Source organism: Homo sapiens, chromosome 15, assembly GCF_000001405.40.
Source record: "Homo sapiens chromosome 15, GRCh38.p14 Primary Assembly".
Taxonomy (NCBI): Eukaryota; Metazoa; Chordata; class Mammalia; order Primates; family Hominidae; genus Homo; species Homo sapiens.
Window position 1 is genome coordinate 91087105 of NC_000015.10, and position 288358 is coordinate 91375462.

General features: G+C 41.8%; 1 protein-coding gene and 1 long non-coding RNA gene across 18 annotated transcripts, besides 10 other annotated features; one reads left to right on the forward strand and one right to left on the reverse strand.

Annotated features, from left to right (window-relative positions):
* Positions 12389–12930: an enhancer, noted in NCBI's record as "OCT4-NANOG hESC enhancer chr15:91642723-91643264 (GRCh37/hg19 assembly coordinates)". NCBI's record gives its function as "activates a minimal SCP1, AML or CMV promoter by ChIP-STARR-seq in naive H9 embryonic stem cells {active_cell/tissue: H9 hESC(naive)}" and the evidence as "EXISTENCE:reporter gene assay evidence [ECO:0000049][PMID:30033119]".
* On the forward strand, positions 12484–215461 carry SV2B (synaptic vesicle glycoprotein 2B). 15 transcript variants are annotated; one of them, NM_014848.7, is made up of 14 exons: positions 13153–13259; positions 41619–41706; positions 138769–139610; positions 164715–164895; positions 165265–165416; positions 171317–171450; positions 173216–173305; positions 179478–179588; positions 180451–180539; positions 181337–181501; positions 194624–194757; positions 196917–197117; positions 202417–202576; positions 205265–215461. In NM_014848.7, the coding sequence occupies exons 3-14, from the start codon at positions 139160–139162 to the stop codon at positions 205446–205448; spliced, it is 2052 nt and encodes a 683-aa protein (NP_055663.1). In that variant the 5' UTR covers positions 13153–13259; positions 41619–41706; positions 138769–139159; the 3' UTR covers positions 205449–215461. The 15 variants fall into 15 exon arrangements, with proteins under 15 accessions (NP_001309960.1, NP_055663.1, NP_001309961.1 ...); NM_001323037.3 differs by lacking the exon at positions 13153–13259 and adding an exon at positions 13847–13994; XM_047433392.1 differs by lacking the exon at positions 13153–13259 and adding an exon at positions 14692–15216.
* Positions 12980–13379: a silencer, noted in NCBI's record as "silent region_6838". NCBI's record gives its function as "represses an Ori minimal core promoter by ATAC-STARR-seq in GM12878 lymphoblastoid cells {active_cell/tissue: GM12878}" and the evidence as "EXISTENCE:reporter gene assay evidence [ECO:0000049][PMID:35858748]".
* Positions 22983–23509: an enhancer, noted in NCBI's record as "H3K4me1 hESC enhancer chr15:91653317-91653843 (GRCh37/hg19 assembly coordinates)". NCBI's record gives its function as "activates a minimal SCP1, AML or CMV promoter by ChIP-STARR-seq in naive H9 embryonic stem cells {active_cell/tissue: H9 hESC(naive)}" and the evidence as "EXISTENCE:reporter gene assay evidence [ECO:0000049][PMID:30033119]".
* Positions 23510–24035: an enhancer, noted in NCBI's record as "H3K4me1 hESC enhancer chr15:91653844-91654369 (GRCh37/hg19 assembly coordinates)". NCBI's record gives its function as "activates a minimal SCP1, AML or CMV promoter by ChIP-STARR-seq in naive H9 embryonic stem cells {active_cell/tissue: H9 hESC(naive)}" and the evidence as "EXISTENCE:reporter gene assay evidence [ECO:0000049][PMID:30033119]".
* Positions 25934–26094: a silencer, noted in NCBI's record as "fragment chr15:91656268-91656428 (GRCh37/hg19 assembly coordinates)". NCBI's record gives its function as "represses an EF-1alpha promoter that drives an FKBP-Casp9 reporter gene in an ReSE screen in phorbol 12-myristate 13-acetate-treated (for megakaryocytic differentiation) K562 erythroleukemia cells {active_cell/tissue: K562(+PMA)}" and the evidence as "EXISTENCE:reporter gene assay evidence [ECO:0000049][PMID:32094911]".
* Positions 29268–29577: an enhancer, noted in NCBI's record as "active region_10108". NCBI's record gives its function as "activates an Ori minimal core promoter by ATAC-STARR-seq in GM12878 lymphoblastoid cells {active_cell/tissue: GM12878}" and the evidence as "EXISTENCE:reporter gene assay evidence [ECO:0000049][PMID:35858748]".
* Positions 48238–48487: an enhancer, noted in NCBI's record as "active region_10109". NCBI's record gives its function as "activates an Ori minimal core promoter by ATAC-STARR-seq in GM12878 lymphoblastoid cells {active_cell/tissue: GM12878}" and the evidence as "EXISTENCE:reporter gene assay evidence [ECO:0000049][PMID:35858748]".
* Positions 68226–69425: an enhancer, noted in NCBI's record as "MED14-independent group 3 enhancer chr15:91698560-91699759 (GRCh37/hg19 assembly coordinates)". NCBI's record gives its function as "activates an origin of replication core promoter dependent on BRD2, BRD4, P300/CBP and CDK7 cofactors, and independent of MED14, by STARR-seq in HCT116 cells {active_cell/tissue: HCT116}" and the evidence as "EXISTENCE:reporter gene assay evidence [ECO:0000049][PMID:35650434]".
* LOC105370972 (uncharacterized) lies at positions 151848–158973 on the reverse strand. 3 transcript variants are annotated; one of them, XR_007064761.1, is made up of 4 exons: positions 157938–158070; positions 156477–156572; positions 156197–156337; positions 151848–152248 (listed from the first exon to the last, which is right to left on the reverse strand). It is a non-coding gene; the product is annotated as an uncharacterized LOC105370972 (long non-coding RNA). The 3 variants fall into 3 exon arrangements; XR_001751656.3 differs by having other exon boundaries at positions 156477–158973; XR_007064760.1 differs by having other exon boundaries at positions 151848–152268; positions 156477–158973.
* Positions 204615–204909: an enhancer, noted in NCBI's record as "tiled region #12031; HepG2 Activating non-DNase unmatched - State 22:ReprW, and K562 Activating DNase matched - State 4:PromP". NCBI's record gives its function as "activates a minimal TATA promoter and a strong SV40 promoter by Sharpr-MPRA in HepG2 and K562 cells {active_cell/tissue: HepG2 | K562}" and the evidence as "EXISTENCE:reporter gene assay evidence [ECO:0000049][PMID:27701403]".
* Positions 255409–256608: an enhancer, noted in NCBI's record as "BRD4-independent group 4 enhancer chr15:91885743-91886942 (GRCh37/hg19 assembly coordinates)". NCBI's record gives its function as "activates an origin of replication core promoter dependent on BRD2, P300/CBP, MED14 and CDK7 cofactors, and independent of BRD4, by STARR-seq in HCT116 cells {active_cell/tissue: HCT116}" and the evidence as "EXISTENCE:reporter gene assay evidence [ECO:0000049][PMID:35650434]".

A 288358-nucleotide genomic window follows, 5' to 3' on the forward strand; every position in this document is an offset into this window, starting at 1 on the left:
CACCATGTTGGCCAGGCTAGTCTTGAACTCCTGACCTCAAGTAATCCACCTGCCTTGGCCTCCCAAAGTGTTGGGATTACAGGCATGAGCCACCATGCCTGGCCCACCTTCACTCTTTCCACCTGGTCCAGGCCACCATCATTTCTAGCCTGAATCGCTATGTGAGTCTCTCAGTTGGTTTCCTTGCTTCCACCCCTGCCCCTTAGAGTCTATTCCTGATACAGAAGCCAAAACGATCCATTAAAATACAAAGTCAGCATTAGCTTTCTCCCTCCCCTGGATATTTACTTGCTTACTGTCTGTTTCTCCCCACTAGACTGTAAGCTCCTTGATGGTGGGCAGTTTTATCTGGTTCCCTGCTGTATCTCCGGTGAAAACAACATTGACTGGTACATGAGAGGTACCTCAAATTTGTTGAATGGAAGGCTGAGTTGATTAATGAATTTCTTACTTGATTTTGCAGGTTATTTCTTCTGTATGAAATAACTACTATAAGAATTGACATGATTTTGGCTTCAGGTTACAAAAAAGGCAGCATGCTTTATTTTACATAAATAAAAAGCCATTTCTGAATATGAATGATGTGTTACCATTAAGGCTTCAAAACGAATGAGGACAACAAACTCTATATCTCTGACTGCCTTTCTGCTGTTACTTGCCATGCTACAATTCATACTTTTTTTCGGTCTTGCAGTCTCCTTTTATTAAAGGGGGAATTAAAAAGAAAGAGGTTGCTTCAACAATGAGGAATTGCTGCTTACATTACTGGAAGTACAGAGGTAGCCTGATTCTAGCAACTGAATGATGGCCTTGAGCTTGCAGGTGATTTTTCTTTCTTTGACATCCAGTACTACAGGGCACCTTCTGTGCCCTGCCTCATAGCCCCTCAGTCTACCTTTAATCTAGCAATTGGTGCAGGAATCAGCTCTGCCCAGGTGCATCAGCACCTTGCCTCAGCTGCACAGCGTAGTTTTCACTTTCTGCTCCAGGGCTCTTCTGCTAGCAGATGTGTCTTCTAGGAAACAAGTGGGGGACCAGCTGGACCCTTGTGCACAAGCAAACCTACAAAAATTGGTCCCAAAAAGTCCATGAGATCATGCTGAAGGAAGAACTACTCTTGGAGGCACTCTTCCTCTTCTCCTGGATGTGAAAGAGGAAGCAAATAGCCCCATAATATGGTTTGCCTGTGTCTCCACCCAAATCTCATCTTGAATTTTAGCCAAGGGGCACTGAAATTACTTACTGGAATTACTGCAATTACTGAGATGGTTAATTTTAGGTCAGTCACGAACCATTCATGAGGTTCATATCTTTTCTAAACTTTTTTAAAGTTCACAGTTGCTGAGAGAGACTGGATTGCATGCTGGGGAATCAACCACAATGTCCATTGCACTCTTCTATTCCTGATTTCTTCTTTCATCTTTCTTCAAGACACCCTTAAAACATCACCTGTTCTGTGAAGACTTCTGTGAGGCAGGCTTATCTTCTCTGTGCTTCATCTGAACTTATGTGAGGTAGTGGTTTTGAAAGTATGGGCACTGGAGCCCATTTGCCCAACTTCCTAGCTGTGTGACATTGGGAAGCTTGTTTAACCTCATTGTACATCAGTAGTTTCATAAGTAAAAAAGGTATTGACTTTATTTTCTTTATTTTTTTTTCTTTGTTTTTAGATTGGGAAAAAGGTACTTACTTTAGAGTGTTGCTGTGGAGATTAAACACGTAGAATGTATAAGTGGTTCAGAACAGTGCCTGGTGCATAGCAAGTGCTCAATGTGTCTGTTACAGGATTTCACTTCTAGTCATTTTTGTGTTTCCAGTGCCTGAAGTGAATAAAGGTCTGTTAAATGAATGAACAAGTAGTACAGAGAATACATAAATATCTGGAAGGGAGAGATTGCTATGAGGAACTGGGGGACAGAAGAGGGTGGTCTGAGCATGTTTATTGGAGGATATGGAATCTGAGTAGAAATTTGAAGGATAAATTGGCCTTTTCCAGGGTTGAGGATCAAAAACAGTACTAGAATGAGGAAGTGTGTGTAAAGACACAGAACAGAAAATAAGCGCAGAGCATTTGAGAGAATAGAGCAATGTGGCTAGAATGGAAGGAGTGGGAATGGAAATGAGGAGGGATAAGACAGGACAGTTAAGTTGGAACCAAACTGAGGAGGAACCAAGCCTATGTGAATAGGAGAAGGATAATTTTGTGGAAAGAGGTCAGGCTTCAGAACTATACCATGATTTGGACTCTCGTCCCCATCACTTACTGGTTGTCTGGCCTTAAAATCACTTGACCACTCTAAGCTTATGTATTTTTATTTCTTTTTTTTTTTTTGAGACAGAGTCTTGCTCTGTCGCCCAGGCTGGAGTGCAGTGGCGCGATCTCGGCTCACTGCAAGCTACACCTCCTGGGTTCATGCCATTCTCCTGCCTCAGCCTCCCAAGTAGCTAGGACTACAGGCACCTGGCTAATTTTTTCTATTTTTTAGTAGAGATGGGGTTTCACCGTGTTAGCCAGGATGGCCTCGATCTCCTGGCCTTGTGATCCACCCGCCTCAGCCTCCCGAAGTGCTGGGATTACAGGCGTGAGCCACCGTGCCCGGCTGAGACTTCTATCTATGAATTCATACACAGTGAAAAATATCCTTCAAAAATAATGGTAAAATAGAGACATCTGAAGTCAAACAAAAGCTGAGAATATTAGTCCCTAGTGGACCTGCACTACAAGAAATACTAAAAGGAGCTGTGTACTAGCTGAAATAAAAGGATCTCAGAAGCACAGAACTTCAGGAAAGAATGAAGACCACCATAAATGGGACATATGCAATTCAATATAGAAGGATATTGACTTTTAACGGGTTTATAGTGTTATAAACTAAGTAAAATATATGAAAATAGTAGCACAGAAGTCAGGAAGAGACAAATGTAGTTTAATTTTTGCAAGGTTTTTGCATTGTTTGGGAAGTAATAAGAGTAATAAGGTTAACTTAAAGTTGTTAGAGTTGCACTGTAAAATCTCTAGAGTATCCAAATATTATTAAAATAGAAAAAGGGAAAGGTAAAAAGCAAATAGAGGAGATATACTGATTTAAGTTTTAAATCTTTAAATAAGAAAGAAAGGATACTAATCTACCAAAAAAAGATAAGTGAGAGAATACTTCTTGGCCCATTTTATGAGGCCAGTAAACTCTGATACAAAAATGTGATAGAGAAAGGTCGGGTTACCCACAAAGGGAAGCCCATCAGACTAACAGCTGATCTCTCGGCAGAAACTCTACAAGCCAGAAGAGAGTGGGGACCAATATTCAACATTCTTAAAGAAAAGAATTTTCAACCCAGAATTTCATATCCAGCCAAACTAAGCTTCATAAGTGAAGGAGAAATAAAATACTTTACAGACAAGCAAATGCTGAGAGATTTTGTCACCACCAGGCCTGCCCTGAAAGAGCTCCTGAAGGAAGCACTAAACATGGAAAGGAACAACCAGTACCAGCCACTGCAAAAACATGCCAAATTGTAAAGACCATCGAGGCTAGGAAGAAACTGCATCAACTAATGAGCAAAATAACCAGCTAACGTCATAATGACAGGATCAAATTCACACATAACAATATTAACTTTAAATGTAAATGGGCTAAATGCTCCAATTAAAAGACACAGACTGGCAAATTGGGTAAAGAGTCAAGACCCATCAGTGTGCTGTATTCAGGAAACCCAGCTCACGTGCAGAGACACACATAGGCTCAAAATAAAGGGATGGAGGAAGATCTACCAAGCAAATGGAAAACAAAAAAAGGCAGGGGTTGCAATCCTAGTCTCTGATAAAACAGACTTTAAACCAACAAAGATCAAAAGAGACAAAGAAGGCCATTACATAATGGTAAAGGGATCAATTCAACAAGAAGAGATAACTGTCCTAAATATATATGCACCCAATACAGGAGCACCCAGATTCATAAAGCAAGTCCTTAGTGACCTACAAAGAGACTTAGACTCCCACACAATAGTAATGGGAGACTTTAACACCCCACTGTCAACATTAGACAGATCAACGAGACAGAAAGTCAACAAGGATACCCAGGAATTGAATTCAGCTCTGCACCAAGCAGACCTAATAGACATCTACAGAACTCTCCACCCTAAATCAACAGAATATACATTCTTTTCAGCACCACACCACACCTACTCCAAAATTGACCACATAGTTGGAAGTAAAGCACTCCTCAGCAAATGTAAAAGAACAGAAAATGTAAGAAACTGTCTCTCAGACCACAGTGCAATCAAACTGGAACTCAGGATTAAGACACTCACTCAAAATTGCTCAGCTACATGGAAACTGAACAACCTGCTCCTGAATGACTACTGGGTAAATAATGAAATGAAGGCAGAAATAAAGATGTTCTTTGAAACCAACGAGAACAAATACACAACATACCAGAATCTCTGGGACACATTCAAAGCAGTGTGTAGAGGGAAATTTATAGCACTAAATGCCCACAAGAGAAAGCAGGAAAGATCTAAAATTGACACCCTAACATCACAATTAAAAGAACTAGAAAAGCAAGAGCAAACACATTCAAAAGCTAGCAGAAGGCAAGAAATAACTAAGATCAGAGCAGAACTGAAGGAAATAGAGATACAAAAAACCCTTCAAAAAATTAATGAATCCAGGAGCTGGTTTTTTGAAAAGATCAACGAAATTGATAGACCGCTAGCAAGACTAATAAAGAAGAAAAGAGAGAAGAATCAAATAGACACAATAAAAAATGATAAAGGGGATATCACCACCAATCCCACAGAAATACAAACTACCATCAGAGAATACTACAAACACCTCTACGCAAATAAACTAGAAAATCTAGAAGAAATGGATAAATTCCTCGACACATACATCCTCCCAAGGCTAAACCAGGAAGAAGTTGAATCTCGGAATAGACCAATAACAGGAGCTGAAATTGAGGCAATAATCAATAGCTTACCAACCAAAAAAAGTCCAGGACCAGATGGATTCACAGCCGAATTCTACCAGAGGTACAAAGAGGAGCTGGTACCAATCCTTCTGAAACGATTCCAATCAATAGAAAAAGTCGGAATCCTCCCTAACTCATTTTATGAGGCCAGCATCATCCTGATACCAAAGGCTGGCAGAGACACAACCAAAAAAGAGAATTTTAGACCAATATCCTTGATGAACATTGATGCAAAAATCCTCAATAAAATATTGGCAAACCGAATCCAGCAGCACATCAAAAAGCTTATCCACCATGATCGAGTGGGCTTCATCCCTGGGATGCAAGGCTGGTTCAACATACACAAATCAATAAATGTAATCCAGCATATAAACAGAACCAAAGACAAAAACCACATGATTATCTCAATAGATGCAGAAAAGGCCTTTGACAAAATTCAACAACCCTTCATGCTAAAAACTCTCAATAAATTAGGTATTGATGGGATGTATCTCAAAATAATAAGAGCTATCTATGACAAACCCACAGCCAATATCATACTGAATGGGCAAAAACTGGAAGCATTCCCTCTGAAAACCGGCACAGGGATGCCCTCTCTCACCACTCCTATTCAACATAGTGTTGGAAGTTCTGGCCAGGGCAATCAGGCATGATAAATAAATAAAGGGTATTCAATTAGGAAAAGAGAAAGTCAAATTGTCCCTGTTTGCAGATGACATGATTGTATATCTAGAAAACCCCATCGACTCAGCCCAAAATCTCCTCAAGCTGAAAAGCAACTTCAGAAAAGTCTCAGGACAGAAAATCAATGTACAAAAATCACAAGCATTCTTATACACCAACAACAGACAAACAGAGAGCCAAATCATGAGTGAACTCCCATTCACAATTGCTTCAAAGAGAATAAAATACCTAGGAATCCAACTTACAAGGGATGTGAAGGACCTCTTCAAGGAGAACTACAAACCACTGCTCAATGAAATAAAAGAGGATACAAACAAATGGAAGAACATTCCATGCTCATGGGTAGGAAGAATCAATATCGTGAAAATGGCCATACTGCCAAAGGTAATTTATAGATTCAATGCCATCCCCATCAAGCTACCAATGACTTTCTTCACAGAATTGGAAAAAACTACTTTAAAGTTCATACGGAACCAAAAAAGAGCCTGCATCACCAAGTCAATCCTAAGCCAAAAGAACAAAGCTGGAGGCATCACGCTACCTGACTTCACACTATACTACAAGGCTACAGTAACCAAAACAGCATGGTACTTGTACCAAAACAGAGATATAGACTAATGGAACATAACATAGCTCTCAGAAATAATGCCGCATATCTACAACTATCTGATCTTTGACAAACCTGACAAAAACAAGCAATGGGGAAAGGATTCCCTATTTAATAAATGGTGCTGGGAAAACTGGCTAGCCATATGTAGAAAGCTGAAATTGGATCCCTTCCTTACACCTCATACAAAAATCAATTCAAGATGGATTAAAGACTTAAATGTTAGACCTAAAACCATAAAAACCCTAGAAGAATACCTAGGCAATACCATTCAGGACACAGGCATGGGTGAGGACTTCATGTCTAAAACACCAAAAGCAATGGCAACAAAAGCCAAAATTGACAAATGGGATCTAATTAAACTAAAGAGCTTCTGCACAGCAAAAGAAACTACCATCAGAGTGAACAGGCAACCTTCAGAATGGGAGAAAATTTTTGCAATCTACTCATCTGACAAAGGGCTAATATCCAGAATCTACAGTCAACTCAAACAAATTTACATGAAAAAAACAATCCCATCAAAAATGGGCGAAGGACATGAACAGACACTTCTCAAAAGAAGACATTTATGCAGCCAAAAAACACATGAAAAAATGCTCATCATCACTGGCCATCAGAGAAATGCAAATCAAAACCACAATGAGATACCATCTCACACAAGTTAGAATGGCAATCACTAAAAAGTCAGGAAGCAACAGGTACTGGAGAGGATGTGGAGAAATAGGAACAGTTTTACACTGTTGGTGGGACTGTAAACTAGTTCAACCATTGTGGAAGTCAGTGTGGCGATTCCTCAAGGATCTAGAACTAGAAATACCATTTGACCCAGCCATCCCATTACTGGGTATATACCCAAAGGATTATAAATCATGCTGCTATAAAGACACATGTACACGTACGTTTATTGCGGCACTATTCACAATAACAAAGACTTGGAACCAACCTAAATGTCCAACAACGATAGACTGGATTAAGAAAATGTGGCACATATACACCATGGAATACTATGCAGCCATAAAAAATGATGAGTTCATGTCCTTTGTAGGGACATGGATGAAACTGGAAACCATCATTCTCAGCAAACTATCGCAAGGACAAAAAACCAAACACCGCATGTTCTCACTCATAGGTGGGAGTTGAACAATGAAAAGACATGGACACAGGAAGGGGAACATCACACACTGGGGACTGTTGTGGGGTGGGGGGAGGGGGGAGGGATAGCAGTAGGAGACATACCTAATGTTAAATGACGAGTTAATGGGTGCAGCACACCAACATGGCACAGGTATACATATGTAACAAACCTGCACATTGTGCACATGTACCCTAAAACTTGAAGTATAATAAAAAAATGTGATAGGGACACTAGAAGAAATATTACATGCTAATCTCTAATATTAAACAAAATATTATCAAATCAAATGCAATGATAATAAAAATATTACACCATGACAAAATGGGGTTTATTTGAGAAATGTAAGGTTGGTTTAACATTCAAAAGTCATTCAAGGTAATTTTCTATATTAATCAAATGAAAGAAAAAAATACATATGGTCATCTCAGTAGATGCAAAAAAATGACAAAATTTAACACCCATTTATTATATATTTCATAGCAATCTAACAGAAGAGGGAAGCTTTTAAATATAAAGATTAGAAATATCTCCCCAAAATATGCCACTTTGGCATAAGGCTTATCTTGAGCTAAAGACAATTGGGGAAAAGCAGATACAAGAAAAACTCTCTGTCCTTTCCCTATTTTCCTAAAACCAGGGCATACATATACATGAAAGTCTCCCCTCCACTCTCAACCAAGAACGCTAAAAGTAAATCACCAGATAGAAATGACTTTAGACCCTTATCAGCCTGGAGACAGCAGCAGAACATCTACATAACATGCTTAACTAGCATTTATCTACCATTAGTTTCCTGTATATTTGGCTTCCTACAATTTCCTAAATTGTAGGAGACTCAAAGTCCTTTTCTTTTGTCTTGTCACTTCTCTAAAAATTTATTATTCTTTGTTGAAGATGTTGTATAAGATGGAGTTTGAAGCTATCTCTGTGAGAATTACTTATTTTCTGGGTATCCTCCAGGCATATGTAAGATATACATGTTAATAAACTTGTTTGGTTTTCTCTTGTTAATCTGTATTTTGTTTCAGAAGCCCCAGCCAAACATTTTAGAAGGGTAGAAGGGAACTTATTTTTCCTCCCCTATACACCTATGGTTAGCATCATACTTATTAGTAAGAGTGCTTTCCCTCTGAAGTTATGACTAAGACATGCTGTTCATTATTACCACGTTTACAGTTAACATCATACATAACAGTATGAAGATGCCCCATTCCCCAAATTTGAGAGTTAGACAATGATGCCCGGTGTCATCACTTTTATGAAAGGGCCTAGCTAGAGCAATAAGGCATGAAAAAGTTTATGTAGAAGATGTAACCATTGGAAAAGAAAAAGTGAAATTGTCTTTAATCACATATATTCTGTACCTTAAAAATATCAAAGAATATATAAGCTTTTTTGTTTTGTTCTGTTTTTGTTTTTTGAGATGGAGTCTTCCTCTGTTGCCAGGCTGGAGTGTCATGGTGCGATCTCAGCTCACTGCAACCTCCACCTCCCGGGTTCAAGTGATTCTCCTGCCTCAGCCTCCTGAGTAGCTGGGACTACAGGCATGTGCTGCCACACTCAGCTAATTTTTGTATTTTTAGTAGAGACGGGGTTTCACCATGTTGGCCAGGATGGTCTCAATCTCTTGACCTTGTGATCTGCCCACCTCGGCCTCCCCAAAGTGCTGGGATTACAGGTATGAGCCACCGCGCCTGGCCTATACAAGCTGTAAAAATTAATAAGTGAATTTAGCAATTAAAAGGATATAAAATATAAGAACAATATATCGAAATAAGTTTTATTTTGATACTGATATAAGGTCAATCTAAAATTAATTGTATTTTTGTATACTAGCAATAAGATTAAAAATGAAGTTATAGTACTATTTACAATAGAATGAAAACATCAAAGATTTAAGCATGATACAACAAAACATAGGCAAGATCTATTCATTGAAATCTAGAAAGTATTTCTGAGTGACATTAAAGAAGACAAAATAAGTAGAGAGATATAAAATGTAAAATTATTGGGGGACAGTATTGCTAAGGTGTTCATTCTCACCAAATTGATCTATAGATATAAGGCAATGCCAATCAAAATCCCACCAGGGATTGTGTGCATAATTTGACAAGTTGATTCTAAAATTCTTGTGGAAAAGTTAAGGACCCGAAAGAACCAAGACAACTTGGAAGAAGAAAAAAGGTGGGCAAACATGATCAGATTTCTAGACTTATAATAAAGGTAACTAAGACAGTGTAGTGTTGGTGTAAGTATAGGTACACAGACCAGTGAAACAGAATGAAGAGTCTAGAAATAGATGCACATATAGATGGTCACTTGACTTATAACAAAGATGCTATTGCAAGCTAATTCATAAAGAATGATCTTTTCCACAGTGGTTTTGGAGCAACTGCTATCTTGAAATAAAAGTAAAATTTCAGCCTACCTTATCCCATGCACAAATAGAAAATAAACTAAAATGTAAAGGGTAAAACAAAGGCTTGTAGAAGGAAAGAAACACCAGACAATAGATGCCCAACCCTGAGACAAAGAAAGATTTGTTAAACAAAACACACAAAAGCATTTGTCTTTTAATCACAAAAGAAAAAATTAATGTTGTGTGTCATTAAAATTAAGACAATAAAAATATAAGCCCCAAACACGGAGAAGATATTAAAATTACTATATCCAACCAAGGATTTATACCTAAAACAGAGAGAGTGCCTACAGATCAATAAGAAAAAGACAGAAAACCCAATAAATTGGTCAAAAGACTTGAAACTTTACAAAAGAATATCCAAATGGCCAATAAGCATAAGAAATTGCTCAACATTAGTAATAATCAAGAAACACACATTAAAACTATATCAAAGTTTTAACTTCAATGTAATTTACACTACACACAAGAATGGCTAAAATTAAAAGCACTGATAATGCCAAGTTATGGCAAAGAAATAGAACATCTGGAATTCTCAAATATTGCAGATGGGACTAGGACTGTAAATTGGCACAACCACTTTGGAAAACTGTTTGGTAGTACTGTATCTACTAAGGCAAAGTACTGTATCTATTTACTAAGGCAAAAACAGGCATTTACCTTGTGACCCAGCAACTCTATTCCTAGTTTCATATTCAAAAGAAAAGAGCACATATGTCTATCAAATGTTCATAACAGGCTGTGTGCCATGGCTCACACCTGTAATCCTAGCACTTTGGAAGGCTGATGTGGGTGGATATCTGAGGTCAGGAGTTTGACACCAGCCTGGCCAACATTTCAAAACCCCGTCTCTACTAAAAATACAAAAATTTTCCGGACTTGGTGGCATGTGCCTGTAATCCCAGCTACTTGGGAGGCTGAGGCAGGAGAATTGTTTGAATCTGGGAGGTGGAGGTTGCAGTGAGCTGAGATCATGCCACTGCACTCCAGCCTGGGCGACAGAGCGAGACTTCTTCTCAAAACAAAACAAAACAAAAAACCAAAAAAGAACAAAAAACAAGTTCATAGCAGCTTTATTCATCACAGCTAAAATCTGGAAGCAACTCAAATGTACACTCATAGAAGAAGGGATAAATTGTGTTATATTCAGGCAATAGAATACCATACAGCAATAAGAAAAAAATGACCTACTGATATATGTAATGATATGGAAGAATCTCACAGACATTATTTTGAGTAAAAGAAGCCACACCCAAAAGAGTACATACTATATATATACTGTATGACTCCATTCATGAGTAGTTCAAGAGCAGGTGATACTAATTGCTGCTGAAAAGGGTCAGAGTGGTGGTTACACCTAGGTGGAGGGTGACTGGTATTGCCTGGGAAAGAGCATAAAGAGACCCCTTGATGCCAGGACTGTTTGCCACCTTAATCTGGATGGTGGCTGTAGCAATAGATATTAAGCAGATACGATATTCTGGGTCCCTGTCCATATGAGGCAGACAACAGAGGCGTGCGTTCCTACAGCTTACATTCTCTTATGGAAGCCGGACAACAACTTTAGTAAGGCGTTGGGTGCTGTAGTAGAGGAACTAATGGTAGCTCTGGGCACATGGAGCAGGGAGAATTCAGGTATTTCAGGAATGAGGGAAGACTTCTTTGAGGAAGAGATGGCTCAGCTGAGAATAAGGCTTTAGGCAGAGGTAAGAGGAATGGGAGGAGGAGAACATTCCAAGCAGAGGGAACAGTATGTGCAAAGACCTAGAGGTGAAAGAGTGAGGCACGTCCAAGGAATTAGAAGTTCCATATGGCCAGAGTACAGGGGAAAAGATGAGGGTGGAGGGGTGAGGCTGTGGGGGGTTAGCAAGGGTTTGCTTTCCAGCACTAAATGTGATGTGTTAGGCTGGCGCTGTAGCGCGAGCCTGCATCCCAGCTTGGGAGGCTGAGGCAGGCGGATCACTTGAGCTCAGGAGTTCCAGACCAGCCTGGAGAACAGAGTGAGACTTCTACTCTACAAAACGTTTAACAATTGGCCAGGAGTGGTGGCGCATGCCTGTAGTCCCAGCTACTTGAGAGGCTGAGGCAGGAGGATTGCTTGAGCTGCGGAGGTTGAGGCTGTGATCCAGCCACTGCACCACAGCTTGGGCAACAGAGCCAGACCCTGTCTCAAAAAAAAAAAAAAAAAAATGTTTCGGATTTTTCAAGGACACTGGGAAGCCATCACATGGTTTTAGGTAGGAAAGAGTCAAGATCAGATTTACATGTTGAGAAATGACTCCAGGAGCCTGAGAAGTTGAAGTCCTTGCGGGTGGTCCAGGTGCGAGTCGGCGGAGGCCCCAGCCAGGGAAGAGGCAGGGAGCTGGAGCGCAGGTCATTGACGGCAGCGAGAGTGGGGAGTCCAGCTGAAGACCTCATGATGGAGGATGTGCTCCATGGAGAAGAGGGGGAAGGCTCTTCCAGAACTGGCCTTCATTTTAGCCCTGTTAGGAAAGGAACGTAGCTTCGGATCCTAGAGGGGCCAGGCACCTGCAGTGTTGTGCTGTTTGAGTCCGCATCCGAATTTCCAGTGTCCTTTCCTTGCTCCTTACTTGCTCCTAGAAGGAGCCCTATGCTCCTAAAGAGTCTTTCGGTGCTGAGCCTTGGCAGTTTAGTTTGCTGAACTCTCGTCAGTGGAGTTAGTGGGTGGTGGTTTGGAAGGAGGGAGACAGAGGTGGAGGGCTTGTTTGAATGCACCAAGCCTTGCAGGCTTTCCTCCTCCCCGCGCTGGCCGGGTAGGTTCTCTTCAGTTCCTGATGAGGCAAACGAGAACAAAGCAGTCGAACAGCACCATGATCGACGATACTTTGGGGGCGGCGTGATCAGAGGATTCCCCTTCCCGGGAACTTGCGTCTAGTCCTCTGACGCATCCTAGTTCGGAGTGGGTGGAAGGGCATGTGGAGTCCACAGCGCCCCCTCGCCCTAGGCGGGGTGGAGACAGCGAGACGACGCCCATGATCAGCTGGTTACAAAACTCGAGGAATAAGAAGTTTAATATTTATTGGTCTGCAAATCCGGAGACCTTGCGGCCTCACTGGTCCTCCTTCCCTCTGAGCTATCTCCACACCCAGCCTTCGATCAGAAGGAGATTTAGAAGCAGAGCTGCCCGCAGCGAATACTTTTAATGCCCGGGCCGGGAAGAAAGCGGGTTAGGATCTGATCCCGCTGAGTAGAGGACCCAGGAGCCTCCCGCCCCGCGTGCTCTGTAGCGCGGGGGCGCGCTGCGCGCTGCGCCTGGGCGGCTGGCGGGGGCGGCGTGGGCGCGGTGATGCAGGTGTGACACCCGCCGGCGCCTGCCTCCGCCCGGATCGCCCAGCTCCGCGTTAGCCGGAGCTGCACGCGGGGCTGCCGGGGCGGACGCTGCTCTGCCTGCATCCGGAGGCGGCCGCCAGCGGATTTGCCACCCAGGTAGGGGACTGCGTTGCTCGCTGCGGTGCAACCGACCCAGCCGGGGCGCGGACCCCGCGTGCGCCAGGGCTCCCAGACTCGCCTGCCTGGGCTGAAATATACACGCTCGCACAGCTGAGTGCTGTTCATAGTAAATGGCACAAAAGATCGGAGAGTCTTGAAAAACCGGCGCAGAAAAGCAAGGACTTGCCCGCTGCCTGGAGCTGTGCGCTTCTTTGAAAGCGGCCTCCCCAAGGGCTGTTTTAAAACCCTGTTTGAACTATTAGCGCCATAAGTAGTTTTGCAACTTATAAATGTCAGGCTGCTGGCATTTATAGCTCCGTTTCCATAAGCTTCCTAGCCGCTGCTTTTAGTTTCAGTTACATTCTAGTAGATAGATTTTGTTATTGTTGTTGGCTTGTTCTTAAAGAACAGAATTCAAACGTGCTTACACCTGGTGGCTCTTGGGGTTTGTGAGTGTGTATTTCTGTATGTGCAGGGCGCCCTCCGTGGGCGTGGGAGCCGTTTCTTAGGGACACAGAAGGATTTGTTTATGGACGGGTTTTAGCGCAAGGGAAAGAAAATGACTTGTTTTGCAGGGATGGGCTAGCAAATGCGTTTAGCCAGGGAGGAGCAAGGCACCGCTGTGTCTTCGGCAGACGGGTGGTAGAAATCTCTGCTGTCCAGGGTTCAGCAGGGCTGATGAAATACACTCCTTTATCCGGAAATTACAGATGCAAATTACTCCGTTTAAGGGTAACTTAACGTTGGTGTCTTGGGCTCTGATAAGAGCAGCCCCAGTGGGGTGGGGTGGGACGCTGGGGGAATGCTTGCTGGCTTTCTAGCCCTTGGGGAGGTGAATGTGGGTGGCTTTGGGGCTCAGAGAGTGGCAGGTGAGGGGTAAGGAGGGTGCATGAGGGAGGACTGGGCACTGTAGTCGGCTCAGCGGTGGTTCTGGTCTATGCTGGTCTCCTCTGTGTTTCTGCTTCCTGCCCTTTCCAGAAGAGGTGACTTGTTCTGCTTGTTCCAGTTGGTGCAGTAGGTACAGGCTCGTTCTGCATCTTTCTTGAGTCAGCAAATACTTACTGAGCACTTAGTATTTGTCAGAGATGGGATTAGTCCTTGGGGATGCAGAGATGATGATAACAATGTCCTGGCTCCCTGAGGTTCACACCTGGTAGGGGGAGAAGCACTCGTAATCAGGAGGTGGATAAGTTCATGATGGTGTTGGAAAAGAGCAGTGAGAGCAGAGAGGAGGAGGAAATTGATAGTGGCAGTGATTAGTATAAAAATGAAGCCCTCATGGATTAGGCATGGCGTGGATTTCAGCAGGGACTGGGTCGCTCTCTTGGTTCTTCGGTCCGGGAGTGACCCACATGACTCTCCCACACCATTGCCATCACTGCCACTGGGTGGGCAGAGCTTTACAAGTCTCGGCTGGGCTGGTATTTGCAGTATGTGACTAGACCCCAGTAGACACAGGCTGACACCCAGAGAGGAGCACACACAATACAAGTCAGACTTTAATTTTTTCCTTTTTTAATGAATGCTTTTCCTGAATTCCAGGACTATGAAGGTTTTGAAGCAACACTTCACAAAGGCAGGGACTCTGGAAAATTCTGAGGGAGTTTCAGAGCAGATGAACTTCTGTCTGCTTCTCCCTGGGTCCCCGACCTATCTGTTCTTGTCCCAGCCCAGTTCAAAAGGAAAACTCTCCCTTGATTTTCCCTAAATGGGTGGAATAAGGGAAAACTAAAGCTGTTACTACCAGTCTTTTCTGGGAGATGAAAATCCAATCTCAAGGATGTTTCTTCCTGGACCAAAGCTGTGATGGGTGACGAAAAATGATAGAATGAAAAGCTCTTGTGTTATGTATTTGCCAGAGATGTGTGTTACATGCGCCTACATCATCATTAAGGTATTTGAAAAGCAGCGTGCACTACAAGAAGCATGAGCGTGGATGCTCAAACAGACCTAGGTGAGTGTCTTGGGCAAGTTACTCAGCCCCTCTTTGAGCATTAGTTTCCTGATCTGTAAAATGGAGACAGTAATAGGATTCTTATAATAATTAAAGAAAAGATACTTTAAAATATTTACTCATTGTTACCCGATCATCATATATAACTTGCCTGGCACAAAGTAGGTGCTCAAGAAATGGCAGTTCATTCATTAAGTTCCTACTATGTGTCAGCCATTGCTCTATGTGTGGAGAATACAGACAAAAACAACCAAAAAAGCCCTCTCTCAAGGAGCTTAAATTAATGAGAGAGTGTGTGTATGTGTGTGTGTGTAAGATGATGGACAAATAAATAAGTATAGAGTGTATCAGCTAATGAGACACTGTAATGGAGAAAAATAAAGCTGGCTGAGAGGACTGGGGAGTGCTGCCAGAGGGCAGGGTGGGGCTTGTTATTTATTTTTATACAGCTTGGCCAGGGAAGGCTTTTTGGTAAATGACATTTGACCAGACATCTGGGGAAGTGAGGGAGGAAGCCAGGGATTCTGGTAAATGACATTTTACCAGACATCTGGGGAAGTGAGGGAGGAAGCCAGAGGTTGCAGGCAGCACCTGCAAAACCCTGAGATAGGAGAGAGGTGTGTTCCCAAGAGACCCAGAAAGGAGGCCACGGAAGCTGCTGTTGAGTCAGACACCCGGGACAGCAGTAGGACCTGAGGTCATAGGGGCAACACGGCAGGTATTTGAGATATTGCCTCTTAGGATTCCTATTTGTCACTATGATGTATGTGCTGAGTTATTGTTTAAGGAACTGGATGAAATCCTAAACTCTGTGTTTAGAAGAAGGTTGGTTGGTAGATATAAGTACTTGTGGTCATTCAGAGCATAAACGAATGCAGGAAGCAGAAAGCATAGGTCTTTGCAAGGCAACAGGAAGCACAGGAATTAAGGACACTGTGGAACGCAACATTCAGATTTCTCCCATCCGGATGGAGGACTGTGTTTGTGCTTCTTTTGAATCTTAGTATTATGATTTTTTGTTTCCTTTCCCCCACACTAAAAGAAAAGGTCATCTTTAGCAAACAGGCCAGCAGTCCTTGCTAGATATTCTTTTTTCTTTGAGAATGAGAAGAGTTTCTATGATCATGGAAAAGTGTTGGGATCATCTGGAAATATGCTGACCTTCAGTGTACCATGAAATGCATTTACATAATATCATATGGCAAATTTATTTAAAGCCTCTATCTTATAGGCTTAACATAAAGATCAGTTTGCTGCTCTGCCCTTTGGAAACTTTATTCCTCTAGAGAAAACATGGTTTGGGCATTTGAGAGCCTCATCACTCAGCTGTCCTTGGTGCAGAAGGGCTACTGCAGTGTGTTCCATGGCCAGAAATGGGGCTGGATGCCTGAGAACCTAGTCAAAGTTTCTGTGAAATAGAATGAGGTGAGGCTGGGTCAAGGTCAGAGAGTCTGGCTGGGTGTCCCCGAGTCCACCTCAGAAGGCAACATTTACTTCTGTGAATTTCCCCCATCCAATATCTGGCTTTTAGTATTGCTGCCTCAGAAACCTGATCTGTCTTTCCGGGCCACGTCACAGTGACCTTGTTCACCTGCATGCCAGCTTATTGATTTGCAGTGGTTGAGACACTGTGTGGCTTGGCTGGTGGGTCTTCTTCCTGCAGACCCCTGTCATAACAGCCAAATCACAAGGAGAAGATCTCCTGAAGCACATTATTCAGAGCAAAGCAGCTTAGATGCGTACCCTAGGGACTGATTACATGCTTTAGGGCCAACCTTGCCAACGGGACTACAGACCAAACCACCCCTAAACTTAATGGCTTAAAACAACAGCCATTTCTTATTTTCTCACATGTCTCTTGGTTGGCTGGGTAGTTCTGCAGTTCTGAGTTGTGCTTGCTTGATTTCAGCTGTGCTTGCTCATGTGATTTTGGTCTGCTGATGGAGTGTCTGAGGGCTGGCTGCTTTAGGATGGCCTCAGCTGGATGACTTGGCTCTGCTCCATGTGGTCACTCATCCTCTGGCAGGCTAGCCTGGCATGTTCACATGGTAGTGGCAGGAGGCTAAGAGAAAGTAAAAGCTTGTATGGCCTCTTGAGGCCTAAGCTGATAACTGGCACTCCGTCACTTTATCTTTGTCTAATGACAAAATTAAGGCACAAGATAGCCCAGAGTGGAAAGTTAGGAAAACAGACTCCACTTCTTGATAGGAGGAGCTACATAGTCACATTGCAAAATGTACAGATACAGGGAGGGGAAGAATTGAGACATTTTGCAATCAATCAATCAATCAATCTACCATAGGGACCTGAATATTTATTTATTTATTTTTGAGATGGAGTTTCACTCTTGTTGCCCAGGCTGAGTGCAGTGGTGCGATCTCAGCTCACTGCAACCTCAGCCTCCCAGGTTCAAGCGATTCTTCTGCCTCAGCCTCCTGAGTAGCTGGGACTACAGGCGTGCACCACCATGCCCGGCTAATTTTGTATTTTTAGTAGAGATGGGGTTTCTCCATGTTGGTCAGGCTGGTCTCAAACTCCTGACCTCAGATGATCTGCCCGCCTCGGCCTCCCAAAGTGCTGGGATTACAGGCGTGAGCCACCGCGCCTGACTGGGACCTGAACATTTAAAGTGCTGTTGGCTAGGTTTCCTTTTCTTCCGGACTCTGCTCGAATGGGCAGAGCCTGTACTTGCTCTTGTGACTGTCTCTTTCTGTGTTTCTGTGGTTGACCATCTAGAGATGTATGTATCTTTAGATAATCATTCATTCACTAAATAAATATTTATTGAGTGGTCTCTATGTGCCAGGCATGTTATAGGAAGTAGACCCATCTCATGAAGCATTCATTCTAGTTGAGGGAGACAAATAATATGTAAGTAAATAATGTATGTTTTATATCAGGTGATTAAGGAATGTTGAGCAGGGAAAGGAAGATGGGGGGTGCCTTGTTGTGTTGGAGTGGGAGGGTAGGGTAAAACGAAGTGTGGGTATTTTATGCAAGGTGGTCAGGGTGACATGAAGGAAGTGAAGGAGTGAGCCAGACAGTTATCTGGGGAAAGACATTTCCAGGTAGGGAGAACAGGTGCAAAGGCCCCGAGGCAACAGATAACTGGCATGTTCCAGGAACAGCAAGGTGGCTTATGTAGAAGGAACTGAACGAGACAGGGTGAGCGTGGGAGAAGAGATCAGAGAAGTAGCAGGGAGCCAGCTAATAGAAGGTCCTGTAGGGCCTTGTGTAGACTTTAGCCTTTATTTTGAGGAAAATGGGACACCACTGGAGAATTCTGAGCACAGGGTGCTATTAGCTGATTTATGTTTTCCAAGGATCCCTTGAGCTTTAGAGCTTAGTGTAGACTCTTGGAGGATAAGGGTGGAAACAGGGAGATTAGTCAGGATGGTACTGCAGTGACCCAGGTGAGAGAGGGTGGTGGTTTGGACCAGGCTGGATAGTACTTAAAATGGTGAGAAGTTGTAATCCCAGCATTTTGGGAGGCCAAGGTGGGTGGATCACTTGAGCTCAGGAGTTTGAGACCAGCCTGGACAACGTGGCAAAATCCCAACTCTACAACAAATAAAAAAATTAGCCAGGTGTGGTGGCACATGCCTGTAGCCCTAGCTACTCGGGAGTCTGAGGTGGGAGGATCACCTGAGCCTGGGGAGGTCGAGGCTGCAGTGAGTCACGATAATGCCATTGTACTCCAGCCTGGACAATGGATTGAGATCATGTCAAAAATAAATAAAAATAAAAAAAGATGGTGAGAAGTGGCTAAATTCATAAAGCAGGCAGGATGTGTGGATGAGTTAGATACTTAGAGTATGAGAAAAAGATGACATAATGAATTTTGACCTAAGCAGCTGGATGGAGTAGCACTTTAGTGAGGTGGAGAGGAAACAGTGATGGGGTTTAATTGGATATCCAATGGGAGATGTTAAGTAGTTCATTGCATATGAGAGTCTAGAGTTCAGGGAAGAGTTTCAGGAAGGAGACATAGGTTTGAGTATCATTAGCATGTTATTTATTTTTCCGTGAGCCAAGTCACTGCTGTATCACTAGTGCCCAGAATATTGTCTGGCACATTGTATATCCTCAATGGATATGTACTGAATGAGTGAATGGAACCACTTACTTACTAGAGTTGACTGCAAATCTTTGCTTTGGTGGATTTTGAAGTGTAACTCCTTGAAGTTATTTCCTTTCTTTACAAGGTCTCATGGGAGCCTTATTGTGGATCTTATGCACTAAAAAGAGGCTTTAAATGTGAAGGCTCCAATCGCTTATATCATACGGAAAGCAACGTGTGGTGACAAGAAAGAAAGAGGAACAAGTGGAAACCAAAAAATAGCTCATATTTTCAAAAAATGAGAAAAGATCCTTTAGAGGGAGGTGGCTGAAATTCAGGGGTGTGATGTTCTTGGGTTATTATTGTACTGCTCTTAATTTAAGATGAGGCAGAAGCAAGGAAGAATCTTGAAAGGGGAGAATTTTATTTAAATCAATTTATGCCGAGTGTCACCAGCTTGCTTGAGAAACCCCACATCTACAGTAGCTTGCATAATGTGTTCCTGTTTATAAAAGGAAGAAATAGGGAATAGCCTTCATAGGAAAAGGGGAGGGCTGGAATGACTTCAGCCTCAGGCTGTGGGTGCTGTCCATTTTCTTCTCGTGGTGTGTCTGATTCTATATAAGTTTTGTTTGCAATGATGTTGGTGAAGGGAGTGAAACAAGAAAAAGCAGGTACTGCTGTTGAAAGTGGTTGTGTGTGTGTGTGTGTGAGGGAGAGAGAGAGAGATGGAGAATGTGCCAGTGGCGGAGAAAAAGAACCAAATCCCAGAAGGAAGTGTGAGAAAGAGATGCAAGCTGCCCTTCATTTTTACGTGTGGTTACTAGGCCTGACCACATGGGGCTAGGATGGAGCAGTGGGCTTTAGCATCAGACAGAACTGGGTTTGCACTCAGACTTCATTACTTTATTTGTTTGTTTATTTATTTATTTATTTATTTATTTATTTTTTGAGATGGAGTATCCTTCTATCACCAGGCTGGAGTGTAGTGGCACAATCTTAGCTCACTGCAACCTCTGCCTCCCGGGTTCAAGCGATTCTCCTGCCTCAGCCTCCTGAGTAGCTGGGACTACAGGCACGTGCCACCACGCCCAGCTAATTTTTGTATTTTTAGTAGAGACGGGGTTTTACCATGTTGGCCAGGATGGTCTTGATCTCTTTACCTTGTTATCTGCCCGCCTTGGCCTCCCAAAGTGCTGGGATTACAGGCGTGAGCCACCGTGCCCGCTAACTTTCTATTTTTTTTTGAGACAGGGTCTCACTCTGTCAACCAGGCTGGAGTGCAGTGGCGTGAACTCAGCTCACTGCAGCCTTGACCTCCCGGGCTCAAGTGATCTTCCCATCTCAGCCTCCAAAGTAGCTGGGAATACAGGCATGCACCACCATGCCCGGCTAATTTTTAAATTTTTTTGTAGAGGTGGGATCTTGCTATGCTGCCCAGGCTGGTCTTGAACTCATGGGCTCAAGTGATTCTTCCACCTTAGTCCCCAAAGTGGTGGGATTATAGGTGTGAGTCACCATGCCCAGCCCAAGCTTCCTTACTTTCTAGCTGTGTAAACTTGAGCACATTATTTAATTTCCCTGAGCCTGGGTTTCCTCAGTTGTAAGGTGATGATGGTGGTGTGGTGTGGTGGTGGTGATGATGATGATGATAGTAATCATACCCCAGTGTTCTGCAGTCTCCTTCATGCTCCTGGACTTGGAACTATGTTGGTGTAAATATTGATTAAAGGATTACCATACCAGCTGAAGGACTTAAAGATTTTATGTGAAGGGAGAAATGAGAATTTGATGTTCACAGTGCCATTTAGAAGATTATTTCCATGGGGCCCATAATGTTCAAAATTAGACAAAGGGACAATAATAAAATGTCTAGCCTTATGGGCTAGACATTTCAAGGTGCCTCAGAGGAAAACTAACCTCCCTTCTCTGCAATAAGCCAATCTCCTTAGTTCAGTTCTGCAGTGTCGCATAGTTTGTTGGAATTCCATAATGAAAATTTTGGAGTCATGTGTAGTATATAGATGCAGAAGCTTTCCTGTCTGATGCCTTTGTGGCTCCCACAGAATCCACTGCATGGTGTTCTTCTGGAAAGGTCTGTGGTTCTTCCTGTTCCAGGCACATAGTAGGCACACTATACGTATTTATTAGATACATGGTGAATAAATGCTGCTGTGTTTTCTCTGTTGGCTGTGGCTCTCTTGGTTGCTCCTCCCGGCCTGGGCAAGAGATCAGCAGGTAAGTGACAGTGATGAGCTAAGTCTCTGGCAGGTACTCAGCAGCTAATGTTACCCTCTCTCCACCACCCTCATGCCTTGGCTACCATTCTGACATCCCCTAGATCAAGAATCATATACTCAGCTTTCCCTTTAAGCCCCCAGTTACATCGTCAGCAAAGCCAAAGCTCCCTTGCTGTCCTGACCTTTGATTACAGGTAACGCAACAGTGTCTCCTGACTTAGCAACAAAGACCCACACCTGGGTTCCCTGCTTCAGCTCCCACACAGAAGCCTGTGGTCCCGTTAAGTCTTCCTGTTTTCTATACACACTTCTGCTCCACCCACCTCCTGTTCCCTTCAGTTGTTAGAGCTTGATTCTGTATGGGTTGGCAGGGGAGAGAGTAGCATTAATTTTCTTTTCACAAAAGGCAATTGAAAATTCTCTCCTAACGGATGACTGTCTAGCCCCTCAGAACTGAACTTCTTCAGGAGGCAGATAGGCTACATCCTTCCTCCTGTGCCCATTTTACAGATGAGATATCTGAGGCGCAGAGAAAAGAAATGACAGACAAAAGTACCCTTGGAAAAGTGGATGCACAATCTCATTTGTTTCCTGCCAGCTCTGCATAGATGCAAGAGAAGGTAATTCTTCCAGACCGCTGGGGCCTTCTTGAATCACGGATGTCTGCATCCAGAAGCTGATTGTTGAATCACAGGTGTCTGGATTTGGAAGTTGACTGTTCAAACTGGGAGCTTGGTGCTGTTAAGTACTTCTTATGTCAACCCCAGGTGATATGTGTGTGGGCAGGAGCTCTAGGCTCCCAAAACTCACCTAGGTGTGATAGGTGTGATTTACAATTCTGTTTTCATGATCATTTCATGAGAGAAACCTGCAAATGAACACTGCTAAGGAGATGGAACAGAACACGTTAATGGATAAATGAGCTGTCTATCATTACCCCTGAGTGAGCGTGATTTGTTTTAATGAATATTTCATGGGCAGGTTCCTTTTCAGGTCCAGAATATGCTCAAGTCAATGAAGACCTTAATTGAACTGTAGGATCTTACAGTTTCAGAGCTCGAAGGGACCCTAGAAAGCGGGGAATCCAAACTTCTTATTATTCAAGGAAGGAAATAATTAAAAAAATTTTTTTGGTACATGTTCTTGCCCTGTTGCCCAGGCTGGAGTGTAGTGGCACAATCTTGGTCTCACTGCAACCTCTGCCTCTTGGGCCCAAGCAATCCTCTCACCTCAGCCTCCCAAGTAGCTGGAATTATAGGCGTGTCCCACCATACCTGGCTAATTTTTTAATTTTTTGTAGAGACGAGGTCTCATTATATTGCCCAGGCTGGATTTCCCAAGCAATCCTCCAGGCTTGGCCTCCCAAAGTGCTGGGATTACAGGCATGAACCACTGCATCCACCTCGGAAATAGCTTATTTGGGTGGATAAAAGAGCTGTCCGTCATTACTCACATTACAAATCACGCTCACTCAGGAGTAATGATGGACAGCTCATTTATCCATTAACGTGTTCTGTTCCTTCTTCTTAGCAGTGTTCATTTGCATGTTTCTCTCATGAAATGACCATGAAAACAGAATTGTAATTTATAAGAAAAGAGGTTTAATTGGCTCCTGGATTCATACAGTAAGTTAATGATGGAGAGAGGGTCAAAGCTCAGGTCGGGGCTGTAGCAATGTTAAGTTTGTATGAGAGGCCAAGAGAGAACAGGAAAACGGGGTGTGGGTCCCCTACACTGTCATGCTTAGAAACCCTCTGAAATGGCACAACTAGTTCTCCCAAGCAGGTGAGAGCCTGGTTAGGCCCCTCAACAGCCTCCTCTGATTGCTCAATCCTCTGGGATTTTCCCTGCCTGGCTCCCAGAGCCCAGGCCCAGTGAGGGTGGCTCCTGTGTTGCCTGCCATCCCTGCTCTATCGCACGCAGAATCTGACCGTGGCCTCTCGCCTGATCTGGGGTGCAGCAGATGGCGCCGAGGAATGGAGCCCAGCTGGCACGTGGGAGGCTCTGCGGGAGAGGAAGAGGCACCGTGGGGTGGCCTGCCCTAGGCAAAGTGCTGGGCCTGGGAGATGGGGCTGGAAAGGTCATGGGAATGTCGGGAGCCTCTGCCCTTGACCCTGGAGGGCTCAAGGAATTTAGTTCCACCCCTAGCACTATGACAAGTGACGAACACATCCCACACATGCCAGTGTAAGGGTCTGTGAATTAAATGCAGCCACTTTAATTTTTGTTTTTTAAAGCAAAGCATAAACATGAAGCTTTAAGGAAAGGAAAGCTATAGGGTAGCAATGTAAAGGCAGTAGCTTGAAACTTAAGGCAAAGAAGAGAAACTCAAATGGGACAATGGAGAAGTAGATGAGAAAGGGTATATGAAAACACGGTGGGGTGCTGAGCCAGCTTCTCCTATTTCCCATGATGGATAAGGTCTTTTTTTTGGTGGCGCCGCCCACGTCTGTGGCAGAAAAGCTGTGCTGGGCTCCCACCCTCATATCACAGGACTGGTGGCCGCCTGCTTCTTCGGTGGCTCAGCATGCAGCATCTCGGGGCACTACAGAGGGCTGTCAGAGGCCGGGCTAGTCCTATCAGGTTTCTCAGTTTTACCTGTGTCACTCCCAGGTTTATGTCTTGTTACTTTCAGCCCATTTCTTTAGACAAGCAAGGCCCCTGCTGGCTGGCTTGGCCTTCCAGTCAGTTCCTGGATTCTTGAGCAAACTCTTACTTTCTTGTGGTTCTTTGAGATGGTGCAGGGCAAAGAGCCCCAGAGCCTGTCAGCTCAGAGCTCTGCAGTAGGGGAGCTCATTAATTAATACTTAGAGTACAAGGTGGGGAGGTACATGCTGAGAGAATTGGGGAGAGTGAGGCTGGAAGCCGTTGCTATTGCTGCATGAGGAAAGAAGACGGGGGGCCAGGCAAAGCTATTGGACAGGAGAGGGGATATTGTCTGATGAGCCTTGAAGGTTGGGCTGTTGTGGGGAGGATAGGGAATGGTTTCAGGAGAAGCATGTAGACCTGAAAATGCATGGTTGATTTTGGAACAATAGGGGGTTTGGTGTATTAGTCTGTTCTTTCATTGCTATAAAGAAATACCTGAGATTGGGTAATTTATAAGAAAAGAGTTTTAATTGGCTCATGGTTCTGCAGGCTACACAGGAAGCATGGTGGCATCTGGAGAGGCCTCAGGAAGCTTCCAATTATGGAAGAAGGCAAAGAGACAGCAGGCATGTCACATGGCAGAAGCAGGAGCAAGAGAGAGAGAGGGGAGTTGCCACATATTTTTAAGTGATTAGATCTCATGAGAACTCACTCACTATTGCCAGGACAGCACCAAGGGAATGGTGCCAAACCATTCATGAGAAATGTACCCCCATGATCCTATTACCTTCCACCAGGCCCCACCTCCAACACTGAGGATTACATTTCAACATGAGATTTGGGCAGGGACACACATCCAAACTATGTCATCTGCTGTGGCCAAAACATGGGGTCTGAGGTGGTATTGGCTGGGGGTGGGGTGAGGGTTGGGTCGGGTGGGGATAGGGAGAAGGGGGATGGGGAGAAGTTTGGTGAGAAGTAGCAGGACGCCCACTAGAATCTCTTGTGGGTTTAAATGTTGTCACCAGATGTGCCAAGGAGGAAGAAGCTCGAGAACCATGGTGATACAGAGGAGCTGGTTGTCTTGGCTCCTGAAATGCTCCTGCAAGTGGTGAGATCGCCGCTGTCCTGTGCTTCAGCCACGATGTGTGGCCGGGTGTGAATTAAGCAGACCACAAGTTTGGTTTGGTCTTGGTCACAGATCTCCATCCAAATAGAGAAGCAGCCTTGGAAACTGTGATTGAAGTCTTGGAAATGCTCTGAGGCACAGAAAGATCCCAGAGAGCATGGAAAGCATTTAAGAAAGAAAAAGCTTTTAGGTTGTTGTTACCCAAAACAAATGGAGTGGAAAGTTCTGTTTGAAAAAGATGAGAGAGAAGCAAGGGAATCAGGGAAGCAGGATTTGCCTGTATTTCTTGGGTAGTTACCTGGATTATATAGTTCTACCCATAACTCCTCAAAGACTCACTGATTAGGGGATTTTCCCGCTTTCTCTTTTTCCTCATCATTTTGGATACATTAAAGACATATTACAGACCATCTAGAAAATAGGGCAAAGAAAAGGAAAACTTACTTATAATCCCCACCATTTATGTAGCATTTTGAATTCTATTCTTTCTCTTTTAGAGACAGGGTCTTGCTCTGCCACCCAGGCTGGATTACAGTGGTGCCGTCATGGCTCACTGCAGCCTCAAACTCCTGGGCTCAAGAGACCCTCCCACCCCAGCCTCCTGAGTAGCTGGGATGAAAAGGCAAACACCATCATTCCTGGCTAATTTTTATTAAATTAATTTTTTTCTTTTTTGAGAGATGGGGTCTCCCTATTTTGCCCAGACTAGTCCTGAATTCCTGGCCTGAAGCGGTGCTCTCACCTTGGCCTCTCCTAAAGCAGTGGGATTACAGCATGAGCCACTATGCCTGACCCAGATGTAATCATGTTAAGTATGCAGTTTAGAAGCCTTTGGCAAAGACCAGCTGGCTTCATTTCCTCGTCCTCCTGGGCACATAGACTACATCTCCAGGCTTCCTTTGCAAGTGGGCGTGGCCACGTAACAGTTTTGTTGATGCGGTGAGAAAGGTGTGCTCTTCCAGGCTCCTTTTCATCTATTGGCTGCCCCTGCATGAGGCTATCTCAAGTGCGAGAAATAAACTCTGCCTATGCTCAACTACACACATCTTAGAGTTTGTTTGTTGCAGTAGTTTAGCTGACTTTCACCCACACAGAAGCTGAAATTTCAATGAGCTATTTCTCATAAGCTTATGGGAACAAGTTGAGGAGGATCCAGAGGCATGTTTCTTGATAACATAAAGATTAAAAGGTTATAGCTGGGCTGTTGGGTTGCCTGTAGCCTGGGTGCTCTTTAATAGAGAAAACGACTGGGGTAAACATCCAACTTTTTTCCCGCGATGAATATACCAGGAGCATATACATCTGAAAAGGCTGAAGTTCAATATTTTCCCTTTTCTTCTCTCATTGTTTCTGACTTCTACAAAATAATAGGAATATATTATAGAATCCCATATCATTTTTAAACCCAGAGGTTCTTTCTGATACAGGTTGCATAGCCTCAGACAAGTTTAACTTCACAGAGCCTCAATTTCCTGATCTTTAAAATAGTCGCAGTAAGGTCTATTTTCTGGGATTGTTGAGTCATTGAAGGAGATCATGTTTGTCAGTGCGTAGTAGGGTACATTGTGCACAATAATAGGTGCCTTCCCACTGGACTATAGATTCCCTGAGAGAAAGACTGTGCCACCTTGTCTACTACTGTAGCTCCGGTGTCTAACACAGTCCCTGGCACATAGTAGGTGCTCAATGGTTAGTTATTTTCCAAACTTAAAGTGCCTTAAAGAGACCCCAGCTACTCGGGAGGCTGAGGCAGGAGAATGGTGCGAACCCAGGAGGCGGAGCTTGCAGTGAGCCGAGATCGCGCCACTGCACTCCAGCCTGGGCGACAGAGCAAGACTCCATCTCAAAAAAAAAAAAAAAAAAAAAAAAAAGGGACAAACAATGTACCCTGGATTGGAGAACTGAGAAAGGTGTTAGAGGAACATGGAGAGGGTCTGGACAGTCTAACACCTTAACCTTGAGGTGCTGGGAGGGTTAATCTATGAGTTCACCACAAGGGTGAGAGAACAAGAGTTTACACAAGAAGATGGGGAAACGTCCTATCTCTAATGTGTGTGCTTGGGATTGCTCTATATTTGGATGATAACTCTCTCATCTGAGGTTAATCCTCTTTGTCGGAGTCATCCAGCCAAGGGATTAACTGCTTTAAACTCCAGGCCTCGCTGGCCCTGACAATGTGAGCTTGGTGTTGCTGGCGCCCAGGGACCCAAGGGGTCCGTTTTTATTGACTCAACACACAAGGTTCCTCTGTGGCTATTTAATCCCAGTCTCTTAATCCTATGGAGGAAGAGACTGAGGCCTAAGAGGGGAGGTAACTGTTTTCTTGCAGCAGCTTTATGATGAGAATCACTGTTTCCAGCCTAGAGTTCTCCTCTGTGCTCTGTGCTAGGCTCCAGGGAAAGCTTCAGGAAAAGGGCCCTAGCTGAAAGAGCAGAAGAACGGGTCTCTGGGAGTGCTCGTGTATTGACAGAAATTCCATGCTGTGTTCTCGGGAAGTTCCCACTCTGTCTGTCAAAAGCCCAGCCTGCTCCCTTGCTAATCAATGGGCTATTTGGAAACACGTCCCAGGGTCTGAGTCCTCCAGCCATTTTCTAGCTTTGTGTGCTCAGTTCGTGATGCACAATCTAGGATGAGAGAGCCTAGCCCAACTGGGGTCACATGCCCATTCCTGAGGGCACCATCACTATGACTCCCAAGATGGCAGGTAGTGAGGAAAGGGGAGTTTCTTAAAGGAACACTGGAGAGTTGTTACTGAAAGAAGGGGACATAGGTCCTGAGCAGGCAAAGCCAACAGGTGTCCACTACACACGCTGAGCTGGCTTCTCTTGCTGAAATAAAGATTACAAAGTGCTACCTTTAAAGGAAAATTGGAGAGTTGTTGCTGAAAGAAGAGGACATGGGTCCTGAGCAGGCGAAACCCACAGACGTCCACCACACACACTGAGCTGGCTTCTGTTGCTGAAATAAAGATAACACAGTGCTACCTTTGTTGGTGAGTGTTGACGACTTTGAAAGTGGGCTATTTCTCCATCTCCCCTTCCTTTTTTTTTTGAAACAGAGTCTTGCTCTGTTACTCAGGTTGGAGTACAGTAGTGTGATCTTGGCTCACTGCAACCTCTGCCTCTCAGGCTCAAGTAATCCTCCCACCTCAGTCTCCTGAGTAGCTGGGACCACAGGCACCCACCATCATGCCTGGCTATTTTTTTTTTTGTATTTTTAGTAGAGACAGGGTCTCGCCATGTTGCCCAGGCTGGTCTTGAACTCCTGAACTCAAGCGATCCACCCGCCTCGACCTCTCAAAGTGCTGGGATTACAGGTGTGAGCCACTGCGCCTGGCCTTCCTTATTTTTTTCTAAGGGGTTTCTAAGGGGTTCACATTTTTATAACCATCTCCTTGCTTGCCCTAGTCTTGCATTTTAAGAATTAAACTATGCAAAATTCAAAGATATAATTCTCCCTAAAATGCCTTTTACATTTATTTATTTATTCAGCAAATGTTTATTGACTTCTCATTGTGTTAGGCATCAGAGTTAATGATAGGTAAGGAAAACGTGATCTCTGCCCTCAGGGTGTATAGTGTAGAAGTTTGTAAAGAAGCTTTGTTTCACATACACCTTAACAGAGTACATGCACACACATACACACACACATAAATATACATATATAATACATTATTATATGCTTCAGAATTTCTAGCTTGCTTATAATTTGAAGACCTTTAAGCCCAACTGCTGCTCATCAGAAGTCCTAACTTGGTTAAAGAAAGGGGTACATTGTTGAATCACAATTATGAAGAACATTTTGCTAAAGAACATGACCTTGCATTCTCCCTGTGCATAGGACATCTTGGAAGTTGAAGAGTAAAAAATCCATCTCGGTGTCAAACTGCCTGCTACTCTGTTTTCCTAAAACCAGGAGGGAGTGGGTGGCCTTCATTTGTGCTGCTTCTGTTTGCAGGCTGTGAATGAGGACTGGCACCCCTGGCTGCTTTGCTGTTGTGTGTTGGTGTTTGAACACCGGTCAGCATATTGCTTTGCTATTGTCACGTTATTTGTATAATCCCAGCAGCTGGCAATTGTGTAATAATTTTTGAGAGCCCCAGATATTTGCTTAGAGAGAATAAAAATAGGCAGAGAATGAGGTGTGCTCTGCATCCCGTGCAGAACGTTGTATGACTGCACTTCACAATGACAGGATTGTTTCTTGGTTAGAATTTCCCGTGGGACTTTCCCTACTCAAAGTTCAGAGAAGGGTCATGCATTCTGGAAGGGAAGCCTGTCTTATCCTCTTTGCATGCACTGACAGAGCTAGAAAAATTGCCTCAGCCCTTGCAGTCTGGTCAGGCTTGTACTGATAGGGAACTCATAAACGGCTGTATTAGTCTGTTCTCATACTGCTATGAAGAAATACCCAAGACTGGGTAACTTATAAAGAAAAAGAGGTTTAATGGATTCACAGTTCCATGTGGCTGGGGGAGCCTCACAATCATGGAGGAAGGCAAAGGAAGGGCAAAGGCATGTCTTACATGGCGGCAGGCAAGAGACCATGTGCAGGGGAACTGCTCTTTATAAAACCATCATCTTGTGAGACTTATTCACTATGATGAGAAGAGCATGGGAAAAACCTGCCCCCATGATTCAGTTACCTCCCAACAAGTCCTTCCCATGACATGTGGGGATTATGAAAGCTACAATTCAAGATGAGATTTGGGTGGGGACACAGGCAAACGATATCAATAGTCACAATGGTTTTGAGCCTGAGGTCTGTACCAGTATGCAGACTTAGAAGAGCACAGAGCCACATCTTTGTCTCCTGCTTTTTGTTCCATGGTGGCAAGAGTATCGGTCTGGAGCTAGATTGCTGGGATTGAAGCTTGTCTCTTTCACTTACTAATTGTGCTAAAATTCTCTGCACCTCAGTTTCCTAACCTGTAAAACAAGGATAATATTAACGAGAATTCTATCTTACACACTTGTTAAAAGGAATGAATTAAAGGAGACAATACAGTGCTCAGCACAATGTTGGACATATAGCGAGGGTATTAATTAGCTGCTACTGTATAGCAATAATGCTGCCTAACAAATAGCCCTAATTATTGCAGTGGCTCATACAACAAACTATATTTATCTTACTTATGAGGTGGCCAGTCAACTGGGATTGGCTCTCCTTCATGCTGTAAGTCAAGTTCAGGTCTGCTCCAGGCATCTCTCATCTCTCCACCAGATGCTACCAGCAGCTACCAGGGACATATTCTTCTCCTTCTTCTCATGCCAAATGGCAGGAGGACATGAGGAATGTTAAACTGTCCTAGTATATTTAAAGCCTCTGCACTCATCATGTTTGCTAGCATTTCATTGGCCAAGGCAAATGACATGGCCAAACCCAAACCCATGTCAGTAAAGTGCGAAAGTATACTCTTCTCACAGTAGAAGACATGGCAAAGTGACATGGCAAGAATGTGGATTATAATCATATTACATGGGGGAAAAGAATTGGGAGTAAAAATTTGATCTACCAAAGCAAGTTCCCTATGTAACAAGATGTTGAGTGGGACTTTTTTATTGCCCCGAATGGGCATTCAGATTGCAAAGCTAAAAATAAAGTCTTAGACACTCTATTTGTTAAATAACTGGAATTCCTCATGACTTTCAAGAGGTATCAAAACTGGCTTTGGGACCCACAACTCTAAGCCCCTGGGTCTATGTAAGTAGAGGGATTAAAAAAAGTGGGTAGAATTTTTGAAATCTTGGCCTGTAACAAATACTAGCTTGAGGTGAAACACTTTTTGTTCCCCATAAAACCAAGAAAAGGGCCTCCAAGAGACTCCCTTATGGGGAGTGGAGATGCTTGCAAAAAGGGAGACAGGGTACCTTGCACCCTAGCTGGGTGTTTGCTGATCCATGGTTCTGGTGGAATGGAGTCTACTATTCAGGAGAGTGCTTTAGAGGGTTTGATGTGTGCCCTGGAGTTTGGGGCATAGAAGACATAGAGCCTGGTGCCTCTTCTAGTCTGGAAATTTTGGCAGGCAGCTGATTTAATGGAGTAGCCCATGCCAGCAAGAAAGATGGGTGGTAGTACAGTGCTAAGGGAAGAAAAGAACATTTTTTCCTTTGCATTCATTGAGGGCTTGGGAAGGTACAGAAAGCTCCACAGGAAGAAGCCTGATGTGTAGGGGAGGAGCAGGAGCCCCAGGGCTGTCCAGGCTCAATCACAAAAGGAGGAAATCTGCCTGGAGAAGAGGCTGGGTGTGTGGACAGCTGGAGGGTCTGAAGCGGGACCCAGCTGCCCCTTTCTGAGAGGCTCCCTACTGCCCAAGAGGGCCGAGGTGAGGCTGAACACTGTCTCAAGAAAACTTTATACACAGAAGCCACCACATCAGACAGCCCAGTCCAAACCAGAGCCATGCCAGGGAGGGACATCTCTCTGTCATCATCATCATAATAGCTCTTGCTGTGATTACGCTTCACTCATTCTTGTTTGAATGAACAAAATTAATCTGCCTCCTTCCTCCATTTCTGGTTCCTCTTCATAGCTTCTTGCCTCCTCTCATCGGCTCTGTGTGGAGACTTGCAATACTTTATATACTGGTGAATGAGCTGTCTCGGCTTGGAGGCAGGGCCTGTGGGGGTGGGCGTGCTGGCTGATCCGCTTGGGGCTCCCGGCTTTTACTCCTAATCCTCAGCTTCTGTCTGGCCTGTAGCAGATGGAATCCTCTGCAGGATGCTTGGCCAGTTGCTTCACTTTTTAAAACAAGGCAGGGTCCAAAATACATAAATAAAATGCTGGCAGGGAGCATATCTTTGCAAGGAGCAAAGGGTTGGCATTTCTAAGGGAATAAGCTTTCCCCAACGGTAGGAGCTATCTTTTTAAGGATAAATCCTTTTCTAATTTGACAATCTTTTAGCTCTCAGGGAGATATTAAATAGCTCCAATGGATGAAGAAAGAAGTTAAGATTTCCTAAGGTACTTTGTCATTTGAGACGCGAGTACAGAGCTACGGCCAGCAATTCATTTGTTCTCATGCTTAGATCTGGGCCATTTGGTGACCTGCCTGAATTTAGCAAGTGACAAACCCCACTCCTGGCTCTGATTGTGTAAACTGATACAATACCCAGAGTGCGACTCGTTTCAAGCTTTGCGTTTGCCATGGATTTGGAAATTACCCAAATCTATTGCTGAAATTAGTGAATATTCAAGTTTCCAGCCAGGTGGCTGGTTTCCTTATGCCTATTAACTTTTTCTTTCTGATTAGAAAGGTGGTATTTGCCATTGAATACAATTTGGAAAATAGGAAAACTTATAAATGATAAAGCTCTTCATTCATGCTGCCAAGTTGCATTGTAGAAAGCTTGTTCTAGTTAACCTGACAGCTAGCACTATGCATGTGCCCCTCAATGCATCTTTGTTTGCAATGAGTATTATCCTTAGAAGGAAAATAAAACATTGTCAATTTGTTAGGTGAGAAAATATTTTATTTTTCATTTATTTGATTGCTTATGAGATTGAGCACTTTTATTTATTGACTGATTGTATGTCCCCTTCTAAACATTGTTTTTCCATGCTGTATGTCCATTTTAAATTAAGCATTAGTGTTTTCCATATTTGTAAAAGCTCCGCATATATTGAAGATATTATTCTCCTTGTTACTCTCATAAGAAATACTTATAAGAAATATTCTCATAAGTGTTGCAAATATTTTCCAAATCGATTTGCCTTTGATTTTGTATTTGTATGGTTTCCAGCCTGGGCGCCAGAGCAAGGCTTTTTGTATTAGTCTGTTTTCACACTGCTGTAAAAGACTACCTGAGACTGGGAAATTTATGAAGAAAAGAGGTTTAATTGACTCACAGTTCCACAAGCTTAACAGGAAGCATGACTGGGAGGCCTCAGGAAACTTAAAATCATGGCGGAAGGTGAAGGGGAAGCAAGCACCTTCTTCCCATGGTGGCAGGAGAGAGAGAGTGAGGGAGGAAGTGCCACACACTTTTAAACCATCAGATCTTGTGAGAACACACTCACTATCGTGAAAACAGCATGGGGAAATCTGCCTCCGTAATCTCATCACCTCCCACCAGGTCTCTCCCCCAATATTTGGGAATTATAATTCAACATGAGATTTGGGTGGGGACATGGAGCCAAACCATATTACTTTGTCTCTTAAAAATGCTTTGTATTTTAAAATAAGAATAGAGGGCAGGCACGGTGGCTCACATGCCTGTAATCTCAGCAGTTTGGGAGGCTGAGGCAGGCAGATCCCTTGAGCCCGAAAGTTGGAAACCAGCCTGGGCAACAGGGTGAAACCCCATCTCTACAAAAAATACAAAAATTAGCCAGGTGTGGTGGCATGCGCCTGTAGTCATAGCTACTTGGGAGGCTGAGGTGGGAGGATCACTTGAGGCTGGGAGACTGAGGTTGCAGTGAGCTGTGATCGTGCCACTGCTCCAGCCTGTGTGACAGAGTGAGAACCTGTCTCAAAAAAAAAAAAAAAGAAAGAAAAAGTAAAAGAAACATTTCACTTATAGAGAACTTAATACAATCTAGGCTTTGAGTTCTTTAAATTCAATATCTCATTTAATCCTTCCAGTTTTCTCAACATGATTCAGGTAGTAGATGGCAGAGCTGCAGCACCCACTCAAGACTTTCTGATTCTGAAGCCTGAACTGTTAACCTCTGCAGTCTATACAGTCATCCCCTCGCTTAAGATTTTTGCAAATTGTTTCCCATGGTTTAAGGTGGCAGAGAACTAGTCTTTTAACACGCTAATTTTTGGTCTTATGTTAGTAACTCGTTTCATTTTTTTTTCTCTTTGAAATAAAAAAGTGTTAAGGTAAGGCTAACTTTGCTTGAAGTTTAGTGAGCACCGCTGATTTCGAGTCAAAGTTTTCTTCACCTCAGGCGAGTTTTTATCTAGTGCTGTGGTTCTCAATCCTGGCTGTACTTTAGAATCAAGTGAGAAATTTATTAATTTTCCCCCCTAACCCTCCTGAGAATACTTAAGCCAGAATCTCTAGGGATGGGAGTATAAATTGAATTTTTTAAAAATAAGCTGCCCAATGATCCTAATGTGCAGCCAAGACCCAGTGACAGAGCAAACCTTCAATTATTATTACTGTTTCTATTGCTTTATTTTCCCATAATTCTTGGGTAGAATCTTGCTTCTTTTTCTTTCATGTCTATTATGTCATTATTTTTTACCTTTTTATATTTTTTTCTTTTCTGTCTGAAGGTAGACTTGACATGTGGGCAAACCGAGCAGGGCACCCATTAGCTGGAAGGGAAGAAAGCAGAGTTGGCTTAGAGATGAATGCAAATAAGATCTGAACACCAGCTCTCTTGAACCACATGGGTGCTTATCTTGCCCAGGGAATTAATTCCTTTACACCACTCCTTTCCCCTTCGCGCTCACCTCAAGAAACCATCTATTTATATATTAATAGTGTTTTTTTTTTTTTTTGAGATGGAGTCTCGCTCTGTCACCCAGGCTGGAGTGCAGTGGCGCGATCTCGGCTCACTGCAAGCTCTGCCTTCTGGGTTCACGCCATTCTCCTGCCTCAGCCTCCCGAGTAGCTGGGACTACAGGTGCCTGCCACCACCCCCAGCTAATTTTTTGTATTTTTAGTAGAGACGGGGTTTCACCATGTTAGCCAGGATGGTCTCGATCTCCTGACTTCATGATTCGCCTGCCTTGGCCTCCCAAAGTGCTGGGATTACAGGCGTGAGCCACTGCGCCCGGCCCAATGGTGTTTTAAAAGTAATGCTTGCCTGTTGACTCCAGGAGTCTGACGCCAAAGACTGAACTCCCAATATGTGCTAAACCATCTCCTCTTTGGACTCCCACTATCTCAGCTACTAGAAATGTATTATCTCATCGATATATGTTCCATTAAAGCCAGGGGTGTCGTAGATGCAGGTACAATGAGTACAGAGTCAGATTCAGAGAAGGAGTTGATCAACGATATCCTCTCCCTCCTCCATCAAGAATTAAGTCATGCTGTACACAAATGGAGTCTCCAGACATCCTCCCTGGGGAAACAGTCTAGAAAGCAGGAATGGCTGGGGTTGATTTCCCTGTCTGAATAATTTTTAATGGCTCAGCTTTCTCCTGCTGGGTTGACTCTCTGATCCCTATGCCTTGTAAGCCATTTGGACACCTCACCCTGCTTCTCCTTCTCTGCCAACATGCATGCTGCAGAGCAGACTCCCCCATCCTGGTTTCCTCTCCATCCTTTTTGCTGCTTCTAGTGACTGCTTTGTCTGAGTGATTTAACAAAACTGGACGTTCCATTAAGATACTTTGCACCTGGGGCTCATCTTCCCCAATCATTTGTCTGTTCTTAGTCCTGTACTTTCCAAGACATCTATTGAAATAAGAGCTTCATCCTGGAGGATATTACATTAAATGAAATACGCCGGGCACAGAGAGACAAACACTGCCTGATCTCACTGATAAACGGAATCTAAAAAAGTTGAGCTCATCGAAGTAGAGAGTGGAATGGTAGTTACCAGGGGCTGGAGTGAGTGTGTTGGGGAGATCCTTGTTGGTCAAAGGATACTAAATTTCAGTTTGACAGGATTAATAAATTCAAGAGGTCTATTCTACAACCTGGTAGCTATAGTTAATAACAATGTATTGTATTCTTGAAAATTGCTGGTCAGGTGTGCTGACTCACTCCTGTAATCCCAACACTTTGGGAGGCTGAGGTGGGAGGATCACTTGAGCTCAGGAGTTTGAGACCAGCCTGGCCAACATGGCAAAACCCTGTTTCTACAAAACAAAGTACAAAAATTAGCTAAGCATGGTGGTGTGCGCTTGTAGTCTCAGCTACCTGGGAGGCTGAGGTGGGAGGACCACTTGAGCCTGGGAGTTCATTAAAGCTGCAGTGAGCCATGTTCATACCACTGCATTGCAGCCTGGTAACAGAGCAAGACCTTGTCTCAAAAACAAAAAATTGCAAAGGGAGTAGATTTTGTGTTCTTATCATACACACATACACACACAAAAAGATAAGTCTGTGAGGTTTAGCTTGGTTTAGCCATTCCACGATGTATTCATATTTGAAAACAACATTTTATATATAACAAATATACATAATTTTTATTTGTCAATTAAAAGAAAGAAATAAGAGCTTGAGGAAGATACAGTGTAGGTAGGCCATAAAACCACAGAGCCTGCACTTGGGTACCCCGGGAGAACTTAGGGAGACGGGATCTGGTTCCATTCATGCAGTAAAAACTCCAAAAGTGGTCCCTGTGCATACTGTGTGACTTATGGCACACAAATGGGGAGGTGTGCCTGAGGATTTGCATTTGCTGAAGGCCAGTTATTTGTCTAGCACTTTCTGAAGAGTAGACGTGAGGAGCGGTAGAGTTGTGATGCAGGTCTTCGGACTCCTCATGCACTACTCCTTTCTCTATTCTGGGCGTGTCTTCACTGAAGGTCTCCAGAGAGGAGCAAGGAGAGACTAATTGGGAACAGGCAGGATTTGACAGTTTGGAAAAATCAGACAAGTGATCTCCAGGGGAGATGACCCTGGGCTCTAAGCACACTTGGTCTGTGTCCCAGGCATATCTATAAATTACTCCCTTACCTAGAAATCACCTGGCACTGTTGCCCAGAGAGGTGCCTTGAAGAGGTACCTAGAGAAAATATTCAGCTTGCAAGCTGCTAGTTCACAGACAGGCTTGAAATCCCTCAGAAAATACTTTGTCCATGTCACCTTGTTGCACTCCTCATTATGGGAAAATCATCCTGGGTAAACACCAAGGTGGGCAAACTGTGTTTTGGCTTGCTGGTACTGGTTTGCCATTCTTTTCTCACCACATTCATTAAATTATCAAAATTCTATAAGGATTTAAATGAATGTTCCAGCCTCAGGGCCCATCTGTTCATGCTATTTATTCCCTCGGGGAAGTCACGAATCTGTCATTTGCGATTTTAGTTTTTGTGTCTGTGGTGCCAGTGGTGTTTCCTTCTGTGAGGCACGACTTCCCAGGCAGGACTCTTGGGAGGATTGTGAAGCTAATGGCACCTCCTTCCTCAGGAAGTGAGACACCTGCAACCGAGTGTGAGGTGCAGCAGCCAAGAGCCAGTGAGGAAGAGAGCCTGGAGGGGGAAATGTGCATTCCTTACTTCACAAGACAGAATTTCAGGCCTGCAGAGGGATGGGGGACTTCCTTTAAGTCATCCTAAAACTTTCCACCATCCCCAAATGCCAAAAATACTTCTTCTCAAAAGAAGACTATTCATTTGCTGGGGCTGCTATAACAAAACACCATGGAACGGGTGATCTAAACAACAGAAATTTCTTTCTTTCAACAAAAATTTTTTTTTTTTTGAGACAGTCTCACTCTGTCACCCAGGCTGGAGTGCAGTGGCACTATCTTGGCTCACTGCAACCTCCACCTCCTGGGTTCAAGCGATTCTTGAGCCTCAGCATCCCAAGTAACTGGGACTACAGGCATGAGCCACCACACCTGGCTAATGTTTGTATTTTTAGGAGAGACGGAATTTCACCATGTTGGCCAGGCTGGTCTCGAACTCCTGACTTCAAGTGATCCACCCGCCTCGGCCTCCCAAAGTGCTGATATTACAGGTGTGAGCCACTGCGCCCAGCCCAGAAATTTATTTCTGGTGGTTTTGAAGGCTGGAAGTCCAAGGTCAGGGTGTGGTCAGTGTTGGTTTCTACTCAGGTCCCTTTCCTTGGCTTGCAGATGGCTGCCTTCTTGCTACCTGTTCACATAGCCTTCCCTTGGTGCAAGCACCCTGGGGTCTCTGTGTATGTTCAGATTTTCTCTTCTTGTAGGGACACTAGTCAGATTGGATTAGGATCTACCCTAAAGGTCTCATTGTAACATAATTAACTCTTTTGAAAGGCTTTATCCAAATACGGTCACATTCTGAAGTTCTGGGGGTTAGGACTTCAGCACATGAATTTTGAGGGGACAGAATTCAGTGCCTAGCAGTGCATGAGGGTATAAACACTTGTTGAGTTTCTGTTCTGTGCCGGGTACTGCACTCATGACGTCACATGTTTTCTCATTTACTGAAAAGACTTTATAAATCATCCAACGGTGATCCCAGCGGCCTTTGTATGATCATCATTCTGCAGTCAGTGCAAGGAGTGAGGCTTCCCTTAAGAACTTAGACATTTGGCCAGGCGCAGTGGCTCACGCCTGTAATCCAAGCACTTTGGGAGGCTGAGGCAGGAGGATCACTTGAGCCCAGGAGTTCAAGACCAGCTTTGGCAACATGGCAAAACCCTGTCACTACCCAAAATACCAAAAAAATTAGCCAGTCATGGTGGTGCACGCCTGTAGTCCCAGCTACTTGGGAGGCTGAGGTGGGAGGAATGCTTGAGCCTGGAAGTTTGAGGCTGCAGTGAGCTGTGTTCTTGCCACTGCCCTCTGGCCTGGGTGACAAAGTGAGACCCTGTCTCAAGGGGCAAAAAAAAAAAAAAAAAAATTCAGTCATTTAAAATTAGGGCATAAAGAGCAGAGTGAGAAAATAAAGTCACCTTAAAGAGAGAAAAGGGTCCCCAACCCTACTGTACTTGAACCTAACTGAACTGAATATATTGGTAACAATAATGGTGGTGGTGATGATGATGATGATGATAGTTGATGTTTGTTGAGTGCTACTTTTGGCTGGGTGTGTGTTCTAAGTGCTTTAAATGGATTACTTAATAGTCACAAATCTAAAGAAAGAACACATCTAGCACTCTTAAGAGGGATTGGTCAGCTAAGTATGCAAAGAAAAAGGAGCCTCTCAGAAGGTGATGTTGGCACTGAGTTCCAAATACCACCTAAGAAAGACAGCATCTAGCTAACAAATTCAGGTATGAGGGTTCCTTTGGCAAGGCTGTGCCTACTGTGCACCTGAGGGCAGCAGGCTCCAAGATGGAGACCCAGAGCAGTGACTCATCTGCTTCTGCCTGTTCCAACTCTGTGTTCCTGAGCCTCCATCCAAATATGGGTTGACTTCCTGTGTTGGTCTGATAGGAGGTGCTGATCATGCCAAGATGAGGATTCTGTCTTACAGGTAGAGCTCTCCTTGCAGATAAGTAAAGTGACATTCTGGTTGATATATCCATCTGGAGATAATAGTGGGAGAGAGACCTGTGGCTGCAGGGTTGATGAGCCAGGTCTTTGGCTTGATTTAGGGTAAGAGTCAGACCCTGGACTGGGATATTATATTTGTTTCCTATTGCTGCTGTACAGAAAAGAAAACTATAGACAAATACCTCGGATATATAGACATAAAAATCCTCAAGAAAAATACTAGCAAACAAAATCTAGCAACATAAGAAAATGATTATACACCATGACCAAATGGCATTTATCCCAAGAATGCAAGTCTGGTTTAATGTTTAAAAGTCAATCAATGTAATATACCACATTAATGGAATAAAAGAAAAAACTTACACAGTCATTTTAATAGACAGAAAAACATTTGACAAAACCCAACACCTTTTCATAATAAAAATACTTAAACTAGAAATAGAAGGGAACTTCCTTAACCTGATAAAGGACACTTCTAAAAACCCCACAGTGAACAACGTCATAGTTAATGGTGAAAGACTGAATGCTTTCCCTTCAAGTTTAGGAAAAAGACAAGGGTGTTCACTCTCACCACTTCAACATTATAGGACACATAGCATGGGCTTTGGAATGAAAGAACTTGGACTCAAATGATAGCTCCATCAATCACTAGCTGTGTAATTTTGGGCAAATTGCTTAACCTCTCTAAGCTTGCCTTAGTTTCTCCCTGTATACAATGGGATGATAATTATACCTACATTGCAGGTCTTTTTTTGAGGACTGAATGAATGTCAAGCTTCCAGCTCTGAGCTGGGCACGAGGTGGATATTCACAAAATGTTCTTTTTGCTTTCTTCCCTCTGGGATGCTTAGCTTCATCTCAGAGAAAAGAGAAGGGTGTGGACAAGACAAGGTGGGGAGAGTGGGAGGCACATTTAAGCATTTTTGAGATACTCTAATTAACGGGCAGAGGCCAGGCTGGAAACAGATCAACTGTGCCCTTTGTGTGGCTGTTCCAGAACAAGCTCATTTTTGCCATGCCTTCTGCTTGGGACTGCCGGGAAGGCATCCTGTTCTCCAAGCCCCCGCACTGACGGCACTGTCCGGCCGCTCTTCTATCCCTCAGCAGGAAGGCTCAGTAGGGGTTTAGAAAGCAGATTGTCCACACTGTCCTGATTTCGGGAAAGAAAAGCTCTTTCTATTGAACAAATAACCTTTTGGATGAGAAAGAAAAGAAATACTCCAGAGGCATGACAGTCACAGAAGGGGCCCAGGGACAGCCCAGAAGGTGTTTGTGTGTGCAGGGAGCTGAGTTGCAGGGGGAAGTGTGGTGGGTGGAGGGCAGGAGGAGTGAGACATGTGGTCTCAGTGTTCTGCTGAGCTTCAGCATGCTGCCTCCATAGTGGAGTTAAGGTTTTAACTTGTGCATATTGGGGCATAGTAATAGTCCCAGGGGTTTGCCAGAATTTCTGTGCTAATTTTGCAAAGCTATGCAGATTCAGGAGTAGTTCTTTGAGCTTTTCTTTTCTTTTTCTCATTATAAGCATTAAAGTGACATGCATTTTATGAACTGTGAGGAAACTTGGGATAAGGTCATGAAGAATGGCATTTGGTGCTCTGCAGAGAAAAACATCCCTCAGGTATTTGAACCTATTGCACTGGAGAAAAAGAGAAAAATATACCTGTGAAAGCTCTTATTATCATTGTCACGTTCATCCCAGGGACTCAAATTAAATCTGGGATTGTGCAGAAACTGTGTTTCCACCCTCTGGGGACAAATCCCATCACCAACTCAGCTCTTTGTGTAGCGGAGATTTTCAGTCCCTCCTGGGAGCTGTTTTCACCCTCTTCCACCAGTGAGTCATCCGCAGAGGCTGTTCTCCAAGAAGGTGGGATGGGAGAGCAGGAGGAGGTGTCAGAATGTAAAAGCTGTTCTGTTCTTTCCTTGACAATTATCTTTGCAGCTTGTTAGTAAGATTTTTCTGCAGAGTCAGAAAAAGTGAATGGACCAGGTACTTACCCAGGGTCTGATTCCACCCCGCAAACCCTCACCTGGCTGAATATGAGATCCCTACATTGCTATTGGCGCTCAGAAAACAATATCCAAAAATGAAGGCCTCAGAAGCGAAAGTGTTTTTCTCCTCCCCGTCTGTCTCTCAGTCCCAGTCTCTCTCAAGGCTAGCCATAGAAACTAGAATCCTTCTTTCCCAGGGCAGATCATAGAAACCAGAATACTTTTTCCCCAAAGCCAGCCATAAAACCTAAAAATACTACTCCCACTTCCCTCTGCCTTTCTGTGTAAAACCTGGCCATAAAGAAATTATCTGACCAACCTTCTTTGACTATAGGTCCTAAGACTCTCAGTCCAGAGAGGGCCCTGCCCCACACCCAGAAGGAAGGAATGCTGCCCAGAGATGACCAGAGGAATCTAGACAGGTAGGTCTTCTGGGTTTCCTCACTTAGTCATGAGCACTAGATCCTATCCTTTTTGTCCAATCATATTTCTCCATGGCTGTCTATACTTTGTTGAACCCATGCATAACAATGGCCAATTTCCCTTGTGTCTTTGGGTCTTCATTCTGAAGGCTCCCGTGGATACACGTCAAATAAAGTTGTATGCCTGCCTTCCAATTAATCTGCTTTTGTGAGTTGATTTTTTGGTGAAACTTCAGAGGGCCAGGGAGCCCTTGGCCCCTACATGGCCACATGTAAGTCTTATGTCCTGCTGCCTTTCAAACAGGAGTGAAATAATCCCAGCGACAGCGTATGTGTGAGATCCTTGGGATCAAGTCACTTCAACAAATATTTAACATGCCCTGGGGTAGGTACATGACACATTACAGAAATGAGTAGGTCAAAGATATCCAACCTTAAGAAAGTTAGAGTCAAGTGGGTTGAATACATGTGCATTTGCATGTATTTGCATTTCATAAATGAAATTTACCATTTCATAAGGTAAAGTGAAAGGAAGGCTGTGGCAAAGGTATACGTAAAATGCAGGGTTGTGATGAAGGGGGAGAAATCAATTGTCCGGAGATGGAACTGGGGGAGGAAGGAGCATTGAGGCTGAGTCAAGTGCAATGGTGGGGATCAGCAAAGATGTATGTCTTGGAAAAGCCCAGAACCGGAGTATGGCCCTAGTGCATGGATGAAGCTGCAAGGGTGGACAGAACCAAAACAGAAGGTCACATGTGCCCAGCACAGCACACTGGGCACAGACTAGGACTGCATCTGGTTGCCTCCAGATGGCTTTAGGGGCCATGCAGAGGGCAGTGGTAGGTATGAGGGAGCCAGCGGAGGCTTCTTTGGAGGCGATCTGTTTGATGTGATACGGTCTGTGGATGGAGGCAGTATAACTTCGTGGCTTCTGGCCTGTGCCCTGGAGTTGGAGAGCCTGGATTAGAATCCCAGCCCTGCCACTTACTAACTGTGTGACCGTAAGTATGGTTTTCCTCAGCCTGTGTTTCCTCATCTGTAAAAGAGAGACAAGAAGAGTACTCATGCGGGGATCTCGGGAGGGTTAAGTGAGATAATGCATGTAACACGCTTAGCTCAGTGCCTGGTCCTTGGCAAAGGCTCAGCAAAGGGAGGTGATATTAACAACCATTCCAAGGAGATGGCCGTCAACGCTAGGGGTGGATAAATTGGGAAGAGAGGGACGACAGGCCTGGGGCCACGTGGGCAGCTGTGGCCAGCATGCAGGTCAGGCGTGCCAAGGCCTGAACCTGAACAGTGGTAGGAGAAAGGAAAGGAGAGATGGATGAGATGATTCTTAATGCTGAGATGAAACGGCTAGGACTTGGCAAGTCTAGGAAGTGGGGCTGAGGAGAGTGAGAGGAGTGACACAGCTGAGGTTCTTAGGTTAGGGCAACTGGGAGAGAGGATGGGAGGAGTGTTGGAGGAATACTGAATTCCATATTGGGCTCTCTTGAGTGAACAGGCTCAGGAACCAATTGCAACTCAGGGACAAGGTCAGGGTTGGAGTTACGTGCTTGGCTAGGGCTGAAGCATCATGTGGCAGAAGTGGCTGAAATCATCCAGGGAGACAGAATAGAAGCAGAAAATCTCATGCTAGAACCATAGAGAAGATTTGCATTGAAAATGGAAGTGGAGGGTAAGGAACAGGGAATGAGAGAGAGAGAGAGAAGCAGCTGCATTTGGGGAGGAAGGAGAAGAGTCAGGAGAAAGCTGGTGTCAGAGATTCCAAAGCAGGAGGGGTCTGACCAAGTAGGTGTTCACGGAGGACAGGGACCAAGAGGAAGCTCCTGCGTGTCAGTCAGGATGTGGCTTGTGAGTCTTGCAGACATACTGCCTGCATGGAGGTGAGAAGAAGAGCTGCAGTCCTGGGGGCAAAGAGGGGAGTGTGTGGCGGTGCACGGTTCAGTGAGTCCTTCAAGACGTTCGGAGGTGAAAGCAAGGGGAGAATGTTGGCCAAGCTTGTAGGAAAGAGGATTGAAGGAAATGTCTTTAGGATGTGTGATATTTTAGTATTTTTACAGGGTAAAAAATGAGAGTGTGAGGAGAAGGAACTTGAAGATGCAAAAGGAGGAGATGGTTGATGGATCCAAGTTCAGGAACACATGGGAGGGTGTGGGGCTGAGAGCAGTCGGGGGTTAGCCTTAGAAAAGGGTAGCTACGCTGTGGAGGGAGAGGAGGAGAAGGGAGTGGGTGAAGTTGGGAGACTTTCTGAGAGAAGGCTTTCAATGAACTAGCGAGTGAGGTCAGGAAGGGTTTTGGAGATGGGGGGAGATTCAGGGAAAAGATGTTTTCTTGTTTTTTTTTTTTTTTTTTTTTAAATAGAGACAAGGTCTCACTTTGTTGCCCAGGCTAGTCTTGAACTCCTGGGCTCATGCAATTCTCCTGCCCTGGCCTCCCAAAGTGTTGGGAGGTGTGAGCCACTGCACCCAGTCCAGGGAAAAGGTTTGGAACAGCCCTCACGGGGAATAAAACTAAGCACAACTAGGGGCATTGACAAGCAGGACTGGGGGTCAGTCGATTTGAACATCTGTATTGGGGGGGGTTGGGCAGATAAGCACACATATATGTATACATATACACATATATGTTTGTGTGTGTATGTGTATATGTATATATTTTACTGTGAGTGTTTGGCAGCCTAAGTAATGGGCAAAAGAAAGTGGGTTTGCACATTGGGTGCAGTGGCTCATGCCTGTAATCTCAGCACTTTGGGAGGTAAAGGCAGAAGGATTGCTTGAGGCCAGGAATTTGGCGTCAGCCTGGGCAACATAGTGAGACTCTATTGCTACAAAAAATTTGAAAAAAAAAAACAAAAAAAACAAAAAAGTGGCTGAGTGTGGTGGCTCATGCCTGTAATGCCAGCACTTTGGGAGGCCGAGGCAGGCGGATCACTTGAGGTCAGGAGTTTGAGACCAGCCTGGGCAGTACGGTGAAACCCCGTCTCTACTAAAAATACAAAAATTAGCTGGGTGCGGTGGCAGGTGCCTGTAATCCCAGCTACTCAGGAGGCTGAGACACAAGAATTGCTTGAACGTGGGAGGCAGAGGTTGCAGTGAGCCAAGATTGTGCCACTGCACTCCAGCCTGGGCCATAGAGTGAGACTCTGTCTCAAAAAACAAACAAATAAACAAACAAAACTTAGCCAAGTGTGGTGATGTCACTGGTAGAGGGTCGTGACTGCAAGTTATTGAGGTTCTTGGTGTTTTGAACAAAGAATGGGACAAAAACGCCCAGCAAAGCAAAGAAAGAATGAAGCATCAAAAGAACGAAAGCAGGTATTTATCGAAAATGAAAGTACACTCCAGTGTGGCCGCAGACCCCAGCAGCGGCTCAAGAGCCCAGCTACAGAATCGTCTCGGGTCCAAATACCCTCTAGAAGTTTCCCATTGGCTGCTTCATGCTCACCTCATGTAAATGAAGTAGTAGCCCACAATCAGTCTGATTGGTTGCAGAAAGCAGCCAACCAGAGGCTGAAGTGAAGTTACAAAGGTCACACACCTGTGCAAACATTGGTTGCAAAAACAATCAGGGGTTAGGGTGAAGTAAAGTTATACTTCTATGCAAATGAAGACTTGGCCTGCAATCAGTCTGATTGGTTGTGGACAGCAACCATTCAGAGGCTGGAGTGAAGTTACAAAGTTGCAAACGAAGACGGGACCCTCATTCAGTCTGATTTATTGCAGACAGCCAATTTTCCATCTGCTCTGCAGAAAAGGTCAAAGGGACCAGTAGCCTCTGGTCCTTTTGTTACTTAGGAGTGGAAAGTTAGGGTTTTCCTTTTGATTTAGTTCTAGGAAGTCGGTATGAAACATTTAGGTTTTTTGCCTCCAGACCCTATTTCTCCTGCCTCAGTGGCACATGCCTGTAGTCCCAGCTACTGGAGAGGCTGAGGTGGGAGGATCCGTTGAGCCCAGGAGTTTGAGGCTGCAGTGAGCTATAGTCGCACCACTGCACTCCAGCCTGGGCAACAGAGTGAGATCCTGTCTCTCAAAAAGAAAAAAAAAAGTGAGTTAATGTAGGGCTGAAAATTGTGCATGTCTCTGGTTCCTCATGGGAATTGGCGCCATTTCACTTAAGGCCAGTGCATAATAAGGGCTAAAAGACTAAAGACTATTGGGCATCTGTTGCGTGCCAGGCCTTGAGAGAAGTATGTTACCTCTGTTAGTTTATTTAATTCTGTAACACCCCCATGAGGGAGGCCACATCATTATTCACATTTTGCAGGCGGAGAAACTGAGGATCATAGAGATTAAGAGACTTCAATATGATCACAGCAAAGAATAAGCAGTGCAGGTGGAAACTGACACCGGTGCATTTGTAGGAATTAAGCATTTTCTCCTGCATCTCCTGCCCACAGCACAGACTGGGTCTCGGGGCTAATTAGACATGAAAAAACAGCATTTCCTGTTGGGGCTGATGCACTAGGAAGCAAAGGGTTTTGATGAAACAAACAAACAAACAAAGAACAAAATTGAACCGCCATCCTCCTGTTTCACTACTCTGAGGCAATATGTGTGGGAACTTTTTCTTCCTTTTCCTTTTTTTTTTGTTTTTGTTTTTTGGTTGAGGTTCTCTGCTCAAATGCACTGGAATTGACAAATTCTAATGATAGTCTATTTTGGAGGGAGTGTTAAATTATTCAGAGGTAGGCACAAATAGCACATCTCTAGCTTCGACTTCGGCTTGAACCTGCAGATGTCAATTTATTGAGCCCTGTGAGGGTCTGCAGAAAATGCCCAGGCCAGAGTGGGGACAGGCGGCAGGGCTTCCATCCACTGCCCAGGAGGCAGGTGCTCGCTGGCTGCTGTCTGGAGTCTGCAACTCCAAACTCTCCACACTTCCTGTCCCCAGGCAGCAGGGTCACTGGACACAGCTTGGCGCCATGGCAACAAAGTCTTTGACTGGGGCTTCTTCTGATTTCTCTTGTTCTCCCTTGCCTGGGTGTCAGTGAGCCTTCCAGGTATGCGATCCATGAGAAGCTGGAACTTCTGCAGTGCACTTATGGTGATCACATTTGGGGTTTTGCATACTTGGAGCTCGGAAACGTCCACATGCACATGAGGGCTTTTTGCAGGATGCTTAAAAAGTGAGGCATGTTGAGATACCTTAAAAATAAGGTCCTCCCATGCCTCTTCACCACTTTCTTTCTTCCTTTTTTTTTTTTGAGATGGAGTCTTGCTCTGTCTCCTAGGCTGGAGTGCAGTGGCGTGATCTCGGCTCACTGCAACCTCTGCCTCCTGGGTTCAAGCAATTCTCCTGCCTCAGCCTCCCAAGTAGCTGGGATTACAGGTGTGCACCACCACGCCTGGCTAATTTTTGTATTTTTAGTAGAGATGGGTTTCACCATGTTGGCCAGGCTAGTCTCGAACTCCTGACCTCAGGTGATTCACCCACCTCCGCCTCCCAAAGTGCTGGGATTACAGGCGTGAGCCACAGGCCCGGCCTTCTCCACCACTTCCTTGTCATCACTCAACTTCTTCTTTCCCAGGGACCTCTTTGCATTTTCTGATAAGGATGTTGCTACAATTCAGAATCCATTCAAGACCGCTGGGATTCTAGGCCTTCCCTGTGGAAATACCTTGAGGGATGGACAGAGCCACAAAGTAGCTGCAACTAGGATGATTATTTAATTTAGGATCCAAACCTGCAAGAGAGCGAAAAGGGGGTGCTTTTTACAAATGACTCCAGGACACCCGGCGTGATCAGGCACTGTCTGGAGCAACTTGGGAAGGTGGCCACTCTGGAAAGAACACAGGCTCTGGAATGAAATGTTTTGCTTAACATTTAAGAACCTCAGCTTTTTCATCAGTTAAACTGACATCTACTTTTCATGGTCCTGTTGGAGTAACATATATGAAGTGCCAGGCACAATTCCTAACACATAAGTGTTCAATATTTATTAGCTCCTTTTCTTTAAAAAGCAAACAACCCCAATAAAAACAACAGCGACAACAAAAACTGCCCTGTACCAAAAAATCATTTCTAGGCTTCCAGCAGGTGGGATTGAGTCCCACCTATTTTCTCAGCCTACCTCTTTACCCAACCATTCGTTCTAATGCAGAGGTGGAATATTGCTTTCCCAGTCAACCATTTCCTTTTCTGCTCAGATGTTTCTGGTCTCTGTATAACAGTATTTCTCAACCTTTTTTTTTTTTTTTTTATTTTGAGACAGGGTCTTGCTCTGTTACCCGGGCTGGAGCACAGTACTGTGATCATTGCTCACTGCAGCCTAGACCTCCCCAGCTCACGTGATCCTCCCACCTCAGCCTCCCAAGTAGCTGGGACCCCTCTCCGCCATCATGAAATTCTAATACTACAGATATACCGTGTATCTTTTTATGTACTGTGGCCCTTGAGAGGCCACAAACCATTGTGATATCTAAGATTGTTTTTCCTTCCCCTCAAAGAGCAGATTATCACCCTTTTCAAAAACCAATTTTCATCCCGTTGGAGGCAATATCCACCCCTTTGAGAACACTTGGCATTCAGCATGAATCTTTCACTCTTCCCGCTTCACCTCAGATTCTCCCGTGTCGGGGGTGTCATACTTCTCAGTTGACAGCTACCTACATGGTGGTGAGGGGAACAACCATGAAAAACAGAGGTACTTTTTGTTGAGCAAGTGCTTCATGGTACATTATCTCTGATCATCACAGCAATGTTGCAAGAAAATTTTCTTTCATGGATGAGAAAACTCAGGCTTGGAGGGATAAGTCACCCATAACTGTGGGGCTGAATGTAAAACAGCGTCTGTCTGATATGAAAATCGAAACCATGACGCCATCCTGCCTGCTCATTCATAAAGGCCAGGGAAAGGTAATAGTAGAAGGAACCAGCGTTTACTGAGCCGTTACTGTGTTTCTGAAACTCTGGTGCTTTGCCTACTTACTTATTTCACATCTCTGCTTTGTGAAGTTTGGGGTATGTGCCTAGTGTTAGAGACAAAAGATGGGTTTGCAGTGATTATTTTTTCAAATTTCACATGGCTAGCAGTTCATGAAGCCTGAATTGTAACCCAGGTCTGCCTCTCCTAAAACTCCTCTCTGTTCATTACAAAACACAGCTCCTAGGAGGAAGTGCTGTTAGCCTTCACCTTGCAGGAGGGCAAGAGAACCACACGATTGCAGCTTTCTCCCACTGCCTCTTCCCCAACACACACACTTGATTTTTTTTTTGGCATGTGTAGATATGAAAATAATATAAAGTTAGATATGAAGATAATATAAACCATAACATTCTGAAAACTTTGTGTACTTTACCACCTTCACAAAGTACTGCCTTCACAGACTCCTAGGGATCTGGGAATCCCAGATTAAATGCCACTGGTCTCTGATATGCCAAAGAGGGGCCTGCTGGAGAGAACTTAGCAGGATGCCATTCAGGTGGGCATACTCAGATGCAGTGTAGCATAGGTATAAACCTCAGATTAGTCGGGAGAGAGCGGCCGACCTCAGCAGGTTGCTGGAAGGTTTGATGTAGGGTTGATGCATCTGACAGCCAGAATGTAAGGGGTCAGTTTGTGGGTGACTTACTCTCTAGGGGCCTTAGGTATATTCTCGGAGAGAGAACCTTTATTTACCCGTGCCCATCCAGCTAGTGGAGAACCAGTGGGAAGGCCCATGCGTCTCGGGTGCTTTGTCCCAGGGAGAGAACTGTGCGGCGGAGTAAGGCTCTTGACTCAGCTGTCTGCAAGCCCTTTACATCTTCATTTCATTACTGGCCTAATTTGCTGAGCCCTGACCTGACAGCCAGGTGGGGCCAACCATTCCATTCACACCCTGGAGCAAGGAAGCTCTAGGTTCCCGTAAGGCAGACTGCCTTTTTAGTTGTCAGCAGATCTGTCTCTTGGGAGCGGGAATGGGGTGGCTTCCTTCCCTCAGGGAGGAGGGGGTGGTGACAGCCGGGTTGACCAGCTCTCCTGCTGTGCCAAGAGGCATCTGAAGGCTGGCACATGGGATCCAGAGGTGGGTGGCAGTGATGAAACAAGAGGGCAAGCAGCTTTGGCAGGAGAAGCAAGAGGGCTCTGGGTAGCCAGCTTATTCCTGCTCTCCTGGTCAATGGCAACTTACCTTGACCGGGATTTTGGCAGATGAAGGAAAAACTATCTGCTCCTGAATGAAAATTTGATCCACGCAGAAGACAACCTGCAGGCAAAGCAAAAGCACTGGTATGTGATTTTTAGGGAAGAGTATGAATGATGCAACTTGTAAACCAGTTATTGGGGTGACTCGTAAGAAGCAGGCAGTCACTGAGCCTCAGTTTCCTCAGCTGGGAGGTGAGAGGGCCAGGTCACATAACCTCCAAATCCCATGTATTTTTTCATGGTTGTATAAATTCTTTAAATGGTTTTATTAAAAACTTAAATACGTCAGTGGAACACTTCTCCAGTCTCCAACTACTAATCACCCCAGTTAATGAGTTGTTTAAGCCACCCTCATATTAGAGTCTACCCACCTCCATTGTTTTAAAAATTGTGTGATTCTAAATGTGAGATGGAAGATGAGGGTGGCTTCAAAGCGTTTACCACAAAGCTATTATTTATTTTTAACTTATAATTATATTTACAATGGATGAAGCAGTTAACAAATCACTAGTGAGTAACTGTGTGTCAGGCATGAGGTGGAAGACAAATTACATGTATATTTACTTTGAGACTCAGAAATCTCACTTATTAGATTTTATTCCAAAACTACAGGACAAAACTAGGAAAATGTGAAATATATATATATATATTTCTCATATATATATATATTTCATATATATATTTCATATATACATATATTTCATATATACATATATATTTCATATATACATATATTTCATATATATATACACACACACACACATTTGCACAGGTTATTAATTGTAGCCAACAGCATTAATTCATCGGAACACATCAAATATGTTTAACCTGTAGGTTTATAATGGTGCTCAGAATAGAACACCTCACTGGTCACTTTTGGAAGATACTAGGAAACCAACTTATTATTTTGAAAACTGGTAAATAAGAAGAGAGAATCAGGTGTTTACTTTGCCTTTCCAATACAAACTATATCTCAGGACAACCAAATGATAGATGAGGGGAATTTGCTCTTTATAGAAGTATTCCAGCTGACAAATGAAAAAACAGTGACAGAATTGGAATTCTGTAATCTGAATTACAGGGTCTAGGCAATAATTGCCAATGAGTGTTAACATCACATGAAGAAAGACAAGATTTTATATGTATCTTGATAGAAGTATCACAACACTACCTATGAAGTAGCCTTGACCCCCAAAACAAGACAAAAACAAAACCCAACAATAACAAAAACCAACCAAAAAAACCCTAACCTGAATCTGAGGCGGAGCATGTCCAATGGAGCTTTCTGCAATGATAGGAATGTTCTGTATCTGCACAGTCTAACGTAGTAGCCAGTAGTCACATGCATGTGTTGAGCACTTGAAATAAGACTAGTGTGACCGAGGAACTAAGTTTTAAATTTTGTTGAATTATAACTAATTTAAATTTAAATAGCCACATGTGGCTCTTGGTTACTGTATTGGACAGCACAGTTCTAGACTGACCTATCAATTTATGGGAGACACAGGGGACAGAATAACATGTTGAATGACACCATAGGAATGCAAACAGCAAAACACATTCTATGAGAACTATAGTTGGCACTCTGAGTTCATGGATTCAACCAATAACAGATTGAAGATTTTTTTAAAAAAATGGATGGTTGCATCTGTACTAAATGGGTACAGACTTTTTTTTCTTGTAATTATTCCCAAAACAATATAGTATAGCAAATATTTATATAGCATTTACATTGTATTGGGTATTGTAAGTAATCTAAAGATGATTTAAAGTATACAGGAAGACCTGCATACATGATATGTAAATACTATGTCTTTTATATAAGGGTCTTAAGCATCCATGGGTTTTGTTACCTGCAGGGAGTCCTAGAACCAATCCCTCACGGTTACTGAGAGATGACTGTATAGGACAAACTATCTGGTTTCATCCACAAATAAGGCACAATGAATAAAAAAGAGATAGCTTGGGAAACATAAATTATTAAAGAAAGTGATATCAACCAATTATTAATACAAGGTATAGAACGTCTATGGATTCTGTTTCAACAATTAAACCAGTGAAATTACGAGACGATTAGGGAAATGTGAACACTGATTGTATATTTAATGATGTTACAAAATTATCACTTTTTAGGTGTGATAATGGCATACTGATTATTTCAAAATAGAGTCCTATTCTTTAAAAATTGTTACTGATGTGCGTATGGCTAAAATCATATGATGTTGGGCTGTGCTTCACAATCATCCAATGGTGGTGTGAAGGGAAGGAGGTTGGAGAACTGGGTAGGGGTATAGATGATATGAGATTGGAATGAGTTGATAATTGTTCGAGTTAGCTGGTGGGTACATGGTAGTTCATTAAATTATTCTCTCTACTTTTGAATGTGCTTGCAAATTTCCACAATAAAATGTTAAAAAAAAAGAAGTAAGGGAAACTTCCAAGGAACCTCTCTCTAACCCTAAATAACAACAGCCATAATATCAACAGCAGCAAAAATACCACCCTTGAGCTAAAACCAGAGCTGGGAAATGGAGGCAGGGAGAGGTGTACAAGTAGCACCCAGAACAGAAAAGCAGGGTGAGGGCAAACACCGCTATCAATGCTGTAGTAAGGAGAGTAAGCCTTGGGCTAAGGGCACTAAGTTAAGCTGCAACCCCAGCTAAGGTGATCCCAGGTCTACAGTGTCCCTGGCTGTCAGAGAAGGCAAAAGCAAATTCTGTCTGAAAGAGAGCACCCTCCATTTAGGTATGTGGGATTCCTACGGATTAGGGTTAAGCAAATAGGAGCAAACATTAGGGTGACTGTAACAATTATCATCTAAACTGAGACACTTTTGAGGATGCAAGGAGGTACTCAGATAATTAACAGGCGTCAGTTGGTTGTAAAAGACGTAAACTAAGATTGTCCTGGAGAAACCAAGCTATATGGTCCCTCTGGTAGCCAAGGAAGGGAGGAAGATCCGGCCACTTTGTTCCTAGAGTTTGGTGAGAGTGACAGCCTGCGTCTCAGCCCAGATCATTTGGAAATTGGGCTCATGCTCTGGGTCAATGATTCTCAAAGTGTGGTCCTTGGACCAGTAGCATCCGCATCACCTGGGAGCTTGCTAGAAATGCAGGCTCTTGGGTCCTGACCCAGACATAATAAATCAGAAACTCAGAGGATGGGCCCAGTAGGTGATTCTGATGTACCGAGTTTGAGAACCACTGGTGTAGGCAAACATTTCTGAGCTGTTGTCCATCCAGCTATTAACAAACATTCCGTGAGTATCACAATGCTCATTATTTTTCTTCAAAGTAATAGCAGCTAGGAACAAAGTTACATTTTCTCAAGCCTTGACATTTTAACAGTACCAGGTAATTCTATAAATAAAGTCTAATAAAAGTCATTCATCAATTATCCATTAAGAAGGATTTTAAAATAATAAAAATGCCTTTCAGCATTTTCTGTCTCAAAAGTCTAGTGCTTCTCCCAGAGGAGGAGAACAAAAATATCACCTTCTCAAAGGAAGCTTTAATTAGGTGTATATCTCTCCTGTGTGCCAATTCGTGGAGTTCCTCCAAATGAACTTCCCACACACTTCTGGCTGAAACTGGCCCCTAGTTAGCACTAGCTCATTCATTAGGTCTGCTTCCATTTAACCCGAGGCCTGAGGAGTAGCCCATTGCTCTCCTCTTTGATCTCCTCCAACAGAGTGGAGAACATGTCTGACAGTCAGTTTTTCTTTCCACACTAGGCTTCCTGGACTAACCAGGACTGGGTGTGAGACATGTACTAGATACTTCTGTGGCTTAAAACACCACCTTCTACCAAAGGCATGCTTCTGTTTGTCTTGAAGAAGTTTCTGGCATGGCTCAGTGGCTGTTTATCACCTCTGTATTAAGGACAATAGGATGAGCCCCTGGTTGATTAGAGCCTTGCTGGGGGTTGATAAACACACACCGAGATAGAAGACTCTCTGTTTTCTTATGGCCACAGGCAGCAAAGAGAAACCACACAGCCTCAGATGAACATATGTTAACACTAAGATTCTCCACACTTCCTCCAACTTCTTTTAAAATAGAACTATTTTCATGATGGAAGCCAGAAGTGCTACAAGCACTCAGGTGGCAGGACTTATAGCTAAGAGTGGCATAGGATCACACTGTTTCTTAAACCCCACTTCTGGAACTGGCTACATTCTTTGGAGACCATTTTTTAAAAAGTAGCCCTTTCTTCCACCCCATTCCCACAGGATTTTCTTCGGTAGGTCTGCATTGAGGCCTGAGAAACTCCAATTTTGGCAGGGTTCTTAGGGGATTTCTGATGTACAGCTTGAGTTGGGAACTGCCGATGCTGAGTTAGAGCTATTCTAGCAAGGGCGTGGAGTGTTTCCAGATTTTTGCTGGCATCATCTAGGGTGTCTTGCAGAACAGGGCCTTGCTCTTCTTCAGGAAGACTTGGAGTTTTCAGGAGCATCTTAGTAGTTTAGCTTTCTAACCTGCTCCTAATCCAGGTGATAAGTGAGTTCATTGAGGTATCCTGGTCAAGGGTGGAGAGAGGTTCCGCTTTGAGGGCCAGCTCTGCCACTTACCATCTGTGAGACTTTCAGCGAGTTACCAAATTCCAGCGAGCTTTGCTTTGAATGTCTAAAGAGTGGTAAGGGTAATATCTACTTGAGAGGGCTCTTGTGAAGATTAAATGACAGAATATAAGTAAAATGCTTAGCCTATTGCCTGGCACACAGTGAATGCTTAATAAATCATTCATATTATTATTTTTTTCCTAAGGGTTCAAGCCAATAGAGTTGCCAAATAGTTTGGGTTTTGTTTTGTTTTTTTTTTTGGACAGAGGTCACATTTTGGCAACATCTTTTTCTGCTAATGGATATTACAGAAAGTTACATTCAGAGAGTTAGATGCTGTACCTGAAAGGGTGTATGTTTAAAAGACTGACACTGTCGGACGGGAATTGGCAGTAGAGAACACAGGGTCCCACAGTGGATCCTCAGAGCAAGGATCCTCAGAGCTCCTGAGCAGAGGAATGGCACAAAGAGAGCAGGGAGGCAGAGAGGTAAGATACACGGCTTTGCAGGAACTCATTTCAGCCTAGATGTTAGCTGGAGGCCCTGAACCCTAAGAGCTGGATATGATGGGATCACACTCCACTCTACACTCTGGAAAGGTCCAAGATTTCTTGCATTTCACAGGCATCTTCAAAAGTCCCCCTTGACTCTGACTTCTGCTGATTCTCAACCCCTGTTCCTGTTGCGTGCCCACAGCCTTGCTGTTCTCTCATCCCTCCCCTGTCTCCTCTCTTCTGTGCTTACTCTGTCCAGTTCACTTCAAATGAGGAACAATTTAATTACCTCTTTTGCTACCTTTTCACTTGCTAACTCATGCTGTCTGGGTGTCTGCTGCCCCAAGTGGCATTTCAAGATATTTTCCTGAACAAAGAGAACAACTTCCTGAAAAAAGTTGCAATGCTTGCTCTTAAGTAATCATTTATTTCCTATCTCCCTCCAAGCCTAAATATTTAAGTAATGAGATGCTGAGGAAATACAGGAATGCTCATGTAGGTGGTGTGTTAGCAATGGAGAGAAAGACTAGATCAGGAGATATTTAAGAAATGATAAGATCCTATGACAAATTGATCATAGAAGAAAAACAAACAGAAGGGGAAGGAAGGGAACTAACATTTATTGAATGCCTGTATCATAACAACAGCCCTATTCTATTAGTTTTATCCCAGCTTTCCAAGAAATGGAAATCAGAGGGGTCAAATAATATGCCCAAGGCCACTCAGACAGTAAATAGAAGGTCCAGGATCCAACCAAGGTGTGGTTTAAAAACCTATATTCTTTGCATTGTATTCTTAATCACTTATACTTCTACCATAGAGGACAGTAGGGTCCATTCTAAACTGTGTTTAGTTCAACACTTATTTGAATTTAATTCAACAAGAAAATCATTTTTTATAAAAATAAAGTTTAGCATATACTCTTACATTTTTACAGCTTGCAATTTGCATCTTTGCATGCATCTTTCTTTCAACGGTTTTTTAGGTGCAGGTAGCAGAATCTGCTGCTGCTTCAGTGTAAATGAGGCTCCTCTTACTCACCTGTGACAGCACAGCCAGTGGCTGGGAGTTCCAGGGAGGCTGTTTCCCAAGTGTTGGTGCTGTCCAGGGACAGACCGGGTGGGTCCACTCTCATGGGAGGTATTAATTAAGCAAAGACTGGAGGACGGCTTGGTTGGGGTGTCGCTGTGGGAATTTGGATTTGGATGGGAGGTACCCACATAGGGCTGTCCATAAGAACCGCTTGGGGGAAGGCATTTTCAAAATACAGATGCCTGGGTCCTATTAGAGACGATTCAGTATGTCTAGAACGGCTCAGAAGCCTTTCAAATATGTTCCCCAGTTGATTGTCATGCACACCCAGGTCTGGGGACCATTGAAACAGGTTGCCATTAACCCTTTTCCCATTTGCCCCGAGAATACCTGCTGGTGGCGCTTGCGGCGGCAGCATTTACCCTGAGATAAGTTTGTCACGAAATATCTCACTTTTATTGTTATTTTCACATTGCTCCAGTGTATTGACTTTGCAAACAAAAGACATCATTCTATCGATAGCATTCTGTTTTTAGTAGTGCTATTTCCATTTACAAAATATAGTAATTCTCGATCGCCGAAAGTGTCAAATCCCAGAAAACGCAGCATTCTTACGTGTGATGTTAACATCATTCTCGAACTGTTGTTGGGTGCAGACCCATTTGATGAGTCCGATTTTTCTGGAATAGATGATTCTGATGATTCAGACGATTCTGATGTTTGTTCTGTTTAGAAATAACTCCAAGAACAGTTTTTATATTTTATTTTCACATTGAAAATTGGTCAGATTTGCTTCAGCCTCGAAGAGCATGTTAATGCAAAATTAAATGAGCACTGGCAGTGAGCTGCACTGTTTTTTTCTAAATGGGTAAAGTGCCCTTCATCACTGGATTCTTTAGAGTCTGTCTTCTATTATGGGAGGGAGAGTCTTATAGCCTTTAAGACACAATACTCTATTCATGTAGGCGGTGATAACTGGTCAAACATGATTCTGTTTCATTCTTGGAGAAGGTAGAATACTGAGCTCCTTTAAAATCTTTGGGTTATACACTCTCTTTGTAATGGAAAATGTTATTTACTCTAGTAGTACTTGTTGGTGATGCCACACATATTTTACTTTGAAGAAGCCAGATAATGTTTATACACCTGCAGGAACTAGCTAGAGGAATCAAGATGAGACTCCTGGCTGATATATGTACTTACAAAAAACCAGAAGGTTAAACACAGGACTGGAGTGGTTTGAGGAATGTAGCATTCTCAAATATACTTCTCCTTGGTGTGCTTGAAGCAGAAAAAGAAAACTCAAGGGATTTAGTAACAAATGTATGTTTTCTGGACCTTGGGTAACATGCTGCCCAATATCTCTCCAGCTCTTGGGTTGAAACATTCATGATTTTTTTTTAAAAAAGCATTTGCTTATTCTTCCCCAAATAGATGGATACTAGTAATAAATAATGAAAAAATATTGAATGCCAGGAAAATGACATGCAATTTTTCCTTCCTCCTGCTATAATACTTTCTTAATAATTGATGTGTGCATCTTTTCTAGTGGTGAAAGACCTTTACTTAAAGAGAGCACATGTTCAAAGCTGAGAGACTTGCTGAGTTTGTGGCCAGCTCAGAGGCATTGACCACCAAACCATTTGCATTTCAACAGCGGGACAGCTCTCAGAAGAGGACACGGGATAGAGACGCCATGCTTTCTCCACTTCTCTTACCTTATTCCATGGCACTCAGCCTTCCTTGGCAGCCAGCCTATTCCTCATTTTTAAGTAGGAGGGCTCTATAATTAACTCCAATCTATTTCTGCCGTGTTAATTAATGTGTGCATACAGAAGGTTGCTGTTTTCCTTAAGGTGTGATGAAGAGAACTGTTTTTTTTTTTTTTTATGGAAGTCACTTAGAGCTTTAGCAGATGTAGCAATTCACTTTGAATAGCAAGACATGACAAATTCTTTTTTTAAATTTAATTTTTATTTTAAGTTCAGGGGTACATGCGCAGGTCTGTTATACAGGTAAACTTGTATCATGGGGGTTGTTGTACAGATTATTTCATCACCCAGGTTATTGAGCCTAGTACCCATTAGTTATTGTTCCTGATCCTCTGCCTCCTCCCACCCTCCATCCTCCAATAGACTCCAGTGTGTGCTTTCCCCCTCACCCATGTGTCCATGTGTTCTCATCAATTAGCTCTCACTTATAAGTGAGAATATGCAATATTTGGTTTTCTATTCCTGCATTAGTTTGCTAAGGATAAGGTTTCCAGCTCTATCCATGTTCCTGAAAAGGATATGACCCCATTCTTTTTATGGCTGCATAGTATTCCATGGTGTACATGTACCACATTTTCTTTATTCAGTGTACCATTGATAGACATTTAGGTTGATTCCATGTCTTTGCTATTGTGAATAATGCTGCAATGAACATACATGTGCATATGTTTTTATAATAGAATGCTTTATATTCCTTTGGGTATATACCCAGTAATGAGATTGCTGGGTTGAATGGTATTCTTGTTTTTAGGTCTTTGAGGAATTGTCATACTGTCTTTCACAATGGTTTAAATAATTTACATTCCCATCAACAGTGTATAAGCATTCCTTTTTCTCTACAACCTCAGCAGTATCTGTTATTTTTTGACTTTTTAGTAATAGCCATTCTGACTGGTATGAGATGATATCTCATTGTGGTTTTGATTTGTATTTCTCTAATGATCAATGATGCTGAGCTTTTTTACACATGATTTTTGGCTGCATTTATGTCTTCTTTCGAAAAGTCTCTGTTGATGTCCTTTGCCCACTTTTTAATGACGTTGTTTTTTTCTTATAAATTTAAGTTCCTTATAGATGCTGGATATTAGACCTTAGTCAGATGGATAGTTTGCAAACATTTTCTCCCATTCTGTAGGTTGTCTGTTCATTCTGTTGATAGTTTCCTTTGCTGTGCAGAAGCTCTTTAGTTTAATAGGTGCCATTTGTCACCTTTTGCTTTTGTTGCCATTGCTTTTGGTGTCTTCATCATAGAATCTTTGCCCATTCCTTTGTCCAGACTGGTATTGCCTAGGTTGTCTTCCAGAGTTTTCTATAATTTTGAGGTTTACATTTACATCTTTAATACACCTTGAGTTAATTTTTGTATATGGTGTAAGGAAGGGATCCAGTTTCAATCTTCTGCATATGGCTAGCCAGTTATCCCAGCACCATTTATTGAATCCATTCCGCATTGCTTGTTTTTATCACGTTTGTTGAAGATCAGATAGTTATAGGTGTGCGGTCTTATTTCTGGCTCTCTTTATGAACCAGTACCATGCTGTTTTGGTTACTGTAGCCTTGTAGTATGGTTTGAAGTTAGGTAGCATGATGCCTGTGGCTTTGTTCTTTTTGCTTAGGATTGACTTGGCTATTTGGGCTCTTTTTAAATTCTATATAAATTTAAAAAATTTTTCGAGTTTTGTGAAGAATGTCAACGGTAGTTTAATAGGAATAGCATTGAATCTATAAATTGCTTTGGGCAGTGTGGCCATTTTAATGATATTGATTTTTCCTATCCATGAGGATAAAATGTTTTTTCATTTAGGTTTGTGTCATCTCTGATTTCTCTGAGTAGTATTTGTAGTTTTCCTTGTAGAGATCTTTCACCTCTCTAGTTAGGTATATTTTATTTTTTTGACACCACTAATTCTACTGGGTAAACTCTACCAGGGACTACAGTATAAAAAGTCATCCACAGACTCCCTCTGGGCTCTCTATGGGCATTGGAAAACAGTGAACAAAGTGGAAGGAACCTGTCCAATGACATTAGTCAGACCACAGTCTGAATCTGAACACCACACTATAGTGACTGTGTGATTTTTGGTAAGTCACTTAACCTCTCTGTGTCTTGTTTGCTCATTCATAAATGGTGCACAGAATGCCTCCTTTGATCAAGAGTGACTCATGCAATGTTTGCAAAGCTTCTGAGCCATATAACTCAATTCATGAGCCTACACGTTGGCTGTAAGCATTTATCCCATTAGACTAAGATCCTTGAGAGCAGAGATGATGTCTTATTTATGTCTCCAGTGCCTAGTAACAATAGGAACTCATATTTATTGAAAGACCAAAAAAATGAATTTGTCTTATTTGATTTTTAGCCTTAAACTCTTCACATGTCTGTGTCCCTAAAGGAATGTGAACGTATCAGCCAGAATTTCTCAACCATGTTGGCAGAGTGTTGGCTTGCCAGTCCTCAAAGCCTACCACCTAGAATTACACTATCCCTTCCTGCAGGTCCTTCTGACCTGGGAGTCCTCTGGAGCTCCCTGAGATGTGGGGTGGATGCAAATCTCTGCAGAGATGCTGGTGTTCCAGCTTGCCCAGATGTGCCATGCAGCCACTCCCCTCTTGGGTCGTGTCATTTCAGTGCCAGTGCCACAGACAAGCAGGCCATGAGGGACAGCAGGATTTTTTCCTGCTTTCAGAGACCTCTATCCATTCTTTGCTTCTGTGCTCCTTCCCCAGCCCAGGGGAATCTCTTTTTAGTCTGAGTGAGATCAACTTCCCTTTTCTGCTCTTTAAGGCACTCAGTCCATCCCTAGAATCTCTCATTCCCGAAGGCCATAGGCTTTTGGAACACACAAGTCAGAGACAGTTTCAGGTAATTTATTTTCTGCTCTGCCTAAACGTCTGCTGGATATCAAACATGCAAGACTCATTACTTGCCTGAATCCGGGAAGGGAGAGTTAATATCTTAAAATATTATAGGTCTAGTGCCTAGGAGGAAACAATTAGATATTGGGGCTGGTCTTATCAGGGATGGCAGATGTTACAGGACTTTAGGGGATATTAATTCCTTATGATTGTAAGATGGTGAAACTCCAGGTATCATTGCAGCATTTAAGACAGGAAAAAGGATGGAAGAAACAACAGTTTTCTGTTTGTTCCCCACCCCGCACCCCCCCCAACTTTTTTTTTTTTTTTTTTTTTTTTTTTTTTTTTGAGATGGAGTCTTGCTCTGTCGCCCAGGCTGGAGTGCAGTGGTGCAATCTCGGCTCACTGCAACTTCCGCCTCCCGGGTTCAAGCAATTCTTCTGTCTCAGCCTTCCAAGTAGCTGGGATGACAGGTGTGTGCCACCACGCCTGGCTAATTTTTGTATTTTTAGTAGAGACGGGGTTTCACCATGTTGGTCAGGCTGGTCTCAAACTCCTGACCTCATGATCTGCCTGCCTTGGCCTCCCAAAGTGCTGGGATTACAGACATAAGCCACTGTGCCTGGCCTGTTCCCTTTTAACAAGAAATGAAGTAGCATTTTAGAGCCCCTCTGCCTCTCTGAGACTTTTAAAAATGTATCTTTGACCAAGATTGGGTCATATAGCACAGGAAGCAGGAAAAGCCAACATTGGGTTTCCAGCCTCAATGTGGGGAGACAGCAAGTGAGAAGCGATGAGGCGTGCTGTTGGGTTAGCCCATCTTAGTCTGGGTTCCCCCAGAAGCAGATCCTGAAACAGGGCTTCAAAAGCAAGTGGTTTGTCTGAGTGTGAAGTAAAGCCTGGTAAAGTCATGGGAAAGTGAGATGAAAAGGAGAAGCCACGTATATAGCCCGGGTTCCCTGAAGAAACACAGTCAATAGGGAATATTTATATAAAATATACACATATATTATATATATGAAGAATTGATTCACATGATTTTGCAGGCTGAGAAATCCAAGATCTGCAGTTGGCAAGCTGGAGACCCAGGAGAGCTGATGGTGTAAGGTCCAGTCTGAGTCCACATCTGAAGGCAGAAGACTGATGTCCCAGCTCAAAGACAGTCAGGCAGAGAGAATTCTTTCTTACCTAGCCTTTGTTGTATTCAGGCCTTCAATGAACTGGATAAATCCTACCCACATTGGGAGGGAGCCTTCTGCTTTACTCAGTCCACTAATTCAAATGTTAATCTCATCCAGAAACACCATCACAGACACATCCAGAATAATATTTAACCAAATATCTGGGCACCCCATGGACTAATCGCATTGACCAGGACAGAGGGCATTTGTCAATTTGGCTACCACCATGGGCAGCCAGCTCTTAATCCTGGTGGATTGACTTCAAGATCTATTGAAAAATATAGACTGGTCCTATCTCACTTTTACCAATCATTGGTTGAGGGCTGCTGGGGATTGAAATCCCTGTTACTCTGTCCTGCTCACGACCTGGCAGATGGGCTTTGGCCTGAGGATGCCTGCAGGCAAAGCAATGCAGGTGCTGGCCATCGGAAGTCTGAAGGTTGCTCTTTAGTAGTAAGATGAGGGGATAGGAGTGGGCACTGATGGTATCGGTGGCCCCAGCTGACAGGATCCACCCCACAGGGTATAGTAAAACAGTTGGGTGATCCGTAAATGCTTCTTGATCTTTTAAAAAATTAAGAGCTGGTGATTGATTCTAAGTCTCAGATGTTTTGACCTGTAGGACTTTATCTCAGAAGAGAAACTTGAGTTCTTAGGACATTTTCTGTGGGCACAACCTACCAAAGAAAGAATGAGGATCTTGTGAGGAGAATCTGAAGTAATTGAACTGTAGACTTTACAACCTGAATCACTGGGAGCCACGCTCTTAGTCTCTCCATCTTGGACATGGTTTGGCACTTAAAGGGAGGGCAGATCCCATTGTCTTATGTAGCTTTCAAATTCAACCTTGGCCAAGGTGGTGCTATCTGTTGTCCTCATGTGAGAAAGCTGAGGCTCAGGGAAGGATTTGCCCAAGTCATCCAGCTTCAAACATCAGCATAGAACCCAGGGAAGCCTGACAATAAAACTGGTACCTGTTCCATGATACTTGCTGGTTCCCTCCCAAGAAGATGACCTTTCAAATGTGTCATAGAAATTAATAATGGTATAATTATATGCCACTTCTTGTGCTGACTCACGTCCAGGCCAGTGGCAGAAAGTTCTTCTGATGGGAGTATGTAGCGCTGACCCTCTGATATCCTCTCTTTCTGTCTCTGTCTTTCTGTCTGTCTCTCTTTATTTGTTTATTTTTTGACAGAGTCTCACTCTGTCACCCAGGCTGGAGTGCAATGGTGCGATCTTGGCTACTGCAACCTCCACCTTCCAGGTTCAAGTGATTCTCCTGCCTCAGCCTCCCAAGCAGCTGGGATCCAGGTGCCCACCACCACGCCCAGCCAATTTTTTGTATTTTTTTTAGAAGAGATGGTGTTTTGCCATGTTGGCCAGGCTGGTCTCGAACTCCTGACCTCAGGTGATCCACCTGCCTCGGCCTCCCAAAGTGCTGGGATTACAGACGTGAGCCACCACGCCCGGCTTCTGTCTGTCTCTCTATCACTCTTTGGTCAGGTGTATACAGCTGTTGGTAGGGTTTGGTGTCATATTCCTGAGTCAATCAAGTCAGCTCATGCTGGGCTGAACCATATTCTTGAGGTATTGATATTTCCTCCTGAATTATTAACTTTCAGGTAGCTGCTAATATCTGTGTTGGAAAAACATAAGTTGCAAATAAAACTTGGCTCTCTTTTGTCCTTCTGTTATTAAAATTAATACACACTTGGATTTGTTTGTGAATGCCCCTCTTCTTCTTTGGACTTGCTCCTGATCCCTAGCTCCTGCTGGGAGGAGGACCAGCTGTCCATATTTCTGCCCCAGTGTCTGCTTCCATAAGCAGATGGGTGGGCACAAATTGTAAGGAAACGAATTCCATCATATTTTCTGTCCTGGGAATTTAGTTCTGAGGCTCTGAGAGACTGAAATAGTCATACTGTGGCAAATCATGCCACAAAATCATGTCTGAGCCTTAGATATGGGTGCAGAGGAGCTTGTAGTGAGCAGAGAGCAGGCAGATGCTTGTGAGGAAGCAGAGACAAGAGAACAGATGGCTCCATGGGGAAGGAGTTTTGAATTCTGCACCCCCACCCCTCTGCTCCTGGGCTAGACTTTCCTCCCCTTGCCTAGGAGACTCATATGATTATGATGAAAGAAACCCCCTTACGCGTGTAGCCTGGGAGGGGGCATGGGTTCCTTTTCATCCAGATGATCCTCAGTCAAGATGATTTAGGTGAGAGCCTGTGGGCTTTGACCATGGAGCTGCCTCACCATGAGCGTGGAGCTCTGCCCTGTGCTGAGATGGAAGACTAACAGTTAAGCACATGTGTGCACATTCAAGCCTGTGTGTCTATTCACAAAACTGATCAGGGCCAAAACTCCCCATTGAAACAAAACAAAAGCACAACCATCTGAAGAGAAAAACCATGTCATTAATGGTTACACAGAAAAATTGAGTCAAATTACCAGGTGGCTTCCATAGAAAAGTTAAACTGCAGCTTTATAATTTGGTCATAATATCCCCAGGGAGCCTGTTGTGATTTATTTGCTTGTTTATTTTGAAAGATAAAGAGTACCTCCAAAAGCCTGAATAACAAAAGTTAAATATAAACCACTTTAGCCTAATCAGCCTGAGACCACTAAGGACCAATCTACAGCCCAAGAAAGTCAGATTTATTGATCCATTTTCATGATGGAGGCTGCATGCCTGAAGGGCCATTGGACATCTCACCAAACACAGGGAAAGATAGAATTATTCTACAGTTTTCAAGAAGGCTAAAATTTAGGTAAAATGAAAATAAAGCTTAAAAGCAAAGCAGTGCTGGGTATAGAGGGGTCTGGACTGTAAATTGAACCCAGGCTCCCATTTCCTTGGAAATGACAAGGTTAAGGTAAATGTGAGTGTTTTCGTCAGAAACCCCTTATATGAAGCTTTGTATCTGGGCTGGAAATCAAAGCTGCTTCTCTGTGTCAAAGTGACTTAGGTCTTCCAGGCAAGAGTGAGATGGTTCATTCCTACTCATACAATTTCCAACAGTGAAGTTTCTGATAGTCACTGATTTTAGATATCAAGGCTTTTCAGGATGCAAGAAAACAGTAGTTACTCAAAGAAGGTTATTATGTGTGGTGTGTCCTTGGTAGAAATATCATTTCCTGGTATACTTTGCAAGTAGCTTTATCTATGTCTGTTATCCCAGCCTGATGAATGTCAGGACAAATGTTTATTTTGTCAATCTGAGTTAATTTTTACTCTTTTTTTTTTTTTTTGCCAAAGAGTGAGCAGCAGCAAGATTTATTGCAAAGAGCAAAAGAGCAAAGCTTCCACAGTGTGGAAGGGGACCCAAGCGGGTTGCCCAGTTTTTACTCTTTAAAAAAATCGTTGAGGCTCTTTGCGAGAGAATGAGTCAATGTTCTTTGTTTTTTCCAGAACTTGTGAATAGATTTTTGTAAAACTTGTGAGAACTCACAGCTATTCTCTATGAACACACATGGTTAATGGTGTTTGGAGGAGCTGGGTGGGAGCTGCCAGCTTTGCTGATATCGCAGCTGGGATTTCCCAGCCTTGAGAGGTGGCATAACACAGGGCACTGTTCCCACCTTTGAGTCTCTTGGGCTTCACTTTCCTGATCTTTTTCCATATGAGGGAACATGTATTATTATTTACTTAATTTTTAAGAAGTGAATTTACATCTTGTCCTTAAATAGATGCATTACAAAGTAAAGCTTTTAATCACTGCCATAACAGGAAAAACAGTATTGCTTTCATATATTCAAAGTAACCATAGGAAAGAAATTAAATGATACCTGGTATCACTTCTTTTTATCATCTATTGCTTGTCAAATTGTGTAAGTTTGGCTTGTGTTACCTTTAAAAAAGGGAATGTGGGGTGAGGAAGATATTAGCAAAGGTCAGAAAGGAAACAGAAAGGAAAGAGGTTTTCTTTCTGAGCTTCCTTTCATCCCACAGCACCAACTAAGACTTTCTCCATGATTAGATAGATAAAAGAGTTAAAAGAGGAGACTCATACCATGTATCTTAGTCCATTTTGTACTGCCATAACAAAATACCTGAGACCGGGCAATTTACAAACAATAGAAATCTATTTCTCACAGTTCTGGAGGCTGAGGAGTCCATGATCATGGTGTCAGCAGATTCGTGTCTGGAGGGGGAATCTCTGCCTCCTAGTTGGTGCCTTCCAAGATGGTGCTGGGTTCTCATGTGATGGAAATGGTGAACTCTGCCCTGACATGCAGAAGGGCTAAAGGGATGAATGCTCTGTCCTTATATGGCAGGGGAGATGGAGGGATCAGGCAGCTCTCTGAAGCCTCTTTTAGAAGAGCATTAATCCCATTCACAAGGTGGAGCCCTCGTGACTTACTTACTTCACCTCCACCTCTTAATACTATCATCTTAGGGGTTAAGTTCCAACGTATGACTTTTGGGGGGACAAATACATTCGAACCATAGCAGCAGGATTCACTATTGGACCACGTCACATCATCTCTGGTGCCAGCGTCACTGTGTGTCCCACCCTTGGGAAACTAGCATTGCATCTCGGGAGCTCTGGCTGCTCGGCCACAGGCTCAGGATGGAATCAGGTGCCACCACGTTTTAGGTCTGTGACCTTGGGGCAGGCATTTAGCTTCCCCAAGGCTCAATTTCCCCATCCCTCATGGGGATAGTAGTTGTTATTACCTCGTATGATTGCTTTGAGGATTTAATAAGCTGATTCATGGAAAACTGTTAGCTCCATGTCTGTCATAGACAGTTTTCCACAGCTCTGAGCTCTGATGCTGAGATAAGCTTGTGTCATGCACCTGCCAAGGGCCGGTGCCTGGGTGGATTTTAGAGGTCACATCTGGGTCACAAAGGATGTCCATCCAAATGGACCAGGAGGGGGAAGTCAAGCTGACTGCTGAGGGTCAGTTCCTATTGTGTCAAGTGGTAAAGTCAGGCTGGAGACAAGGGTCAAAGAATTATGTGAGGGCAGGGGCAGGGGCAGGGGCAGGGGACAGTAACACAACATCTGCCAAGAGTCAAGACACAGCCTCTCTGCAAATGTAGGCAGGCCATGCTGAGGTGTGTCTGAGGTTTCTCTAGTCTCCTGTGGTCTGAGGGGGGACATCCCAACTAAGGGAGACACAGCTTCTCTAATCCTAGCTCCCAAGAGACAGTTATAGGGCCACTGTTCTCATCTCTGGAAAAAGACTATAGAATAATGTAAAGAGACTCTTTTGTAAGGGTCTCTTTATATTATTTTATAGTATAAATGTTAATTTATAATATAAATTATTTTATATCAATATATTAATATTTGATATTAATTTATATTATAAAATTATATTATAGATTATAAATATAAATTATATTATAAAATTATATTATAAAGTAATATAAAGATACTTTTTTATAGACCAGTTTAGGGCCACTGGTCTCATCTCTGGAAAGAGACTATTTGGATGTCATGCATTCATCTTTTTGTAGGCCTACTATGTGCCGGATGCAGTGCCAGGCACTAGACATGGTAGCACAAAAACATGGTTGGCCAGGAAGGCTTAGGGTCAGGGGTCCAGGAGATACTAAGATTAAGTGACAGAAATGGAATATTAGACAGGCAGATTGTGGAAGGAGCAGGGAGGGACACAGGATGGGCAGAAGCCTGGACCCCACTTGGCTGTGTAGCGTCAGGTATTGATCTCAGCGTCTGTCCATGTCCTCCTGCTGTGGGATGAATATGACCTTATTTAGATACGGGGTTTTTGCAGACGTAACCAAGTTAATTTGAGGTCATAGTGGATTAGAGTGGGCCCTATTCCAATGACTGGTGTCCTTATAAGAAAAGGAAAATTTGAATACAGAGACACACACAGAGGGAAGATGGCCACGTGATGACAGAAGTAGAGATTGGAGCAATGAAGCTGCAAGGTATGGGCTGTCCACAGGAAGAGGCAAGGCAAGATTGTTCCTTTGGAGGGAGATGGCCCTGCTGACATCTTGATTTTGACTTCTAGGGTCCAGAAATGTGAGAGAGGAAATTTCTGTTGTTTTAAGCCACCCAGGTTTGCAGTACCCAAGAGCATGGTTCCTTGGGGAGGTGCCTGTGAGCAGGATGACTGAGTAAACAAGTAAACTTGTTTACTGATGACTCAGTAAACGAGTGGACTGAGGTCTCTGCCTTTCTGTGCCTATTACTGATTTTTTGTTATTGATGAGTCCCTTTCCTCAAACTCCTGAATATCCCAAAGTACCGCTTCTGGCCCCATCCCTGGGACTCTGATTCTTCCCACTCATGGACAACTCTCCTTCCAGCTCCACCTTTCACTATCCAAGAGAAGCCATAGAAAATAGAAGGCAGGAGCCCTGGAGCAAAATGGGGAAAGGGAAGGGCGTGGTTAAGGTAGGAGGAGTAACCTGCAGGGGAGGAAGAAGGTGTAAGGAATGGAATCCTTTTCTGCAGAGTCAAGAGCAGACCACTTGTGTTTCAGGATCCTATGCCAGTGAGTATTAACTGTAGATGGACGTGGTACTGACACACCAGTTCTTTCCCAGCTTAGCCATCTTCTCTGCCTGGTCACCAGCATGTGGCTTTAGAAATACTTCTTGCTTAAATGGCAGATTAAATAATTTTATTCAATGTTTACCTAGATCCTGGGGCAAGAAACCAGCATTCCTTGTATAGATTTTGCTTCCTGGCCTCTTCTGGACCCCAAGATGCAGGAGAGGACTTTCTGTCTGAGTCCATGGATCAGGGCATGTGGCCAGAGGTCTCGTGTCTCATGACTGAGTGTTTTACCAGAGATCCGAGGGTCAGGGCTGGGGACTGATTTCTCTCTCCGCTGCTTGTTGCAGGAGGATGCCCTACTCCCTCACAGTAGCCTTTATGAAAAGAAAAAAAACTGGTGAGTCAAACTGCATTTTATCTAAAGAGGAAGCTTAAAATAATCTGAGCCATTTGACAAAACTAGAAGGATCAGATCTCAGGTTTTTGATCTTATGTGGGTGGTCATTGTTCCAGACCGTTAAGGTAGATAGTTGTCTGGACTCAGTGGAACCTCATGCATTTTAAGAGTCCCTGAAACCCACGTGGCCACTCTGTAGACTTACATTTACCGTGACTCTCAACACCATATTCTCTCTTTCCAAGAAATCATGGGCCCAGACATTGATATTCTGATGAGCTGATATAGAAATAAATTTCAGGCAGAGGGGTTTGGTTGGAGAGAAGCAAGAAGGTCAAGCAGAAACAAGGAATGGAAAAGTGTTTTATGTTCGTGTCAGAGGAGCTTCCAGATCACTCCAGGCTGGGGCTTGGGGATGAATGTCTCATAGGGACTTGACTTCAAGACCCAGGGACTTAAAAGTAGACATTTAGGAAAAGAAATGCCTCAGTAAGCTTGCATTCTCTGTGCCAAATTGTAAGGAAAGGGTATAGATAGGCTTCTTTCCTTCCTTCCCTAGAGTGGGACAAGAGGCCCAGTGTGACTCCACGGACTTCTGAGAGATGGGTTCTCTTGTGCAGGGCCACTTGATGAACACGTGCACCTCAAAAAGGCTAATAAGAGATTTGGGGAATTCCAGTGTCGGAGAGGTGTGACTCAGCCAACCGAAAACATTTTAAGCACCAGATTCGTGAAAGCTCAGAAAAATCAAGCTCTAGCCTTAAACAAAATGGCAGGTAGGAATCAGGAGCTGAAGCCAAGGGTATGGTAATGGGAGAAAGTCCAGCAGCCTGGGAGCAGGTTAGTGATGGGAAGCTGCGCAGGAGAGACCCATGCTAATAGCTCTAGGCTGCCAGCCTTCATGGCCATTGGCCTGGCTTAAACATACATACAGGGTCAAGCATTCATCCCTTTCTGGAAATCTCTAGTTGAAAACAAACTCAGACAAATCATTTTCTATCAATTTAGAGTGAAAACCAAAATCCCCAGAGTAACTCAATATCACCTGCCTTGATCACTTCCTGGAAAACCTCCAGGGTGCAGTATCTTTGCAACCCATTGTTCTCAGGCATAAACTTCTCTGGCTTATAAACCACATGGAGAACAATCTACCTCCTTTTTGTGGGCTGCTAATTGCAATTTTTGTTTTTACGTAAAGTGTCGGGACAGATGCTTTATTCAGAAAGTAAAGCCTCAGATAAACAGATGTGTAGGCGCAAGCTCATTGCTTGCTGCCCAGGGCTCTCTATAGCTGCATTTGACTCCCAGCTGTAGACTAAGTCAGTCAGGGAATGGTTAAGGCCCTGTGCGTATCAAACACTGAAATCATGGGAGCAGGTTAAAGAGGGGGAAGCTGAGCTTGGAAATGCAAAGTAGGATTTGGGAAGGATTTTTACCTTTTTCCCATTTCTACTCGTCAAAGTCTGCAGAACCTTCCGGGAAGCATGTCCTGGAGTGATTGGGAGTCAAATCACTTGGGATGCACAGGGAAGGAATGGTTTCTGTCTTAGATAATCTCTGTGAGGCTCCAAGAAAAAGGTGTGAAATCAAGGGAGGTGTCCTAGATCAACAGAAGGATGGGTTCAAAGCCCCATGGGAGACCCAGCTGCTTTGTTCCTCTTTTTCCTTCTCTTCTCTACCTGCCCATCCCCCACAAGAGGAAATGTTAACATTTCCCTCATTTCTTCCTGGCTGTAGGATAATTTTGGCCAGAGTAACAATCTTAAAACATAGCCTTCTTTGTGATGCTCTCTCGATAAAAAATAATGAAACAAATGCTTTTGCTGCTTACAATATGTTAGGCACTGTTTTAAGCTCTTTGCACATTCTAAGTCATTTATTTCTCACAACAACACTGTGATGCAGATGCCATTATCATCCCTGTTTTAGAGAGGGAGGGGAGAACTGAGGCATAGGGAGGTTAATTAACTTGTACCAGGTCATAGTGCTAAGTGGCAGAGCCAGGATTTGAACCTAGAATCTAGATCAAGATCCGTGCTTTTTTCTCCACTCTGCCTATAGGACAAAGAACAAGTGTATTAGTCTGGCATTCAGTGTCTTCCACCACCTGAGCCCTGTCTACTTTGTCCTTTGTGTATACTTCAAAATACTCTGTGTGCCTCCCACAGACCAGGAGATTTCTTAGCTCCACCTAGAGAGTTCCCTCTGACCTTCTAGGTCTGTCTGGTTCCAGGAATGCAGGTGGGGAGCACTGGTTTTGGATTCAGGGGATTTGGTTGAGTCCCCATTTTGTTCTGACCTCTGTATGTCCATGGGCCTATGGGCTTCCCTCTCTTGTCCTCAGTTTGTTTACCTGTTGCTGTGGTTTGGATATGGTTCGTTGGTCCTCACCAAAGCTCATGTTGAAATTTGACTCCCAATGTGATGGTGTTGGGAGATGGGGCCTAATGAGAGGTGTTTGGGTCAAGAGGGCTCTGCCCTTGTTGGGTGTCTTGGTGCTGTTGTCTCAATAATAAGTTCTCTCTCTGGCAAGACATGGGTTTCAGCACTTGTTCTTCCCCTTCCTAGATGTGTGACTTTGGGCAAGTTACTTAACTCTTGTCATCCAAATTTTATTCTCTAATCTGGGCTAGGGGGATTACAAGGTGATGGGGGACCCTTGAATGAATGAATGAGGCAATATGTGGTTTTATTTATTTGTTTTGCAGAGAGCTCACTTTGGAGTAGCACAAACGAAGGATTAGAGGGGAACAATCCAGGAAGCGGAGTGACCAGTTAGGATGCTGTTGTAGTCAGTGTACATGATGTGGCTTTGTAGTTAGTGACAAGAGTGCCTGTCTTGTTGGGCTAGTGGGGTAGGGGAGGGGGTGCTGATTAAGGCCTAGAGAAAGGGTGGCCTTTTCTTTTATTTTCCCTCTTCTCTTCTCTTCTCTTCTCTTCTCTTCTCTTCTCTTCTCTTCTCTTCTCTTCTCTTCTCTTCTCTCCTCTCCTCTCCTCTCCTCTCCTCTCTTCTCCTCTTTTTTCTCTCTCTGCCTCACTGTCTCTCTCTCTTGCTCCCTGTCTCCTCCCTCCCTTTGTTCTTTCCTCTCTTCCTTCTTTCTAAAAAATTTTGCACAATGTTACCCCCAATCTCTAGGCTGTGTATCGTTGGAGCTGAGTCTCCTTAGAGGGGTAACTTTTCTAACCAGTTTGCCCTTTTGCAAATTTAGTTCAAGGTACTCTAATAAGGTTGTAGGCAGTCCTGGTTGTGCTAATGTAGGAAAGAATGAAATGAGGCTGCTTAAAGGCAGTTTGGGCTTGGGAGACAGGGTGGCCGGGCGTGATGAGGCTGAGTAGATGAAAAGTAGCCCTTTTCATCAAGAGCACTAGAAATCAGTCTCCAAGAGCATGTTGAGGAGCTGCTGCCTTACTTTGCTTTAGAGAGCTCAGCTACTTTAGCATTTTGACTTGATGCTGATTTGCCAAGCTCCCCACCACCTCAGCTTCTCTGTCCTGCAGCTTGGCTTCCTTTCTGGGCTTAGCGGAAGAGCCATGCTTAGCTCTTGGATATAATGTTCGGTCTTTTACAAATGATTTACTAGGTATTTGGAGATAGGGTTGGAAGTGAATCTCTGGATAGTCAGATTACCTACACAGTGAAGCTCTGCTCTACCCAAAAGGGGTTATTTTAAGCTTCACACAGTAGCTTAGCATTGGGAAATCTGTCTAGCCAAATAATTGCATTAACAATTTAGAGAAAAAATTATATAGCTAAGCCACTAGATAACAGAAGAGAATTTGCTAATATTCAGCAATGATTTTTGATAAAAACATGAAGTGAAATAAGAATAGAAGAATACTTCATAGAGAGGATTAAGAAACATTGGAAATCAATAGCAAGCATTACATTGAAAGATAGAAGACATTCCCATTCAAGTTCTGAATAAGGTATGAATACTTGTTATCATGGCATCATTTGACAAAATTTTGAAGTTTCCAACTAAATACGACCATGAAAATAAATGATTTGACTATAAATATATCCACTTATTATTTGTCAAATAAATAATTTAAAGCTGATTTAAATATGAAAAGAGAATAAAATTATCACTGTATGCTTCTTACATCATCTTATATCTGGATAATCTAAGTGTCTAAGTGAAAAATTATTATAACTAATTAGAAAATTTGTCTGGAAAAAAGATGAATACACAAAAATAATTTTCCCTTTTCCATTCTCAAAAATGATTTAGGAAATAAAATGAAATAAAAATTGACAAAACTACAAATTACCAAGGGATAAATTATAAGAAATGTAATATCTACATGAAGGAAACTTTAAACTTTTACAGAAGGATTAAATGTTCCCAAAGTAATATATGAAAGGACGTGCCATGTTCCTGGATGGAAGATTAACATCATAAATATAAAAATCCCTCCAAAACCAACCAAAATATTTAATATAATTCTGATAAGAATCATAATGTTATCTTTTTGGAAAGGTGGGGAGCTGACAATTTTATTTTAAATTTCATATCAGATAATAAATGTGTGGAAATGGCTGAGAAAATTTTGATAAAGAAGAATAACGAAATGATAATTACTGTACCAGATATTAAAATATAGCATAGGTTGGGCAGTGGCTCATGCCTGTAATCTCAGCACTTGGGAGACCAAGGCAGGCAGATCACTTGAGGCCAGGAGTTTGAGACCAGCCTAGCCAACATAGTGAAACCCCATCTCTACTAAAAATGCAAAAATTAGCTGAGCGTGGTGGTGCATGCCTATAGTCCCAGCTACTGGGGAGGCTGAGGCATGAGAATCACTTGAACTCAGGAGACAGAGGTTACAGTGAGCTGAGATCATGCCACTGCACTCCAGCCTGGGTGACAGAATGAGACTCTGTCTCATAAGTAAACAAATAAATAAAATAAAAATAAAACGTAGCATAAAACCACTATGATGAAAACAGACAAATAATCGGTGGACTTCAAGAGGGAGTCCCAAAATAGATCCAAGGATAAATAGAAAGTTAATGTGTGATAAAAGTACTAATTAAAATCAGTGGAGTTACTGTTATTCATTAAATAGTGATGAAAGGATTGATACACATTTAGAAAAAAAAATAGATCCCTACCTCAAACCTCATAAATAAAATAAATTTCAGATGCATTAATCATCAAAGAGTAGCCAAAGCTGGAAATAATCTAAATGACTGTCAGCTGGTGAGTGAATAGACAAAATGTGGCTTATCCATACAGTGAAACACTGCTCAGCAACAAAAAGAACAGAACCACGGATGCGTGCAGCCCCACGGATTAACCTCAAAACATACGCTAAATGAAAGAAGCTAAACACAAAAAATGACATATTGTATGATTCCATTTATACAAAGTTTCTAGAAAACACCAAACATATGGAGATGGGTGGTTTCTTGGGGGCTGGAAAGACAGCAGAAAGTGACTGCAAACAGGCATGATGGAAATTTTGGGGGTGATGCAAGTGTTCTAAAACTGGTTTATAGTGATGATTGTATAACTGTATAAATTTACTGAAATGTATCAAACCATAAAACTGAAATGGGTGAATTTTTTTTGTATGTAAATTGTACCTTAATCAACTATTAAAAATGTTGAATAAAAAGGAAAAGTATACAATAAAATATTAGGGTGGCATATTGAAACATTTTCTTAAGCAAGTTGTGAAAAACAGGTCGTTAAGAAAAATATATATTTGACAACATAAGAATTTTAAAAATTGATGGTAAAAGATTTTAAAATGTAACAATGCAAGTGATAGTAATGCAAGTAAATAAAATGAATGCTTTTTGCTGCTTACAATGTATTAGGCACTGTTCTAAGCTCTTTGCACATTCTAAGTCATTTATTTCTCACAACAACACTGGGATGCAGATGCCATTATCATCCCCGTTTTAGGGAGGGAGGGGAGAACTGAGGCATAGGAAGGTTAATTAACTTGTACCAGGTCATAGCGCTAAGTGGCAGAGCCAGGATTTGAACCTAGAATCTAGATCAAGATCCATGCTTTTTTCTCCACTCTGCCTATAGGACAAACAACAAGTGTGTTAATCTGGTATTCAGTGTCTTCCACCACCTGAGCCCTGTCTACTTTGTCCCCTGTGTATACTTCAAAGTACTCTGTGTGTCTCTCACAAAAGTATTTGCATCATTTATAAAAGACAAAGAGTGAATCTTTTCATTATGCAGAACCTCATAAAAATGACAGGAGGCAAAGAATCTAATCTCAAATTAGTCAGGGTATCCACAGATGACAATACAAGTGAACAGTAAAATGCAAACATTTTCTTAGATAGCTGCAGAAATGAAGATTTAAACAATGAATTACCTTTTTTTTGGGCACAGTTTCTAACATCTGATAATACATGCTATGAAGGTGTGAGGAAATGAGCAGTCTGTTTAGAGGAGTATAAATCAATTCAGTTTTTTTTGGAGATTGACTGGATAATAATAGCTATTAAAAAGAAAAATGTGTATGTCTTTAGTAAAATAATCCCTCTTCTAGTAATCTTTCTTCCAGAAAATACCACAGATACAGTAAGGCAATTGCATAAAGATGTTTGTTGATGGGTTGTTTGACAATAACAAGAAGTAGGAGCCAGATGAATTTCTATAAAGAGGAATATGTTTGAATATATTTTGCTACATCAAAATAATAGCAAAAAATGTAATATTATGCAAAAGAAGTAGGAACACTTATTTTCATTGGCTTGGAAAGCTGTATATTATTGTATTAGCTTTTTATTCTTGTGTAACAAATTACCACAAGTTTAGAAACATAAGATAACACCTAATCATTAGCCTATGTCTCTGTAGCTCAGACATCTGGCATGGAAGTGGACTGGATTCTCTGCTCAGGGCATCACCAAGCTAAAGTCAAAGCATCAGTTGGACTGAGTTCTTATCTGGAAGCTCTGAGGGAAAAATCAGGTTCCAATCTCATTCTTCTTGTTGGCAGAATTCAGCTCCTTGTGGTTGGAGGCCGAAGTTCCTGTTTCATTGCTGGTTGTCAACTAGGGACTGCTTTTTTTGTTTTGTTTTGTTTTTATTATACTTTAAGTTCTACGGTATATATGCACAATGTGCAGGTTTGTTACATATGTATACATGTGCCATGTTTGTGTGCTGCACCCATTAACTCGTCATTTACATTAGGTATATCTCCTAATGCTATCCCTCCCCCAACCCCACGACAGGCTCCTGTGTGTGATGTTCCCCACCCTGTGTCCAAGTGTTCTCATTGTTCAATTCCCACCTATGAGTGAGAACATGCGGTGTTTGGTTTTCTGTCCTTGCAATAATTTGCTCAGAATGATGGTTTCCAGCTTCATCCGTGTCCCTACAAAGTACATGAACTCATCCTTTTTTATGGCTGCATAGTATTCCATGGTGTATATGTGCCACATTTTCTTAATCCATTCTATCATTGATGGACATTTTGGGTTGTTTCCAAGTCTTTGCTATTGTGAATAGTGCTCAATAAACATACGTGTGCATGTGTCTTTATAGCAGCATGATTTTTAACCCTTTGGGTGTGTACCCAGTAGTGGGATGGCTGGGTCAAATGGTATTTCTAGTTCTAGATCCCTGAGGAATCGCCACACTGATTTCCACAATGGTTGAACTAGTTTACAGTCCCACCAACAGTGTAAAAGTGTTCCTATTTCTCCACATCCTCTCCAGTACCTGTTGTTTCTTGACTTTTTAATGATCGCCATTCTAACTGGTGTGAGATGGTATCTCATTGTGGTTTTGATTTGCATTTCTCTGATGGCCAGTGATGATGAGCATTTTTTCATGTGTCTGTTGGCTGTGTAAATGTCTTCTTTTGAGAAGTGTCTGTTCATATCCTTCGCCCACTTTTTGATGGGGTTGTTTGATTTATTCTTGTAAATTTGTTTAAGTTCTTTGTAGATTCTGGACATTAGCCCTTGTCGGATGGGTAGATTGTGAAAATTTTCTCCCATTCTGAAGGTTGCCTGTTCACTCTGATGGTAGTTTCTTTTGCTGTGCAGAAGCTCTTTAGTTTAATTAGATCCCATTAGTCAATTTTGGCTTTTGTTGCCATTGCTTTTGGTGTTTTAGTCATGAAGTCCTTGCCCATACCTATGTCCTGAATGGTATTGCCTAGGTTTTCTTCTAGGGTTTTTATGGTTTTAGGTCTAACATTTAAGTCTTTAATCCATCTTGAATTAATTTTTGTATGAGGTGTAAGGAAGGGATCCAGTTTCAGCTTTCTACACATGGCTAGCCAGTTTTCCCAGCACCATTTATTAAATAGGGAATCCTTACCCCATTTCTTGTTTTTATCAGGTTTGTCAAAGATCAGATGGTTGTAGATGTGTGGTATTATTTCTGAGGGCTCTGTTCTGTTTCATTGGTCTATATCTCTGTTTTGGTACTAGTAGAATCAATATCGTGAAAATGGCCATACTGCCCAAGGTAATTTATAGATTCAATGCCATCCCCATCAAGCTACCAATGACTTTCTTTGCAGAACTGGAAAAAACTACTTTAAAGTTTATGTGGAACCAAAAAAGAGCCCGCATTGCCAAGACAACGCTAAGCAAAAAGAACAAAGCAGGAGGCATCATGCTACCTGACTTCAAACTATACTACAAGGCTACGGGACTGCTTTCAGCTCCTTGAGGCCAGTGGTATTCCTTGTCACATGTCTACCTCTACCTTTAAGCCAGAATACTGTGTCAAATCCTTCTTATGCTTTGAATCTGTGAATTCCTCTGTCTCTGACCTCTACACCCAAATTTAAAGAGTTTATGTAATTGTCTCCCTATTTTTAGTGGAACTTATTTGGGACCTTAACTATATCTGCAGAATTTCTTTACATTAACATCTGGATTCATGTTTGATTGAATAAGTGGGAGAAAGTATAGGTACACTAGGGTCTAGGGATATTGAAGACTATATAAGAATTCTGCCTACCATAATGATATACCACAAATGAAAAAGCTATTCATAGATCAAAAGATTGAGCATTAATCCATTAAAACATTTTATATTTCTATATAGATGAGTATGTTTACACACATATAGATATGCTGACATTAATATGTATGGGGCTGGACAGTGGAGAGCCATGCAAGACCATTCAGGGGCACGCTGTTAAAAGTGGTTATTTCCGTGATTGGGATTGGATAGGACAGAGGGGACTTGTACTTTTCCTTATGTTTTCACTTTTCTAAACATTACAAAATTATGGGTGTTTATCTGTTTGTGTTTTTTAGTACAGCAGCCCTTCATATCTTTGGCGTCTGCATCTGTGGATTCAAGCAACTGTGGATCAAAAAATTTTTTTTAGGCTGGACATGGTGGCTCTTGCCTGTAATCCCAACACTTTGGGAGAGAGAGGTGGGTGGATCACCTGAGGTCAGGAGTTTGAGACCAGCCTGGCCAATATGTTGAAACCCCATCTCTACTAAAAATACAAAAATTAGCCAGGTGTGGTGGCGAGCCCCTGTAATCCCAGCTACCTGGAAGGCTAGAGAATCACTTGAACCCAGGTGGTAGAGGTTGCAGTGAGCCGAGATCGCATCATTGCACTCTAGCCTGGGCGACAAGAGCGAGACTCTGTCTCAAAAAAAAATTATTTTTTTAAAGGATGGTTGTATCAGTATTGAACGTGTACAGGCTTTTTTCTTGTCATTACTCCCTAAACAATACAGTATAACAACAATTTACATAGCACTTATATTGTATTAGTTATTATAAGTAATGCAGATGATTTAAAGTATATGGCAGGCTGTGCATAGGTTATATACAAATATCACACCATTTAATATAAAGAACTTGAGCATCTGTGGATTTTGGTATCCACGGAGGGTGTCCTAGAACTAATCCTCTATGAATTCTGAGGAATGACTATATTTGAGCCCTTAAGGTCTCTGACATCACTGTAGGAGACAGACCTGAGGGAGGAAGGTGATCTATCTTCATAGACTTACATTGTCTTCCATTTTCTTCTGCTTATAGCCCAAGTCACAGCACTACTTCTTCCAAATTTCAACAGTCATACATATTTTAAAGAATTCGAGGAGAAAAATAGTCAATTATGTTTATCCAGATATTACCATTTCCAAGTTTTTTCTAGTGTTATTTCCTTTCTACTTGAATAACTTCATTTGTTGTCTCTTTTAGATCAGAACTGCTGAAAACAAATTCTCTTTGTTTTTCTTTATCTGTAAATATCTTTATTTTGCCTTCAGTCTTGAAGGATGTTTTCACTGAATATAGAATTCTGGGTAGACAATCCTTTTCTTTCAGCACTTAAAAAGGTTCCATTGTTTTCTGGCTTCCATGATTTCTTGTGAGAAATCTGCAGTCATTTGAATTGTTGTTCCCTTAATATCAGCAGTTTTTAACTTCAGCATTATTGACATTTTGGGTTAGATATTCTTTGTTGTGAGGCTCGTGTCCTGTAGGATGTATAGTAGTATCCTTAGCATATTAGGTACCAATAGCAGTCCACTCCCAATGTGAGAAAAATTAAAAAGTTGGAAGCATCTGATCTTGTCAGATGTCTCTGGGGAGGCAAAACCAACCTGGTTGAGAAACACTGCCATGCAATATGTAATTACACTGCATATAATGGTTAATTTAAAAATATTTTAAATATAATTATATATATCTTAGTTTTTCCACAGTTTGATTATAATGTGTCTGGTCATAGTTTTCTTTGAGTTTATCCTATTTGAGTTTCACTAAACTTCTTGAATATGTAAATTTATGTCCTATAATAAATTTGAAGAGTATTTACTCATTTGTTAAAATTGTTAAAAAATTTTTTCAGCACCTATCTTTTTCTCCTCCTCTTTAGAGACCCTGATAGCATGAATTTTAGAACTTTTGATATAGTTCCATAGGTCCCGAATCTGTATGACTTTTTTTCTCAATTTTTATATCCTCTATTATTCAGATTAGATACTTTTAATTGACCTATTTTCAAGTTCATCAGCTCTTTCCTGAGTCATGTTTATTCCTCTGTTGAATCCATACAGGGAGTTTATAATTTCAGTTATTGTAATTTTTAGTTTTTTTGTATAGTTTTTCTTTTGTTTTCTTTTCTTTTTTTTTTTTTGAGATGGAGTCTTGCTCTGTTGCCCAGGCTGGAGTGCAGTGGTGCGATCTCAGCTCACTGCAAGCTCCGCCTTCTGGGTTCACGCCATTCTCCTGCCTCAGCCTCCCAAGTAGCTGGGACTACAGGTGCCTGCCACCATGCCCGGCTATTTTTTTGTATTTTTAGTAGAGACGGGGTTTCACCGTGTTATCCAGGATGGTCTTGATCTCCTGACCTCGTGATCCGCCTGCCTTGGCCTCCCAAAGTGCTGGGATTACAGGCGTGAGCCACCGCGCCCGGCCGTATAGTTTTTATTTCTGTGCTGAGAATTTCTTTCAATTAATTTAAGGAGTGTTTACCATTATTTTATGGAATATGGTTACAGTAGTTTTTTTAAGGTCTTTGTCTGATAATCTCAACATCTGGTCATTTTGGCATTGGTATCTGCTGTCTTTTCCCTTGAGAGCTAATTATATTTTCCCAGTTTTTTGGTTTGGGTAATTTTAAATTGTGTATTAGTTTCTCATTACTGATGTAACAAATTACCACAAACTCTTGGTTTAAGGCAAATTTATTCTTATAATTTTGATCAGAATTATAAAATTAAGATGTTGGCAGGCCTGCATGTCTTCTGGAGACTTTAAGAGAGAATACATTTCTTGTCTTTTCCATATTTAGAGGTGCCTGCATTCCTTTTGTGTGGCCCCTTTCTCCATCTGCAAAACACATCACTTCAACCTTTGGTTTTGTCTTCACACCTCTTTTTTGTCTGATTCTGATCCTCCTGCTGCTCTTATAGAAGGGCCCTGTGATTACACTTGGCTCACTTATACAATCCAGGAAATCTGCCCATCTCAACACTCTTAACTTCATTACATTTGCAAAATCCCTTTTACCATGCAAGGTAACATATTCATGGGTTCTGGGGATTAAGAATTAGATATCTTTGCAGGGGTTATTCTTTATCCTACCACAAATTACATTCTATAGATTTTGATTATTATGTTACAAGAATCTAAGTTCTGTTAAAATCCTATGAAGAATGTTCATTTCTTTTTTGAAAGTGGGTAATCAACTCAGTAAGTAAGGTTCAGATGACAAGGGCTGACCTACCTCCTGTAGGCTCTGGATCCAATGTAAATTTAATTTTCACGGCCTTTGTGGTGCTGTTTGGTTTCATCCCCAGATGTGCCACTCGGGGTCAGTCTATAATCTGGGGGATGGTGTCTAGTATAGTTCAGTTCCCAGAGGTTTTGCTATACTGCTTTGAGTTGATTCTGTGTATACACAGCTTGGGCATGAACTAGGATTTCATACCTAGATTTAGAAGGTAGTTTTTGCCACGCCTTTCAATTTGTGATTGCCCTCACAGTCTCTGGCTCCCAGAGTCCCTTTATCTTGGTTTTCTGGTAGAAATCTGAAGTTTAGCCTCCCTGCACAGTTCCACACTTTTTGTGAATGGGTCTACCTTTGGGCAAAATGGTGAGATACGAGAGAGAGAGAGAGAGAGAGAGAGAGAGAAAAGAAATTTCTCACACACTCTTCAGACCAAAGAGGCCAATTTCTCTGGCCAATGAGTAGGATTTTCTCTGAGTTGTGGGTGCCCTTGTGGCTGGTATTCCTGCAGCTGCTGGGGGAGTGCTGGTTCATGCCTGGGACTTGCCTTGAGACAAGGCCAGCAGAGGAAAAAGGGAGAAAAAGGGGATACCTCCCACATCCTATGTTCCACAGAGGTCCCCCTTTCCAGTCTTCTGGCTAGAAAAAGAAAGTTTCTCTTGGAGATTTTTCCATCTGTGCCTGCTGTGTAGTTCTGGGATGTGAGCCACCCTAGAGTCTAAGCTGGGAGAATTGAAAAAAAAATTAAACCAGGAAACTCACTGCTGTATTGGTTGTTCTTTGAGTTGTAATTTTCCACCCCAGCATGCCTGCTATTACTTATTTTTTAGAATCCTCTCATACAGTTGCTTTATCTAAATTGTCCAGAGATTTTAGTTCTAATCAGTGGGAGAGAAAGAATAGAGTGTACTCATTCTATCTTTTCCAGAACCAGAAGTCCCAGGTACATTATTGATAATATAAATGATGGCAAGGATGCAGCTTTTGATATTACAGTGAAACACATCATCAGACTTGTCCATGGTGATTCTTCTTATCTGCAGAGAGAACCTATAGTGAATTCCCCTAGTTAGTCCAGGGGCAGATGATTTAAATTTTTTTAATGACCCCTGTAGATATTTATTACTCATTTGATGTCTGAGGTTACATTTGATGATGAGGAGGTTACTTTGTTTTTCTGCATATGAAGTAGTAATAATCACTGTCATCTCATTCTGTTTCTCCTCCTCCTCCTCCTCATGATCGGTTACTGCGTGGTTACTACGCTCCAGGGACCATGCCGAGGGTTTTAGATACATTATATCTCTGAAGTAGCCTCATCAGTGTATACTTTGCAAAAGTTCCAGGCTTAGGCTTGTGCAATAATGTCTTCTTTAAGAACCTGGGCTAGGTCTATTTCACTCTCCTGCATGTGGCCAGCATGTTTCAGTACTTGGTCTGCAGTAGATGCTCAGTAAACATCTGTCCAGTGAACGAATGAATGAAAGACAGCCCCCCCATCCCCCACCCCCACCCTGTTTTGTAGGCTATTTAAGGAGAACTTAGTAATATGTACCTGCTTCTCCTTCCTAACTGCAGCTGAGCTAGGAGACCCTTTCACAGGAAAACACCAGTTTTGCTATTCATCTACTCGCTCGACAAGTATGTGCACCAGGCAGCATTCTGGCTGCTAGGGATGCTGTGGGGAAAAGCAGGCGAGACCCTAGCCCATGGAGCTTACATTCTAATGTGTGAGTCAGACAAGAAACAAGTAACTGATCAATGAACGAAATAATTTCAGGTGGTGATAAGTGACACGGAGAAATGAAATAGGGTAATGGGTAGCGGCGGAAGGGTGTGGGGCTACTTTAGCTAGGAAGGTTATGGTTATGGGGGATTCTTGAAAGAGGCCCCAGTTGAGCTGAGATATGAGAAAGAACCAGTCAGACATTCATTTAGCAGCCTGGAAATTTTTTCTTGTTTAACATCCCTGTTGTTTTCACTGGGAAAATCAGCGGCGCAAATAAGACTGCAAAAGCAATGTTTAAAATTGACTGAAGAGAATCAATTACTTTCCGATGGTTGAAGGGGCCTTAGACACCATCCAGTGATTTATTTTAGCCCAGGGATTTTATTTTTTTACTCGTTTTAAATCATCAAAGGTTTAAAACAATTTTTAAAAATTTCTGTTATTTAATTTGTCTTTGTAGGTCCGTATTTTTTTAAAGACCTTGACCACCAAAACTTTTTAATTAAGTAGATTTCTTAGGAGACTGCAGTGTCAGTGCATGGGTTGGTATAATTCCAGTCAAAAGACAGACACCCGAATTTTTTTAGATTACCTCCGCAGTCTTATTAGAGAGATATATGCGGATTTGTTGGATTTTTTTTGTTTTTTTTGAGATGGAGTCTCACTCTGTCACCCAGGCTGGAGTGCAGTGGCACAATCTCAGCTCACTGCAACCTCCACCTCCCGGGTTCAAGTGATTCTCCTGCCTCAGCCTCCCGAGTAGCTGGAACTATAGGCATGTGCCACCACACCCAGCTGATTTTTGTATTTTTAATAGAGACAGAGTTTTACCATGTTGGCCAGGCTGGTCTTGAACTCCTGACCTCAGGTGATCTGCCGCCTCAGCCTCCCAAAGTACTGGGATTACAGGCATGAGCCACTGTGCCCAGCCTGATTTGTTAGATTTTTAAAATTAAAAAGAACATTATACAAACTTGGTTTAAAAATACATTAAAAATATCTGACTGTCCCTGCCCTGAGGTCAGTGATTTTCCTCTTAGATTCACCATTGTAATTTCAGAAACTAGAATAGTGCTTGGCATCAGGCAAGTACTTAATATTGTTCAAATGAATAAATGCTTCTACGGAAATTTTTCCTCATCTAATGGAATAATAAAGCTTTAATTAAAATCAATAAGAGTTGATTTGTATTTAGGTTTTTTTTTTTAGGTGGCTGACTGTGAAGTTTGAATAACGTGTATCTTGGAATAAACAGGGTTTGTGACCTCCCAAATAAATATTATTACATCCCCTCTTCATTGTGGACTCACTCTGTGCCAGGTGCCATTGCACATTTAAGTCTTCGCAGCAGCTCTGTCCATTTTGCAGATGAGGAAACTACGGCTCAGAGAGGTGAAGTCTTGACGTCACACAGCTGGTTAGTGGCAAAACCAGAATATGGATCTCGATCAGTCTGTCTCTGAAACCTGTGCTCTTAACTATTATGCTATGGAAAAGGCAGGGAAGCATGGGGGTCATGGTGTCGGGGTCCCTGGAACTGGGCTCTGAAACATAGCTCTGCTGTGTGATCTTAGGCAAGTGGCTAGACCTCTCTGTACCTCAGCTTTATCATCTCTAAAATGAAGCTATGAATACTACTTACCTAATGGAGTTAAGATTATTAAATCAGTTAATTTGTGTAAAATGTACAGTAAGTACTTCATAAGACTAGTTAACTATTTCTGAGCACAAAGCATTTGGCTGTTTGATATTGTGAGTTGGTGGCACATGTGTCTTGACTGGCTGGGCCAGGCTGCCTCTCTGCTGCTGCGGTGGCTCTGGTGACAGCCACACTCAGTGCAATAGACTGCAGTGGACGTCACTTTATGCTCCCCTGGTCTATTGGTTTGGGTCGTGTGTCATGTTGGCAGCTAATTTTCTCAGAGCGGTTGGTTGGAATGGGTCTCAGAGACCGTGCCTACAGTCATAAAACATACAGACCCAGCGAAAATGCTCATCATCTCTCCTCGTGATTAGTGTGGATTGCTGTGGCTTTATTGATCGGCAACAATCGCTTGCTCTCACAAAAACCCCTATGCCTAGCCCACACAGACCAGTTTTGCTGTTTTGTGCTGTTTTCTTTTGGCATTTTGACAAAGTCGGTGAATTAACAATGTTCCATGGAGTGTTTGAAAGTGGTTGGCTGTTGGTGGATCTATCTCGCTCCATGACTGAAGACAACATCTCCCACCCCTCCTTTATCCACTCCCTCTTCACACCATCTGCAGAATCATCCTTCTGAAACAGCAATCCATATCACTCTGTTGGATAAAAACCTTTAGTGATAAGCAGATTTTTGGGGGTGATAGAAATGTTGATTATCATCATTGTGGTGGGGGTTAAGTGTATGTGTACATTTTGTCAAAACACATCAACTCTACACTAAAAATTGGTATATGTAAGTTACACCTCAGTAAAATAAAAACAATCAGTAGAGGAGAAAAGCCTGAACTCCCTCACTGGGCATTCAGAGCTCTTCTCGGCCTGGCCACAGCCTATCTTTCCAGCCTCTTCTCCTCCCCCTCTGCATCCCTGTCCCACAGCTTTCCCTGCCTGTGCTATCTCTGCTTATAAGCTGAAACATTTACATGTGCTTTTCTCTCTGCCAGGAAAGCCCTCCTCACCCTTCCCAGTGTGGACACTTCCCTCTCTCTTCCCTTCAAGGTCTCCTATGTGTCAGGCTCTGTGCTAGGCACGGGGCCTACTGAGATACAGAAGACACAGCTCAGCCTCTGAGGATCACGAAGCAAACCCATCCCCTCCCTGGATACAGCATTTTGGTCCCACCATGTCTTCTTCTTCTGGCATATGGGATCCTCAGAACAGAGGGCACAGAGGGAGGCACGAAAGAGGAGGACTGGGTGCAGGCAGGCTGATGTGAGGCCCCCACAGCCTCTCTGTGTCTCCTTCCAGGAAGTCTCCCGTCCTCCCCCAACACATAGAAGCAGAGAGCAGAGCAGGTCAAGTTTCCACTCTGGAGACAGCTTCTTTAGGTTCCCAGCTCTTGTCCTGATAGCTGTGTGACTTTGGGAAAGTTGCCGAACCTCTCTGCACTTTGGCTTCATATCTGGAAGATGGTGAGACCAATAATTCCACCCCAAAGGATTCAGTGAATTAATATACGTAAAGTACTAAAAACAGTATCTGGCTCATCATAAAGGTTATATAAATATTGCTATTATTGTTCTTGCCCGCCAAGTACACCGAGATGAGTAAGAGCCTGGCTTTCAGGGGCATTTTTTTTTTCTGGTGGAAAAGTCCAGACAATACACACGTGGATAAATCAATAGCAAGAGGATACCACACTGTGATAAGTGCTTTGAAAGATACAAAGAGGAGACTGCGCTAGGGAGAAATTATTTTGGAGGAAAGGAGGCACTTTTTGGTTGGTGCGATGAGGAGTGGGCCTCTGTGAGGAGGAGAAATTTAGACAAAAGGCCAAGTGCTGAGAAGGAGGGAGGCATATAGAGGCCATTGGAAGAGGATTCCAGGGAGAGAAAGCATGGCGACATGCCCTAAGGAGGTACGAGCGCGGTGTGTCTGAACAGAGAGAAGCCGATAAAGCTGGAGTAGAGGAGGGCAAGGAGAGTGCAGGAGAAGGAGTTGTGGGACTGCAGGGGCTTGGCCACCAGTGCGTGGTACGAGCTGTGTCAAGGAGCTGGGATTTGATTCTTGCTGCGTTGGAAGCCACTGGAGAGGCTTAGGCAGGGTCTGATCTTACCAGGTTGTTTAATGCTCTCAGTTCTAGTTAAAGCCAAACCAGGAGCACTGCCTTCTGGGTTGTTCTCTGCAAAGGCTCTGTCATAGATTGTATCATGATACTACTTCCCTCAGTAGAGTGGCCCACCCAGGGCCACTGTCCTGCCCTGTCCTCAGTCCTCCCAGCCTGCCTCTTTGCCTTCAACCCATGCAAACTTACCCATCCTGTGTCCACACCTCATGACTTTCCTAAGTGGTTGCCCAGTTCCAACCTGGGAGAAATGTTCCCAGTCTGTTCCAAATGACTGGAAGTTCTTCAACAGAAAGCCCCACAGAAGAAATGCAGGAAAGAATAGGTGAATATTTCAACATCAGAATCAAAGTCATCTTGTAAATCAGCTGGAGAAAATGTTGGGCAAAAGGACCATTCCTTTTGGTGCTCTCAGATCTTGTCATCCTCTAACGTGCAAGTCTCTTCCTCTGATTATCTTTTCAGTACTTTGATGCCTTTTTCTTCTCTATCTGAGGGTTTCCATTTCATCCTTGGGATTTTGGGTTTCAGTGCATGTTGAGGACCACTGCAACAGTACTCAAATCAAGCCAGCCAGTGTCTATGTGAGAAAATATACTCATTCATCATTTTCTGCATTTATTTTGCAACTGATTGCATGGGCCTTCTGACCACTTGTCTGAAAAGTCTAATACCAAACAGGTTTCTGAAGAGCCAGCGGAACATTGCAGAGATACAGCCTTTAGCAACTCCAATTCTGAAATGAGCAAATGACTGATGACGTGCAATAGAACATGAAAAATAGAAGGTTCTCTGGTTAAGAAAGTTTGACTTGACAAAAAGAGAAACCTGGCTTTGATTCTCAGCTTCACTCTCTTTGTGGATTTAGACAAAATTACTTAAGTTCTTTGTGCTTCATTGGGGTTGGTAATTAGACTTTGCCATTACCATTGTGATAGTCCTGCGTGTGATAGTTATGTAAACTGTTTGAGAGTGCTTAGTAGGTATTCTATTCATTTTAGTTCCATTCCTGGTTGGAAATTGAATGTTGAATGCTGTGTTATCCTTTGTTTAGGGAGAAAAAAAAAAGGCTTAATTTAAAACAAGCATTACTTCTCTAACTTCCTGCACTGTCCCACCCTACCTTCCATTATCTTTGTGATTAAATAATATTCGTCATTAGGTGGGATCCAGCATGCAGGAAGCTCCTGGCTAGCTCAGGCAGTTTACACTCTGGAGAAGCGCCCATGGAGGGAATTTTAATTCAAGAACAAATGGAATCTAGTGTAGTGATAGTCAAAGAAAAGCTTTTCTACAATAGCCCTCCAAATTTGTGACATTTCTATGTAGCTCATTAAAAGACGGTTCAGGCCACTCCTGGATGGGCCAGTTTCTCAGCATTGAGCCTTCTGAGCCTGGTGGCATCCCCAGTGGGATTCAGCTGGAGGGACAGACACTGAGCAGAGAGAAGGTAAGCTCAGACCCCGTCGTCTTGGTCTGGGGTCCGGGAGACTTCTATTCTGAGGGTCATAGAAGAGATGCCAAGGGGAGATGGATCACCATGAAGTTCTCCAAGAGCATGGATGGGTGGAAGCCTTTCTATCAGCCCTGCAGCTATGTCGCTATATGGGAGCACATCTCAGACACACAAATATATAGTGTCCTGTTCTGGTATAAATGAAGTAGTCTGGAAAAGAGTAACTTTCCAACAAAGTGTTTGTCAGAGCAAATGTAATCTGCCTGCCTTTGTCACCTTTTCCCCACTAATAAAAAAATGAAAATTTTATCTCATTGATGTGTCACAAGCTGATCTATTGGGTGTTTTAAGGGAAAGTAAAGAGAAGACTTTCTTTTTTCTTTTTTTTTTTTGAGATGGAGTCTCGCTGTGTAGCCCAGGCTGGAGTGCAAGGGCACGATCTCGGCTTACTGCAACCTCCGCCTCCTGGGTTCCAGTGATTCTCCTGCCTCAGCCTCCCGAGTAGCTGGGACTACAGGCATGTGCCATCATGCCCAGATAATTTTTTGTATTTTTAATAGAGACGGGGTTTCACTGTGTCAGTCAGGATGGTCTCGATCTCCTGACCTCGTGATCCGCCAGCCTCAGCCTCCCAAAGTGCTGGGATTACAGGTGTAAGCCAGGGCACCCAGCCCGAGAAGACTTTCTTATTTCCCAGTGAAATAATTTGGTTCCATAAAATCTTATACCTAGAAACGTGTTAAGTATTTTAAAAGAAGACAGTGCAAAATTTCTCCATGTCCTTTAGACTCATGCTCTTAAAAATGCCTATCATGTAAATACATATATATATATATATACATATATGTGACTATCTATTATAGATCTAATCTAATCTTGATATATACTGCACAGAGACATACAATTCAGTTTGAACTAAAATCTTTCGGGTTTGAAGAGACCAGATGCCGTGAATTTTCTTTTTTTTTGTTCCCATATATGATTTTATTATTTATTATTAGTATTTTCTTTTTTTATTATTATTATACTTTAAGTTTTAGGGTACATGTGCACAATATGCAGGTTAGTTACATATGTATACATGTGCCATGCTGGTGTGCTGCACCCATTAACTTGTCATTTAGCATTAGGTATATCTCCTAATGCTATCCCTCCCCCTTCCCCCCACCCCACAACAGTCCCCAGAGTGTGATGTTCCCCTTCCTGTGTCCATGTGTTCTCATTGTTCAATTCCCATCTATGAGTGAGAACATGCGGTGTTTGGTTTTTTGTCCTTGTGATAGTTTACTGAGAATGATGATTTCTGATTTCATCCATGTCCCTACAAAGGACATGAACTCATCATTTTTTTATGGCTGCATAGTATTCCATGGTGTATATGTGCCACATTTTCTTAATACAGTCTATCATTGTTGGACATTTGGGTTGGTTCCAAGTCTTTGCTATTGTGAATAGTGCCGCAATAAACATACATGTGCATGTGTCTTTATAGCAGCATGATTTATAGTCCTTTGGGTATATACCCCGTAATTGGATGGCTGGGTCAAATGGTATTTCTAGTTCTAGATCCCTGAGGAATCGCCACACTGACTTCCACAAGGGTTGAACTAGTTTACAGTCCCACCAACAGTGTAAAAGTGTTCCTATTTCTCCACATCCTCTCCAGTCCCTGTTGTTTCCTGACTTTTTAATGATCGCCATTGTAACTGGTGTGAGATGGTATCTCATTGTGGTTTTGATTTGCATTTCTCTGATGGCCAGTGATGATGAGCATTTTTTCATGTGTCTTTTGGCTGCATAAATGTCTTCTTTTGAGAAGTGTCTGTTCATATCCTTTGCCCACTTTTTGATGGGGTTGTTTGTTTTTTTCTTGTAAATTTGTTTGAGTTCATTGTAGATTCTGGATATTAGCCCTTTGTCGGATGAGTAGGTTGCGAAAATTTTCTCCCATTTTGTAGGTTGCCTTTTCACTCTGATGGTAGTTTCTTTTGCTGTGCAGAAGCTCTTTAGTTTAATTAGATCCCATTTGTCGATTTTGGCTTTTGTTGCCATTGCTTTTGGCATTTTAGACATGAAGTCCTTGCCCATGCCTACGTCCTGAATGGTAATGCCTAGGTTTTCTTCTAGGGTTTTTATGGTTTTAGGTCTAACATTTAAGTCTTTAATCCATCTTGAATTAATTTTTGTATAAGGTGTAAGGAAGGGATCCAGTTTCAGCTTTCAACATATGGCTAGCCAGTTTTCCCAGCACCATTTATTAAATAGGGAATCCTTTCCCCATTGCTTGTTTTACTCAGGTTTGTCAAAGATCAGATAGTTGTAAATATGCGGCATTATTTCTGAGGGCTCTGTTCTGTTCCATTGATCTATATCTCTGTTTTGGTACCAGTACCATGCTGTTTTGGTTACTGTAGCCTTGTAGTATAGTTTGAAGTCAGGGAGCGTGATGCCTCCAGCTTTGTTCTTTTGGCTTAGGATTGACTTGGCGATGTGGGCTCTTTTTTGGTTCCATATGAACTTTAAAGTAGTTTCTTCCAATTCTGTGAAGAAAGTCATTGGTAGCTTGATGGGGATGGCATTGAATCTATAAATTACCTTGGGCAGTATGGCCATTTTCACGATATTGGTTCTTCCTACCCATGAGCATGGAATGTTCTTCCATTTCTTTGTATCCTCTTTTATTTCATTGAGCAGTGGTTTGTAGTTCTCCTTGAAGAGGTCCTTCACGTCCCTTGTAAGTTGGATTCCTAAGTATTTTATTCTCTTTGAAGCAATTGTGAATGGGAGTTCACTCATGATTTGGCTCTCTGTTTGTCTGTTATTGGTGTATAAGAATGCTTGTGATTTTTGTACATTGATTTTGTATCCTGAGACTTTGCTGAAGTTGCTTATCAGCTTAAAGAGATTTTGGGCTGAGACAATGGGGTTTTCTAGATATACAATCATGTCATCTGCAAACAGGGACAATTTGACTTCCTCTTTTCCTAGTTGAATACCCTTTATTTCCTTCTCCTGCCTAATTGCCCTGGCCAGAACTTCCAACACTATGTTGAATAGGAGTGGTGAGAGAGGGCATCCCTGTCTTGTGCCAGTTTTCAAAGGGAATGCTTCCAGTTTTTGCCCATTCAGTATGATATTGGTTGTGGGTTTGTCATAGATAGCTCTTATTATTTTGAGATACATCCCATCAATACCTAATTTATTGAGAGTTTTTAGCATGAAGGTTGTTGAATTTTGTCAAAGGCCTTTTCTGCATCTATTGAGATAATCATGTGGTTTTTGTCTTTGGTTCTGTTTATATGCTGGATTACATTTATTGATTTGTGTATGTTGAACCAGCCTTGCATCCCAGGGATGAAGCCCACTTGATCATGGTGGATAAGCTTTTTGATGTGCTGCTGGATTCGGTTTGCCAGTATTTTATTGAGGATTTTTGCATCAATGTTCATCAAGGATATTGGTCTAAAATTCTCTTTTTTGGTTGTGTCTCTGCCAGCCTTTCGTATCAGGAGGATGCTGGCCTCATAAAATGAGTTAGGGAGGATTCCCTCTTTTTCTGTTGATTGGAATAGTTTCAGAAGGAATGGTACCAGTTCCTCCTTGCACCTCTGGTAGAATTCGGCTGTGAATCCATCTGGTCCTGGACTCTTTTTGGTTGGTAAGCTATTGATTATTGCCACAATTTCAGATCCTGTTATTGGTTGATTCAGAGATTCAACTTCTTCCTGATTTAGTCTTGGGAGAGTGTGTGTGTCGAGAAATTTATCCATTTCTTCTAAATTTTCTAGTTTATTTGCGTAGAGGTGTTTGTAGTATTCTCTGGTGGTAGTTCGTATTTCTGTGGGATCGGTGGTGATATCCCCTTTATCATTTTTTATTGTGTCTATTTGATTCTTCTCTCTTTTTTTCTTTATTAGTCTTGCTAGCAGTCTATCAATTTTGTTGATCCTTTCAACAAACCAGCTCCTGGATTCATTAATTTTTTGAAGGGTTTTTTGTGTCTCTATTTCCTTCAGTTCTGCTCTGATTTTAGTTATTTCTTGCCTTCTGCTAGCTTTTGAATGTGTTTGCTCTTGCTTTTCTGGTTCTTTTAATTGTGATGTTAGGGTGTCAATTTTGGATCTTTCCTGCTTTCTCTTGTGGGCATTTAGTGTTATAAATTTCCCTCTACACACTGCTTTGAATGTGTCCCAGAGATTCTGGTATGTTGTGTCTTTGTTCTCGTTGGTTTCAAAGAACATCTTTATTTCTGCCTTCATTTTGTTATGTACCCAGTAGTCATTCAGGAGCAGATTGTTCAGTTTCCATGTAGTTGAGTGGTTTTGAGTGAGTTTCTTAATCCTGAGTTCTAGTTTGATTGCACTGTGGTCTGAGAGACAGTTTGTTATAATTTCTGTTCTTTTACATTTGCTGAGGAGAGCTTTACTTCTACCTATGTGGTCAATTTTGGAATAGGTGTGGTGTGGTGCTGAAAAAAATATATATTTTGTTGATTTGGGGTGGAGAGTTCTGTAGATGTCTATTAGGTCCTCTTGGTGCAGAGCTGAGTTCAATTCCTGGGTATCCTTGTTGACTTTCTGTCTCGTTGATCTGTCTAATGTTGACAGTGGGCTGTTAAAGTTTCCCATTATTATTGTGTGGGAGTCTAAGTCTCTTTGTAGTTCACTAAGGACTTGCTCTATGAATCTGGGTGCTCCTGTATTGGGTGCATATATATTTAGGATAGTTAGCTCTTCTTGTTGAATTGATCCCTTTACCATTATATAATGGCCTTCTTTGTCTCTTTTGATCTTTGTTGGTTTAAAGTCTGTTTTATCAGAGACTAAGATTGCAACCCCTGCCTTTTTTGTTTTCCATTTGCTTGGTAGATCTTCCTCCATCCTTTTATTTTGAGCCTATGTGTGTCTCTGCCCGTGAGCTGGGTTTCCTGAATACAGCACACTGATGGGTCTTGACTCTTTATCCAATTTGCCAGTCTGTGTCTTTTAATTGGAGCATTTAGTCCATTTACATTTAAAGTTAATATTGTTATGTGTGAATTTGATCCTGTCGTTATGATGTTAGCTGGTTATTTTGCTCATTAGTTGATGCAGTTTCTTCCTAGTCTCGATGGTCTTTACATTTTGGCATGATTTTGCAGCGGCTGGTACCGGTTGTTCCTTTCCATGTTTAGTGCTTCCTTCAGGAGCTCTTTTAGGGCAGGCCTGGTGGTGACAAAATCTCTCAGCATTTGCTTGTTTGTAAAGTATTTTTGTTTCTCATTCACTTATGAAGCTTAGTTTGGCTGGATATGAAATTTTGGGTTGAAAATTCTTTTCTTTAAGAATGTTGAATATTGGCCCCCGCTCTCTTCTGGCTTGTAGAGTTTCTGCCGAGAGATCAGCTGTTAGTCTGATGGGCTTCCCTTTGTGGGTAACCTGACCTTTCTCTCTGGCTGCCCTTAACATTTTTTCCTTCATTTCAACTTTGGTGAATCTGACAATTATGTGTCTTGGAGTTGCTCTTCTCGAGGAGTATCTTTGTGGCGTTCTCTGTATTTCCTGAATCTGAATGTTGGCCTGCCTTGCTAGATTGGAGAAGTTCTCCTGGATAATATCCTGCAGAGTGTTTTCCAACTTGGTTCCATTCTCCCCGTCACTTTCAGGTAACCAATCAGATGTAGATTTGGTCTTTTCACATAGTCCCATATTTCTTGGAGGCTTTGTTCATTTCTTTTTATTCTTTTTTCTCTAAACTTCCCTTCTCGCTTCATTTCATTCATTTCATCTTCCGTCACTGAAACCCTTTCTTCCAGTTGATCGCATCAGCTCCTGAGGCTTCTGCATTCTTCACGTAGTTCTTGAGCCTTGGCTTTCAGCTCCATCAGCTCCTTTAAGCACTTCTCTGTATTGGTGATTCTAGTTATACATTCATCTAAATTTTTTTCAAAGTTTTCAACTTCTTTGCCTTTGGTTTGAATTTCCTCCTGTAGCTCGGAGTAGTTTGATCGTCTGAAGCCTTCTTCTCTCAACTCGTCAAAGTCTTTCTCTGTCCAGCTTTGTTCCGTTGCTGGTGAGGAACTGCGTTCCTTTGGAGGAGGAGAGGCGCTCTGCTTTTTAGAGTTTCCATTTTTTCTGCTCTGTTTTTTCCCCATCTTTGTGGTTTTATCTACTTTTGGTCTTTGATGATGGTGATGTACAGATGGGTTTTTGGTGTGGATGTCCTTTCTGTTTGTTAGTTTTCCTTCTAACAGACAGGACCCTCAGCTGCAGGTCTGTTGGAGTTTGCCAGAGGTCCACTCCAGACCCTGTTTGCCTGGGTTTCAGCAGCAGTGTCTGCATAACAGCGGATTTTTGTGAACTGCAAATGCTGCTGTCTGATTGTTCCTCTGGAAGTTTTGTCTCAGAGGAGTACCCGGCCATATGAGGTGTCAGTCTGCCCCTACTGGGGGGTGCCTCCCAGTTAGGCTGCTCGGGGGTCAGGGGTCAGGGACCCACTTGAGGAGGCAGTCTGCCCATTCTCAGATCTCCAGCTGCGTGCTGGGAGAAACACTGCTCTCTTCAAAGCTGTCAGACAGGGTCATTTAAGTCTGCAGAGGTTACTGCTGTCTTTTTGTTTCGCCGTGAATTTTCTTACATTAATTTGCAAACACCCCCAATACAGATTCAACCATGACTCCTACATGAAAGAAGTGACATGTGATGACCTCCTTACTCAGAGTCATGTAAGAACACTATTTCTTACTATCCTAAAATTTTTTGACAAACGTTTTTGTTTTCAGCTTATTATCTGTAAATAATGACTCACTCAATTAACCAATTAGATAAACAGTGGCCAAATGGAATAATCAGCTTGACAACCATCATGAGGCTGTCAATTTTCTGAGTAAGGAGGTCGTCACATGTCACTTCTTTCATGTAGGAGTCATGGTTGAATCTGTATTGGGGGTATTTGCAAAGTAATGTAAGAAAATTCACGGCATCTGGTCTCTTGAAACCAGAAAGATTTTAGTTCAAACTGAATTGTATGTCTATGTGCAGTATATATCTAGATTAGATTAGATATAGATAGATAGGTAGACACATATATGTATATATGTATTTACATGTTAGGCATTTTTAAAAGCCTAAGTCTAAAGGACAAGGAGACATTTTGCACTTCTTTTGTTTTAAAATACACATTTCTAGGTGTAAGATTGTATAGAACCACATTATCACTGGCCTTCTGATAAAAAGTGCATTCAAAGTAAAAAAACATACTAGCACTTCAAAATAAATGCAAGTAGGAGAGACAAGGCTTATATGAAACAGAAGAGAAATGCTTTTCCTATGATTAATTTAAATCAAGGATCAGTTCAAGCAAGAAGTGCTCTCCTTTTCAGAAACCTCTCAAGGCTGGACATGTGACCGTCCATCTAACTGTCATTATGGTTGAACACCTGCTTTGCTTCAGGCCCTGCACTAAATTTAGAGCCTCATGTTGTGGCTGGCACATAGCAAGTTCTCGATTAGCATTTGTTGAATGCACGCATGCATGAATAACTAAAGAAAAGGTAGCTCAAAAAGCTCAAAATCTAGATGTTCCTATTTTCAGTCTCTGAATTAAGATTATGGACCTGAATAGGGTTCCAATGACAATGATAGTTCTGATGATACTACTTAGGGCAAGTTCCTGAGCTTGATTCTCTTGAAGGCCAGTCAGCTGTGGTTGTTCTGAGCCCCACACTTTACCAGGAGCCCACACAGCCATCTCTCAAACACGTGCCACTGACCACAAGGGCATCTACGATGGGTCAGCATGAAGTCATAGCTGGAAGAAACTATTCCAAGAGTCTGTTCTTATGGCAGAAGTCAGCAGCACCTCTTTGAGTCCTTCATTATAGGAACCTCATCGAAATTTTCTTTTCTCTACCATTTTAAAAAATGCCATTCATTATAGGAAAGAAGTTCATAATTCTGCTGGATATTAATTAATCATAAACCAAACTCAAATGCATGTAGATGTACACACAACTGCCAAGTTTGGAAAGTACTAGAGAGCTGTTATTCATCTGTATACCCATAGGCTTTAAGATTTGCACTCCCTCTTCATATTCACAGCCTCTTTTGAGTACCTGTTATGTGCCAGGAGCCAAGACAGGGCTGGAGAGACTCAGTTCAGATCCTGTGCTCATGGAGTGCGTATTCTAAGGCAGAGACAGACATTAAAAATATGTAGTCCTATACAATCAAAGGAGAAGGCATCATTTGGAGTGATTAACATGGGGACTTAACGTTGTCTGGGGTCTAGAAAGATTTACTTGAGGAGTTGGCTTTTGAGTTGAGAGCTGAAGGATGAAAAATGAAAAATAGCTATGATTACCATGGAATCTAGATTACATACAAATTAGGATTAAATTATCCACATAAATGTGGGGAAAGTTGGTCTTCTCTTGGATTACCCAGATACTTCCCTTTGACTTTCTATTGTATACTGTTGAAATATGAAGTAGAGAATCAAAATGATTGACCAATTGACCAGAAAATATTTTTCCTTAATTACATAGACACTTCCTAAAGAAATAGTTCAGATATGAACTGTCTAGATAACTGGTTCTCTGCTTCAGTTGCATTTACATCTAGTTTTGATATCCAGCTTAAGCTGCACAACTTTTTATGAGTCCAAACTTTGAGACCTATTTCCCCAAAACTCCACATGACACAGTAGGTGCCATCATAGGTTATTTTCTTGTTTATAAGATGTCATCTTGCCTTCCCCATAGCCTAAGTTCCCCTGTTGAATTGGTTTTATTGAGCTTCACAGTCATTTTGCGATGTATTTGCCCAGGCATTCATCAAGATGACAAAGGAAATAAAAACCCCAGTCTCAAAGCTGTATAAATGTCAATGAGCAAACAGATCAAAGAAGTAAACAAGCCAGATCCACATTCACTTGTGATTAGCAGGAAAACAGAGGGGGAGGAAACCGACTATTTGCCAAGGACAGGATGGAACATAAATTGAATTTTCCTCCTGGCTTTTGAAAATGTTGTCATTGTCATCTGCTCGTCGTTTCTACGTGTCTTATTTTCACAACTTGCTTGACACCCCAAATAATCGCCTGGGGACAAAAAAAACTGCAGTATCATCAGGAGTTATTTAATTGCTAGTATTGTTAAGAAAACACTGTATCCACCTTCATCTTCTATGAAGTGCTTAGAACAGTTAACTGTCACAATATTGTGAATTCAGTGCATGAGAGAGACTTGAAGAATACATTTCTTATTCATCTCTGTTGCCCCAGTACCTAGCATAGAACCTGGCACAAAGTCCCGTTAAATAGAGTCCCCAAAAACCCTTGCAGCATAAAAGCAACCTTTTGGCAAGCAACCTTGCCAAAGTGCCCACTCTCAGTAAGAAAGGTAATTTACTGAGTGGAAGTTCATGGGCTCTGGAGTCAGTCAGATGAGATTTTGAATTCCGACCTCTATTTACCAGATTTTGAATTCTGATCTCTTCAGGCATATAGTAACTTCTCAATCAATGTTATCTATCAATACCTTACCTGGACATCATAAATTGGATGTCAGATTTTGTGAGATTTGATGAATAATTGTCAGTTGTTTCTTGGGGAAAAATTGGGCTTTGGTTAATGCGCTCTAAAATATCCCCTCTTTAAAGAATCTTCCCCAAGGCCCTGCCATTGGAGCCTCTGCTGCCTTTCGACTCATCACTGTGGTACCTTTCTATTCCCCAATTTCTTTCTTCTTTAGCTTGTTTTTTTCCATTGCTTGCCAGCTGCTTCTTCCTTTGTGATCTTGAAAAATGCTTACTCATGACTTCTCTGTTGCTTCAAAGCCATGTGTTTCATTTTATCATTGGCATTTTACTTATTTATCTGACCTTCACCACTTTATTCAGAATTCAAGCCATCAGATGCAATTGACCTTCATCTTTTCAAATGCTGGTTTAAAAACTCTAAGTCAAAATGTCACCATGTTGTCTTAAGTTTTCTCAGGATATTTTGCATAAATGTACACAGGCAGATATACATGTATACCTAGTGTACTAATGATAGTATAATGAAATTATTATGAATCTACTCCAAATGAGATAATTATTCATAAAAGTTTCTTTCATTTTTAAAGAGGCACACTATTGAAAACTACTCCATTCTGTCACCGGAACTTTCTTCTGAAACAGATGTTCTGTCCATCCAATTGAATATCAGTTAAAGGACTTTTTCTTTTTTCAGACAAAGTCTTGTTTTGTTGCTCAGGCTGGAGTGCAGTGGTGCAATCATGGCTCACTGCAGCCTTGACCTCCCTGGGCTCAGTGGAGCCCACCTCAGCGTCCCAAGTAGCTGGGACTACAGGCACATGCCACCACACCCAGCTAATCCAATTAAAGGATATTTAAGGAAAAAAATGAACGTCTTCAAAATCAAATTTATTTTGATATTTAATTCACAAAGATGTGCAGCATATTTTTGTGCTTCCTTTTGTATCTATTTGCATTTTTGCATGTAGTTATTTTGACATGATATGGATGACATTTTCCTTCCTTCCATTTAAATAATAAGTGTGCACTGTTATCTACTTAATTTGTAAGGTATCCCGCTGTCTCCATCACATTGATGAGAAGGGTCCTGGTCTTGTTGTCCAGAACTCATAGCTATATTAGAAGATTGTATGTTTTCTTCATTAAAGCACATGGGGAGGAATGGAAGGGAGATGTTTCTGGCCTCTCACAGCCATATGTCAGTGTCCTTTGGGGGTTTCCTGGAGAAAATAGTACTGGACATTTTTAAAGGTCACATTACTGGAACTGAAAAAGTGATATGATGGGGATTAGGATGATGATAATGGCTGGCATTTGTTCAACCACCACCTTATAAACTCTTTGAACTCTTGCAGTACCTTGCAAGGCAGATTGTGTGATCTCCTTTGTCCAAATCAAGGAACTTAAAGCACAGGAGAGTTCAGTAACTTGCTCAAGGTCATGTTGTTGTGGACTAACTCCTGGTCCCAAGCTCCACATCACTACACCACTCCATGAGGCTAACACTGGTTTTATCATCCATGTGTCCTGACATTGCAGTGAGGTGTGACCAGATCCTCTTCTAAGATGGGCTCTCGTTTGTCCCAGGCTGTCCCCCAGACCCCTGCTTCTTCTCTCTTCTGTCTTCATCACAACATACACGAGGATTCTTTATGGACTATTACACAATGGTATTATTCTTCTCTGAATAGGGGTGTGAATTTTGGCAAAGAATTACCTACTTACTTTCTCCTAACAAAAAAAGGCCTGGCCTATCTGGATATTTATCGGTGAGATACAGAATGAAAGAAGGCTGAGATGGATTTATTTTACACCCAAAGCTGGTAACTTCAGGGCCTCTGGAGAACTATTTGGCAGCTCAATGTCATAAACATTTTATTTTATATTAATGAAATGAACTATACAGTTTATATTTTGCTATACGTGAGATAAACCACTGAGCAAAAATTATATATAAAACATATTATAGTGAATTGGCATCATGATAAATAGAAAAAGCATTATACATGGAGTGAGACAAAGCTAGTTTTGAAGCCTAGTCCACAATTTACTAGCTGTGTGTCCTTTAGCAAGTCACTTGACCTCTCTGAGATTTGGTTTTCTAATTTTTAAGAGGAGGTCATTATACCTACCAACAAGGTAGTTATCAACAAGTTGTAGGGTTACATGAACAAGAATTATTAAGCAAGTTTTGGAAATGTGAAAAGATCCTAGGTGCTTAATGAACTTTAAAAAATACACTTATAAATGGAAGCTAAATAATGTGTACTCATGGACACAGCATAGAATAAGAGACGCTGGAGACTCAGAAGGCTGTGGGGGGTGAGGAGGTTGAGGGGTGAGAAATTATGTAATGAGTACAATGTACACTATTTGGGTAATGGCTACACTAAAAGCTCAGACTTCACCACTGTGCAATATATCCATGTATCAAAACTGCGCTTGTACCCCTAAATGTATACAAATAAAATAAATTAATAAATTAAACAAGTAAGAGAATGCTTACATTTTTCTTAAGCATTTTATTTAGAAGCATGTATCATGCAAATACACAAAAGAAATTTATTTTCAGAGCCTGTTTATCTTTTAAAAGTACACTTTTTGTTTTCACTGTAAGGAGACGATTGAACATGCTCCATTCTTATCATCAATGCAGGAAAAGTCCTGAGTCATGCACAAGGCGTACTTTTAAGAAAAACCGGCAGGCAGTAACATTTCACGGGTGTTCATTCCTGGATGTGTGAACACTGCATTTAAAAAAAGTTTATTGGCATTACATTTTGTGACATATTGTTGGAGGTGAATAATTTATCTGGTGTGACTGCCTGAGGAAATATTTCTCCATATTTGCAAGTGGATTCTTCTTTCTCATTACTAAGTAGATTTATTGCATGAGTAAAATGAATTCTATAATGCTCTTAAATGTTTCTCAGTAAGAGATGAATTTCAGAGTCTCACATTTAATCGATAATTTTTTACGTGGCAGCAGAACAAGAGAACATTCCAACCAGCTTGCTTACCAGCATGTGAAAGTAGCAGGTAAAGGTCACTGTCCAATGTGCTGAAAGCTGCTCCTGCTTATGAAATCAGTGGCTCTGGGTTAGTTTTCTGGAAGTCACCCCATTCTAATATATAATGCAACATTTTAAAGTACTTCAGCACAGTAAAGCTTCTTGTGGCTTGTAGGATAACATCTGTCAAGTGCTACTTGATGCCTTAGACAAATAGTGACAACCTGCAATTCATTCAATTTTATGTTTTGTTTTTTTTTTTTAAATTGTGGCAACATATACCATTGTTTTCCTTGCTGCAATGATAAGTAGATTTGTATAATTTTTATTGAGTTAAATCATAATTAACTGAATATTTTTCTATATTCATTTACTAGGAAGCAGAACTTGGGATTTGTGGTTTTTCAGATGCTGACTATATTTCTTTTAAGCATGGTGTTTTGGTCCTTTTGAAGAAAGAACTGAACCACATAATTGAAATAGGCTAGCTTTGATTCGTTTTATTTGGGTTTAATTTCAAGTACAATGCCATAATAAACAAAATAAGAATTATAATGAAACTATCTTGTACTCAAAATATCCAAGTATGTATTACTAAGAAATTTGGTACTAAAAGCCAAACATATTGTATTGACTATACATTATTTTTCATTTAATTATTTTTCTTTTATTTTATCCATAAGTTTTTCTATAGTCATCTTATTTTAAAATGAATAATTATAGGAAAATATACCAAGAGGTATAACTGGAGATCCACAATACAACCTGCCTTCTACCAAGGCCTAAAAAGAACCCAAGAAGGGGACTGTCTGTAGATTATGTGCTTACCCTCTCCAGTCCAGAGAACTTGGAAGACAAAAGAATGTTCCTTATTTTTATTTATTTATTTATTTATTTATTTATTTATTTATTTATTTATTTTGAGACAGAGTCTTGCTCTGTTGCCCAGGCTGGAGTGCAGTGGCAAGATCTTGGCTCACTGCAAGCTCCACTTCTCGGGCTCACGCCATTCTCCTGCCTCAGCTTCCCAAGTAGCTGGGACTACAGGCGCCTGCCACCACGCCTGGCTAATTTTTTTTGTATTTTTAGTAGAGACGGGGTTTCATCGTGTTGGCCAGGATGGTCTCGATCTTCTGACCTCGTGATCCACCCACCTCGGCCTCCCAAAGTGCTGGGATTACAGGCGTGAGCCACCACTCCCGGCCTGAATGTTCCTTATTTTGAACATGAATATGTCATTTGAATAGTGTAGGTTACTTAGGGCCCGCTTTTTTTGAAAAAGATTAATCTGAACACTCTTATTTTTATGCCCCATCAAGTATTACAGGTTTTCTTTATTATTGTTCTCATGACCTAGTAGCTTCTAATACTAAGTTCTTGAGGATATATGTACATCCTATTTTCTCTCTTATTTTTATTAATTTATTTATTTTTGAGATGGAGTTTTGCTCTTGTCATCCAGGCAGGAGTGCAGTGGTGCAATCTCAGCTCACTGCAACCTCCGCCTCCCAGGTTCAGGTGATTCTCTAGCCTCGGCCTCCCAAATAGCTGGCATTACAGGTGCACACCACCATGCCTGGCTAATTTTTGTATTTTTAGTAGAGACAGGTTTTGCCATGTTGGTCAGGCGGGTCTCAAAATCCTGACCTCAGGTGATCCACCCACGTTGGCCTCTCAAAGTGCTGGGATTACAGGAATGAGCACGGCTGTACGTCCTATTTTCTACCTCAGTTTTTTTTCTCCAAATGTCATTTTTTTTTCCACCTCTTACTTTTTTATAGACTACATTTTGTTCATGGCACACTGTCATAATTGGTCCTTGGAAAAATGTCCTGTATTTTGTGTTATTCTAGTCATTTTTTCCTCTCACCTCCGTCCCCATTTACCTCCTTTCGTAGGCATCCATTCCAACACGTTTAGTAAGTCCACTTATGTATACTCATAAAATATATGTATTGTTTTATTTTTATGTATTTTATATACATAAATGGCATTGCACCGTGGTTTTGTTTTGTTTCTTCCTTTTTCACACAGTGCTATTTTAAAAGATCTACCCATGTTTATTTATATATGTATATATGTAGTTCGATACTTCTGACATTATAAAAATGTCAGTTTTCTCCAAAGTACCTTAGCACTACAATCTAATTATAAGAAAATCCCTTCTTTATCATGTTACCATCTCACACATAAATTTGGTAAGTCTTTCCATATGTTCAAGCCTTTTAAAAGCATTCTTTGAAAGAGTTTTAGATTTTCTCTGGAAAGGGCTGGTTCACTCCTTTTAGAAAAATTCCAGCCGGGCGCGGTGGCTCACGCCTGTAATCCCAGCACTTTGGGAGGCCGAGGCGGATGGATCACGAGGTCAGGAGATCGAGACCGTCCTGGCTAACACAGTGAAACACTATCTCTACTAAAAATACAATAAATTAGTTGGGTGTAATGGCGGGCGCCTGTAGTTCCAGCTACTCAGGAGGCTGAGGCAGGAGAATGGCATGAACCCGGGAGGCGGAGCTGGCAGTGAGCTGAGATTGCGCCACTGCACTCCAGCCTGGGCGACAGAGCGAGACGCCATCTCAAAAAAAAAGAAAGAAAGAAAGAAAGAAAAATTCCTTGATATTTTAAAGATTTTATTGCTATTTTGTTTTATCTTATTTCATATTATATTTTCTTGTTAGTTATTGCTGATAAAGAGAAATGCTATTTTTTTAAATTTTATTATTATTATACTTTAAGTTTTAGGGTACATGTGCACAACGTGCAGGTTTGTTACATATGTATACATGTGCCATGTTGGTGTGCTGTGATTTATGTTCATCTTTTATCTATCTACCTTGGATTATTACATCTATATGAATGATCTATGTAAGTGGTCATATCATTCATCAATAGTGATCATTATACCTTTTCATTTTCAGTGTTTTCTTTTTTTTTCCTTTATTTCTTTTTCTTGCATAATTGTCTTCTTGAGGACCTCCAGTACTATGTTTTATAGTTGTGGTAAAAATGCGCATTATTTTTTTGTTCATGATCGTAAAGTGAATGCATGGAAAATTCCCCCATTCAGCAGGATGTTTGCAGTAGGATTTTGGTAATCAGTATTTATCTGTAGTCATAAATACTTATTTGGAGTGCCTTCTATTTCATTCTGTTCTAAGTATCTTTAAATTTTCATTTTTGTTTCTTCTTTCTGCCAAAGGCAGAATATTTCTTAGTTTTCAGACATATGTTGTAGGTTTCTGATGTTCCCGTTTTATGGTCAGAGACATAATCTCTATGAAGCTTCTGGTACATTGTAGGATTTTGCAAATGTTCCATATGTTGTCAATACACCTATGCACACAAACTTTTTTTTAGTTCTTCTGTAACATGACTTTTCTTTTAGTCTTCTTTATGTTTTTTAGTGAAGGAAATATTACAATCTCCAGCTACAATGGTTGATTTATCTACTTCTCTCTGTAGTTTTATCAATGCTGCTTTGTGTATTTGGATATTATATTATTTAGAGGATTTTGTTCATGATCATTATAGTTTCTTGATCTAGTGTTTTGTCTACCTTTATTTATCATACCTCTGTCCTTATGATAATTTTTGCCTTAAATTCTATTTAGTCTGATATTAAGATGGTTACCCTGGTGGTTTTTTTGGTGTTTCTTTTTTTTTTTTTTTTTTTTTGACAGAGTCTTGCTCTTGTTGCCCAGGCTGGAGTGCAATGGTGCAATTTGGGCTCACTGCAACCTCCGCCTCCCGGGTTCAAGCGATTCTTCTGTCTCAGCCTCCTGAGTAGTTGAGATTACAGGCACTGGCCACCACACCCAGCTAATTTTTGTATTTTTAGTTTCAATTGACAAAAACTCCCTCTTTGATCAAACTTTGTACAGGCTCCTAGTAATCTTCTTCTCAATTAGGTCTTGTCTTTGGCCTGCTGAGCCCAGTTCTAGCAAAGAATCCTACTGAGATAGTTTAGAGAGAACCCTTCCACCCTGATACATCATCAAGTTATTAATCCCCCCCACCTTCATATCGAAGTACTTGCCTAACCTTTAGCAAGAATCTTGTTAAGCCAGTTTAGCAAAAATCTCTCTACTCTTGGTACCTAACTAAGTTCCTCTCAGTAATTTTCTACCCACTGACCCCCTTGTCTGCTTCTTGGCTGTAAATCCCAAGGTGTCTCGCTGCTTTTGGAGTTGAACTCAGCTCTGTATTGAAGTCTCTCTCCCCTACTGCGGTAGCTCAAATACAATTTATCTTGCCATTTGAAACAAATGTCTGGTGCAAAATTTTTCTCCTGCATAACCTCTCCATGTACTACTTTTGTTTTAAATACATCTCTTATAGGCAACATTTTGCTGGATATTTTTCAAAATACAACTTGAGAATCTCATCTTTTAATCAGTTAGTTTGACTTTTTATATTAACTAGTTATTACATTAGTATTTATTACTCTATCTCATTTTCTTTTTGAAAAACATTTTACACATCTTTTATAAAGATTTTTCTCTGTCTTCCTATTTTCCACTGGATACGTTAAATTTTATTTTATAAGTTTTAAAGTTTGAGTTTTATTTTTCTGGCGGTTACCCTTAGATTCCAGATCTTCCACCAGAGTGAATATATTAGCGTGTTCTTACCTCATGCTGGTCTCTCTGTCTCCTGCCCACTATCATATTAGTATTGATCTTTAGTTCTAGGATTTTATACATTTTTAAAAGTCATTGCTTATTTAAAAAATAAACCTTGTTAACATATTTATTCACTTTTCCTTCCATGCCTAGCAGGAAGGAATTTATTTTCTCTTTTTGTGGCACTGTTTGTCCTAAAAATTATTTTCAAAGTGTGTCTTTGTGTAATAAGCCCAGGCCTTGAATGACTAAAAGAATTTTCATTTCACTCTCGCATTTGATTATAAATTTGGCTGACATACAATTCTATGCTTTCTTGAATTCAGTTCCTCTCTAGGATTTCTGTTCCTTTCTCTAACTCTTTGTCAATAGGACTTCTTGAGTCTAGTGTTTCTGTCCTGAGGTCTGAGGTCAGTCTTGGAAGTGACTTTGGCCTCTTTAAACTTCAGGTTCCTCATGTGTAAAATGAGATAATATCAATATGGGTTTCACAAGGGATGTGATGAGAAATCAGTGAAGTAGTGTGTGAAACAATGTGACATTCTTGATGTGTTTATGAACAACAGTCTCTGAGTTGCTCCTAATATGGCTTTAAAATGGCTAACATAATTCTTCCCTTTAAAAAAGGATGGAGAAGAAAAGGGGAAGGCAGGTGACATTTTCTTTTATTTCACAAGGTAAAGGGAATTCACTCCAATTTTTCCCATTTTACAAAATCACAGAGTTTTGCTCGTAGTGGACAGATGAATGACTTTCAGTAACTTCTTTTTACGATGCAGACCTTAGGGACTGACACGTGACTCATAGCTTGAAACCAAGCTGTGCTATTTTTCCAGGCACCTGCTGTGCAGGCTCCTGAGGCTGGCCTGGATGGATGCAGTACATTGGCTTGGGCAGTTCAAACCAGTCATTTGCAGGCTGTGGCTGCTCTCATACTATGGATTATTTTTCCAATGTTTCCTCTCTGAAATGAAAAAAAGAGACACAAATCTATCTACTCATTTGTTTTCTGTCTGTTAATCCACAGTGGTCCCTTCGACTCAGTTCAGCATTTGTCTCTTGGGCATCTATCTTTGTTTGCTCAATATTGTTCCCGGTTCAGCTCTTGGAAGTCAATGAGTCAGGGATTCAGGAGAGGTGAGCCTGAGATGGCAGCAAGACGTAAGGGAGCCCCTGCAAGTGCCGCAGGAGGAGAAGGAGACGGCCTGCTTAGGGGATGTTTACCACACCTGCCTGTTGCTCCAGCACATAGTAGTACGTCAACAGTTGTTGAAAAATGTACCTGTTGGCCGACGTTGGCCTGTGTGGTCAGCCTCTTACTTCCAGTGAAGCAGTGTTAACTTTGCTTTGCCCTGACATTGCCCAAGTTGGATATTTAAAAAAAAACAAAAACAAAAACAAAATCAGAGCCAGGGAACCCCCTTTGGGTGATCCAGACCGTCTGTGCTTCCTTCTCTTTCTTGGAGCAGAGCAGATGGTGACTTCACTTGCCAGACCTAATCGAGAGGCAGATCTCAGAGTGGGCCCCCACCATGCATTTTAAAAAATTTGAAGGCCTTTGAAGACATCCAAGTATGTGAGAGAAGCACAAGGACATTCTGCCATTCTGAAAGCAGCTTTCATCTTCTCAAAGTTGTCTCATATTCTCATTCTAGAAAGCACTCAGCTTTCATATCTGTCCATTTATATTAACATGAGGACTAATTTTCAAGTGAAGTGCTTATAAAATAAGCACAAAAGAGATCACTGGAATGGACTTAAATGATATAAATATGTTTATTGTCTCAGGGACAGCAGTCCAGAAAAAGTTTATATTATTTTTTCCTACATATTCCATCATGTTTTGGTATGCCAAATCTAAGTTGTAACCATAAAGGCTCAACGTTTTTATCCTCTTTTTGTAGGGCAAATGTGGAAATTGCAAACCTGTTTCTGTTTGCTAGGTAATCACCAGGGTATAGAGGTTTTTTTTGTTTGTTTGTTTGTTTGTTTTTAATAGGAACCTGGCCAGGGCACTGGGATGATGGGTTCGATGGTCAGGGAGGAGGGAATTGAATTTATGCAGCATCAGCTGGGATCAGTCAAGGGCAGCTGTGATTAGTGTCCTAGGGGACCTAGAGAGAAGAAGACAGTATTTCAGCTGAGCAGAAAGAGTAGGACAAGCAGAGAAGCAGGGAGCTCTGGCTCAGTGACTTGAGGGGTGATGGGTAGAGCATTGGGCATAGCATAACATGTAGCTTCTCCCTCGGCTCTGCCCTGTAAAGGTGTGACTTTGGGCCAGCCTGCTCATGCCTCTGGACCTCAGGAGCTTTATTTCCTTTCAGATAATGTTAGAATTATGCCTTTGGGCATAATTGGGTTGCTTCCAGTTTGGAGCAATGATGAATCAAGCTACTGTGAACATTCTTGTGTATGTCTTTTGGTGGCCATACGCACTCTTTTCTCTTGAGTGAATACCCAGGAGTGGATTTGCAGAGTCTTAGATATACGTATGTTTAGATTATCTCGTCCTCTCTCTGAAACTTTCTGGAAAATTGTAGAAATGAATTTCTGATAAATTCAGATGAAGTGCCTTGGGGCTGTGGAGAATGCGTTAGACAAGGATTCATTCATTCAGGAAACCCATCAGGGATGCAGGCATGAAGGAGAGAAATTCGTTACTCTGGGACAACTCACTGACTTCAACGGAGGTTGCATCTTTGGGTTTAGGTCCTGATGCTGTTACTCCTTGTGGTGGGCTGTACTACTTGATGTCCCCCTCTGTGGAAGGATCATGGAGGATTCTTCTTCCCCGGCTGAATTCAAGTGTGGCAGTGTGGCTAGGGTTGACCAATGAAGTGAATGTGAAACGGCCTGTGTCTATGTGGTTGTGTCTAAGAATCAGCACATAGTTTGTCACGTCCTCATTTCCTCGGCCATGATGACTGGCAATATTCAGGATCAGAATGAAGATGAAGGCATGGAGCAGGGCCTGGGAGGCCCACAGTGGATATATAGCCCAAAGGAGAAACAAACTCTTACTTGTTTTAAGTCACTGACATAGGGGCTTCTTGTTACCACAGCATAACCTAGCCTGCCCTGGCTGATTCAGTAACTACTAGCCATGGATCTCTGAGCATGTCATGTAAACTATTGTTTTTTTTTGAGATGGGGTCCCCCTCTGTTACCCAGGCTGGGGTGCAGTGGTGGAATCTTGGCTCACTGCAGCCTTGACCTCCCAGGCTCAAGCGATTCTCCCACCTCAGCCTCCCGATTATGTGGGACCACAGGCACACACCACCATGCCCAGCTAATTTTTTGTAACTGTTTGTAGAGACAAGGTATCACTGTGTTGCCCACACTGGTCTTGAACTTCTGGCCTCAAGTGATCACCCCACCTCAGCCTCCCAAAGTGCTGGGATTACAGTTGTGAGCCACTGTGCCTAGCTACATAAATTATTTGACCCATAGCTACGTAACTTATAAAATGGGGAGATGAGCATTTTACCTGGGTTGATGCAACTTCCTAGGGTTGTTGCGAGGAATAAGCAACACATTGTGAAATTGCTTTGAAAATGAAGCTTGGTTTCTATTATGGCAGCATGGTGTAACCTAATTAATGAGTGGCTGAAGGTTCAGGCTCTAGGGTTAAGCAGCTGAGCCATTTACTCAGCGTGTGATTTTGGGTACATTACTTAAACCCTCTAAGTTCCCTCAATGCCAAAATGTAAATAGTGGTAGTATCCACCTTATAGGTTGGTGAGCCAGTTAGATATGCAAAAGTACAGCTAACATAGCACAGAGCCTGACACATAGCAAGTCCTACATGAAGCTTGCCTGGCATAATTGCCATCAGTGTGTTGTTATTACTATCTATGTACATTTTTCATCAGCATCAGGATGAGAGAACCTAGGGAAAGGCTGAGGTTCTGCAATTCTATTCTACTGCAACTAGAACAAAATATGTCTATTTCTTTAAAAAAATTCTGCAGGCAGGAAAAATGTCCATACAAGGTAAAGTGTTTAAGTGCTTTAGGCTTTGTTTATAATAATTTATTAAAGATTGGCTGCTAAAAGAGTCTTCTTTCAAAAATAAATCAATAGCTCACACAGGCCAAGATGCTGAAATCCTCTTCTTCTTGCTAGAAATTAGTCATGGAAGAAAATCACATTTGATGTGTTTGCGGAACATTTATTCACTCCACTATGCTCAGGGCAAGGCACGGGGATATAATAATTTATGAAAACAACAAGGTTCTCTGTGTCTAGAGGGCGAGAGGGGCTCATGTCTACACAATTAAAATAAGATGCTGTTAAGTGCTACTGCATTGCAGAGTTACATGGAAAAGGTGACAGGAACATAAATGTAGGAGTGATGTATTATGTCTACATGGGTCCTGGCCAAGGCCTTGGAGAGGAAGTGACATCTGAATTAGATTTTATAGGCTAATTGGACACCCCTTGGATATGCAGGGCCCAGCACTATGAAGGGAAGGCAGAGACTGGGAGGCCGGTTGTGGGATATGGCTGGATATAAGATGGAAAGAGTGGCTGAGCTGGTTGGAAGGGCCCTTGACGCCATGTTAGGAAATCCGACCTTGATTCTTCAGGCAAGATTAAAGGCAGGTGGATTCAGCACATAATGCCCTGGATAAACACCCAAAGACAGAAAGGAAGAAAAATCAACAATTATGAATTATCCTCTACTTATATGTGAAGCAAATTTTTTGCTTGCTGAACAGGATGTGCCTACATAGGTTTGTTGGGGTGAAATTGCAGTAAAATGAGTGATAGCCCTTTGGGCCTGCTAATGAGTAAAAGTGTCACTGTGAGGTGAGCCTAAAGGGGAGGGCTGAGGTTCTCGCCAAGCAGGGAGATCAGGCAGGTGATAATCATGATGGCTGCTGTTCACATGGTGCCAGCAAGATGCTGGGACCTGTGACAGACACTTCACAAACAGCACTGCTGCAGGGGGAAGTTTATACCCACTTCCAGGGCCACGGGGATTTTGCTCCTCTGTTGCTCCGCCTGCCGGCTGTGGCAGCCTTTAGCCCATAGATGCTGATCTTTGATGTCAGAAAGACCTGTCTGCCCTGTTTCAGATGTGAGGCTGGCCTTATCAAATTACCGTACTTCTCAGAGAATCAATACCCATTAACAAAAAGAAATGCTGTGATCATTGTTTTGTTTTTGTGTTTTTTTTGTTTTTTGTTTTGTTTTGTTTTGTTTTGTTTTGAGACAGAGTTTCATTCTCGTTGCCCAGGCTGGAGTGCAATGGCATGATCTCAGCTCACCGCAACCTCTGCTTCCTGGGTTCAAGCAATCCTCCTGCCTCAGCCTCCCGAGTAGCTGGGATTACAGGGGTCCGCCACCACACCTGTTTTTATATTTTTTGTAGAGATGGGGTTTCTCCATGTTGGTCAGGCTGGTCTCAAACTCCCGACTTCAGGTCATCCACCTGCCTCGGCCTCCCATAGTGCTGGGATTACAGGCGTGAGCCACCGCGCCCAGCCATCATTGTTTTTAATAGAAGAAAAAAAAAACCAAACCAAACCAAACAAAACAAAACAAAATCACTGTAAAGACAAGAATGGATAAGTAAGGAGAGTTATCCCTAGGAATACTATATAGCAGTTCAGCTACATTAATTACAACTCCATACATGTTACAGCAAAATCTCTAAAATATAATGTTGTGCTAAAAAGCAAGGATACTTGCTATATAAAGTTTAAAAAATATGCAGCCAGGCCCGGTGGCCCACGCCTGTAATCCCAGCACTTTGGGAGGCCGAGATGGGTGGATCACCTGAGGTCAGGAGTTCCAGATCAGCTTGGCCAACATGGTGAAAACCCATCTCTACAAAAAATACAAAAATTAGCCAGGCATGGTGGGGGACCCGTGTAATCCCAGCTACTTGGCAGGCTGAAGCAGGAGAATCTCTTGAACCTGGGAGGCTGGAGGTTACAGTGAACCGAGATCGTGCCATTACACTACAGCCTGGGCAACAGAGCGAGAGTCCGTCTCAAAACAAACAAACAAAAATACACAAAACCTATTTGATGAACACATTACTATGTAGGAAAATATAACTGGTGAATCTCTGGTGAGGAAAAGAAAGGAGCCAGATGAAAAAGTCTGCCCCGGTGCTTCAATTTTTATCTGTAGTGTTTCCTTTGTTTTGAGAGCAAAAGGCCGAGGAAGCCAATGTTAAGATTAGATAAAGCTGGGCAGTGAGCTCACGGTGGTTCATTATGTCAATCACTTTCTCTTCAAATTTCTGTATTTGAAATATTTCTCAATATACTAACATTTTAAAAGAAAATGCTTTCATCAAGGCACCAAGGCCTATTAAAACAAAGCCATTACCTTCGGCACTGAACGGATTTTTCTCATTGCTTTTTCTTCTCAGTGACAGCTTTTGGTTTTCAGCCAAGAAGCACGTGTATGTGTGTGTGTGTGTGTGTGTGTGTGTGTGTGTGTGTGTGTGTAGGTGTGTGTTTGGAGGTCTCCTGGAGGCAAATGAGCACATTTGTTAAAATGGAGTATTACGTTTGTACCAGAAACCTAAAAGCATATTTTATTTAAATGAGATGCAGAATATATTACCTTAATGAGTAAAAGGGTTTCTGCTTTGGATAACTGGGCCCAGGCCACAAAAAATGAGAAGGGGAATGGGAGGGGTAACCCTAGACGATACGGAGAAAGCAATAATCTGGCTGTGGTGCTCTTGCCCAGGGAGAATGGCTGGAGACCTTAATGATAATTGTTAAAGCTACGTGGAGAACTTGGCCTCGACCCAGAGTCCTGTTGCTGTATGCATGCAGCTGATCTGGGGGCAGGGCCGTAAACAACAGCAACTCTGGGCTTCTAGGAGATGCCTCTTTAGGACTGGCAGAATCTCCTGTGTGTGGTTTTGCATGCACATTTGAAATTCGAAACAGCATATTCAGTATTATCGAATATTATAAAATTTATTTTGAATATAAATACTTAAAACTTAAAAAGTCTACTCATTTATTTTTTAGAGATGGGGTATCCTTATGTTGCCCAGGCTGTACTGGAACTCCTAGGCTTGAACTCCTGGACTCAAGCAATCCTCCTGCCACAGTCTCCTGAGTAGATGGGATTCTAGGTGTGTGCTACAATGCCCAGCTCTATAAACACTTAAAAAAATCATGTAAACTATAGAGAGTAAACCTCAATAAGTCTTAGGGGAAGAATTTTTGGAACATACTGTTTGACTTTTGACTGTACCCGTCACTCTCTGGGGGAAGGATGGAAATTAGGGAGTGACCGGCAGTGAGGTTTGTGTAAGGGGGCAGACCCAGGTCTAACAGATAGAGTAACAATCCTCCAGGCCAGTGTGCTCCGGGGACCAGAATCTTGGTGGTGATAATGGGGGGACAGGTGGCAAACAACACGAGGTCTCCTTTCTCCCTGAGAGCCACCTGCCTGGAGTGGGAGAGAATGGGTCGTGGGTTTCTGTTTGTTAAATGCCGCTTTGCTAAAACACAGCGCCTCTGGGCAGATGTTAGGCCCTTGGGCATCTTGGGGCAGGGCAAATGCTTTGAGAATCCCAGTTGTGGGCAGTGGTGCTCCTTTGCATTTGTTCCCAGGCCTGTCGCCGTTGAAGCAGAATCACAGGTAGTAGGAGCTGAGAGGGACCATCAGGAGACTGAGGTTTCAGTGCCCAGGTGGGGTGGGGAAGCCAGGAAATGGAACAGAGGCTTAATGGAAATTTTTGGACGCACACAGCGGGGATGAGGACTTGGAGGGTTATTCTGGGCTGAAGGCTATTAATCTCAGGCCTGTGTGATGATGATGAGGCAGCAAACATACCGCTGTTGGGGCAGCGTGGCCACCTGGCTAGTTAAGTGCACTTCCCACAGCCTGGGGGCTGTGTGAGGCTGGGCCTGCAGGCTGAGGGTCTTCATATGGACTGCCCCGCAGAGAGGCAAGCTCCTACAGCTCAGGGCCTGGCTTTCTTCTGAACTATCTGTTACCACTGCTTAATACTTTCCATATTTATATAGCTAAGGTGCATTAAATGGTCCAGGAAATGTTTTGATCCCACATACATTCAAGCCTCTCCTATTGCATTCAAGCCTTTTCTATTCCTATTGTTCTGATATTTGATAATTTACCAAAAGGTAAGGTTTCCACTGAGGGAATCTGATGCTTTAATTTTGAGTTTGGTCTTTGTGGACCATTTCACTGAGATCAAGCAGGTTTGTTCTGCCAGAATGAGGTTTTTGACCTTTGAAATGTTATTTCTCCAGCAAAATTGCTAGGAACAGTAAGGTACAGAGAGTTTAGGGATATTGATCGGGCCATATGGCCTTGAAACATGTTCAAATATAATTAGAAGGGAGACAAATGCCATATCCCTGTTGATTACTTTTTGAATGCATTTACCTGGGGGATCAGAAAGGAAACTAGAGGGGTGTCCACTGGGGCTACTGAGTGGTGGCTGTAAAGAGTCTCAGTATGTCAATATGGGTCTTACATGGTTGTGGTCAGTGGTAGCAGACCTGGCCCAACTCAGTGAAGACAGGTGCATGAGAAGGTCAGATGGTGCTACTGGGGTTTATTCATTTTGAATAAATAAACTGAAAGCCGGCTTGGCACGGTGGCTCACAGCTGTAATTCCAACTTTGGGAGGCCAAGACAAGAGGTCCGCTTGAGTCCAGGAGTTTGATACCAGACGGGGCAGCATAGTGAGACCTCATCTCTATCAAAAATTAAAAAAAATTAGTCAGGCATGGTGGTGCATGCCTGTAGTTCCAGCTCCTCAGGAGCCTGAGGTGGGAGGAAGGCTTGAGCCCAAGAGTTCAAGACTGCAGTGAGCCATGATCGTGCCTCTGCACTCCAGCCTCGGTGATGGAGAACCTGTCTCTGAAAAAAGAAAAAGAAAAGAAAACAAAACAAAACTGAAAGCTATTCTCCATCTCTTTGTACACATCCTGGATTTCACAGTATCTGAAAGGATTAATACATGTGTCATAAGATAACCATTTTATGTTTGGCTTTTGCTGCATTATTGGCTATACTTTCAGTAAAATGGACATGCTATTCCCTTTATCTTGAATGTTCCCCCACCCTCTCAACTTCCTTGGCCACCTGACTCCCTCCTTTCAAACTCAAGCTTGGGTTTTGTCTTCTCTGGGAAGCAAGTGTCCAGTCCAGTGAATCACACCCTTTTTGGGTGCCTCTTTGTACTATGTACAAATCCTCAAGTGTTACATCCGTTGGGAACCTCATTGGAATTTTAAAATACTAAAATGGTGCTGATTGCATGGGAGCCACTGTTCTAGATACTTTTACATGTATTTACTCATTTAAGCCTCATAACGACCTGATAAGGTCAGTACAGATGTTCTCCCTACATCACAGATGAGAATGATGAAGCCCAGAGAAGTACAGTGTCTTTCCCAAGGTCACATAGTTAATAGCGTCAGAGCTGAGACTCAACTCTGGGTAGCCTGGCTGTAGAATCTCTTTTCATAAGCCGTGTGCAGTGCCATTTCTCCCTGAACTCTGTTGCCTGTAATAGCTAACTTCCATGACTCCCTATCTCCTGATCCCACCCTGTCTTCAGCCAAAGCTGCTCTTCCCACAGGCCTTTTCATCTCAGTTCATGGCAAATCCATCCTTCCAACTGCTCAGGCCCCAAATCTGGGAGTCACCCTTGACTTTTCCTTTGTTGCTATCACATCTTTTATCGGATCCATCTGCAAATCCAGATAGCTCTACCTGCAGCATAGATCTGACAGTTTCCACCACTCCCATCCCTAACCATCTTGGTCTAAGCCACTGCCATGTATGGCCTGGGTTATAACAAGAGACTCCTATTTGGGCTCCCTGCCTCTTTCCTTGTGCCTAGCCTCCCACTCCCCAACCCCATCAAATCTATTCTCAACATAGCAGCCAGGTGATCCTTTTAAGATTTGCCAGAGCATGCCACCTCTGTTCAGTATCTTTCACTGTTTCTGACTTTGTGCTTGCCCCCTTTACTCAACGTAGTCTTTCTTCAAATATCTGCATGGCTCACTCCCTGCTTCTTTCTCTTCTTTACTCAAATGTCACCTATCATGAGATCTCTCCTCACTTCCCCACATAAAATAGCCCCATCCCTGCCCCCGTCGCCTCTGGTCTTCCCTAACCTGCTTAAATTTCTGCCTAGCACTCATATGAGATATGCATTTACTTGTTTATTTGTATATTTCCTGCCCTCTCTCCACTAGAAGGTTAGCTCTATGAGGTCAGGGACTTTGTGTTCTTTGTCCACTACTGTTTCTGCAGTGCTAAGAATAGTGCTTAGCACATAGTAGGTGCTCAGTAAATATTTGAAGAATCAATGAAAACCATTAATGAATGAGTTGAATACTCACTCTGTATTAGTCACTATTATGTTTATTTACCAACATTGTGTCTTCTTATTTTCACAAGATCTCCTAAGACCACCTGGGTGTCTTGGGAAAAATGATTGATCTCTGTTTAGCCTCAGTTTCTTTATCTGTAAAATGAAGATAATAATACTTACCTCTAAGAGTAAATACCTATAAAAAGCTGAGAACAGTGGCTGGCACATGGTACCTGTGCTACCTGGGTTCCCTGGGAAGCAGAGGGAGATTAGCACACTGGATTAATGCTCTGGGGATCAACACCTGTGTGTGGGGGTGGGGTGGTGATGAAAGAAACAGGACTGGCCAGAGAGAGAAGTGGGGCTACAGTCTCAACACTCCAGGGAGTGCTGAAGCTGGAAAGGTTGTAGAGTTGGCCTGAGTTGGGTCAATGGGCCTGGCCTTTTTATCCCCACAGTAATTAGTCATTGGCTTCAGGCTGCTCTGGGAAGAGGTGTGATCTTGGGTAAGGCAAACCCTCTCTTTACTCTCAGGCAATCCCTAGGAAGGACTGACTACCACTCACACTCCCAGCAGCTGGGGAGTGAGGGCTCCAGCCCTAAGGGTGTGTTTGTGGGGCTGGGTAGATATCACAGTAGCCACCAGAGTAAACTTTTTGTAAATGCTTAGGATGACAGTCTTATTACTGCATTATTTAATCCAGCAGTTAGGTGCCTGCCTAAGAACCTCTAGTGAGTCTAGTGCCCATTGAATACAGAACAAATGCCATCCTTTGAGAGTCTTTGCTTTCCTGTAAAGATTTAGGATTGGACTTGAGCTACAAGCCTTTCTCCTTGAGGACTTCCCCAGGTAGGGGCCTGGCCTGGCTGTCCAACTGCATAGTCACCCCTGAGGTGTCCACAGGTTCTATGCCATCCCCTGTGGTCAAGGTGATTCAGAACCAAATGGGGCAAGCCTTTGGAACAGTCGAGGTCAGCAGGCATGAGCCTGGTACCGTTGAAATGAAAAGGCAGGGATTCCCTCTCCACCTGGAATCCTACCATTAGAATCCTGTTATGTATTGAAGCATTTTAAAAAGCATCAAGAATGTTCTATTTAAATGCAAATAACTGTAAAAGTTAACAGCTTAAGCCTTTGTGATGAAATGCCTTTATATCTTTATTCAAACACTATTAAGTTTCTATTTTAAAGTTTTCTAAATGTGGCAATCTTGTTACGGTTTAGCTTGGGTTTCATCTGCTTCGAGTGAAAATAAAAATAATCTGGATTCCTTCATCTGGGCATTTTCTTTGAGAAGAATGGAGGGTACAGTAGAAAAAGCTCTGGAATATGGAGACCTGGAGTCCAGTGTGAGGTCTGTCCTAACAAACGGGGGACTTTTGTCAAGTTCCTGCGTGTTAAATCTGTAAACAAAAGACCATGAGATCTGTGGAGGAAGGGAGAGCTACTGTCTCTCTCTCTCTCCTCCCCTCTCCCCCTCTCTCCCTCTCTCTCTCTGCACAGCCTTTAGTACAAGTTAAAGTGCTTTCAGAAGACCAAAGGGAGAAAATCTGGCTTAAATAGGAAACCTTCTTGCCTAGGTTCTCAATCAGGTCCATTTATGCAAATGAAGGATTCAAACTTGTTCAGTTCTGATCAGTCGAAATAATTGAGCCCTGGTTGGGTGGTTTCCAGGCCCCAAAAGAGAAGTCTCTGTCAGATATTTCTTTCAAACTGCTAGTGGGCTGGGGATGGGAGGCTTCCAACTGCAGTTTACCCTGGCTCTGGTAGGGCGTGCGGGACTGCTCCCTCTGACCCTGCTATGTCCACCCGGTTCGCTTTTAAATTTAGAGCATCTCTGTTAGCCACAGGGAGTCTATCTGGTCTGGAGAGCTTGGGGTCTTAATTTACAGTTTTATTTTACAAATCCAAATTAATTAAAATTTAACTCAGTTCCTTGGTTGCACTAGTCACATTTCAAGTTGTCAATAGCCAACTGCGGCTAGTGCTACTGTAATAGGCAGTGTAGGAACTTCTACTAGATAGCACATGAAGATGATGCCTTTATTTCTTTGTTTAGAATAAAATTTAACCCACATTTGTAATGAGTTGAGAGTTGATAATAGTAGGTAGTTTTTTTTTGAGATTTACACACATCCACCAGTGCTTATCTGGCCACTTATTTCTTTTCTTCTTCTTCTTCTTTTTTTTTTTTTTTTTTGAGACAGAATCTCATTCTGTTGTCTATACTAGAGCATAGTGGCTCGGTCACAGCTCACTGTAGCCTTGAACCTCCTGGGCTCAAGTGATCCTCCCACCTCAGCCTCCTGAGTAGCTGAGACTACAGACATGAGTCACCATGCCCGGCTAATTTTTAAATTTTTTGTAGAGATGAAGTCTTGCTATGTTGTCCAGACTGGTCTCAACCTCCTGGGCCAAGTAATCCGCTCACCTCGCCTCCCAAAGTGCTGGGATTACAGGTGTGAGCCAATGCACCTGGCCCACGTACTTTCTTCTATTTCTTACCACCACCTTGTGAGCTAATTTTTACAGATGGGAAAACTGAGACTGAGAGAGCGTAGAAAACAGGTTGAAAGACCTAACTTGCATGAGGTCTTTGCTTGCATTCAAATCCAGGTTGATCTGATGCTGAAGCCTGAGCTGCTGTTTTTGTTTTCTGAAATAAGCATGTGTTAAAAGATTACAGACTCACTGTTATTTAGAAAGAAGTTTATCCATCCTTATTTCTGCTGCTGTTTTTCCTCTTTTGTCTCATTTTCTTCTAGAAAGCTTTGTTGACTTGGTAAAATGCACGTGATTCCTTTCTCTAGTGTCAACCTAAAATAACCAAAAAGCTCAGGATCCAGTTAAAAGAGTTTATTCAAGCGTGAAGTGTGAGGGCCGACATCAGGGAAGCAGAGCTACACCAAAGAATGGTGATCAGTGCTCCCAGTGTGGGGAAAAATGAGGACCATTTATCTAGGCAAAAATGGAGGTGCTGAATAGGATAACATTTCTTTTTTTTTTTTTTAAACACAGGGTCTCACTCTGTTGCCCAGGCTGGAGTACAGTGGTGATCTCGGTACACTGCAGCCTCTGCCTCCTGAGTTCAAGTGATTTTCCTGCCTCAGCCACCTGAGTAGCTGGGATTACAGGTGTGCACCACCATGCCCGGCTAATATTTGTATTTTTAGTAGAGATGGGGTTTCATCATGTTGGCCAGACTGGTCTCGAACTCTTGATATCAAGTGATCCACCCACCTCGGCCTCCCAAAGTGCTTGGATTACAGGTGTGAGCCACCACGCCCTGCCCAGGATAACAACATTTTCATACAAAGTCTAATGTAGATGTAAGATTTGATTGGCTACTATTGGTTATACTCTAAAGGGATTGCTTAACATTTTATTGCAAAGAGTCAAAAATCAGAAGGGTGTCTATCTCCAATATCATTTAGTCTAGGTTTGAATAAAGAATAGAGAGTTCAGTTAATGTATAAAATCTCAACCCAAAGGTCAGAAAGCAGCAGTCACGCACTGGAGGAGAAAAACAGCTGTGTTAGGTGAGTCAGTTTCCAGGGCTTAACTTTTCCCCTTGGCATGATACATATGGGAGGTCCTGAAATTTTAATATCTTTTTACACCAGAAACAACTACTGTTTTTGTTGTTGTGGTGGTGGTGGTTGTGGGTGGTTGTTTGTTTTTGAGACAGGGTCTTCCTCTGTTGCCCTGGCTGGAGTACAGTGGTGCAATCCTAGCTCACTGCTGCCTTGAAATCCTGGGCTCAAGCAATCCTCCTGCCTCACCCTTCTGAGTAGCTGGGACTACAGGCACATGCCACCATGCCTGGCTTTTTTTTTTTTTTTTTTTTTTCAGATACAGGTTCTCTTTGTGTAGCCCAGGCTGTTCTTGAACTCCTGGGCTCAAGTGATCCACCTGCCTTGGCCTCCCAAAGTGCTGGGATTACAGGCGTGAGCCACCGTGCCCAGCCGATGACTACTGTATTTAGTTAAGGAAGCTCCCCCTTCCAGCAGGTTCTCCATGTATACAGCCATGTGTATGGCATTGTCATACATGGGTGATGTGCTCATCCACATGGGGCTGCTCTTCAGAGGCCTGACTGTGGTTTCTATTTTGAATTTCAGTTCAGTAAAAGTCAGAAACCTCTTCAGGAATTTCTTTGGATTAGAATCAGATTAAAAACTTGCAGTTTGCTTGGGATTTGAGGAAGCCCATCCATCTGGGGAGGTTGTGGGCAATGCCTGCTTGGAAGCTAATAGTCATAAAAATGTTTTGAATGAGTGGGGTTTGGGGTGGGTGTCCATTAAAAGGATAATGGAGTTATCTTCTGGTTTGTTAGCTGGTATACTCATAGGATATAAATGTTCGACCTAGTACCTGTTATGTTTTCCCTTGACTTGATTATATTATATGACATAAAAGAGCATATTTAAATTTCAGGTGTTTAGGAGGGGAAATGTGTCCCCTGATCAACAGAGAAGTTTGAAGGCTGATGTTCGATGTTAGGATCTTTTATTTGGACACATCATCCCAAATAGAAAAGCAGATTGATGCAACCCTAAGTATATGCATTTTCCAGAGAGGCTTGAGAGAGTGAGAAGGGAGAGTTTTGGTTGAGACTGAGGGCAAGATGAAAGATGTGAAATGGGATTGTGAGCAATTTCCTTTAAAAAAATTTTTTTTTTGAGTCACCCAGGCTGGAGTGCAGAAGCATGAGATCCTAGCTCTCACTGCAGTCTTCCCGGGCTCCAGTGATCCTCCCTCCTCAGCCTCCCAAATAGCTGGGACTACAGGCACACGCCATTATGCCTGGCTTTTTTTTTTTTTTTTTTTGAGAGACGGGGTCTCACCATGTTGCTCAGGTTGATCTTGAACTTCTGAGTTCAAGCGATCCTCTTACCTTGGCCTCCCAAAGTGCTGGGATTACAGGTGTGAGTCACTGTGCCTGGTCTTAAAACAATGTTTTTTTTCTGTCGGATATCTAAAAAGGTGGGACTGAAGAATACCTTTGTGGTAGGCATTCTGTGTTAAGAGCAAAAAACTGGCTCAGGAAGGACTCTTTCTAATTCCTATACCTGAAAAAGGCCTGTGTGTGTGGTCTGTGTGGTCCCCACCAAGGAAACAATTTGTTCGCCGGCATACCAAGGGTCAATTTATCGGGGGCAATATCCACCAAGTCTGTTTGGTCAGCTTGATGTTGTAGGGAAGAAAAATAATTTCTTTTCCTCACCTATCACAAGGTTCATGGCTGACACCCCATAACCAAAGACAGAATAACAAAATAAAAGCATACCAACTTATTTAACGTAAGTTTTATGTGACACAGGAACCTTCAGAAATCATGACCCAGAGAAACAAGGGAATCTGTGTATTTTTATGGACAGTCATGCAGAAGTATGATTGGAGGGCAAAAGAGCATGCTCTATTGGTAATAAACTGGGGAGGAACTTAACAAGGCCTGTTCAGTTTCTTCTTGACAACCTATGTGACAATTCTCCCTCTCAGGTATAGGGCAGGATACCTGTCACAGGAGGGCCTTCAGGGGAGAAGTGAGGAAGAAGGTCAGAGAGTGACTTTCCCAGGTTTTATCGCCTGCATCAGGGAAGAAGGGGCAAGTGGAATTCTAGTGTCTGTGGCCCACTTCAGGGGAGAAGGGGGTCAGAGAAGGCAGAGAGGCCTTCCTACTTCTGCTGTTTTCTCAATTTCCAAGGTGCCATATTTTTGGGTAACATTTTCTGCACCCCATCAATATCGACAGTCTCACCCGCGTCTGTGATCTCAGTGGAAACAGCTGGAGCTTTCACGATGTAGTAGAAACCTAGCGGTGTCTGAGCAGCTGGTTTCAAATTCCCCAGCAGATACCACTAAGCCCTCTGCATTTTGCAAAAACTGGTGTGTCTATACCTCTATTTATATGCACAACAGCTTGCAGATAACCTCTTTTTTCTTATATCTCTCGGGGAATCATTGCTTTGTGATTTATGATGAAGAGAAAAGTGTTTTCCCCCCACCCTTGAAAATAAAACAACATGATGTTAGTTGATTTCAGAGGTGAAAGTTGCTAAAGATCATTTTGCTAATGACAGTTTCATATTCATGGAACACAGAAAACATCATGTATTTGGTTTCAAGACTCCGGATGACAGCAGCAGGCAGCTCTGGGGGTGGACCCTGGATGATGCCTGATGCAGGAATTGTCCTTCATGCAGCATGTTGCAGTGATGTGCCATCTGTTTCTAGGATGAGTCTAGTAGCTATTGAAGAGCCTACAACAATATTCCTGCCAGGTCTTCTCAAAAATTCATCTTTCCCCCTCCTTGTATATGACAACCCTCTATGTAAGAAAGCAATTTAGCAATAGGAGGGCAATGAAGATGCATCTTTTAAAAAAATGATCTTCTCCCTGTCACCCAGCTGGGTGGCTCACTCACACTCATCTCCTTCTTCTGCTCCATTCAGGACTCCAAAACATAACAGTGTTGGAGTTCATTTCAGTATCCACGGACAGTTTAAATGATGCCACAATGGATTACGTGGGTTTCCACTATTCTTGGCTTCAGTTGTGCAGGAATGCAATCTTCTTCTTTTTCTTTGGTAATAATTTATTTATTATGTACCTGTCAGTGCCAGGTCCTGCTTCCTGCTACATAGGTGACAGAAGAGTCAGAGATAGACTCTGTCCTCAAGTTGCTTGCCAGTTAGCCATCAGTTACAATGAGTGACTGTGGCAGTACTGTTTTTTGTTTTTTTTTTTTTTTTTTTTTTTTTGAGACAGAGTCTTGCTCTGTTGCCCAGGCTGGAGTGCAGTGGCATGATCTCAGTTCACTGCAACCTCTGCCTCCCAGGTTCAAGTGATCCTCCTGCCTCAGCCTCCCAACTAGCTGGGATTAGAGGCATGTGCCACCATGCCCAGCTAATTTTTGTATTTTTAGTAGAGACAGGGTTTCAGCATGCTGGCCAGGCTGGTCTTGAACTCCTGACCTCAGGTGATGCCCCCACCTCGGCCTCCCAAAGTGCTGGGATTAGAGGTGTGAGCCACTGCGCCTGGCTGGCAGTACTAGTTTTGATGGCTTAAGCAGAGTTTTCGAGTGTTGACATTATTTGGAATCTTTCCTTGCCAAATATGTAGGAGTAATTTGAATAGGAAAGCCAAACAGTTGAAAAGGCATGTTGAGGAATTTCATCACACTATTAGCTGAGCTTGTCAGGTGCCAGACTGAGATAATATGTGATATTCTGTAATATATGGGGAAGCCCAGATATGACTGCAGAGACAGCCAGGTAGAGACCTGGGTTTGAATCTAGCTCTGCCTCTCTCCAGGGGTATGACGTTGGGCAAATCTCTTGGCCTTTCTCAGCTCCTGTTACCTAAACCCAAATTCTCAGGTCTTTGAAAGAATTAAATGAGATCGTGAGTGAGAAGCTCCTGACATAAACTACAAGTTCATTAAAGGTTTTCTTCCTTTCCCCTTATCTTTCTTCGTTACTCCAGGATTTGGAGCAGAGCCCAGAACTGCACAAAACACTAGGCTTTAGCACTAAATATGTTTGCATTCCTGGCAACACATTACCCTTTTCTAATTACAAAGTTTATAATTTGCCTAAGCTGAATTGGGGAAGAGAATGGGGAGATGGAGGGGGACTAATTATAGAGCAGGGATCTGTTGGAGTGGGGCTTGTGAGTGTCCAGGCAGGAGAGAACCACAGGGCCAATGACACCCGGGGGCTGAGTCTATGGCAGGATAATTAGGAGATGGAGATAGGAATTGGAACACAGTGAGGTGAATTTAAACAAAAATTATTATTTCGGGTAACTAGATGGGACTGCAAGATAATCTGTGAGGCCACTACTGATAATTTCCCCAGTGAGAAATGATGGGGAGGTTTCCAGAGGCTGGGAGAGCTGTAGACTGACAGTCTATGAGGTGGAGCCGTAACTGGGCAGCAGGGACCGGGGTCCCGAACCAAGCAGGAGGTGGTAAGTAGTTCGGTCTAAGCTGCGGAGAGTACAGATGGCAGGCAATCCTAGAGGACAGGGAATTTCCACGGCTGGGTTATTGCAAGGCTAGACTGCAGCAAAGGGCAGGGTAGTTTCAAGAAAGGCTAAAGTCAGAGCAGAGGCAAATTGAGACATAAAGAGGTGGTTTTTCTAGCCTGCCAGCTGCTCTCAGACTTGCATCTGGGGTGTGTTGGGGAATGATCCTGGATCCTCCTTGATATCATCCCTTCTAGCCTGCCCATCTCCCAGCCTCCCTTAACCTCGGTAACTCCTACATCTGTATCCACAAAGTTTCTTGAGTCTTTTAGGAAGAGATCAAATTTCCAGCCAGTGTCCCCTATTGGAGCAATGCATCTCCTCAGTTTCATGCCAGCTTTGAGTTTTTACTGGTTTTGATATGCCTCCAAAGGTTCAAACGAACCAGAAGCTAGAGAATATCTTATGTGTGAAGAGAGAGCCCTTTCTTTATAGAAAGTCTACTGTTCTTAGGCTTATTAAAATATCTGTTCACTGGACTGTACGGGACATGAGGGCAGGAGCTTGTTTTATTCTCCTGGGTGCTCCCAGCGCCTGGCATAGGCCCTCCAGGCAGTAGGTGCCCCTGAAGTGTTGGAGGAATCAATGCCTGCCATTGATGAAGACAGTGAAGTAAGGCCACACCCCTAGGGAGGGACGACCAGAAAAGGAGAAAATGAAGTTGGAGAGGTGGGCAGGGTGTCATTCAGCAAGGGTCCTGTATGGCCAAATCAACGGCAGTAGTTTCGAAGCCGCTAAGAGAGTTTAGGCCATGAGGCGGGGGCTGATGGTGTCAGGGAACTGAGGTGAGAGCTGTGCTAAGGCAGTGCCAGTGGAATGGAGTGAAGGGCTCATTCCCAGAACTTCCTTCCTTGCTAGTCTCAGAATTTAAAAGCTAGAAGTGTCAGCAGGCAGAGTTTGTCAACCTCATGAGAAGGGGATCATGGGTGTGTGGCCTTCTCTTTGATGACTCATTTGATGATAGCCATGGCAGTCTTCAGGATCACACTCAATTCTGCCATTGGCTTAGTGGCTTAAACTCTTCTTCTTCTCCTTCTTCTTCCATCTTCTTCCTCCTCTTCCTCTTCCTCCGCTGCTGCTGCTGCTGCTTCTTCTTCTTCCTTTTTTTTTTTTTTTTGTTGGAGTCTCGCTCTGTCGCCCAGGCTGGAGTACAGTGGCGCAGTCTCGGCTCACTGCAACCTCTGCCTTCCGGGTTCAAGCAATTCTTCTGCCTCAGCCTCCTGAGTAGCTGGAATTACAGGTGCCCACCACCACACCCAGCTAATTTTTGTATTTTTAGTAGAGACAGGGTTTCACCATATTGGCTAGGCTGGTCTCAAACTCCTGACCTCATAATCCACCCGCCTCAGCCTCCCAAAGTGCTGGGATTACAGGCATGAGCCACCTCGCCTGGGCTTTTTTTTTTTTTTTTTTTTTTGAGTTGGAGGTCTCACTGTGTTGCCCAAGCTGGTCTCGAACTCCTGGCCTCTAGAGATCCTCCCGCATCAGCCTCCCAAAGTGCAGGGATTATAGGCGTGTGCCACTGCACCCAGATGTTCAGTATTTTTAAACTAGACTTTCAGCCAGAAGAATTATTTTTGAATCAACTCTACTGTGAGAAAAAAAAATGCATGTTGAAATGCCCACCAGGTTATAACATCTCTTCTTTGCTCTGGGAGATTGAAGTGCATCAGAAATATGACCTGTTTCTAGATGCTCTCTTAGATAAACCTATGTTGTGTGCCATGAGCCTCCAGGTAGATTTGTGCAACAGCAGAGGCTTCCATTTCAATAGCTCTGACTTTTCTTTCCAAAGAAATATTGCTTCTCAGGAAAAACAAAAGCAAGAATGAAAACTCTCCAGAAAACTTGCTCTCTTTCTTCCTTGGGCTTACCCCAAATCTATCTCTGTGGGCTTCACTTTTCAAGTTTTAGGTGTCAATTAGCCGGCCCTCTGTTGTTACTGAAGCTCCTTTCCAACCTGGCCCTACCTTCCTTCCTACCTATGTCTGCTGCCTTCCCACTAAAGTCCCTGTGTGCTCCTGCTAGAGTCACTGGCCCCCATGTGAGTCCCATCATTAGGTAACTTGACAGGACTCAAGTTTGCTAAGATTCACTGTTTAATTCTGTCAGTCTTAGCATTTACTTAGGGCACACGTGTTCCTGCGTCATCATACAGGGATATGTTCAGTTGTTGCTTACAGTAAGTGCTCTTTGTTGGGTGTATTTAATGGCAAGGTAAAGTGGAATTGTAGAGGGATGTTCTGGTAGAGAATAAAGGAAGCTGGCTGGCCACGGTGGCTCACTCCTGTAGTCCCAGCACTTTGGGAGGCCGAGGTAGGAGAATCGCTTGAGCCCAGGAGTTTGAGACCAGCCTGGGAAACACAGTGAGACCCTGTCTCTATAAAAAAATTTTTAAAAAATAAGAAAAAGAAAAAAATATTTTAAAAAAGAAAGTGACTTTAAAAAGAGAAGCTGAGCACGGTGGCTCATGTCTGTAATCCCAGCACTAAGGTAGCCCGAGGCAAGGGGATCACTTGAGGCCAGGAGTTTGAGACCAGCCTGGCCAACATGGTGAAACCCTGTCTCTACTAAAAAAAAAAAAAAAAATACGAAAATTAGCTGGGCATGGTGGCTCACACCTGTAATCCCAGCTGCTTGGGAGGCTGAGGCAAGAGAATCACTTGAACCTGGGAGGTGGAGGTTGCAGTGAACTGAGATCGTGCCACTGCACTCCAGCCTGGGTGGTGGAGTGAGACCCTGTCTCAGAAAAATAAATAAACAAAAATAAAAAATAGGAAAGAGAGAGAATAGAGGAAGTCAGGATGCCAAGGCTGGGCTCTAAGTTGGCTTCCCAATAGGACCAATAGACTCATGGGCACATTTAACTTTTCCTCAAGCTGGTGTTACTTTCCAGTGAGATACCTATCTGGCAGTGGGAGATGCAGTTAGGGTGTAGCAGAGGCAGTTTGGTATAGCAGGTGAGTTTGAATCCTGACTCTTGAACTTACTAGCTGTGTGACCTTGGCAAGTGACTTAACCTCTCTGAGCCTTAGTTATCTATGGAATACAAAGGTAAAGGTATGTATCTCCTTGTGTTGTAAAGTTGAAATGAGATGATAAATTTAAAGTGCTCAACTCAGAACGTGCTACTTTCTCTCCACCTCGAAGGCAGCACTTCCTGTCTGGGTGGTCTTTGCCAAATGTCCATAATTCATCTGTAAAAATTTTTACCATGTCCCTGGCAAAGATCATATACCACCTCCTGTACTCCTCTTACTTAATTTTAAAAATTCAGGTCATTTTTACTAACTGACTGCATTCATTTAGTAAAGATACTATACCACTCCTATAAATATAGGGTTACTATAAAAAAAGACAGTAAAAATAATACAGTGTTATGTTATTGATGGTAGCCAGATACTATTCCCTTTAAAGGCTCTGAACCTGAGTCTTGTTTTCATTTCATTCAAAAGGATAATTAACAAGTTAGCAAGGAAGTGGTAGAGCTGTGCTGGCCCCCAAAAGGAGGCTTTTTCCTTGACAATCAAAAGGGATTGAAAGAACCCTGAAAATGGAATCACCATTTCTCTATGTGATTCAGTGTTATTGAATGGTATGTTCAAACACCTTTTGAAGTCATGTCAGATACCATCAAAGGTAGCATCTTCCACTTTGGGAAACACTTAACTTGGAAATCAGTCATATGGGAACAAAATATCAGCTCATGACTACTGGGAAGTGGACCGGTTCCGGATCTCTAGAGGAGGGAGCTGGCATGGACTGGTGGAGTGGGGTAGTGGTGACCCCAACCTGGGGATGAGGATTCAGGGCAGGGTTCCAGCAGAGTGGAAGTGCTAAAAAACCAGAGGGTCTCACCCAAGAAGGCCTCAGATTTGCTGCTTGTGGAGTGAGGTTAAGGGTCTCGTTGTCCTTTAGAGTGTGGTATGCATCTCTGCAGGAATTAGGGAATACCTAGGAAGGCATATCTGTGTGTGTGTTTATATAACAATAGCTATTTTTATTGAGCTCTTTCTTGGTGATGGACACTGTGCCAAACATTTTGAAAATGTTAACTCATTTAATTCTCATAACAATGCAATGAATAGGAATCCTTATTATCCTCATTTCACACATGAAGAAACTGAAGCTTAAGGTTCAGAAACCTGCTCTGATTCACAGAACTTGCGAATGGCAGAGCTGGTATCTGTAAAGAAATGCAGTGGGCAAGAATTCGCTTTACAACAGCCACTGTATGGCAAGAAATATCATTAACAATTGTTTTCCCGATGAAATCAAAACGAAGTAGGATTGGCAAGCTGCCCATAATTGGTCTTTGTTAGGGCTTCCTTCCCCATTCCACTGGCTCACTTATTTAAGTGTTCCCCAAACAGTTGTGGGGGGTGTGCTTGACTCCTTAGTCCATGGCTATAGCCACAGTGGTTCTCCTCGTTCTTTCTGCTCCTCAATGCTGCCTTCAGGAGCAAGCCTTCTGCCATCTGCCAGGCAGTTCTGTTTTGGATAAACTACAAGAGACGCTGCTCAGTGATTCTTGATTCTGTTTACCAGTCGTACTGCAGGCTGGGACCATTGTTGCTGACCCCAGGGCTGCAGGGTAAACGGCCTTCGCAGGCATCCCATAGCTATCCCACATCCGGAGCGCTGCCTGCAGGAGGGACAGGTTCTGTCTCCTCTTGGAGAGCTCACATTCCTTCGTCCAGGAGTCTTTGTCCTTGTGGTTGGGCATCTCCACAAGTCCAAGCACCAGCCCCTCATCCCCTTCCCTACCAGCTTAGCTCCTGCAAAGAGCTAATTAACTCTCTGAAGGCTTGGGTGAGGTCTTCTTTGGCCTTGCACTTGAATCACAATGAAACTGTTTCCTGGGGTAAGAACTTAGGCCAGAGGTTCTTGACTTTGAGTGAGCACAAAAATTACCCTGGGAGCTTGGAGATAAAGTGGATTTCCCTCCTCCTTCTGTTTTAGCAGTTTTGGAATGGGAGCCAGGCGTCTGCATTTAGCTAACACCAGGTGATTCTCTCCTGCAGGTGGTTTAAGGATCACACTAGAAAACAAATACGGGCTAGGTTTTGGAACACAGAGGAACAGAGAGAGAGAGAAAATACACTTTTCAGGGGGGAATTGGCAAACATTAACATCTTAACTGATCATCCTGCCAGAAATATTTGCATAGTATAAATACATATTCATATAATATTATGGATACTATTAGTATAACCATAAATACATGATCTACCTAGCATTTTTACCTGGTATTATAGTGTCATCATTTTCTCTTTTTTTCTTAAAAAGTCATTCAAAAACATGTTTCTTATATTCCCATAAGATTTAGCTGTATAAATATCTTAATATTTATTTACCTAACCCTTGTTATGTGACGTATGGCTTGTTTTCAAGGGTTGATGTAATAAATAATGTTTTGATAAACATACTTCTCCATAAATTATTGTTCTGCATTTGTATTTAAAACTAAAAACCATTATGAAAATTCAGACTAAGTCTGATGTTACTTTGAAGTATTTGGTATTACTTTAAAGTATTTGTTTTTTTCTCCAGCAAAAAAATTCGCAGGGTTTGGTTCTTATTTCATAACCAATTGTTTCTCCCACCTTGAAAACTAGCTTTCTGTTTTAACAAAATAGAAAATAGATGGATGATTCAGCTTAGAAGAAAGAAGTATTTTTAATATAATACTCATGAACCAACACTGTTGTAAGTGGGGCGAGTGCAGCAATTGTTGGAAGCCTCAAAGAACACTGTCTCCCATGCCAGCCAAATAAGCCCTGGTATTTTCAGCCCACGGGTTGATGTAATCTACCCCAGAAACATCAAGCAGGGTATTTCAGGAAGCATCACAGGTGGTTAAAACATATTTTATGGTCAGAAAGTTGATAACAAGTAACTCAAGCAGTCAGTCGGTAGAACCACTGCACCCCCAGCAATCTTAGCTGGGAACTTGTGGATGTAAATAGAAGGACTACAGGCAAGTGAGAAAGTAAATGGCTCTGTGTGTGTCCAAAGAACTGAACTTTTAATTTAACTTGTACATTTTCTTTCTTTTCTTTTTTTTTTGTTTTTTTGTTTTTTGAGATGGAGTCTTGCTGTGTTGCCCAGGCTGGAGTGCAATGGTGTGATCTCGGCTCGTGGCAACCTCCACCTCCCAGGTTCAAGTGATTCTCCTGCCTCAGCCTCCTGAGTAGCTGAGACTACAGGCATGTGCCACCACGCCCAGCTAATTTTTATTTTTAGTAGAGACGGGGTTTCTCCATGTTGGTCAGGCTGGTCTCGAACTTCCAACCTCAGGTGATCTGCCCGCCTCGGCCTCCCAAAGTGCTAGCCACTGTACCTGGCAATTTAACTTGTATTTTTTTTTTTTTAACAAAAGTAAAGCATAGCATTAAACCAGTTCATCTATTTATTCAAGGCAGGGACATTCTGTCTCATGGGCCATTTTCAACATCAGCAAGGCACTGAATAACTACCTTTTTTTTTTTTTTTTTTTGAGACCGAGCCTTGCTCTGTTGCCCAGGCTGGAATACAGTGGCACGATCTCAGCTCACTGCAACCTCTGCCTCCCAGGTTCAAGTGATTCTCCTGCCTCAGCATCCTGAATAGCTGGGATTACAGGTGTGTGCCACCACGCTCGGCTAATTAGTGGGGATGGGGTTTCGCCATGTTGGCCAGGCTGGCCTTGAACTCCTGACCTCAGATGATCTGCCCGCCTCAGCATCCCAAAGTGCTGGGATTCCAGGTGTGAGCCACCGCGCCTGGCCCTGAATAACTATTAACTGTGTTCATTAAGCAAACATTTTTTGAGAATCTTCTATGTTCAAGACTGTTTGGTTTTGGTGATTCAAAGATAAGTAAAATTCAGTGCTTTATCTATCTTGGACCTGCCCACAATCTCCTGGCAGAGAGAAACACATAAACAAAGAGACACCAATAATTCCAGTATAATATGATAATAGAAATATGTGTGCAATGCTATGGGACCTCTTGGAGTAATTCTGAACGTTTGGGGGGAGGGGGAAGGGATAGCATTAGGAGATATACCTAATGTAAGTGACGAGTTAATGGGTGCAGCACACCAACATGGCACATGTATACATATGTAACAAACCTGCATGTTGTGCACATGTACCCTAGAACTTAAAGTATAATAATAATAAAAAAGAATAAACAGCCACCAAACTGCCAAAACAAATGGCTAATCAGCTTGTAAATGTTGCTCTTAACTTGAAAGAGACATTATCCTGTCATATTCTAATGTAATAATAATTCTGTTATTATATATTACTTAGATGCTTCAAAGCATTTTCACAGATACATGAGAAAATATTGAGTCAGATGGCTAGACACGGTCTTAGAAATCGTCCAGAACAATCCCTCGCTTGAGAGGCGAGGAGCTGAGAACCCCAGAAGGTGAGTGACTTCATTCATGCTCCCTCAATGCCTTTATGGCAGGGATGGGACTATGATTCAGGTCCTGTCTCCAGTAGTCCAGTGGACTTTCTCTAACACAAAAGACTATTTTGTACGGAGTCCCATGCCCTCACTCAGTACTCACTATTGCTATGACCATCTCAATTAGGATGGGAACTAAAGTAAAAGGTATTCTTTCTTATCGTTGCTAGGATAGTGGCTGAGACCCCTATAATGAAAGACAGATTAACAAGAGAAAAGCACACAAATTTATTTAATATAAGTTTTATGTGACATGGGAGCCTTCAGAAATGAAGACTCTCCAAAAAAACAGGAGAACTGTTTATTGTTCTGGACAGTTGTGCAGCAATATGATTGGAGGACAAAAGGGCATGGTCTCATGAGAATGAGCTGGGGGAATTTACCAAGGCCTGTCTGCTCAGTTTCATCTCTGTGTCCCTGTGTCTTCAGAGATAAGGATATTCTTTTCCTGTGGGTATAGGGTGGGCACTTCTGGAATGAAGATTTTATGACCTACTTTAGAGGAAAGTCAGAACACATTTTTACAATCTGCTTCAGGGGAGAAGGGGAAGGGGAAGGACAGAAAGCCCCTCCTGCTTCTGCTGTTTTCTCAAATGCCAAGGTGCCAAATTTTGGGGGAGTGTGTCTGGAACCTCACCCCTTTCCACAAAGCTGACACATATGAATATCTCATTAGTACCCGTCTGAGTGTGTTGACTCTTCTCTTTCTTTATATAAAATAGAATTACAATAAGGTTCTCAAATAACATTTTCTCGGGCTTTGTCCCTATAATGCCTCAGTGTCCACCAAATTCCTGCCAAATAGTTCCAGGAGTACCCAAGGGTATCCAGTCCTTCTAAGCATGGGATGTCTGCCATTTTCTTCTTCTGCCCTGACTCACTGGGGTGAATCTCTTGCCAAAACTGACTGCAAGTGAAGTCACAGATGCTACCGACTCCTGCTAAAGGGACCACCAGATGTGCTCAGCTCTCTATGGGTGGGCCCTGAGGATACTGGTATCTGGTATCTTGGCTAAGGGGACCATCTTTTGTTATTGTTCACAGCAGAGTTGCTATATTTTGGGCTTGCTTTCTTTCTTCTTTTTTTTTAATACATGGTCTTTCTCTGTCACCCAGGCTGGAGTGCAGTGGCATGCTCACAGCTCACTGCAACCTCCGCCTCCCGGGTTCAAGCCACTCAAGCCATCCTCCCTGCCTCAGCCTCCCTAGTAGCTGGCACTACAGGTGTGCACCATCACACCCAGCTAATTTTTGTACGATTTTCAGAGATGGGCTTTCTCCATGTTGCCCAGGCTTGTCTCAAACTCCTGGTCTCAGGTGATCCACCCAACTTGGCCTCCCAAAGTGCTGAGAGTACAGACATGAGCCACTGCACCTGGGCACATTCTGGGCTCTTGATACACCATCAAGATTGGACAGAGCCTGGTGAAGAGGTTCAGAATTATCCTTCCTTTCAGCAGTAATCCACCGGGCTTATGACCAAGATGTGCTCTGCAATTCTCTCTTCCAATAGGAAGCTCTTGGTCCCTCATGCAAATAGACTCCAGGATGCTTGCCAAATGGGTTTTTAAGACATGACAAAATCCTGGGATGAATGGAGCTTAGATTCTAGTGAAAAAAAATCTTTATTTAGAGCAGCCTATATTCCATGGATGTTAATGAGGATTCCAAGGAAAAAGAAGCCCATGATAGTGGGAAACACTGATTTTAATAGGTTAAATATTTTTTTGGGGGTGGGGCAGCAGCTTTATTGAGGTATATTTTATATACCATAAAATCCACTCATTGTAAGTGTTCAATTTGATGATTTTTAGTAAATTCATAGAATTGTACAATCATCACTATAATCCAGTTTTAGGACATTCCCATCAACACCCTCCCCACACCCCTGAATTTCCTCAAGTTTACTTACAATCATTCCCCACTGTCACCCACAGCTCTGGGCAACCACTAATCTACTTTCTTTCTATGGATTTGCATATTCTGGATATTTCATCTAAATGGAATCATACAACACGTGGTCTTTTGTGTTTAGCTTCTTTCATTTGACGTAATGTTCACCCAGGTTATAGTTTGTATCAGTAATTTGTTTCTTTTTTATTGCTAATCAGTGTTTCATTGCACTGCACTTGGTTTATCCATTCATCAGCTGGTGGACATTTGTACTGTTCCCAGTTTGGGGCAATTATAATGTTGCTATTAACATTTGTGTCCAAGTCTTTGTGTGGGCATATATTTTTATTTATCTTGGGTAGATTCTCAGAATGGAACTGCTGGGTTATTTGGTAAGTGTATGTTTGACATTTTAAGAAACTGACGAACTAGCTTCCAAAGGCTATTTTACATGCCCACTGTCAGTTTCTGAGGGTTCCAGTTCATCACATTCTAGCCAACACTTGCTATTGTCTGTCTGTTGATTAGAGCTATTCTAATGGATGTGTAGTGATATCTTACTGTGGGGTCAAGCAGGTTTTTGTTCAGGTCTTCTCATAGCCTTTAATATAGCAATGTGCATTGTGCATTTCTGAAAGAGAATAGTGAATAGAAGATGCAGTGTTTCCCAAACTTACTTGCTCTTGGAATTCTATTTTTCACTGAAAGGAGAATATTAAAAGCCTAATGCTCTACAGAACAGATTTTGGGAAGCATTACATCATTTGATTGTAATATTTTTAACTTTGTTTTCTGTGATATTTAGTAATAAGCAAGAGTTTGCTGCACAATGATTTTGAGTCATATAGCATAGATGCGGAGGCTAATAGAATGTAAAAGTTAAAGGAGGATGCTTAAGAGGTTAGCAGCATGGGAGGTAGTTGTTTTTAGGAGTAACTCAATATTTGTTTGTTTTTCTCTGTATGTGGTTTCCTAGCCCAGCCCTGATGGGCCCCAAATCTCATGGGGCATGAGGCTAGGCTCAAGCTTAGAACTTGGCTACATTTTAATTGTCAATACTTAGATAATAATCATAATTTTTATTTTTCATGTTTATTATTTTATTTTATTTTATTTTTTTGAGACAGGGGTCTCTCTCTTTCACCCAGGCTGGAGGGCAGTGACATGATCTTGGCTCACTGCAACCTCCGCCTCCTGGGATCAAGTGATCTTCCTTCCTCTGCCTCCTGAGGAGCTGGGATTACAGGTGTGTGCAACCATGCCTGGCTGACTTTTTGTATTTTTTTGTAGAGACAGGATTTCACCATGTTGCTCAGGCTGGTCTCAAACTCCTGGAATCAAGCAATCCTCCCACCTCAGCCTCCTAAAATACTGGGATTACAGGTGTGAGCCCTCATGCCCAGACAATAATTATGATGACCACAACAATAATAGCTATTAGATCGGATTTAAATTGATCACATCTGTACCAGACACTGTGCTGAGCACTCTTCATGGATGATCTCAACTGAATTCTCACAATGACCCTACTATAACCATTTTACAGATGAGGAAACTGGGGCACAGAGCAGTTAATAGCTTGCACGCAGGTAGTAGATGTGGCAGAGTCAGGATTGGAACCTGGACCCTCTAAGACCAGAGTCACTGTTGTACATCCCATAATCATACCAAAATGGTGGATCAGCCTGAAAAAATATTTTTTTTAAATCTTAATTACACAGGAATTATAGGATGCTGGAAAGGTTTCCAGTCCAGAATTTGGCTCCTTAGGGTCATCATTGTTCTAGTCACTCTCGGCCTTTCCTTCTCACCTGATAGGAAATGCACCACTTGTTCTCCTGTGGGAGTCCCCTTGTGTCTGTCCTTCCAGCCCCATGGCCACCACCTTTGTCCAGGCCTCACCTCACCTGTGGACTATTACCAAGCATGTGCGCACACACACACACACACACACACACACACACACGTGCATACATGAAAGCTTCTACCTGGTTTCATTGCCGTTAGATTTTTTATTAAAAACCAGGACCACATCCCCACCAGGAGGACCTTTCCAGAGCCCTGCCCTGCTGCACTGCACTGCTGTGTCCAGTTTAACAACCTTCACTGGCTCTCTTTTCTCAAAGAAAATTTCAAACCCTGAGCAGGGTATTCAGACTTGACTTCTGTTTCCTTCCGCATCATGTCTCCCATAACCTCCCACTCTTGGATCAACTGCTGTAGGCCACCTGGTCTCTTCATTCTGCCAAGACAAGCAAAGCCATCCTGCCTCCATGCCTCTGCATAGCCTTGTCCTCCAGCCTGCAGTGCCTTCCTCTCCATTGTTTGTTTCTCTGAGCCCTTTCCTGCCTTTGGACGTCCCCACTACCTCTAGGATACTATTTCAGCAGATCCCAGCCCCTAGGATCCCTCCTTCCTTTGGAACCCCTTGGAGAACAAATATTTGTGGCCCTGTGTCGTCTATCTAAGTTCTTCAGCCTCAGTCTTATTTTCTGTAAAATGGGCGCAATAATAGTCCCACCTCATACGGTCGTTGTGCAGGTTAAAAGATGTAAAGCACATGGTAAACTTAGCACAGACGCTGGCACGAAGCCTCAAAGCAAGTATTCAATAAATGAAAGATACTATTATTAATAATCAAGATTGTAATTTTTATTACCACACGATGCTTTGTGTTGTTTTAATCTAACTCTCTCATTAGGGGTAGATCTTCTGAGAATGGGGATCAAGTCATGTCATAGTCCTGTAATGCCTTCAGCATCAAGATCCCAGGACATGTTTGTTGAAGATGGGTGAGCAAACCCTAACCAAAGAGTTGGAAACTCAGTGTCAATGTGAGCTCTGCCAGCGACTCTGCGTGTGACCTTGACTTATCTTCTTGGCGTCTTAGTTTCTTTCACTCTGTATCATCCCTAACATTCTGTTTGAACGTGGATTTCAAAGCCAAGCCCTGATATTGATTCTCTGTGTTAATTTGGGCACATTTTTCAATCTTCTTAGTCCTCAGTTTCTTAATCTGTGTAACGGAGAGAACAATCTTGTTTTACCATTGGCTGTAAGAATAAATGAGGTATTGCTTATAAAATGCTCACCTTAGTACTCAATTCAGTTGCACTTGTGGTTGTTTTATCATAGCTGTTTGATGTTGTTATTTCATAAACACTAGGCTTGTTGAATGTATTCGTTTCCTGGGCCTGTCATAAAAAATATTTGTTTCATACCTCTGGAGCTTAGATGTTCAGAATCAGGGTGTCAACACAGTTGATTCCTTCTGAGAGCTGTGAGAGAGAATCTGTTGCAGGTTGGGAAGCCTTAGGCTTGTAGATGGCATTTGTCTTGGGTCTTCACTTTGTCTTCCTTTTGAGCGTGTCTGTCTCTGTGTCCTTTTGTGAAGACACCAGTCATATTGGATTAGGAGCCATCCGAATGATCTCATCTTAACTTGATTACCTCTGGAAAGACTCTATTTCCAAATAAGATCACATTTTGAGGTGCCGGCAGTCAGAACTTCAACATACCTTCACGCTATAGGGACACAATTCAGCCAGTACCATTGAAAATGATTAATAGTTGTGTTTCTTAAATGAAATAGAAATGAACACTCACTGGACAGTGATTCCCCTTTACTCCACTGCACTTGACATTCACAGCAGGTCTTTTAACTGAATCAGGTGAGTGGAGTTAGTTTTGACGAAGATCCTCTTCTTTCTGCAAAGCAGCTCCCAGAACCTTTGCCCTGGGTGGTGAGTCCCACAAGTGCTTTTGGAATTGCAAGTCTATCATTTCTGGTTCACGACGTTGTTATAGGGCCCCCAGGATGGAAATAACACACCAGATCTCAGTCAGGTGGCGTTCTTTCCATGTTTTTATAGCGCTCTGCAAACTCTCCTGCTGTTTACATGTGACTTATATTCCGCCGGTGGTCCCTAAATAGATGTAATAAAAACAGATTTAGAATATTAATCTGACGTGGTTCAGGCCAACATGGTCTAATAGAAATTTATTTACTGGAGATGGTGAAAAATCGGAAAGAGTAGAGTGCGAATCATTTCTTAGTAAGTATTTCTTGCTGGCTTCTTTGGCACTGTTTCTCAAAGTGCAGTCCTGGATTCCGTGTGTTATTTGTGGAAAATGCAGATTGCAGGGCCCTGCCCTATCCTGCAGATTCAGTGTCTTTCAGGGAGGGGTCCTGGAATTGGCATTTCTGTTGAGCCGCCCACGTTCTGAGTGGTGCTTCACCCTGTAATGTTTGAGAACCACTGGTTTCCATCCTCTCAGAAGGAAATGCATTGTATTGTCTGAGTCAGATGGGTTTCAGTGCTGGAGTCTGTCCAGGGCTGAAGACCAGGAGGGCCAGGAAGCAGGTGTGGGGCAGAGGGCCCAGGGATGGGCTGTGGGCAGAGGGAGGAGTCAAGTAGCCATGGTGAGGACAAATGTATCCAATCCTTTGTGAGGTGACATCTGCTGAGCATGCTGAAAGGACAGTGGATTTCAGGTGTGACAGGGAGGCCTGTAAAGGTTGATGGGGTCTGTACTGTGGGCAGGTGGTTTGACCTGGGGCGTGAGTCTCTGGTAGCCTCAATGTGTGAGGTCCGAGCATTATCCCTATCAGAGGGTCCAGCAGCTGGGAGCACTGGGGTGGGGTAGGGGGTGTAGGAGGGGCTGACGCCTAGCCCTGAGGGGCTACTCAGTGAGGCGGGGCCTCAGAGCCACTTGGAGAGAGCTGTGGGCAAATCTGGATTTCTGAGCTTGAAGCAGCCCTTCTTCATTACGCTCTGGGAATCTGTATTTTTAAAGCTCCCCAGGTGATTTAATGTGACAGTCCCTCGGGGTAGCATCTGGGAAGTATGAGGACATTGGAACGAGCTGGCTTTGGGACCAGTGACCTGGTCCTAATGCTGTGACCTTGATCGCGTTACTAACCCACTCGGAGACAGTTTGATTATCTCTCAAATGAAGATACAGATGATTTTTTTTCTTTCTTTTTTTGCTGTTGTGGGAATTACAGATAAGAGATGTGATACACTCAGCACATGTTCTGGCACACAGTAGGCCACAATAAATGGTGGCCCCAAGCCTTGTGAAACCTGAGATTCTAGGCACAATGAGAATCCACTGGGCAAAGGAGTCAACAGAGGGACTCTGATTGGAATTGGGATATAGGATGAGATCTTGGCTCTAGACAACATTGCCTCCTGGTGTCCAGAATTGGAACTAGGGGAAAAAAAAGAAGCAACACTCATGTCAAGGCTTAAATAGTATTTACCCGTGCAGACCAGGCACGATTCTAAGTACTTTATGCACAACCTTATGAATTAAGTACTATTGTTATCCCATTTTATACAGGAGAAAATTGAGGCTTGGAAAGATGCGTGTATGGTCACATGGACCATTGTGCAGCAGAATTGAGTTTCAGACCCAGGTCATCTGGCTGTATCCTCAGCCCCCTGTTCCTGCCTGTTTAAGCCTCATATGAGGACAGAGTGGCCTTTGAACCACAATGCTGAGTCTCAAAAGTAAGCTGGGATTCAAGAAAAATGTTTCCGGCTATTTTTTTTGGCCATACATTTCTAGATGTTAAATCGTACAGCCACTTCACGACAAAGTTAGAAAAGCGGCATTTTCGTAGCAGAAACAGCTATAATAACCTCCACTATTGCCAAAGGCTTGATAAGTTCTAACAGAAAATCCATAATACAAAATTGTCTTAGAGTATAAATCCCTTGACCACTTTATATTTCATTCTTGCATAACATTTTTATTTTATTTTATTTTATTTTTTTATTATTATACTTTAAGTTCTAGGGTACATGTGCACAACGTGCAGGTTCGTTACATATGTATACATGTGCCATGCTGGTTTGCTGCACCCATTTCATGGGTCAATTAGAGCTTCAAAGGGCCTCTCTGACCACGGTTCCTTCTCCTTTAGCCTCCACTCTCACCGATTCAATCCTCATTCAGTTGATAGAAATTTGAATGTCTGATAAGATTTCTCCCACCTTACACATGAGGCATTGGCATTACCAAATATATTGGCTTAATTCTGAGAGTATTTTGTTAGAATTTCAACCTTTGTAAATTCTTCTCTATCCCTTCTCTCTGTTCTCAGAGCATAACCTTCGGTGGCAGGACAAATCAGGCCAGCACGCAGTCTGCCAAGTCCTGCTCGCTCCCTGTCAAGAAAAACAGCTGGATCCATTTCTAATCAACACTTCCCAACGCAACACTTCTGAGTCTCTGAAGGAGACCAGAGCTTGAAACTTTCCAGACTTCCAACAGACATCGAGTGCAAAAGGATATTTAGGTTGTCTTTGCACAAATCTGGTTGATTTGAGAGATAAAGGGGGGGGGAACCAGTGTGACTTTCACCTAAGAAGTCACATGAACATATTTCACATTTGAACTACATAATGAATGATGGTTATTGAAATAGCCCAAACCTCTACCACAGAGCGAGGGATATAGCTCAAGGGGCAACCAGGCAGTCGCAGAACCAAGGAATGGATGACTACAAGTATCAGGACAATTATGGGGGCTATGCTCCCAGTGATGGCTATTACCGCGGCAATGAGTCCAACCCAGAAGAAGATGCACAGAGTGATGTCACCGAAGGCCATGATGAGGAAGACGAGATCTATGAGGGCGAGTACCAGGGTATCCCTCACCCAGATGATGTCAAGGCCAAGCAGGCCAAGATGGCGCCCTCCAGAATGGACAGCCTTCGGGGCCAGACAGACCTGATGGCTGAGAGGCTGGAAGATGAGGAGCAGTTGGCCCACCAGTACGAGACCATCATGGATGAGTGTGGCCATGGCCGCTTCCAGTGGATCCTCTTTTTCGTCTTGGGTTTGGCCCTGATGGCCGATGGGGTGGAAGTGTTCGTGGTGAGTTTTGCCCTGCCCAGTGCAGAGAAGGACATGTGTCTGTCCAGTTCCAAAAAAGGAATGCTAGGTAAGTGGAAATTTCCAATGATCCCTCCAATGAAAGGGAAGGAGAAGTAAAATTTATCTAGTATCTGTCACTATTAGGCACTTTAAATATATCACAATGTACCCATTTTGCTGTGAAGGAATTTTTGTCTTAGAGAAATCAATTGATTGACTTAAGTTTGCACAGCTAATAAGTATTGGAGCTTAGGTTTCTATTGAGGTCTATCTGACTTCTGAGCTCTTAGTTTGCTTTCCAGATCTTGTTGCCTCCTTGAGAGTCAGATTTCTTTCTTCTTCATGTTAAACCTTCTTCGATGTCCAAATGACAAATACATTTTGGGAGTGGCAAATGTGGGAGTGGCAAATTAAACCTTCTTCCATGTCCAAATGACAAATACATTTGGGAAGAGATCTCTGGCTGGTCTCTTCCACTTGGTCCTTCTCTCTGTGTCTTTCCAGAGTCCGATGGTGTCTGTTCCTGGTTTCTCATGTACATAAATGTTAGTAGGCTGAATGCCCACATACCCTGGGGATGAATGGTGGGCTTAAGCACACCCGTGGAGTCCCTGCAGGCTGTTGGGAACCATGCTGTGAAGCACAGATGGATTCTGCAGGATAGAGGACCAGCTTTGCAAATCAATTAAGAGATCAGCACCATCAGAGCCAAGCATCAGCATCAGGCTGAGGCAGAGAGGATTTGTGAAATTAGAGAGACGGTGTGCACAAATGGTGTGATGTAGAAAAGATTCATCATCATATGGACAAGCATTTGTCTTTAGTCACCAAATGTCCTGAAAAATGTATCTACCCTCTAAATTTAGAGTCTATGAAATTAATTGTGCAGCAAACATGTAGTTATGAGAACTAACTATAAGTCAAATTCTCATTCAAGACCAGGACATGCTTATGACCCTCAAGAGCTCAAAATCTATCTAGCAATTCAGCTCCTTCATTCAACAAATATCTTTTATTGGTTTACCTTATGCTAGACTCTGTGCTCAGGATCTGGGAAGAAAATAGCTTTTGTCTCTCAAATAATTTGCATGTAGTTGAACAAACAGACATTAACAAACACAGAGAATTATTTGGTTACTGTAGGGACAGTCTCTATGAAATACCTGGTGCGATTCAGGTCCCCGATACTTGCTATAGAGCAAGAGCTAGCAAACAGTTCTGTAAAGACCCAGATAGTAAATATTGTAGACCTTGCAGACCCAGATGGTCTCTGTCACAATCACTCAACTCTGTCACTGTAGCACAATAGCAGCTTTGAACAACACGTAAACAAATGGGCTGTGTTCCAATTAGACTTTATTTACAAAAAAATGGTCAGTGGGCCAGATTTAGCCTGCGGGCTGCAGTTTGCAATCCCCTGATTTAGGGCCACTGTAAATAAAATTGAGATATAAAATAAAGAACCTCTGCATAAAAAATTGTCCCTGGGGGCTCTTAAAAATGGTTTTACACGTTTGTGTTTAACTAAAGGGCCATTTGAAATGATTAGAACTGTGTCAGATATAACCCTGAGGGCACCAAAAGAGACAGAGTATATGCAAACAGAAGAAAGGGCTTGAGAAGCAAAGATATCACCTGGAGTTTTTAAACACCAACATAATTTTAGTGTAGTTCTTTTTCATATTAAAAAATTCTGCTACCTGCTTTTAAGTATAAATAATAGATTTTTTTTTCAAAGGACAAAACCAAGCAACCAACAAACAACCAACAAAAACCAAAGACCCCAAACAAAACAAAACCATCTCCAACTGATGTAAACATTTCTGAGACATTAATTTGTTTTGCAGTATTCCCAACTGAAACCCTGGGTCCCTGTGAGTCCAAATTGGCAATGTCGGTAATGATTTCATGGCCTGCTGGTCTCTCTGGCACCGTGGTGCCTGGCAGCCTCATTAACAGGGCTGCAGTATGGTTGCAGCTCTTGCTGGCTCCTAGGGCAAATGCTGGGAGTTGCGGGAACATGGTCTTAATCTGAGAGTCCAGGTTTTTGTAATTTTGCTTTTAGTGTCTGCCCAGAAGATGCAGTGACTCCACCCAAGTGGAGAAGGCAGACCCTCTGAACATAGATGGACTTCCTATGCACTCGTGGGAACCTCTTTGTGGTCAAGAAAATGAGTGTCTAAATGGATCCAGGGGGCTGGATGATTTGAGGATTTCATGAGGCCAGAATTTCCACACGCTGTCACATGGAATCTTCAGAGTCACCATGTCGGTTAGATGATCTTTGTCCTTCAGTGTGAACATGCAGAAACAGATTCAGAGAGTTTTATCTAAGGTCACATAGCTCGTAAGTGTTGAGCAGGGGTTTGACCGAAGGTCTATTTGACTTCAAAGTCTATGCCCATTCTGCCACACCATACTGCCTTTCTCTCACGCCTCGTTTGTGGGAAGGAGGTCATGCCGTGCACAGGCTGCTCTCTGTGTCATCAAGCACCTCATAGATTACTTGGAACACCAGACTGCTTCCAACAGAAAGGGAACATGGTATGCTGATAATGATGTGGGCACTGGAGTCCAACCTCTAGGGTTTGGCGACTGGGTACGTCCTACATGTCATCGATCTGCTAGTGACCTTGGGCAAGTTATGACTCCTCTAATTCTCGGTGTTTCCATCTGTAGAATAAGAGCAGTAATGCAGTGCTGTGAGGACTAAATGAGATAATGCAGGTGTAAAGCAACCAGCGCTTGTTGCCCTCTCAACAATGATTAGTTCTCGTTACTTTATATTCTGCCATTCTCCCATCGGGCATTTGCAGTGAACTATAGCTGCAGTGAGATGACGAAGCAACGTGGCCCTGGAGCCAGTTGCTTGGATTTGAATCCTTGCTGTGCCAGTTCTTAGTAGTGTGGTTTTGAGAAAGTTGCCTGGCTTCTCTGTGCCTTGGTTTCCTTGTTTGCAAAATGGAGATAATAATAGTATCTACTTCATAGGATTATTCTGAGGACTAAATAAGGTTAATCCATTTAACATGACTAAAACAGTACCTGCCCCTAATCAGTGCTCAAGATATCTTAGTTATTATTATTGTCGATTGTGGTTGTTCTTATTACTAAACTGATTGCTTGATAATGACTCAGGAACAGATTTTCTCAGGTGAGACTGCAAATTTCTTTCAGCCAATGTTTTTTATGGTAGACTTCTAAGGTCAAGCTATCCTGCCTCAGCTGGCGAAAAGGCTGTTTATGTTTGAGTGCTGCTAACTCAGTTCTGTCTTTCCCCATCCTCTCTCTGTTTTAAAAAGAAACTCTCTGGTTGGGTGTGGTGGCCCATGCCTGTAATCCCAGTGCTTTGGGAGGCTGAGGTGGGAAGATCACTTGAGGCCAGGAGTTTGAGATCAGCCTGGGCAACATGGTGAAACCCGTGTCTACAAAATACAAAAGAAATTAGCCAGATATGGTGGTGCATGCCTGTAGTTCCAGCTACTTGAGCGGCTGAGGTGGGAGGATTGCTTGGGCCCAGGAGACGGAGGTTGCAGTGAGCTATCATTGTGCCACTGTACTCCAGCCTGGGTGAAAGAGTGACACCTTGTCTCATTTAAAAAAAAAAAAAAAAAGAAAAGAAAAGAAAAAGAAAGTCGCTGAAAGTGATGTCTTTACTCTTGACTCCTACTTGATGGCCCAGGAAAGGAATTCAGTAAGAGAAATCTCCACTCCCAAATTCAAGTGTCAAATCATAGGATATTTTGTTATTTTTTTCCTGGAAATGAATGAATCCATTTGGAAAATAAAGAAATATCCCTTGGCCAGGTGACAAAAATATCTGGGTGCTGCTGTCCTATTTTTCTGAGCTTTTAGAAAGATGAATGTTTGCTTCTCTTGAGCGTTATGTTTTATTGGATCTTCATCTAGAACTGTCTCACTTGGGGAAGAAAAAGATCTGTGAGTATATTGTTAACATTGAAGGCTCAACCCTGCTTAGTGTCCAGGAGTTGGTCTCCTTCAACTCTCAATGAAGAAGGCATTCATTTGTTAATTAAACTCTTCACCCATTCTTTTAAAAAATGTTTGAACATTACCACACGCCTGGTACTCCTCTGGTTTATAGCAATACAAGGAGACAAAGTCCTGGCACTCAATGAGTTTTATTCTAATGGTGGAAATAGAGGTCACACAGAGATGTTAAACACAAACACCACGACATAATCATGCAATGCAACATTCAGCCTTATCACTTTTATTCAGATAGGAAGGAAACAAAGACAGTGTGAAGGGATAGAGCTTGAGGTTGATGGGCTGGGGGGCGTTCTGGAGTTAGGTGATTTGTTTTTGCAATTGCTCTATTAATGATTGTGTGACCTTGGGCCAATCTGAAGTCTTTCTTCTGAGATTCCACAGTTTTTGGTGGTTGATGAGTGAATCCACATGTATTTTAACCTTTCATGGGATAATTATGCATTTTCTGGGTATGTAAAAAAAAAATCACCCGAAGAAATGATTAAACTTAGGAAGCTCAGGGCTATGTGGCAAGGTAAGCCCTTTGGTTCTTACAAATGACATCACTGACAACGGATTGCCATGTTTAGGAGTGCGGACTTGATTCCACTGGTAGTGGAGAGCTGTTTAATGGGGAGCTATGAAATATGCCGTTGAGGAAGGAGGTGATAAGATGGGGCCTGTGGTTTAGGGTGATCACTCTGCCCCAGTGATTTTGGTACTGAGAGTGCTTCTAGAGGAGCAGAATTTTGAGGATGAGTTTTCTGAATTGGTTCTGGGGTTTCTGGAATTGGCTTTCTAATCTGATTAGATTTAAAGATACTTTATTTTTTGAGTGTGGGAGCCTTGTCTCCCTGGAGCTATTACTATTAAATGGCAAAAACTGCAATTACTTTTGCACCAACCTATAGGATGACAATATTGGCGACACGTAAGGCAAACCAACCCCATCCTTTTCTGCCTGCATTTGATAAATTGACACCAATTTTTCACAACTGCAAATAAGCACCTCAACCTGGAACTGTGGGCTATTCCCTACCTTCATGCCTATAATAGTGAGCTTCACTTTCAGGCAAGAGTTCCGTGTTTTGCCTGCAGAGTTTTCATTTCTTGGAAGGATCCAGTGACTTGTGTATTTTATTGGCTGTTAGTTTCTTGCCGTCTGCAGTGAAAAGACTCTGGGAGTTATACCTTTCAGAAAGTGATTTAGAATCTAACAGTTGACCCCTGGGGCATGGTGTCTGTGCCAGCCATACGGAGGACACAGAGCAATGTCAGATGGGGCAGATTCATTAGAATAAATTGTGAGCTGAATTTTCATAGCAGCTCAGAGATAGATATATTACTCTGCTGTCGTGAAAGATTATCTTGTGATTGTTTTATATGCAAATTCTAGCCGAGCATCAGGGCATAATATTTGATTTATGAGCCGTGTTTTCTTTAGGCCTAAATTCATTGTCAGTTCCTGAAAGGAGGAGCCACTCTGTGTCTCAGAAGGGGGTGGCATGGAGGGGGGTCACTTCTGTGGCACAAAATATGTCCTCAGTGACCAAGTATTTACCTACTTACTCATGATGGTGAAATCCACCACTGGGAATGTCCATGTATTTCTTTCTGTGTTTGATTTATATCAGTTGTTCTTATTTATACTGTTTAGATCATGTAATTCTTCAGGATAGACTGATTACTTGATGCTCTTGTGAGAACAAAAACCATCAGAAGAAATAGAATAGACTTAAAATGAAGGGCTCCCTTAGCAGACGTACACGGATTGCTGTGTTTAGGAGTGTGGAGTTGATTCCACCGGCAATGGAGAGCTGTTTAATGGGGAGCTATGAAATATGCCTTTGAGGAAGGAGGTGATAAGATGGGGCCTGTGGTTTAGGATGATCACTCTGCCCCAGTGATTTTGGTACTGAGAGTGCTTCTAGAGGAGCGGAATTTTGAGGATGAGTTGTCTGAATTGGTTCTGGGGTTTCTGGAATTGGCTTTCTAATCTGATTAGATTTAAAGAGTTTATTGTTTGAGTGTGACATATTGTTATAGCAGTAGTTCCTTTTGAATTTTTCACGTTTAAAATATAATTTCAACTTCTATTTTAGATTCAGTGGGTACATGTGCAGGTTTGTTACATAGATATATTGTATGATGCTGAGGTTTGGGATACAAATGATCCCATCACCCAGATAGTGAGCAAAGAACCTAACTGTTTTTCAGTCCTTTCGCCTCTCCAGTAGTCCCCAGTGTCTATTATTCCCATCTGTATGTCACGAATACCCAATATTTAGCGCTCGCTTATAAGTGAGAACATGCAGTGTTTAGTTTTCTACTCCTGCATTAATTTGCTTAGAATTATGGCCTCCAGTTGCATCCATGTTGTTGTAAAGAACATATGATTTTGTTCTTGTTTATGGCTGTGTAGTATTCCATGGTGTATATGCACCACCTTTTCTTTATCCAATCCCCCGTTGATGGGCACTTATGTTGATTCGACGTTAAAGACCCTTTTGACTCTATTTCTAGGAGTAAAGAGAGCACTGATAGTCCATGTTGTGACGTGGCAATGAAGATACATAAAATATCACTAGATACATCTAATCAAATACTTATAATAGGCAAGAATCTGGGTGACCGAGTACATGATACCTTCAAACATTTTTGTGAAACTAATGAGTATAAAGACTTTGGCTGTTAGCACTAATGTTACTGGACAAAGTGGGGGAAAGAAATGAATGAGCCCAAGGATTCAAATTCCCAGTTCAAATGCTGCATAAAGGATTTGAAAGCTTCTGTGTTTCCCTTGAAAGAGATCCTTATCTCCTGAGATTGCTGAAAACCAAACCCAGAATCTCATTCTGTGAGTGGCTGAATTATAGTGAAAATTGAATTCCCAGCCTTGCAGGGTGTCTTCTGTTAAAGTGAGAACATTGATTGGGAAGGAATGAGATCCTGAAAGTTAGCATGGGGATGTGTGGGAAGACTGATGAAATTGGGAACACTGAGCCCCTACATTCTGATGAGTCTTCTTTGCCATTATAAGCATCCTCTCTGCCCCCATTCAGAGGAGATGAACTTTGCATTGACTGAGGAGTCTGTAATTGCCTCTCCTGAGGCAGTTGCCTTGCAAGACTTGCTGATTCTCATCAGGACCCAACCCCTCCACCCCTCTTTGCTTCTAGACCTGTAACTAGAGTCAAGTCCCATCAGGCCTCTAAAGGTGAGGCACAACGTGTGGACCATGAAGAGGTGGTTACACTCCAAAAGAATGACTTGATTTTTCTGGAAAGTATATGTAGGAATGGATATTAAGGGTGTGGGATACTGGTGGAAGAAACATAAAGTTGGGTCAGGCTACATTTATTGATTTGGGCCCACTAAGCAGAAATTCTGCATTTAATGTTGCAGCTTGTAGGGCTGGAAAAAACTCTACTATTTGTTTCATTGGTTGGCTGAAATGTAGACCAAAATGTGGCCCATAGTAAATGAAGTCGAAATGCCAGACCTATGTTGGTTTATGGTAGAGGAAGAGATTGAAAGGCCTAGGAATATTTGCATGTTAGAGCGGATTTTTCATTTCAGACTTACTCACCCTCACTTGGAGGGTTCAGAGGACACATCTTTTACCATGACTATGTGAGTTTTTTGAGGGGATCCTCAGTGTTCTTAAAGAGATCTGTGATTACTGTGCTCTCTGGAACAGACCTTACAGTGTGGACTGTAGTCATGGAGTTGCAATACCTAAATGCAGTGGGAATAATTGGATCCCAGGGTGCAAGGGCCAAGTGGTGGCACTCAGTCACCAAAGGCAAGGGGAGTGTGGTTATTGTAGTGGACAGCAGAGGCAAAGCAGAAATCAGAACAGTCTGACCTATGTAGACCTGTGGTACTGGCTAGTTCATTGTGGCATTTTTAGAAATGAAATAAATAGGAGGTCTACTAAACTCTTACTTGATCTGTATAAGAGTAAACTTCTAGGTCAAGTGAACAGAAGTCTCATGAAATATAGAAACAGAGCATCATGGCTTCTTGGTCAATTCCCAGACTTGAGCCAGTTTACAGACCCAGAAACCCTTGAATGAAAGGGAGGCTGAATCTCCTTGAGGAGGGACCCCAGTACACTGCCAAAAATTTATACCATTAATCTTTCTCTCAGTGTTCCCCAAAGAGACCTGTGGGCTTTTACTAGGTGACTGTGCATTGGGGAAAGGAAAATAGTCAGACCTTTTGAAGATACTTGCTCTGAACTGACACTAATTCCAAGAGACTGAAAACGTCACTGTGGCCCATCAGTCAGAGTAGGAGCTTATGGTGGTTAGGTGATCAATGGAGTTTTAGCTCAGGTCCATCTCACAGCGGGTCCTCAAGCTTGTTCTGTGGTTTTCCCCCCAGTTCAGGAATGCATAATTAGAAGAGACATCCTGAGCAACTAGCAGAATCACCACATTGGTGAAGAAAGGATCATTGAGGAGAGAGACTGGAGGTGGGAGAACCCATAGAATGTTATTGGAGAAAGAAATATGCAATTCCTAAACTAGTCTTTAGAGGTAATAGTAGAAGCCATTTGAGTGTTTTGAAAAATTGAGGTTTTTATGTAGGCCTTAAAGACATTTCTGCTATAAGCACCATTATTTTCTTGTACAGTTTATGCAAGGAAGAAAACCCTTCTTAACATCAAGAGATTTACATCTTTACACAGTGGGCTGCGTTTATTATAATACAGTCGGTGAATTCATAGTCAGAGGGTTGACTATTACAAAGCTTATGAGTAAATTCACTTTTCTGTAACTAACACACAATGAATAGAAATAAGTTTTCTACAGTCAACCAACCAACCACCTAGCCAGCCAACCAAAAAGCAAGCTCCGTACTCTCAAGATTAAGAGCAATTTCACAATTAAACCACCGGGGGTTAAAAAAAAAATCTCTCGAGGAGAAGTTCTTGCACACAAAACACTCATTTTATCATGTGAGATACAGATTCAGTATGGATTTAGCTTTGAATGTGACACTTTCCCCACTTGTCTACTGCTATTTTTTGTGCCTTTCAGCTTATTCCAACATCAGAGGAGAGAGCCTACTACCAGTCTCAAAAGCACTTGTGTCAACAACTTTAAATTATTAACTCCTTGTTGAAACTTACAGTTTCTGAGTTATTGGATTTTGATCAAGATTTAATCAAAGATATGTGGAGCTTGTGTAGATTTTAGTTTTACTGGGAATAAACAGGAATGTCTGGAAAGAGAGGGAGATGCAGAGATAGAGAGGGGGAGAGAGAGAAGACCGGGCAGTAGAGGATGGTTCTTAGCTCCCAAGGATGTTGGGAAAATTAAATGCAATTACCCCTGCTAACTGCCGTAACTACTTTGCTCAGGATCTGCACACAGTAGGTGCTTAGTCAGTACTCATCCTGCTCCCCTGATCCAACTGCAAAACCTGATGTTTTAGCTTCTCAGTTGTTTCAACATTGATTAAAGCAAGGATGTCTCAGGACATTCTGTCCACTTTGCCTGCAGAATATCTCCCTTGGCAATGTCACCTTCAAAGACTTTAATGAGTTGTTTTTCCTCCACAGTTAAGTGCACCCTTCTGGAAGACCTGGTAAATGAAAGATGTTTAGTAACTACCAATTTGCTAATTATCAGAATAAACATATGTTATTTATTTATTTGTATTGATTCACCTATATTTATGCTTATATTTGCTTCCACAATGGAAAACTTCACCAAGAACAAAAAAGACCCATAAGACCCTTGACCCACATGTTGGAAAATATGATCTTCCAGACCACAGAAAGCACAACAGAAATGAATGGGAGGAATTCTTAAGTAAACTGGCATATTTACTGAGAATGGAGGTGGAAGTTGCAGAGTTGGGAGTGGGCTGGAAATATATAAAACTCATTCCCTGTACAAGTATATGTAAGCTTTTGACCTTGGTGGCCCAATGAAGAGGGTTTAGAGATGGATCTTTTATAGAATCATAAAGGACTTTATTCTGGTTATCTATTATTACATATCAAACAAGCAAGCAAACATATACTCCCCGTAGAACCAAAACCTCCATGCCATTTACTTTGCTTATAAATCTGCAGTCTGGGCAGACACCTGGCCCCTATTCCACTTGACATTACCTGGGGCAGCTGGAAGGTGGGGGCTGGAATCATCGGAGGGCTCACCCACACAAATATCTGGTACCCAAACTGGAAGACGCAGATGGCTGGGGCTTCTTTTGAGCATCTCTCTCTATCTCCATACGATCTTTAAATGTGATCTTTCCAACATGGCAGCTCCAGGGTAGCTGGATTTTTTTTTTTAACCTGTTGGCTTGGAAAGAGATCTTGAGAGAGAAAGACAAGCAGAAGCCTTTTGTGACTTTGCCTCAGAAGTCAGGCATGTTATTTCCTTGAATTCTATTTGTTGAGATAGTAATAAAGACCAGTTCAATTTCAAAAAGAAGAAATAGACTCCATCTTCTAATGGAGGAAATGACAAGGTTCTGGAGAGCATGTGAAACCAGAAATATTGCTGAGCTATGTTTGTGCAGTATGGGCAGTTCCTGACTTTCTTTAGAATGAGTCCTCTGTGTGGCCCCTCTCAAAGTCATGCACTATTGACATGTTGGGCTGGACAATTCCATGTTCTGAGGGGCCGTCCTTTCCATTGTAGGATGCCTAGCAGCATCCCTAGCCTCCACTCACTAGATGCCTGTAGCACCCTGCTCCCAGTTGTGACAACCAGAAACGTCTCCAGGTATTGCTAAATGTCCCCTGGGGGGAAAAATCACTTCCAGTTGACAACCACTGCACTAGATGAATGTCCTTAATCCTAACTGCCCAATAGAATCACCTGAGGAGCTGCTGATAAAAAGCACAGGCTGTGCTCTGGAATAACTAAGCCAGAATGTCTATGGATGAGTCATGGGCATATACATTTTTTAATAGCTCCATAGTGACACTATTGTACAGCCAGAGTAGAGAACCACGTAGTTTATACAAAGACTGTGTATCAGTAGGAGCTGCTGAGATGTCAGGGTTTTTGCTTAAGACAAAGACTGTGTATCAGTAGGAGCTGCTGAGATGGCAGGGTTTTTGCTTATCGAGCTGTATTAAAAAGTAGGAACGATCCCCACATGGCTTCCTTCCTGTATTTGCGATGATGTTTGGAATATTTGCACATATCTTCGGTAGCATGAAAAAATGGAACTGCATTAAAAAATCTTGTACAGTGCTTTACAGATTTTCAATGGTTTTCCTAATCGCTCTTATTTGGTCTTTAAATGACTCTGTGAGATGAGTAGAGTGATAGTCTGTATTTATGCAATGAGGGGAGTGTTGCTCAGAGACCTTAAGGCATGAGTGCTGGACCCCAGTTCCTAATGTGATTTTCCTGTCCTGTGTTGCCACTCATTGTTACTGTGGGTTCCTTTATATGAATGAAGTTGAAAGGTTTATTTTCTCCCATACAGACTTCTTCATAGAAAGCAAAAGAAACTGATACGAATAAATCAGTTGTTTCCCACTGTCTTATATAACCTGTTCCTTTTTTTCTAATTTAAAATCAAATTATAATAATTATACTACTATCACCACTACCAAGAGTTATAATCTGATAAGCTCTTTCTTTGCATCCATTTTGTACTAGGTATCTTACATTATACCATTTCTAACCTTTATAATGACCTGAAAGACAAACATGATTTTCACTGTTTAACAGATGAGAAAACATAGGCTCTAAGAGGGTAAAGTAACTTGGAAAAACTAGTCAGTGACAGATCTAGGATTTCAAAAATCCAGTTATATCTGACTTCAAAGTCTGTTGCTTCTCCTTTATCTTGCTGTCCCACCCCTGGAAGACTTTTCCAGGTGCGCATTACACATATAACCTTAAACAACTTCTATGCAAAATGCATGACTCCAATAAGATGCAAGTGTGAAGTTGGCATTGGCCTCTCAGGGTGCTGGAGTCAGTGCCAGCCCATCTCTGTAGGCGAGAGAGGGATGTTGTTTGTGTCTCAGCCAGTGGGTGTAAAATCAGCACCCAGCTGATTTCACTGGAAGGGGAAACTGCAGGGGTCTGCAGTGATCCCTGAGGCTAGACTGTCAGCCTAGAATAGGCTGCCAGAGAGCTGAGTGGTGACATTGCCATCCTTTGTGTCAGGGGCCCAAGAGATGATCCGTCACTAAGTATGGAGCAGAGCAACAGAGCACAAAGAATTTCCCGCATCCCTTCCGCCAGCAACCCGGTCAGACAGAGAACACTCGGGTCCTCGGTGGAGCTCATGACTGCCAGCTAAAATGACTCTTTGAGGCCAGTGGGTGTAAAATTCCTCTTTATTTTGTAAATCTTAACCAGCACTAGCTCAGATGAACTGATTTTCACTTTGCAAAGGTTTGATTTTAATTTCAGAGAAGAAAGCTGGAAAGTCACAAATATTAGCAGGGATGGAAGAAAGGGGGTGTGATAGAAGGTCCTGGAAATGTAATAGCCTTTGAAATGCCCCATGGGGTCCACTGAACAGGCTGGATGTGAACATCCTCTTCTCCGTGTGGGCTGGCCTGGCTGCTTGAATGTGTGGAGTGTACGCTTTCTGTTTCACCACTGGAGATTTTGCTGACTCAGAGGCATTCATCAATCTCTGCTGGGGATGTGCAGAAAATAGTCCAAAGAAGTTTTGTCCTTGCCTTGTCCTCTCTGCCTCACCTCTCGGTGGGTCCTAGAAAAGGAAGTCTTGTGCTCGAAAGGAGACATGGTAACAGATTATAAGGTATAAGGCATGAATTACAAAGTTATAGTACCATCTAATATTAGAAATGAAAGAAAGGAAGGAGACCTCCTAGCATGCCCTTCGTTTCTGACTTGAAGAAACTGAGCCCCAAGGAGAAAGTGACTTGGTCAAGGTCATATACTCTCAGACCAGAATCTGGGACTCCTGACTATTGGCACAGAATTCTTCCCCCTGTGCCAAGTTGTCTTGCTGTTTGCTTGTGAGGGATGATTATTTAAACCAATCAGATAGAGTCTTTCATTAGTATGGTTTCTTTTTTAGAAGGCAGCATGTGTATAGGGTGCATTTGGCTTCTGGTAACAATAGCTTTGAATCATAAAGATACTCATTATTTATTGATCAAGAATTTTCAAAGTAGGTGGTACCAGAGTTGGTTCGATGACTCACTGATGTCAGGGCATGAGGTTGGCATGTCTGCGATTCTCTTTACTTTCCATGGTGGTCACAAGATAGCCACCATAGCTCTAATCTAAGTCCCCCGATAATGGCTTTCCAATCACCTGGCAGGTGTCCACCAAGTCTTATGGCTTGCCTGGATTAATCACTGGCAAGAAGAATTGGATGAAGAGGACCTTGTTGAATGAACTATGATTGATCCCTTAGGGTTGAGTGTGTCTGAGGAGGCAATCTCTCTGAACACGTTTAATACCTGAACAAAAGCCAGGGTTCCCTTAGCAAGGAAGAAGAGGGAAAAGGGCTGTTGGGAACATGACCAACAGAGTCTATTGCAGGCACAAGGTTTTTAAAGATAGGCTGTTTGACTTCATATCTTGGCTACATCACTAACCCTATCATCTTACACAAGTAACTTAACCTCCCTAACCTTGGTTTCTTAATGTGTGATATTAAAATACTATTAGTACCTGCCTACAGAAGCATTGTGAGGATTAAATAAGATAAAGCCCATAAAGGGCTCATCACAGTTCCTGGCACACAGTAAGGATCCAGTAAATATGAGCTGGTATTTGTATATTTTTAACTTTTCACTTTATTCAGTAGCTCCTTAAAAGAGTCAACTTACTCACGGGCTTGTTTACTGATGAACAAGAGGTGTTAGTCCCTCCTGTCCTGTCATGGAGCCAACATTTTAATAAAGAAAAAGGCTAAAAAACCCCAAAAAACCAAGATGGCTCTCTCTGACCTCCATTTTTCCACTGGCAAGAGTAAAGAAGATTCTAGAATTCAATGTATTCTTGGTAAGCTTCCCAGCATTTTTTCTCCCCAGTACTACCAGCCTTGCCACCAAGATCAGGACTAATTTCATTATGCTCTTTATCCCTGTATGTCAATCACCGTGAGAGGTTCATGTCTGCCAGGACACCCCTTACCATCCACATTTGCATTCCCGTATGACACTGTACATGCCTCCGTTCCCCTATGTTTCCCCCTTCTCCTCTGAGGATGTTAATTAGCCCTGCAGCCTCAGATGAGTGCTCTTGGCCCCGTCACAGCCTCCACTCTTGTACCATTGCTCTTTCTTGCTCCCCCTGGACATTTCCAGGCCATTCTCCCTCTCTCCTCACTAAAAGATCTCATATTCGAATCTCTTGTCATCAGAGAGCATCACTTACTACACATTCTTGTTGCAGTCATCCACTGACTGGGCCATGTGCTCTCATTCCTGGAGAATTTTAGTTCCAGGTTCATCACGGTCACATTCCAACCATCTCTCTATTATTGTCCTTGGAGATTTTAATAAGTGATTTCCATTATCCTGGTCTGTCGTTTCCTTAAAGTCCTCTCCAATCTTTAGACTTTTAACCTCTTATTACCCCCTTGTTCTCACCACATTCCTCACTGAGCTTAATGTCCATGTCCATAATCACAGTCACTTTCTGTGCGCATCACCAGCTTCCTTGCACCTCTCTTACTCTGCTGTGTTCCCCACCCCTGGTTGCATCCGACTTTTCCTCCATCTGTCCCTAAACCCCGTTGCTGCACCTGGGTGGTCAGGAACACAGAACATACAATGTTGCCCACTGGCCTCACTAAATTGATGATGCAGAGCCTCCAGAGGATCCTTTGTGCTGCCAGCCATCATCCTTCATTTCCCTCATCCCTTCACACTCTCCTTGATGGTTATTTTGTGTCTTATCCACTATTTTCCAATTTCCAGCATCTCTTCCTCATCTTCACTCTCAGATTAATAAACTCAGTTCCTCCTGAACTGAGAACAACAGAAGTAACCGGAGAAGAACTTCTATAGCCCCTGTTATCACACCTACCTTCCTCGCTGCCTCTGTGCTGACCCCGTATTCTTGTGACAGTGGAGGAGGTGTGAGGCTCACTGGTCTCCCTGTATCCCATCCCCTCTCACCTCCCCAGAACATCACTTTTGTAATCCTTTTTCTCATCATTTTGTAACTCCTCCTCATCAATATTTATCTCTCTATGGAATCATTCCCACCAGCACACTACACATTTCTTCAGTCTTGATCCCACACACATCTTTTCTATTCCCTTTCCAGTAAAATTCACTGAACCCAGTTCCTCACTTTCTGTTCTCACTTGAACCCACTTTCAGTAGAATGAATGAGTGAGGACGTTTCATCTTTAAGCAGGAGTTAATCCTCGCCTCTTCAGAAACCTGCTCTTGTCTAGATCACTCTTGGCCTCCACTTGCTCAGTTCAGCAGTCAGCTCTCATCCTCAGCTTATTCACCTGTTCACAGCAACTCTAACGGTTAGCCACTCTCTCCTCCTTGATGCGCTTTCTTTATTGGACATCTAAGCTACCTCTGTCTCCTCGTTTTCCACCTGCCCATTGGCTGCTCCTTCTTGTTCTCCATCACTGGTCTCTCTTCATATTCCTGGCCTTTAAATGTTGGAATGTCTCAGTGCTCAGTCCTTGAATCTCTTGTGTATTGCCAGTCACTTCTTTGGGGATCGTGTTTGTTGTCTGCTTTCATTACCACCTTTCCTCTGGATGCCACCTTTAAAATGCATCCAGAATCCAGCCACTTCTTACCACTTTCCTCTACCTACCAACCTGGCCCAAGTCATCAGCGTCATTCACTTGAAATACATGTGGTGGCCTGCTAACTGATCTTTACGATTCCACCTGTTGGAGGGAGAGGCTATTGAGGATGGATGGTCAGGGAAGGCCTCTTTGAGATTTCGCCTGAAATATGAGAAGGAGCCAGCCATGCGAAGATCTGAACAAAGAACATTCTAGATAGAGGAAAGAGCAGTGTGAAGACTCTGAGGTGGGAGAGAGCATAGGACATCAGTATCCAGGGGTTGCTTAATACTTGATAAAAGGGTGAATAGCAGAATAAGAGTAACCGTCATAGGATGAAGAGATCTGACCCAGGAGTTACCTATTATTTTTTTAAATACGAATACTCACTTTCTGAACATGCTATTAAAGGCTGCACAAATCTCTGTCACACAGGGTTCTCAAATAGTAGGTGAAACTACTGTTTGGCTAGTAGTGTTTTAAAACTCAGAGATTTTATTTAGCAATCTAGATTTCTGGTTCTTTTTGAAACTGTAGGAATAGGGTCTATCTTCTGTAACACAGCAGTTGGCTGAAGTTAGGTGGTGGCTGCTCCCTTTAGACGGGCATGTATTTCTCAGTCCCCACACTCCCTATTAGGGATGTCTGGAAGTATCACCCATTTGTATAACCTGCCTGGGCCCTGTTGGCATCTGCTTTTGCCCTCTTATGAGACCCCTGGACTATTCCTATATCTCATCAGACACAATATTCCACCCTCTAGCAATGACCACAACTTGGTCTTAAGTGAAATGGCAGAGGCATCACTGAGCCTCATTGGGTTATGATCCTATCTGAGATGCCCACAGTGCCCAGGAGAGCTATCAGAGGTGTCATACCTCCACTGGCCCAGGTGACACCTCCTCTTACCCGTCTCACCTGGAGTCATTCTGGATTGGAGGCACCAAAAGGGAAGCTGCTTTTCTGAAACATCTCTAGTGTGGTGGTATGTGAGCAAGGCAATTTCAGGGTTCTTGAAGTATCCTCAGGGAATCTGTCTTAATGCCTCTTCTTTTTAGCCTGAGAGAAGATTAAGGAAAGTGACAGATACCCCTCTGCCCCAAGGCTAAGGTGAGCCCCAGTCAGAAACCTCACTGTTGTCTTAAATCCTTTCTATTGCAGCTGCTTCCACTGTGGCTGTGGATATGTCTCTACTCACCAAAGACACAGCCAGGAACCTGGGGTCTGGGTCTCCTCATTGCTCACTGCTTGGCCCAGAATGTTGTCTCATGGTTTCATCTTGGTTATCCATCTCCTGCGATGATAAAGTCTCTAGGTTGCCAGGCAAAGTCTTTAGTTTCCCCTGTATATGGTTGGAGAGAGAACTTCTTCCTGATTTAAGGCTCTGTCCTTAAATCCAATGCTGCTGAAGCAAGGGGCTTCTGTCTCTCAGACTCCCTGATCTGCCTGTAGACCCTCACCTCTGGGCCTATTGGACACATTCAGAACCTAGAACTTCCAGGAGGGGCGGTTCTGCTCTTCTGCTGTGCTGTGGCTCGCCCTGAGCTGAGGGGCCAGGGCAAGTGAGAATGTTGCATCCTCAGGCAGAGTGACAAATGCCTCACCCCAACCCTGCTGTCCTTGAAGAGTATTAGTGTATCTTTCTTCATGGGCTATGTCATAATTTGGGGCATTGGTGACTCACTCAACTATAATCCTAGGTTCTTTCATCAGAGATTGGGAAAGTTTACTTATACTTTAATAATTGTGGTCAGAGAGGAAATCTCTTAACCTCAGTTTCCTCATCTGTTAAATGAAGCCATTAATACCTCCCTCACCAGGTTGGAATGACAAATTGAAATTATTATACATGTGATCTATCACAGTGTCTTACATATGGCAGGAGATCAACAAATGTTAATTCTTTTGTCCCTTCATTTCTCCTCTACACATTTGTATCCAAATATCTTATGTGACATTTAGGAAAGAATTCCAACTACCAAGAGAATGGACAAGTTAACCCACTTCTGAAGATTCCTTCACTTGAGTTTACTGGACCCATAAAAGACTAGAAAAGTCGAACATGGTGATTCTAGATTGGTTTCCACTAGACGACATGTTAAAGCCAAACCTTTTCGACCCAAAAGAAAGTGTTTACTCATCCAGAAGTTTCCAAGCGTCCAGATGCCACATAAACAAAGCACCTGGCTGACTTACCCAATGCATCTTATTTCATAGGGTGTGCAGATGGATACCCTGATGTTCCTCCATGATTTAATACCAAAGTGAGAGTTCTTTGTGGGATTCCCATATATGTTAAAACATTTATCACATTTACCACTTTGAGGAACTGTGAATCCCATGCCCTAGTCCAAGAGAATACTACCCTTCAAGGGGGGTATATTTGGTTGAGTAATAAATAAATGGAATGGAAATGACAGGAATTACTTTTTAGAGATGTTATTATAGATGCAATGGAAATGGTTTAGTTGGAAGATGCTGATTTTTATTCCTGCAAAGCATATGCATACAGTCAAATAAATATTTGAGTCACTGCAGGAAAAAGAAGCTCATAATCCTCTCAGGATAATGAATGCATTTAATTTCTACATATTCAAGCAAGAAAAAGGTTAGAAGTGGTTTATTTGTCTTTGGTTAATTGCTAAATAAAGAAGCTCACCCAGTCAGGGCCTCTTCTTTCTTGTCACCACGGTAAGCCAGTGCGGTCTGATGGTACATCTTATCCTGCTGCCTCTGGTGTGGAGAGGAAATCTTCTGTCTGTGTGAAAAGCATCTCTAAAGCTGAGAAGAGGTTTCTGATATCTGCCAGCTCTCTAGAAGGATATTTGGCATTGTGTCTCAAGAGCCACAAACTTGTTGATCTCCTTCGATCTCATGATTCGATTTCTTGGAATCTATTCTGAGCAAATAACTAGAAACACCAACAAAGACATATGCATAAAATATTCTTTGCTGAGTTGTTTATTAAGTGAAAAGCTAGACTATGAAGCTTTCGAGACAGAAAGATTTCTATCGTGTAAATACAGTATGTAGTTATACACGTACCAATACAAATACAAAAATAAAGCCTGCTGACAACAGCTGTCTCTGAGTGGTGGTATGATGAATAGATTATTGCTTTACCTTTTATACATTTTGGGGGGTATTCCTCAGATTTTCTTACAGTGAATAGGAATTACTTTTAGATTGTTTTATTTATTGAACAAATATTAATGGAGTACCTACTATGTGTACATCTCTGTGCTAGAGACACAGTGTCGAACTCTCCTCAAGCAAAATCAACATGGTCCCTTCGTCCAGGAGTTTACAGTCACAGGAGTTTGGCAAATATCAAACAAATAAATATATAACATCAAATAGAGACATGTGATACAAAGGAAAAGCAATAGTATGCTGCCAAAAGACTATCAGGGACGACTGAAATTTGGAACAGGAACCAACAAACTGTGGTCTACAAACCTATGACCAATTTTTTTTTTAACATTTTTAAAGGGTTGTAAATTTAGGAATAATAATATGATGTGACAGAGACCATAGAAGATTGGCAAAGTACATTTTACAAGTAAAATATCTATGCTCTGTCCCTTTATAGAAAAAGTTGGTGGAGCCTTAGTTTGGAACATCAGGGATGCCTTTCTAAGGAGATGACATTTAATGTGGGAACTGAAGAAATATGAGTTAGCAAAAAAAAAAAAAAAAAATCCCCCCTTCAAAGTCTTGTTAGAGGAAACTTCGAAAATATTTTTCAAAAAAAGCTTTTTATTGGAAGCTGGCTTCTTCTCCAGGTAAGGAGAGAGGGAGGTCTATTTAAAGGGCATACTACTAAAAATAAGTTTCCTATGCTATTCTCTATCCTTTTTCCTCATATTCCTTTAGTATATGATTGGCTTGTTTTTAAAATATCACCATCTTATTTTTATTTTTCTAATCCTGTGGCTTTCCAAGGTCCTAGACAATTTTAAGCTGTACTGCTAATAACATCAATAGCAGCTTTTATTAAATGTGCATTTACTTTGGTGCCAGGCATTTTGCTAGATACTTTAAATCCACTCCCCTATATAATCCTAACAACTCTGCAAAGATGGGCACCGAATTTTACAAAGATGTAATAGTGGTCAGAGAGGCTGAATGGGCTGCCCACAGGCATGCTGTGGTAGTCATGGAGCCAGGACCATGGCCCAGATGTCTCAGTCTCAGAACTGGGCTCTTTCTTGCATGGTGCCTGTCACTGCAGGCTCCTCCCTCTTCCAAGGAGGGGTATTCTATTTCCTTTGTTGTGTTACCACCAATTAAAAGTCTTTTCCACTCCACCACATCGCTCCTCCTTTCAACCTCCTCCTCCTCCTCCTCCTCCTCCTCCTCCTCCTTCTTCTCCTCTTCCTCCTTTGCTCTGCAAGTAGCAATCCTGGTTTTCAATTTCCTCAAAAATCTCAGTATATTAAGGGATCATTTCCCTAATATGCCACCGAGCTTGTTGAGTGAAATTGAGGGAAGATTGAATTTCTGGCTTTCTAACTAGTTCCTTATCTGCTTCACACTAAGGTAATTTTTGATAACTCCACTGCACTCTAATTTTCCAAATGTATTTTTTAAATTTCTTTTGCTAAAGACAGATTTTAAATGAGTCTAATAACATAGCCATTCCAGAGACATTGTTAATTTTGTATTTCCCTTCCCTGGTGATAGGCTCATTTTTCCTTCATTCTTCCTTTTCCTAGACTTCAAAGACAGCATTTGAGAAGCTCTTCTTATTCTCTCTGGTACCTCCATGACCTTGGACAGTGAGGTTTAGTAGTGAAAGCACAAGGCCTGGAGCCAGGAGACCAGAAATGCAGTGCCAGCAGGTCCTCGGCCAGCATTGAGGTTCTGGGCAAGTTATTGACCCTTTCTGGGGCTCAGCCTCCTCGTCTGGTAAAACTAAGGGGTTGGATTCAACATCTAACTTGTAAAGTTTTTCAATTTGTCTAGGTGTCTAGATCAGTCATGGGATAGTCAGGAGACAAATCATACCAGTTACTTGAAAAGAGAGATTTTAATGTAAAAATTATTAACAGGATGGGTGAAACGCTTTTGAAAAGTTTCACTGAGGTAGCAAATGCAGGGAGAAGCTACCTCCCCTAGGGCTTGGAGAATAAAGGAAAGAGATTGGAATGATTATAACTTAGAATCTTGAAAAGGGGTTCCATAAAGCTGCAACTCAGCTCTCTTAAGAGAGGCCCTGGCTGGCAGTTGCTGGTGTTGGAGAGGAGAATGAAGTGCAATGTGGCCTCTGCTAATTGGATGCAGCTGCTATCTAGAAAGGAATTGCTGCAGTCAGGCTGAAACCTACAGGGAACAGAAAGGACAGGTGCTTTCTTCTTTCCCCAGCCCTGAAGCCTCCCTCTAGCGCCCTCTATTGGCAGAGCCTAGCAGAGAGTGGCTGGCAAAACTGACCGGGATTTGTGGACCAAGTAAGGTCTAGGAGGGTGGCTTTGGAGCTGAGGGACAATAATTTCATAACTGCACAGTGTTCATTGCTAAGATTGCAAACTGGTAGGTTAGAAGCCACTTTTTTGTTAAGGATATCTTTATTATTATTATTCGATTCTTTTTAAAGTCATTTATCATAGTCGTACATATTTTGGAGCACCTGTGATATTTTGATCCATGTGTACAATGTCATAAAGATCCTTGTCACGCCTGTAATCCCAGCACTTTGGGAGGCCGAGGTGGGCGGATCACGAGGTCAGGAGATCAAGACCATCCTGGCTAACACGGTGAAACCCCGTCTCTACTAAAAATACAAAAAATTAGCCGGGCGTGGTGGTGGGCGCCTGTAGTCCCAGCTACTAGGGAGGCTGAGGCAGGAGGATGGCGTGAACCCGGGAGGCGGAGCTTGCAGTGAGCCGAGATCGTGCCACTACACTCCAGCCTGGGTGACAGAGCATCTAAAAAACAAAAAACAAACAAACAAAAAAATGCCTTGTATGGCCTTAAGTAGTTTAATCAAACATTTGTGTCTGAGTTTATGTTTTTAATCTGCATATCTTCTTCCTTGGAAATCCACAGTACTTCATCTTTCATTATTTACATTTTTAAAAAATTAATTTAAAATTAATGAATGGGAAGGCAACTTGGAGATCATCTCTAGTTCAGTAATCGGTTTATAAATGAGGTGATTAATACCCTCAGAAAGTGAGAGGTTTTGCTCCCAAATCATACAACTAGTGAATGAGATCTTTGGGTTCCAAGGCCTGGATTCTCATCATTATTTACTGTTTACAGGAGGACAGATGTGCTCTAGCCTCTTGCTACTCAAAGTGTGGTCCCCAGACCAGCAGCACTGGCCTCAGCTGGCAGCTTGTTAGAGATGCAGAATCTCAGGGCCCATCTCAGGCCTGCTGGATCAGTATATGATTTTAACAAGATCCCCAGGTGATTTATGTGCACAGTAAAGTTTGAGAAGTGCTGAAGACAGCTTTATTGAAGTAAAAGAAAAAATAGACTTTTATTGGATGCTAGTGTTTTTCTCTAGGGTGGACTCAGGGTGTGGGGTGTGGAGACTAGTTCTCAGCAAATCTCTGGAGCACTCCTCTAAGTCTCTTTTCCCTCTCCCTGCTTTCAGTTTATGGGCCCATACACATACATGCAAACACCCATGTGCACACACACAATCACACGTGCATGCATCCATACATCTACGTTTTCACACACACACACACACACACACACACACACACACACACATGTTTATGATCTGGCTTCTGTCCTACCTTCTAGCCTGAACCCTCACCAGATTCCCCTACATGAACTATGCTCTACTCACGCTAGGCTACTTACAAGAAGTTGCCCGAACATATCAGACTTTCTTTTTGCCTCAGTCACCAAATGGAAATCAGACTAAATTCTGTTTGTCTTTCAAGAACAGCTCAATGTCTTTCTCTTGGAAGCCTTCCCACATTGAGTGAATTATATCCAAGGTTTGCTCTTCTTCTGGGTTTTAATAATACCTGACAGATACCTTTATTGAGCACCTTTTTTCTCACTCATAGATAATCATACATTTTATTGTTTATCTCCTTGAAAGGATGGAACCATTCCTCACTTGACAAGCAATACTGGGGGTGAGCAGATGAAGAAAGAATGAACTAATGTAAAGAGAAGGAATCTAACAAATGCTTATCTGTAAAGAGCAGCAAAGTGTAATAGTTAAAGGATCGAGTTGGTTTTTTGAAAAGATAAACAAAACTGACAGACTTTTAGCTAGACTAAGGAAAAAAGAAGGCTCAAATAAAATTAGAAATGAAATGAAAGAGAAGGCATTACAACTGATACCACAGAAATATGAAGGATCACAGGAGATTATTATGAAAAATTGCACACAACCAGTTGTGTAATCTGGAAGAAATGCATACATTCCTAGAAACATGCAATCCGCCAACACTCAATTATGAAGAAATAGAAAATCTTAACAAACCATTAATGACTAAAGAGATTGAATTAGTAACCAAAAACCTCTCGACGAAGAAAAGCCTAGGACCTGCTGGCTTCACTGTTGAATTCTACCACACATTTAAAGAATAAGTAATGCCAACCTTTCTCAAACTCTTCCAGAAAATTGAAGGTGAAGGAATATTTACAAACTCATTTTACAAATCCAGCATTACTCTGATACCAAAGCCAGAGAAGAACACTACAAGGAAAGAAAATTACAGGTCAATATTCCTGATGGACACAGATGCAATAATCTTCTACAAAATACTAGCAAATTAAATTCGACAGCACATTAAAAGGATCATACACCATGATCAAGTGAGATTCGTCCTTGGCATGAATGGATGTTTAAACATATGCAAATCAATAAATGTGATACACCACATTAACATAATAATGGATAAAAATCATATGATCATCTTAATAGATGCAGAAAAAGCATTTGACAAAATTCAGCATCCTTTCGTGATAAAAATTCTCAACAAATTAGGTATAGAAGGCCACATATGGCAAGCCCACAACTGACAATCATAATCAATAATGAAAAGCTGAAAGGTTTACCCCTAATATCAGCAACAAGACAAGAATGCCCACTCTTGCCACTTCTATTCAACATAGAGCAATTAGGCAAGAAAAAGAAATAAAAGTCATCCAAATCAGAAATGAAGAAGTAAAATGGTTTCTGCAGATGGCATCTTATACATAGAAAACCCTAAAGACTCCACCAAAAAATTGTTAGAACAAATAAACAAATTCAGTAAAGGTGTAAAATAAGAAACCAACATAAAAATAGTAATGTTTCTATATGCTAACAATGAAGTATCTGAAAACAAAATCTAGGAAACAATCTCATTTACAATAACATTAAAACATACTTAGGAATGAATTTAATCAAAGAAATGAAAGGTCTTTATACTGAAAACTATAAGACATTGATGAAGAAATGGAAGAAGACACAAATAGATGGAAAGATATCCCATGTTTATGAATAGAAAGAATTAATATTGTTAAAGTATCTATACTGCCCAAAGTAACCTACAGATTCAATGCCGTCCCTATCAAACTTCCAATGGCATTTTTCATAGAAATAGGAAAAACATCCTAAAATTCATATAGAACCACAAAAGATTTGGATAGGCAAAGCAGTCGAGCCAAAAGAACAAAGCTGATAGCACCACACTACTTGCTTTCAAATATACTACAAAACTGTAGTAATTTAAAACAATGGTAGTGGCATAAACACAGACATATAGACCAATGGAACAGAATAGAGAGCTTAGAAATAAATTCACACATTTATGGCCAATTGATTTCCAACAAAAGTGCCAAGAACACACCATAGGGGGAAAAACAGTCTCTTCAATAAATTGCGTTGAGAAAACTGGATATTACATGCAGAAGAATGAAACTGGACCCTTATCTCACACCATATACAAATATACTACATTTCCTTAAGGCTAGACATTGGTTGTAGCTTGAAGAAAGGTCCTTCTTGGATGGTAATAACATAGCCAGCCTTGCTGGCAATTGCTGTTTTTCACTTCTACCGTGTTCTTCCTTCCTAATATCCACTTTGCCACACTTTACCCTGGAAATTCTCTCCTTAAACATAATCCACCAGTTGAGGGCTTTTGCAACACAAAGACTTTCCTTGCTTAAAAAATTACAACATTTCCCTTGTCTGCAGATTATGTACCTAAATGACTGGTCTTACAGCCATCTCAGTTTTGGTTGATCTGTGTTAGTCTGTGTATATGTGAGGCCATTTTTAAGATAAAATTTGTAAAAAGTCATATTTGTATAGCACTTCCAATTTGCCACAAATATCACATTCCACCATTTTGTGTCTATGACACAGAAATTCTAGGATAAATAAAAATGAACATTGTATTTTGTAAACATTGTATAGTCTTAATCTTTTGTCTTTTCTCTCTATTCTCTCCTCTCCTCCCCCTCATTGCAGGGATGATAGTCTACTTGGGAATGATGGCGGGCGCCTTCATCCTGGGAGGCCTGGCTGATAAGCTGGGAAGGAAGCGAGTCCTCAGCATGTCTCTGGCCGTCAATGCCTCCTTCGCCTCCCTCTCTTCCTTCGTGCAGGGATATGGAGCCTTCCTCTTCTGCCGACTCATCTCAGGCATCGGGTATGTTCTTAGGGAGGTGGAGCTGGACCATCCCAGACCAATGGCCCATCCATTCTGGTATTCTAGCTCCAAGAGGTAACTCTAGAAACCCTTGGACTGACTGAGTTTTTGTTTGACTTTCAGGATACTATATTAAAGTTGAACCTTAGAAAGAGTTAGGGTTAGGATTAGCCTCTGAAGTCAGCATGCAATGTCAAAATAATCCAAGACTGCTTCCCACATGTAGAGAGGAACTAACTGGCCGGTCTCTCAAATTCACTGGGTCCTTTCACCACAGAGCCTAAGGTGGGGTATAGGCAACTTGGTTTCTGCTGTGACCATTTTTAGTGTATGACTTGATTCTTTCTCTCTGGCATTTTTCCTTTGCAGTATTGGGGGTGCTCTACCGATTGTTTTTGCCTATTTTTCTGAATTCTTGTCTCGGGAGAAGCGAGGAGAACACCTCAGTTGGCTGGGCATCTTCTGGATGACTGGGGGCCTGTACGCATCTGCCATGGCCTGGAGCATCATCCCACACTATGGTGAGTCATGGCTCCAAACAGCCTAGGGGGCCCTGTTTCTATGGCTCCTGCACCCAAACAATAGTTCCTGTCCTCAGCCTTATTCCATGTACTCACGCACAGTTCCCGTACGTGACCTTGATCTTTCTTAACAACTTCTAACATTGCAGACACATTGTTAATTTCAATTCAATGTCTTTTTTGAAAAATATATCCTGTCCTCCCTCTTTTCCTCCTTCCTTCCCTTCCTTCATTCTTCCCTTTCTCCTTCCCTCTCTCCCTTTCTTGTTTCCTTACTTTTATTTGAAATAATTTCAACCTTCATCTCCTCCAGCCCTCCTCCCCCTGAGCAACTTGGGCTTTGGTAACCTGATTTAATAGATGACAGGTATGTGACAAAAGCCAAGAGAAGTTGGTGACTTGCTCAAGGCCATGTCCCTGGCATGTGGTGGAGTGGGGGCTGGAGTCCTGATGTCCCCTCAGGTGCAGTAGGCTTGTACTCTTTCTGCCCTGGTGCCTGCTGTCACTCTTGTTTGGCCGTGACAGTGCAGGAGCCCTTATAGACAAGGTCATGGTTTCAGCCGGGACAATTTTATTTTCCTGGATAATTGTAAACACTATTCTCTGGACAGAGACCTGGCAACATCAACTTTTACTACTGGTTTCGTCAAGAGCAAAGTAGGGAGAAGGCAGCAATTTTGACTTTGATTCTGCTTTTGGAGTATACTTAGTAATACTATCATCATCATTCAAAATCATTTTTGGTAAATCACTGATTATGAGTATAGGTTCAGCAGTGGTTTAGAATCCTCAGACCCCGAGGGGGTAGCAGACAGCTGCCCCTGAAGCTGACTGATAGTTTACCACCTATTTATTGTCTTGTTTTAAATATGACCCTCTCTGCTGTGCTTTCTCAGCTAATGGAGGCTGCATGTATATGTTTTTAAGAACAAGCTTTGGTTTAGACAGTACCTACTGTATTAGTTAAGGTGTTGGACACTGGGTACATTACCTTGACAAGCTGATAAACCCTGAAATCTCAGTGTTTTAACACAGTGAAAGCTTCTCCCTTATGTGAGGTCCGGCTGGCATTTCTAATCTGCAGGTGGCTCCGCTCCATCAGTAATTCTGGAGTTTAGACTCCTTCCATTGTGTCATTCTGTCATCTTCAACCTACAGCTTACAAGGTCTCCGGTTTGGGGAAAGAGAATGGGCAGTTGTAGATTGGCTGAAGGCCAGGAAGTAGAACACACTCACCATTTCCGCTCACATTCCAGTGGCCCCCAATCTGTAACATGCCCACACTCTTCTGCAAGGGACACTGGGTAACAGTTTAGCTGTGTGCCCACAAAGTAGAGGAAGTGGGTTTGGGAACACCATGTTGTCTTTGCCATATCTAGTACTTGAAAATCCACTGGATTTTATATCAGAAACAGAAAAAATATGAAAAGGAATAGTGAAATAAAGAGTTGAAGAGTTTTCCAGCCAATTCTGTCATTCTAGTTCTCCATAATTTTAGATACAAAATTGTATTACTGCTACTGTCAGGTTCTGCAAGATATCCCTCACTCAAATGCACACTTTAATTGCCCTTGTACTATGTACTATGCTGTTGATTATATGGTTTTGAGGCATTGCTTTCCTTTTTCTTTTTTTCCTCACAATTCTTGATATAATATCATTTTCTCTGTTAGCTGGTCCAAATGTTTGAATACTAAGGGATTATTTTCACTTCTTTTTTTTTTTTTTTTTTCTGAGACAGAGTCTTGTTCTATCACCCAGGCTGGAGTGCAGTAGCATGATCTCAGTTTACTGCAACCTCTGCCTCCCAGGTTCAAGCAGTACTCGTGTCTCAGACACCCAAGTAGCTGGGATTACAGGTGTGTGCCACCACACCCAGCTAATTTTTGTATTTTTAGTAGAGTCGGGGTTTCACCATGTTGGCCAGGCTGGTCTCCAACGCCTGACTTCAAGTGATCCACCCGCCTCAGCTTCCCAAAGTGCTGGGATTACAGATGTCAGCCACAGTGCCCGGCTTATTTTCACATTTAAATGAAGTGATTGAAAAACCTTTTATGGAGGGAAGCAACTGAAATCTAAATAAAAGCTGAATCCAAATAGTGGTGCTGTGTGATATGGGACAAGTCAATCCATCTTTTCAGCCTTGGTTCTTTTACCTATAAAATGGAGGGGAGAAGTGACACAAAAAGAATCAGCTCTAGATATACCTGCCAGCCCGAACCTTTGGCAATTCTTGAGGTGCACAGAGGAATGAATGTTGAGAAAAATTCCAAGATAATTCTAGTACTCAGACCAGCTTCCCTCCTGGAAGCATTAGCAATACGAGGCTTTCTGTTTGCAGACTGCTTGTTTCATGGGGAAAGCCCGCCCTCACACTTGACCAATGAGAAAGGGTCTTTGATTTCCCTCTGATTGGATCAGCCTTGGTCATGTGTCCACCTCAGCCAACCACTATACACCAAGAGATGCAGATCCGGAAGGGTTTAGATCCACTTCCTTCCCCATCCCTGGAGCTATGGGTAGGGTCAGTCCCACCCAAACCACAGGTGTGCAACACAGTGGTGAAGAAAAGGCAGGAGGATGTTGTGAGGGAAGCTGGCAACCCACCTCTTTTTTTCACTTCACAAACACACACACTTACACAGACACACACACTATTGTCTAAGTGTGTGACTTCTAGGAAAGCAATAAAAGAATTCAGGTTGGGGACATGTTGACCAACATAGATGGGATGTCCATGGCAGAGGGGCCCCATGGTAATTGTCTGACCACTGCGGGCTGACAGCAGGGCTTGTGGTTAAGTATTTTACCCCAGATGAGATGATTATTCTAAATTAAGTAACTCAGGAATGGAAAACTAAACATCGTATGTTCTCACTCATAAGTAGGAGCTAAGCTATGAGGATGCAAAGGCATAAGAATGACACAAGGGACTCTGGGGACTCGGGGAAAGGGTGGGAAGGGGGTGAGGTATAAAAGACTACAAATTGTGTGCAGTGCATACTGCTTGGGTGATGGGTGTACCAAAATCTCACAAATCACCACTAGAGAACTTACTCATGTAACCAAACACCACCTGTTCCCCAATAACCTATGGAAATAAAAAATTAAAAAAATTATTTTACCCCAAATGGACAGGACATTTCCCTATGTGTATGCCTGTATGATATCTGTGACTTTTATATTCCATTTTAAAATAGAAGCCTCTTGGATGATCAGGCTTAATTGAAACAGGCGTTCACTTGGGGGAAATCCATCCTAGAAATATGGTAGACTAGAATCACAGTGTAACAAGAGCCATTATTTATCTTAAGCCTCAGATGTTTTGTCCGCAGTGAACCAGACATTTGATGGTATTTTCCAATGTGCCTAATGCATTAATCTTCTAACAAATGCAAGTGTAGCTTTAGAGAAGAGACTGATATTTGTGTGTACAGCTTGTGTAACCTGTTTAATTGATTTTGCAAGAATGAAGTAAAGGGAAGTCTTGGCACCAGGAATTTGAGTGATTGGCTCATTGAGAAAGAAAATTACAAAGCTCAGAATGTTTTCCTGTGAACTCACGGGTAAAGCTCAGAAAAAAAAATGGATATATTATGGAAGATTAATTCCCATTGTAGTCAGCATTACCAGCTGTTTGTGAAATCCTGACAGAGAAAAGTAGGGCAAGCTAGAAGATCAGCAAACAGAACAATCCCTTCCTCCAAATTAATATTGTTCCAAATATTTGGAAGCAGTTTGCCATTTAATTTTATTTAATTTAGGGCCCTGAAGATGTGCCTAATGAATGCGATAAATGCAGATTACTGAAATCACCATAAAAGCCATAGAGGCGTGAAGGAATAATGGATTTTGTATAATTTGTGCATATTATCATAAAGAAAAAGATCTTTTTGAAGCAGAATACTTTATAAAGATGACTGCTTCTGCCCCTCTTCCCTGGTTATCCATCTGAGTTTGACTGCTGTGTGGTTTCGATCACCTTTACTTCTAATGATGCCAGAGTAGTTTTTGCACGTGAGCTGAGAACGTGTAAATATTGCTATGGTTTTATCTTCCTCTTTCTAGTGTTACTCCCAGGAGAAAGGAAAGGCTTTTTAATTAAAATTAAAGTGAACGAACAAACCTCAGTGAGATGATAAGAGACCAAGCTGTGCAAAAAGAGATTTGATTCTGATTGAGTGTATTGGATGAGGTTTGTGTTCAGTTGCTGTGGTCAAAGGTGTCCAAGGGACCACAGTCCCACATTTCCACACCGGGATTCCCTCTACCTAGTCTTTTAATTGTACAAATAGTGTAGAAAATGTCTGCAGGAACAGCAGATAATTGGTTAGGAGTCTGCTGCGAGTAGAACAAGTTGAACCACAACGGGGAGTAATAAAAATTCAAGGCAAGCTGTTTGCCACTGGAGTTGGTCATATGTTATATTTCTAGGTAAATGAAATAGAAGTTTTATATCCAAATAACTATTGCCCTCTAAACTTTATAAATTGATATATTTATTTACATAGTCTTGTCTTTCACAAATACCATTTGAATTGTCTTCAGAAATACTTTATGGCATGAGAAAACCAGTCTATTTTATAACCTCGGCTCTATTTTTTAAAAATTCTTTTGCTGATCTTTGCTGATATTTATCTATTTTATTCAACATCCTTGGCACTAAATGTCATGGAGCTATTTCTAAAAAAAATCAATGTACTCTCAAAGCAGGTGAAGTATAATGGGTTGCTAGGAGCGTTCACACATGACAAATCTATGGAGGTATCATTACCTGTATTCTACAGCTGCGAAAACCCACCAGTGCAGTTCGATGGGATCAGACCAGAATTTGAACTCTGATCTCTGTGACTGCAAAAGTCTAGGCTCTTTCCACTTTATTACTTAAAAGAGGGAAGTTTGCTACCCATGAGGATATTCAAAACAATGCTTGAATGTAATTTCTGAATATGGGTTTTAGCAATGCTTTGAATAATGATGATTGAATAGGAGCTAGTTATCTTCCCATTTCAATGATGATGGGATGCATTGGAATGTAGAAGTTCAGTCCCTCATTTAAAAAAATTGTGTAGCCGTATAACAGCTTACAGTGTTTTTCAAAATGTGGTCCTGAACCCTTTGCGCTGGAATCACCTGGAGCTGGCATTGCCCTTTGACGTTGGAAAGAGGGATCACCAATAGAAGCCCTGGGTCGTATGAGGCCCTGCTCTGGCCTTCCTCTGGCTGCACCCCTTCCCATAAGGCAAGGCATCTCTGAGGCCTTGACCCCCATCCCCATCTTCATCCAGATTATGCTCTGGGTGCTCAGGACCCAGGAATTCCCATAGACTCAAGAAATCAAGACAGGAGTGCCCATTCTCATCACAGTGGTGTGTCCACGCATGTCTGCATGAGGTCCCTTATTTGGAAGGAGGAGGTGGGGGATTGAAAAGGGGATGTGGCATATGTGGGTGTAAATTCTGGGCCTGGACTTCTAGCTTGTTGCTTGTCAAGGCAGGCAAATAGAATATGTTTCCTTTAACAATCTGCCATCTTAAAATATAATGATTCTGTAGAGATACGGGCTATTGTTTCTGTTTGTACTCTTATCCGAGGCTCTGTAAATGTCAGGCCAGGCCTGGACCTGGGGATTTGTCAGAATGCAGAATTCCTGGGGATTTGTCAGAATGCAGAATTTGCAATGTGAGAAATATCATTTTGCAGATTTGTCAAGATGCAGCTCCTATCCCAGGCTTATGACTCAGAAGCTTCGGAGGCACAGCTGAGGAGTCTGCATTTTAACCACCTCCCCGGGTGACTCTCTTGTGCCCTGAAGTTTGTGAGCCAGGGCTTCAGAGTCACTCTTCCGTAGAGGAAAAGATCATGTCCCAGAAATCCTTTGACTGACTGCTCCTTTGCAGGCTGGGGCTTCAGCATGGGGACCAATTACCACTTCCATAGCTGGAGAGTGTTTGTCATCGTCTGTGCTCTGCCCTGCACCGTGTCCATGGTGGCCCTGAAGTTCATGCCAGAGAGCCCAAGGTTTCTGCTAGAGGTGAGTCAGTGCTTTTCCACCAGGGGGAGAGTGACAAAACAGCCACAGGAACCCAGCCTCGCTTCCTTCTCTCAGCTCCTAGTCCCACATCCTCTGCTGCTTATGTGTTGCAAACTCTCCCCTGGTCGGCTGACCTCACTCATCATTGAATCTGGCACCTGCCGGCTGTGATGGTGGCAGGTCATGGATTCACGGACTGCAAATGCTGGATGGTTCAAGAGCTTGTGGAGCCCAGAGCAGGAGCTCTTTCCCAAGGCTGTGCAGTGGTGGAAGGGCAGCTCCTGAGCTGCCTCATGGCACCCACTGTCCCCCGAGGTCCTGATTAGGAAGTTTTTTAGCCTGGGCTACACAGGGAGACCTCATCTCTACAAAAAAAAAAAAAAAAAAATTAGTTGAGCGATTTGGTGCGTGCATGCCTGTGGTCCCATCTACTTGGGAGGCTGAGGTGGGAGGACTGCTTGGGCCCCAGAGATCAAGGCTGGAGACAGCCATGGTTGTGTCACTGCACTCCAGTCTGGGTAACAAAGAGACACCCTGTCTCAAAAAAATAAAAATATAAATAAATAAATAAATAAATAAAGGAAGCTCTTTAGAGCTGCTGGTTTTCCGTGTTTGGCACTGAGAGCTATGGTACAGCTCGTTGCTGCTCCTAAGCACTTCAGGTCTTTTAGCTACACAGGGTCCCCAGCCACCAGACAGCTGCATCTGTGTCCTGAGAAATGAGTCCCATGAGCCTTCCAACAGCAGGGGAACCTCCTGCTTGCAGAAGTCAGACAGTGCAGAAGCAGGCAGAGGGGCAACAGGACCTTGAGGCTCTTCCAGCCCCAATCTGCAGAGTCCACCTATCTGCCTCCTTCCTAAGCCATGTGCAGAGTGATCCTCCATGTCCAATGTCCGTGTTCACCCCTTTGATCAGGAGGCAGATGCAACAGGGAGTTTTGCACCCTTGGTTGGATATGAGTGTCCTAGGGCTGCTGTAGCAAAATGCCACAAACCGAGTGACTTAAAAGGACAAATTTATCTCACAGTTTCAGAGGCTTGAAGTCCCAAATCAAAGCAGCAGCAAGGTCATGCTCCCTCAGAAAACTGTACGGGAGACTCCTTCCTTGCCTCTTTCAGATTCTGGTGGTTTGTGGCAATTTTGACCATTCCTTGGCTTGCAGCTGCAACACTCCAGTCGTGGCCTTCATCGTCACATGGTGTCCTCCCTGATGCCTCTGTGTCTCCATATGGAGGTCTTCCTATAAGGGCAGCAGTTATATCGAAACAAGGCTCCACCTACTCCAGAATGTCGTAATCTTAATTTAGCTAATTGCACCTGCCACGACCCTATTTCCGAATAAAGTCACTCTCTGTGGTACTGGGGATTAGCACTTCACCATATCTTTTTTTGGGGGGACACAATTCAACCTGTAACATGTTGCTTCTTCGCCTTATCTCATCAGTGACGAACGTGCTTCCCACACCACCGTCCATTCAACCTTATAACTGTGATTAGTTACTCAGAGTGTATAATGATGATACTACCTAACATTTACACCTTGAAAGCACAACCTTATTATCCTTGTAAGAATGGCTGGGGATGGAAGCTTGTCCTGGTCTTTCACAGGTCCTAGATGGTAATGAGTCCATGTGCAATTGCCTCAGACCTGCTAGGAATGCTCGTATCAACATTCCCATTGAGTTTGTAGGATTTTCCACCCCTAATGAACAGAAGGCATAGTCAGCAATGAATTTTTCCTGTGTCTTTCCTTGGTTTCACCAGATGGGCAAACATGATGAAGCCTGGATGATTCTCAAGCAAGTCCATGACACCAACATGAGAGCTAAGGGGACCCCAGAGAAAGTGTTCACGGTGAGTGTGGGGTTGCCTGCCAATAAGAAGGGGGTTCTCCTCTTCACTGCTTTGATTTACTAAAAAGTAATTTAAGCACATAACAGGAAATTTGTCAAAAGGAGAACAAAGACTCTGATATTGCTGTTACTTTATAATAATTATTCTTCACATTTTGATGGATATCCTTTGAGGTTTTTCCTTAGGTTGCTAGTTGTTTTTAAAAATGGTGCCAGGTGCGGTGGCTCATGCCTGTAATCCCAGCACTTTGGAAGGCTGTATTAGTCCATTTTCATGCTGCTGATAAAGACATACCCGAGACTGGGAAGAAAAAGAAGTTTAATTGGACTTACAGTTCCGCATGGCTGGGGAGGCCTCAGAATCATGGCGGGAGGCGAAAGGCACTTCTTACATGGTGGTGGCAAGAGAAAATGAGGAATTTGCAAAAGCAGAAACCCCTGATAAACCCATCAGATCTCATGAGACTTATTCACTACCATGAGAACAGTATGGGTGAAACCACCCCCATGATTAAAATTATCTCCCACCATGTCCCTCCCACAACATGTGGGAATTATGGGAGTACAGTTCAAGATGAGATTTGTGTGGGAACGCAGAGCCACACCACATCAGAGGCCGAGGCTGGCAGATCACTTGAAGTCAGGGGTTCAAGACCAGCCTGGCCAACATGGCAAAACCCCATGTCTACTAAAAATACAAAAAAATCAGCTGGGCATGGTGGCGGGTACCTAAAATCCCAGCTACTCAGGAGGCTGAGGCAGGAGAATTGCTTGAACCCAGGATGCAGAGGTTGCAGTGAGCTGAGATAGTGCCACTGCACTCCAGCCTGGGCAACAGAGCAGGACTGTGTCTGAAAAAAAAAGATAACAGAAATAAACAGATTTCTCTGGGGATAAGCATATGTATGTATATTTATGTGTACATATTATTTAATAGTATAGCACTCATTATTGTTTTATATGCTGTCTCCTAGTATTCATAATCATCATTTTAATAAACAGTAATGTTACAAACATTAACATGGTTTTCCTAACATGTCTCTAATGTTAGAAGCTTGTTTATCCAGTTTTACTACCTTGTTCCTGTAAATATTAGTGCAATGAACCTTCTTGTGCACATAGTTCCTTCCCCTTCATGTCCTAGGATTGTTTTATTTCTAGGAGTAGACTCCTAGAAATAAAAGTGCTGGCTCAGAGAGCTTGGATATTTTTATAGCTCTTGAGATACATTGCCAAATCATAATACATTTCAACTGGGTTGTACCAATCTACAATGCCACAGGCAATAGAGGACCCATTTCTTTACACCCTTACCATCAGTGGCTATTAGTCTGAATTTTGTTTCTTGCCAGTTTTAAAAGCAGACAAAACAAACAAACAAAAAACCAAAACAAAATGGTAAATGGTAATTTCTATGAAGATGGCCTGATAGTTACAGAGACGCTGTCTTCCTGCCTGCCATGCTCTGACAAACCAGGAGGCTATAGGCATCTTTGTGCACCCGTTTTTATAACTTCCCCTACTTCAAATCCATTTTCTCAAGGAAACCTTCCTGGAGTAACTCCTACCTAACTTTGATTCACTGCTTTTATTTTTTAGCTTCCATAATTTCAGTCTCAAGTAAACCATTTACCCTTGTTAACCTGTTGCTTCAAACGTCTGCTTTTCAGGCAGGATCACACGGTGGCTGAGCACCTGCATCCAAAGTATCAAATCCCAGTTTTGACACTTTCTAGCTGTGTGGCCTTGGGCAAGGTACTCTCTGTGCCTCATTTTTCTCATGGAGAAAAGAGGGATAATCATATCTATATATGTGGCTATTGTAAGGATTAAGTAAAACACCAAAAAACAAAAACAAAAACAAAAACAAAAACCGGTGCCTGGCTTGGAGTAAGTGCTACACAGACGTTAACCATTATTTAAATTATTATGACATTTTTTCATAAATTAACTCAAGTTATAAATTTTATGGAAAATTCCTCAATGGGATATTTTCTCAATTCTAATGCTTCTAAAATATCTGAAATATGGGACCAATGCTTTTCCTGCCATTTTTTTAAAACTTCTATTTTAGGTTCGGGGTACATGTGCAGGTTGTTATAGAGGTGAACGTGTGTCACGGGGGTTTGTTGTACAGGTATTTTGTCACCCAGGTATTAAGCCCAGCACCCAATAGTTATCTCTTCTGCCCCCTTCCTCCTCCCACCCTCCACCCCCAAGTAGACCTCAGTGTTGGTTGTTCCCTTCTTTGTGTTCACAAGTTCTCATCATTTGGCTCCCACTTATAAGGGAGAACATGTACTGCAAACATTTATTAAGAAGCACGATGAACAGAAATGCTCCAAATGAAAGATGTTAAGGGTCACAGTGAGTCTCCCGATCTTCCATCCCCGCCGACTCTGTGATGGCCTGTAGTGCTCCCGCTGTGCTGCGGGTGTGGAAGCCACACATTGGTGAGGCTTCTGGGTGTACTTGGCTCAGTCCTGCCACCCTGCCCCTGCTGCCTCGTTCCATGGCCAGAGGAAGTCTAAGCTTCTCTCCGAGCTGCTGCTTATTTCTGGAAGATGTTTCCATGGTCTTCTGTCTCTGCCTCCAGTCTCTGACTCCACATTGGCTGGATTGGTTTTTGCACTACATCAACCTGGCCTGAAACACGGGCATACACAAGCACATCCACAAAGACACGGAGACACACATAGACATAGGCACACATACAGAGACACACAGACACAGGGACACACGGACACACATGAACACAGACACACAGACACAGAGACACACAGACACAGAGACACATGGACACACATGAACACAGACACACAGACAGAGACAAACAGACACAGGAACACACGGACACAGACACATGGACACACATGAACACAGACACACAGACACAGGAACACACGGACACACAGAGGCACACATACAGACACACATGAAGACAGACACACAGACACATTAAGACAGACACAGATGCAGAGACACACAGACACAGGAACACAAACACAGAAACACACAGACACACATTAAGACAGACACACAGACACAGGAACATACGGACACACAGGGACACACACACACAGATACACATTAAAACAGACATGTAGATGCAGAGACACACAGACACACATTAAGACAGACACACAGACACAGAGACACACACAGACACAGACACAGACACATATTAAGGCAGACACAGGAACACAAACACAGAAACACACAGACGCACATTAAGACAAACACACAGACACAGGCACACACAGACACACAGAGACACACACACAGACACACATTAAGACAGACACACAGACACAGACATCACCCATACCAAGCGTTTGGGTTGAATGGACTTCCCGAACATTTGTGAACAGAGGAATTACATCGCAGAGTGCAGCCTTCTCCTTCCTTTCTCCGTGCCCCTCCTCCCTTTCAGTCTCTCCACCTCCTTTCCTCTGCCTTCTCTCTATTCTTCTCCCTTTCGAATAAAACAGTTCCTCCTTGCTTATGCACAGTAGGTTACTAGTGTTTTAAATCTGAGAGTGTCTTTCTGGGATTTCCCCATGCCTCGAGCAGTTATTAACAGATTTATTTCAAATGCACACAGACTGTCCCAGGAGCAGTCCTGCTGGATAATTCCTTCCCACCCTGTTCTGCCTGTCTGCCCTTGCCTGTCCCAGGCACGCTGTCAGCTCCTCCCCACTTGCGTCTTACTCTAGGGTGTCTCGTACAGAAGGTTCCACGCAGTGGTGCTTAGCCAGGCGTTTCCTAACTGTTGCTTCTGGAAGGACTCCTTCTACACCAACCAAACAGGCCCCACTGGGAGCCCCATTTTTGGAGAAGTGATCCCACATTCTCTCCTGACGATGCATTCTACTGTGTGAAGAGAGAAACTCTGGCACATTAAAATTTTAGAGAGTTTATTTATGGAGACAGTGATTCATCAGTCAGGTAGCTCACACTGGAAGTGGGTCAGGGCTTTCCCTAAGGAGCACGAGGGAGAGGCTTTTATAGGTCGAACATGGAAGCAGAGCAGAGAAAGCATTTGCTGGGTTAGAGTTTGGGCCATTGCCTCATTTGGATTATTCCAGTGGGAAGTTCAAGATAATACAGCCAGTGTCCACTCAGCCAACTGGGATTGGCTGAGCTTGTTTCATTTTCTTTAAAGTTCTGAGTTAGGTTTCTGCTTGATGATGTGGGAACCCAGGGCATTAGAGCCACCTCCGTTGAGTGGCCTCCCATTTAGTTATTTTAACAGATATAACTGCCTAATGCTGAAGAATGAGATCTTAGCCAGGAAATAAATAAAAATGCCAATTTTCAGACACAAAAGCCTTTTACAACAGGATCAGAGTTCCTCATTTTCGGGGTGGGAGTGCACCCGGAGGAAGGATGTGCAGGCAGAAATCAATGTGCGGAGAGTTACAAAATGTTGGAGTTGGTCTTATCCCAGCATGCGTGCCAGTTACTAAGCTCTGAGGCATAACTTCTGCTTTTAGTTTTAACCCAACAGGAAGAAGGACTTAAAAAGGTTATGGGCTCAGTATTCTATACTGACTTGATGATTATATTAATGATGTAGAAGTAAATGGCTGGATGGGCCAGAAAAAGAAATGAAAAAAGAGAGACAACCAGAAAGTGGTAACTGACCTTAGAGAGCCAGCCTGTGGTTGGCGGTCAGGGGCGGGTACTCAGCCCAGCTTGAAGGTGTTACCTGTTTTACTCCTGTGCGTGTCCCATCAGCAGACGTGCTCATAGATGTATTCAGTGGCCTGGAGGGAGAGCTTAGGGCAGTCACACTCTTAGTTGATGCCCATGCCGTGAGCTCTAGGTTTTACCAGCCCTGTTGGCTGCCTCACAAACTCACAGTGAAACCTTTGGAAGGAGAAGGAGTTGAAGCATTCGGCTGAGAACCCACGATCTGCAGGGCTGGGGGAACACAGGCCATATTCTAATTTAGACTGAATCATAGACAATTGTTCTAATGAATCGTAAATTAGAGTGAGTAATTATGCTTCAAGTTGTCAACACACTCACTCCCTAATCCCAAAGGAAGACTGTTATTTTCCCCAAGGAGCAAAGAAAGGAAAAACTGACATTTGAGAGGATATCTTAAGGCTTTGGGGTGTGGTTTTTAAGGTGCTTCCTGAGTTGATGTTAACTTCCCCTGTAGCCTCCTTTATCTGTAGCTGGGGGTCATAACATCCATGAAGGTACTGAATAGCTTGAAGCCCAGCTGCAGCCAAGAGTTCAGCTGCAGAGCCTGCTTTGTTAGTTCTGAAGCTTCTCTGTCTGACCTCAGGCGGAAGATCATTTGCAAAGGCTGCATAGCTGGGAGTGGCCAGATGAGTCCAGGAGGCTCACAGTGTGGTCATGTCCTTGACATTTCTGGGAAGAGAGCCTATGCCTTTAGCAGATTCTCAAATTCTCCCAAAAGCTTAAGAACCACTGTTTTGGCTGGGCGCAGTGGCTCACGCCTATAATCCCAGCACTGTGGGAGGCCAAGGCAGGTGGATCACGAGGCCAGGAGATGGAGACCATCCTGGCCAACATGGTGAAACCCTGTCTCTATTAAAAAATACAAAAAATTAGCTGGGTGTGGTGGTGCAGGCATGTAGTCCCAGCTACTCGGGAGGCTGAGGCAGGAGAATCGTTTGAACCTGGGAGGCAGAGGTTGCAGTGAGCCGAGATCGTGCCACTGCACTCCAGCCTGGCAACAGAGCGAGACTGTGTCTCAAAAAACAAAACCAAACAAAAACAAACAAATAAAAAAAACAAAACCCCCCACTGTTTTTAGGGTTTAAAAAACAATAGCCAAGCTGTCTTAGACCTAGCCCTCGGGAAATGATGAGTCCGTTGTCCACTTTCCAGGGACTGCTTTCTCCCCGCGGATTGCCCAGTCGCATCTGTATTTCCCTTCTGCTGTCTCCTCATATCCTCAGTCCTTTGGCTGAAGAAAGAGATGGAGACACTCTATGGCTCGTCTTTATCCCTAGATGAAAAGTTTATTGGAGGAGGTGATGGAAACAGTTTTTGAATTTTTTTGAGTATGCTCTTTGAGAAATCGCAGACTCCTCTAGTCCTAAATCAGTTTAAATAGTTACATTAAACTACACATTGAAAACTCTGACACAAAGTGGGGTTCAAATTCTCTATATCCTATTTTTACTTTTCAGGTTTCCAACATCAAAACTCCCAAGCAAATGGATGAATTCATTGAGATCCAAAGTTCAACAGGAACCTGGTACCAGCGCTGGCTGGTCAGATTCAAGACCATTTTCAAGCAGGTATGATTGGGAACTTACTTTGGATGAGGATGCGTCTCTATGGGAGTCTCTTACCTTAGTGGATGAAAAATGCAGCTCCTGAACATCCCCACCAACCTGGGCCAGCGTGATGGAGAGGAAGCAACCCTGGAGGGGGGCGTTTGGGCTCCAGCCCACGTCTGCCTCTAGCTTGCTGTGTGCCCTGGAGCTGAAAACTCTCTAAATCTTAGTTTCTTTTCTTTGTTCTTCCTTCCCAAGGCAGGGATTTTGAATGTAGATAAAATGTCTAGTCTGAGTAAACATTATTCTCTCTAGCAAATTTTAAAATAATCACATGGAGGAAGAAGTGAGTAAAATAAATGACCCCTTGAGGCTTGTTCTTGATTTCCAAGAAACATTTTTCTAAAAGGGCAATGCCATTTCTCTGGAGCACTGGCTCCTCCAAGTAGGGAGCCAGTCAGCTATTGAGCACTGAGGCAGCCAGACAGCCAGCGTCTATTGGGACTGGTTGGCCTTCATGGTGTATGGTCAGTAAATGTTTGCAATATCCCCCTTGCCCACAGGCAGGGAGTAGAACTCAGCAGTCAAGGTTACTCAGTGCCTTGAAGTCCTAACTCAGTGTGCTTTCAATCACATTCATGGAATGCTGTGCTCCCGGGGAAAATCCTATTGGACTGTTAGAGTATGAGGCCAGCCAGTAGGAAGAGAAGAGGCTTTCCTTGTTATTTGGACAGTTTTGCTGCCTCTAGGAGACAGTGGGGTACCGGTTCTCTCCATGGGTTCCTAGGCAACTTATTAGAATATCTGAGTAATGAGCTCTTCGTGGGAGAAACAAAGTCACACATTGCTTTCTTTAACAATCCTTCTCTGGTATGGGTTGTAGGTCTGGGATAATGCCCTGTACTGTGTGATGGGGCCCTACAGAATGAATACACTGATTCTGGCCGTGGTTTGGTTTGCCATGGCATTCAGGTAAGTTCTGTCTTACTTAAATTTCGTAATTCCCTGTGCCTCAGTGGCCTCCTTTACACATTGAGGATTACAGTGAGTTCTGACTTAGAATTTGTATCAGGTAGGATGCTTTGGTGGCAAGTAGCAGAAAACCAACTCTAGTGGCTTCTACAAAGAAGAAACTTTTTTTTTTTTTTTTGAGACAGAGTCTTGCTCTGCACCCAGGCTGGAGTTCAGTGGCATGGGCTTGGCTCACTGCAGCCTGTGCCTCCTGGGTTCAAGCTATTCTCCTGCCTCAGCCTCCCCAGTTGCTGGGACTACAGATGTGTGCCACCACACCTGGATAATTTTTGTATTTTTAGTAGAGATGGGGTTTTGCCATCTTGGCCAGGATGGTCTTGAATTCCTGACCTCAAGTGATCTGCCTTCCTTGGCCTCCCAAAGTGCTGGGATTACAGGTGTGAGCCACCACATCCAGCCAGTGGGGATGTCTTTAGTGTTTCCCTATTCACTAAGATTCTGGCTGAGACATGTATATTTTACATGTTAAGGAGGTGTCCCTCAACCCCTAATCTATTGGTGTTTGTATCAGGAAAACATTTCTTTTAAATCAAATGCCTTTTCAGCATTTATGGAGGTGGTCATAGTTTTCCCCTTGTATTTATTAATATGAGGATTTATATTGTCAGATTTTCTAATAATGAACCAAATTAATGTATTTTCAATGAGTTTGATCTGCATCAAGTCAAGAGTGTAGACCCTGATCATGAAAGAATGAATCCTGTTGTTGTTGCAACCTTCTGCCTTCTCCACTCCAGTTACTATGGACTGACAGTTTGGTTTCCTGATATGATCCGCTATTTTCAAGATGAAGAATACAAGTCTAAAATGAAGGTGTTTTTTGGTGAGCATGTGTACGGCGCCACAATCAACTTCACGATGGAAAATCAGATCCACCAACATGGGAAACTTGTGAATGATAAGTAAGTGAGTGATCACGGGCTTCCCTCACATCAGGGTGACAGTCGTGGGGACTGTTATTGGGAGGGAGCCGGAGGGAAGATAAGAATCAAATATGGCCGGGAATGAGCGCCAAGGCTGGTGTCATCATCACAACCTGTCATGGCTGCCAGTGACGCCATAGCTCCCCTAGTGGCTGTGTCTGTGTTGTGCTGGCTCCCCGACACCCTAATCTCCTGGTGAGAGCTATTTCATGTGAGGATGGAGACATTTGACTGAGGACGGTCAGTTGGGCCATTTTTCCAAGTGATGTCCCATTAAGAGTGGCTGCCCAGAGAAAGGGCCTAGGGCTCTTACTGCTGAGATTCCCGAACTAGTCCAAAGCCTGGGTGTTGAGCTTTTACTTTGACCCTAGAAGCTTTTCCATGCCAGGACAAATAAAGCCCTGTTGTTATTCTTTCACCTAATATTCCTTTGGAGCGTTGATCAGTATGGTCCACAGTCAGCTAGGAGTGTTTTTTAGAGGAAAAAAAAAAAATCAGTGGAGGATTAGAAAAGTCCTGTTCACAGCTTTGTGGGGCTGCTTCCTCAATCCATTTTACTCCTCCTCCTCCTGGTTCTGGGACAAATGAGATGGGCCATCCGCCCTGTTGTGCTTTAGGAATGCCTCTTTGAAACTGTCCTCTGAAACCCTCAAGATGGATCAGGGCAGGACCTTAATCACGCTTACCCAAGCCCACATTATTCACTAAACTGAGCATTTACCCCTCTGCTGTGTCCCTTCCTGAACTGTACTTAGCAAGCTCATCAGGTTGTGAATGGTAAGTAAATGGGTGGCCATGGGCTATACAGTGGCACCTGAAATACCATGGCCCAGATAGTTCAATGTCAGTCACATTAACTGCCCCATATTTACCACTTCAATACAAAATTAACACCACGAATTCTCACCTCTGGTGAATGTTGTATCTCCCTCTGTCTGCACCCACATATGCGTCTGGTGTCTCAGTAAAGTCCCTACCTGTAGTGACTCCTGGCCACTTTAGGAAAGGAATGGCTGGGTGAAGCCCAGGAAGGATACCTCTTTCAGTTTATTCTATATTGTTCTTACAGGCTAGACTTTAGCTAAGGCTTCCTGTTATTTAAGGTGAGAAAGTGTGCAATAAAAAGGAGAATATTATTTCTACCAATATCAGACCTTTGGGAAGGAAGGTTTTGGACTAAGTATCATTGACATGGGTTCAGATTTTCAGAATTTTTAAAATGCTGAAGCCCAGTTGCAGACATCTCCATACTCATATACCCATGCATCTATACATCCCCTACAGAGACAGTTCAGAGTCATTATCCTCTGCCCAGAGTGACCACTCTAGGGATGGCAGCTTGTGGTGGTGGAAGGCAGTTCCCCCAAGATGTTTCATTGTCTGAGCTCTTTAGTATGTCAGGAGGTCTTGTGTTGACATTGCCAAGGAAGAAATATCACCCTTGCTTTATTAGGATACTTTGGAAATATTGAAAACTAAGGGACATTATGGATGACTAGATGTCACCCATGGGGTGACACCATTCCTTGCAGAGATGAATTCCCTAAAGGAGACCTCATTTCTGAAGTTCCCAATGTTTAGTGATACATTATTTTGATACAAGTAATACTAATGGTAGCAGTGACAGTGATAATAATGCCAATGATAGTCACTGTAGCAGGCAATGTTAATGAGCATTGCTGTGTGCCAGGTGCTACCTTAAGTGCCTTACGTAGATATCTCACAAAACTCCAGGGAACAAGAAATATGCTTTCTCTTTTGCAAGTGGGGAAACAGAAGCTTAGAGAGGTTAAGTATCTTGCTCAAGATCACACAGCTAATATACATAGAAATATCTATCTCCCAACCCATGCATTTGGACTCCAGATCTTGGACTCTTGACAACTACAAATATTTTCTCATTGGGAAACTCTTCATTCCTACAGAGGCGCTGTTTTACATGATACTTTCTGCATTAAAGTCAATACAACGCAGAGTCCTTGTGATTTGTAACAAGCAGGTTTTGCAGTTCTGACACTTAGCTAGGCAGAAAGTGGAGACTTTTGATCCACTCTGTCATTTTAACTTTGCTCAGCTTCTCCGGGCTTTCAGCAAACTGCTGGGTGGGAGTGAGGAGGAAACAGGGGCTGAAGAAAGCAGTGTTGAATCCTGTGGATGATGGGGGGATGGTGAATCCTGTGGATGATGGGGGGATGGTGAATCCTGTGGATGATGGGGGGACGGTGAATCCTGTGGATGATGGGCGGACGGTGAATCTTGTGGATGATGGGAGGACGGTGAGTCCTGTGGACGATGGGAGGACGGTGAGTCCTGTGGACGATGGGAGGACGGTGAGTCCTGTGGATGATGGGCGGACGGTGAGTCCTGTGGATGATGGGAGGACGGTGAGTCCTGTGGATGATCGGAGGACGGTGAGTCCTGTGGATGATGGGCAGACGGTAAGTCCTGTGGATGATGTTGTGGATGGTGAATCCTGTGGATGATGGGTGGATGGTGAATCCTGTGGATGATGGGTGGACGGTGAATCCTGTGGATGATGGTTAATGAATTTTGTGGATTCAGGACCCCCTGAGGAACATTATGGATGACTAGATGCCTCTCCCCGCCCCACGGGGTGACACCATTCCCTGCAGAGATGAATTCTTTTAAGGAGACCTCATTTCTGAAGTTCCCAGTGTTTAGCAGATATATCATTGTGATATGAGTAATAATATTGATAGTAGTGACAATGAAATTGCTAATAATGGTAACTGTAGCAGCCAGTGTTATTGCCAAGGTCTGGGAATGTATAGGTGTGCCAAGGATTGTCTTGGAGTGGATTGTCTTCACACATTTTCTACCATGTTTCTATGCTTCAAATGTACATAGATGCTTTTGTATGATTATGAAAATATAAATTTCTTCAAAAGTTGTAATGAGTTCATTGTAACTTTCATCATATGGTACATGTTTTTTAACCAACAGACACTAAACCTATACCCACTATTATTTGAAGCCCATAATTCCCCCACTCCCTCCCCAGCAACTTGCTTGAATAAAAAGGGTATTTTTCTCCTTGACTGGTTAGGAACCTTTGAAAGCGATCTAAGGAATGAAAGGAGCCTGGCTTCTTTTCTTGAGTTATGCTGCCATCTGCTGGTCGTGAGCTGGAAAACAGCTCATCTTTGAAAACCCCAACCCTCTTCTGAGCGCCTCCATGAATACACGCGTGTTCTTTGGCTTCCTTGGGGGCATTTCTTCTATCCTTACCAGTATTCCTCCTTTGACTTTATTCATACTTGGCTGATTTAAGGTTTCGATGGAAATTATTTTATTGAGTATCACGCATGGTGGAAAATTATTTTTTGTAAACAGAGCTTCACCCACGGAAGTTGTTGACAAAGGAAATTCTATTGAAACCTCAGTTTCATCCTGCAGTAAAACCAATCTCTTTGCCCCCAAGAAGAAACAAAAGTGCCAAGGTTAGTTTTGGTCTGCTCCCAAAGCATCATCTGCATCCTTCTAGTGCCTTTTTGGGGATCTGGGGGCTCTGAGTACCCATGAAGCTTTTGCTTCAAAACCTGTGAGTTTTTGGAAAGTGCAAGAAAGGCAAAAGAATAAGTTCATGTTTTAAACCCTGAGCCAAAATGTCAGGCCAGGCTTCCTTTATTGTTAGCTAAAAACAGGATAGAGTTTCTACCCAGAATATGTATTAACTAAGTAATTAATTAACAAACTTACCTTCTCTTCCTGGGAAGACATTTCTGCTTGGTAGGGCTTTCTTCTGTGAGGGTTAGGAGCAGGAGAGCATTATCTTATTTAAACCTTTCTGCACATCAGGGAGAGATGCCTGATTTCTGTCTGTGATAGGTCGTGACCCAGGAAGTAATGTCTTACTCCTGGCGGTTCCTCAAAGCTGATGCTGTGTTCTTACTCAGGTAGGAACGTGTAACTGCTCACTCAGATGATTTGCCAATGAAGGATGGGAGAAAAGCTCTCTTGAGTTTTTAGTAAAGGTCAGAGGTGAATAGCTCAGTATGAAAATGAAGTTCACAAGATTTAGCTCTAAAATGAGGCCGGTAGGATAGCAGGGGGCAGGAAGAGCAGAGAGAGGAAGAAAGCACACACACACACAATAGAACAGAGGTTGCTGTCACGCATCACACTGAAATGTTACACGCCAAGGCTCCTTTGGGGAGGGGGGATAAATGAGCATATTCGTCTTTTTTTTTTTTTTTTTTTTTTTTGATGGAGTCTCACTCTGTCTCCCAGTCTGGAGTGCATTGGCATGATCTCAGCTCACTACAGTCTCCGCCTCCCAGGTTCAAGCGATTCTCCTGTGTCAGCCTCCTGAGTAGCTGGGATTACAGGCGCGTGCCACCATGCCCGGCTAGTATTTGTACTTTTAGTAGAGATGGGGTTTTGCCATGTTTGCCAGGCTGGTCTCGAACTCCTGACCTCAAGTGATCCGCCCCCCTCGGCCTCCCAAAATGTTGGGATTACAGTCATGAGCCACCACGCCTGGCTCTAAATAAGAATATTCTTCAACTGCAGTGGGACTAAATTTCAGTAGAGTAAAGCTCCTCGAAGATGCCAGTGGTGGGCCAGGTCAATGCAGCTTCTGGTTTCTTGATCCCAGAAAGTTGCCAAGGCTGGGTTCTAGCTTTGATTGTTTAATAACAAGCTGAGCCAACCTAGGCAAATCTGTGACCTGTCTAAGCCTAGGATTCCACATCAGAATGTGATAATATTGATGTAGAATGTATATCATATTTCAGAGTTGATAACATTTCTCAGCCAAGTTCTGTAGCTTACTCCAGGTCCTGCATGGTTCTTGTGGAGCATCTTGGATAGTTTGTACTTTGGCTGCTGAAAATTGGATTCCTTTTCCCCTGTCAAACATGTGCACATGTTGTAGCAAATAAATAAGACCCCTGTTGAGTTTTGGATATTTATTTTGTCTCTGAGCTCTCTGATAGTTCTGTTTTTCTCTTGTTATATAATCCTATCATCTGCAAGTAACTAGTTCTTTGGCTCCTTTCCTCTCTTTTTTTCCATTATAAAACATTTCAAATATGCAGAGAAGAGAGAATAATATAAGCAGCCCTATTCAGAGCACCTAGCTTTATAAAATCATAAACTATGTTTACTCCAGATGTCAAAATTGATGAAGCATTACTCCTTTTGATAATATTCTTCTCCCTCGCCGGAGGTCATGATCACCATTGTCATAAGTTTGGTGCTTTACATTCACGCATTTTTTACACTTTTTGCATATACATGTGTATCATAAACATTGTACAGCAGTCTTTTGAATGTTTCAAAATTTAGATAAAACCATATTATATTACATGTATAGATATATAATTATTATAAATTATGCAACTTGTTTTTTGTGTAAAATTATGATTTTGAGAATACTCTGTTGGGGGAGAAAACTATATAACTCAATGTCATTTAATTCAAATTTTTATATGCATATTTCATAATGTATCCATCTGTTCTCCTTTTGAGGGACATTTAAGTAGTTAATAAACTTTTCTTGCTATTACAAATAAAGCTGCAAAAAGTGTTGTCAGGAAGGAATTTTTCTAGGCTATGTACCTAGAAGAGGAATTGCTGGGTGAAAGGCTGGAAACATTGTTCTCCAAAGGGATTGCATTAATTTGCACTCTCACCAGTAGTATACGGTGTATATTTAGCTTATACTGTTCTTGTTCAACTTTGGTATCATTGTTATGTCCTCTCTTTCTTTTCCTTAAAGGAAACTATATAAGATAGGGATTGTTAATTTTTTGAAGGTTTGGTAAAACCAGCCTCTATAACCAAGTGAGCCTGCCATCTATGGAGACAATACATTTAGATGACCAATTCATTTTGTAATGGTATTTGTATATTCAGGTGCGGTAGTTCTTGTTTTGAAAAATTATATTTTAAAAGTTTTACAATTTATCAGCATAAAAGTATTCATCGTCTTGTCTTAGGACATTTAAAATCTGTTGGATCTGTAATTGTAAGTCCTCCTTTTTTGTACTAATACAATTTCCATTAATATTCACTCTTCATCTCACCAGCTATTTAGAAGTGCATTTTAAGTGTCAAAATACCGTTAAATATTGATCATTTATATATACTTGTGCTATGACCGGATGATGCAGTCTGTATGATTTTTATTCTTAGAAATAAAAATGTGTTAGGACTTTGTTTTTGTTGTTGTTAGGTGTATACATATTTATAACCATTATATGTTACGGGTGAATTGAAACCTTTGTCATTATGTAATGTACCCTTAATCCCTGATAGTAGTCTTTGTTCTAAGTTTACTATCTGATATTATCTAAATCTCCAGCATCTTTCTGATCAGTGTTTGTATAACTTTTTCCATTTTTTTGCTTTCAATTTATGTATATTTTTATAATTAAGTGAATTTCTTGTAATTAATATATAGTTAGGTCTTCCTTTCTCCACCTAAACTGACTCTCTTTATTTTTAAATCCGTGTGTATAGAACATTTATACTTATTGTAATTATTTATATGGTTGAATTATAGCCTATCATCTTGCTGGCTATTTTCTATTTGTTTTGCATGTTTTTTGTTTTTTCTTTTCTCCCACCCTCTTTTAGATTATTTTCATAATTCCATTTTACGTTCACTATTGGTATATTACTTATTCCTCTTTGTAAAAAATTTAGTGGTGTCTTAGCGCTTACAATATACATCTTTAATTAATCATAATGTGCCTTCAAGTATTATTCTATTACTTCACTTTTAGTGTAAGAGCCTTACAACAGAACACTCATTTCTTCTCTCCTGTTTTATGTGATTGTTGTCATACATACTTGTTTTACATATGCTATAAACACGTGATATATTGCTACTATTTTTGCTTTACCCAGTGAACTATCTTTTAGAATGATTAAAAATAGAAGAAAAATAGGCTGGACATAGTGGCTCACAACTGTAATCCTAGCACTTTGGGAGGCCAAGGTGGGCGGAATGCCTGAGCTCAGGAGTTCGAGACCAGCTTGGGCAACATGGTAAAACCTTGTCTCTACTAAAAATACAAAAAATTAGTCAGGCATGGTGTTGCATGCCTGTGGTCCCAGCTACTTGGGAGGCTGAGGCACGAGAATTACTTGAACCTGGAAGGTGAAGGTTGCAGTGAGCTGAGATACCACCACTGCACTCCAGCCTGGGTGACAGAGTGAGACTCTGTCTCCAAAAAAAAGAGGAAAATGTACTTAACCATTTCTAGAGATCTTCATTTCTTTGTGAACATCCAAGTTTCAAATGTAGATAGGTATTATATTTCTTATGCCTGAGGAACTTCCCGTTACTATTTCTTGTAGTGAAATTATGATGGCAATACATTTTCTCAGTATTTGTTTGTCTGATGGATCTGTTTCTTCTCTTCAATTTTGAAAATATTTTTGCTGGGTATAAAATCTGGGTGGACAGTTTTTTTTTTTTTTCCAGTTAGAAATTTAAAGCTTTCACCCTATTGTCTTTTGGCTTGCATACTTTCTGATGAGAAGTCTGCTGTATTCTTATCTTTATTTATTAATTTTTTTGTATGTAACATGATTTTTTTTCTTTTGCTCCCTTCAAGATTTTCCCTTTATATTTGATATTCAGCTATTTGAATATCATGTGCTTAGGTGTACCGCCACCTCCTCATCTTCCTTCTCCTCCTTCTTCTTGGGATTTACTCTATTGAGGTTCTATAAGTTTTATGAACTTATGGTTTGATTGGTTTCATTACTTTAGGAAAATCCTTTGCCTTTGTCTTTCCAAATACTTCTTCTTTCTCTTATCTTTCTTGAATTCCAATTGCACCTATGTTAGATTGTTTGATATTTTCCCATAGCTCTTAGATGTTTTTCTCTGTTTCTTCCCTTATTTTTCTCTTTATGTTTCAATTTTGGTAATATTTTTTGAGTTATCTATAACTCCAGTAATCCTTTGTTTTTGCCATGATGAGCCTAATAATGAGTCTATCAACGACATTCTTAATATCTGTTACATTATTTAAAACAATTCTAGCGTTTCTTTCTGAATCTTATAGCTTGCATCTTTTTGCTGGAATTTCTCAACTGCTCATGCGTGTTAACCATTTTTTCCTTTAAGGCTTTAATATGTTAATAATAATTATATTAAATTCCCTGCCTGATAGTTCCAGTATTTATATTATTGTTGTTGTTATTATTATTATTATTATTATTATTATTATTTGAGACAGAGTTTTGCTCTTGTTGCCCAGACTGGAGCGCAATGGCATGATCTCAGCTCACCGCAATCTCTGCCTCCCAGTTCAAGTGATTCTGCTGCCTCAGCCTCCTGAATAAGTGGGATTACAGGCATGCAACACCACACCTGGCTAATTTTTTGTATTTTTAGTAGAGACGGGGTTTCTCCATGTTGGTCAGGCTAGTCTCAAATTCCCGACATCAGGTGATCTGCCCACCTTGGCCTCCCAACTGAGTATTATTTTTTAAGTGATTATGTCTTGATATGATGTTGTTTTACTCTTGCTTCTTTGTATGTCTTGTAATGTTGGGTTGCAAGTCAGATGTTTTGTATGACAGTAGGGACTAAAAAATGTGTACACCTCTTTTGCTAGGTTTTAACAGTATGTGGGGAGGTTAAGAAAATCTAGGCAGTAGTTGAGCTTGGTTTGGATTTTGTTTTAGCTATGGTTACCTTAGAAACTTTTTGAAACTTCCTTTTTTATTGAGGAATAATTTATGTACAGTAAATTTACCCCTTTTAGTATACAGCACTGTGAGTTTTGACAAAGGCATGCAGTCATGTAACCATCAACACAAGCAAGATACAGGACAATTCCATTACCTCCTGGATTTCCCCATGCCATTTTGTGGTCAGCCCTTTCTCCATCCCCAGTCCTTGGCAGCCAATGATCTTCTTTATGTTACTTACATGGAATTATACAATAGGAAGCCTTTTGAATTTGCTTCTTTTACTTAGCATAATGCATTTGGAATTTATCCATGTTATTGCATTTTTAGTAGTTTATTTTTATTGTGGAGTAGTATTCCATGATTTGAATGTATTACTGTATTTTGTCTATCCATTTACCTGTTGAAGGGATCTTTGAATTGTTTCCAGATTTTGGCATGGCTAAATTAGTGTTTGACTTAGGATGTTTCTAACTATATTTATATATGAATTTGTTCTACTATTTTTCTCTTGCTAATTTAATGTTTATATCCTTATTATTTCCCTTTTTGTTCTATGTTCTATGCTTCAGTTATCGTTCCTAAAGGCAGTAAATGTGCTAGGATCTTTGTAAAGGAGACAGAGTGAAGTATCGTGATTTCACCACTCAGGTATCTTTGAGTGTAAGAAAAGAAAGAGAGGGGAAGTTGGATTTTATTGCCAGACTCACTGAGGCACAAGAATGTATGTCCTTACGCTATTTGGTTGACGTTGGCACCAGGATTTCCCATCATGAACATTTTCTGATTCTTCATGAGATAATATTTCAGTATTTGAGGAAGTAAGATGGCCATCTCCTAAGTCCACTCTTTTATTTCTTTCTTGGGGCTACACACAGTAAAAGTACGCCCCGTTTATGGAACCATGCTAGAGCTGCAAAAAGAGCCATCTTCTCAACACCCCTATTTTATAGATTTTTTTAAATGCGGGCTTCGAGAGGAGAAGAAAATTGTTTGAGGGCTCCTGGTGGTTAAGTTCTGAAAGTTAGACTCTTCATTTTTTGGAGGGTGGCATCACAGGTTGGGTGAAGGCCTGACCCCTACACCTGGAGAATGTAAGAAGTTACACATCACGCCTGTAATCCCAGCACTTTGGGAGGCCGAGGCGGGTGGATCATGAGGTCAGGAGATCGAGACCATCCTGGCTAACAAGGTGAAACCCCGTCTCTACTAAAAAAATACAAAAAATTAGCCGGGCGCGGTGGCGGGTGCCTGTAGTCCCAGCTACTCGGGAGGCTGAGGCAGGAGAATGGCGTGAACCCGGGAAGCGGAGCTTGCAGTGAGCCGAGATTGCGCCACTGCAGTCCGGCCTGGGCGACAGAGCGAGACTCCGTCTCAAAAAAAAAAAAAAAAAAAAAGAAGTTACACAGATATTCAGGCAAGAATTTGTTTCCTCTTTTCTTTAAGCAAATTAGGCCCAAGTACATATTTTCTGAAGTGATCCTCTTATTTGTCTTTTGATTTACCTCAGATTAGGACCTGATCTAAGGTAATATGTGAGAAGCCGGGGTGCCTGTTCTTAAGAACTCTATTTCATTTCATGGTGGCTAGAGAGCTTATTAAAATATTTATGTGTGTGAACTTTGGGGAGCCGTAGCCTTTATTTATTTTCTCCTTAAATGACGATGTAATTTACGTGAAAGAGAATTCTCTGCTTTCAAAAAAGGCAATTGAAGAGTATATATGACATGCATCTGTGTCTGCACATGCTTTTCCCTCTGTCTGGAATACATGTCCTTATCTTTGCTTAGAGAGCTTTCACTCTTCCTTCAGGGTGAGTCACCTCATACTTTACCCAACTGGATCACAAGTGTCCCCTTAGAAGTGGTTTTATAGCATACCTCTATCTTGATAATCATCACACTAAATTTTAATGGCTGGTTTTCTTGTTTATCTCTTTAATTAGACTGAATTTCTTTAGGGTGATGCCCTCAAGCCTAACACATGTTGAATGTGACTTTGGTGTAGCTTAAATCACTTGCTGGACTAACCATTGGGCCTGAAGGCAACTGAAACAAAGTGTATGTAATGACAATTTTGTCATGGACCTTGGATTGCCAATGGCTTCTGTTGCCTTAAAGGAAAAGCTTACAAAGTACTGTTGCTAACATTTCTTTCATCTTTTGAACTCTCCTGAATCAAGAATCTTGGGTAGGCCAATTCAGTATATAGGCTGGAGATCGGAGGAGATGATTTATGTAGAGCGTCATAAAATATGTGTTGGCCCTTTCTCCTTTTATCTCTTCCCTTATAACTCTGGCTTTTTCTAACTGACTTGGAGAGACATTTTAAGGGCTGCCTGCGTCAGACCCATTTATGATTTATGGCTCTGCCTTCTCAGACACCCTGGGAAGAATATTAAAATATCACCCAAGGCTACATCAGCAGCCTATTACTATATTAGAGAGAAGGATATATTAAGAAAAGCAAAGGTCTGCAACAGTCTCCAGGAATAGCTCTCTTAAGTAAACACGTCTAGCTTATACATTTTGACATCAGAGGCATCTTCTTGTAACAAAAGACTCACCAATTAGTTTTCCCATGGAAATCTGAAGAATTTAGTGATAGCTTTTGGAGGCCCCTGTTTAAAAGTCTGTAGCAAATTTGGCCCTAAGAAAAATTTCTCAAAATAGTTTGGTTTTCTAGACCAATGATTCTCAAATTTCTTTAAGTATAATAATCTGGTCTCTGCCATTGGTGATTCTGGTTCAAGAGGTGTAGGCTGGAATTTAGGAAATGACATCTTTAATAATAACCTCAAGTTTATTCTGATGCAAGTGGTCTGGGGTCCTGCTTTTGGTGAACACTTGCCCGGGACTTCTTGTGTGGGGTCTTTTAGCAGAAGCTAATGATTGGCAGCTCTAGATTAAGGTTCTGAGCAGGACATGATAGAGCATGAAGGATAAGGGTCACTGGCCCATTGTAGGTGGTCATGGAGTGAATTATTTGGTGGCCCTTTTGAAAAGGAACAATGGCCATCAGCACCCTGTGCTATCTCTGTCATGCCGATTTCCACTGTATTGTAGTTGCCTATTTGCTTGCACTTTTTTCCAATTAGACTGGAGAGCAGGGACCATGACTTTCCTCTCTATACTCATAGCACCTAGTACCATGCTCAGTGTTTGCAGAAGACTAAATATGTAAGTGAATGAATAGAAGAATGAAAGAAAGTGTTGTAATTATTTGCAAATGAAGACATATTTAAAGGCTTCCAGCCTAAAAGTTTGACCAAGCTTGTTAAATATAGCCAACAGAGGAAGATGGTAATGTATGTGAGATACATTTTTAAATGTTGCATTGTTCTTTCCTATTAAATATGCAGGAGTTGGAGAGGTGCAGTGACTCCCACATGTGGCTGCGCCTCAGAATCGTCTAGGTGCCTTATTGTCTTTTTAACTGAGTTTTAAAAAAAAGTGAACACATAATACATACGCTTGGCATAAAGTGAAAATTAAGTGTATTATTCCTCACTTCCATTGTGCCTCCCTGGAAACAACCGTTTCTATCAGTTTCTTGTGTAGCTCTCCAGATATATTTGGAAGCATATGTATCCATGCCCTTTCTTACCTTAATGAGCCTGTCTTGTAAACTCTATGTTGCATCTTGATTTTTTAACTTAACAATATATCTTAAAGATTATTCCATATTAACACATATAGATCTACCTCATTTACTACGATGGCTACATGGTATTCCATTATATGGCATCTATTACATATGTATGTATGTAGTAATCCATTGTTGTTACAAGCAGTGTTACAATGAAGATCAGTGAATGTATCTCTTTGAATACATGGGCAAGTATGTGTAGGATAAATTCCTAGAGGTGGTATTCCTAGGTCAAAGAGAACGTGCATTTCAAATTTTGCAAAATTGCTCCCCAAAGAGGCTGCATGGATTATATTCTACCAATAGTATGAATGAAAGGCCTATTTCCCCACATCTTTGTTGGGACAATTTTTTTAAAAATGAAGATTCTCAGACCTTCACAATTCTATGGCTTCCAAAACTTCTAGGACCACTCCAGGGACCTGCATGTTTTAAAAATGTCTCAGAAAGTGAGGTGTTATTAATATTTAAATTTCACACTATTTCACATTTCTGTGATTCTGACTTAGAAGGTCCGTGGACCTGCCTTTGAAAACCAGCAGGTTGGTGCATAGCACTCCGTATGCACCTACGCTAGACACTGGCTTCCAGGTCCTGAAGCCCTTCCCCACTAATAAACAAACAGCTAAGAAGTGGGGAAGTGGTCTGGGTTGAAAATAATGCTCTGGCACCTTTTGCTTGCACATCTCCTTTTTCTGCCTTGCTGTGTTTTCCATTTTGGTCTTAAGTCTCTTTTTTTCTCAGATGAATCACTCAAGGGTCAACCTCTTCCCACAGGTTCACAAGAATGTACTTTAAACATGTACTCTTTGAGGACACATTCTTTGACGAGTGCTATTTTGAAGACGTAACATCAACAGATACCTACTTCAAAAATTGTACCATTGAATCAACCATCTTTTACAACACAGGTAGGTAAGAACATTGACAGATTGAATAGAAAGTAACAGGAGACAACTTGTGTTGTCCAAGAATCAAAATGGTCAGGCATAAACTTTAGGAGTAGGAAAGTATTCGTAGATACAAATGCCAAGCCTTGGTGGGGAAATGGATTTTAGCCCCAGGCATGGCACAAATTAGGTGCACAGCCTTTGCTAAGGCATTTAATGTATCTGCGTCTCAGTTTTATCACAAATGAAATGGAAACAAAAGTTGTAGCCAAATGTCCTCATGTCAGTGAGGCTGATGCTATACACGAAGGGTCTTTGGTATGAACAAAGGATGACACAAATAACAACTGGCATTCCAGGAGGGCTGCATTTTATGCACGGAATGCATTCTTGAAGACCTTGCACAATTTGAAACTTGCAAAATGCAAGACTCATGTTCTCACAATAATAAATGGAAAGGGAAAATTACATCTGTTCACATTTTTTGCATAAAGTGAAATACAAAGACTATTTTAAAATCATACTATTTCAGATTTCTGTGATTTAAAAAGTCCCAAAATTCTACCACTACACCTCTTCTTGTTACTTTTACTACCCTCATCATAAATTAATAACATACCAAGTGAAGTCGGGGTATAAGGAAACCAACTGAGCTTCATTAGGGGGCTTTACCTACATTGTCTCAAGGGAGAAATGTACTATTTTTTTTTAATCCTTCTCTTATAGCTAAGGAAACTGAGTTAAGGAAATCAAGACTTAAGCAACTTGCTCAAGGCCGTGGTTAGCAAGTGGAAGGAGTTTGGATTCATTCCTCAGTTGTTTGGCTCTGAAGCCTGCAATCTTTCCACAGAACTACTTGCATTATGTCCAGATCTATGCTTTATTCTTGGCATCAGCAGCAAGGGATAGTTTATATAAGAACATCTTTTTCCTCTATGATATCAGCCTCAAGAGCTTCAAGATCTGGTCTCTAAATATTCTGGAGTCTCTTAATAATTCATTCTGGCACTAACCTTCCTGAATTTCCTTTTAGACTGATCTTGAAACAATAATGAGTTCCGGAAGTTTAATAAGTGTCATTAGAAACTGGCATATTGTTTTATGATTTCAAGTTTGAATGATGCCTCCTCATTTGAATACTCTTACCATGGAGATTCTTGCAAACACGTGTAGTCAGGAAATGTCAGAGCTGGGAGAAGCAGTGGAGATGATCATGTGCACTCTTCCAATTTTGTAGATTTTGTAGGTAGAGCCTCAGGGAGGTTAAAGAGGGTCAGCAGCAGGGCCAGCTCCCCAAACGCAGGTTTCTAGGGAGCCTGTTTAGTACTTTTTCTGTCAGAACAGCTGATCTTAGAAGGTGTCAGAAGACTTGCAAACTGGTTCCAATGCAAATGGCTTTTATTTTTTAAGAATGTTCAGGTTTTGGCACAGACTACAGCATGGGCTCTGGAGTGATCGGCTCCATCTGGAACCAACTCTCTTGTGTTCTGCTCCCCTATGCCAGGTAGCCTCCAAGGAGAGGCCTAGCTGCCGTGGCCCTCAGTGTCTCAGTGTCACCTGATTGGTACAAACAGGACTGTTATCCAGCTGGAGAGATGATTTTTTTTTTTTTAAAGGCAAGGTCTCCCTCTTTTGCCCAGGCTGGAATGCAGTGGCATGACCATGGCTCAATGTAGCCTTGACCTCCTGGGCTCAAGTGATCCTCCTGCCTCAGGTGCCAGAGTAGCTGGGACTACAGGCACACACCACCCCACCTAGCTAATTTAAAAGAAAATTTTATTTATTTATTTATTTGTAGAGATAAGGTCTCACTGTGTTGCCCAGGCTGGTCCTGAACTCCTGAGCTCAAGTGATCCTCCTACCTCGGCCTCCTCAAGTGCTGGGATTACAGATGTGGGCCACTACACCTGGCTGAGAGGATGCATTTTGAAGTCTCTCAATGTTAGTTTAATTTCCCCTTGCTTTTAGGAACTTGAACAGGTCATTACATTTTTGGAAGTTTCTCTCCTCATCCATACCTTGATGACATGGCCACATATTACCTTGACTTTGAGGCTGTCTGACTGGCAAAGGCTGGCACAGCCTGCCTACAGGAGGGGGCAGACTTCATCCCTGCCTCTGCCTTTCTCTCTCCAGCTCCCTTCCACTTACATGAACCGAAGGTTTCCTTCTCTCCCCAGACCTCTACGAGCACAAGTTCATCAACTGTCGGTTTATCAACTCCACCTTCCTGGAGCAGAAGGAGGGCTGCCACATGGACTTGGAGCAAGATAATGACTTCCTGATTTACCTCGTCAGCTTCCTGGGCAGCCTGTCTGTCTTACCCGGGAACATCATTTCTGCCCTGCTCATGGATAGAATTGGAAGGCTCAAGATGATTGGTGAGTTGCCAGCAGGGTCATTCCTGGGTTCCAACGCGCTGGGGTGGTGACTTTCAAGTGTATTAAACAGGGAAATTTTCCCTTTTATTAAATAATTCTTGCACAACAAACCCAACAAGTAAGATTGCACCCAGGGCTATAGAGCCAAGGATGTGTGCCTACAGAAGACTCCAGGGCTCCTGGGAAATAGTCAAGAATCTTTGGTCTAGGCGAGGGACTTTTGTTCATTTCCTGACAGAGAAATTCTGTGACAGTCATTTAATCTATTAGCACTTCAATAAGGGTAGTAATAATATCCACCCTGCCTCTTCATCCGATTATTGTCAGAAAAATATATAAAATGCTCCTGGGTGATGGTTTGATGTTTGAAGATAAATTGTGTTACTTTTATTATTTAATAGCAATACCACTTTAGGCTTTGGAGTTGGACAGAGTCATGTTGAAATCCTATCACCGAAAGGCTGTTTGACCTTGAATGTGTTCCTTTACTTCTCTGGGCCTCAGTTTCCTTATTTATAAGAGAATGATTTTCCACATCCAGCTGGTAGGGTTTTGTGAGAATTGAACATAAGGTACCTGTAACACTTGGCACATCGTCGGTTCTCAAAAATGGTAGCTATATTCATGTATGCCTTGCCTCATTCCATCGGGACTTGCAGCAATTTATTACAGAAACACATGCCATGAATGGTAAACAAGAAGCAAAATGTACAGATTGAGGACCAGGGGAAATGCACATTAGAATATGAGTCAAGGCCAGGGGTGGGGAAGTGGACAACACATTATTAATAAACATGCCATTAGGGACCTGCGTTAGGGTTGACGTTGATTAGGAAAGTTAATACGAAGCTTCCTAGCAGCAACGTGCAAAAGGAAACACAATAAATCATAAAGTCATTTTGTTGGAGAAGAGAAAATTGATCAGGTCTTCATGGGAAGGAATTCTTTTCCTGGCATTTGGCTCATACTGAATATCACTATTATAAATAGTAGCATGCATATTCAGCGTGGTAAGCGTGAGAACTGCCTGTGACTTCAGCTTTTTAATCTTGTGGTGAGGGTGGAGTCATCTCTTAGATATGGCAGACTTCATGCTCTCCTCTATTAGAGGCAGTGCCTGGGTAGTCTTGAGGCCCTATGGGGGAAGGGACAATGGCTTACTCGTCCATAACCCGTGTCCAGCGCAGTGCCTGCAGTAGAGTTGACACTCAGCAATGCTGCTGAACTGATCAGAACGGAAGAAGATGGCCTCTTTCCTAGGTTAGCCCCAAACACCAAGCTTTCAGCAGAAGACACTACAGGTTGGCATCTTAAAAACACTTTGGCTGGGAGTCAGGTGGCTCCGTCTCTGCCAAGATTAGCTTTATGTGTGGACCCACGTTCCTTTACTTCTTTGAGCTTCCATTTTCATTGTTAAAATAATACCTCTGTTTGCCTCAGTGAGATAAGGGGTGTGAGAGCAGACATGAGACACTTCCGCCATTTGTCACCAGCCTTATGAGTCCCAGAGTTTACCAATGGAGTCTCTGGTCTGTTCATGAAGCAGCTGAGGAAGTTCTGGGGGAGGCAGGGTTATAAGGCTGGGGTGGGTGCCCATGTCGACGAGAACAGCCCACCGCCTAAGGACCTGCCACATGCCCCCTCACAGAAGTGGGGTGGGGGTGTGGCTGGGCACAGGGGCAGGCGGGACGGTGAGACAACAGACATCCTTTCCCTCACCACTGAAGCCCTTCGTATCATCGTGAATACATCCCAGATCAAAACAATTCCTATAATGCTAAATAAAGGCACGCTCTCGAATGAGAGATCTAGAACTAATATTTAATCATTCCTTATAGCCTACTCTCTTGTGAATGTCTCTGTTTTGTTTCTGCGCTAGAGGCAAGCTTGTTAAGAGCTGAGACAGGACCTTCTTTGTCTCTCTACCCTTCAATCTTTAGTAAAAGGCCTACATGCAGTGGGTCGGCTGTGACATTGGCAAGTGCATGGTAAAGACAAGGTGCTCAGCTGATATCTATTTCACTAGGATATGGGATGTGGCGGAACCACTTTGAAATAGCCCTATCCCCACCTCTCAGACCAACCCCACTAGAAAATCTGCAAGCACATTTTTGTTCTGCTTAATCTGCTGGGCTCTTTGTAGTGTGCAAGTCATTTCTTGTTATCAGCGGAGTAGAAGTTTTCCTGATTAGGCTGCTACCCACTCATTTATTCATCCAATAACATTTATTTATGCAGTAGTTATTCTCTCAAGGCTGTGTGGGAGGCAATGGGAATGCAACAGTAATTGAGACAGACAGTATCCCTGTGCTTAAGGCGCAAATGATCTATTGGGAGAGGCAGACTTCGACTAGAAATTTCATTTACCTAAACACTATGACATGCTTATTGTTATTGAATATTATTATTATTGAATATTATGAATATTGAACATGTGTTCAATATTAACACATGGAACCCTCACAATAACCCTATGAGGTAGGCGCCATTTTAATCAACATTTTAGAGATGGGGACAGTGAGACAGCTCACAGAAAGGTGAAGCAACTCACTCACGGTCACACAGGTAGTAAATAAGCCGGCATTTGCACCCAGGCCTCCCAATTACCAGAGGAATAAGAATTATGGAAGTGGAAGTACACTGGGCCCTGGGGACTTATAGCAGGAACACCTAACAGAGTTGAAGGATCAGGGAAGGCCTCCCTGACTATTAGCTGATGTGTCAGATCATCATGTTTTGTGGTTATGAAGTGTTTGCCAGCATTTACTGTAAGCCAAGCCCCATGGCTGGCCCCTCTGAGGGATGCATGCATGTAGAGGGTATTGTCCACAGAGCACTTGGGGGTCCTGTAGATGCCAGTTTCCCCTGTTCTAGTTCTCTCCTAGCTTTTGGAAAAAGGTTACCAGGCACCTGCTCACAGCCCTACCACTTCCCAAAGTGGGCAGAATCCAGTTGGACAGTTATCATTTCCTAGTTCATCAGCAAGGATTGGCACTAGTCTTGCAGCCCCAGGTCTGAGGGTGACACTCCGGGCTGAGGACCGTCCCTGGGGAGGTGTTTCTTATTGAGGCCAGGTCAGCCTCTGGCTTCTTGACAACTGGAAAACCTTCCTCCTGCAGGGTCCTGGTGCCTGGTGGGGCACTCGTGCCCTGTGTCCCGGTTGGTTGTTTGAGACCTGCTTCCTTCCCACCTTTCTGCTCACCCTATTTCCACCTCATTGCCAGTCACTTTTCTAGTCTGCAACCTGTTTTGCCATGTTCTGCATCCACCTTGGACTTGGAGCTTGCATCTCAAGGTCCTCCGGGCTGAACTTACTGGAATTGGGCAGCATTTGACAGTCTTCTTTGGATGGGATCTCCTATCAGCTCTATAAGGGCTGTGCTGCTCATTTTCTGTTCACTCCCATCCCCACCCCAGAGTTCTGAGCTGGACTTCTCCGCCCTGCTGGGAGCCCTGCGAGGCTAACCTCATGGACTGCATACTTAGATTCCTGGAGGGGAAAAGGGATTCACCCCAGATAGTTCTAGTGAGGAAACTTTACTCATAGAGCTTTTAGAGGTGTGGAAAGGGTTATGGAAACAAATAAGGCAGGTGAGGCACCCAGACACTAGCAAAAGTGAGAAGCAGTCACCACCTCTATGGCTGTGAGGACAAGGGGGGATAATTGCACTCACAGAGCTCCATGGGGGCTGGAGCCGTGGAGCAAGAGCTACCTGGGAGGAACTGGGGTCTTGGAGGGATGCAGACATTGCCAGAAAAGGCCTTCTACCCCCGGGGAGGAGTTGGGGAGGGGTACTCCAGCCACCTTCCCCTCCCAACTGATAAGAAAGTCCATGGGGTTAGCGTGTAGAGGGTATGTACAGAGCACATGTACAGAGGATAGCGCAGGGCTGAGAAGGGCAAGTCAGATCTCTGGGGTGGGGATTCGGGTAAATGGGGAATAGCACCGCCTTTCTTCAGGTTTCCCTTCAATAGCCCATGTACAGGTGTGTTCTCACCAGGTTATAAGCTCCATGAGAATGGATTTTTTTAAAAAATTATTTTTTTATTTTTAATGGATAAATTATAATTGTATATTTTGATGGGGTACAATGTGATATTTTCATGCATATATACGATGTGGAATGATTAAGTCAAGCTAATTAACATATCCATCACCACACATATATATGTTTTGTGGTGAGAATATTTGAAATTTACTCTCTTAGCAATTTTGAAATATACAATACATTGTTAGTAACTGTAGTCACCGTGCTGTGTAGTAGATCTCGAAAAGTGAGATGATGCAGATGTTTCTGTGCCTGGTTTACCCCATGGACTGTATCTAGCATCCTGCCTTCCAGGTTCATCCATGTTGTCATAAATGGCAGAATTCCTTTCTTTTCTTCTCCTTCCTCTCTCTCTCTTTCTCTCTTCTTTCTTTCTCTCTCTCTCTCTCCTTCCTTCCTTCCTTCTTTTTCTCTTTCTTCTTTTTTTGACAGTGTCTTGCTCTGTCACCCAGGCTGGAGTACAGTGGCGCCATCTCGGCTCACTGCAACCTCTGCCTCCCAGCTTCAAATAATTCTCGTGCCTCAGCCTCCCAAGTAGCTGGGATTACAGGTGTGCACCACCGGGTCTGGCTACTTTTTGTCTTTTTCGTAGAGACAGTGTTTTATCATGTTGGTCAGGCTGGTCTCGAACTCCTGACCTCAAGTGATCCACCCACCTTGGCCTCCCAAAGTGCTGGGATTATAGGCCAGAATTCCTTTCTTTTTAATGTCTGAGTAGTATCCCATTGTGTATGTAAACCACATTTTCTTTATCCACTCATCTGTTGATGGCCACTTAGGTTGACTCCATATTTTGACTATTGTGAATATTGCTACATTGAACAAGAAGCACAGATCTCTTTGACATCCTGGTTTCAAATCAAGACTGAGGTTTTTGTTTTTGTTTTTTGGCCAATACTGATGTAGCTCAAGCACCTAGAACAATGTCTGGTACATAATAGATTCTCAACAAATGCCCCTATCTGCCCCGTCCCGTCACTCTGAGCTGGGCACCACCTTAGAGTGGTGACTTCAGAATCCTTCCTAAGTCTGGTGATCTGACCCACGCAGAGGGCTCTAATGCCATGTCTGGGGTGCCTTGTGAGGATTCCAGCTGTGCTCTCTCTGTGTGGAGGGTGAACCTAATACTTCAGGCAGCCTTGGCTTCAGGTGTACCAGTGAGGGTGGGAGATGGGGCAAGAACTGTGAGTGACAGCCATGTGCAAGACACAGGCCTCATGTTTCTTTTTGCCCTTGAACTCCCTCTGCAGGTGGCTCCATGCTAATCTCTGCAGTCTGCTGCTTCTTCCTGTTTTTTGGCAACAGTGAGTCTGCAATGATCGGCTGGCAGTGCCTGTTCTGTGGGACAAGCATTGCAGCCTGGAATGCTCTGGATGTGATCACAGTGGAGCTGTATCCCACCAACCAGAGGTCAGTTCTTCCCCAGGCTTTCCTCAGGGACTTGTTTGGGCTTCTTTGGCCAGAAGTCTACCTGCTCCCTAAATCTCATGCTGTGCATGGCCATCGTGGTCTTTCTGCTGTTCCGTGAAACAAACATCTTTTATGTTGAGCTTCTCCTGCATGGTGGATGGCATAGACCTGAAAGTTGGCAGGCTAGGGCTTGGATAGGGTGGGAAAGATGGCAAGAAGCAAAGGATGGGAGCAAACTATGTCCAGGAGAAGGAAATAAGAGTGAAAAGTTGGTAAAACCATATGTGTCATGTAATCCACAAGAGAGAACAGACCTTCAAGGGGAGATAAGGCAAAAAAGTGAAGAGCTGGAATAGCACAGGGTGGGGGCAAGGAGAGAAATAAAGGTCGGGAGGCAGCATGAAGTCCAGGGAATCTGCAGAGAATGTGGCAGGGAGGCCCAGGGGTTACTTTTATTTTGCACAGGTCGTATATGGGAAGAGGCCTTGTTTAAAGGCATAGGATCAAGGCCATTACTTAGTAATTGTTTTTCTTCGTGGAGGGGAATTGTAAAGTTTAAAGGAGAAGATAAGAGGCCCTGTGGTCAAAAAGGAATGTGAAGAGGTAAGGAAGGTGGGTAAATGAAATTCTGCAAAAACCTTAATGATATTTCCAAAATTGGCGACAGAGGTATTGGGATATAGATAACTAAGGAAGAGCACAACGTGTCATATTTGGAGCCCCTCTCATTTGAATCAAAGAACTGCTAAGTTTTACACAAAATAACAGGAGGACAAATGATTATTATTTGAATATGATGTGATTTTACATCTAGGAATCCTAAGAGAATTAACTTATGAGACCACTATAGACAAAAAGACAATGTGGTCAGGTGGTCAGTAATAAAACGAAATTATGTATAGGTTTTAAAATATATCGAAAAAGTTAAAGATGCAATTGATATCCATTTAATAATGGCAGACGTCATAAAATAATTAGGGATCAACTTGACAAGTGAAACACTCAAATGAAGAAAACCATAAAGCTTTACTAAGAGATATAAAAAAAGACACATAAGAGAAGATAAATATATGCCAACTCAGTGATTTGGGAGGCCGAGGCAAAAGGATTGCTTGAAGGCTGGAGTTCAAGATCAGCCTGGGCAATACAGTGAGACCCCTATCTCTACAGAATATATTAGACAATTAGCCAGGCATAGTGGCATGTGCCTGTAGTCCTAGCTGCTCAGGAGGCTGAGGGGGAGAGCTGCGAGAGCCCCGGGGTTTCAGGGTTACAGTGAGCTAGGATCACAACACTGCACACCAACCTGGGTGACAGAGACAGACCCTGTCTCAGAAAATGTATATATTTATGGATTATATATTTATATATAATTATGATAATACATATAATTAATAACATATAATTAGTATACATTATTATATATAAATATATATATTTAAAAGACAAGATATACCTAATTTTGGATAAGAAGATTCAATCTTACAAAAACGTCAATTTTTATTTAGTTTTTTTTCTAACATAAAATAATTCATTCAAAATTCAACAAGTTTTTTTTCCCCTCTGGGAACTTGAAAAAAGTTTATTTAAAAAAGGACATATGTTAAAAGATCCAAGAAAATACAAAAACAAAGATACTAAGACAAACAAAAAAGACTGGGTTGATGAATATAAAGCTACAGTGTGGTACAGTTATAGACAAAAATGAAAGAAGAGTTTTAAGAACAAAAATATACCCACACTCTTAATAAACTTGTGGTATGAGAAAGAAACGCTTTATTTCAGTTGGGGAGAGGTAGCATTGGGAATATTGCCTCTGCATACAGATGGGGTCATGAAAGAATAAATGATTAGTAATAGTTCTCACTGGAAAGTGTGATTGAAAGATCATAATTAGGATTAGGTTTTGCTGTTGCTGACAGCAACCTCAGGTAACTGTGGTCTTAAGAAGGTTAAGCATTGCATTTTTCTTTCCTGAAAAAGTCTAGAGTGGGTGGTGCAGGCTCTTTCTATCTCATTGTTTTTCCTTGCATGGACTCATCATGGTCCAAAATGAAACCATCTGTGTTCCATCATGAAGCAGGATAGAAGGAAAAGAATGAAGGGGAACAGAGCAAAAGGCCCACCCGCAACGTCTCTTACGGAAGCTTCTTGGGAACTGCTGCCACTTGCACTTACATCCCATTGGCCAAAACTAAGTCACATGGCCATGCTCAGCAGCAAATCAGTCTGGGAAATGTAGTCCTACATTTGGGGAAATGCTGTTTGTGGGCAACTGGCAGTCTCTGCTTCAGGAGGGTTGAGAGTGTTAAAAGGGGGAACACTTACACTTTCTGCTTTGTATACTTCTTCATCCTTTCAAGATTTCCATAGTAAGCATGTAGTACCTATAAAAATGTTTTAAATAGATATCTTTGAAAAAAAAACAAAAAAGAAAAACACTTGAAGAAAATACTTCAAAATGTTAATAGAGGTGATTGTGTCTCGGTGAAGAGGTTAGATATCCATGCATCTTTATATTATTCTGTATTTCCAAATTTGACTACAATGAGAATGTGTTATTTTTATATTTAGGAAAAAAAACTCCCTTGCACCCTCTTCCCCCTGCAATAAGGAAAAGAAAGAGCCCAGTCCTGTTCATCTAATGTGGTTCAGAATGTCAGAATTATTTCCATTCCTCTTTTACAGAGCAACAGCCTTCGGCATTCTCAATGGATTATGCAAATTTGGCGCCATCCTGGGAAACACCATCTTTGCTTCTTTTGTTGGGATAACCAAAGTGGTCCCCATCCTTCTGGCTGCTGCTTCTCTGGTTGGGGGTGGCCTGATTGCCCTTCGACTGCCAGAGACTCGAGAACAGGTCCTGATGTGAACAACCTATGGGAAAAGGAAAGGTCGAGAGAATCTTGTCCAGGACACTGAAATGCATCCACACTTCCTGCCTATCACGGTCCGGAGGACACCTTGGATAGCACGGGAGGAGAAGTTGACTTTGTGACCCCTAGTTTAGGACCCACTTCAGCTGTCAATATGTTTGTAACTCAGGTGACTGATTTGGGGGTGCCCTGAGCCACCCTTAGAATCACAGAGCTGCGTGTTTAACTTCAAGTCTTCCCAGTCCAAGGCAGGGAGAGGATTCTCCAGTGAGTGCACACACTATGCGAGGAGCAAGCATTTCTCTAAGTCAAGTGCAAGGACTTAACTTGCGTTTGAAAAGGAATTAGAGGGTCAGAAACACCCAGGTTCCTCCAGAAAGCTCCTTGGAGCCCAACAACTTAACAAATCAACTTGGCTGGAAGTTAGAGTCATTATATGAAGATTGGGCTTGAAGTATATATTTTTGCATTTAAAAGTATCACCTATCATATTTTCCACTCGAAAATTGACATAGTAGCATTGAGGATACTCTGATCTAGAAAGCCAAGTATTTGAGCAACATCTATAGAGATCTACTTTTCTCCTATGTCTCCTAGGCTTTCCATGATAATTAGGTAATACATTTAAGAAGGATATTTATTTCTGTTTTGCTCTATTCAAAGAAACGGAATGGGATAGTTATTCTGTAAACTAAGTTTGTATATAACTTTATTTGGGTTTAATTTCCACAACTGGTATCTGCAAATATTGCCAGCATTTTAGCCATATTTTGGGAGAACTTGGTGTTTGAGGTCCCAGGAAATGAGGTCTGATCAAATGAAATGCAAGCACAATTTCTTACAGCCATTTAACTTTCTGTTGGGAGGATGAATTAACAAACTCACATTGTGCAGTCTGCTTAATCCAGGCACTTTTCTTTGTGCAGGTGTAGTGAGTAGTTACTTCTCTCCCTTACACAGATGACTTGTGAAACTCAAGCTCACCATCTTCAGTGCTGGCATTTTACTTTGCCACTACCCAAAAACAATGTGAGATGTGTTCAGTGGCCTCTGGTACTCTTTGCAGGCAAGAATCAAACAACATGGGGACTGAGGGAAGGATGGGGAAGTGTAGCCACAGTTCTTCCAAATGTAAATACTTTTTGTTTGTTCTAGTGGTAAAATGCAAATGCAATCCATATTTGTTAGGATGGTCAGGTCTCATGAGAAATCTATGCTATGTGTCCAGAGCTTTTGAAACAGAGTCCATTGGAGTGGGAGTTAGGGAGTGTAGTGGATGCCAAATATGTTTTTCTTCAGTGCTTAAGAGAACTGTTTCCTGAAGTCCAGCTTTGAACATAAACAGGGGTGTGGGTTGGGGGAGGAGCTTAGGACAAACCTCTCTGATGAAGGTCAGCAATAGACTGAAGTCTTGACTGCATGGAAGAGGAAAAACATCAGAACTGTCTGACAATGGAGGGGACAGTGAGCTACGCACAACTGCCAGCGGAGGTGAACTTGCACCTGCCCAGGCCGGATGAACATCAGCCTGCAAGAACTAGTTGTTTGAGTTGATTTGCAGTGCTCTCAATGGGCAAGTGCCACATTTTCCCTGGCAGAGATCTCCAAAAATTTAAAACAGAATAATAATGGCTATATCGAGTGTTTTCTCAGTATTGGAGAAATGCTTAGGTCCTATGATAGCTTCGGGACATCTTTCTGTAATTTTCCTCAATTAACGGGTTGGTAGGGGTAAATCTTATGACACCTTTCCACCGTCGATTTGAGATCAGTTTTAATGGTTAAAATGTTTACTCTCCTTCTGTCAACCCTCACCTTTTTATTTACACCCCTCCCTTTTTTTCTGTACAGGGAGAGAAGACATATTGACTCTGACTGGACACCCTGATTCCTCCAAATATATATACCACTGTGTATTAATCTTTCTCTCAGTGTTTTATAGGAGTACTAACATTTATTGCTCTGTCAATAATGAAAGGCTCGATGTAATATAGCTGTAATTTACTTTCCATATGAATACAGTGGCTAGGTTCATAAAAGAGAATTGTGTGAGTCTGGGATTACCACATCTAAAACATTATTCTTTAATGGGATAATACAATTCATTGAGCAGCTACCACTTAAAAAACTTGCAGGACAGTTAGAGCCTGCATTTCTAGTTAAGATGGATCTTGTAAATTTAAAATTGGATTAACATTGGAGTGCTGGGGTGGCTGCAATAATTTGGGGGCTAACTCCATTTGGTTTCCAAGATCTCACTTCTGCATTATCTTTATGGCTCTTTAAACCAGCCACCTAGCCAATCAAGGGCAATTCCCATCTCATCCATCACTCAGGTCTTTGTAAAGGGTGCAGCCAAGCTCTGCAGACTTTTGCAGGATTGTCTAGCCTGAGTACCGGGCTACTTCTTAAATGCCGTCACTCCTGCTGAGATAAATGCGTCTTTAAAAATAGTCTCTGTGGCAGGTCACTGGGGGACAATGTACAGCATTCTGGCCATCCACTTCTTTTTCACTTCATGTTCTACCCCAAGAGACTCCCGATGTCGGCTGTGGAGGGTTAAAGGGATGAGGCTTTCCTTTGTTTAGCAAATCTGTTCACAGTTCTTGATGATGTATTTTATGATGCCCAGCTTGGAAATAGTTGCTTTCCATAGTCTCAACTGTATTGTGTCATCTCCTGATGCTGATTTTTGATCTTTTGTTTTATTAAAAATAATTAGTGAAAGAGGTGTGCCTATCTGTGAAGTTTGTAGTACATCATCCTGAGGTCATGTAACAAGTAAACCCCAACCCAGCGTTCCCTCCTACGTTGTGTTAGTTCATTAAAACTAAATAATAAAAATAACTGTAAGAAAACCTTAAGGACTGGGGTTAGAGATTATTTTCAGGCACTAAGGTCTCTTCTGTATTCCAAAATTGATTGAATCAGCTGGGAGAAACATTGAGAATCGCTTCCTTCAACTTTTATTTTGCAACATGGGGACCTTGAGAGGTTAAACGATGTGGCCCAGATTACATGTAATGTGAGGAGTGGGCGAGAAGGCCTAAGGTGATGCTCTCATGACAGTTCTGGGGAAGCCTGCAGTTTGGGGAATGGGACAATGTGACAAATACTCGCCATTCCCTGAGACCATTCATTGACTATTCCCTTGATGGCTTTACTATAATGAGAGGAAGCATCAGTTTAAACATAAAAAGATTAGTATTTATCCATCCATTTATTCATTCAGCAAATCCTTATTGAGCCCTGACCATGGGCCAGTCTCTCTGCCAAGCCCTGGGGACACAGTGATGAAAAAACTGGCCACAGTTTCTGCTTCCTGCCTCATTCCACTTGCAGTGAGCGGATATTAAATTGGCCATAAACACCGAGTACGATGACCTTACAATCCGCAAACTGCACCTTTCATGTGTAAAAGGATTGCTACTACTTTACTTGTCAGCTGTGGATTTCCAAATGTGGTGGCTCCCTCTTATTTTTTTTTCTTTGAGGAGTGTACCAATTTTTTATCTTTATAAACCAGGTAAGGGAAATGATGCCCTTGCCCATTTTCTACAGACCTAATCGATTTTTACCTAATCAGTTTTACAGAAAGGGTTACATGGAAGAAGAGATAGGGGCCAGGAATGCAAGAGGGACATTGGTGAGTGGGGTAAGAATCCCCGTAGCCCTGGGAAAGGTGTCTCCACTTCCACATCTGGCTTTTCTAGGGGGCATCTGTGCTAACTGACCTGGGATTATGTTGGATGGCATATGACTGCAAATTCAAAGAAACCAATTTATAATAAGTTTATAGTAAGTTAAAGGTTTGTTTTACTCTCATGTGAAGGGAATCTGGAGGAAGGAAAGCCAGGGCTGGAGTGGCTGCCTTTGATCATGGGAGCACACTCCTTCTGCCCGATCATTGGGAGCACACTCCTTCTGCCTGATCGTTGGGAGCACACTCCTGCCTGATCATGGGCGCACGTTCCTTCTGCCTGATCGTTGGGAGCACACTCCTTCTGCCTGATCATGGGAGCACACTCCTTCTGCCTGATCATTGGGAGCACGCTCCTTCTGCCTGATCGTTGGGAGCACACTCTTTCTGCCTGATCGTTGGGAGCACACCCCTTCTGCCTGATCATTGGGAGCACACTCCTTCTGCCTGATCATGGGCACACGCTCCTTCTGCCCGATCATGGGCACACGCTCCTTCTGCCCGATCGTTGGGAGCACACTCCTTCTGCCCAATCATTGGGCTCACGCTCCTTCTGCCCGATCGCTGGGCTCACGCTCCTTCTGCCCGATCTTGGGCGCACGCTCCTTCTGCCCGATCGTTGGGCGCACGCTCCTTCTGCCCGATCGTTGGGCGCATGCTCCTTCTGCCCGATCGTTGGGAGCACGCTCATTCTGCCCGATTGTTGGGAGCACGCTCCTTCTGCCCGATCGTTGGGCGCACGCTCCTTCTGCCCGATCGTTGGGCGCACGCTTCTTCTGCCTGATCGTTGGGCGCACGCTCCTTCTGCCTGATCGTTGGGCGCACGCTCCTTCTGCCTGATCGTTGGGAGCACGCTCCTTCTGCCTGATTGTTGGAAGCACGCTCCTTCTGCCTTCAGACTCCTTGATTTTTAGTGCAGTTTCCATCACTGAGGCTGCCTCATGGGCTGAGATGGCTGTTGAAGCACTGAACCTCACATCCACAATTCAGGCAGGAAGCAGAAGGAAGGGCAATGGGCAAAGGGGCTGTGCCTTGCAGCCGATCCAGCCTCCCTTTGCTGCAGAGGAGGCAGGGAAATGCGGTATTTACTGGGAACATTGCTGCCCCTCCTCCAAATTGAGGGTCTTGGCTCGAAGGACAAAAGCCAGAAAGGATAGGTGGATTAGTGCTTCTTAAACTTTTGCGTGCATCAGAATCACCCAGAAAGATGTTAAAACTCACTCTTCAAGGCCCCATCCCCAGAGATTCGGATTCTGGGGATTTGGAATCTGGGGTGGGGTCTGAAGAATCTGCATTTTTTAACAAACTCCCAGGTGACATAGATGGCATCAATTCTCAAGCCATATTTTGAGTAGCACTGACACTCTTCCAATAGGTGGTACTTTGACTTGTCAGGGAAGTTCTATTGCTCTGATAACTTAAAACCAACCCAACCAGAAGCTCACAAAAACTAGCAGCCTGTGAAAAATGATCACCATTTTCCTAGAGCTCCGAGACAACTAGTGGTAGTGCAACAGTAACCCAAAAATGTCAATGAAAATATTTCCTTCCCCAGAAACTGCTTGGTTTCACTCAGGTCCTGTCCTTATGGGCCTGTGTCTGGTTGCAGGGCTTGAAGTATTTCGGAAGCTCAGCAGAGGTTGAACCCTTTCCCCTGGGGGTTGGTGATCTTTGTTTTGGCCATTTCCACCTGGTGAAGATTTTCATAGACAAATATGCTTGTGGCATCCTGTAATTCATTGTGCCTTATGATGGACCTCTGATTCTATAAGCTTCCCCCTAGCTAGGGATGCACGGGGGTGATCAAGACATGACTAGATGTGAACCTGACCTGCAGACAGTCCACCTGAACGTGCCTGGAAATGTCTCCCGAAAAGGATGAAAAGCCTCCTCCTTTAGACAAGGAAGACAGAGTGGAGCAAATTTCTCTACATAGATCTCATTCGAAAACAAATTTACAGAATGCAGAATGGCTACTGTGTGTCTTGTGCTATGCTAGGTCTCTCTCTCTCTAAGTGGACTCTGACCCTGTCCAAAACATTGTGCTTTTGCATGTAGCTGTGTCGCATTTAGGCCCAGCTCTAAGAACCGTTTGGAAATAAATCACATAGAGCCTTTGATTGTGAGGCAGGCTTAAAGTACATTTTGTTTGATTTGCAGAGGCATGGTGAGGAATTTATATGCATGGCTGTTGTGGCAGCAGCGAGATTTCCAAAAAGATGAATGATGAAATGAAACAGACTGAAGCTATCTCACAAATGTTAAATGGAGAAATAAAAGTTGTTATAGTCATTGCTAATTACAGAATGAGCAAGAGATTTATTTAGCAGGACCATACTATGCCCCCTGGAAGGTTCAGTTTATGAGCTGGAGCACAAGGATTTACTGTCATTTCACCTGAAAACACACATTTAGCTGTCCATTTACCTTTAATCCTACAGGCTTAAAATACTTTAAAATTTCAGAGACCATTAATATGTATTCCTTTAGAAAGCAAAGGTCTTTCAGAAGCTGTCCTCTACCAAAGTTAATGTGGTCACCACATTTGATGATTTTGCTAGGTAGGGAGGTTTATTTAATCACAGCTACTGTCACTCAGGAGGATGAGCCATTTAAAAATGGTGGCCCTGTCCTCCACTTCTTACCTACCATATATAATCTCAGTAATTCAGATTTCTCTAAATCAGCATTAGTGATCATTTCAATAGGGTATGAACAAAAGGCCTATAAAAATAGCTTTCCAATTCGCCACCAAAAATGCAAAAATGACAAGTAAGTGAGGTAACGCATGAGCTAAATAGCTTGATTTAGTCACTCTAAAATGTGGGTGTGTATATATACATACATATATATACACACACACATTATGTTATACACCATAAATATATAGAAGTTTTACTTGTCAATTAAAACTATAAATAAAGTGGCTTTCCAGAAAAATTAGATATTGGACTCTATCACAAAGGAATTGCATAAAAATACTTACAAACATAACTATAAGCAATTGATGAGCAAATTACAAATGACTGTTTTTTATTAAAACATTCCTCCAAAAGAACGGCAAAGCAAATCCCATAGACACCCAAAATACTAAAAGTGACAAAACAATACTTCTTTAAAAATGTATTTTATGATCTATTTATTGATATTCTAATGGTTTTAAGAAGGATAATTTTCCAAAACCTAAATGCTACACATTTTACAGTGGCAATATCAACCTTATCATGAGCTAAAGATTTGCAATCAGAACATTGGTAGAGTGCATTGCTGAGTTATAACAAGTGTCTCAGGACGAGGATATTTGGTAGGTATCCTTAAATATATAGATGCTTACCAGTAGGTTTAATAGAAGATTTCTGAAAGGTAGCGCAAGTTTTTATTTCATTATTTTTATTTTTATTTTTTTGAGACAGAGTCTCACTCTGTCATCTAGGCTGGAGTGCAGTGGTGCAATCTTGGCTTGCTGCAATCTCCACCTCCCAGGTTCAAGCGATTCTCCCACCTCAGCCTCCCGAGTAGCTGGGATTACAGGCATGCGCCACCATGCCTGGCTAATTTTTGTATTTTTAGTAGAGACGGGGTTTCGCCATGTTGGCCAGGCTCGTCTCGAACTCCTGGCCTCAAGTGATCTGCCCGCCTCAGCCTCCCAAAGTGCTGGGATTACAAATGTGAGCTACTATGCCTGGTCCCAACTTCTTAAAATTAAATTTTGGGGAAGTTCATGGAGATATTTTTGACATGTAAAAGTAGAAAACAAACCATCCATAGTGTGTGCATATATACACACAAGGTTTGGTTTAATATACTTGCTGTGCACTAGTCAGTTTTGATTCAGGTTACATAAGGGATAAAATATAGAAAGACATTTTAAAGTTTGAAATATGTGCTAAGTAGTTAGAGATTTGGCAGTTTTGCCACATTTCAAATGGGCCAAACATTAAAATAACTTATCCATGAATTTCAGGTTTCAAGGAAGGAGGAATATCTGACTATTTTTTTTTGTGTGTGAGATTTGGTCTCAGCTTTTTGGTCCATCTGAATCCTGGAAGTCCCCAACTCTACCAGACCAAAAGGGTGTCTCTATTTTTTGTTGTTACTTCTCTGTTCTTGATGTAATGAGTTAAGTAGATGAAAGAGATTAAGGTGCAGGGAAGGGCTCTTAAAAGTTTAATGTTTCAGCTTTCCATAGTCATTCATACTTGTGAATCTTCTTCCTCTTCTACTTCAAAGTAGCCAAAACTTGGAAAGTTCAAATTAATCTTTGGGCTCCAAAGAGCAATTCTGAAGGATTAACAGGTTTCATTCTCTCCAGTGGGAGGTGGCCTAGACAGGTGCCGGTTTTGGGGAGAGGTGAGAGTACCCAGATGTGGGTGACTATTTCCTGTTCTTCCCTGAAAGTCAGGCCAGTGGTCTCGAATCATTCCCACAGCAACTGCTACAAAAGTGACTATCTTAATCCTTTGGCTAGATGGGATACCTCTTCTACCTTTTCAGAGGTGAGCTGTTGAGTAGTAATGTCCGCTACAACACCACGCTCCCGGAATGGTGGTTCCTAAGAGCAAAGTCAGTTAATACAATTTCTCCAGGTATCCAGCTATCTCCAGGTGTGCGGTCCTGTGAAGCACTCTAAGAACTGTAAAAAATATTTCATAGGTATAGAAGGCATTTGTAATACTGTTGGTTCAAATGTGCTGACATGTAGCCAGTGGAGGAAGATGTTTCTTTGGAAGCCTGCCATCTTTCTGTAACGCACCTTCAACCTGAGATAATTAAGAGTCATTACGTTTCCCAGTCCCATGTCACATTGACCAGTCCTGTGGTCCTATGGCTAAGCGGAGGACACGGCCACAAGCTGTGAGTCATGAAAAGGAGGGTGCAGGTGATAGGCAAAGGGACCCATTAGCCAGTTTACAATGACTGGCAACTGACCAGATAGAGCTTACCGTATGTCCATGTAGAGTTGCTCATATTAGTCTGTAAATAATTCTATGCATAGTGAATGCAGCTTCTGAATTATTAAACTGATGCTATAAATGTGAACTGACAAAACCCACTTTTGGTCTCTCTTCATATTTTTCGTGGTTTCATTTATCTCTCCCTTCAGATGTTTTTCCATCTGACTGTCACTGGATAGTGGAATTGCTCTGATTACCGATGCCTTTTTTGTTCTTTGGTATATTAAAATAGTAGTAACAGTTGATCTGGTGATTGGTGAATACAGTTTAATCTTTAATACCTTGTGATCCAGATATTTAACAAACACACATGAAATTTACTGAATGACAAGAACTGTGATAAAGACTTTTAAAGCCTATCCCCTTTAACCTTCATAATAACCTAATGAGTAAGTGTTATTTTCTTCCCTTTAGAAGTGGGGAAACTGGAACACAGGAAAGTCACTTGTCAAAGGCCAAATAGCTACAGACTGAGTATTCCTTATCCCAAATGTTTGGGACCAGAAGTGTTCTGGATTTCCGGTTTTAAAAGATTTTGGGATATTGGCATTATACCTACCAGCTGAGCATCCCAAGTCTGCACATTTGATATCTAAAATACTCCAGTGAGCTTTTCCTTGGAGTACACGTTGGCGCTCAAAAAGTTTTCAATTTGGGAGCATTTCGGATTTTTGACTTTTGGATTTGGATTTGGAATGCTCAACCTGTTTTCAGAGTCAGAGCCAAGTTCTGAATGCTCATCACCTGGCATATAGTATGGTATAATCACCCCACCAAACCTCTTCCAAAAGAAGCCAGGGTCATCTGCTGCAGATGTTTCTGGGCCACTAGGCCAATATTAACCAAATTATTATAGACACCATCTTAATGTAGAGGATCCCACAAGACTGTGACCTAATAAAACCCTCATTTTCCCTATGCATTGTGACTAACACAGTATTTGATACGTAGTAGGTCTCAATAGATGATGAATAGACCGATGAATGAGCACATGAGTTGAATGGTGAGGAGCAAGTGAAGTGTCATATGTAAAAGAGTTAATTCTCAGATTGATTCAAATGCGGACTTAACACTGCAGCTGTAACTCTGGGTCCGGGTCTTGGTGGCTCCTGCTTTGCTGAGCTTTAAAACTTTAGTAACCTGATGATGGAGAGATCTGGGGGGTGCAGAGGAGGGACCTGGTTCTGGAGTGGTGATGCTGGTTGTCAGAGGGCTGAGGGTGGTGGCCTTTTGCTAACTGGTATGGAAGCATTTCGGTATTTTAACAAGTATGAAAGTAGCTATGTGAATTTGCCAAATAGAAATCTTGGAGGCCAGGTGCAGTGGTTCACACCTGTAATCCCAGCATTTTGGGAAGCCAAGGCAGGTGGATCACTTGAGGTCAGGAGTTCGAGACCAGTCTGGCCAACATCGTGAAACCCCATCTCTTCTAAAAATACAAAACTTAGCTGGGTGTGGTGGCACATGCCTGTGATCCCAGCTACTTGGGAGGCTAGGGCAGGAGCATCTCTTGAACCTGGGAGGTGGAGGTTGCAGTGAGCTGAGATGGTATGTGAGTCTTGGTTGGACACAAGAAAATGCACTCCAGCCTGGGTGACACAGTGAGACTCTGTCTCAAAAAAAAAAAAAAAAAGAAAGAAACTTTAGAAGCCACAAGAGGTCAGCTCCAGTGCAATATCCTCACCTGATGATGTTTTCCAAGCTCCTACCAAGGCTGCTGAGACACATCAGTAATTGAAAAACTTTGTGGAGTTCGGTTTCGTTTCAACCAGGTATACTTTTTTGCTTTATTCCCATATCAACACTAGAGGGCAGTAGCTACCTTGACGATGTAAACCAGGCTTCTCCAAGGTTGGTGAGCCCTCTCTCCCGCCTTTGCCAAGGGGAATGAACGGCTTTTGCGAAGCATGAGTATTGCCCCTCTGTTGTTTACGATGGGTCTGAATGTGGAGATGATTCCAGAAGGCATTTGCTGGAGGGCCTGGGATATCCTTTAACCGTTGATAATATGCTCTTATCTGAAAGATGGAAACTTTCCCATCAACTTTAGAGGAATTGTGGATTCAGCAATCATTTATTAAACATGGGGATGGGGACACCCTTCACCATCTTAGCAGACGACTGGCTTTTAACCCATGCTTATTTAATTAGGACTTCACCATTTACTGTTGCTAGTTAATTTTATATAGGCAAAAACCTCTTGGTGTCCCCTGGGAATCTGTAAGGACAATGTGCTAGGAATGAGAATTCAGAAGGGAGTGTTGGTTTGTGTATTCACAAGGTGTCTACTCAAAGATTGAACTCTTCCATACGTGGGGTGAAAGTTCCTGGCATTAACTATATTAAATAGTCACTGTCCTAGCTGAGCTCAGGGGAGCAGATGTTTTCAGCACAGGATACATGCAAAGGCAGTAAAATGTACTAGGAGAAGTTCGGTTTGGAAGCCCTGAAGTTCTTGACTCCATCCTTCACTTCTGAGATCTAGGGAAAGGCTGTGAGAGCCTGTGCTGGTTGCTTAACCTCATTTTCCTTATCTTTAAAACAGAAGCGGCAGACACAATGGCTGTAGGGTCTCTCCAAGTTTTGATTTCTACAGTAAGAACAATATCACTTGGGAATGCATATAAAGCAAGACACAGAAATAGAGTTTCCTGTATGTGAGTCTTGGTTGGTCACAAGAAAGGGAGTGCGTGCCCTGTGAGCTCTGTTTCGTTTGGAGATACTTGACAGGGTGCACCGTGCTTTGATTACTCCTCGCCAGTGCTTTCCACAGAGGGAGCGAGAGGCAGGTGATCTGCCAGTGTAATATGAAAGGCAATCTAGGCTCAAGGCTAGCTTAAAGGGAAAAGGAAAAGGAGGTATCCACAGGGAAAATGGGGTTAGTTTTATATTCAAATCTCACCTGAGATGCCAACAAAGTAATGACAGAAAACTGCATGTAGCTACATCAGTGGAGGCTAAAAGAAGATAATCAGAGATACTAGGAAGCAACCTACTGCAGGAGGAGAGAGAGGGGGGAGGGAGGGAGAGAGAGAAAGGGGAGAGAGACAGAGAAAGAGATGAAGAGAGAGAGGGAAGGAAGGACAGAGAGAAAAAAAGAGGGAGAGAGAGAAAAAGACAGAGAAAGAGATGAAGAGAGAGAGGGAAGGAAGGACAGAGAGAAAAAAAGAGGGAGAGAGAGAGAAAAAGAGAAAGTAGAGAGAGAGGGAGAGAAAGAGGAAGGGAGAAAGAGAGATGGAGAGAGAGAGAAAAAGTGAGAGAAAGAAGGAGAGAGGGAGGGAGAAGAAGGGAGAGGGAGAGAAAAAGAGAGGGAGAGAGAGAAAAGAGAAAGGGAGAAAGAGAGGGAAGGAGAGAGAGAAAAAGAGGGAGGAGGAAGGACGGGGGAGAGGCGGAGAGGAGAGAAGGAGAGAGGGAGAGAGAGAGGGGGGGATAGGGGGAGACGGGGACACTGGGAGAGGGGAGAGGAAAAGAGATAGGGAGATTGACTCATGGTTGGAAGGTCCTGGGTTTAAATCCTGGCTCCACATGGGTAAGCGTGGGCAGGTGAGGGAGCTCCCTGAGCCTCTTTTTTTCTCACCTGTTGTTCATAAACGTGAGTTGCCTCTCCTGTCCTTCTTTTTCCTTGAATCTACAGTTCTAAGGAAAAAAAAGTGTTTCATGTTTCATGCATTCAATAAAACTTTTTCCCCTGGAGCTGAATAAGTAGAAAAGGCACCAGAAAGCGTAGCGAAAGAACGAGGATACTCTAAGTCTGGCTTGAAGGGACTGGACCATTTCCAGAGTGTTCCACAGCCAAACATGAGCACACAGAGAAAGCAGACCAGAAAAGACAGACAAATGACGGACCTGGAAATTATCTTCATGTGAGTCCTGGTGTGTTTCCTGAAATGGACCTTCCTGGCATTTGTTTGCATGACAGAATTCTTTTTCGCTGGAGTGGAAGAGACACCAAATAGCAATGGTGATGATGTGGAAGGATCACCTTCACGTGACCTTGTGGGGGGTAGTTATATCAATGTGGTGAACCAGGGCAGGTAGAAGAACATGGAAAAAACACATGCAAATGTTTGTCACTCCTTGTGAACTTTCAGAAATAACCAGGTGAAACTCCTAATGGAATTAGAAATCCTTTATGAATAGCCAGGGAAAAACACTAGGAAGCACAGGTGATTCCTGTAAGTGAGACCTAGTTTCTAGGAGACCACACGCTACGTAAAGAATGAAGGCAATTGGAATTTCTTCCATGGAATAGAGATGTAGGGAGACTGAGTGAAGTTTAGCAGAAATGATGCCTCTTTCAAAATTTTGTTTTTCAGGTCTCATTGAGTCTGAGTTAATACGTGAGACACCAATAGGCTGGTTTAGAATTACATGTCTTCATGATTTCATCTTTATGTATTTACTTTTTGGGGTTGCCTCATATTAAAGAACTTCAACTTCATCATTTTGTTAAAGAAACTTCAGCAAGCAAAAACATAGACTATCCACTAATCTTGCATAAAAAATCAATATTGCATTTGCATCGACTTCTCAGATCTAATTTACACTGCATATAGAGTATCCCCCAGTGAAGCTTAGCCCAAAGGAAAGAAGGTAAAGAGAAGAGGAAGAGAATGACTTAGATGAGGAGGACAGAAGAACGCAGAAGGGGAGGAGGCCGGGTCACGGATCAAGGCCAGGTCAGAAGGGGACAGCTGGTGGTACACACAGAAGCAAGAGGAAGGTCATCATCCGAAATTCTAGGACTGCAGAAGGAGGGTGTGTTTAGAGATTCTGATTTCTCCAACGGGGGAAGCAGAAAAAGTCCAGAATCTTAAATAATGGGCTTGGGTCAGCCTCATGCATTCCATCAGGTCAGAGGGAGACAGGGTGTGTGCCTGAGGATCCAGGCAGAGTTTCAGGTGGTATAAATCAAGCCCAGTTGATAGTAGTTGGAGAAGATTCTAGAGAAGGAAATAGGAAATTGCATTCCTGGGTCAGAAACGGGCAGTCAGGTCTTTACTACTATACCCTCAAGAAATGACTGTGAATTCCAGGACGGCGTCTTCCTATGCTCTGCCCTACCCATTACTTACTCTCCTGCAGGGTATTAGATACTTCCTGTGCACCACCCCATGTGCTCTTGGCTTTGCCTCTTATTTAAATGGCTGCAGCTGTGGCAGTCAATCTACACAGGCTTTGACAAGCTTCCTGCAGCGTGGGCCTCACGGATTTTTGACACACAGCATGGCACGCCCAAAGACGTGCTCAATACTCACAAATGCTCAGCTGTGAAGTGGAGGGGAGCTTATGTCTCTTGGGGGACCCCTGGACCAATGAGGGGCAGGAGCTGATCAATAAATGCCTTCCTTCCCTTTCTTACTCCGGAGACTTGGCTGTGACTTCTCAGGTGATTCCATGAGATGTAAGTGGCCCCAGAGTGAGGGCCCATTGGAGAATGCAAATGCATCCTGGTATCGGCTTTCTTTGCTTCCTGCTCTCTCTGTCCTCAGCCCTGCTGCCTGGAATCACCCTTTCAAAGAAACTTACTCTCACATAAGCCTCTATCTCAGGCTCTACTCTGGGTAACCCAGGCTAGAAAAACAGACCAAGAGAGTGAGAAGGAGATGGAGATGTCTTCCTTGGAGGGCTTCTTGAATTCAGCAAGTCGGGGCAGGAAACAGGGGCTTCTCAGAACACATGGTGAGACTTCCCCATCCTTTGCTTTGGAGGGTGGTGAGTACCTGGGGCAGGTACTTCTCTGGCTAATGATACTCCTTTTATAGGAGACATTTTTTCTGCTCTTCAGAGATCATTTCACATAAAAGTCAGACTTTGGGATTTAAAGTCCTACTCTCTTTTCTAGACCAATGACTCCCTATTTCTCCATGGCTTCATTTTAAGACCCAGTGTGCACATTTGCCCACTGACTTGGTCTCCTGCCCCTGAATGTGGATCTATTCTTTAATATCCCCCTGAAATCAGTCTCCTGCGAGCTGGCTGCCCCAAGCCAGGTGTGGCCTGACTGATGCAAATACAGGGGAATTCTTGCCTCTGGTAGTTTGAGATTCAGTTCTTGGTCAGTTAATGGGGACCCGGATTATAGAATGTCTTTGCTTTCAGGAAATTCAATGACTGTGTTGGAAGCACTAATTACCTGCCTTAAAAACCAACATTATTAGCCAAGAATAATTATTACTGCAAGGAAAAGGAAAACAATCAGGAAGGAACACATCTTTAAGGCCACTTTAAATTTCAACTCACCTTCTAGCGGAGGGGGAAAGGTGCAAATCCTTATTCTCCTGTCTATTAAAAAGAAAGTCTTCAACTGTAAGCAATCTGCCACTGAATCCCATTTATATTTTTTTACCTTTGGTGTGAATAGCAATTAGATGTAGTGACAAAAACACAACATGTGGAGGTTCATACAACTTTGGTATTTGTTATTTTAAGTTCTTTTTCAGGATATAAACGATTGGAGTTTGAGTGAAGTTATGGTTGGTGGGTGAAGCATGTGAAGTTTGTGTGTGTGTGTGTGTGTGTGTGTGGTGGGGGGTAGCATAGAGAGGCTTCATGGTTACTATGGCTACACCACACAACGCCCCTGGCAACTTGAACAGGGTGTAAGGGCAACAAGCAGGGGGAGTTGGAAAAGCATACAAATGAAATCAGAGGGGTTTACAAAATCCCAAACTGGAAGACTGTATTTCCTTAAATACCTCTACCATCTGGGCACATTCTCTTTTAAGATTCTGTACTCCAGATGCATTTTTGTCAAACAAAGCAGAGTTATCTTTAGTAATATAAAATTAAGGGAGCAATGGCTGAGTGTAACAATTCTAAAGAAACCTTGGGATCGGCCATACAGTGATGCCTGATTTAGCTGGCATTGTTGGGTCTCGGTGCTACATAGATAAAATAACCCCTGTAATGGGAGCTACCTTGTTGAACTAGGATGGATGGGTGGGTCCGTGGGAAGATTCTCTTTATCATTCTCCTTTAATCTGCCTCCAACGCTGCACCTGCCACATCTCTTCTAGGTCTGCCTTGGCCCTGAAGCCCACCAGACTCTGTGGGGAGATAAAAGGAAGGAGGTGAGGATGGAGGGTGACGTTGACGACTCTAATTCTTTCTGATTTGCACTCTCCTCTCTCCTTCCACACAGGCCTAGCTCTTGGGTAATCGGATGGAGGAGAGGATGAAAGCAAGTGAAACTTCCTCCTACCTTCAGGCCACAACAGCCAGATAATCTCTTGCTTGTGTGACATACAGTTTGTGGTTAATTCACTGCTTACCCCTCTTTGTCTATTGCTCCATCCTTTTTTCAACTCAACAGAGACTTCTGTTTTTCTCTGTTTTTAAAAACTTAATTTTAAAAAGTTTTGTGGAGGTAAAATCCACATAACATAAAATGAACCATGTGAAAGGACAGGTTGAATATTCCCTTGTTTGAAACACTTGGGACAAGAAGTGTTTCAGATTTTGGATGTTTTTGGATTTTAGAACATTTGTATGTATACAATGAGATACCTTGGGGATGCGACCCAAGTCTAAACATGGGATTAATTTATATTTAATATACACCCTATACGCATAGCCTAAATGTAATTTTACATAATACTTTAAACAATTTTATGCAGAAAATTAAGTTTGTGGTAAGTACTTTACGTGCAGAGTTTTCCACCTCTGGTGTCAAGGTAGCACTCAAAAAGCTTCAGATTTTGGAGCATTTCAGATTTTGAATTTTTGAATTAGGGATGCTCACCCTGCATAGACTTCACTTGCGTTTGGTACATTCTCTGTGTTGCACAATAATCATCTCTATTTCATTCCAAAACATTTTTACCACCTCAAAAGGAAACCTGATACCACTGAGCCATCACTCCCCACTTCCCCCCTCCTCCGCCCCTGCCAACTACCAAAACTTTTAATTGTAGTATAAAATACATGCAGAACAATGCACAGGTCATATGTGTGCAGCTCAATGACTTTCCACAGGTGGTCACACCCGGGGTCCCCTGAGCTCAGATCAAGATGGAATCTTAACAGCTCCTCCTGTGGCCCCTCTCACTTCTAACCCGACTACCAGAGAAGCCACTATCCTAATCATGGATTGTGTGTGTGTTTTTGAGCTTTCAACACATGGGCTCCAACCTTATGTTCTCCTTTGAATCTGGCTTCATATCTTCATCAGTATGTTTGTGTGGTTGTGGTTTGCTTATTCTCTTCATATCTTCATCAATATGTATGTAGGATTGTGTTTTGCTTATTCTCATTACTGTATTGTATTTCCTTGGGCAAATTTACTCCAATTCGTTTGCTGGGTGAATATACTTCACTTTACTTATCCATTCTATTGTTTTGTGGTGCCTAGTTTCCCTCTTTAGGACGGCAGGACAAATTCCCCTGCTGTCTCAGCGGAGGAGAGCTGCTTGCCCAGGGTCACACTCCTTTGCTGGGCAGCCCACATCCAGTGCTGATTGACATTGGGGCATGAAGGTCTAGCCCCATCACCCTAACTTGGGACAACTAGGAAGCGCTATCCCAGATTCAGAGCTCTCCCGTGGGGTCAGCTGAGGCCATGATGACCTGCATTGCAGCCCACCCAACTTCTCTCTGCCCAATTCTACTCTCTTCCCTCCCTCCACGGGTGAGGATTCTGAGAGTTCTTTAATTAATGTCCTTCACGTGAGCACTGCTTTCTGGGTAGCAGTGGGGCTTTGGATCATTTGTAATTTTTTGCTTTCACAAAGTGGTGCTGCTATGAACATTCTGGTGCAGGTGTTCTGGTGAAGATGTGTGTGCATTTCAGTGGGGTATGTATCTCAGAGTGGAGCTGCTAGGTTTTAGAATTAGCACTCACTCGGCTTTAATAGATAGTGCCAAACAAAGTAAAGTGGTTGTACCAATTTACCTTCTTGTCAGGAGTTCTAGTTGTTTCACATCCTCCCCAACATTTAGTTCTCTTTTATATGTTAGCTAGTATAATAGGGGTGTCATGATATTTCAATCAATGAGTTTTTTTTTTTTTTTTTTTTTTTGAGATTGAACCTCTCTCTTGTCACCAAGGCTTGAATGCAGTGGCGCGATCATGGCTCCCTGCAACTGCCTCCTCCTGGATTTGAGTGATTCTCTTGATTCAGCCTCCCTAGTAGTTGGGATTACAGGTGTGTGCCACCACGCCCACCTACTTTTTGTATTTTTAGTAGAGACAAGGTTCAGCTATGTTGGCCAGGCTGGTCTCGAACTCTTGACCTCAAGCCATCCACCCACCTCGCAATGTGTTGGGATTACAGGCTTGAGCCACTGTGCCCCGCCTTTAATGTGGTTTTAATTTGCACTTGCGTTGCAGCCTATATACTTTTTAGGCACCTCTCTTGAGCCATTGGGCAGATGCCCCTTCTTTAAAGACTATATATTTTTTAAGAGCAGCTTTGGGCCCACAGCAAAATTGAGAGGAAGTATAGAGATTTCTCATATAACCCCTGCTCCTACATCTGCACAGTCTCCCCCCATTATCAACATCCCCCAACAGAGTGGCACATTGACACATCAGTATCACCCAAAGTCCACGGCTTACATCAGCGTTTTCTCTTGGTGTTGTACATCCTATGGGTTTGGACAGATGTGTAATGACATGTATCCATTATTATAATAGCATGCAGAGTATTTTCACTGTCCTGAAAATCCTCCTTGGTCTGCAGACACTATGATGATCACATCCCCCTTTATCCAAGACAGGCATAAATTTTCTTGTGTAGCATTGGGACAAACATTTATTAATTTTATTTTTTATTTAGGAAAAATATAAATATAATTTACCATAATTATCATTCTAAGTATATAGTTCTATGGTAATAAATACACTTATATTCTTTTTTTCCCCTTCATTCCCCCAAGATATTTATTAATTTTAATACCTTTCTATCTACTGGGTACAGGTAAGACCAGTATTGTTTTAAAGTGGACTGGTAATATTGTTGGCTTGTTAAATTGTGGCAGCTCCCTGTAGAAAGAAGTAGCTGAAGAGGCTGGGCGCGGTGGTTCACGCCTGTAATCCCAACACTTTGGGAGGCCGAGGCAGGCGGATCACGAGGTCAGGAGATCGAGACCATCCTGGCTAACATGGCGAAACCCCGTCTCTACTAAAAATACAAAAAATTAGCCAGGTGTGGTGGTGGGCGCCTGTAGGCCCAGCTACTCGGGTGGCTGGGGCAGGAGAATGGCGTGAACCCGAGAGGCAGAGCTTGCAGTGAGCCGAGATTCTGCCACTGCACTCCAGCCTGGGTGACAGAGCAAGACTCCATCTCAAAAAAAAAAAAAAAAAAGAAGTAGCTGAAGAGTAACAGGAACCCCTGGGGTATGCTATCCTAGAGCAAGAGAGGTATGGCTAGTACTAGAAAGGGGCCTGGGGCCAGGGGAGAGGGTAAAGATACCAGAAGAAGTTAGCTGAGGTAGAAGAAAGTCAAGGGTGATGTAAGAAAAAGAACATAAGTATACATAGAAATAGATGTAGATCTAAGCCCTGCTACTAATCAGCTTGAGCCACTGACTTTAGGCCTCAGTTTCTACATCTATAAATTAGCAGATTTGGTATAAAAAATTTAGATTGTTTGCTTCTTGTTTTACATTTTTATTGATTACAAAAGTTATATAAAACTAGTAATTGGAGTTCCACTTCTGGCATGACAGCGTAAGGAACTCCAGTGACCTGCTCACCAGTGAAGCAGATGACAATCATTAAAAAAACAAAAAACAAGCAAACAGAAGTCTCTATAAATGGTCCTAAAGGCAAATGAAAAGAAAAATATCTTCAAGCAAGTCTATGAATATTCAGCAGGAAAGGAGAGAGTCTGTGGTATCTGCCCCAAGACCGCTTCCTTCCTCTCCCCTCCCAGCTCAGTGAGGCTCTTTTCCTCATCCCTCCTGCTCAGCTGAGTGTAGAGATTCCACTCCAGATGGCTGTGCCCAAGAACACAGGGTTCTCTCTCCCCCCAGCTCCCACTGCTTTCTTCCTGGGAGGAGCAGGATATCAGCATTTCTCATCTTGCCCTCAGCTACCTGTTGCCGAGGCTTAGTTCCAGGCCAATGCCAGTGAGAGGTGAGGGCTCCCTTATTCTGCTCAGCTTGTGCTATGCAACAGAGGAGGTTGAAAATACTAGGGCCCTGATCACTCTTGTCCCACCACAGCTTGTGGGGTGATGGTTCCATATCAGAAGCGGTAAGCCAAGAAGACCCCAGTCTGATGTCACACCCTTGACCCCCCAACTCCACTGATCACTCAGCTAGAGCAGAAGGAAGTTTGTCATCATCCTCACCTCCAGCTCCAGAGCTGTCTCAGAGATTTTGCCTGGGGGAGAAGCAGGCCATACAACAGGTAGCTCCTAATCTCTTCCCAAAGGAACTGACTGCATTTGCAATAGAGAGTGGAGAAGTTCAAACCTAAGGGCCCTCTCTGGTGAAAGGCAATTGATTCATGAGTCTAGGTCTTAGGACAATACTGTCTACATGGTAGGCCAGCTTGTCTGCAGGAGAGAACTGGAGAATAAAACAGCTGGGAGAAATCCTGTTGGGGTCAGAACAAATCTTAAACATGAACCTCAGGAACTGTGTCTCTAAAGGAGTCACAATTTGATTGGATTAATTTATAAAGAAATTTATGCCCCAGGGAATTGTTGAAAACAACAGAATGTTCAGCAGGCAATTAGCAGAGTTAAACAGCTAGGAGTCAATGGGGAAAGAAAGAGAACTGAACCAATACGGTTCATCCCACTCAGGGTGACTGTGGCCATACCCAAATCTGTACCTCCCTAAGGAGCAACATCAGAGGCTTAACACTATGGAGTAGGGGTAGGGAGTAGGGGATGGGAGAAATAGACTTCACTAAAATCTAATCACTGAAAAATAAACAAGCAAATAACAAACACACGTCTTAGATGGGAATGCCAGTACCCAGCACTGCTACAATATATTATCTAAAATGTTCAGTCTCAAAAAAATATTGTAAGCCATATAAAGAAACAGCATACACTGGAGCAAAGAAGGCAATAGAAACTGCTCGTGAGAATAACCGGATATCATATTCAGTAACAAAATACTTTAAGATAGCCATTATACAAATACGTTCACAGAACTAAAGGAAACTGTGATTAAAGAAGGAAGGTAGGATGACAATGTGGCATCAAATAGAGAATGTTAACAAACAGAAATTACAAAACAGAGCCAAATGGAAATTCTGGGGTTGAAAATTACATAACTGAAATAAAACATTTACCAGAGTGGCTCAACAGTGGATTTGAAGTAGTGAGAAAAAAAATTAACAAACTTGAAAATAGATTGATAGAGGCTATGCAAGATGAAGAAAAGAGGGAAAAAAGAATGAAGAAAAATGAACAGAACCTCAGAAAAAAAATGTGGGAGACCATCAAATACATCAACATAGACATAATGGGAGTATCAGAAAGAAAGGAGAGAGAGAAAGGAGGAGAATAAATATTTAGAGAAACAATGGTTGGCCAGGTGCAGTGGCTCACACCTGTAACCCCAGCACTTTGGGAGGCCGAGGCGGGTGGATCACGAGGTCAGGAGGTCGAGACCATCCTGGCTAACACGGTGAAACCTGTCTCTACTGAAAATACAAAAAATTAGCTGGGCATGTTGGTGGGCACCTGCAGTCCTAGCTACTTGGGAGGCTGAGGCAGGAGAATGGCGTGAACCCAGGAGGTGGAGCTTGCAGTGAGCCGAGATGGCGCCACTGCACTCCATCCTGGGCGACAGAGTGAGACTCTGTCTCAAAAAAAAAAAAAAAAAAAGAAAAAAAAAGAAAAAGAAACAATGGTTGAAAAGTTTTATATAAAATTGTTGTAACAGTGAAACAACATAAAGATTTATAAAGTAAATGCTCATAAACTCTCACCCAGGATTGTGGTCTTCACCCACTATGAGGCAACCAATGTCACAGTTGGTGTGTATTCTTTCATACTTTCCTCTATGCTCATGCAAAACTAAGCAAATATACATATACATATTTAGTTTTTATATATAAAATAGATAAATGATATTCTGTTGTTTGGATGCATTGCAATTTATTTAGCTATTTCCCTATTTTACCATTTTCCTGCCAGATTTTCAACAACTATGATTCTGTTTATCTAACAGAAGCCATTATTATGTTAAATTTATTCTCAACCACATTCAGCCTGATTTTTGAAGACCACAGCCAGACTTGTATTGGAACAGGTTTAATAGACTTTACTGTCATTTGTAGGGCATGGACCAGCCTAATTTGAATATTTAGGTGTGGGAGGTTACAGTGGGAAAGCAAGAAGCATGAAAAAGACTAACTTGTTCAATATGTCATTTGGTTCAGCCTGATTGCCCGTATATCAAGTGTGATTTTGAAAAAGTTTTAGACTTTGATTGTATTACCCAGAAAAATAGACTATGAATTTTGAGGTCTGGGTTCGACTTCTAACTTAGTCACTTTTCAGTTAACCTTGGCCAGAACCTAGTGCTAGGTGGTAACCAATCACAAAATTTCAGTGGCATACAACAGTAAGGACTAGTTTATCTCACGTGTCGGTGGGGCAGCCTGGGGGTTTGTTGGGTGTGGGATAGATTGATCTAGGCATGGCTCAGTGGGGGTGGCTCTGTTTTGTGTGTCTTTTTGGGACCAGAAGGCTAGACTGGTGATGGCAGAGGGGCAAGAGAGCAAGTCCAACTGCAAAAGCACATTCTAAGCCTCTGTTTGCATCCCATCTGCTAACATCCCATCAGCCAAAACAAGACACATAGCTAAACCCATAGTCAAAGGGGCACTGCAAATTTACATGGCAAAGAGTATAGACAGATGATCCTATTACTGGGGAGGAAGGAAAGATTTGGAACCATATCACAGTCTACTGTAGTCAACTACTAGCAAGTTATTTAGTGTTATCTGAAGGAAGGAGATGATACTATCTAACTTTGTAATTTTGTCGTGAGGGTTAATTGCAATATTTCATGTACCTCCCCTGACATGTCATACATAATCAATGGCTATCAATTTTCTTCCTTTACAAAAGCTATAATGGATATTATAATTCTTTTATGTTCGAAATCTTATACGATGTTGGCCAAACTGATAACATTTAAAAGTGTGAAATAATTAAAAAATTCTTTTTCTAACATACGAGTAAAATAATGGATTTTTTCCTATTGTGTTCCTACTAGGTTCCACTTGCAAAAATATTTTTGCATAGTTGAATCCAGAGTATATGGCCATTCTGAATACTGCTATTTTAAATTTTCTTATATCAAAACATTATCTGAAGCTGCTACACTCCTTTCCCATGAATCCCTTCTTGTGGTTGTATGATAGTTTGTCATTTGTTGGACCATAATGAGGCAAACTATTTCAGGGAGAGGTCTCAAGGCCTCCGGGCTGGGCATTCGTTACCTGAGCTGGTGTCCTGTTGGTTTTAGAGCATTGGCACCTGCTGAGTGATTGTGGCAAGGATCTTAGGGTGCAGGGCTCTCGAGCTCCTATAAATCCTCCCTTCCCTGAGAAGACAAGCTAGCATACTGGAAAAGCAATAAAGTCCTCCATGTTATATTAGTGTGACTGCTGCCCGTGGGAGGACAAACAAAGCCATCTGCAGGTGCTGTCAGTGTCAATAACACATGACAGCAGGCTTCAACTCCACTGAGCTGATTTGGTGGTCTAAAATATTTGGCCACACATAGGACTGCGTCTGTGGCTTTGTATATTGGTTGAAGGTGCTACCAAAGCTCATTTGTTAAATTTTTGAAAAGCAGGTGAAACGGACCTAGAATTGGTTTAATGAAGATGTGGCTCATGAGGGCAATGAGCAGCAGGTGGGCTCTGCTCTCTGGGCAAGGTTAGTCCAGTTAAGGAAAGCTTTGTCAGCAAGCTGTTGATCTCTTTGGGGCCCAGATGGCAACCCACTGTTGCCGAGACTAGTTCCATGGCTAGACTCAAAAGGATCCATCATGTCAAACTAGGAGTTCAGTTCAGCCAGGAAAAAAACACAAAACTTCTTTTGCTTAGGATTGTCTAATAAAACATTTGCTCGTGGGTTGCCCAGGGCCCTCTGCCTGCGAGACTGGCTCACTGTGCACTCTATTCTCTGCCACATAATAACCAACCCTCCGGAAGTGGTTATATCATGTTTTGGGTTTGCCCAGAAATGTTTTGTTCAGAAGAGTCTCAGAGAATGGCCTCAGGATTCATCACGTTTTTCATGAACCTCTTTCTATTCTCCTTTGAAACGTCTCTCTATTCCATCTCTGTGCCTCACTCTGCACACTCAGCAAGGGGTCCCCGCAGGGATGGATGGATGGTGCAGTAGTGAAGAGCATGGGCTGAAGAGCCAGGCTGCCTGGGCTTGACACTTTAGCCACTCAGATGTTGTCACCTTGGCAAGTCGCTTAACCTCTTGGTGTATTCATTTCCTCACCTTTAATATGGGGATAATAATGGCACCTACCTCATAGTATTGTTTCAATAATTAATGGATTATGTAAAGTGGTTGGAGGAGTTCCTGGCAAGTGGTGTTATGTAAGATGACTACTACTATCTTGAGATCTTAATGAACATCAATTAAATGAGATGATGCATCTGACATTCTGTCATAGAGAGGACGCTGAATTATAAATATTATCACCACTAATAATGGTAATAGGCCAGGCACGGTGGCTCATGCCTGTAATCCTAGCACTCTGGGAGGCCAAGGCGCGTGGATTGCCTGAGGTCGGGAGTTTGAGAGCAGCCTGACCAACATGGAGAAACCCTGTCTCTACTAAAAAAATACAAAATTAGCCAAGCGTGTTGGCACATGCCTGTAATCCCAGCTACTCGGGAGGCTGAGACAGGAGAATCGCTTGAACCTAGGAGGCGGAGGTTGTGGTGAGCTGAGATCACGCCATTGCACTCCAGCCTGGGCAACAAGAGTGAAACTCCATCTCAAAAAAAAAAAAAAGTTAATGGTAAGATATTCAAGTTTTATCTCTTCTTGGATAAGATGTCTGAATGTTAACAGGGACTTATTGCAAAGAAAACCTGAATCTGCCTTTTCTCCAACTGAGTTTGGCTCTATAGAGGAAAGTGTTCTATGGTCACATACGTTTGGAAAATGGTGCTTGGTTGTTTGCATATGAGCGTGTGTGTGTGTGTGTGTGTGTGTGTGTGTGTATGTGCATGTGTGTGTTTCTAATACATATTCAGATCTTTGAAATATTTTCCCTCAAAACCCAATTTGGAAAAGTTTTTCCATGACCTGTCGAATGGGAGTGGAAATTTCAGATGAGGAGAATCGTTGGAGGAAGTGGAGTTCTGAACCCTTCTCAAGTAATGGTAATCAACAAACTGCCCTTCTCACCTCTAAGGGAAGTAATGGGAATTTATTAATATCTCCCCTGTGCCAGACATTGATCTTGGTGCTTCAAATGCATTATCTCTAATAAAAATATGTTAATAGCTACCATTTTTTGACCACCTGGAATGTGCCAGGCATTTTATATAATTTATCTCTAACATCCATAACATTTTAGCAGAGTAGGTATTATTATTCCTATCTTCAAGGTGAGGAATTGAGGTTCTGTAATATGTCACATGGCAAGTATTTGGAGCCCAGGTTCAAGCTCAGGTCTGGAGGCTTCAAAGCATCTCTTTGTGAAACCATGATGGGGGAATTTGGCATTCTCAGCAGCACTTAAGAAGATTAGGGAATGAAGGGGAAAAGCAATGATAAGAATAGCAGACGTTCACATTCACCTCGCAATATAGAAAGTGCTTCCCAATGCAGTTTCTCATTTGATTCCAAGAGTGTGCACTCTGGGCCCCACCTCCCTCCAGCCTCTGCTTCCACAGTTCCCTTAGTGGGAGGCTCTTTCCAAGGAGCCTGGTCTGCTCCTCTGAACTCACTTGGCTCTTATGATTTCTTGCCTTTTCTCACATTCACCCCTTCTCATAGTTAACTTGATGAGTCTTCCAAGTTCCAGTTTGCCTTCCCTGAGCAGCTCATCCTAGCTCCCCTAGACAGAATTGATTGTTCCGTCTTTACACTGCAGAATTTTATTCAAACTCATTTGTTGCACATTGAGTTACGATCGCATGTTGGAAGATTGAATGGGTGAGCGCAAAGTAGCATCTTTCAGCTAGGTTAGGTAGGCATTAGTCCTCTCTTGTTTTGGTTTTTAAATGAGAATAGTAAAGCTTAGATTCGGTGACCTGTCCAAGGTCATACAAGTGGTCAGTGGTACAGCTGGGCCTTCAGACTTGATTTTAGGAACCAGGGACCCAAGGATGCCAACCCAGGATTGTAGCCATAAAACTTAAATGCTCATCAACTCATTTCCCAGTCTCTTCCCTGAAGGAACACAGTTTTTAAGCCGGGATTGATTAGCTTAACAAGAGAACTCTTACAGAATGAATGCAAAAAGCATCTATAACCTCCTATTTATATGTGTCTTAGTTTTCAAACCACCCTCTATTCTACCCACTTCCCTAGTTATGTCAAGAAGGTCAGTTGGTGATAAGACTTTTTCTAACTTACTGAGATAAGCAAGTGTGTTTTCTGCGGGATCTTTAAATAAAAGGAATGCTCCCACTACAAACATCTCACCCTCTCCCGTCCCTCTCCCCATGTCCATGTGGATACTTTCTTTGGAGAGTCTCACTCCCTCTAATGACTCTGTGGGAAATTTTGTACTTTCACACCCAAGAGGCTAATTAAAATAAATCAATTAAAGTCAGACTGGTGAAGGCAGTGATCCAACAAAGGGGAAGAAATGAGCAAAGGATGTTTATCATAATGGAAGCTGGAAGGCGAATATTGCCTAAACACTCATTTACAGGCCGGGGGACTGACAGCCAGCTCCTGATTTAGGAGGCCTTGATGAGGCTACAGCTTCAGCGCTCCCACATTTTTCTCAAGAGTTTCCTTCTGCAGGCTGGCTTCAGGTTCAGGTCTTCAATCAGTCAGGGCAGAGAGATAGCACATATCAGCCAGAGCAGATGGCCTGCCCTGTTTTCCCTTTGAAAGTTGGAATCTGAAGCTGTATTAGTGCCAGGCTTAATATTAATTATAACCATGACCTTCCTGGCTAGACTTCCTGATTGTTTTTGGTAAATTTTCCTTGGAGATAAGGAGGAAACCATTAAACTCAGATTATGGTTTGCCAGTTCTAGGAAGCACCTATTAGGACATCTAACACTGCTCTAGACAAGAAGAAAACAGCCCAACCTTGGGCACGTAAATGAATGACACACTGCCATTCCTGAGAGCAGCTCCAAGATCGGCTCAATGGATCTTCCTCATCTATCACTCTCTAACCCTGGAGGCTTGCCTTCTGATTGCTTTATCAAGATAGTGGAAATGTGGGTTAAGAATCCTTAAGAAGATCTGAAAAGAAGCTTTGTCTTTTTTATTCATCTTTTTTCCTCCTTGTCTTAGGCCCCCTGCCCCCACTCTCTCTTAGATCAAGGTTGTTTATTACAGTCTGCATGCCCTCCGGCGACAGGGCAGGACTCAATTTGAAGAACTCATTGAAAACTGAGATTTTTATTTTTTATTTTTACTCCTGAAGCCAGAATCTCAGCGCTGAACTGGGGAATGATCCCTGTTATATACCTGGGCTAAACCTTTTTCATTAATTTCTCTTCCTACTACTATGAATCTTATGTAAGATTCAGACTTTGATCTCCTGCAGTTTCACAAATGTTTGTTTTTTTTTTTGTTTTTTTTTTTTTTTGAGAACTTAACACTCTTGGTTATTATATCTCAGATGAATACTTTTATGTCTGTATTTTCTACTTGTTATTTTAAAACCTAAGTCCATTAGAGAGTTGGGAGTGTAGCCTCAATTATACCTTAACGATTGATGACCTTCGGAGTGGTTGCCTTGGGTATACATACTATTATTTAGAATCATTTAGGTTCAAGTGGAAGAAAATAACACTAGTTAAGCATAAGGGAGATTTATTTTACAGATACTAGCGTGTCTCACAGAACCCAAGAACACAAATATTATCAGTTCTCAGGACTCTTGGGAACAGGAACTCAGTTCTCAGAATTGACTTTCTATTTCTTTTATCTCTGATTCTGTCTGCATAGCAACATCTTTCTTCACCTTCTCTGAGTGTAAAGGTTTCCTCCATCTCTCTAGTCAACGTCACAGAAGACAAAAATACAGTCTGAGTTTCCCATCCTACGGTAAACTACTCAGGAGTGACTTTTTTTCTTGGTTCTAGTTCCAAGATTACTCTGCCAGCACTCTGGTCGGCCTACCTTGGGACAGGTGCCCAACTCATAGGGCTCACGTGGCGTCAATACAGATGGAGGTGGGTCTCAGATAGGGGTGTTCAGAAGAGGAAAATTAGGCAAAGAAAGAAGAAACTTGTCCCTATATTTATAAACCATTCACTAAGCAAATTCATTAGTTTTGCTAATTAAGTCAATTCATTTTCCCAGGAAATGATGAGTTGTAGATTTTTAGTCTATGAGTTATTAGCCTCTATTATTAATTGGATTTAGTTACTTAAAGAAATCAATTCCTTTACTGATGAAGCATTGATTTAGAAACATCTATTTACATTGTTCTTTCCCTTAAGCAAGTTATAATAAGAGCAAACATGTAAAGGGCTTACTGTGTGTAGTAGGCACGGTTCTATGTTGTGTGTATATGTGTGTGTATGTGTGTATATATGTGTGTGTATACTCATTTTGGTCCTCAAAACAGAAAAATGAGGCATAGGGAATTTGAAAATTTTCCCATGGACAAGAGGTAATTAGTGGTGGACCTTAGATTTGGATCTATATAAAGAAACGGGATTGGAGGTGTATTCAAATTAACAGCTAATAGAATAATGCAGTGCAGAATGTGGTATAATGACTGTATTTTAATCTGTCCTAGAATTTGGAGATGTCTAGAAGCCACATGAACTAGTCTCATTCCTTCATGGTTACTTTATTTTTTTAACGAAATTAGTAGTCTTAACACAGTTGATCACTATTGTGCTACAATCCCAAAGAAAATAGTTTACATTTTACCAGATAACTATTTATGGTGGCCTGCTTGGAAGTGACTATAAGGGGATGAATATTTTCTGTTCATTTTATAGATGGAAAAAGTAAAGATAAAGCCTTGAGAACCAGAATGCTCACGAGGCAGAATCCTGCAGCTACGTAATGCCAGGCCCTGTGTTTTCAGAATATATTAAAATTTTGCATTTTGTATTGCTTCATGTCAATATCCAAGTCATCTCAGTTTTCTCATTTCCATGATAGGTATAAATATATTTCTGTCTCTACTGAAAATAGAAGCTGTTGAGGATAAAACGCATATAAATTAAAAAGCATTTTTATAGATAAAAAATGCTATGGAATGTTCAATGCTGTTATCTTCACCATTGATTTTACCATAAGATCTACCCTCCCGTGTGTTGGAATAGTCTTCTGACATAGGATTTTATTGCTAGGAGGGTCCTTAGAGGTCATTTATTCCAAAGGCTCATTTTACAGATGAACACACTGAGGCCCAGGGAGGCCTATGTGACTTACAAAAAAGTCACACACGACCAAAAAAAGAAAAAAGTTCTCCAGTATTAGACTTGTCTAAGGGTAAACATCTCATGGAGTGGCTCCTTTGAAATGTGTGCACAAAATCAGGCTGAGGCTTTTGTCTATTTCACATAAAACGTCTCCTCTGCTATTTGACATCACAAATGAAAGCACAAGGCCAGATGCTTAATTGCTTCTAAATGGAGGCTATTAAACGATAAGCAAGTTTTTGCCATCTTTTCTGTGGGTCATTGTGTCTTCTCCAAAGTCATTGTATTTTTGTTGTTTGTTAGCTTATTTCCAAACTGGGAATTATGAAACTGATTTTTAAAGCATTAGAATGACTCATGGAAAACTGTAATATAGCATTTCGAGATTTTTCAGGGATTATGCTCTACCTTACATTTCCATTTGGTATGCAATTAAATGTCCATAACTAGAATATTTCTAGTCAGCTTTTAGCACAACATAAAGCTGTAAATGCAAAGAACAAGGTTGTTCCTGGGCAAATAGTCATTGAGAGTCTGCTTTTCTTTCCTTCTTTAATAAACAGAACTTATGAGATTATAAATAAAATTTATATTTATTGTAGAAAAATTTTAAAAATGTTTCAAAAGTAGGAAAAAGAATAAAAATACATAATCTCACCTCAGAGACAGTCTTCTTTATTATTTCAGTGTATTTCATTCCACTCTTTATTTTTTACATTTTTATGGTGAGAAAAGTATATAAAACAGATATGTAGGCCTAACATATAGTAATAATGCTTAACGAATATTACTAAACAAAATGCCTGTGTTCACACCAATTTCTTACTCATTCAGGTCAGGAAATACAACATTATAGGCACCCCAGAAAACACCTAAGTGGTCACAACCTCCTCCCTTCCCCTTCAGTAATTTTTTTTTTTTTTTAGTTTTAGTTTTTTTTAGTTTCTTTGTATAGTGTTACTACTGTTACATGTATCTTTAAACCACACACACACACACACACACACACACATACACACTCACACACGAGTTTCTCCTATTACTAACATCTCATATTAGTATGGTACATTTGTTACAATTAATAAACTAATATTGGTACATTATTATTAACAAAAATCTACAGTTTATTCAAATTTATTGCAATTTTTACCTAAAGTCCTTTTTTCTCCACCAGGATCCCATTCAGGATTCCACACTGCATGTAGCCATTATTGTCTTTCTAGACTCCTCTTGGCTATGATTGTTTTTCAGACTCTCTTTGTTTTTGGTGGCCTCGACAGTTTTGAGGAGTACTGGTCAGATGATTCGTAGGATGCCTTTTTATTGAAATCTATTTAATGGTTTCCCTCAGGATTAAACTGGTCTTACAGTTTTTTTGGAGGAATATCACAGAGACAAAGTGCCGTTTTCACCTGATCATCTAAAGGGTACGTACCATCAGCATGATTTATGATGTTGATGCTGACCTTGATCGCTAGGCTGAGGTAGTGTCTGCCAGGTTTTTCTGCTGTAAAGTTTCTGTTTTCCTCCTCTCCATGCTGTACTCTTTGGAAGAAAGGCACTATAAACAGACCACACTTAAAACGTGAGGAGTTATGTTCCCCTCCTTGAGGAAAGATTGTCTATGTAAATTATTTAGAATCCTTCTGCGTGAAAGATTTGCCTTTTGTTTCCCATTTAATTAATTTATTCAATTATGTATTTATAGGTACATCAATTTTGTATTTATGGACTCATGAATATTATGTGTGTTTATTTTGGGTTTTAATATAATACTACTTAATTTTGTTACTCAAATTTTTCCATTTGGCCACTGGGAGCTCTTTCAGTTACCTCCTGTGCCCCTTTGATATACTCATTTCAGTGTATATGTGGGATTTAAAAAATTTATTTGTATATTCATTTTTTTTTTGTGGGTACATAGTAGGCATGTATATTTACAAGGTGCATGAGATATTTTAATAAGGCATACAATATATATTCATCACATCAGGGTAAATGGGGTATCCATCACCTCAAGCATTTATCCTTTCTTGGTGTTACAAACAATCCAATTATACTATTTTAGTTATTTAAAAATGTACAATAAATTAATGTTGACTGTAGTCACCCTGTTGTGCTAGCAAATACTAGTCTTACTCATTTTATCTGACTATAATTTTGTATCCATTAACCATCCCTAATTCCCCTACACAACTGCTACTCTTCCCAGCCTCTGGTAACTATCCTTCTACTCTCTATCTCCATGAGTTCAATTGTTCTAATTTTTAGCTCCCACAAATCAGTGAGAACATGCAAAGTTTGTCTTTCGATGCCTGCCTTATTTCACTTAACAATGACCTCCAGTTCCATCCATGCTGTTGCAAATGACAGGATCTCATTCTTTTTATGGCTGAATAGTACTCCGTTGTGTATATGTACCACATTTTCTTCATCCATTCGTCTGAAAATGGACACTTAGGTTGCTTCCAAACCTTGACTATTGTGAATAGTTGCTACAATAAACATGTGAGTGCAGATATGTCTTTGATTTATTAATTTCCTTTCTTGGGGGTATATACCTAGCAGTAGAATTCCTGGATCATTTGATAGTTCTAGTTTTAGTTTTTTGGGAACCTCTAAACTGTTTTCTACAGTGGTTGTACTAGTTTACATTCCCACCAACAATGTACCAGGGCTCCCTTTTCTCCTCATCTTCACCAGCATTTATTATTTCCTGTCTTTTGGATAAAAGCCATTTTAACTAGGGTGAAATGATATTTTCACCCCAGTTTTGATTTGCATTTCTCTGTTGATCAATGGTGCTGCACACCTTTTCACATACCAGCTTGACAATTGTATGTCTTCTTTTCAGAAATGTCTATTCAGATCTTTTGCCCATTTTTGAATCGGATTATTCAATTTTTTTCCTGTTAAGTTGTTTGAGCTCCTTATATATCCTGGTTATTAGTCCTTTGTCAGATGGATAGTTTGCAAATATATTCTCCCATTCCATGGGTTGTTTTTGACTTTGTTGATACTTTTCTTGGCTGTGCAAAAGCTTTTTAACTTGATGTGATCCTATCAGTCCATTTTTGCTTTGGTTGCCTGTGCTTGTGGGGTATTACTCAAGAAATCTTTGTTCAGTTTAATGTCCTGGAGAGTTTCCCCAATGTTTTCTTCTAGTAGCTTCATAGTTTGAGGTCTTAGATTTAAGTCTTTAATTCATTTTGATTTGTTTCGTATATGCAAGAGATAGAGTCCAGTTTCATTATTCTGCATATGAATACCCAGTTTTCACAGCACAATTTTTGAAGAGACTGTTTTTTCCCTAATATATATTCTTGGCACCTTTGTTGAAAATGGGTTCACTGTAGATGTATGGATTTGTTTCTGGATTCTCTCTTCTATTCCATTGGTCTATGTGTCTGTTTTTTTAATGCCAGTATCAAGCTGTTTTGGTTGCTGTAGCACTGTAGTATAATTTGAAGTTAGGTAATGTGATTTTTCTAGTTTTGTACTTCTTGATTGGGATAGCGTTGGCTCTTCTGGGTCTTTTGTGGTTCCATGTAAGTTATAGGATTGTTATTCTGTTTCTGTGAAGAATGTCATTGGTATTTTGATAGGGATTGAATTGAATCTGTACATTGTTTTGGGTAGCATGAACATTTTAACAATACTGATTCTTCTAATCCGTGAACATGGAAAATTTTTCCATTCTTTTGTGTCCTCTTCGATTTCTTTCATAAATGTTTTACAGTTTTCATTGTAGATATCTTACTTCTTTGGCTAAATTTATGCATAAATATTTTATTTTGTTTGTGGCTCTTGTAAATTAGATTACTTTCTTGATTTATTTTTCAGATTGTCTGCTGTTGGCATATAGTAATGCAACGTGTTTTTGTGTTGATTTCATATCTTGCAACTTTACTGAATTTATCAGTTCTAATAGGTGTTTGGTGGTGTCCTTAGGTTTTTCCAAATGTAAGATTATACCATCTGCAAACAAGGATATTTGGCTTTTTAAAAAAATTCTATTTTTTAATCTTTTTTAAAAAGGTGTTACCTTTTCTTAGGATTACTTGCACTCTGCTTTGGAGCTCAGAAAAATCTCTCTCAAGGAGTTAATCTCTCTCTCCTTTTAAACATTTATTTTTGGTTCAGGGGTACATGTGCCGGCTTGTCATATAGGTAAACTTGTGTTATGGGGGTTTGTTGTAAAGATTATTTTATGACCCAAGTACTAAGCCTAGTTCTCAATAGTTATTCTTTCTGCTTCTGTCCCTCCTGCCACCCTCCACCCTCAGGTAGGCCTTAGTGTCTGGTGTTCCCCTCTTTGTGTCCATGTGTTCTCATCATTTAGCTCCCACTTATAAATGAGAACATGTGCTGTTTGGTTTAGTTTGACTTCCTGTCTTTTTATTTGGATGCCCTTTATTTCTTTCTCTTGCCTGATTGCTCTGGCCGGGACTTCCAATATGATGTTGAATAGGAATGGTGAGAGAGGGCATCCTTGTCTTATGCTGGTTTTCAAGGGGAATGCTTCCAGCTTTTCCCCACTGAGTATAATGTTTGGGTTTGTCATAGATGGCTCTTATTATTTTGACGTATGTTTCTTCACCACCTAGTTTCTTCAGAGTTTTTAACAGAAAGGAATGCTGAATTTTATTGAAAGCCTCTTCTTCATCTATTGAGATGATCATGTGTTTTTTGTCTGTAGCTCTCAAACAAGGATAACTTCACTTCTTCTCCAATTTGAATGCCCTTTGTTTGTCTTGTCTGATTGCTCCAGCTAGAACTTCCAGTAGTATATTGAATAACAGTGGTGAAAGTGAGTATCCTTGTCTTGTTCTAGATCTTAGAAGAAAGGCATTCAGTTTTTGTCCATTCAGTATGATACTAGTTGTATATCTGTCATTTATGGCTTTTATTATGCTGATGTATGTTTCTTCTATAGCTAGATTTTAAGTTTTTTTTTAATCATGAAGGGATGTTGAATTTTATCAAATACTTTTTCTGCATCAGTAGAAATGATTTTACAGTTTTTGTCCTTCATTCTGATGATATGATGTAGCACATTGGTTGATTTGCATATGTTGAACCATCCTTGCATCCCCGGGGTAAATCCCACTTGGTCATGATGAATGATCTGTTTAATGTGTTGTCAAATTCAGTTTGCTAGTATTTTGTTGAGGATTTTTTGCCTCACTATTCAATAGGGTTATTAGCCTGTAATTTGTTTTATGAGTCTTTGTCTGGTCTTGGTATCAGAGTAATAGTGGTCTCATAAGATTAGTTTGGAAGTATTCACTCATCCTCTGTTTTTCAAAATAGTTTAAGTAGGGTTGGTATTAGTTTTTCTTTAAATGTTTGGTAAAATTCAGCAGTGAAGCCATCGGTTTCCAAGCTTTTCTTTGCTGGGAGACTTTTCATTATGGTGTTGATCTCATAACTTGTTATTGGTCTGTCAGGTTTTGAATTTCTCCATGGTTCAATCCTAGTAGGTTGTATGTGTCTAGAAATTTATTCATTTCTTCAAAGTTTTCCAATTTATTGGCAAATAGTTGCTCATAGTAGCCTCTGATGATCCTTTGAATTTCCGTAGTATCAATTGGAATGTCTCCTTTTTCAAATCTGATTTTATTTATGTGGATTGTCTCTCTTCTTTTCTTAGTTTGGCTAAAGGCTTGTCATTTTTTTTTTTTTAAGAAACAGCTTTTAATTTCATTGTTCTTTTGTATTGTTTTCTTTTGTTTCTTCCAATTTCATTTGTTTTGCTCTGATTTTCAATATTTTGCTTTTTACTAAGTTTGCTCTTACTTTTCTAGTCCCTTAAGATGCATTATTAGGTTTTTTATTTAAAGTTTTTCTACTTTTTTGATGTAGGCACTTATTGCTATAAACTTTTCTCTTCATACTGCTTTCACCATATCCCATAAATTTTGGTATGTTGTGTTTCCATTATCATTTGTTTCAAGAAGGTGTCAATTTTATTTCTAATTTATTCATCGATCCACTGTTCATTCAAGTGCACACTGTTTAATTTCCATGTGTTAGTATAGTTTCCAAAATTCTCTGGTTATTGATTTCTAATTTTATTTTCTTGTGGTCAGAGAAGATATTTGATAGAATTTCAGTTTTTTTTTTTTTAAATTTGGATTTCATTGAGCTTTTCAAAACAGCTATTTTGAATTATCTGTCTGAAAGGTCACATATCTCTGTATTTTTGGGACTCTTTGTTTGATGAAGTCATATTCTCCTGGATTGTCTTGGTGCTTATGGATGCTTGTGGGTGTCTGGGCATTGAAGAGGTGGGTATTTATCATAGTCTTTGCAGTCTGGGCTTGTTTGTACTCATCCTTTTCAGGAAGACTTTCTAGGTATTTGAAGGGACTTAAGTGTTGTGGTCTAAGTCTTTGGTTACCACAGCTGTATTTATTTTAGGGGGCACACTAAGCTACCCAGTAATACTGTGGCTTTTGCAGACTCATAGAGGTACTGCCTTGGTGGTCTCGGATAAGACCCAGGAGAATTCCCTGGATTACCAGACAGAATCTCTTGTTCTTTCCCCTTACTTTCTTTGAAACAAATGGACTCTCCTTGTTTGTGATGAGCTGCCAGAAGCTGCAGGAGGAGTGACACATGCACCCCTATGGCCACCACCACTGTGCTGGGTCAGACCCAAAGCCAGCACAACACTGGGTTACACCCAAGGCCTGCAGTCACCACTGCCTGGCTACTGCCTATGCACACTCAAGGCCCAAGGGTTCTACAATCATCATGTGGCAAATCCAGCCAGGCTTGTGTCCTTCCCTTCATGGCCACAAGTTTACCTCAGTCCCAGTTGGGTCCAGAGATACCATCTGAGAGCCAGGTCCTGGAGTCGAGAACCTTAGGAATCTACCTGGTGCTTTTTCCTATTGTGGCTCAGCTTGGCACCAAAGCCACAAGATTCTTTTTCACTCTTCCCTCCTCTTTCCTCAAGCAGAGGAGTCTCTCTCCATGGCCACCACTGTCCAGGCCCATGGCAAGTACTGCCTGGGTACCACGGATGTTGACTCAAGGCCAAGGGAAGGGCACTTCAGTCAGCTTGAGGTAAATGTTGCCAGTGCTGAATCTCTCCCTTCAGGGCAGTGGGCTCCCCTCTGGCCAAGGGAAGGTCCAGAAATGCCATCCAGGAACCAAGGCCTGGAACTGGGGACCCCAGGAGTCCACTTGGTGCTCTATCCCACTGTGGTCAAGCTGGTGCCCAAGCTGTAAGACAAAGTCCCCTTTACCCTTTTCACTCCTTTCCTCTAGCAGAAGGGGTCTCTCTCCATAACCACCACAACTAGGAACGTTCTGGGTCATATCTGAGGCCAGCACCGCTCTGAGTCTCACCCAAGGCCCAGAACAAGTACTACTTGGGTATCACTGCTGATTATCCAGGGCCCAAGGGCTCTTTAGTCAGCAGGTGATGAATCCTGCTCAGACTGGTTTCTTCCCTTCAAGGCAGCAGGTTCCATTCTGGTCCAGGGTTTGTCTAAAAATGTTGTCTGGGAGCTAGGGCCTGGAATATGGGCCCCAGAACTCTGCCTGGTACCCTATCCTACTGTGGCTGACCTGGTATCCAAGTTGTAAGACAAATTCCTCTTTATTCTCCCCTGTGGTCTCCTCAAGCAAGAGTCTTTCCTGGAGCTGTGAGCTGTGCTGCCTAGGATTGGGGGAAGGGTGACACGAGCACCCCTCCAGCTTCCCCACCTGGTGTCTCACTAGGTCGGGTACCCTCCAAGTTCACTGGCTGTGAGCCCAGCACAGCATCAGGACTTGCTCAGGAATTACAGACCTTGTGACCTAGACTGCTATTCAAATTTATTTAGGACCCCAGAGCACTTTAACCTGTGATGGAGGGGTTGCCAGAACTCAGGTTTCAACTGCTGGGATGGATGATTTGCCTCTGGCTGCGGCTGGTCTAAATGCTCCCTCTGTGGGTGCTGGCTGAGTTCGGCCTGGAGTTCTGCTGTAACTGCACAGCACTGAGTTCCAAGTTCCAATACAAAGTCTCATAGCCACTGTGCTTTCCCTCTCCAAAGTACACAGATTCTCTGTCCACGCCATGTGGTCACTGCTGGGGGATAGGGGAGGGGTGTGTAGGTGATTGTTTTTCCTACCCTTTTCATAAGATGTTAATATGATTTCTTTAATATCAAGCTGATATTATGTTAAAACCAGGTATTGTTTTCCTAAATATGATATTAAAACCAGGTACAGGGATTACTCACCTGATTTTTGGTTCTTATGAAGATTTGTTTGTGTGTGGATAATTGTTCAGTTTGGTGTTCTTTCAGCGGGGACAGTTGCTGGAGGCTTCTATTCTGCCATCTTGCTCCACTTCCTCTGTCTGATTTTTTTAAGGCACTTCCTTCCTTTCTGGCACTGCAAAATACTCCAAGCTCATCTTGCATATTTCCTGTCTCAATCCTAGAATCAGCCATTACCTCAAGGAGTGCTGGTTTCTTTTTTTTTCTTTTTTCTTTTTGGAGATTGGTATTGGAAATCAAGATTTTGGATCTAGGTATGCTTATTGTTTCTTTTAGGCCTGTTTAGCTGACAGAGCAAAGAAATATGTGTATATGTTAACTGGTATACACATATCTATACATATCAATACTATGTAACCACAGGTATCTATATTAAGCTTCACATGAATTCTTATTAATGTTCCCAACTTTAATTCATCACCACATCAATCATTCTAGCCTCCACCCTTGCCTATTTGTAAGTTCCCGCTCCAAGAATGAGGAGCCTGGCTCCTACCATCTGCCATCTGTTTACTTAATTGTTCAATTTCTGTTTATATGTATAGCAGTACCAGAATTGTTAACTTAGACAATAGATTTTTCTTTTAGGTTTTTTTTTTTTCTTGACTGTGTTGGTAGTAACCATAGAAATGACAACATGCATACCTAACATAAAAAAATCAAAATTTAATACATTTTTTTACTCCATGATACACCTTAGAATATTTCAATATCAGTTATCCCTTGCCCATATTACTGTTATATGGTGTTATAACTCTTCATGTATGCATGTTTGTGTGTATGCATGTGTGTGTGTGTGTTTCACTAGGCATTAAGTTTATATTTACAGATATGTGTATAACTTTCCTTGCTCTCCATTCCCTTTTAAGTCTCAGCTGTCTATCTCGGATCATTTCCTTTTGCTTGAATGGTATCTTTTAGAATTTCCTTCAGTGAGGGTCTTTTGGTCATGAATTTCAATTTTAGCTTGTTTGAAGAGTTTTTATTACATTGTCATTTTTGAAAAATAATTTTACCAGGTATGGAATCTTACGTTTGTACTAATCGAAAATAGCTTTCTACTGTGTTCTGGCTTTCATTGTTGTTGTTGAGGTCAGTTATCTATTCACTGCTGTACTTTGAGGGAACTCTATCTTTATTTCTTTCTATAAATTTCTTGGTTTTGGTTATTTTTTGGTCACATATTTGATATGCATATAGATGTGGATTTATTATTATTTATCCTACTTGAATTTTCAGAGCCTGCTTATATGTATTGGTTTCATGTATCAGTTCTGAAAAAAATCTCAGATGCTATTTATTCCATTTTTTCTTTCTTCTCCTTCTGGGAATCTAATCACTTTAGGCTTTATATCTCTCTTATCTGTCTTTGTATTATATCTGGAAAATGTCATCTTCTCTTTTAATCTGTCTTCAGTTATGTTAAATCTGCTGTCCAATGTAACCACTGAGCTCTTAAATACTTTTATTATATATTTTATATCCAAATTTTCTGTTTGTTTTTTTCAAATCTACCATATTACTCTTTATTGTTTCCTACTACCATTGAATATTTTCAAGCTTGCCTTTTATCTCTGTAGACAAAATAATTACGGTTGTTTTATAATTAATGTGTAATTTAGCTGTCTATTTCTTCTGCTTGTTTTCTTTCATGTTGTCTTTCTTCTTTATGCGCTTGACAACTTGCTTGTCATTGCCCTTGAAAATTATTTGTTCAGATTCCCTGAGGTCAAGGATGATTGTGCCTTCTGGCTTCCCTCCAGAGTGCCTCAGAAGCTTGAGGCTTCCTGGCCTACTCCAGCCTACGCATGCCTGTGATGTAGGGGTACAGGAGATGGGTTTTGGTGTGGTTTGCCCCTATTTTTAGGGGTCATGTTTAATGAGAAAGGACTCCTGTAATTATCCCCTCTTTGGGCAGGTTTTGGGCCCGACCTTCTGCACTCTTGTTCTGTGAAGCCTTGGGCCCAGAGTACAAACAGTTGGTATTGGCGAATAGCCTCATGGAAAATGCTGCAGTCGTCACAGCTGTGAGAATGCATTGTATAATATTTGTATTCTGATATTTTTCTGTTAACACTATAACTTAATTGCTTTACATATATTCTGTGTCCTGATATATTCCTGTTATTATTAGATTATTTTCTAGTGTTATCAAAAGCTATTTTTTATCTTCAGATGCTTTCAATCACATTAATAACTTGAACGAATTGTTTTCAACACAATTATCTGCTATCAGTAAATCCCAATTATCTTTTTAGCTCCTTTATGATAGACAAATTAGAATATTAAAAATCGCAAAATTTCAAGTTAGAAATGAAGACTAGAAAATGAAATACCATAACTATCATAGGCAAGTAACAACAACAAAAAAAACTGCAACAGTATGTCAGTTTCAGGTAAGACTAGTGAAGAAGAGAAATAGATAGGAAGAGTGTTAAGGTCTGCGTAGGTCAGTACCCGGGTTCTGATTTCTACACTGCCCTTTGTATTCTAGCTAGGAACTTCTGCTTATTTTCTCTTGCGAGACTAAAGCTAGCACTCATCAGGGAATAATTCCTGCTCTAATAAGAAACATATATAACTCCCCTGGCCAGTCCTCCTTCACTTCTAAAAGGAGTGTAAATTGCTACAGCTATTCTGAAGATCAATTTGACAATATTTAGTGCAATTAAGTGTGCATATGCCCTGCAACCCAGCAATTTTACTTTTGAATAGAGTTGCCAGAGACACTCTTACACCAGCAGAGAAATACATGTATATGAGAATGTTTGTAGAGCGAAAACCTGGAGGAAGCCCGACTGTTCATCCCTAGAAGAATGGATAAATAAAATATGACATGTGTGTATACCAGAATGCCTTATAGCAGCCAGGAGGAGTGAAACAGATCTACAAATAGCAACATCTCAAATACATCATGTTAAATGACAAAAAGGAAGAAACAGAATAATATCCATAGCTATAGCTTTATCATCATCGTTTGCTCCTAACAAACCATCCCAAAAATATTGGTTTAGAGTAATTGTTTATTAGCACAATAGTTTGGGCTGGGCAAAGCAAAGCAGTTCTGCTGGTCTCTCCTGGGCTCACTTGTGCCCCTGAGGTTGGTTGGCACTTAAAACAATGGTCCCTGGGTATTCTAATATGGCTTACCCACCCAACTAGCTATTGCTTCTGGTTATTCATGTCTGGGAGGGCTTCATACCTGCAGCAACTAACAGGCTAGCTTGGCCTTTCTCACACAGTGGCGGAAAAGTTGTCAGCAGTGAAAGAGAGAAAGCTCCAATGTACAAGATATTATTGTTTTCTTGGACTATGTTTGCTAATGTTCCTTTGTCCAGAGCAAGTTCTGCGCCAAGCCTGGAGCCAGTGACAAAGGGTGTGTGAGCATCTAATGTGGTGCGTGGTTAGTTGGTTGCAGCAATCTACTACGATAGCATGATACTTTTTATGAGTTGCATTTTGTCCCTTCCCTGCAAACTCATGTTAAATCCCTAACCCTTAGTACCTCAGGATGTAACCATATTTGGAGATGAAGTCTTTAAAAAAGTAATTAAGTTAAAATGAGGACTTTAAGGTGGAGTAAACATTGAATTTTTATCTAGCACGACTGGTGTCCTTATGAGAAAAGGAAATTTGAATATACAGAGAAGCACCAGGGGTGTGCATGGGTAGAAAAAGACTATGTGAGGATGGAGTGAGAAGGCAGCCACTTCTGAACCAAGGAGAGGGGTCTCAGGAGACATCAACCCTGACAACACCTTGATCTTGGACTCCCGGCCTCCAGAACTGTGGCAAAATATATTTCTGTTGTTTAAGCCATTCAGTCTGTGGTATTTTGTTACGGCAGCTCCAGCAAACTAATATAATGCTATTTATGTAAATTTAAAAAGTTCAGGCCTGGCGCGGTGGCTCACACCAGTAATCCCAGCGCTTTGGGAGACCGAGGCAGGTGGGTCACAAGGTCAGGAGTTCGAGACCAGCCTGACCAACATGGTGAAACCCCATCTCTACTAAAAAAATATGAAAATTAGCCAGGCATGGTGGCATGTGCTTGTAATCCCAGCTACTCGGGAGGCTGAGGCAGGAGAATTGCTTGAACCCAGCAGGTGGAGGTTGCAGTGAGCCGACATTGTGCCACTGCACTCCAGCCTGGGCAGCAGAGTGAGACTCTGTCTCAAAAAAAAAAAAAAAAAGTTCACCCACAAGCCATACTATGCATTTTCCATAGATACAAAGGTAATTGAATAAACATATGTGTATATGAGAAGCATGCAAACATGAGGGTGAAGGTGCTTATGAGAGGGAGAGAATGGGATTGGAGTGAGAAATAAAGTGGAAAATAATTTAGAAAGAGGGCCATGGATGGACAGATGATAAGAGTATACCATGTACTGCGCAAGGTGACCAATTCAAATCTGTGTACCTGAGTTCTAAAAACAGGATAAAGTAAAATAAAAATAATCTCTTCTGGCTGAGGCAGAGTTGGTTTCCTTACCAGTATAAGATCTATTTTTAAAACCTAATATTATTGAATACTCCTGTATGATAGACTCTCTTATATCCTTTAACCTTTTACAGGAGATACCATTGCTCCCATTTATAGGAGAGGAAACTGAGGCAAAGGTAACTTAAACACACTAGCCGCAGGTGCATAGTGAGTAAGCGGCTGGGCAGATGGTTGAGCTCCAATCTGACTGCTTCCCAGCCTGGGCCTTGGCAGTTTCATCTGATCATCCCTTACTTAGCCACTTGTGTCTCTTCAGTTGCTTAGGCCTGCTCTTTGAGTCTGGAATCAGACACAACCTTGCCTGTGGTTGCTGGTCATGTTTCTCAGTCATTGCTTTTGTCACCCTGTCTTGTTTTCTGCTGTTTGCCTAGTTCTCATTTGCAGCCTAGCTCTTCCTAGGTGCAGGCCTGGCTCCTCCAACTTGCTTCTTCCTCTCATGGTAGGCTCCAAGGTTGTACCCGTAACAAGGCATGAAAAGGTCAAGAAGGCTGAGAGCAGAAGAGCATAGCCAAGAGTAGGCAGAAAGAGGCATAGGATCAATCCTTGACTTCCTCATTTGTGGGCACTTTGAAATGCAGGTGGCCATATTTCAAATATAATACCTAGTGAGAACGGATTGTTAAGTACAGAACAATTTTACAAGTCGGTTACCGGTAGTTTGAAATTGGCCCTGGTTGGGGTGTTTACACCACAGAAACTGGTAAATGTGGCAAATCAGGACTTGTATTTTGGAGAGTTGGTTTATCAGAACACCAATGAATAGAATATCCACCGGCTATAAAAATGCATTTAGGTTAAAGGACATAAAACAAGTGTCCCATGTTGTGGAGTCAGAAGACCGGAGCTCAAATCAAAAACTTTACAACGTTCTTGCCAAGTGATAAAGAGCAAATTATTTTATTTTACGCTAGCTTTGGTTACCTTAGCTTTTAAAGAGGAATAATAATACCTACCTCACTGAAATGCTGTGGAAATTTAAAAAATACATGAAAAAATTGAGCATTGTGCACAAAATAAGCACTTGAAAAATATTAGCTGAATTTGCCCAAGGAGCAAAGTATAGTTAATAAACCCACCCATAATGCTTTCAGGAAATGCAAATAATCATAGTATTTATGAATGTTTACCATATGCCAGATATTGTCTTTTTCATGTGTTGGTTTCCTTCAACTTTTTTAGGTAGGCACTATTCTTTGTCACCATTTCAAAGAGCATAAAATGCACAGAGCTATTTGTTGACAGGGGTTGGGTCTGTCAGATTTCAAAGTCAGTCCTCTTAACCATCCATGCTGCTGGTAAAGGGTGATAAATGCTAAATGACCATAATGCATGCAATAAACACTATTACATGTGGTATGGGCGTCTGCCTTGTTCAATTAGGTGTGAGGTCATCTGGAAAACAGCACCCTTTGTATCAATTAATGTGGAATGAGAGCTCTGTCGACCCCTCAGGGGCTGCCTGGTATTTTGCCAGAAAGTGTGCCATAAATCGTGGGTCATGTTTTATGCAGGGCAGTCACTTTTCTTTTTCCATCCTGTGGGTATTAGGATCTTACTGGAAGAGTTTCTAACAGTCTTCAGCTAAACCAACTCAATGCCCAATTCTCATTCAAGGATCTTATTAACAGACCTTTGATATGGCAACGATACTCCACTATTAGAGCCTGGGCCAGTTCCTTTAAAGAATGTGTAGTAAAGTTACTGATTTCATCCCAATCACCTTACTTAATCAATTATGCTGTTTCTAGGCCATTAGAAGATCTCAATTTAAAAAATCTATCCATGCTGCATTTCAAATATGAGCGAATATATTTTTTCTCTTCTGATATTTTCCCTTCTATCTGGTGTCCTGCAGAGCAGAGGTAATGCAAGACGCTTCCTCTTTTTCTTTCATGGAAAAGAAACCTGGAAAATGAATTTTATTTCATTACCATTTATGTTTATTTATTCAGCAGCTAATTTATTCCTGTTAGAAGAGATGCATCTCTTTTTTCCTTCCTTCTCTTCCGTCCACCCCTCTCTTCCTTCTCTTTCTTTGCTCCTTCCTTCTGTCTTACCTACCTTTTTTCCTTCCTTCCTCTCCTCCTTTCCTTCTTTTTCTTTCCCTCTTTCTCTCTCTCTTTCTTGCCTTAATCCTTTCTTTCTCTTGCCTTTATAAAATGACTTAAATAATAGATCATGGTAAGGCACTGTCTGAGAAACTTCACTAATTTTGGGGAAATTGCCAAAGCAACTCTCATTCTACTGAGAATAAAACAACTTTAAAAATCTGTTTCTACCGCAGAGTTTATCAGATGTTGAGAGGAAACTTGACATGAAAGTAGAGTCTTAAAATAACCTAGTTACTGAATAGTGTTTCCAAATCACCTTTTACGTGTATAACTCAGGCAATTCTGGGAGTTCTTTCTTTGGTGCTTCTCTGTGTGTGTGTGTGTGTTGTGCACACATACACTCCTGAGAGGTTCTGAGGACTGATTTAAAATGTCTGAGAAGCACTTGAAGAACCAAGAGGTGATTTTAAGGAGAACCATAATTTATTTTTCTTTTTAAAGAACGTTCAAAAGAATTGAGAGGGTGAGGAAGGAGGCTGGAGCACAATTCTAATTAGAGAGAGAGAGACAGACCCTATAACCCCCCAGCTGCAGGAGAATGAATGTGAGCTTTGGGGTGGAGCAAGCATGGGGCTGGAGTGGGAAGATGTGGAAGTATTTGCCACTCCTCAAGGGATGACACCATATCCCTTTTTCTTGAGGTTTTCTTTGTTCTTGCTGTTGTTGGTTTCATGTGATAATTCATGACACATGGAGAATAAGCCATGATTTGACTCTTTTTTCATTAGACTAGGAAACTTTATTATAGTAAATGCTGAGTTAAGAGTCTGGTCATTGGAGAAACTGGAATCCTGGTTTTACCTCTTGCTAGCTGTGCAAATCCAGGCAAATTATTAACCTTACAAGCCTCAATCTCTGCATCTGGGAAATGAGACTGCTCGGTATCTTCATATGGAGATTAAATAAAATGATGCCCCAAAATTCCTTTGTACAAGTACCAGACACTAAAGAAGGGCTTAATAAATGTGAGTTGTCTATTTTATTTTAATAATTTTTATAAATTCTTTAAAAATTTTTTAATTTAATTTAATTTTGTTTTATTTTATTTTTTTTGAGACAGAGTCTTGCTCTGTCATCCAGGCTGGAGTGCAGTGGTGCAACCTTGGCTCACTGCAACCTCCACCTTGCAGGTTCAAGCAATTTCTCCTCCCTCAGCCTCCCAAGTAGCTGGGACTACAGGCATGTGCCATCATGCCTGGCTAATTTTTTTTTTTTGTATTTGTAGTAGAGACAGGGTTTTGCCATTTTGGCCAGGCTGGTCTTGACCTCCTGACCTCAGGTGATCCATCCTCCTTGGCCCCCCAAAGTGCTGAGATTACAGGTGTGAGCCACTGTGCCTGGCCATTTTTTTTTTTAAATTATGATATACCAGTTTTTTTCAGATTTTTGCTCGGATATCTTTTCAGAGAGCCTTTTCCTGGCCGTAAAGACAGAACTTAGGCAATGCTGACTGCATGCCTTCACTGGAGCTCAAAACATGTTGCTTTGCAATCTGTCTGTTTTCCTGTCTTTTTTCAGTACCCCGAATTCTCTTGACCAGGGGGAATGCTGGGAGTATTGTTCATATTGGTATGTGACTGACAAATACCTAGCCCAATATCTACACATATTGTTTCTATTATTGTTCATATTGGTATGTGACTGACAAATACCTAGCCCAATATCTACACATATTGTTTCTATTTGTTCCTGAGATATTTACTGAGTGCTTGCCATGACCAGATGTTGTGCTAGAACCAGGCACATAATGGCGTACAGACCCTATCTTTTTTAAGAAGCTCACAGTCTAGTGAGGGATATGGATAAACAGCCAATAAAAATATAGTGTAATAAAAGAGAAGTTTACTTACTTTTTTATACTTAGAAGAGGTCAGAGAAGGCTTCCTGGAAGAAAAACTAATATTTAAAACAATGCATGTGTATCTGTGAGAACTTGGCGGGGGGTATTTCTTTAAGTTTTTCCAAAAACAACCTGAGAAAAGGATTTGGGTATAAGTAATTTATTTGGGAGGTGCTCCCGGGAGGCAGAATTAAGAGAGTGAGGAGAGAGAGGGAGGAAAGGAAGAAAAGCCAGGAAAAGGTGCATTGTTGAACTGGGTACTTCTTTTGGCAAATGTGAAGTAGAGCACCCTTTAAATTTTCCCTTTGAAGCCCCAGAGACTGGGGCATTTATCTACTTGACTGACTCCTCTATTGGAGGAGAGTTACTTCCAGAGGCATTAACCCTCTTACGTTCCTGGCTCTGCACAGAGGCTGAGCAGGCTGCCTCGGCTTCAGAAACCATTTAAGGCAGAAAGTGGAGGAAAGTGTGTGAAAGGAAAGAGGGTGCAGTGGGAACTGTCCAGCAGAGCTTTGGCTGAAATCACTTCAAGCTGACCATGTACAATACGGAGGGCCTTGGCCATCTCCCCATTAAGTTAAAAAAATAAAGTGCCTTGCCCCTAAAACTCATGGACAGACTTCCTGGATTCAAGACATCTTAAGAGCTATGAAAACCATCTTAGATATGCCTGCAGACTCCCACAACTGCCTATTGTCAGGGCTCAGTGTGGTTTACTTCTGTAATTACATGACAATTATAATTGGGAAATAAAGCATCAGTAACATAAATGTGTAATATATTCATTGAATGTGTTTCATTAAAACATTTTCAGAATAAATTCTAGGACTTTGAAACTAAAATGTGTTTTATATTCTCTCAAATCCTGATTTATCTCTGCCTCTTACCATGCCTTATCAATCATCAGCCCCCTGAGGAAGCAACTGATATTGCTTCCTGAAAAAATAACCACTCTTTTCTTAGCAGGAGAACAAGTAGTCTAAGGGAAAAAGAAGAATAGAATGCATATAAGTTATCTGAAGCATGCACAGTTGATGGCCACAGTTTCCTCCTGGAGATGTGGAGGGAAGGAAGTGTACCTCTAAGATCCCTACCGCTTAGGTTTCAGAAGAGATTGAACAGAATCCTGAGCTCCACAAATAATTATTTCCAAAAGAATGGCTAGCTTTTTTTTTTTTTTTTTAGATGGAGTCCCTCTCTGTCGCCCAGGCTGGAGTCAATGGTGCGATCTCGGTTCACTGCAACCTCTGCCTCCCGGGTTCAAGTGATTCTCCTGCCTCAGCCTCCTGAGTAGCTGGGATTACAGGCATGTGCTACCACACCCAGCTGCTTTTTTTGCATTTTTAGTAGAGATAGGGTTTTGCCATTTTGGCCAGGCTGATCTTGAACTCCTGGCCTCAGGTGATCTGCCTGCTTCTGCCTCCCAAAGTGCTGGGATTATAGGCGTGAGCCACCACCCCCGGCCTATTCCTGTTAAGGTTTATAAACTTCCCCAAATATGAATCTTCTCTTCAAACTACTTTATCCGTAAGAATTGTGATTCTCTTGTGTGGTAGAAAGTGCCTGTGTTTTGGTGACAGACAAACCTCCACATTCTGGCTCTGTTAATTTCAAGCTCCTTGACCTCAGGCTAGACATTTAATCTCTTTGAGTCTGCATTTCCTCATCCTCAAAGAGGGAAAGGGAAATAATACCTATTTTACAGTTTCGTTGCAAGGATTAAATGAGGTGATATCCGTTAAACGCCGGTTGAAGGTCAATATTTACTAATGTCAGTTCCTTCCTTCTTCCCTTAGCTAAGGGGTCATGAAGCAGTGCTGGATTCCCTCTGCAAGCTGAGTCCACGTCCTTTGGGGATAGCTGTCACCTATAGTATAGTCATCATGGTGGAGTCTCCAAAGCTTTGAGAAGCAGGCATAAATTCATTTTATTTATTTACTGGGTTTTAAAAGTTATCTTACTTGCTAGACAATTTATTATTTGCATATTAGACTTTCATTAGTTAAACGTTCAATGGACTGTCCTCTCCTAAAATAAATAGAATATGGGGCTGGGTGCAGTGGCTCATGCATGTAATTGCAGCAATTTGGGAGGCCGAGGTGGGTGGATCACCTGAGGTCAGGAGTTTGAGACCAGCCTGGCCAACATGGCAAAACCCTGTCTCTATTAAAAATACAAAAATTAGCCGGGTGTGATAGGGCGTGCCTGTAATCCCAGGTACTCAGGGGGTTGAGGCAGGAGAATTGCGTGAACCTGGGAGGCAGAGGTTGCAGTGAGCTGAGATTGTGCCACTGCACTCCAGCCTGGACAACAAAGCGAGACTCTGCCTAAAAAAGAATTAAAAAAAAAGACTGGAAATGATTGGAAACAGATCCTCCTAATGGTCACCCAGAAAAAAAGGAAACAAAGGCTACAGGCACACAATTGATGGAAAATAAAAGCCAAATGGTCAATAAATATATGAAACGATGCTCAATTTTATGAGGAATCATGCAAGTGAAAATAAATATGAGATATCATTTGAAATCCATCAATTTGCAAAAGCATATGTAAGACTGACCATATTGACAGACTGTGAGGCAGTAGAACAATGGAGTTCCCCATGCAGTGCTGGTGGGTGTGCAAATCGCTCTGTCAGCGGGAGAGCAGTTAGGCAGTGTGTGGAAAGTTGGAGACAGACCCACCCTTTCATTGAGCAGTCATGATTTTAGGTACACACTCTGGAGAAACTCACATGTGTCCAAGGACATCTGTGAGCCTGTTGCTAGCAACACAAAACCAAGGGAGGGGCAATCTAAATGTCCAGCAAGAAACTTGGTTCAATATATTTTAGTTCTTTTTCAAGCTAGAATACTGTTCACATGTTAAAAGAATGAGCTATAACAACATGTATCAGCACAAAAAATCTCTAAGGTGTACTGTTTTATTAAAAGCACGTCACGACATTTTCATGTGTATACACAAATCCAAGGATGTTCATGGATGTTTACTGCACCAGTATTACAATTGTGCAGAATTGGAGACAACTTAAATATCTGCCAACGGGAGAATTGATCCATAATTGTGGCAGATTCATAACACGGATTATTGAATGGCAGCTGAATTAAATTAGGACCGTTACCTCCATATGGATAAATATCAGATGCAGAAAGAAATATGTACATTTTTAAAAAGTTAAGAGGATGCAAAATAATACTAGGTATTGTTTAGCACATATATATGTATTTATATTAATGATATCTATCTATCTGTGTGACTAAATGATAAGGAGAAACATTGGTGGGCAAAACCAACATGGACTCTTTGTCTTGGAGAATGTAGAAAGGGAAGGGAATATAATGGGGTTAGGACAGAAGCGTTTTACCTATCTGAAATATTTCTTAATGAAAAATGGAAAATAAGGGTTCTAATGTGAGAGAAGTATGACTCTTCCAATTTAGATAGCATTTTATTTATAAAATAAAATTACCATTTAAAAAGTAAATTTTCTTATGTTTTTCCTTCCATTAGCTACAAGATCTAGGCAAGAAATGGCAAACCTGGTGTTTCTTCACCTTGGACTTTTCTCAGTATCTCTGTGCCTGTTTCAGTCATGAGCAAAGTTCAATGACAAACCAAGGAAATGGGCCAAGCCGGTCTGGAGACTGATGCTCCAAACAGCTGCCAGCACACGTACCTCTCCTGTCTGCTCCAATCACTCGATTCTCATTTCCCCATAAGCCCCTTCGCCTCCCTCAGCAGCCCCAGGACTCCCCGTGACTCTGTGATCTCCACAATCACTAGTGAAGGCTAGGACAACAACAAGCTTTTATCATCATATTCACCCCTTGCCAACAAAGCTGAATGGTGCCCAGTTCTTTGAAACTTTCCTTTAGTCCTTGCCGCTGTGATGGATGAGCCTTCTCATCATGTGCTTTGTTTTAAGCTACCACAGATCCAAACGCTAGTCTCTGCAGATGAGAAAAGACAGGGGCAAATACATTTACTTTATGAGGTTGTTCACAGTCCATAAAACATTCAGTTGAAAAAGGATTTTTTTTTTTCAGACAGAGTCTCACTCTGTCACCCAGGCTGGAGTGCAGTGGCACAATCTCGGCTCACTGCAACCTCCACCTCTTGGGTTCAAGCGATTCTTCTGCCTCAGCCTCCTGAATAGCTGGGATTACAGGTGCCTGCCACCACGCCTGGCTAATTTTTGTATTTTCTCTTCAAATCAAAATTAATAGCAGAAGAGGAAGATGAGAAGTTGGATACACTCTTCAAAGAAGCTCCTCGGATAAGGATTTAGGATTCAAAACTCTGTGCCTCTGGTGTTTTTTCAAAACAGCAGACTTCCTTTTCTTAAATTATTCTTTGTTTTTGCTTTCTTAAATTATTTCACCATTTTTCCCCTCTAAATAAGAATTGAAAAAAATGGAAAGAAAAGAGTCAAGAATAAGGAGAGTATGTCACATTGCATGCCTATATCAAAACATCTCATGTACCCCATGAATATGTATACCTGCTATGTACCCACAAAAATAAAAGTAAAATAAAATATAAAGAAAACAGGAGTGGAAGTAGAAATAAAACAAGAGGGAGAAATTAATTACCAACTTGGGAGAAAATAGAAACCATGTGTAGAAGCAAGTTTCATGTTTGCCTTACTTGGTTTTCTTCTGTGGGAACAAGACAAATGGAAAAGTTCCAGAGAATTCACCCTGGAAGTGAACATTCCCATCTTCTCTGAAAACTTACCTGCAAATGGCTTTTACAGCCTTTTCCTGAGAATGCAGAGATCAGTACTCCCAGAGGTAAGACCACATTAGCAATGGAAGGGTGGGGGAAGTCACAGTGTTTAAAAAGTCCTTCTCCTTGCGATAGTTTGCTGAGAATGATGGTTTCCAGCTTCATCCATGTCCCTACAAAGGACATGAACTCATCATTTTTTATGGCTGCATAGTATTCCATGATGTATGTGTGCCACATTTTCTTAATCCAGTCTATCATCATTGGACATTTGGGTTGGTCCTGCACGTTGTGCACATGTACCCTAAAGCTTAAAGTATAATAATAATAAAATGAAATTAAAAAAAAAAGAAAAAGTCCTTCTCTTACATTGATAACATTTCAGTCCATTCTTAACTCTGCTTTTGCTTACTCGGTGAGGCTTTGGTTCTATGACCATAGGTAAATGTCCCCTCCAACCCCTTGCCTTCTGTTTGTAACATTTGTTCTCCAGCTGTTAGTGACAGAATCTTGCTTTAACAGGAAGCATGGGGTAGGGCAGGAATTTCTCATCACACTGAGGGTGCGTATCTTGTGTGCACGTGTGCAGAAGTATGTGCTTTGTTTGCTTCTGAGATTTTTGAGGGTGAGCATATGATCAAAAGCCAGACATAAAAGTGTTAAGTGAGTTGCCTGTGATTTTGAGTTATCTCATGTCAGCTTTCCTTTCTCAAGGTACTGAAAGAAGACACGTTTCACTGCTTTCTAAAGAACTTCTGACTGGGCATGAAGGAGTGAACCAACTGATCAGGAAATTGCCAGTCTTCAAAAGGCCTCATTGCCAGTGGAAAGAGGAGAAACAGAAAAAAATGACCCTGCAGAAAGCAAATGCTCTGATGATTCATGCATTATTTGCAATTTTTTTGAATAAGAGCTAAAAACTAAACACTACTTGAGGCTGGGAATTTCTCTGGGGGAAAGAATAAAGAGTTATTTCCCTCTCAGGACAACACCTAATATTTGCACAGCACGGTAAAGTAATTTTCACAAGTATTATTTTGTTTGTGCATTTTCATCCTCAGGCTGAATTAAGCCTCAGTTTTCATTTTTGATTGAATCTGTCTTTGCTGATAGAAGTTTTCTGGGTGACCCAGACAGTCCTCAGTATGAGATAATGTGATGGAGGATGCAGTGAATCAATCACGTCTCTGCTGGAATTGCTTTCTGGAGACTTTGAGATGTCAGGGTTGAAATGTCACACAGGAGGTCACTGGGCTGGTAGATAACTGGAGATATGACTCCATGAAGGCATTGCTTATCCATGTTCCAAGCATATCTGGCTTCTTTTGAGAGGTAAATAGGGATGGATGAAGAGGAGGAGAGTTAGTCCTGAATTTGTACCCTGGCTCTGCCACTTACCAGCTCTACTGCTCTTGCTAGGGAGATCATGTTAACATATTAACGCCAATAATAATCACTGAAGGTTATGAGTCCTATAAAGTAAGTAGCATTCGCCCTATTTTATAGAAGAGGATACAGCATCAGAAAAGTTAATTGCTTTCCCTAAGTTCCCTGGGCACATTTATTTCTTTATTTTTATTTTTTCATTATACTTTAAGTTCTGGGGTACATGTGCACAACATGCAGGTTTGTTACACATGTATACATGTGCCATGTTGGTGTGCTGCACCCATTAACTCGTCATTTACATTAGGTATTTCTCCTAATGCTTCCCACCCACCTCCCCCACCTCATGACAGGCCCCGGTGTTTAATGTTCCCCACCCTGTGTTCAAATGTTCTCATTGTTCAATTCCCACCTATGAGCGAGAATATGTGGTGTTTGTTTTTCTGTCCTTGTGATAGTTTGCTCAGAATGATGGTTTGCAGCTTCATCCACATCCCTACAAAGGACATGAACTCATCCTTTTTCATGGCTGCATAGTATTCCATGGTGTTTATGTGCCACATTTTCTTAATCCAGTCTATCACTGATGGACATTTGGGTTGCTTCCAAGTCTTTGGTATGGTGAATAGTGCCACAATAAACATACGTGTGCATGTGTCTTTATAGCAGCATGATTTATAATCCTTTGGGTATATACCCAGTAATGGGATTGCTGGGTCAAACGGTATTTCTAGTTCTAGATCCTTGAGGAATCTTCCACAGTGGTTGAACTAGTTTACAGTCCCACCAACAGTGTAAAAGTGTTCCTATTTCTCCACATCCTCTGCATCACCTGTTGTTTGCCGACTTTTTAATGATCGCCATTCTAACTGGTGTGAGATGGTATCTCATTGTGGTTTTGATTTGCATTTCTCTGACGGACGGTGATGATGAGCATTTTTTCGCGTGTCTGTTGGCTGCATAAATGTCTTCTTTTGAGAAGTGTTTGTTCATATACTTCGCCCACTTTTTATGGGGTTGTTTGATTTATTCTTGTAAATTTGTTTAAGTTCTTTGTAGATTCTGGATATTAGCCCTTTGTCAGATGGGTAGATTGTAAAAATTTTCTCTCATTCTGTAGGTTGCCTGTTCACTCTGATGGTGGTTTCTTTCGCTGTGCAGAAGCTCTTTAGTTTAATTCGATCCCGTTTGTCTATTTTGGCTTTTGTTACCATTGATTTTGGTGTTTTAGTCATGAAGTCCTTGTCCCTGGGCACATTTATTAGCTGAATGCAAACTCAGGCTTTGTGATGCCACACCCTGTGAGTACTCCATCACATCATCACTGTCTTCCCCAAATGGGTGTGGCCATATAATTGGACGCAAGAGAGACCCATTGTTAAGGAATGTCAGCCACATCAAGAAGTGGTTTGAGCTCCCAGCATACTGCCCAAAAGTAAAGCTCACAGGTATTCTGTTGAGTGGTTTGCATAACTAAAAAAGACGGGGTGATAGTGCTTTGATGTTGGCCAATAACAACAAGACCCTTCTGTTCTCTTTTGTCCTATATTCTCTCTCAAATTCTGTGCTCTGATTAGTGGCTGAATCTCTTGTTTCTACCAAATGATTTAATTCATGTAAACAAGCATATTTTTATGTAGCATTGCCTCTGCCTCTGAAAACTTAGGGAAGTAACATCGTTCCAATTATTGGTTAAAAAAAGGGAGAGCAGAGCCATCTTCCATAAGATTATTGGAGAGATTACTGTGACAATGTGTTTATAGTGCTTAACACAGTGCTGGGACAGAATAGCACCTGTTTTCAGTCATAACTATTATTGGTGCAGTTTGAAACTAGCTGTGCTTGCAAGTACATCACTTGGCCTCAAACCTTCACAACTAGCTGCCAATGTATCTGCAGCAACACCCAGCTCCAATGCACACAATTTCTAAAGTGTCTGACGTCAGGGTTTTGGATGTGATGATTGCTCACTTCTTTCTCTTTCTCAGAATGGTCTCTCCTTTCTTTTCCCATGACTACTGGCATTTTTAAGATAAACTAATTTAAAAATGCAAAGCACTCTTGTCTCAAAAGCACCATAAGTATAAAACAATAATGTCAGACTCATCTTGGGAACCATATCATACCCTCTCTAAAGCCAAATATCTGCTTATTCAGGTCCAACCTCCACTGAGAGGCAATGAGAGTTAAGCCCCATGCCCATGTCTCTGGGCCTGTTCAATCTTAGAAGAGAACTTCCTCCCTGTGATTCCCAGGGCAGACAGTGCTTAATTAGTTCTAATGAACATGGAACAGTCAGCCCCTTCTTGTCCCTGAGATGTGGCCCAGGGGGTTAACCTCCCATCTCCTAGTTAATCACCTTCATCTTCAGGCTGAGTTAAGCCTCAATTTTCATTTTTGATTGAGTCTGTCTTTGCTGACAGAAGTTTTCTGGGTGACCCAGCAAGTCCTCAGTATGAGATAATATGGTGGGAGATGCAGTGAATCCATGTCTCTGCTGGACTTTTGGAGACTTTGAGATGTCAGGGTTGAAATATCACAGGAAGTCACTGGGCAGGTAGATAACTGAAGAAATGGCTTCATGAAAGCATTGCTTATCTCTATTCCAAACATATTTGGCTCCTTTTGAGAGGTAAATAAGGATGGAGGAAGAGGAGGAGAGTTAGTCCTGAATTTGTACCCTGGCTCTGCCACTCACTAGCTCTGCTGCTTTTGCTAGGGAGATCATGTTAACATATTAACGCCGATAATAATCACTGAAGGTTATGAGTCTTTTATATCCTTACTACCCAAAATGTGGTCCTTGGGCCAGCAGCATCAGTGTTTCCTGGATGCTTGCAAGAAATGTAGACTCTCAGGCCACACTCCAAATTACTTAGAGATTCTGATTAAATGAACAAGAATATGCATTTAATCGAATTCTCTGAGTAATTTGTATGCTCTGGACAGTTTGAGAAGCACTTGCAATTATCTCATTTCTTCCTCATTATGATACTAAAGATACTCATTTTGTAAACTCTGTCTCCTGGCAATACTAATCACTACCCTGCTTTACATGGAAGGAAACTGAGGCTCAGAGAGGTCAAATGGCTTGCTCAATATCATACAACCAGAAAGAGGGTTTGAAGCTAGGCTCCCACCAAAGCGGATGCTTTTAACCACCATGCAGTTGGGAGACTTAAATAAGATGCTAAGTATCTATCACTCAGCAGAGTACCTGGCCCACCATAGATGGATGATATATGCTCATAACCTTCTCTGTTCCTTCTCTTCTCTTTCTCTGTTCTGGTTATTTTCAGACTTCCAGATGTTCCCTTGCCATGGCATATATGTTGGTCCACCCTAGATAGGATGGGACCTGCCTAAATTCCTGGCTCCCCCTTGACTACTGCAGTGGTTCTTGATTGTGCCTTGGAGGGAGTGATGTCTGTTTTCCCTCGGCATCCTGGAGTGTCTCCTGGAGGGTGTTGCTGGCCCCTCTTCTCCTTCATCTCCACTGCAAAGAGCTTGATGATGTTTGCTCCTGGCCATGAAGCCTGGATGGAAAGCAATTCCCTGATAGGCTGGCTGGCATCTTGTTCCCTTCCTCTTGACAGGTATCATGGGTTTTCCTAGGGCAGGCATGGGATGAGTTCAGGATTTTCACCCCTTATTCCTTTTGGTCCAGGGAGTTGCATAAATGGACTAGTCTTTGGCGGGGTCGGGATGGGGGGCAGGACTTGTGGTTTTACAATTTATTTTTTGAAAAATAAAGGATTCTGATTTATAGATACATTATTTCTAAAAAGGATGAGCACATTTATAGTTAACCAGTTTCTATGGTTTTGGTTTCTCAGTAATGAGAATGTTAAATCATATAGGACAGGAGAATGGTAGAAGGATTTAAAGAGAGAAACATGGAATCTGGATTAAATGAACAAGAGTATAATTGAGTTCCATGATCCCATCATTTCTAGATTCAATTTTTCAACCAGATGTATCTTAGATCTTATTAGGAGTTCCTTAGAAGACAGACCAGATATAGAGCCTGTGACATTCACACCACCTAGTCAAACCTTATCTCAGGCTTTCGACATCAGTATATGGTGAGGAAATTGCTTTGGGACAAGATGGAAAACTTCGGGGCAGCTGGGTGAAGACCATAGTGAATCAGATTATTGAAGTAACTTCTCTCATTTGATTATTATCCTTGGCAATGAGTTTAGGGAACTGATGACAAGTGGATTTGTGACTATATTTAGGGAAAGAAGCCTGAAATCAGCAGAAGAAAGGAGAATGTACATACATCTTGGAGAGCCTACTGGCCATAACAGAAAATATGTTAGTTATTTATTGTTGCATAACAAATCACCTCAAAAACTAAGTGACTTAAACATCAACCAATGCTGATTATGACACAGTTTCTGTGTGTCAGGAATTCAGGAGTGATTCAGCTTAGTGGTTCAGGAGTGATTTAGCCGGGTGGTTCTGGCTTGGGGTCTGTCACAGAGTTACAGTCAAGATGTTGGCAGGGACTGCAATCTCTGAAGGTTTAAATGGGATTTCTAATGGGACTGGAGGATCCCTTGCTGACTCATGTAGCTGGCAAGGTGGTACTGTCTCTTGGCAAGATGTCTCTGTTCCCTGGACACTGAAGAGCCCTTTGGAGTGTCTCGAGTGTCCTCACAACCGTATGTCTGCCTTCCCTCAAAGCACATCTTTCAAGGGAGTAAGACAACTAGCCTCAGAAGTCACACATTGTCATTGCCACAATATCCTGTTGGTTATACAAGTCAGCCCACTTCAGTGTGAGAGGAAATTACACAAGAGTGTGAATAGTGGCAGGTTGGGGCCACTGGGGGCCATCTTTGAGGCTGGATATCACAAAATATGATATATAATCATCTAGGGACTGGGGCAAGTGGGGCATTCTGGGTTCCTAACATTCTCCTTAATTGTGTAATCTTAGATCGTTTGGAATCTCTTGGTCTCAGCTTCTTAACCTCTAAAGACATTAGAATGATCTCAAATACTCTAAAGCTATGGGCTTTTGGTATGATGGAAAGACAGAAAATTTGCAGCCTGAGGACCTCAATTTGAAGTCCAACTCCCTCTCACTTGCTGGAAGGTCTAAGGCAAGTCACCCCTGGCTCTGAAGAATGGATTTGCGATCTGCAAAGTGGGGATGGTCTTGAGGATTAAAAGAGATAATGGATGTGGAAGTGTTTTAAAAGTCTAAGTTCCACGCACTTGTAAGATGTTTTATTTCCTCATAAAAAAGCTGAACTAGAGGAAGCCAGAAGGCAGTATCATTATCATGAAAATAAAATTACCTTCTACTCTTCAATGCATGATGAGCCCTGGAAACAGGCTCTTCTATCTGCCAGGCTAGGCTGTGATCTTTTGAGCTATGCCAGGTGGTTATTATAATAAAACTAAAAGCCACATTATTTCACATGTATGCTTTACAACTTATAAAGAGCTTTTACTGATATTATGTTATTTAGGCCTCATTTTTTTGCCAGTATAAAATACCTTGTTTATGAAAGTACTTTTTCAACTAGTGTTTTTTAGAAATGTGAATGTATGATCTTAGAAAATTCATGCTGATTGTTATTTTTAGGATTGCTTATCACCCTCACCCATGAAGCAGCTAAAGTCGTTCAAGTGGGTCTCCTCCTTATCTTTTAACATATGAGGAATTTGCATCTCAGAAAAGTTAAGTGGCTTATCAAAGACTCAGAGCCACTCAGGATGAATCTGTAAAGGCACATTTATGTCTATGGCTACTTTTTTTAATGTTAAAACTGTGATTTAAACCACTGAGCTGGAAATGACAATCAGACTAATCAAAAGTATTATTATTATTAAATTCTATGAATCCATCTTATGATCTTTCCTCATGCCAAGGACTGGAGTCATAAAGATGCAGAAAATGTGGTTTCTAACCTTGTGTAGACCACTCGCTGTTGGAGATGGTGGATCAGGCTAGGCATGCAGGTAAATAATTTCAATGTAGTGTGATACGTCTCACTGTAGAAGTTTATTAAAAAGTATGTGCTCTGGGGAAAAAACTGGTGACCAAAACATGATCTTCTGATTAAGGTTGTAAGAAAGGGGAGGGGGTCTTAAGCTGTATGCTAGAGGCAGGAGGGGAGTTGCTGAGTAGATGAAGATGAAGGACATTGCACAGTGTGGGGAGCGGAGCTTCAGGAGGCTTGCTTACCAAGTGATGGGCAAGTGGAGGCTAGGTGTGAATGCCCTGGTATGCATATCACAACTATTGTGACTTTGTTCTATGAATGACAGAGAAATATTGGTGTATTAAAAATACGTTTTTGTCTGATTATATAAGTACAGTCATCCCTCAGTATCTGTGGGGGATTGGTTCCAAGCCTCTCACGAATGCCAAAATCCATGGATGCTCAAGTCCCTGATATAAATGGCACAGTATCTGCATGTAACCTACGTACATCCTCCCTTATGCTTTAAATCATCTCTAGATTACTTATAATACTTAATACAGTATAAATGCTACGGAAATAGTTGTTATACTGTATTGTTTAGGGAATAATGACAAGAATACTATACATGATCTGTATACACGCAATATTTTTGAATATTTTCTATTCATAGTTGAATCCACAGTGCAGAACCCACAGATGTGGAGGGCCAATTGTATTTAGAAGGCTTTTGAACAGGGAGATGGCATGAAGACAGTTATAAATACATTTAGAAAATAGGCAGGAATGAGGCGATGAGTTTGTAGGAGACTAAGGAGTTGGGTCAGGCTGGAATGAAAGGGAGTTTGGTGTTGCCTCACACTGGGAGGTAAGTGGACTTGTAGCCTTTGCACAGTAACGTGCTGTAGTTCAGGGGCCAGCAAATGTTTTCTGTAAAGGGATAGACGGTAAAAATTTTAGGCTTTATGGGCCATATGGTCCCTGTAGCAATCACTTAGCTCTGCTGTTGTAGCAATGTATCAACAAATGAGTGGGGCTGTGTTCCAATAAATCTTTATTTATAGATACCACATTTTGATTTCATATAATTTTCACATATCATGGAATGTTATTCTTCTTTTGAATTTTTCAGTCATTTGATAATGGTCAAATTATTTTCCATTTGTGAGCCTTCCCAAAACAGGCGTGGAACATATTTTACCCACAGACCATAGTTTGCTGACCCCTCTGGTAGCTTCTGGAAGTCCCATTGCCATTTCTACCTGCATCAACTTGGCAAATTAACACGCACCAGTCGTAGTAAATGGAAACGTCACAGAGCAGACTCCTGCCACACAGCATTCTTCTCCAGGCCACATCTGGAATTGAAACATACTCATAAATAGCAAAACTTAGAGTGTGAGCAAGGGGAGGCTGGTGTGCCTGCTCAGGTCATTTTCCACTACCGGCTTTTGAGATTCTGTGGGCAAGTCAGGATCTTGCTGAATTCCTGACCAAGACTGTTTTCACATGCCTCTGCCCTGGCCATCCAAGGCTGGCTGTGCCGTGACTGCTGTCAGGCCAGTGGTTGAAATAACTTGTCTCCAAAGGAAGACAAACATGCATGCTTCTTGGATGAATCTGACACCACACTTAGGTGAACGGTTTAAAGTCAAATGTTCTAAAGACAAATCTGGGACTTTTGTCTATGCATGCTAATGGATATTCACAGAAACATACGGAGTACTTGCATTATGTCGTTGACAAAACTCATTGAAATACTCATAGCCTTGGCTGGGCATGGCGGCTCACGCTGGTAATCCCAGAACTTTGGGAGGCCAAGGAGGGCAGATCACCTGAGGTCAGGAGTTCAAGACCAGGCTGGCCAACACGATGAAACCCCGTCTCTACTAAAAATACAAAAAAAATTAGCTGGGTGTGGTGGTGTGCTCCTGTAACCCTAGCTACTCAGGAGGCTGAGGCAGAAGAATCACTTGAACCCGGGAGGTGGAGGTTGCAGTGAGCCGAGATGGTACCACTGCACTACAGCCTGGGCAACAGAGTGAGACTTCATCTCAAAAAAAAAAAAAAAAAAAAAAAAAAGAAAAAACTCATAGCCTTATTTCATAGGTGAGAGGAAGGGTTCCATTTACAATCCCATAATTAATGGATAGGAGAAGATAATGGAACAAACATCCAGATCGTTCGACTTCATTTATCTTTCTCCCACCCCACCTAGCTTTGTATATGGTACATTTTGAATGGGGATGGGGAGGCCTAGGTAAGGAAGGGAGGATAAATGGAGCACCCAGGAGACTGCCTTTTCCAGAGGAGAATGACACAGATGTATTTTTTTCAGTCTCCTAAGAAGTGAGATCAGCTTCCTTAATCTAGTTTTATTTCCTGACGGCCTCCACTCTCCTCCCTGCTCTTGCCTCTTCTCTCCATCTCTCTTGCTACCTTCTACCAGCAGGTGGAAGCAATTATTGCTATGCCCAGGCCAAGAGACATGAAAGCAAACAATATCTTAGCAAATATGATTTTAAAACACAATAATCTAAGCATTTGAACCTCAGCAAACATGCAGCTAATACAGATTCTGTTTTGTATCAGTTATATTTTTGGCAAAAAGCAAAGGACAGAACTAAGAGTATTTCATGATCTTCCAGTGAGCCATAAGGAAATCCCTGGCTTACTTATAATTAGGATGGTGAAAACCAAGTAGGAACAATCATGAAAATTCTCCAATTCTACCTCTGTCATCCTCCTTTCTAAACCATCCATGTTCCTCCAAAGATTATCAGGGAGTGTGTGCCTGTGTGATTCTCTTCTAGTCACTGGGGCAGGTTGGCTGGACAGCTTTGTGAACGAATGATCCACAACCACATTATAAGCTGGTTATACTAAGAATGGTATCCTGGAAACCAAAACTGTTTCTCAGATTTTCTCAGATCGGCGCAGAATTGGGTGATTTTTCTCCCCCACTCTCTCTTTTTGCCTTCAGCCACCCCTAATAAATACAACCAAATTCCCAAACACCTTTCCTTTCTCTCACCCAACATACAGCATGGGGCCCATCGTTTTCCCCTGAGATGCCTAGATGGGGCTGCCCTTGTATGCACTGTTGCCCCCGCTTACCATGTTTATATAGGGATTAGCTCTTTTTTACAGTCTGTAGACACACATGCATTTATATGTAGTCTAGATTTTCATGATGATTCTGAAGGTCGAAGGAAGAGGGAGTTTACATTGTGTACGGGAGCAAATTGCTCAAATCCCTTCGAACATATTCTCTTTCTCCCTTGCCCTTCCTCCTTCACCTGCCCTTTCTCTGACCCTCCCCATGCGTACTTTATTTCTTTGCCCTTCATCTCACTTCTGAATCATCCTCAGGTCACTTGATCTCTCAACCCTTTCTGATGAGCAGTTTGGCTTCTCCTGACTTCTACTTTCAGAATCCTCCAGCTACCAATACCCACCCTCCTCAGAGAGTTGCTGGAAATTTTAGTAATAAAAATTTGCCCTGTCACATTTAGGACACTTGCTTTCTTATCTTTGTTCTATCATTTATAGGCTGTGTGAAATTACACAAAACACTTTATGTCTTGGAACCAGTTTCCTTTCTGTAGAATGTAGCTAAGCTCTATTCTGTGATGACAAGGATGATCAAAATAAAAAATAATCACAGCTAATATGTGTGGTATACCAACCATGTACCAGGGACCTCGTCAAGTGCTTTCTGCACGTGGTTCCATTTATATTTGTCACCCCTACTTCACAGACTACTAAATTGAGCGTCTGAGCTGCTAAGTCACCTGCCCAAGGTTATTTGGCCAGTAAGCAACAGAATGAGGATCAGCATTTGAGATATGAATATTCTATACACAAAAGGTACCATTACAGAGAAACTAGAGTGGTATTGGCCCGGATAAGGGTTCATGCCTATTTGCTTATAGGACGGGTGGAGCTACATTAAATGCTTTTAGGACAATGCATTTAATGTCCTAAATTAAACAATGTTTGAATTTCCCAAAAAACCCAGAATAACTCAAAATTACTCATTATCTTGGCCTTATTGGTATTTGACTCTGCTGTGAATACAATATATCTCACAGAAGCATGACAGTCTAGTAGGGTGGTTTTGGAAAAAGCCTAGGATTCAGGAGCAGGTTTAAGCAACTTAAGCTTTCTCAGCTTCCATTTTCTCTTCTGTACTTTCATAATGCTGATTTTTAAAAGCACCTATGTGGAAAGTAAAGGTTCAATGAAACAGCACAAATGAAGTGTTTAACATTTGGTCTGGCATGTAGCAGTTGCTCAACACATCTTGTTTATTAATGATAACCACAATGATAATAATGAAGTAATAATGAATTTATATAATATTATTGTGAAAGTTCATATGAGTTTTGATCTTGCCCCTCTCCTCTGTTCAGTGGCTGCATGGTTTTTATGATCTACCTTGTATGGCTTCATGTTGGCAGGTGGGAGATTTTGATAGACATATGATAGAATCGGGAGCCCCTAAGACTTGTATTTTAGTCACAGAAATGTATTAGTTCCTCGTGTTGTGAGCTTGAGCATGTTACTTTGTCTAAGTTAACCTTCCTTGTAAAAATCATGAATATACCTGCCCTTTCTCCTCCCCTCAACCTCTCCACACCCAGTGAGAGGTCCCGTTGATAGTGTATATGAAGGGGCTTTACAGACTCTGGAGTGCTGTATACATGCTATTTTTTTCTCTCTTTCAATTGTAGTGGTGTTTTCCCATTCCCCTTGAATGACCCAACATCACACTCCTGGTAAAATAAATGCATTTGTGCATGAACATTTGGCAAGTAATGGGAGTCACATTTGCAATAAATGTTTTCCCTTGAACAGCCAAGTGAGCCACTGCGAGCTGCACTGTAGCAGTGACATTTACAATAATCAGTTTAGAAGAGCAATTGCCACCTTGACTATTTTACTAGTATGGAGTGCTGGAGACTATTGAGGGTGATTAGATCAGCAAACCAGCAATTTAGTAGAGCCATCAGAGAAGAGGCTGAAAATAAATGAATATCTGAGATCCTGAATTTCCAATCAGATCAAGAAAGAGAAGCATAAAAGAATAGGTCCCATTTATTTGGGGGAGAGCCATACACCACTTTGTATGGAGGTTTCATTTTCTAGGAACCTTTTCTAGTGCTTTCAACAACATTGTGATATAAGTAGGACTCTTCCCCATTTTACAGATGAGGAAACTGAGGCTCAGAGGTTTAAGTCACCAGTCTGCATCTCCTTACATTCTGTTTTTCGGAGAATGGTGCCCTCACCTATCCAGTGACACAAGCCAAAGTCCTGTGAGTGAGCTCTGGTTTAATCCCTTTCTCTCATTTCTCATATCCAGTTTACCATTCAGGCCTGCTGGTTTTAGTTCTTAAATATCATTTAGCTTCTGTTTTCTCTTTCCATTGAAATTCTCATTGCAGCCCTTGCATGGATTACCTCCTGACCTGTGTGCCTGTGTCCGTGTTGTTCACCAGTCTGTCCTCCACGTAGGTCAGACCATGCCCCACAGCTCCCAATCCTCCTTAGAATGAGGACAAACCTCCTCACCGTGGTCACCTTTCCATTTTTCTGACCTCACTCTGTGCCCCTCTTCCATGCTCTGCACTGCAAAGACTCAGAGTCTTGTACTGGCCAAGGTCAAGGTCCCCCTGCACCACACCTTTGCCTGGTATGCCATATCCTCATTACTTTACCCACTTACTGCCCACTTGTGCTTCTGATCTCAGCCCCAGCTGCCCTTCCTAGGGGAAGCCGTTCCTGACCTTTGTAACTGGCGCAAAGCCTTCTCTTGGGTGCTCTCAACGTTCCAGGGACCTGGCTGTACAACACTTGTACCAGTCAATCCTTTACATTAACTTGAGTAATAGATGTTAGTGTCTGGCTCTGCCTCCCAAGAGTGAAGACAGGAAAGGTAAGGCCTTATCTGTTTGCATTCCTACAGTCTAGTGTGCTCAGTAAAATATTGTTTAATGAGAATGAATTGGACATGGCAGCATGGCTAGAAAGTGATGGATTTTGGATTTAAACATACTTCTTTCTGGTTCTAGAGACTTTGCTGTTAACACCATTCACTTTTGGGCAGTGTCATTTCAGCAGTAGGACTGATAAGGGTACTTTATACTAAGATCAAACATATTTTGGATCCATCAGATGAAGTTTGATAAAAATGGGTTATTAAGAACCCACTGATAAGCAGAGCTGCCTGACCAAGATTTCCACATTTTGCATCAAAGAGAAGTGTAATGAAAGTGTATCTACCTGGGCTGATGGGAGTGGGTGGAGGGCTGGAGAGTGAAGCAAGAAGGGCTACTTCTATAATGCCCTTGACCCGGCCTTTCTCTGTTCTTCACTCTGGCTGAAACTGACCACTCTGAATGCATTCAGATAATGATAAATTATCTCCATCAGACAGTGTGTGTGTGTGTGTTGGGTCATGTACAAGAGAGGCAGCTTCTGTGAATAAATGAAGCCCTGTAATTAAGGAATGTGTAGAAAATTGCAAGGATACACTGGTACTTTGTCCTTAGTACTCCTCCCTAAGGCCACATTTCCTAGAACTGGCTTGTATTTGCCACTGACACTACTAGCAGCAGGATGGAAGGGAGGAAGAGAGAGGCCAGGTGTTGCAATACTTAGCGCCTAATTTCAGCTCTGCTGCAAACTAAAAAACTAACCAACTTTGGTTAACTCCCTAACCTCTTTGAGCCTCCGTTTCCTCATCTGAAAAATCAGTAATGGTTTGAATTCCTTTAAAATCTGACATTCTATTATCTCTCTCCACTGTGGAAACACTGGGATCTATTGTTCTTTTATCATCTCTGGTGGACGTTATTACTTCTGCATTACAAAGGTGCCCTTTCCACTCTAAATAAGCCCTCAAAGAAATTAAGTCTGTAATCATTTCCACTTGGTAAGTGAAAAGGCACGAGAAAAGAGCTAGTTGTCAATAGCTCTGTGGATGGCAACAAATTAATTCAATGGAATGGGATCCGTGCAAACACGTGCATATATAGCCATAATTTGCCTTTCATTTTCCTTTGCAACTCAGAAGAAAGTGAATAATTTCCAATGAGGCTCTCATTTGAACATACTAAAAAAACATGTCATTGGCAAAAGGCGTATTTGGTTGCTCGATTACCATATATCTCCGAGTATGCGGAACAGTTATTTTTCAGTTGGGAGTAATTAGCAGAGTAGAGAGCTGCACAATCTTGGGGGCAGAAAAATCTTTGTATGTCTTATCGTGGCATGGAGAAAGCAAAGTGAAAGGGCAGAGCATAGGAGGTCGTTAAATAACTAGATAAGGGATCAGCGGCATTCCCTCTGGTTAGGAATGAGGTGAGGCCCTAAAGCAATGGCAGCAAAATTGTGGGTGGGAATGTTTTTGTATGGTCTAGTTAGTTTACCCAAGAAAAGTGCAAAAGAGAAAGGGCTAAAAAGATGTAGATTGTAGAATTCATGGCTTCATTTGCTCTTCTGCCTTCGAAACCTTTTTGCTACCACTCTGTCATTTTCTCAGCTTGTCTAAGGCCATCTTGGCTCATCAACTGTGAGGGAAAGTTGTTTAAACTCTCTAAGCCTCCTTTTTTTTCCACTGGTACACTTAGGGGCACTAATTCCTGATTTTTCTGCTTGAGTTACTGTTGTTCGGAACCCATAATTGTTTGCGTATGTGCCTTATAAGACGTGTCACCTAACGCACGTTGTGGCAACCTCAGGTGTAGGAGTTAGGACATCTGTGTGCCTGGATTTGGCTGTTACTAACTAGATGGAGTGGGGAGGAAGGGCAGAGGAGACCATTGTAGGCTTTTTCTAGATTCTTTTCTTTTCTCCAGAAAATGACATTGCTCTTATATTTGAAGACAACTACCTGCCTAGGCATATGGAAATTCTAAGGTTGCCAGAGCTTTGCATTGATTCTGGGGCAGCGTTTCAAGATTGCTGGAGCAGTATCATCATTCTACTTCATAGATTTCAGTCAACAAGCTGGTCATGGCCTCCTCAATGTGCCAGAATCTTATAGATGGTGAGCGTCAGTGGGCTGGAATCACAGTTTCCATCTCTTAGGCTGGGCAGTCCCATGGGGGCAATGGTAAAAATTTAATTGGAACATATATCAGAAGTAACGAGAAATCCATCTCTTTAAATGCTTCCTAGGAGATTTCCTGGAGATTTATAAAAGACACTTCATTGATCAAATGACTCTGATGTTTCCCTCCCACTGGAAGCAATTCAGGTCACCAGGCCACTTTTAACCACTGTGATCCCCTTTCTTAGTAACCTCTGCTCATAGAATTTATTTATGGCATAGCATATACTATTTAACTTAATATTCTGATTAGCGGAGCTAGCAAACACACAGCATCAATATAAACTGCAGTATCATAACAGAATTCCTTTAAAAATCTTCTAATTTTTCTTTAAAAACACTGATGTTTTTCTAACTTACTTCATCTTTAGGAATATTAACATTTTATAATGCTGGAAAAATTATTTGAATTTCTTTTCACTTAAAACCTACAGCTTTTATTTATTCCAGCTTTCACAAATATTTTATTTTCCCACTATAGAAAAATTGAGTTTAGAGATAAACGTGAAGAAAAAAGTCACCCATAGCTCCATCCAAAAGTCAACAACTCTTAATATCTTGGTCTAGTTTTCATTCTTTTTGCTATGTTTCATATGGTTTCATCATCATATGTCATAAATAACTGTATATATATATATGAGTTTTAAAATAATACATTTTGTATTGTCATAAATGAAATACATATTTAATATGCTGTGATTAGGACATATAGAGAAACATAAAAAGGAAAATTAAAGTCATTTAAAATCTTACCAGAGATAATAACCATAAACATTTTGATGTATTTTCTCAGAATATTCTTTCCTATGCCTTTTATATTTTTCTTTATTATTAAATATTTCAAGCATATAGAAAAGACAGAAAATAATATAAGAAACACCCATATATTCACCATGAAAAATTTTAAAATATTGATATTTTCCTACGTATATTTCAGATTCTTTACTTTTTGTTGTCCCTTGCTTTCCTCCTCGTTTTTTTCTGGCAAAACAAAGCATTATAGATACAGTTGCAGCTTCCTATGCTCAATTTTATCTTTCTAAAATTTATTCATATTGAAACATCTACCTCTGGTCTATTTACCTTCCCTGCTGAATAATACTTTACCATATGGAAATACCATGATGTACAATTACAAGCAATAGTGCCATATACATTCCTGTATAGGCTTCTTGGGAAGAATCCCTCTTACTATGTTCTTAGAAGTGGGATTGCTAAACTGTAGGGTAGGCTTGTCTTCATTTTCACTATAACTGCCAATTATTTGAAGTAGTTGTAACAATTTGTATTCCCACAAGCAATACCGGGAAGCTTGTTTCGTGTTTGGCTTCACTTGGTATCGTGAGGCTTTAACATTTTTTTTGCCAATCATATGAGTGTAAATTGCTATCTTTTAATTTATATAGTGCACATACTTTATTACTGGGGACACATGTAACCTTTCTTTCTAATGCACAGCTGTCATGGATTTGTTTTCAATGTGACTCATTTATTAAGTACTGAAAATTGCAAGGCTTCCTGAAGTTGCTAATCAGGGCTGCAGACAGATTTGATGCTTTAGATCCACGTTCTCTAACTCTGCCTCTCTGGTGTCAGTATTTCTTTCTTCTAGTTTTAGTGGTTCCCCTTTTCAGGGACTAGGAACATTCTGGCTGTAGAAATCTGTTGCAGTAATGGGAAGGATTTTTACTAAAACAACTCAATTGTTTTCTTACCTAGTAATTATGCAGACTTTAAAATATATTTAAGAAAATCACTCAAGTTATATACAAAACCATACACTACCAAAGCATATACAAAGTGCAAGTTTTCTTTCATCCTTCTCCTCTTCCTCCTCCAATAAATAACCACATGTAGAGAGCCTCTACTTTTTCCTTTGTATTTGTGTTTATGCACAAATGCAATGAATATTCTTGAACATGTTTCCTTGGTCCCATGAGCAGAAGGTGAATGTGATTTTTTAACTTAATTTTATCTATCAACATCAGCACAGTATTCTATAATGTGGAAGTATGAGAACTAATCTAACTCTTCTAATAACGGACATTTAGGTTGCTTCTAGTTTTTCATTATTTTAAGCAATGTTGTGGAAAACATTCTTGTTAATGTCTTTGGACATCAGTGTGAAAATTGTCTTGGGAAATATTTGTAGAAATGCTATTTACATGCTATTTTTTGCCTACTTTATTAATTTTTATTTAAAACATTTTAAAGTACCTTAGGAATTGGTGACTTCTAAGTAGGTGTAGGACACAGTACCTAGATTCTCTGAGCTTTGTGTTCCGCATAAAGTGGAGGAAGTGACAGTAACTACCTGGATAGGGTAATTTTGAGGATTAAATGAGATACTGTGTACCAAGTCCATAGCATGGGTTTGGATCACAGTAGAGACTAGAAAGTTCCCTTATGCCTCCTCTTAGTCTGCCCGCAACCCCAATATACCCTTGGATATTTTTCCAGCTCAGATTTTAGAATTTGATAGAAGTGGAATCATATTGTGATCACTCCATGGTATAAGGTTTTTTTCAGTCAAGAAAAGGTTTTTGATATTCAACCATGTTGTTGCACATGTCAATAGTTCTTCACTTCTTTCTCCTCCTACCTCAGCTCTTAGAGAAGGAATAGTGTAAAAAACAGGGAAATAAAACAATATATTTCCACTTATAACAGGTTTTGGTCTAGAGCTGGCATTGTTCTCAAATATATCTAACAGTTTCCCTTGGAAAGAAGAATTTATTTTCTATGCAGCACATAACCGGAAACATAAAGAGGCAAAAGCCCTCCCAGTCTGCCGTGTGAAAAGCATCATGTTGACTGCATTTCTCAAATGGTAAACGCAGGCAAAGGGGCAGCTCCCAATCCTTATTTTCTCACTATCAGCCCCACCACTCCTATTTTTTCATCTGGGAAAAATAATGATGATTGTAATAACAATAGAAAAACAATAACAAGGACAGTAGAAAAGGTTATTGAATGCACTGGCTGTGGCAGAGAGCAATTAGAAATGTTTTGTTTTTTCCCTTTACTTCTTCAAAGTTGCTAAGTGGACTCATTCTTACCCACCCATTGGATAGAATCTTTGACATTTCATATTTCACTGAGTAATTTAAGCTATTAAGAAATCCTGTCTAGTTTAACACAGAAACAGAAAACCAAACACCGCATGTTCTCACTCATAAGCGGGAGTTAACAATGAGAACACATGGACACAGGGAGGGGAAAATCACACACTGGGGCCAGTCACGGGGTGGAGGATGAGGGGAGGGAGAACATTAGAACAAATAGCTAATTCATGTGGGGCTTAAAACCTAGATGATGGGTTGAGAGGTGCAGCAAACCACCATGGCACACATAGACCTATATAACAAACCTACACATTCTGCACCTGTATCCTGGAACTTAAAGTAAAAAAAAAAAAAAAAAAAAAAAAAATCCTGTCTAGTTTAATTTCAAAATTCAAAAATCTCATCCAATTTAAAACTTCACCCTTCCTTGCATATTTTAATACATAAAATAACAACAAAAGATAATGAAAAGAGGTATAGGTTGAGCATCCCTAATCCATAAAACCTGAAATCCCAAATGCTCCAAAATCTGACATCCGTCCACATGGATGGCTGAGATGGTGACATGTGTGCTTTCTGATGGTTCAATGTGTACAAACTTTGTTTCAGGCACAAAATTGTTAAAAATATTATGTAACGTTTCATTCGGCCTACGTGTATGAGGTGTATATAAACATAAGTGAATTTTGTGTTTAGACTTTTGTTCTAACCTTAAGAGATCTCTTTATGTACATGTAAATGTTCCAAAATCTGAAAAAATTCAAAATCCAAAACACTTCTTGTCCCAAGGAATTCAGGTAAGGGATATTCAACCAGTATACCTAAAAAGTCAATGGATACTTTAAAATGAAATTCCAAAAACATTTAAATTGTCCAAAAAACATCAGGAGAAAAGGAACAGGAGAAAAAGTGGGGAGGGAGGGGGGTGTAAACAGAAAACAAATAAAATAGTAAAACAAATAATTAAATGGTAAGCCTAAATCCAATTACATCATTCAACTACTGATAAATCTATATTTAATAACATTAAATGTTAATGAATCATACCACATACTCCACTTGAAGTGCAGGGATGGCCAGAATTGATTTAAAAAACCACAAGACCCAATTATGTGCTGTATATAAAATACACACTTTAAATAGAAAAAAGACAAATATAGGTAGGTCTAAATAAGTACATTTAATTTCTTTTCTTTTTTTTTTTTTTTTGAGACTGTGTCTTGCTCTGTCTCCCAGGCTGGAGTACAATGGCACAATCTCTGCTCACTGCAACCTCCACCTCCCGGGTTCAAGCAATTCTCCTGCCTCAGCCTCTGGAGTAGCTAGGATTACAGGCACCCACCACCACGCCCAGCTAATTGTTGTATTTTTAGTAGAGACGGGGTTTCACCATGTTGGCCAGGCTGGTCTTGAACTCCTACCTCAAGTGATCTGCCTGCTTCAGCCTCCCAAAGTGCTGGGATTACAGGTGTGAGCCACTGCACCCAGCCCTAAATAAGTACACTTAAAAAGACACATTATGCAAACCGTCAGTAATGGAAGTCTGAAGTAGCTATATTAATATCAAATAAAATATGCTATAAGTCAAAGAGTATTGCCAAAGATAGAGACATTTCATGATAACAGTAGACTCATTTCATGAGGAAGACAGATTAAAAAAAATTAAGTACGTAAAATCAGAGCTTCAATTTGCACGAAACAAAAATAGAACTAAAGGGATAAATAGACAATCCACAATTTTTATTGGTGATTTTAATACCCATCTCTCAGGCAATTGACAGATAAGCTAGACAAAATCTTAGTAAAGATGCAGATGATCTGAACGGCAGTATCCACCATCTTGAACGAACCTATGGAAGATTACACCCAATAACTGCAGAATACTTATACGTTTCAAGTACATGCAGTGTTCACCAGGATAGGTCGTATGCTAGGTTATAAAAAAAAGACTCAATCGACTAAAACAAATTGAATTCATGCAGTATGTGTTCCCTGACCACAATAGGATTAAACTAGAAATGAATAATAAGAGATCTAGGAAAGCCCCAAGTATTTGGAGATTAAATATAATCCACAAGCCCAAGAAGAAATCACAGGTTTGAATAGAAAATATTTTACTCCGAGGGATAATCAAAATACAACATGTCAACACTCGTGAATTACAGCCATGGTAGTGCCCAGAGGGAAATATAGCTGTACATGCTTATACTGCAGTAGAAAAAAAGAGAAAGGTCTAAAATCAATGACCTAAAGGTCCACCTAAAGAAGATTGAAAAAAAAAAAAAAACCAAAAAAACAAAACGAACAAAAAAAAAAAACAAAGCAAAGAAAACTTCAAGGAAGTAGTAAGAAGGAAGCAATGAAGATAAAAGTGCAGGGATCAACCAAATTGAAGTCAGACAAAATAATAGAGAAAATTAACAAGGCAAAAAAGTTGGCTCTTTGGAAAGATCAATACTTAATAAACCTCTAGCTACTCTGATCATGAAAAAAAGAGAGAAAATAGAAATTATCAATATCAAAGTGAAAGAGAGAAGTGAAATTATCACTACAGATCCTATAGACATTGGGCTGGGCATGGTGGCTCACGCCTGTAATCCCAGCACTGTGGGAGGCCGAGGCGGATGGATCACCTGAGGTCAGGAGTTTGAGACCAGCCTGACCAACACGGAGAATCCCTGTCTCTACTAAAAATACAAAATTAGCTGGGGGTGGTAGCACATGCCTGTACTCCTAGCTACTTGAGAGGCTGAGGCGGGAGAATTGCTTGAACCCAGGAGGCAGAGGCTGTGGTGTGCAGACATCACACCATCGCACTCCAGCCTGGGCAACAAGAGCGAAACTCTGTCTCAAAACAAAACAAAACAACAATAACAACAAAAACACCATTCAGAAGGGGAAAAGATTTGAGGAGCCACTTTGCAAAGCTAATATACAGGTGGGACAAAATGTTCCATATCAATAAGCATCAAGGAAATGCAAATTAAAACCACAGTGAGATACCACTACTCACCCAACAAAATAACTAAGTTTGGAAAGACTAAACACCAAATGTTGGCAAGAATATGGCACAACTGTAACTCTCCTATATTGCTAAATGGGAATATAAAATAGTACGACCACTTTGCCAAATTTCTGGAATTTTCTTACATAACTAATATACTTCTCATCAATAATAAATTTTCCTGTTAGGCATTTACCCCAAATTAGTGAAAATACATGTTAATAAAAATACTTATAGAAGAACACAATAGCTTTATTCATAATAATCAAAAGTTGGAAATACTCCTGGTGACCATAAATAGAAGATCAGATAGCAAACTATGGTAATTCATACCGTGAAATACTACTCAGCAATAAAAATGCAAGAGTTATTGATATGTGCAACCACGTGGATAAATATAAAAATTATTTTGCGGACTGAAAGAATCCTTATATATAGGGTTATCATAATATGATTCCATTTATGTGGAATTTCTAAAGTTGGCAAACAGTCTACACTGGAAAAAATCTAAGGGTATAGAGGTGGAGATTGACTGAAATAGGTCATGAGGAGACTTTCTGAGGTTGCATTAGTCCGTTTTTCCATTGCGGATGAAGACATACCTGATACTGGGTACTTTATAAAGAAAAATAGGTTTAATGGATTCACAGTTCCACGTGGCTGGGGAGGCCTCACAATCATGGCAGAAGGCAAAAGGCACATCTTACATGGTGGCAAACAAGAGAGAAATGAGAAACAAGCAAAAGAGCTTTCCCTTTATAAAATCTTCAGCTCTTGTGAGACTTATTCACTACCACAAGAACAGTATGGGGGAAACTGCCCACATGATTCAATTCTCTTCCACTGGGTTCCTCCCACAACACTTGGGAATTCTGCGAGCTACAATTCAAGATGAGATTTGGGTGAGGACACAGCCAAACTGTATCAGAGATTACGGTAATGTTCTTTATTTGATACAATTTTGGGTTACACAAATGTACATTTTTGTCAAAATTCAGCAAATACATACTTAAAAGTTTTCATTTCATCATTTGTAAATTTTACACCAAAAGGAAAAAAAAATACCAAATTCTAGTTAATGCATGTTGAGTTATTGATGTCTGTAATTTACTTTGAAATGCCTAAAAACTAAGATGAATTAGCGGATGGATAGAGAGATGGATCTATGGCTAGACATGAGATAAAACAAGAATACAAGTTGGTGAAGATATAGTTGTTCACTGTAAAGTTTTTTCAACTTTGCTGTATGTTCGTAAATGGTCATAATAAAGTATCAGCAAAAAAAACCCCTCATCCTTCCTCCTCTTTGTGACAGCCCCAGCTTGAAAAACCCACAGTGGGAGGGGAGAGGAGGGCAGTGTATTTGGCTTCTGATTGTCCACCCCCTACTCCTTAGCAGTGGTTTCTGGCCCTTCTAGGGCTGGCTAGGAGGCAGGGAGAAAGGAGAGATAGAGGAACAGATAGGTCTTAATGAATCGTTCAGTTGTATTATGGCCTCACATTTTGGGTGCAGACATGCAGTTGTTGGCCGTTTCTTGTGGGTTCCTCAGAAATTCCCCCGGTAGAGATCTCTGACAGCAGGTCACTACCTCAGGCAATACATTTTCTGGGCGGCCACTAAGAGCCCTCCTACCATCTGCCTCTGGTGGTCCAGGGCAGCCTCTTCCTGCTGAAGTTGCCTCACCCCTGGCAGGAAGCTTTTTTGGTCAGAGTCTTCCTTCAAATCGATGGCTCATTCTCTATTATGCAGTTCATATTTGGCCCATAGAAAACATGCACACACCTTCGCTTGGTTTCATGTGAAGTATGTTCCACTCCCAATTCCAATCTCTTCTGTCACCCCCATTATTCCAACTCGGCCACAGCCTTTTGCCTTTGGACTTTATTCAGATGTAATTGCAGCTCCCGAGTTCTTCAAGCTTCAGGGACGTGGGCCAATCTGTCTGAATGGTTAATTTGAAGTTCCTGTTCATGCAGCTCATTTGCTTTAAAATGAAGGAAAAGCATTTTCCCATCCATGAGAATTGGGTAAGGAGGGGTTCATACAGCACACAACCCTTCGAAGAAGTACTCAGTGTAATCTTCCAATGAAACTTTAGTCTTAGTCAGTGTGGCGATTCCTCAGGGATCGAGAACGAGAAATACCATTTGACCCAGCAATGCCATTACTGGGTATATACCCAAAGGATTATAAATCATGCTGCTATAAAGATACATGCACACGTATGTTTATTGCGGCACTATTCACAATAGCAAAGACCTGGAAACAACCCAAATGTACAACAATGATAGACTGGATTAAGAAAATGTGGCACATATACACCATGGAATACTATGCAGCCACAAAAAATGATGAGTTCATGTCCTTTGTAGGCACATGGATGAAGCTGGAAACCATCATTCTCAGCAAACTATCACAAGGACAAAAAACCAAACGCCGCATGTTCTCACTCATAGGTGGGAATTGAACAATGAGAACACGTGGACACAGGAAGGGGAACATCACACACCGGGGCCTGTTGTGGGGTGGGGGGAGGGGGGAGGGATAGCATTAGGAGATATACCTAATGTTAAATGACGAGTTAATGGGTGCAGCACACCAACATGGCACATGTATACGTATGTAACAGACCTGCACGTTGTGCACATGTACCCTAGAACCTGAAGTATAATAAAAAAAAATAAAGAAATTTTAGTCCTGTCCTATAAAAGTTGGAGGTATCTAATAATCTATTCTGGCAAAACTGGTTTTTGCCCACATCCTTTGCAAGTTTTGCACACAAGGTCTAGAACCTGACTGTAAATGAGAGGATTCTTGACAACTACTGTTTGGCACTTGATCTTTGGCTCCAATGCCAAACTTGGAGAAGACAGCAAGTTTCCATTGTCCTGTAACAATAGCTAATCTGTGCTTTCCTTTGCTGTCTCGAGTATAGTATAACATTTATGAGGTACCGATGCTTGCAGAAAAGTGTTTTAGAAGTGGAAGTCAGAGTCCTACTGTGGAAAGGAGGCTGAGAGAACCGCAAATCCTACTCCCTCCTTTCCCGGAGGAGACTCAGATTTGTGATGTGGTTTCCTTGGGGAAACATGAGTAAGTAGCAGAAGAGATCAACTAAACTCTGGCTCACTGCTCAGAAATCAGCCTTTTTTTCCCCCCCAGACGGAGTCTTGCTCTGTCGCCCAGAGCTGGAGTGCAATGGCACAATCTTGCCTCACTGCAACCTCCGCCTCCTGGGTTCAAGCGATTCTCCTGCCTCAGCCTCCCCAGTAGCTGGGACTACAGGCATGCGCCACCACGCCTGGCTAATTTTGGTATTTTCAGTAGAGATGGGGTTTCACCATGTTGGCCAGGCTGGTCCCAAACTCCTGACCTCGTGATCTGCCGGCCTTGGCTTCCCAAAGTGCTGGGATTACAGGCGTGAGCCACGGCGCCCAGCTAGAAATTAGCTTTTTATAACCTCCCCTCTGCCTGGGAAATAAGAATTAAAACAGTACTTTTCCTCCCACTTTTTTTTTTTCAACTAGATGAGCCTGTGTTCCATTGCTGCACGTGGTGAGCCTTTGAACTGAGAGTGGCTGAGCGCAGAGTAACCCTGGTAGCACCCCTGGGCCACCTGAAACTGATCGTGCTGTCTTCTTTGGAGTGGCTGCCCCTTTAAAAGAAGACTTAACCCGGGGGACTTTATCTGGCTCTGTGATTCAGCTGGAAAGAGACCTGAGCAAGGCCCGGGTAGGGTTGCAGAGCAAAGGGGCGGTTTGTCCTACAGCCTAAAGAAGACAGAACCATGATGAAGCGGCATAGTTCGTCTGCGTAATACCTGAGGTGCGTTGCCTCATGCCAAGGAAATCAAGGACATGGACACGCATGGAGTGAGGGTAAGAGTGGAGGTTTAATATTGCAAAAGAAAGAGAAAAGAGAACAGCTCTCTCTCCTGCAGAGAGAGAGAGAGGGGCTCCTGAATGTGTCTTCTGGTTTTGTGGTGAAGTGCACGGGGTTTTATAGACTGGCTTGAGGAGGCGGTGTCTGATTTACATAGGGCCCAAAGATTGTTTGACCGGGGTGAGACGTTTACATAGCACTGGAAGAAGCTGGCCACCCCACCCTAATCTTATTATTATGCAAATAGGTTTTCTATTTGGCCTGTGCCACGTTGTCTGCTCCTTACTGTATGTGGGGTTGATAAACCATCCTGGCCAACATGGTGAAACCCCGTTTCTACTTAAATATAAAAAAATTAGCCAGGCGTGGTGGCGGGCGCCTGTAGGAGGCTGAGGCAGGTGAATTGCTTGCACTCGGGAGGCAGAGATTGCAGTGAGCCGAGATAGCACCACTGCACTCCAGCCTGGCGACAGAGCGAGACTCCTGTCTCACAGAAAAAAAAAAAAAAAAAAAAAAGGGAAGATGGAGTCGCCATGTTGAACATATCTAGCCCCTAGGTAGCCTTCTCCTATTGTCACACCTGCGGGCATTCACCCGTGCAAGCTTCCAGCTTGCTTGTCCATGTCTGCAGCTCGATTTTACAGGCTGTTCTTTGTTAGAAAAGAAATGATTTTGGGGCTGCTTTTTATTAAGAGGGAAACCTCACCAAGGACTTTCTTACCCTCACTATCTGCCTAAATATTTTCTTTTTAACTCCTATATCAGTGGGACTTCTGGATTACAGTTGAGTAACTAGTTGTGGCTGATCATGAACTCTGCCCCCACTAAATAGTGGAATGCTTTTATTTTCTATATTTCAAGGACGGTCTCTCTGCTCCTTGTCCCTCTTCCGAAGAGCAGGGTGGAAACTGTATTTAGAACACTTGCTGGGAGCAGTGGCTCACGCCTGTAATCCTAGCAATTTAGGAGGCTAATATGGGAGGATTGCTTGAGGCCAGGAGCTTGAGACCAGTCTGAGCAACATAGCAAGACCCCATCTCTAAAAATAAAATAAAATAAAATAAAACAATTAGCCAGGTGTGGGGGTGCACACCTGTTGGCCTGTTGTCCTAGCTGCTCCCACGAAGCCAACACAGGAGGGTCACTTGAGCTCAGGAGTTTGAGGCTGCAGTGAGCCACGATCATGCCACTGCACTCCAGCCTGGGTGACTCCATCTCTTAAAAAACCAACAAACAAAAAGCCCACTTCCTATCCGGGATGGGAACTGGTAGAGCCTTGTAGCAGTGAGTGACCCAGAGGCAGAGCAGCCATTCGGCCACGGCTTTAATGGTGCAATTTGAACCTCGTGTTTGTCCTGCTGACCAAGGCTGTGGCTGTCTTAGGGTCCTCCATGTGGTCTGGCCTTGGAGGAAAAGGAACTGTTACATATTCAACACTTCCTGTGTGTGGAGCCCAAGATAAGAACTTTATGTTTGTTATTTCGTTTCAGCTTCATGACAGCGTTCTGATACTGTATTTCCCTTTCACAGATGAGAGAAAGGCTAAGTAGCTTGCCCAGAAACACACAAGTCAGAGGTAGAAGGACCATGTTCTTTAACCAGTTTATAAGTAGACGTCTTCCTAAGAACCTAGAGCTGACGGCATAGTGTTGACCTCGTGGCTAAGCTAATCAAATTGACATTTAATGAAAAGCAATAGATTATCTCCTGTGGCCTCAGGAAGAGCCACTTGACTATAGATAATCAGTGACAGAAATGCCTCTGTCAAAGGAATATGTGATCAGAATTCATGGGCAGCAATGGGACATAGGAATGTGGGAATGAGAGGTTTGAGCTCCAGGGGTACTGGAGAGGGCTTCTCCCCCAGCACTCCCTGACTCTGGAATGCTGCTGCCTCTTAAATATGGATACAACCCCACTCTGTTGTTTTGTACTGCCCCATGCCCCAAATCTCTCTTTTGATGGACTGTATCCTCCAATAACTTCTTCAAGCAAGGATACACTGAAGCAAATTGTTCTGAAAGATGACATTATTCTTTATTACACTTACATGACTGGTTGGGCATAAAATTTTAGATTGGAAGTAATTTCCCTTTCAAATTTTGAACATATTACTCCATTATGTTCTGGCTTCTGGTAGTGCTGTTGAGAAGCCTAAAATCAATCTAATTTTTGATTCTTTGTAAGTATTAATTTTTAAAAAACTTTTCTGAAAACTTTGGGGAGCTTTTCCTTCTTTGTTATATATTCCAAATTTTCAAGATGATGTGCCTTGGTGTGGGTTTGTTTTCATGTGTTTCAACCCAGGAAGTTATGTGGTTCAACTTGAGACATTTTCTTTTCTTTTTTTTTTTTTTTAACTTTTATTTAAGTTCAGGGGTGCAAGTGCAGGTTTGTTATGTGGGTAAACTCGTCATGGGAGTTTGTTGTACAGATTATTTCATTACTCAGGTATTAAGCCTAGTACCCATTAGTTGTTTCTCCTGATCCTCTTCCTCCTCCCAGTCCCCACTCTCTGAAAGGGCCCAGTGTGTGTTGTTCCCCCACCTGCCATGTGTCCCTGTGTTCTCATCATTTAGCTCTCACTTATAAGTGAGAACATCTGGTATTTGGATTTTTTGTTCCTGCATTAGTTTGCTAAGGATAATAGCCTCCAGCTCCATCCATGTCCCTGAAAAGGACATGATCTCATTCTTTTTTATGGCTGCATAATATTCCTTGGTGTATAGGTATCACACTTTCTTTATCCAGTCTACCATTGATAGGCATTTAGGTTGACTCCGTATCTTTGCTGTTGTGGATAGTGCTGCAGTGAATGTATGCATGCACATGTCTTTATAACAGAATGATTTATATTCCTTTGGGTATATACCCAGTAACCCATTACTGGGTTTGCTGAGTCAAATGGTGTTTCTCTCTTTAGGTCTTTGAGGAATCACCACACTATCTTTCACAATGACAGAAGTAATTTGCACTCCCAAATACAGTGTATAAGTGTTCTTTTTTCTCCACAACCTCGCCAGCATGTGTTGTTTTTGACTTTTTAATAATAGTCATTCTGACTGGTGTGAGATGGTATCTCATTGCGGTTTTGATTTGCATTTCTGTAATGATCAGTGATGTTGACCTTTTTTCATATGATTGTTGGTTGCATATATGTCTTCTTTTGAAAAGTGTCTGTTCATGTCCTTTGCCCACTTTTTTATGGGGTTGTTTGTTTTCCTCTTATAAATTTAATTTCCTTATAGATGCTGGATATTCGACCTTTGTGGGATACACAGTTTGCAAAAATTTTCTCCCATGTTGTAGGTTGTCTGTTTACTCTGTTGATAGTTTCTTTTGCTGTGCAGAAGATTTTCAGTTTCACTTGACCCCGTTTGTCAATTTTTGCTTTTGTTGCCACTGCTTTTGGCATCTTCATCATGAAATCTTTGCCTGTGCTTATGTCCTGAATGGCATTGCCTCAGGTGTCTTCCAGGGTTTTTATCCTTTTATAGTTTTAAGTCTTTAATCTAACTTGAGTTAATTTTTGTATATGGTGTAAGGAAGGGGTCTAGTTTCAATCTTTTGCATATGGCTAGCCAGTTATCCCAGCACCGTTTACTAAATAGGGAGATTTCTTTCCCCATTGCTTGTTTTTGTTAAGTTTGCCAAAGATTCTGACTGGTGTGAGATGGTATCTCATTGTGGTTTTGATTTGCATTTCTCTAATGATCAGTGATGCTGAGCTTTTTTCATACCATTGTTGGTTGCATACATGTCTTTGGGTTTTACATTTAAGTCTTTAAGATAGTTGTAGATGTGTGGTCTTATTTCTAGGTCCTCTTTTCTGTTACATTAGTCTATGTGTTTGTTTGTGTACCAGTACCATGCTGTTTTGGTTACTGTAGCCCTGTAGTATAGTTTAAAGTCCGATGCTTCCAGCTTTGCTCTTTTTGCTTACGATTGCCTTGGCTGTTTGGGCTCTTTTTTGGTTCCATATTAATTTTTTAAAAACTGGTTTTCTGAAATAATTAATAAAACTCATAATCTATTTCTTACAAATTTTCAAGAACTCAAACAAAATCTTGACTGTTTTTGGAGTTTGCTCGTTGAAGGATTTTTTAAAATTTATTTACTTCCCAGTAATTGGTCTATTAAAATCTCATTGGTTAAAAAAAAATAGATAGACTTGTAGCTAGACTAATAAAGGAGAAAGAGAGAACATTCAAATAAAAACAATCAGAAACAATAAGGGCGATATTACCACTGACCCCACAGAAATACAAACAACCATCAGAGAATATTATGAACAACTCTGTGCACATAAACTAGAATATCTAGAAGAAATTGATAAATTCTGGGTCACATCCACCCTCCTTGGGATGCAAGGTTGGTTCAACATATGCAGATCAATAAATGTGATTCATCACATAAACAGAGCTAAAGAAGAAAACCCACATGATTATCTTAATGGACGCAGCAAAGGCTTTTGATAAAATTCAACATCCATTCATGTTAAAAACTCTCAATAAACTGGATATTGAAGGAACATACCTCAAAATAATAAAAACCATATGTGACAAACCCACAGCCAACATCATACTGAATGGACAAAAGCTGCAAGCATTCCCCTTGGAAACTGGCATAAGACAAAGATGCCCTCTCTCCCACTCCCACATTAGCTTTGAAGTTTGTTTGTTTTTTGCTCTCGGTTTTCTAGTTCTTTTAGTAGTGATGTTGGGTTGTTAACCTGAGATCTCACTTTTTGATGTGGACATTTAGTACTATAAATTTCTCTCTTAACACTGCTTTATTAGCTGCATCCCAGAAACTCTGGTAAGTTGTATCTTTGTTCTCATTAGTTCCAAAGAACATGAACTTCTTGATTTCTGCCTTAATTTCATTATTTACCCAGAGTTATTCAGGAGCAAGTTATTCAATTTCCATGTAATTGCATGGTTTTAAATGAATTTCTTAGTCCTGATTTCAAATGTGATTGCATTTGCTTTGTGACGTAACATATCTTGTATCCTTGAGAATGATCCATGTGCTGAGTAGAAGAATTTATATTCTGCAGCCATTGGATGAAATGTTCCTTGAATATCTATTAGTTCCATTTGGTCTATGGTGCAGATTAAATTTGATGTTTCTTTGTTGATTTTCTGTCTGGAAGATCTGTCCAATGCTGAAAGGTGGGTGTTGAAATCTCCAGCTATTATTGTGTTAGGCTTTTTCTCTCTCTCTCCTTTGGTGCATATGTCTGTTCTTATTTCTCTCTCTTTCTGTCTCTGTCTCTGTTTCTATCTCCAGAATTCTGATCATTTTAGTGTTGAACCTCTTTTAATTTTCTTCTGTGTTTCAACTTTTTTCTTTTAGCTCTATTTCTGGAGGACATAAGGGTCATCTACTCAACTTTGTCTTAGCATGCTAATGAGAATTTTTTAACAAGTTTCGCTGTCATGTTTTCAACTTGTAAGAGCTTTCTTATTCTTTAAATTGGGTTCTTGTTTCATGAAAATGGTAACTGCTTTTTATCTCTTTGAGAACACTCATATAGGTTTCTGAAGGTCTTATCTCCTAGTATAGTCCTTTCCATTCAGGCTGCTTTTATTTGTCTGCTTGCTCTGGTCTCTGCCATTCATGTTAGAAGCTTTGCTCAGATGCCTGGTGACCCTTAGCTGTCAGTTTCTGTTAAAAAAAAAAAGAAATGGAGCACTGAAAAGCTAAAAGCTGATGGAAGCTCTCTGATTGTAAGCTTCCTTGGAAGGTGATCTTGCTGGGTCTGAGTTTTTCACTTGGGCTGGAGAGATTCTCTCCAGAGAAGAATCATCTTACCTTCTGATCAAGTGTCTGCCACCCTCATTGGAACCAAGTGGTAGGAAAACCTGGAGGATCTCAGTATTCAGTGTGTACATTTAAGCACTTGGTGTCTGGAGAGCTCCTGCCTAGAGACACCATATTTTACCCTGTAGAGAGGAAACCTCCAGCCTGCTGCCACCGTGGGATGCAGTCACCCAGTCTAGGGAGAGGATCTGGGATCTACCTACTACTTAAATAGCATTCAACCCTGTTTTCATGCTTACGTTTGCTTCTGCCTCCCGAGGTAAATTTTGCTGCCAACTCTTGAACTTTTGGGGATCCTGGTTGCCTTCCTACTGCTTGCTTGGGGTTCAGCATCCCTGGGTCTGCTGTCAGGTGCCACTCAGATTCTGCTTTCCAGTTTCCTAAATGCTGAAGGTATTGTCCTTTCTTTTCTTCTTATCTTTATTGGTTTATTTATTTATTTCTAATAATCTCATGTTCATGTGGTTTAATGATGGAGTGAAGGTATACGCATTTATTCAACCAAACATCTTAGCTGAAGTCTATGAATTTATCTTAGAGTAAAATCTTAATCATTCCATGTTTCAATTAATCAGAATTTTATATATGCATTCTGATTTGGGGGTGATATGGGGGAGGAGAGAGAGAGAGAGTGTGAGCCAGAGCGACCCAGAGAGAGGATTCTGTGACAAACAAATCTGTGGCTCTGTGTACTTGGAAGTCAATAGGAATTTAGCCCTGTTTCCTGTCTAAAAAGCAGTGATGTCCAGAAAATGGATCCTGAACTAGTCTAAGAATCCTTGAGGCAATGGGGCAGATCCAATTGTGTTCAATTTTTAGTCTTTAGGCTGAAAGGGGAAATACTGTAAAGCACATTTTAAAAACACATTTCTGAAAGTGGCGTTTTCTGATTCGCTCTCAAATAATTGGATATGGAAGGTAGCCATGCATCTTTGGCTAACTCAGCATTCGTTGCTATATTCAGTGAGTTCATCTCTATATTCATGTCCTTCCTCTCCAGCTTAATATTAAAAATTTAAAAGTGAGGAACG

Coding starts and splice junctions, on each gene's coding strand:
- SV2B (NM_001323031.2), top strand. CDS start 139,160: ATGGATGACTACAAGTATCAGGACAATTATGGGGGCTATGCTCCCAGT. Junction 165,417..171,316: donor GAGCATCATCCCACACTATG/GTGAGTCATGGC, acceptor GCTCCTTTGCAG/GCTGGGGCTTCAGCATGGGG. Junction 179,589..180,450: donor TCAAGACCATTTTCAAGCAG/GTATGATTGGGA, acceptor TATGGGTTGTAG/GTCTGGGATAATGCCCTGTA.